This window comes from Zootoca vivipara, chromosome 3 (genome assembly GCF_963506605.1).
Source record: "Zootoca vivipara chromosome 3, rZooViv1.1, whole genome shotgun sequence".
NCBI classification, from domain to species: Eukaryota; Metazoa; Chordata; class Lepidosauria; order Squamata; family Lacertidae; genus Zootoca; species Zootoca vivipara.
The window spans coordinates 118,782,058-119,066,098 of NC_083278.1; the positions used below are offsets into that span (position 1 = coordinate 118,782,058).

Below are 284,041 nucleotides of genomic sequence, written 5' to 3' on the forward strand. Positions count from 1 at the left end.
CCAACCACCCACGAAAACTCGATCTTTAAAGCTGAATCGGAGCAAATAGAGCTTTAAAGCACAGAGCTGTGTCAGGAAAGAGCTGGTTGAAAGGGAAGTGTGGCCCAGCCCTCCGAGACTGTGCTCCACAGCTTTCAAATGCCACTCTCATTCATTGTTTCTGGGTGTTGAGTATTATTATTATTATTATTATTATTATTATTATTATTATTATGGTTCCTATCTTTATTTCCCACCTCAGCAGTGAAGCCCTGTGGAATTCCCCTGCAGTCGTGGTATTCAGTAAAAGTCCCTGATTTCATAGCAGGACCAGGAAATAACTCTAAAAACCCATTTCTTTCCTAGACAGCCGCCTGCCCAGCTAATTCATTGCAGCAGAATCTCTTCTGATAGCTCAAGGAACCAGACCGTGAACTCAGATCTGTTGATGGGGGGGGGGAAGGGTCTTATTATTCTGAGATAACGACCCTGCAAGTTGCTTCCATCTCGGAAGAATTAGGAGGCTCTGAGTTTAAAACTAGGGGTGACTCAGGGCTCTTGATCTGCCTTGGTTTCGTCTTGCGCCAAGTGAGGAATGTGTGCCCAGTTCCTTGGATGTGCAAAGGCAGGTGGAATTTAGGATTTCCCCAGAAACAAGCAGTGGATCAAGAATAAGGAGCTTGAATGGAAATAATCTGGGATTCGCTGCACCCACATTATTGGGGGGGGGGGTGTCCTGCTCTCTGAACATGGAGAACCTCCAACTACTGCAAAATGACATCGGCTTGGGTCATTCATGTTGCACGTAACTCAATGTTAAGTCCTGTTGAGCTCAATAGCACTTAGAAACATAGAGTTGCAGAGTTGCAAGGGACCCCCAAGGCTCATCTAGTCGAACCCCCTGCAACGGAGGGATCACAGCTTGTAAATTGTGCCTCATTTCTCCCAGCACAGCTCAGGTGTGTGTGACTAATTGCCTCTAGTGTGGGGCTGTACTGTTAAGGGTGTGGGGTGTGATACATAAGTAGCAGTCAAGTACAACATTCCTTGTTTTCCTAGAGTGGACATGCGGGGGAATGTTTAGTCCAGCCAGTTGAAAACTTCCTGTTTCCTCCTGGCTGGGACGTACAGTGGACGCTCGGGTTGCGGACATGATCCGTGCGGGAGGCACATTCACAACCCACAGTGTTCGCAACCTGCAGTGCCACGTCTGCGCACGGGCAGGTCATGATTCAGCACTTCTGCACATGCACAAAGTGCAATTTAGCGCTTCTGCGCATGCATGAGCGCTGAAACCTGGAAGTAACCTGTTCCGGTATTTCCGGGTTCTGCGTGGTGCCCAACCCGAAAACACACAACCTGAAGCCTGTAACCCGAGGTATGGCTGTACTTCCTTTGCATGTGACTAGAGGTGGGCGTGACCTCACCTGTCCAGGTAACAAAAAGGACAAGGCACGCTGCACACACACACACACTTTGACTTCCTTCGTCGTTGGAGCAGCTCTTTAGCAAGAGATGCTCTGTTGGCTTCCAGCCAGCAAAGGACACTGGGATTATCCCCATATGGGTTAGATCAGGGGTCCCCGAACTAAGGCCCGGGGGGTCGGATCCAGCCCAATCGCCTTCTCAATCTGGCCCGCAAACGGTCTGGGAATCAGCCTGTTTTACATGAGTAGAATGTGTCCTTTTATTTAAAATGCATTTCTGGGTTATTTGTGGGGCATAGGAATTCATTCATATTTTTTTTCAAAATATAGGTCTGAGGGACAGTGGACTGGCCCCCTGCGGAAAAAGTTTGCTGACCACTGGGTTAGATCCACATGTATATACTTTGTAACTAAGCCTGCCTTCAGGGATCCAACTGTGAACTGAATGTGTGAGTAAACTACTTTTATATATACTATACACAAGATTGTGGCGTGTTTATTCTTTTAAGAGGGATAGGAGTCAACTTACCAGAAACCTAATAGTGAGAGGCTTACACAAGCCTGCAACCAGCTACCCGCTCTGCGTTTAAAAGGGGAATGTGAAACTCTGCTAAGAAAAGGAACTTGCTAGTGCAAGTTAGGAAGGATATTCATAAACAATATATCCTCTCCTGCCTCCCTGAACATTCCCACAAAGGGAACCATAGTGATCAACACACATTTGAGGTTCACATATTATATTGCAGAGTTACTGGTAGAACCATAGAATTGGTTGCAAGGGACCCCCAAGGGTCATCCGGCCCAACCCCTGAGATGCAGGAATTGCAGCAAACTGATGGTATTCAGAATAATTTTATAATATGACTTTTCTCATGGCTGTGCTGTTTAGCCTGTTTGTTAAGCTGTTTTGTTAACCGTGCTTTATCGAAGGAGGTTGTTTTACCGAGGATTTGTTAATTATTTTATATGATTTATCTTGTAATTGTGGTGTTCTACTATGGCGCTGTGGGTTAAACCACTGAGCCTAGGGCTTGCTGATCAGAAGGTCGGCGGTTTGAATCCCCACGAAGGGGTGAGCTCCCGTTGTTTGGTCCCAGCTCCTGCCAACCTAGCAGTTCGAAATCACGTCAAAATGCAAGTAGATAAATAGGAACCGCTACAGCGGGAAGGTAAATGACGTTTCCGTGCGCTGCTCTGGTTCGCCAGAAGCGGCTTTGTCGTGCTGGCCACATGACCTGGAAGCTATACGCCGGCTCCCTCGGCCAATAATGCGAGATGAGCGCGCAACCCCAGAGTCGGTCACGACTGGACCTAATGGTCAGGGGTCCTTTTACCTTTACCTTTACTATGGCATTATTTATTGTACGTAAGCCGCTTTGTGACTCGGGTGGGTTAAAAGTGGCGTACAAACATAGTAATGAAATGAAATGAATGGAACCACATCAGGAGAGCCTGGCTGGGTCAGAACAAAAAGCTTGACTTGCATCCTGCAGAAAAACAGATATTCCCAGGCATCGGTGCCATCGGTGATTTTCCAAGGGGGTGGGGGCAAAGGAAAACACAGAAAGAGAGGGAGCAAGTTAACACCCTCCAAAAAAAAAAATGAGAAAAGTGCCTGTACATTTTGCCTCCTATCTCAGGTCCTACAAAGGCTAGAAACTTATTCTTGATTATTTGGGGATTATAATCTGGGGATTATGGTTCATATGGCTGGCGGACTGCCCTCTTTGTCCCCCTGGGGGCACACATATTTAGAACCTCATAATCATTGAATTGTGGAGCTTTAAGGGACCTCCATGGGAGTTGTTCACAGAACACGTAGATTCACAGTCTCCAGGTGCGTGTTGCCTGGTCCATGCAGTTCTCTGTTGTGAGATGCTGCCTAAAGAAGGCAAGGGATTAGTGAGGAATGCTGGGAAGAACACAGCTAGGCCAAAATGCTACAAGACTACAGCTCCCATAATCCCCAGTGGCTGGCCGGGAATAAATGGAACTCTGGACCAGTATCCTCAGGAGAGCAGCGTGTTGGCCACCCCTGAGTTCGAAGGCCAGGGACACAGGAGGGGCGGCGCAAGACCTCCCTGCCATGTTTCAGTTTCAGTAAATGTCATCTTTGAGGTCCTGAGCCAGCGCTTCACTGTGTTCCTAACACTGGATCTGAATTGTGAAGGAAGTGCATCTGAGCATGTGCAGAGCGCCCACCCGTCAAGTAAGCGGAACTTGCACCCGGAACCCTGGGGAGCCACTGCTAGGCAGCATGAGGGTTCCTGTGCTGGGCTGAACCCGATCTGGTCTCAGTACGAGCTTCCTGACTTCCTGGGATCCTACAACCCAACCTTTTGCTCCTCTTGGATCCGGGTTTCCAGGAAGAATTGATCCTCCGCTTGAGAAACTCATTTCAGCCAACCGGCAGATATTGCTTCCTCGCCTCCCTTATTACTCCCAGGTAATGAAATGCGTGAGGGAAGATCTCATTCGCTCACTGCCTCCCCTCCCCTCACCCCCCGTTAAGCCACTATTGCTTAACGACTCGGGATGGGCACGATTGACAGCAGCACGAGCAATATGCTCGCTTGATGCTTCCTGGCCTAATTCTGCCTCCTAAGAGGCCTTTACAGCTTTGCCAAAATGGACGGATCAGAAGGGGTTTTTAATCGAGCGGGGCTGTGAATTGCACACGCACATGCGCATGCAGAAAGATGCTTTCCTTTCTGCACCGTCCTTCCGAAAAGAGCCGAGGGATCGTTCCTCCTCCATCGACCCATCCATCTCCCCCTCCATGCTTTGGCGCTCTGGAACCAGCCACAGGGCACAGGGAGGCACCCCAGAGGGTCCGTCTGCAACCCAGGCATCCTCGACTTCCTCCTTTGCCTACGTGACGCTTCTCGGGTTGCCTCTGCCGCCACGGCTGGGGTCACATGGGCAGAAATATAAAAAGCTTTCGCCTAAGACCGTCTTAGCCTAATTTGCTTGCTGATGCGTGAGTCTGTTTTAGTTGGGAAGCAGAGCTGGGCTGTGATCCTCTCTCTCTCTCTCTCTCTCTCTCTCTCTCTCTCTCTCTCTCTCTCTCTCTCTCTCTCTCTCTCTGCTTTCCTCCCGATTCCCTCCGCTGCACCACACACAGAGTGCTCTGCTCTCCTCCACACCGATGTTCAGCAAATGTGCAGAAGGAGAAGCAACGGATGCAGGGCCGTCTTAAGCCCATCCAGCGCCCTGGCGCTAGGTCCCTCCAGCGCCCCCTTCCAGAGCCTCTCCAAGGGCCCGGGAGTGCCGAGTGGACTGCGGCAGCGCGCCGAGGACGCCGCGCCACGCCTCCTTCTCGTTTCCCCAGCGCTGGGTTCCGCTCAGTCGAGCTTCGCCACCAGCGCGCGCACCGCGGGACCAGTAAGAGCTGCTTGGGCGCTGTGCGCACGCTGGTGACAAAGCTCGACTGAGCGGAACCCAGCGCTGGGGAAACGAGAAGGAGGCGCAGTGCGGAGTCCTCGGAGAAGGAGCGCATTCCTGGTCAGATCTCCGTAACCCTGCGCTCACTTAGCGCCCTCCAGCACCCGGCACTGTGGTTCTCCGCGCCACTAGCCTCTATGGCTAGGACGGGCCTGAACGGATGCTTGGGAGAAAGTTAATGCTCTTAGCTCTAGAGCAGGAGGTCACAGCCATGGACGAAGGGCGAGGTCAGTGGAACTTGCCCCTGGAAGGAAGAGAATGGGGACAGGGGTTCCCAACCACCATCATCACTCAGAAAGAACAGCGGCCTCTAGGGCCAGCCCCAAACATTGTGCTGCTCAAAGGGGGTGGCAAGGTGGCGTCCTCTCTCCTCGACCTAGGACGTTTTGCCGCTGGAGATGGAAGGGAAGCACTGGGACTCCTCCTCCTCCTTTGCTACCCCCCGCCCACTGCCACAGCTTCCACCATCTGAAACAACTACAATTGTGCCTTGGTTCTCAAATGGAATCCGTTCCAGAAGTCCGTCCAACTTCTGAAAACGTTCAACAACCAAGGCGCGGCTTCTGATTGGCTGCAGGAGCTTCCTGCACTCAATCGGAAGCCGCGGAAGCCACATCGGACGTCTGGCTTCCAAAAAACGTTCACAAACCGGAACACTCACTTCCAGGTTTGCGGCGTTCGAGAGCCGAAATGGAAGAGTACCAAGGCGTTTGACAAGCAAGGTACAACTGTAATATAAGATGGGGGGCACATCCTGCGCAACTGTCCTGTTTTAAGTGGGACGTCCTGAATCTACAGAAGTCACCCCGGCTTCTGATCCCAACCTCTAAAAGAGATGTCCTATTTTAGCTCCAGGACTGCGGCCTCCCCAGAGCATCGGGCCAAAAGACACACTTTTGGGGGTCCCACACAGTGGGAGCGCAAGTCTGTTGGCTCACGTCAGAGGCTGGATCAACTCTACAGTTCTATGATTCTAAGAACCAGAGGCCACTCCAGGAAGCCCCGTCTCTGTGCTGCTTTTAAAATTCTGCTCCAGTAAGACAGGTAATAGTATCACAGTCGTAATTCGAATCCAATGCCGATGAACTTTAATCGTTTTTTTAGAGAGAGAGAGAAATCACAAACTGGTGTGGAAACATGGAGAACTGAACAGGAAAAGATGAGAAACCAAAATGGGCAGATTGTGTGTTTCAGCTCTTGGAGAGAGTTGGAAGAGGGAGGGGGGCACTGGTCTGGCTGACACCCCACAACATTCTAGCGTGCCCCCAGCAGCTATGTGGGTTAGTTCCAAGGCCATTGGCCAACATCAATGGCAGAGATGTGGCTGGTTTTCCAGTAGGAGCAAGTGGCTGGTCAATGGGGGTCAATGGACTTCTCACTGGCTCATTTTTGCCTGGCAAATGCCCCTCTTTTGTATGGCTACTGCATTTTCGCAGGAAAACTGCAGTTCCCAGAAGAGTGGGTAGCTCTTGGCTGCAGCGGCGATGGATCGGAGCTTGTTCTGCCCCCACAAGTCAAGGCGTTGCTGGCATGATACTCCGCTGTGCCTAAAGAAAAGAGCAACACAACCCCCCCCCTACAAAACAGAGACAGGTTTGAGAGGAAGCTCTAGGGGCTGAGGGCAAAAAGAGGGAAGGGTGGGTCAAGTCTGGGGAGATGTGGGGCACAGCTCTGAGACCCGTGGAGCAGGACTTGGGTGTTTCACGGGCTTCATGGACTCTTGCATAAAAGGTTTTGTATAAAGCTGCAAGGAAGGGCATTGCGGAAAACACACAAGCCCAGAGGAGGGGAGACGGCCCTGAATGAGCAGGACGCAGCACACCCATGTCCGCCTTTGGCCACCCAAGAGCCAACGCCTCCATCGAGGTACCCGCACACCATTCGTAACCGAAGACATTTGCACACTTAGGGTGAGAGTTCCCTGCCCCGTATCTGATGCACAAACCCCTCTGCACAGGGGGGGAAGGAAATAACTCACCCCTGAAATGAAGGGGATCAAATGAATGGAGCGGGGTGACACAGAACTTGATTTCCCCCCATTTATTGGCCAGAGTGGGAAGAGATGCTATGTCCTTCCATCAGTCTCACAGAGGTATAAATCAAAGTGTGGACACTCCACCAGCAGAGCCGCCTCTCCCCCCCCTGCTTCATCCCATACACCACTCCCGTAAGGGTGGGGGGGGGAACCCCGATTTTCAAGTTTCACATTTTTGTGGGGCTGCTGCAACTGGGAGCATTGCATTCAGAAGTGCGGCCGGCGGGACTCCCATCCTGGAGAGAACGGGCTCCAAGCTGCTGACCCCTCTGGAGCAGCTTGACCTCCATATCTCTTCCCCCCTCCTTTCTGCAGCTGAGCCCCTTCCGAGCTCTCCATGACTCGGTTTCCCCATGACACCGACCCAGAGAGCCAACCCCGCTTTTGCTCTGTCCTCCTGGGCTCACACCCACGACACCTGGCCCAGCTGCCGACACTCCCCCTCCCTTGTAGATTGTCACCTGTATGAATTCTAGGTTCCGGTGGGCACCGTTCCTCCCCGCCTGGGGTCTCTGCGTGCCTACCTCCTACCCCACCCCCACCGGTCTCCTCCTCCTCCTCCCCTTCCTCTGCCATTTAGGACAGTCCTGGAAAGGGTCTCGCCAGCCTTCACACTGAGCTGCGCCGCTTCATGAGTCCCTGGAAGGGGGACAGGCTGTGCAGGCCCGTGGAGACGGAGCTGATGGCTGAGCGCTGGGCGTTGCAGAAGCACCGGTTGGGCGGCGTCTCCGGGTAGCGCCCCGGGGACGAGTGGCTCTGCTCCATGCAGGTGTCCGAGGTGGAGAGGTCCCTGGGGATAATCATGGGGATGGAGTACTGCAGCTTCTCCCGGCTCTTGTACCAGAGGCAGGAGCACATGGACTGGAAGTGCAGGACCTCGGCGTAGACGTTCCGGAGGCCAGCCCCCCGGCCCCCGGCCCCGCCGCCCACCACCCCCACGCCCCCCAGCGCGGCGGCCGTCGAGGACGCCGTGGTGTCTGTGGTGTGGACACTGCTGGCTTGCCCGTTGCGGCTGAGCAGCGCCCGGTGCTCAGCGTCCCGCTTCTCGTCCTCGGCGTTCATGGTCATGAAGCGCAGCACCACCAGGTTGAGGAAGGCGCCGATCACGGTCAGGCCGGTGAGGATGTAGATGAAGCTGAAGGCCACGTACTGGGGCTGAGTCTGCAGGGCCTGCTCCTTCTGCAGAGCCACATAGTCTCCGAAGCCGATGGTGGTGAGCGTGATGAAGCAGTAGTAGTAGGCTTGGAAGAAGGTCCAGTTTTCGTAGTAGGAGAAGGCGGCCGCCCCAATGCAGAGGGTGCTGATGCAGGAGAAGAAGCCGATGGTGACCATGTTGGCCATCGAGACCTCCGGCCGCCTCATCCCAAGGCACTTCTTGATGCGGTGCAGGAGGTACCTCACCAGGGTGTTGATCCTCTCGCCGAGGCTCTGGAACATCACCAGGGTGAGCGGGATCCCCAGTAGGGCGTAGAACATGCAGAAGACCTTCCCGCCATCGGTGCTGGGGGCCGCGTGGCCGTACCCTGCGGAACAAAGACACAAAGCAGAGGCAACCCTGGTCAGTAGCACCTCGCGGGTTACAGGGACCGGTCGCTGGCGGGGAGGAAGGTGGAGGGAAGGGCCTCCAGCCTCCTGGTCTGGGCTTCTGCAGGCAGGCAGGCAGGCAAGGCGTGCTAGGAGTTGCTTCCTCGTCCTCCTCCTTCCTCATCCAAAATGGCAGCCAGAGAGAAGGGAGGGGAGTCAGGATGGGCGCTGCTCCGGCCTGCAAACTCGGTGGTGGTGTGTGCCCATCTCAGCCATGGTCCTCCTCTTCCGGTCCATGTGCTCCTGCTTCTGGTACAAGAGCCCGGAGAAGCCACAAGGCTCCATCGCCACGATGATGTTGCGGCCGCCGCCACCACCCCATCCCTTCAGCCTGGGCACACAGCAGAGCCACACCACCAAGTCTGCAGGCGGGAACAGCGGCCACCTCAAGCAAAGCGAGGAGGCAAAGCGGGGGAAGGGGGGACCAGGGATGTGGGGGGGGGTTGACCTTGTCATAGGACCCACCATATGGGGCATGGAGGGCTGTGGGGGGAGGGAGGAGGAGAACAGGATGGGCAAACGGAAACTTGGAAGGGTGGAGGGGGGAATCGGAGGGGAACAAACTCACGGAGTGTGGTGTGGCTATGCAAAGTGCCCGAGGTGTGCTTCCCCCACATACCTGGACCCAACATTATCATATTTATTTATTGTTAAGTACTCTCAGGGAGCTGACAAGGAGAACAGGTCGTTCACAGATCAGAGAAGGACAGCGAAACACCAGCTATCTTACAATTAATTAGTGGGGGGGTTCCCCCATTAAGGAAGCAGAACAGAAAACACACGGAGACTTCTAAGGGTTGGTCCTGCCTAGATGAAGCAGTTGCCCGGACTGGCTTGTAACACCCCACCCCCTCCACTCCTTATCCCTCTCTCTCTGTCTACGCAAGTCCCAAGGGACCCTCTGTGTCTCTGCCTGGCTCTCTGCTCTGCAACATGCATCTGGCGCCTTCTTCTGGGATTGCCGGCTGTCAGAAGAGAAGTGGTGGATCTGCCATATCTGGTTCCTGTCTCTGCCCTGCCCTGCCCTGGGCCACCCTGCCTGTTTCCTCCTCTTCCTCCTTCTCCAAGATCCCAGCACTTCTCAGCTCTTCCCCTCCTCTGGGGCTTGGGCCTAAACCACTATTCCCACTGCTAGGATCTAGAATCCAAATTCTCTCCCTCTGTGCGTTCCCTGCTTCCACCATTCCTCTTCCTGCAGCCAGTGCCTGACCCCAGGGCAGAATACAGCATTACAAAACGAACATTAAAAACAAACAAGCAAACCAACAACAACAACAATGACAACAACGACAACAACAACGACAACAACAACAGTATCTGGTATCTGAAGAAGTGTGCATGCACACGAAAGCTCATACCAAAATAAAAACTTAGTTGGTCTTTAAGGTGCTACTGAAGGAATTTTTTTATTTTACTTCGATCCAGACCAACACGGCTACCTACCTGTAACAACAACAACAACAACAATGTATTATCTATATCCGGCCCATCTGGCTCGGTTTCCCCAGCCACTCTGGGCGACTCCCAACAGAATATCAAAAACACGATAAAACACCAAACATTAAAAAACTTCCCTAAACAGGGCTGCCTTCAGATGCCTTCTAAATGTCAGGTAGTTGTTTATTTCCTTGACATTTGTTGGGAGGGCGTTCCACAGGGCGGGCGCCACTACTGAGAAGGCCCTCTGCCTGGTTCCCTGTAACCTCACTTCTCACAGGGAGGGAACCACCAGAAGGCCCTCAGCGCTGGACCACAGTATCCTAGCTGGACGATGGGGGTGGAAACGCTCCTCAGGTATACTGGGCCGAGGCCGTTTAGGGCTTTCAAGGTCAACACCAACACTTTGAATTGTGCCGGGAAACGTACTGGGAGCCAATGTAGGTCTTTCAGGACCAGTGTTATGTGGTCTCGGCGGCCGCTCCCAGTCACCAGTCTAGCTGCTGCATTCTGGATTTGTTGTAGTTTCTGGGTCACCTTCAAAGGTAGCCCCACATAGAGCGCATTGCAGTAGTCCAAGCAAGAGATATCTAGAGCATGCACCACTCTGGCGAGACAGTCTGCGGGCAGGTAGGGTCTCAGCCTGTGTACCAGATGGAGCTGGTAGACAGCTGCCCTGGACACAGAATTGACCTGCGCCTCCATGGACAGCTGTGAATCCAAAATGACTTCCAGGCTGTGCACCTGGTCCTTCAGGGGCACAGTTACCCCATTCAGGACCAGGGAGTCCTCCACACACACCTGCCTGCCTCCTGTCCCCCCAAAACAGTACTTCTGTCTTGTCAGGATTCAACCTCAATCTGTTAGCTGCCATCCATCCTCCAACCGCCTTTCGGCGGTTGAAACAACTTTCGACCCTAAGAACACAGTGGGTCCTAAGAACATACTATTCCAGTGTCAAGAGTAAAGAGGTGTTTCTTCTACAACCTTTGGAAGCCATACAACGAAGGCGCCAGGCACACCTCTGTGCGGGGATCCATAGCTTAGGGGCCACCACTGAGAAGACCATATCCTGTTGGACCAGAACCACCCCTGAGCCTCTGGGGATGAACTACCAAGAGAGCCCGAAGGAAACAGACCTCTTGATATTTCACCTTCTGGTTCTCCGTCACAAAGCCTGGTTGATTTGCACAGCTTCCCCCCCCCCCATTTCAATTTGGAAGCCTGCTTGATGCTTGCACCCAAAACGAGACAGAAATTTCAACCAGTCAAATCTAGGGATGGGGGAGAACATGTTTAAAACCAGCTCTGTCCAATCCACACTTTCCAAGACGATATGCAGACTGAAACTCAGGCGTCCTTCAAAATTCGCACTTAGCCGAATTTTGCAATACAGTGCTCCAACCAAGCAATGCTTACATAAATGAAAATATTACAGGAGCATGTGCATAAGAATGAAGGTATTAAAGCAAATAATGTACAAAAATAATAGAGGAAAATGTGCAAAAATATGATAAGGCTGCATATAAATATGTGTTTATAAGGACAGATTTGCACTGAAATGCTGACAAATTTTCATTGGTAATCACAAATTGCCACCAGATGCAGAGGACTGTGTTTAAGACTGGGGGGAAATGAGAAAGTGAGAGATCATAAATTGACAGGTCCTTCCATCCCTAGTTAAATCAGATACAGGAAATGACAAGATCCATAAATCTCAGCCATGGTTGTTACTGGGCAGGAGAAGCCAGGCCTTCGAGACAAACTAGACAGCTAAGTTGCTCCCCATTGCTGGCCCTTTGCAGTCCCAGATTTATGTATAAGCTAAACAAGCTTAGGGCCCCACTCTCAGGGGAGGGGGATTAAAGGGAAAAAACCTGGATGTACACTTCCAAAATTTAAGATAAAAAGCAAATAAAATAAAACCTATTGTGAGGGACAGGGGATATCGCGAAGTCCCTCCCCTCCTGAGTTCAAGCCCGTCCCCGAGCAAAGGGGAAAGCAGGGAGAGTTCCGATTCCAGTGGGGAAGCAGGAAGTCGTGTCCGAGGCTCAGGCAAGGTAGAGGAGCCAGGGTCCCAGGTGGGACAGGAAGGGGCAAGCAAGGGGGGAAGACCCATCCCTCCAACTCCAGAATTACGCAGGAAGAGGAGGGGCAAGAGGATGGGTCTGCCAAAGCTTTTGTGTTGGAGAAAGACGCGCCAAAAGCCATTAGGAGGTTCTGAAACCGACTGACAACATCGCTCCGTGTAAATAGCAATGACTTGAGCACTGTAAATACGCAGCACCAATAAAAGAATAAAATGCAGAGCTGCGTAGCGTCGTTACTCTGAAGTAGTCCACTCCGGCCACTGTGACAGCAACCTCCTAATCATTTTTGGGCTACTTCGAAGTTGCCGGGATGAGCGTGTCCGAGGCGGAGAAGTGGCGGCAGATCGCTGAGCAAGCCCAGCTAGAACTGCAACAGCTGTCGCTGCAGGCGCAGGGAGAATTGAAGGCAGCTAAAGAGGAGACTAAGAAGGTCCAGGACGACCGGCTACAACTTGCGGAACAGGTGAGAGAGCTCCAGGAAAAAGAGCAGCATTTAAGGGCGGTGGCGGTAGACCTCCAAAACAAGCTGGATGCAGAGAAAAACAAGGCGGGAGGGGCTCCCCAAGTCCAAGTGCTGCCAGGAAGGAGAGCAGGGACCCTTGTAAGCAAGTTCAATGGAGACCCGAAGGAGTTTCAGGGCTTTGAGACTGAGATCGTGTATGCTCTTGAGCTGCACCAGAATGAGTTCCCCGATGATGAGCACAGAGTAGCGTTTATTGTGGAACATCTCACCGGAGCAGCCAGGGAGTGGCTAAGACCATTAATCGCAACCAAGAATCCTTGCATGAAAAATGTCCAACAATTTCTAGAAGGTTTGAGGACGATGTATTCGTCCGATAGTCATTTGGACCAGACTAAGGAGGAACTGCATAATTTACGCCAAGGAAATATGACAGTTCGCGCATATTGGGCGAAATTCACCATGCTGGTGCACAGACTGGGGTGGGTTTTGGATTCGCCTCCCATGCAAGCTGCGTTTTACTTGGGTTTGAGCGAGGAGGTGAAGGATGAACTCTCGAGAGGTCCAAAGCCCAGTACTATGGATCAGCTGAGCAAAGCAGCTCTGGCGGTGGGGGTGAGGCAGGAATCCCGGTGGAACGACAAGCAAGCGACGCGCGCAAAGCGGGCTTGGTTCCCACGGTCGCAGGAGAAGCCACTCCCCCAACAACCCTTTCAGGCCACGCCTGGAGCCAGCCAGGACCAGGAGCCCATGCAGATTGATAGCGCGCGCGCGCGGGCTTTTCAAACCCCAGCGGCGCCAAGACGCAAGGAGGGAAGGGGCGGGAATTGCTTTCTCTGCAACTCACCCCAGCATCTCGTCAGAGACTGCCCACATCGCAGGGAGTGGCAAGGAAAGGCGGGAACGGTGGTGCCCTCCCCCACTGACGCAGCACCACAGCAGGGAAACGGGAAAGCCTGGCTGCAGGAGACAAGGGGCAGCAGCCAGGCACAGTCAGCAGACAACAGCCCCAGCCCGCCCACCCGCACAGAGAGGTGCAGAGCCAGCCCACCCCTCCCAGAGCAGGAGTGGTTCTAGAAGTGACGCTAACGCTCCCAAATGGCTATCCCCTGACGGTCCTCGCCTTAATTGACAGTGGGGCGTCCGCCAACTTCTTCTCGAGAAGCTTTGCAGAAGAGCACCAAATCCAGCTTTTGCAGTTGGATTTTCCTCTGCACGTAGCAACCATTGACGGCAGGGAGCTGCTGGGAGGGGCCATCACACATCAAACCCCCCCCATGAGAATGACGGTGGGAAGGCACTCAGAGACACTGGCGTTCAACGTCACCACCATCTCAGACCCCCCCATCGTCTTGGGCATGAGCTGGCTGGCGCGCCACGACCCCTCCATCAGTTGGCACCAGAGGTGCATCACGTTTGGGTCAGACTTTTGTCTGGAACATTGCATGCAGCACCAACCAGGGGAGGGGCCTCCGATAGCCACGGTGGCCACCATGCATATCAAAGGGGGTGAGGCAATACCCAAGCAGTACTGGGACCTGCAGGAGGTCTTCAGCGAAGCGGAGTCCGACCACCTACCCCCGCACAGGCCTTTTGACTGCCAGATCAACCTGGTGCCAGGGGCGACGATACCCCCAGCCAAGCTGTACGCCATGTCAGACCAGGAGCTGGAGGATCTGCGCGCTTTCATCGACAAGAACCTCAAGCGGGGGTTCATAAGGGAAAGCAAGGCAGCAGGGGGCAGCCCGGTCTTCTGGGTGGACAAGAAAGACACGCAACAGCGCCGTCTTGTGGTGGACTTTAGACGGCTGAATTCGGTGACAGAGCCCGTGGCTTTCCCCATGCCCAGAGTGGATGATCTCCTGACAGCGGCACGCAGGGGCAAGATTTTCACCAAGCTGGACCTAAGGGGGGCGTACAACTTGATCAGGATCCGGGAAGGAGATGAATGGAAAACCACGATGTTCACGCCTCTGGGCTCTTTTGAATATCTGGTGATGCCCTTCGGTTTGCAAGGGGGCTCAGCATGCTTCCAGGCCTTCATGCACCACGTCCTGGGGTCCCTCCTCTTCAGGAAATGCTTGGTCTTCCTAGATGACATCCTTATCTACTCGAATGACCCAGTGCAGCATGTGAAAGATGTCAGAGAGGTGTTGCAACGCCTGAAGGAGAACCACCTGTATGTGAAGCTGGAGAAGTGCAAGTTTCACACCAAAGAGGTGGACTTCCTGGGCTACAAGCTGTCAGACAAGGGGCTGGCGATGGACAAGGACAAGGTGCAGGCCATCCTGGACTGGCACAGCCCCAGGACGCGCAAAGATGCCCAACGCCTACTAGGCTTCGCTAACTTCTACAGGAAGTTCATCAAGAACTTCTCTCGCGTTACGGCTCCCATCACGGACTGCCTGAGAGGCAAGCAGAAGTTCAAGTGGACACCAGAGGCGCAAGCAGCGTTCGAAAGCCTCAAGAGAGTGTTCGCCTCAGACCAAAACCTGTTCCATGTGGTGCAGGACGCGCCCCTACGCATTGAGACAGATGCTTCTGAAAAAGCTGTGGGCGCAATTTTGTTGCAACTGGACGCCAACAGGGAGTGGAGACCCTGTGCCTTCTTCTCCAGGAAGCTGACACAGCCTGAACGCAACTACACAGTGTTTGATAGGGAACTTCTTGCGATCTACGCTGCGTTCCAGCACTGGCGACACTTCCTGGTGGGCGCGAAGCACCCCATCCAGGTGTGCACAGACCACAAGAACCTGGAGTTCTGGAGAACTGCCAGGGTGCTCAACCAGCGGCAGATACGGTGGGCAGAGTTCTTCTCGAACTTCAACTTCTCCATCCACTACATCCCGGGGGAGCAGAATGTCAGGGCGGATGCCCTCTCCCGCAAGCCAGAGTACATGGAGGAGGAGGCGCCACCAGCCCCAAGGCACATTTTCCCCCCGTCGGCATGGTCCTGCGGAGCAGCTGTGGTGAGCGAGGCAGAACTCACAGCACTGACGGCAGCGGATGAATTTGCCAACCGCATCTTCAGAGAACTGAGAGGGGGGAGGGAGCAGGCAAAAGACTTTGCAGAACGCAGAGGGCTGCTTTTCTACAAGGGTGCGCTGTACCTACCCACCACCCAGCTTCGACGTACGGTCCTCAAGCAGATGCACGACAACCCTACAGCGGGGCATTTTGGAAGGGACAAAACCGCTCACCTAGTCATGAGACACTTCTGGTGGCCAGGGGTGCGGGAAGATGTTCGAGACTATGTAAGGGGCTGTACCACCTGCCAGCGGGCGAAGGTGGTCAGAGCAGCGCCACCAGGGTTGCTGGAGCCCTTAGCCACACCACACAGGCCGTGGGAAGTGGTGTCCATGGACTTCATCACAGATCTGCCTTCGTCCAGGGGTAAGACTGCAGTGTTGGTGGTGGTGGACCTTATGTCCAAAATGTGTCACTTTATACCGTGTGCCAGGGCAGTCTCGGCAGAAGAGACAGCCAAACTGTTTGTTGATCACATTTTCAGACTGCATGGATTACCTTTAAGGGTTATTTCGGATCGTGGCCGCCAATTTGTTTCCAGGTTCTGGCGGCGGCTCATGAACCTCCTGCAGGTGGAGGTCAGCTTGTCGACGGCTAGACACCCGCAGACCAACGGACAAGCGGAGAGGGTCAACGCCATTCTGCAGCAGTACCTGAGATGCTACGTCAGCCAGCGGCAAACGGACTGGGTGGATCGCTTGCCACTAGCAGAATTTGCCTACAACAATGCAGTGCACGTCTCCACAGGGGTGTCGCCCTTTAAGGCCAATTACGGGCGCGACCTCAGATCTTTCCCAGAGAGGGAGAGGGAGGAGGAGGAGGAGGAGGGCCCACAGGCTGAGGATTGGGCAGAGGAACTGGAGACGGTGCACCAGCAGCTCAGAGAACACTTGGAGAGGGCCAAGGAAGCGTACAAAAAGGGGGCAGATCGCCACAGGCGACAAGGGGAGGTCATCAGGGTGGGGGACAAGGTGTGGTTGTCCTCGGAGGGCCTTCCCACCAGAGGGAGGTGCAAAAAGCTGGCACCCAAAAGGCTGGGCCCCTTCACGGTCACGCAACAGGTAAACCCGGTGGCATACAGGCTGGCACTGCCAGAGGACATGAGGGTGCATCCAGTGTTTCATAGATCGCTGCTGTCGCCGTACAGGGAAAGCAGCAGGCTCCGAGACAGCGAACAAACCCCCGAGGGAGGGGGGGAGAGGGAAGGCAGGGAGCAACTCAATGAGGCCACGGCCATCCTGGATTCAAGGTGGGGGGTGGGGGGACTGGAGTACCTCATGGCATGGGAGGATGCTCCACCGTCCCAGAATGAATGGGTCCCAGCCACTCAGATACAGGAGGAATTCTTGGTGGAAGAATTTCACGCCCTCTTTCCCCACAGACCCAAGCCCTGGCACATGGAAAGGGAGGGGGAGGAGGAGGAGGCACGGGAGAGCAGCTCACCATGGCGCTGGGAAGCGGAGTTTGAGGAACCAGAGGATGAGGTATGGGTGTCACCGAGATCCACCCAGTCAGAGGAAGGAGCAGATTGGCAGAACGTTTTTACCCCCACCAGCTCTGACGCCACGGACTTTTTGGGATTCCCGTCCGCCCAGGCGGAAGGGGGGGGCTCGCAGGACTGGGGGGAGGTATTCACACCAACGGGCTCGGAGAGCACTGAGTTCTTAGGCTTCCAGTCGTCACCGACACATGGGGGGGGCCTGGGGAGGGGTGAAGGAGAGCTTGGGAGGGGGGTGGATGTGAGGGACAGGGGATATCGCGAAGTCCCTCCCCTCCTGAGTTCAAGCCCGTCCCCGAGCAAAGGGGAAAGCAGGGAGAGTTCCGATTCCAGTGGGGAAGCAGGAAGTCGTGTCCGAGGCTCAGGCAAGGTAGAGGAGCCAGGGTCCCAGGTGGGACAGGAAGGGGCAAGCAAGGGGGGAAGACCCATCCCTCCAACTCCAGAATTACGCAGGAAGAGGAGGGGCAAGAGGATGGGTCTGCCAAAGCTTTTGTGTTGGAGAAAGACGCGCCAAAAGCCATTAGGAGGTTCTGAAACCGACTGACAACATCGCTCCGTGTAAATAGCAATGACTTGAGCACTGTAAATACGCAGCACCAATAAAAGAATAAAATGCAGAGCTGCGTAGCGTCGTTACTCTGAAGTAGTCCACTCCGGCCACTGTGACACCTATCATACAGTTTTGTGTTGTGTCGGCTCCTGTGATGTAAGTCATGGGCCCCGCCTGCTCGCCTGCTCCCTCAAATATCCCTGGTTTGCTCCTTTCTATATATAGGGTGCCTACATTCTGCATGTATTGCTTGCATGGCAACATGTGCAAATGGCTTTAGATACCCATGAGGTCCATAAATGACCATATAGCAGCGTTTCTCAACCGCTGTTCCGCGGCACACTAGTGTGCCGCAAGACGCTGGCTGGTGTGCCGCGACGTGTGGCGACGAGAAGGGCGATTTGCATTGTCACGTGCCTGGCGGCCGCCAATAAGCAACTCTAACCCACCGGAAAGGAAGCTGGCCGGGTCACGACGCGGGGCGAGCGCAGCTCTCAGCAGCCACCACCACGGGAGGGTGGTTTTAGACAAACTTAAAGAAGCTGGCTGGATGAGCTCAACCTGAAACTTGCTGAGCAAAGGATTGTGCTGGCAGAGAAATCAGCGGCTTGTGAAGCCTTATTACAGGAGATTGCAACCAACACAGCAATTGGCAAGTGTTTCTTACAGCCATAATTATATAGTCAATATAGGGCGGCACAGAGTTAAATTTTTTAACTTTTTTAATGGTGGTGTGCCTCGTGATTTTTTTCATGGAACAAGTGTGCCTTGGCCCAAAAAAGGTTGAGAAACACTGCCATATAGCATATATTCATCACAAAAAACAGTGGTCCTTTGTTGCTGACAAAGAAAAGCTGGACATATAAAGGGCCCCATTCCCTTCAGTAGCTTAGGGCCTCATCAAACCTGAATCCGGCCCTGGCCCTTTGTAATGGGGAAGGGGGGACTAGTGGGAAGAGCTCGCTGGCAGTTAACCCATGACAAGCTAGGCTTGAACTTAATTCGAGTTGTGGACTCGGATAATGAGCTGAGGGAGAGGATGAGAAAACTTTGAGATCAACACGGCACATTTTGAACTGTGACAATCTCTTTGGCGCAGTCCAGTTGCACATTTGAAGGAAGGCACACAGCCACAACTCTTCACAGCTGGCGAATCTCTGTCCAGGAATCAAAGAGCATCAACTCAGAAGACCTTCTGGCATATTATTATTATTATTATTATTATTATTATTATTATTATTATTATTATTTATACCCTGCCCTTCTGGCTGGGTTTCCCCCGCACTCTTGGCGGCTTCCAACAAATACCAAAATACATTAAAATATCACAGATACTTCCCTAAAGAGGGCTGCCTTTAGGTGTTTTCTAAATGTCAGGTAGTTGTTTATCTCCTTGACCTCCAATGGAAGGGCGTTCCACAGGGCAGGTGCCACTACCGAGAAGGCCCTCTATATAGAAGGAGGCATTCTTACTGCCAAACCAGCCAGAGGATGCTAACACCATTTATAGTGGTACCTCGGGTTGCGGACCAGATCCATTCCGGGGTGCCAATCACACCCCAAAAAGTCTGCAACCTGAGCGGTGCTTTTGCACGAAAGCACGACAGAGCACTTCTGCACATGCGCAAAGTGCGCAGGACGCTTCTGCATATGCGCACGGGGTGAAACCCAGAAGTAAGCACTTCCGGGTCCGCCACGTTCGCAACACGAAAAAACGCAACCCGCAGCGGACGCAACACGAGGTATGACTGTATGGGCTTGTTTTATTTCATAGAATTTATACACCTCTTGACTGCAGGAGGAAAAAACAAACAGACCTCAAAGCAGTTTACAAAAAAGAGAAAGCAGTAAAATGATCACTAAGAAAAAATTGCAGGGATGCAGAAATAAAAATCTCCCTCGTGCATCTGCAGCAGCACATGGACGACTTCCTCTGCTCCAGATGCAACAAAACATGTCTCTCCTGAATCGGTCTCTGCAGCCACATCTGGTGCGGCAACCTTCCAGCGGTTTGACTCTGCCCACAAAGGCACACTCTTCCCTTGTCTCCCGAGACAGGCGGATGTCAAGAAAAACGAGCAACAGTTACCATACTTTTCCGTGTATTAGACGAGGGTTTTTTATTTACAAATAAGCTAAAAAAATTGGAGTCGTCCTATACACAGATAGTGCATAGGGGTGACGTTTGATTGGCTGTTACTGCGACCTGGAGATTGTCAACGGCTATTGGGCATGTTATTGGTGGCTGCGGCAAGAGGTAGTGTTGATTGGCTGTTGCTGCGTTAATTGGGCAGGCGATTGGTGGCCAGTGTGGTGTAGTGGTTAAGAGCAGTAGACTCGTAATCTGGGGAACCGGGTTCGCTTCCCCGCTCCTCCACATGCAGCTGCTGGGTGACCTGGGGCTAGTCACACTTCCCTGAAGTCTCTCAGCCTCACTCACCTCACAGAGTGTTTGTTGTGGGGGAGGAAGGGAAAGGAGAATGTTGGCCAGTTTGAGACTCCTTCGGGGAGTGATAAAGCGGGATATCAAATCCAAACTCCTCTTCTTCTTCTTCTTGTGGCTGCCATGGGACAGATGACAAGCAGCTATCGCGACGCATGTGAGCAGCAGCGCAGGGCATGTGGGTGAGCAATTTTTGGCAATCATCCCTAAAAAGAGCTCAGCACCTCGGAGCCACACACCCACACACACACCCAAGAAAAATCTCAACAACTCTGGGCAATCTCCCAGAGTTGTAGGTGCTGCCACACTGAACAACTGAGTTCTTGCAAATGTGAAATGACACCAACCGAAGAGGCTCCCGATTGAAGAGGTTGTGTTGGTGCACATAGGGTAAAATGATCTCGCAGGTAAACAGGTCCCAAGTTTACACAGAAACATAGAATTGTACAGTTGGAAGGGACACCAAGGATCATCTAGTCCAACCCCCTGCAATGCAGGAATATGCATCTGGCCCATATAGAGATCAGACCTGCACCACACTCTAGCCAACTCAGCTATCCAGACACATCATTGTAAATTTAATTTAAATTAAAAATATGGTGTGTCTTTTCAATTACCGTCTCAGCAATCTTAAGAAGCATTTTAACTATAATACTAAGAAGTATTATAACAGATGGAGAACTGAGGCAGTAAAAAAACTTCTGGCCCAGGACCATATCAAGAAGGCACAGGAGACATTATGTATGTCAGCCCAGTTCTTCAACACCCCCCCCCCCAAGACAAGCACAAACATTCACCGGAGGGACCTTTTTCTTGGGATCTTCTGGAATCATCTTGCTCCCATTTCTTGGACCAATAAGTATACCTGAGCAGCCCTTTTCTGTTATTTGCACACAAAAACCCGTTGACTTATTTACAGTACAGAGGAACATGAGGAAATTATCCACACACTCTCGACAAGCAAAGGAAACTCACAAGCAACATTATCTGGTGAAGCTGGCTGGTCACAGATTTAAGACAGCAGATAAAGGAGATATTAAAAATATTATTTATATTATATTTGTTGTTGTTGTTGTTGTTGTTTAGTCATTTAGTCGTGTCCGATTCTTCGTGACCCCATGGACCAGAGCACGCCAGGCACTCCTGTCTTCCACTGCCTCCCGCAGTTTGGTCAAACTCATGTTCGTAGCTTCGAGAACACTGTCCAACCATCTCGTCCTCTGTCGTCCCCTTCTCCTAGTGCCCTCCATCTTTCCCAACATCAGGGTCTTTTCCAGGGAGTCTTCTCTTCTCATGAGGTGGCCAAAGTATTGGAGCCTCAGCTTCACCATCTGTCCTTCCAGTGAGCACTCAGGGCTGATTTCCTTCAGAATGGATAGGTTTGATCTTCTTGCAGTCCGTGGGACTCTCAAGAGTCTCCTCCAGCACCATAATTCAAAAGCATCAATTCTTTGGCGATCAGCCTTCTTTATGGTCCAATTCTCACTTCCATACATCACTACTGGGGAAACCATAGCTTTAACTATACGGACCTTTGTAGGCAAGGTGATGTCTCTGCTTTTTAAGATGTTGTCTAGGTTTGTCATTGCTTTTCTCCCAAGAAGCAGGCGTCTTTTAATTTCATATTATTTTTAATATCTCCTTTATCTGCTATATTAAATCCGTTATATTATTTACATCCCCTTAAAAGAAATCCCTCAATTTACATTACTGCCTGCACACATAGCAGGCAGTGGGCATTAAACAAGAGAGGTTTATATAGGCTATGATGGAATTCAAATAAGGAGATTAGACAAATTTATGGAAGACAGTAAGGCCGTCCATGAGTATGACAAGAGAGAAACAGCATGGAAATTTGCACCCCGTCCAGCTTGCCCTTTTCAGAAGTCAGCTTCCTTCCATTCAATTGGACCTTCTGGAGGCCAGGTCAGGGTGTAGACTTGTAGGACCTAATAATTGTAGAATCGTAGAGTTGGAAGGGACACCCAAGGGTCCTCTGTCTAGTCCAACCCCCTGCAATGCAGGAATCTCAGCTAAAGCGTCCCTGACAGGTGGCCATCCAACCTCTGCTTCAAAACCTCCAAGGAAGGAGAGTCAACCCCAGGGGTCCCCAAACTGACCCAACTTCGGACCGGTTCCTCCGGCGCCAATCGCGCAGTGGGCCGGAGGACGGGAGAACGTGCTCCCATACGCGCGCACACTCGCTTTTTCTGGCGCAGCGCGGTGCCGGAAATGGCTTCTGCGCATGCGCAGATGTCATTTCGGGTGCACTTCCGGGTTGGCGCGGCACCAGAAATAGCTTGTGCACGTGCGTATGGGAGCGTGTTCCCCCGCCCTCCGGCCCGGGCGTGCACACAAGCTATTTCTGGCACTGCACCGACTCGGAGATGGGCAACCACACCACGGCGCACCAGTGCCGCACAATTGGCTCGCTTGGGCCGCATCCGGCCCCCGGACCGTAGTTTGGGAACCCCTGGTCCACCCCCTTTGAGAGAGTCTGTTCCATAATCAAACAGCTCTTATTGTGAGAAAGTTCTTCCTACTGTTTAGTAGGAATCTTTTTGCTTGTCCCTTGAAGACATGGATTCAAGTCCTGCCCTCCGGAGCAGGAGGAAGCAAGCTTGCTCCATCTTGAATGTATCATTTCTTTATTATTATTATTATTATTATTATTATCATCATTATCTTTATTATTATTTATATTTCCACAACTTCATTAAAGACAGGTAAGAGAAGAGTCCCACAATTGGGCACACACTTCATTCTATTAAAAAAGAAAATACCATTAGAATTTCATGATGTTTGAGGAAGCTCCCCAAGTAACTCTGTCGCTGGCTTCTGCAGGCAGGGAAGTCGCCGCAAGACGTTTCTAAATTTAATTTGCATGGAAGCGGTCGTTAATAACAGCCTCACGGAGTCTCAGCAAAGATTCAGCTCCATGTCTCTCTACCTGCCGCCACGTACTTTTCCAGCCAGCTCTCATTTCTTTTGGAGAAACCAACTTGAATCACAAAATTGTGTCTTCTCATTGTGGAGCTTTCTATTCTGACATTTCAATTTCAAAGTTGGGTGGATTTATACTATGGACGCTCCTTCTCAAAGATTTGCATAATGGGTTTTTACACTTTGTACACTGCTCAGAAGGCATTAAGCAGCATGTAAATTAAATAGTTACAACTCATGTACGAAAATGGGCCGAGGAGGGAGACCAAGATTGATCAAGGACACCAAGCCTTATGAGGACGCTTGAGGGAGCTCGAGTATACCGGTAATTGGTTTAATTTGCACTGAAATGGAAGTGCCTATGTATGGTTAAACCACTGAGCCTAGGGCTTGCTGATCAGAAGGTCGGCGGTTCGAATCCCTGTGACGGGGTGAGCTCCCGTTGCTCGGTCCCAGCTCCTGCCAACCTAGCAGTTCGAAAGCAGGTCAAAATGCAAGTAGATAAATAGGAACCGCTACAGCGGGAAGGTAAACGGCGTTTCAATGTGCTGCTCTGGTTTGCCAGAAGCGGCTTTGTCATGCTGGCCACATGACCTGGAAGCTGTATGCCGGCTCCCTCGGCCAATAATGCGAGATGAGCGCGCAACCCCAGAGTCGGTCACGACTGGACCTAATGGTCAGGGGTCCCTTTACCTTTATATGAAAAGCAAGAAGAGCTCTCTCTGATTTTTTGGGAGGTTGATAATTAATTGTCATGGATGCTTTAGCCGAGATTCCTGCATTACAGGGGGTAGGACTAGATGACCCGTGGGGTCCCTTCCAACTCTACAATTCTATGATTCTAAGACATTGCATGGATAATTTGTATGTATCTTAAAACCATGGAGAGACCTGGTCTGAATAGAGACATTGGATTCTTATCTCATTATACACGATTAAGCTATTTTTAGCCATCTCACCCATTGCTTTTTTCCTGTAAGACCAGGAGGTTGATCTAGATGACCCTTGGGGATCCCTCCCAACTTTACAATTCCGTGATCCCACCATCATGGGGAACAAGAGACTGTGGCCAGGGGTCTTCCGCACTGTGCTGGTTCGCTCTGCTGCTACCTGTTCCCTGCCCATTCCAAAGCCCCTCCGTACCTTTCCCCGAGAATTGTAACGGCCAATTCTTCACGTAGAGGACTATCTCTTGCAAAAGTGGGACACTTCCCACCTCTATTCCCTCGGCACGTGTGCAAAAAACAAGCCAGCGGGTGCCATTTTGATAAATAATGTATAAACGGCGCAGAATTCAAGTCTTCTCGGCAGAGACTCTTGACATATTCATGCACGGAGTCCTGAATTATGCATGGTGTGGAGAAAGTAGAGGGAGAAAAGTGTTTCTCTGTCTCTCATCATGTTAGAACTTTTGGGCATCCAGGGAAGCTGAGCGCTGAAAGATTTGAGGCAGGCAAGAGGAAGTTCTTCCGCGCAGCGCATGGAGTTCAACTGCGGAACTCCCTGCCACAGGAGGCAGCGATGGCCGCCCACCTGGATGGCTTTAAAAGAGGGCTGGACAAATCCCCTAGGGCTTTTTTCAGCTGGAACTCACTGGAACTAAGTTTTGGCACCTCTCAGATGGGTACCATTGCCATTCCAAGAGAATGAGGGAGAAGTTCATTGTGAGCTCCAGCACTCCTTTTTCTAGGAAAAATAGCACTGATGATGATGAATCTATGCCCCATCTTTTCACCTGACAGGGCATCAATGTAGCTTGCAGATAAAGTAAGAACAGCCTGCATCCTCTGAATGGTTACTCTGGCATCTCTGTCAGAAAAGGAGTGACCTGAATGTTACCTCGGTGAGTGCATGCTGGGAAGGAGTTTCATGGGCCATTGGTAGCGACCTGGGTGGCAGGCAGCCATTCTGGCATCACTTGACAGATTTTGTTGTTGTTTAGTCGTTTAGTCGTGTCCGACTCTTCATGACCTCATGGACCATAGCACGCCAGGCACTCCTGTCTTCCACTGCCTCCCGCAGTTTGGTCAAACTCATGTTAGTAGCTTCGAGAACACTGTCCAACCATCTCGTCCTCTGTCGTCCCCTTCTCCTTGTGCCCTCCATCTTTCCCAACATCAGGGTCTTTTCCAGGGAGTCTTCTCTTCTCATGAGGTGGCCAAAGTATTGGAGCCTCAGCTTCAGGGTCTGTCCTTCCAGTGAGCACTCAGGGCTGATTTCCTTCAGAATGGATAGGTTTGATCTTCTTGCAGTCCATGGGACTCTCAAGAGTCTCCTCCAGCACCAGAATTCAAAAGCATCAATTCTTTATGGTCCAGCTCTCACTTCCATACATCACTACTGGGATAACCATAGCTTTAACTATACGGACCTTTGTCGGCAAGGTGATGTCTCTGCTTTTTAAGATGCTGTCTAGGTTTGTCATTGCTTTTCTCCCAAGAAGCAGACGTCTTTTAATTTCATGACTGCAGTCACCATCTGCAGTGATCAAGGAGCCCAAGAAAGTAAAATCTCTCACTGCCTCCATTTCTTCCCCTTCTTCCTGGCAAATAGAAGGGGAAGAAATGGAGGCCAGATTTATGCCAAGTGAAATTGATTTTTCCCTTCTCCTCTAATTTGGACAAGCAGACCTATTTACAAAGACAAAAACGGGCTCTAAAACAGAGGACATCCTAAGAAAAGGGGCCAATAGAGGCCCCCATGGTCAACATTGCCCTCATCAACTGTAACCAAAAAAAGCAAAGAGAATTACCCATGGTCCTCCTCTTGGCAGCCATCTACGCTGGCCCCCCAAAATGCAACTGGTTCCCACTAGAAGGCTCCAAAGATGCTTGCTGAGCCCCCAAAGGTGGTGGCCTGTCTACTGACCCTCTTGCAGCTTCCCAAGTGGATGACCGGAAATTTCCTTGTTGACTGATCTCGGCAGCGATGAAAATGAAAACTGGGCAGGAAAATCAGCTTTCAACTTGCCCTGGAGTTGCAAGGCATAATTGCAGATGGTTCTAAAGCCTTAAGAGGGTAATATGACCAGAGAGAGAGAAAAATGTGGTGGTGATGGTGGAATGGCAGGAACATCAGTGGGTCAGCAGGGTAGCATGACAAAGATAAAAAGGCGTTCCTCGTGGTTTTCAGGGTAACAAAGATTGGGGCTACTTCTGGGCTTTGGTGAATTTCAAGTGAATTTCAAGCAAATTCCAGGTTGCAGAAGCAAATTGGATTTGAAGGTCTCGTGCAACAAACTCGTCTCTCCAAAAGAGTATAAAAAGGTAAAGGGACCCCTGAGCCGGCGTATAGCTTCCAGGTCATGTGGCCAGCATGACTAAGCCACTTCTGGTGAACCAGAGCAGCACATGGAAACGCCATTTACCTTCCCGCTGTAGCGGTCCCTGTTTATCTACTTGCATTTTTGACGTGCTTTCGAACTGCTAGGTTGGCAGGAGCTGGGACCGAGCAACGGGAGCTCACCTCGTCACAGGGATTCAAACCGCCAACCTTCTGATCAGCAAGCCCTAGGCTCTGTGGTTTAACCACAGCGCCACCTGGGTCCCTCCAAAAGAGTATACTTTCCACCATAAAGGGAGCAGAAATGATTATCTGTGTACTACTGGTCCAGAGATGGGGAAAAAAACCAAAGTCCTGACTAGAGATGAAAGGTTGAAAAAGATGATGGCGAAATGGCGAAATTGACTAGAAAATCAGGAACCAGGAAGAGAAGAACTTTAAGAGGGAATGGGGGAAAATTATAATGTATTTAAGAGAACACTGTAAACAGCTAAAAACTTTGGCAGGATTTGAGTAATGCTTGTAGTGTACTAAAAATCATGGTAAAGAATGGATTATTTAAGAAAAATAAGAGAAGCAGTTGGGAAAAGATTGATAGTGGTAACCATGGAAGGGCAGAAGGGAGTTCAGACAATCCTTAATGTCGATGTTGATGTTTAATGTTCAGATGTAAATTTGCTATGTAAAACTTAATAAAAAAGATTTGACACCCCCCCCCCCCAAAAAAAGACTTTCTAGCATAAAGAGATAGGAAGGGAAGTTTCCTGGAAAGTGTGGAATAATTTTGTGCCATAATGTTGTCTAACCCAGCTATTTTTCTAGAAAAAGAGGTGCCCGAACTCACCATGAACACCCCCCTCATTCTCTTGGAATGGCAATGGTGCCCATTTGAGAGGCGCCGGAACGGAGTTCTGCCAAGTTCCAGCTGGGGGAAAAGCCCTGGTCTAACCCCCCTGCAAACAAACCAGGATGAATGCATTGCAGAGGGTTGGTTTAGATGACCCTTGGGTTCCTTCCAGCTCTACAAAGCTATGAAAGTTCAATAGACCAGTCATCAGGAAGCTACCGAAGAGGACCTCAAGAGGGAGCCTGTGCCAGCCTCAGGCTAGATTCATTTCCTTCGATGAGCCCCAGCGAAAAACATTTCTGCTGCTTAACTTTCCCTTTCCCTGAATCACAGCGACTCAATCCCCTAATTATTTGCTCCTGATAATACAATCATTGACATTGACACCAAGCGGGATGATCCAGAATCAATTTGCCATAGGTTCTCCATTGTGGGCACGTCAAGAGTTGTGCACACCAACTCCTGGTTGTCCTGCTTAACAGACCGGGATTATTTTGCCTGGCCTTGAAACTCCTGCAGATGTTTTGCCGCAGCAAAAGGCAGCCCATTTAATCATCGGCAACACCGTCTGTCTCCCCCCCCCCCTCCACAAATCAAGAGATTTCAATAATTGCTCTCATTTGCAGGATACATGCCTGAATTGCCTCTCTCGCTTAGATTACCGCCATGCGCTCTTCATTGCTTTCTGGAGATTGCTTCCTGGAGTGAGCTTTGCTTGCTACATTACGCGGGTGCTGCTTCAACTGCAGTGGCTTTTCTGTTTGCTTCCTGATGCGCCTTCAATGTGCTGGCAAGCAAAATACAAATTCTCCCCCACCTGAGTTAACATGCCCTCCAATGGGGGAGAGAAGTGAGCATGCATGGTGCTTTTGCACACCCCCATTTTTGTCACACGTGGGCATGCCCAGGGGCCCCGGGTCTCACCACTGAGAGGGCTGACAAAATGCCAGGAAGTACTCACCATTGGGCCTGCAGCGCGCCCGAGCCACGCGCCTCTCCTGGGAGTGGCTTGGGCGCCTGCAGGCTCCACGCGGCCCTAAATGGTCCACCCACCGCCTCACCCTCAGCTGTAGGGGGGCTGAGTGGGAGGAGGCTTGCAGACTCCTCGGAGGCCCCACGGAGCGTCCTGTCCCAGCTTGCCCCGCTCCGCAGGTGGCTGGCCCCGCCCCTGGGCGCAGGGCACACACATCGCCCCAGGCACCTGATCAGCTTACTGGGCATGCCCTGTCCTTGCGGGAATGGCTGACCTCTGCCCTTTGGAAAAGGACTCTAGCTCAGGATTAGAGCTTCTGCCCTGTATGCAAGGGTCCCAGGTTCAATTCTTGATGGCATCTCCAGGGCAGGTTGAGAGAGACATCTGTCTGACCAGCTGCACAAACAAAAAGATGGGGGGCACCTGGCTTAACAGTGGGACATGTGAAAAGGATCTAGACGTCTTGGTGGACCACAAGCTTAACATGTATCAATCAACTTCGTTGGACTGGTCATGTTGTATGGATGCCTGATTCGTCTTCCAAAGCAACTACTGTATTCCGAACTTAAAAATGGAAAGCGTAATGCTGGTGGTCAACAAAAGAGGTTCAAAGACTCTCTCTCAAGGCAAATATTAAAAAAATGTGGTATATACACTGGGAAACACTGGCCTGCGAGTGCTCCAGCTGGAGAACAGCCTTTCCCAAAGGTGTCCTGGGCTTTGAAGACACTCGAACTCAGGACGCAAAGGAGAAACGTGCTAAGAGGAAGGCATGCTTGGCAAATCCACACCATGATCAACTCCCGCCCGGAAACCTATGACATTGGTGACCTCTAACCTATACAATTCCCACATACCATTGGTATATTTTAGAAAGGGGGTTTGGGAGCTAAACAGTCCCAACTGTTGCAATCTACAAGGGCGAACTGAATGCACCAGAGATCCTGAATGTGGGTCCCCCCCCCAAAAAAAAATTCTGTGTGCCCTCCATGTGAGGAGGCTCTTCTCCCAGTAAGGCTATGTCTCTAAGTTTCAAAATAGCCATGGGGGTGGAGATGCCCCACAAGCTCTTTGCTGAGCTGGCCGATTCCATTAGACACAGATGCAGATAATCCCCCGGGAAATATAAGGAATAAGCCCTTTTAACATAATTTAACATGTGGTTTGGGCCAGGCCAGATGGAGATTAATTGAAATCCTGCTTCAGGCACGGACCCTGCACTCTGGGAGAGGGCTTTTCGGCCATTCCCAGCCATGCACCCCCATATGACATGGGGGGGTCCCTAGTTCTCCTGTTCCCCTTCCTAAAAGCTCCACTTGGTGGCTTGTGAGCAGAGCTCCATGGAGGGCACTCTAAAGGTAAGAACATAAGGTGAGCCCCACAGCAGGATCAGGCCAATGCCCATCTAGACCAGCCCCTCATTCTCCCAGGGGCCAACCTGATGCCTGAATCCAAAAAGCGGGATCCCAGCAACACTCTGCCCGCCTGCGATTCCCAGGAACTGGTAGCCAGACTCTTAGAATCATAACCTTGGAAGGGACTCAGAGGATCATCTAGTCCAGGAATGCAGGAATAGGCAGCTGCCCCATATGGAGATTGAACCTGCAACCTTGGTATTAACAGCACCATGTTCTAACCAATGGAACTACCCAGGCTGGCCACCATTACTGCCTCCGATCATATGGAAAAACTTTCTGACAGTAAGAGCAGGAATTTCCGCTAAAGAACCCATGACATCCAAACTCTGCTTTAAAATACCTCCAGGGAAGGAGAGTCCGTTCCACTGCTGAACAGCTCTGACTGTCAGAAAGTTAGCCAAAATCTCCTTTCTCGCCCCTTGAAGTGACGGGTTCGAGTCCTACCCTCCAGAGCAGGAGAAAGCAAGCTTGCCCCATCTTCCATGGGACAGCCCTGCAGAGATTTGAAGATGCTCTCACCTAATAGGTGGACATCCAACCTCTGCTTAGAAAACCTCCAGCAAAGGAGAGTCCACAACTTTCCAAGGAAGTCTGTTCCACCATCAAACAGCTCTTACCATCTTCCTAATGTTTGGTTGGAATCTCTTGCTTGCGTGCTCCATCTTCCATGTGACAGCCCTTGAGATATTTGAAGATGGCTATCGTATCTCCTCTCAGTCCTGTTTCTTCCATATCCTTGTCTTGCCAATATGGTGAAGCCCAGAATTGGAACTAAAACACCAGGCAGAATAGAATGGGACTATGACTTCCCTTGATCGGGACACTACTAGACCTCTGTTGATGCAGCCTAGAATTGATGCTTTTGAATTCTGGTGCTGGAGGAGACTCTTGAGAGTCCCGTGGACTGCAAGAAGATCAAACCTATCCATTCTGAAGGAAATCAGCCCTGAGTGCTCACTTGAAGGACAGATCCTGAAGCTGAGGCTCCAATACTTTGGCCACCTCATGAGAAGAGAAGACTCCCTGGAAAAGACCCTGATGTTGGGTAAGATTGAGGGCACAAAGAGAAGGGGACGACAGAGAATGAGATGTTTAGCCTGGAGAAGAGAAGGTTAAGGGGTGATATGATAGCCATGTTCAAATATATAAAAGGATGTCATATAGAGGAGGGAGAAAGATTGTTTTCTGCTGCTCCAGAGAAGCGGACACGGAGCAATGGATTCAAACTACAAGAAAGAAGATTCCACCTAAACATTAGGAAGAAGGTCCTGACAGTAAGAGCTGTTCAGCAGTGGAATTTGCTACCAAGGAGTGTGGTGGAGTCTCCTTCTTTGGAGGTCTTTAAGCAGAGGCTTGACAGGCATATGTCAAGAATGCTTTGATGGTGTTTCTCACTTGGCAGGGGGTTGGACTGGATGGCCCTTGTGGTCTCTTCCAACTCTATGATTCTATGATTCTATGGTTGGACAGTGTTCCCGAAGCTACCAACATGAGTTGGCGGGAGGCAGTGGAAGACAGGAGTGCCTGGCGTGCTCTGGTCCATGGGGTCATGAAGAGTCGGACAGGACTAAATGACTAAACAACAACAACAACAACAACAACAACAGAATTACATTAGTTTTTGTTTGCTGCTGCATCACCCTGTTGACTCGTGTTAAGCCTGACTCGTGTTAGTTAAATGATTGGAGGTTAAGACTTCTTGGGATGCTCATGACCCTCTCTGGACAATGGAAGGCAAGCAGGCAGAGGCGTCCGACATAGGAAAACACCTTATACTCAATCAGAGCCTTCGTCCATCTTGCTCAGCATTGTCCGCTCTGATGTGCAGCATCTCTCTGGGATTTCAGGCAGGGATCTCTCCCAGCCTTACCTGCAAAGGTCGGGATTCGAACCTAGAACCTGAGTGCAAGGCAGCTGCTCTACCTACTGAGCTACGACCTGTCCCCAATCAATGTCCAGCCCTTATCCCCTGCCATAACCCACCAGCATGGTATTTATGTTAGTTCGCAGCCAAAAGCTTCCAGTAACAAATTGCAAGCATTAGGTTTCATTCTGCAAATTTTCTTCTTTCTCAGGGCCATTGCCAGGCAAAATCTATTCTTAATCTTCAAATTAAGGCTATTGATGCACAGCACCCGGCTCGTAAAACCCGCTCTCTGTTGCATCTTGGTCTTTGTCTATTGATTAGTCTAAGAGTTGTGCCAATTATTTAGACAGCTTGACTCTTTCCAAATATTGGCTGCCCTTTTGTAGGGTCAGATTTAATTGCTTTCCTGGAGGGGGTTTGGAGCATTCCCCGGAGTAGATGGCACTTTCCTCTGCGATGGCAGAAACGACCAAAAATTTAACATGTGCTTTCTTTAAATGAGATTTTCTTTGGCGAAACATGTTCCGTTTACTCCCGCCATATCAAAATAGCCAACGACGGGTTGAGTGGTACTTGGCTTAGTTATTGAAAATAATAGATCATAGAATCATAGAGTCGGAAGGGGCCCTGTCGGAAGGGACCCTGAGGGTCATCTAGTCCAACCCCCTCCAAGGCAGGAATCTCAGCTAAAGCATCCATGACAGGTGGCCATCCAACCTCTGCTTTAAAACCTCCAAGAAAGGAGAGTCTATCACCTCCCAAGGAAGTCCCTTCCACTGTCGAACAGCTCATACCGTGCCAGAAAGTTATTTCTGATGTTAGTCAGGATCTCCCTTCTTGAAACTAGAAGCCATGGGTTCGAGTCCTACCCTCCAGAGCAGGCAAAAACAAGCTGGCTCCATCTTCCATGGTTCAGCCCTTGAGATATTTGAAGATGGCTCTCCTAACTCCTCTCAGTCTCCTCTTTTCCGAGCTAAACATACCCAGTTTCTTCAACCGTTCCCGGTTGGCAGCTCCCCACCCTGCATGCCATTTCCACAGTGTCCTCTTGCGGAACAGAAGACGCTGATGGTCTCCTCTCCGCCTTGTTCCCAATGAACATCTCTCTCTTCCCCCCCCCACCCCTTTTTCCTGTGCCACCCACTTGTGCTTCTCCTCAGGTGCCAAAATGTTCTGTGCTGGCTAGCCCGCTGCTTCAAGTGGCAAAATTTGCCCTGTTCCATACAACACCCGTTCTGCATTTACAAGAACTCAATCTTCGTGTGGCAGCACCTACCCTTTGGAACTCCCTGCCTCTTGAGGTCAAGCCTTCATTGAATTCTTTTCGGAAAATGGTCAAGGGCCTGGAAACGATGCCTTATGAGGAACGGCTTAGGGAGCTGGGCATGTTTAGCCTGGAGAAGAGAAGGTTAAGGGGTGATATGATAGCCATGTTCAAATATATAAAAGGATGTCATATAGAGGAGGGAGAAAGGTTGTTTTCTGCTGCTCCAGAGAAGCGGACACGGAGCAATGGATTCAAACTACAAGAAAGAAGATTCCACCTAAACATTAGGAAGAACTTCCTGACAGTAAGAGCTGTTCGGCAGTGGAATTTGCTACCAAGGAGTGTGGCGGAGTCTCCTTCTTTGGAGGTCTTTAAGCAGAGGCTTGACAGGCATATGTCAAGAATGCTTTGATGGTGTTTCCTGCTCGGCAGGGGGTTGGACTGGATGGCCCTTGTGGTCTTTTCCAACTCTATGATTCTATGATTCTATGTTCCATACAACACCTGTTCTGCATTTGCAAGAACTCAATCTTCGTGTGGCTGCACCTACCCTTTGGAACTCCCTGCCTCTTGAGGTCAAGTAGGCGCCTTCATTGCATTATTTTCGGCTGCTGCTAAAAACATCCTTGTTTAGACCAGCTTACCCAGATGTTTACCCAGAGTTTCAGCCTGCCTTTAGCCTGCCGGAAAGCTTAAATCATTGTCATTATTATTATTTTCTTATTGGCAGTTTTGTCTCTTTTTGTAAACTGCTTCAAGGCTGTTGTTGCTTTTTCACAACCAAGCGCTGCATACACTTTTACAAAGTAAAAAAAGGGGGGGAGGAATAAAGAGTGTTCCTGGACATGCGCAAAGCACAAACGGCCTGGCTTCCTTCTGCAGGGACCCTGCTGCCCTAGGGGTCAGTTCAGCCCCCAAAGGCCGCATTCCAAGCTCTCTTCCTGTCCTCGCTTGACCTCACAGAGGACGGCAAATGTTTTTAGGCGATTAAGGGGTGGGAAATGCTTCCTGCCTGACTGTATCTCCTTGCAGATGCAAGGATGAGGCCTGCAGGGTGGGGGTGGAGGGGGTTTCTGCCAGGGGCGTTCTGGGCACGGAGCACAGAGCTTCTTCTCCCCCCCCCCAAGCCCCCAAGCCCAACTTATCAGGACAGCCTGAGGAAGGGCAGAGGAGGCTGCCCCCCCTCCCCTGCAGGCTGCATGTCCTCACAATGCCCCCGCCTTCAGGGAGGGAGAGACCCATCACATTCGCTTAAGCGCAGGAGAGCAGAGACAGCTCATCTCACCAGGCAGGGAAGCAGAGGAGGCTAAAAAAAGCACGAAAGGGAGTCCGGGTCGTGCGCGGCAGCGCTGCTCATCTCCCCGGTCTGACTCAGCACCCTTTAGCCCGCCGCAAGAAAAGAAAAAATTCCAAGCCAAAGCCAGCGAGCGTCATACCCAAATGTTCCCCCCGGGCGAAACCCCAAAGCCGTCTCAGGCCAAGGGTTTCGAGCAAAGGGCTTTCGCCCCAGAGCTTTAAAACTCGCTGTCTGGAGACCAATGCAGCCCTGAAAACAGAGAAGCGTTAATAGAAAAGTGGGCCTCTGGGCATGTGCTGAGTGCCTTAGCCACAGCGAGCGAATCAGGGAGCATGCAAGCAGCTCAAGAGATAATGCTTTCAATAGTCCTCGTGTCTGACAGTTTGCGCACCTAACTGACAGAGCGCAGACTCTAAAATGTTAGCAAAATGGTGCTGATAAATGTTAGGCAGCCCCATCTTCTTTGTACTGTAACATCCACAGATTGGGCTACAGAAAACTGCTATATTCAACTATGCTTTACTCAGAGTTGACCCACTCAAAGTAACAGACCCAACTCAGTCTGTATTTTGGAAAGTTGTTGGTTTGCTATGCAGTTCGACACCTCTTAAGACACTGTAGCTGAATCTTGAAGGATCGTATAGAATTGTAGATTTGGAAGGAACCCCAAAGGTCATCTAGCCCAACCCCTTCCAATGCAAGAATCGCAGATAAAAAAAATCCCCAACAAGCAGCCATCCAACCTTTCTTTTAAAACCTCCAACATAGGAAAGTCCACCACCTTCTGAGGTAGTTCATGGAACTCGCTCCCACAGGGCCATTGGCCTGATCCTGTGCAGGCTCTTCTTCCATCCTTATGTATTCTAAAATGTAAGGATTGCAGATTGTCTTCAGGTCACCTGATAAATCTCTCTTTCAAGTTATGTTTTACCAGGCTTTGCAGTGACCTGAGTTGGAATACAAACACGGTGCACTCATAAAGCAGTTTTCTGATCTGAAGCACCAGGGGGCCCTGGGAAATGTGATTATCCCAAGACTCCGGGCGCCCTGGGAAAATCCAGTTTCTCTGGATCCCGGGTGCCCTGGGAAGAGGAAGAACAGAGAATTGCTGCTCTCTACGCTGTCAAACTAAGATCATGGCCACTGGTCCCATCACCTCCTGGCAAATAGAAGAGGAAGAAATGGAGGCAGTGAGAGATTTTACTTTCTTGGGCTCCTTGATCACTGCAGATGGTGACAGCAGTCACGAAATTAAAAGACGCCTGCTTCTTGGGAGAAAAGCAATGACAAACCTAGACAGCATCTTAAAAAGCAGAGACATCACCTTGCCGACAAAGGTCCATATAGGTAGTTAGAGCTATGGTTTTCCCAGTAGTGATGTATGGAAGTGAGAGCTGGACCATAAAGAAGGCTGATCGCCGAAGAATTGATGCTTTTGAATTATGGTGCTGGAGGAGACTCTTGAGAGTCCCATGGACTGCAAGAAGATCAAACCTATCAGTTCTTAAGGAAATCAGCCCTGAGTGCTCCCTGGAAGGACAGATCGTGAAGCTGAGGCTCCAATACTTTGGCCACCTCATGAGAAGAGAAGACTCCCTGGATGCTGGGAAAGATGGAGGGCACAAGGAGAAGGGTACGACAGAGGACGAGATGGTTGGACAGTGTTCTCGAAGCTACGAACATGAATCTGACCAAACTGCGGGAAGCAGTGCAAGACAGGAGTGCCTGGCATGCTCTGGTCCATGGCAGGGTCCCCAAACTAAGGCCCGGGGGCCGGATGCGGCCCAATCACCACCTAAATCCGGCCCGCGGATGGTCTAGGAATCAGCATGTTTTTATGTGAGTAGAATGTGTCCTTTTATTTAAAATGCATCTCTGGGTTATTTGTGGGGCATAGGAATTTGTTCATATATATTTTTCAAAATATAGTCCACCACCACCACCACCCCCGCAAGGCCCCCTGCTGAAAAAGTTTGCTGACCCCTGGTCCATGGGGTCACGAAGAGTCGGACGACTAAAGAACTAAACAACAACAACGCTGTCATCATTGTTACAAAAAGAAATGGCCATCAACGCCTCTGCAGAAACAACACAAGATGAATTGTAGGTTGTTGTGGGGCTATGGAGGAATACAGACCCTCATTAGCTCCTGATAATGCCATCAGGAGCACAATATTTGCCTGAATTGACTGAGAATTAACGGTGCTATTTTCCAAATGAGTGCGTTAACCAGCTCAGATTGTGGACTCTAATTCAATGCTGCTGGGGGGGGGGGGTACCTCTCATTAGGGCAAAGTGCTTCTCAATTGTTACATGTCATTTCCTCTTTATAGCACACCTGTTGGGCTTGAAGGATGCATTTACTTATGAGAAAACCCATTTGGTAGGTGCTGGGCTGAGGCACCAGGGAGTGCAATGCCCTGCATTATGGAAACAGGCCTTTCCATTGTAGGAAATATATATATATATATATTCACTTCATCAAATAGCCCACAATTTTATTTTTTAACATTTTTGCATCCGTCTGTCCTGGGAGACAACAGAGGAGTGCACCTTTAGGGGTGAAGTCCAGCTGTTGGATGGTTGCAATGCTAGTTGTAGCTGTAAAGAACGATACGGGAGAGACATGTTTTGTTGCAGCCGGGGCAGAGGAAGGCTTCCGACTGTACTGCTGAATTTACTGCGCCGTGACATTTCTTGCAGGATTGCAATGACACTTGTAAAGTGGCCAGAACTATGGAGATAATGGATTTATAGAAAACATGGAAACTGTTGATGTGTGTGGTTGTATTGTTATAATTTTATATTTGTAAAATCAAATAAAGATTATTTCAAAAAAACTAACAACTGCTGCCAATCTCTTGCCTTTTGCCAATGAGCACAGCTGGAAGGGGCCATCTCTTAGCCTTGACATCAGTGCCGGAATTACGTATACGCTAAACAAGCACTAGCTTAGGGCCCCACTCTCTTGGGGGGTGCCAAAAATTTAAAGGAAAAAACCCCTGGATGTACATTTCCAAAAGATAAGAGAAAATCACAAATAAAATAAAACCTACATACAGCAACAGTGTTTTGTGTTGTGTAGGCTCCTATGATGGGCCATGGGCCTGCCTGCTCCCTAAAATATCACTGGTTTGCTCCTTTCTATATATAGGGTGCCTACATTCTATAGGGTGCCTACATGCTCCTTTCTATATATAGGGTGCCTGCATGGCAACATGGACTAATGGCTTGAGATACCTATGAGGTCCATAAATTACCATATAGCATATATTCAACCCAAAAAAACAGCAACCATTTGTTGTTAACAAAGGACAGCTGGACATAGAAAGGGTCCCATTCCCTTCAGGAGCTGAGGGCCTCATCCAACCTCAATCTGGCCCTGATTGACATGTTGGGGTATTTTCTTCTAATGGGAAGAACACAACGGTTCTCTGGAGGTGCCCCTTATCTCCAAACTCTCCTGGGAAGAGGAACGAGCAGCTCAGAACATGTTGTGGGAACCTTGATATGACAGCTGATCTCAGAGGCTTCTCGGGGATTATCGTTCTCTCCTTCTCTAATCCCTCTCAGTTTAATAGACTTTTGAGATGGCTTGGAGGAGAGGAGACAGAAGTACGGTTGCTGCTGAGATTCCTCCCCCTTCTCTGCCAACGCCCACCAGCTCCCATCCCAAGGCCGCCAAAAGATCTTCGCCCCTGGGGGATGCCAGCCCCCCAACCCACCCCAACTATCTCCAACTGTCATTGCCAATTAATAGTACTGATCCGGGGCAAACAGGTGATAGGAGTAGGCGGAGACGAGCAAAGCCATCCATTTCGCTCGATCTCACTTCCTCTGTTTTACGTTCAGCTCTGCCTATTTCATATTCTGCATAGGAGGCAGTGTAGTGCAGTAGTTAGAGTGCTGGACTATGACCTGGAAGAGACAAGGGTTCAATAATAATAATAATAATAATAATAATTATTTATTATTTATACCTCGCCCATCTGGCTGGGTTTCCCCAGCCACTCTGGGTGGCTCCCAACCAAATATTAAAACAAAATACAGCATTAAGCATTAAAAAATTCCCAATACAGGAATTATTATTATTATTTTTATTTTTATTAGGGACCCAGGTGGTGCTGTGGTTAAACCACTGAGCCTAGGGCTTGCTGATCAGAAGGTCGGCGGTTCGAATCCCTGTGACGGGGTGAGCTCCCTTTGCTTGGTCCCAGCTCCTGCCAACCTAGCAGTTCAAAAGCACATCAAAGTGCAAGTAGATAAATAGGTACCGCTCTGGCGGGAAGGTAAACGGCATTTCTGTGCGCTGCTCTGGTTTGCCAGAAGCGGCTTTGTCATGCTGGCCACATGACCTGGAAGCTATACGCCGGCTCCCTCGGCCAATAATGTGAGATGAGCGCGCAACCCCAGAGTCGGTCACGACTGGACCTAATGGTCAGGGGTCCCTTTACCTTTACCTATTATTATTATTATTATTATTATTATTATTATTATTATTATTCGAATCCCCACTGGGCCATGAAGCTCACGGGATGTTTCTTTGGGGGCCAGTCGCTACCTCTCAGCCTAACCTCTCTCACAAGGATGTTCTGGGGACTAAATGGGAAGGAAGATAATCTTACGCACCACCTCGATCGAGCTCCGTAGAGAAAAAGGTGGGGCTATAAATGCAATAAATAAATAAACATTTCAACAGCAAATTGGGTTTTTTAAAAAATGAAAATTCGCCAGCCATTTAGTGCAAACTTCTCTTAGTTAAACAGATTGTTTCCCTGCCTAATGTTTCCACAAAGCAGTTTCCCCTCCTACGATCCACTTTTAGCTGTTATTTTCACCGATACTTGCATTTATTTGCCCACTTTGCCTTAGTTCCGTGCCTTTCCGTCCACACCATTTGGATGGAGAACTACATTGCAAAATTCAGAGATGTGAAAATTTCAAAAAATGCCTGAATTTCAGTTTGCAGGTTGTTTCAGAAAGTGCAAATTAGGCAGATTCGCCCTTAAATGCAATCTGAATTAAATCTCTCCCCTGGAGGCACAAAACACTGGTGTTCAGCTTGGAATGAGTTTTAACCATTAAGCACTAATATATAAAGGCAAACCACCCAACTCCTCTCACATCTTGAGCCTCAGCCCAAATGCTCCTAATTCATCAATGGTTCTTACGTTTAAAAAGACGTCCGTAAACCCTTCTCAACAAACATTCAGTTATTTATTCTGAAATGGCCAAGCTTCTGTTAAAAGCACTAAGGAGTTGTGAGTTGCTAGCTTACATTGCGTGGGTTCTGTCTTGGGCCCAATCTTATTCAACATCTTTATCAATGACTTGGTTGATGGGCTTGAGGGCATCCTGAGCATGTTTGCAGATGACACCAAATTGGCTAAGACCCCAGAGGACAGGATCACACTTCAAAATGACCTTAACAGATTAGACAACTGGGCCAAAGCAAACAAGATGAATTTTAACAGGGAGAAATGTAAAGTACTACACTTGGGCAAAAAAAATGGAAGGCACAAATACAGGATGGGAGACACCTGGCTTGAGAGCAGTACATGTGAAAAGGATCTAGGAGTCTTGGTAGACCACAAACTTAACATGAGTCAGCAGTGTGATAAAGCAGCTAAAAAAGCCAATGCAATTCTGGGCTGCATCAATAGGAGTATAGCATCTAGATCAAGGGAAGTAATAGTACCACTGTATTCTGCTCTGGTCAGACCTCAACTGGATTACTGTGTCCAGTTCTGGGCACCACAGTTCAAGAAGGATACTGACAAGCTGGAACGTGTCCAGAAGAGGGCAACCAAAATGGTCAAAGACCTGGGAATGATGCTCCTTCCTTAATTTGGAGTCCCCCAAAATAGGGGGCGTCTTATACACGAAAAATACGTTAATTATTGTTCTATAACAGATAGATAAGGGTAAAAGCTGCAGTAAATTTAATCTTAAAGATAGAACCCATGAACAGAGGGAAGGAGATCTAAGGCTTCGAAAGAACTCTGTATTTGAATGTTTGAAATGGTTTTGTTTTATATGTATATTTTTTTCAAAAACTGTGTGTGTGTGTGTGTGTGTGTGTGTGTGTGTGTGTGTGTATATATATATATATATATATATATATATATATATATATATATATATATATATCAGGGATCAGCAAACTTTTTCAGCAGGGGGCCGTTCCACTGTCCCTCAGACCTGGACTATATCTTTGGGGGTGGGGATGAATTAATTCCTATGCCCCACAAATAACCCAGAAATTCATTTTAAATAAAAAGACACATTCTACTCATGTAAAAACATGCTGATTCCTGGACCGTCTGTGGGCCAGATTTAGAAGGTGATTGGGCCGTATCCGGCCCCCGGGCCTGATATATATATGGAAACATTTAGTGCAAGAGAAGTCACGCAGGCATGGTCTAGACGCAAGTGGTCTAAAAAGCAGAATTCAAGCGGTTTGAGATTGGCCCGAGGTCAAGAAAAGCCGCATAAAGCCTGTCTGTCTGATTTAAATCTGCGTGGAAAAGGTCACAGAGAACAGCGACATCATTATCAGGCCTTATCCCAATTAATGGTGCAACCACATTTGGGATAATGTGCGCAGTTCTGGCCGCCTCACCTGGAAAAGTATATTGTAGAGTTGGTGAAAGGCCCCCCTCCCCCCCCAAAAAAGATTAAGGGGATGGAGAGACACACAAAGGTTGCAGCCTTTGGGACTAGAGATGAAGTGAGGCACGATAAGAGTTTATAAAAATTATGCCTGGCATGGGGAGAGTGGATAGAGGGAAGTTCCCCTCCCTCTCTCAAAACACTAGAACTCATGAAAATCCAACAATGAATGTTGGAAGATTCGGGGCAGAGAAAAGAAAGGGCTTCTCCACACGACTCATTGTTAACCTGTGGAACTCACTCCCACAGGAGGCGAGGGTGGCCTCCAGCTTGGTTGGTTTAAAAGACGATTGGGCCCATGAGAGAACCTTGGTTCTCAAACTTAATCAGTTCCAGAAATCTGTTCCAAAACCAGAGCGTTCCAAAACCAAAGCACGCTTTCCCATAGAAAGTAAAGCAAAACGGATTAATCCATTCCAGACTTTTAAAAACAACCCTGAAAACTGCAATTTAATATGAATTTGACTATCTAGTGAGGCCATTGATGCATAAAATGAAAGCAATAACCATAGAATCATAGAATCATAGAGTTGGAAGAGACCACAAGGGCCATCCAGTCCAACCCCCTGCCAAGCAGGAAACACCATCAAAGCATTCTTGGCATATGCCTGTCAAGCCTCTGCTTAAAGACCTCCAAAGAAGGAGACTCCACCACACTCCTTGGTAGCAAATTCCACTGCCGAACAGCTCTTACTGTCAGGAAGTTCTTCCTAATGTTTAGGTGGAATCTTCTTTCTTGAAGTTTGAATCCATTGCTCCGTGTCCGCTTCTTGGTACTGTATAGTACAGTACCAATGTACTGTACTATAAAATGTACTGTACTGTACTATAAAATAAAGACACTATAAAATGTACTGTACTATAAAATAAATGAAAAAAAATTATTATTTTTTTACCTACACTGATGATAGTCATTGTTTGGATGGGGGGCTTTTATCCATTTCCGCAGTCACACAATCTATCAATCAGTAGCTGAACTGGGATCCACACAGTCACAAAAACAGATTAACCGAAAAAGCCTCAAAACAAAAAACGCAAAATGAGTAGCAAAACAGAAGCACCAAATATAAGCTCCAAATATCACCTCAAAACACTGCAATCGGAAACTGAAGACTTGAATTACAATGGGGGGACGCAAATTAGCAGCGCAACAGGAAAAACAGGAGGACTCAAAATGGAGCACGTTTGGCTTCCAAAAAAAAGTTCACAAACCGGAACACCTACTTCTGGTTTTGCAGCCTTCGGGTTCCAAGTTGTTCGTGAACTAAGCGGTTTGAAAACCGAGTTACCACTGTATTTAGAATGGGACAAAGTTTCTTAGCGTGCCGAGAAAAACACCCGCCGTGCACTCTATTTGGAGTGGAACTGTCCTCTGTGATGCCCTCCCCACCCCCCAAACTCTGTTAAAGCCACATGCTCCTTAGCCGAAGCAAAGGGCTCAGACTCATAGAACTGTTGAGTTGGAAGAGGCACCAAGGGTCATCTAGTCCAACCCCCTGCAATGCAGAGCTGGGTGCAGAAGGCACAGAATACGCTGCGATTCCTGCATCGCAAAGGGTTGGACTAGATGACCCTTGGCTGTCCCTTCCAACTCTACAATTCTACCATTTATGTTTTTCGTTTGCCCTGCTGCTTTCCCCTCTTGTTTACCGCTGAATTGGAATGAACACTAATCTATAGTTACTCTGGACAAGCAGAACTATGGACCAGGGAAGTTTTTGACGTTTGATGTTTTATTTTGTTTGTAATGTTCTGTTGGGAAAGGAGTACGACAAGGTTGTATATTGTCTCCCTGCTTATTTAACTTATATGCAGAATTCATCATGCGAAAGGCTGGACTAGATGAATCCCAAGCCGGAATTAAGATTGCCGGAAGAAATATCAACAACCTCAGATATGCAGATGACACAACCTTGATGGCAGAAAGTGAGGAGGAATTAAAGAACCTTTTAATGAGGGTGAAAGAGGAGAGCGCAAAATATGGTCTGAAGCTCAACATCAAAAAAACCAAGATCATGGCCACTGGTCCCATCACCTCCTGGCAAATAGAAGGGGAAGAAATGGAGGCAGTGAGAGATTTTACTTTCTTGGGCTCCTTGATCACTGCAGATGGTGACAGCAGTCACGAAATTAAAAGAGGCCTGCTTCTTGGGAGAAAAGCAATGACAAACCTAGACAGCATCTTAAAAAGCAGAGACATCACCTTGCCTACAAAGGTCCGTATAGTTAAAGCTATGGTTTTCCCAGTAGTGATGTATGGAAGTGAGAGCTGGACCATAAAGAAGGCTGATCGCCAAAGAATTGATGCTTTTGAATTATGGTGCTGGAGGAGACTCTTGAGAGTCCCATGGACTGCAAGAAGATCAAACCTATCCATTCTGAAGGAAATCAGCCCTGAGTGCTCCCTGGAAGGACAGATCGTGAAGCTGAGGCTCCAATACTTTGGCCACCTCATGAGAAGAGAAGAATCCTTGGAAAAGACCCTGATGTTGGGAAAGATTGAGGGCACAAGGAGAAGGGGACGACAGAGGACGAGATGGTTGGACAGTGTTCTCGAAGCTACGAACATGAGTTTGACCAAACTGCGGGAGGCAGTGCAAGACAGGAGTGCCTGGCGTGCTCTGGTCCATGGGGTCACGAAGAGTCGGACACGACTAAACGACTAAACAACAACAATGTTCTGTTGGAAGCTGCTCAGAGTGGCTCAGGAGGGCCAGACCGATGGACAGGGGTATAAGTAATAAATTATTATTATTATTATTATTATTATTATTATTATTATTATTACCAACTTGGGACCAGTTTACCTACCCCCAATAGGCCCCGCATAGAGTGCGATCTGGAAGCAGCCAACACACACACACACACCAAGGTTGTGAGAATCCTCTCCATCTCCTGGGATGGATGTTCTGGAAGAAGAAAGCTTTTAGAATCATAGAATCATAGAATCGTAGAGTTGGAAGAGACCGGAAAGGCCATCCAGTCCAACCCCCAGCCGAGCAGGAAACACCATCAAAGCATTCTTGACATATGCCTGTCAAGCCTCTGCTTAAAGACCTCCAAAGAAGGAGACTCCACCACACTCCTTGGTAGCAAATTCCACTGCCGAACAGCTCTTACTGTCAGGAAGTTCTTCCTAATGTTTAGGTGGAATCTTCTTTCTTGAAGTTTTTTGTTCCCTGCCAGAGCAACAACAAGATTTCGGTGGCCAAGTGACCTTCTGCCGGACATTCGCGGAGCATTTGGGAGTGAGCAGATGACAGCCCAATTGGCTCGGATGCCATCGGAGAGGAAGGATGCCCTGCCAAGGGGCGGCAGCTCCTGCCAACTATGCCTGCCCCCACCCATCCACCCACCCCAGCTGTTGCCGCCACAGACAAAAGTATCCCCAGGGGATTGAGATTTATGAAATAAGCCCTCGAGCACACAATGAGGTCGAATCTCAGCTGCCCTGCTTTTTAAAAGAACAAGTGCCTAACCCTCATCGTTTGGGAGGGAAGCAGGAGAGCTTTCGCCCGCAAGGCCAAGAAATCTGGTGGTGGGATTCCAGGGATCAGGATTCGGCCATGGGAGGCCTTCGGTTTTTGTCTCCTTGGTGCTACGTGCCCATTTCCCACAAGCATCTAGTGGGAGAAGCCAATGCAAGGAACTTTCTGCCAGCCTGCCTGCATCTAGAGAAGGGGCAGTGTTGTGCAGTGGTTAGAGTGCTCGTGTCGGAGGGGGGGGAGGCAGGTTCACACTGAAACAGAGGAATGTACGATGCAGCGGTGAACCTGATGCAATTCCAGGCCGCATCAACAGAAGGATAGCGTCTAGATCAGGGGTAGGCAACCTAAGGCCCGTGGGCCGGATGTGGCCCAATCCCCTTCTCAATCCAGCCCATGGACGGTCCAGGAATCAGCGTGTTTTTACATGAGTAGAATGTGTCCTTTTATTGAAAACGCATCTCTGGGTTATTTGTGAGGCATAGGAATTCGTTCACTTCTCCCCAAAAAATATAGTCTGGCCCACCACATGGTCTGAGGGACGGTGGACCGGCCCACAGCTGAAAAAGGTTGCTGACCCCTGGTCTAGATCAAGGGAAGGAATGGCACGGCTTTATTCTGCCCGCCAGGAGTCCCGTGTCCAGATCTGGGCACCTCAGCTTAATGTGATATGGACAAGCTGGAAGGTGTGCAGAGGAGGGCAACCAAGAGGATCGAGGGTCTGGAAACTAAGCCTGATGAGGAACGGTTGAAGGAGCTGGGTATGTTTAGCCTGGAAAAGAGGAGACTGAGAGGAGATATGAGCAGTGCTTTTTTTTTTCTTTAAGGAAATGTTCAGAGGTACTCTCATTTTGACTCACCGGGAAAGGAAAGGAAGCCACCATTGGAGGTGGTAACAATGAAACTGACCAATTCCAACTCCTACTTCACACATTAAACGCTCATTTCCATCTGAGACTCAGGAAACACCGTGACAGGAAATGAAGCCGCCATCGGGGGTAGCAACGGAACTGACGATTCACTGTACTAGAGCAGTGTTTCCCAACCAGTGTGCCTCCAGATGTTTTGGGACTACAACTCCCATCATTCCTGACCACTGGTCTTGCTAGCTAGGGATGATGGGAGTTGTAGTCCCAAAACATCTGGAGGCACACTGGTTGGGAAACACTGTACTAGAGAAGAAACTAAAAAAATAGTTTCTCCTCCTGTTAGATTCACAAAATGTTTAGGGGTCCCCCCAGAAAAAAGCGCTGTATATGAGAGTCACCTTAAAATACCTTAAGGGCTGTCCCATGAAAGAGGGAACAAGCTTGTTTTCTCCTGCCCTGGAGGGTAGGACTCGAACCCATGGCTTCAAGCTACAAGGAAGGAGATTCCAACTAAACGTCAGGAAGAACTTTCTGACAGTGAGAGCTGTTTGACAGTGGAACGGACTCCCTTGGGAGGTGGTGGACTCTCCTTCCTTGGAGGGTTTTAAGCAGAGGTTGGACGGCCATCTGCCATGGATGTTTTAGCTGAGATTCCTGCATTGCAGGGGGTTGGACTAGAGGACCCTTGGGGGTCCCTTCCAACTCCATAATTCTATGGTTCTGTGATACCAGGACAGAGCATTATTCAGTCCATCTAGCTCAATATTGCCTGCACTGAGTGGCAGCAGCTCTCCCGGTTTCCAGTCAGGGCACCATCCCCAGCCCTATTTGGAGTACCCGGTGATTGGATCTGGGACATTCTGCATGCCAAGCAGGTGCTCTGCCATGCTGCTGAGCCCTTTCCCATCCCGATCGAACCACAATGCACATGCAACGCCCTTGGAAAAGTCTAAGCTACCTTCTAGTGTTGCTCTGCGGGTACAGAGGGATCAGTTCGTGCCACCCATGCGCTCCTTATTGGAAAGGTGGCATAAAAATGCACTCTAAATAAAGAAACAGGGAAAGCAGGTGTTTCTGGGAAGCCAGCAAGCAGGGCATGGTGCCAACATCCACTTTGTTTGCATGCAGAAAGATGCAGACTTATATTTACAGGCTCTATGCAGAGTCCATGGAGCAAGCATTGTTAGCTATCCATGATAACAATCATTCCTTTCCCCTGTTTTACCATCATGCAAGCTTACGGCCGTTGCTACATTTAGAAACATCTGGAAGGGGTGTGTTTGGACAAGCAGCCCCAGGTGGTGCAAGGGAAGGGGGCTTCATGGATGCTCCCCCAAACTCCAGATGTTGTAGGACCAGAATTCCCATCATACCTGGTCCTTGGTCATCCTGCAAATCAGCCCCTCAGGACACCTGGGAGCTCTTCCTTCTCACATGTTTGGCGGATTCTTAAGAACCTAAAAAGAGCCTGCTGGATCAGGCCACAGCCCATCTAGTGCAGCACCCTCTTCTCACAGTGGGAAACCCGAAAGCAGGATTTGAGCATGCTATAGTGTCGCCTTTCACTGGCCTTTTCTCTAAGCCCACGGTTCTCAAAGGGTGTAGTGATGGAATCTTTTGAGGAGTTGGAGATGGCGTTTATAAGTGGCCCATGTTCCACATACATTAAGTTATCCGTGTGAAACATGGATATATAAATGCCATCTCCAACTCCTCGAAAGATTCCATCAATGGTGTCTCCGAAAAAAATTGAACATCACCTGGGAAGACAGGTGAACTAATGCCAGTGTATTGGAAGAAGCAAAGATCACCAGTGTCGAAGCAATGGTTCTTCAACATCAACTTCGTTGGACTGGTCTTGTTGTGCGGATGCCTGTTGATCGTCTTCCAAAGAAACTACTCTATTCTGAACTTAAAGATGGAAAGCGTAATGCTGGTGGTCAACAAAAGAGGTTTAAAGACTCTCTCAAGGCAAATCTTTAAAAATGTAGTATAAACACCGACAACTGGGAACCACTGGCCTGCGAGGGCTCTAGTTGGAGAACAGCCTTTCCCAAAGGTGTCCTGGGCTTTGAAGAAACTCGATCTCAGGACGCAAGGGAGAAACGTGCTAAGAAGAAGGCACGCTTGGCAAATCCACACCGTGATCAACTCCCACCCCCGGAGACCTATGTTCCCACTGTGGAAGGACGTGTGGGTCCAGAATTGGCCTCCACAGTCACTTAAAGGGTCACTGTTAAGACCGTGTTCATGGAAGACAATCTTACTCGGCTACGAGGGGTCACCAAAGAAGAAGAGTGAGCCACACTGATGGCAAGTGTGGCAAGAAGATTCAAGAACCATCAAATAAACATTTAAATATTTCACTGTAGTATTATCTATCATCTATCTATCTATATATCTATTTATCTATCTATTAATCTATCATCTGTCATCTATCTATCATCTATCCACGCACAACCAGAACAGTATCCATGCCTCTCTTCAAGAGCAATGGGTATTCTTCTACAGTCTTCCATGATATAGAATCATAGAATCATAGAGTTGGAAGAGACCCCAAGGACCATCCAGTCCAACCCCCTGCCAAGCAGGAAACACCATCAAAGCATTCTTAACATATGCCTGTCAAGCCTCCGCTTAAAGACCTCCAAAGAAGGAGACTCCACCACACTCCTTGGTAGCAAATCCCACTGCCGAACAGCTCTTACTGTCAGGAAGTTCTTCCTAATGTTTAGGTGGAATCTTCTTTCTTGAAGTTTGAATCCATTGCTCCGTGTCCGCTTCTCTGGAGCAGCAGAAAACAACCTTTCTCCCTCCTCCATATGACATCCTTTCATATATTTGAACATGGCTATCATATCACCCCTTAACCTTCTCTTCTCCAGGCTGTATTGTTGTGAGCAGGGATTTTCAACTTTGACTAATATGCATTGCAGGGGGTTGGACTAGATGACCCCAGGGTCCCTTCTGACTCCACAATTCTATGAAAGATCAGAAAAGAAAAAGACTTCTTTGTATTGGTGAGGAGATGAGAGTTTGTCTGATTAGATCTCATATAAATGAGATTACCCAGCAAAAGCAAGCTAACGCCTCTCATTGACTTTGTATAGCTACTTAAGGTACAAATCTATGAGGCTCGTTTATAATTATATTTTGAAAGGATTCATGTTGTCATGTAGCTGCATTGCTTAATACTTTCTGCGCGTCCCATTATTATAAAGAAGTTGTGTTCTGTGTTATAAATCAAGCACTGCTAAGAGTTGCTTCTTTTTGTTTTCCAACGTGTAAAAAAACCACACAAAAAACAGTGCGGTGTGAGCAAGTTTTTATTCTGAAAATGCGGCCCGGAGGAAAAAAGTTTGAGAACCAGGCTAAAAACCCGCCCTTACTAGTCCCCTTGGTGATATGCATTTCTATTTAAATTGCAGCGACAATTTCTCAGTTTGCATCTAGTTGAATAAGTGAGCATATGCACATATTTATGCAATTATGTGCCCACCTTGTTTTGGGGGATTTGCCCCATCTCTGCTGAGCACAGGCCTGCAGCAAGTTTTTTCCTAGAGACAAGGGGGGGAAGTCTGCACATGTGATTGATCTCAAGGGGGCTGGGCAGAGGAACTTCATGGAGCCTGGGTACCACATCTGTCCCCAGCTCATGAAGACAAAATATTGCCTCTTCCAAATCATCCTCTCCTTCAGGTTACCGTGACTCCTTTTCTGTGCAGGATAGATATGAAGTCGAAAGAAAGAAGAAAGGTCCCTCGCCCGGGCATCTATTCCCAGGAGAGTAAATCAATAAGAGCTTGATCTTTCCCTGGCAGACGAATGACGGCGACTCGGCTCAGAGAAAGCGTCTTCCTTTCATCTCAGAATCTCACTATGCTTTGGACGGCAACATCCAGCCAAGCAAAGGATGTTGTTTGAATTAGAGAGACAGAAAGCTGGCAGGCGAGGTTTTTCCCCCCGGGAGAATAAACTCCTACGAGATGTTAATGGGAATCTCAGCACAAGAGTTTGGGGGTCTGGTTCAGAGAGGCTCGGCATAGAGCAGGCTTCCTCAACCTCAGCCCTCCAGATGTTTTTGGCCTACAACTCCCATGAGCCCTAGCTAAGCAGGACCAGTGGTCAGGGATGATGGGAATGGTAGTCTCAAAACATCTGGAGGGTCGAGGTTGAGGAAGCTTGGCATAGAGAGATAGTCACTGTCTTCCTTCTGGCTCCCAGACTTTAACATGTGCACACACACAAACATAGAATCATAGAATCATAGAGTTGGAAGAGACCACAAGGGCCATCCAGCCAAGCAGGAAACACCACCAAAGCATTCCTGACAGATGGCTGTCAAGCCTCTGCTTAAAGACCTCCAAAGAAGGAGACTCCACCACACTCCTTGGTAGCAAATTCCACTGCCGAACAGCTCTTACTGTCAGGAAGTTCTTCCTAATGTTGAGGTGGAATCTTCTTTCTTGTCGTTTGAATCCATTGCTCTGTGTCCGCTTCTCTGAAGCAGCAGAAAGCAACCTTTCTCCCTCCTCTATATGACATCCTTTTATATATTTGAGCATGGCTATCATATCACCCCTTAACCTTCTCTTCTCCAGGCTAAACATACCCAGCTCCCTAAGCCATTCCTCATAAGGCATCGTTTCCAGGCCTTTGACCATTTTGGTTGCCCTCCTCTGGACACGTTCCAGCTTGTCAGTATCCTTCTTGAACTGTGATGCCCAGAACTGGACACAGTACTCCAGGTGAGGTCTGACCAGAGCAGAATACAGTGGTACTATTACTTCCCTTGATCTATACTCCTATTGATGCAGCCCAGAATTGCATTGGCTTTTTTAGCTGCTGCATCACACTGCTGACTCATGTCAAGTTTGTGGTCTACCAAGACTCCTAAACACACACACTGCTTTCTAGGGAAAGAGCTCAGTGATCCACATAGGGGTGAAATGATAGCCATCTCCAACTATCCAAGGGGATGCCACATGCAAGATGAAGCCAGCTTGTTATCTGTTCTTCCAGAGAGGAGGCCCTGAACCACTCGATTCAAATGACAAGAAGAGAGCTTCCAACTAAACATCAGGAAAAACTTTCTGAGTGCAAGAGCTGTTTGTCAATACAGTAGAACGGACTTTCTTAGAAGGTGATGGGCTCTCCTTCCTTGGAGGTTTCAAAAGATAGATTGGGGTTTCTTTAGCTGTGATTCCTGCATTGCAGCGGGTTAGACAAGATGAGTCTTGAGGGTCCCCGTCCCCCGCCCTACAATTCTATGGTGCTATGATTCATTGGAGGTTGTGAACTGGAGGTTAGACGGCCACCCACCAGGGATTCTTCAGCTGTGATTCCTGCATTGCAGGGGGCTGGACTAGAGGACCCTTGGAGGTCCCTTTCAGCTTTACAGTTCTGTGATCCCCAAAAGGGGAGTGTGGAGCTGGAAAGGGGGAAGAGAGATGATCGGGAAGGGGGGGTAGCACTGCCACTCCAAGGATAGGCTAAAACCTTGGGGCTTTTCAGTTCAGAAAACAAAAGTTAGGAGGAGTGTTAGAGGTTTATAAACTTATGCATGGGGAGGAGAAAGTGACGGGGGACGGTGACACAAAAGGGCAAGGCTGTTGCCAAGCTTCCCTCCCTTCCTGGCAACTGATCCAGAGCGAGGGCAAAGCCATTGCGCCTTTGACATGTTTGGCCGGCGCATTGCCTCATTTACTAGAACTCCTCTCTTCCCATTCTCTGAAATGCCAGGAGTCATAATCACGGGCTGTGATCTCAGACATCCAAGATTCCCCCCCCCCCCGCGCGCGCGCAAAAAAAGAATTGTTCCCCTGCTTTGGCATGATGCAATAGCTTCGTAAAAATCTCTCTTTTTTTGCCCCTCGTTTTCTTCCTGTGCCTTATCGAACCAAGAGGGATGAATTCTGCAGCCTGGTGGATTGCAGCAATCTGCCTGGTGCTTGCTAGGCCAGCTGACCTTACATTGCTGACATTCCTATTATTTTCCCCCAAACTCACCCAGCCAGCCGCCTTTATTTTTTCCCCGGTTCTCGTCCCCAGCTGTCACCCTTCGTTAGCGTTTTCTCCAAAGAGCTGTTTACCCTCAAAGTGGCACCGAAACCTCACAACTCAGGGAAAGAAAATAGAGCATATGCTATTAATAAGGAAACGGGTTCACGTGCTAAAGTCTCGGCCGGCAATGGAAGAGGAGTCAGCGGAGGCGGAAGAGGAGACCCCCCCCCAGCCCCTCTTCCTTGCTTGGCCAGATATGGTTCGGCCTTGGCTGGGTCTTCAGCATTGCACGGTGGGTGGGCTTCTGGCTACAAATATCAATCCAGCTGCTAAAACAGCTGGATTTGTCTTGTGTGGACATGGCAGCGGCTCTGAGGTGGCCTGCCAGGAATCACAGAACTGTAGAGCTGGAAGGGACGCCAGTGGTCATCTAGTCCAACCCTCTGTAGTCCAACAATAGAACGCGATAAAATTGTACATGGCATGGAGACAGCTGGTGGAGAAACCAGAGTGGATAGCTTGAGGATGATGTCCACCCAGTGTGCAGTGGCTGTGGGGAAAGGGAAATTCTATGGGGTGTAACATAAGCAGTAAAAGGTAAAGGGACCCCTGACCATTAGGTCCAGTCGTGACCGACTCTGGGGTTGCGCGCTCATCTCGCATTATTGGCCGAGGGAGCCGGCGTATAGCTTCCAGGTCATGTGGCCAGCATGACAAAGCCGCTTCCTGCAAACCAGAGCAGCACATGGAAATGCCGTTTACCTTCCCGCTGTAGCGGTTCCTATTTATCTACTTGCATTTTGACGTGCTTTCGAACTGCTAGGTTGGCAGGAGCTGGGACCAAGCAACGGGAGCTCACCCCGTCACAGGGATTCGAACCGCCGACCTTCTGATCAGCAAGCCCTAGGCTCAGTGGTTTAACCACAGTGCCACCTGGGTCCCACATAAGCAGTAGAGTACAACATTTCATGTTTGCCCAGAGTGGACACACGGGGGAATGTTGCTCCAGCCAGGAGGACTTCCTGTCACACACACCTGGTCTGGAGCATCCTCCCTCCATAAAAGGGCTGGTCACACAGCCATCTTCCCTTCTCTTGAACCCTCCTCCTCTGCTTTATTCCATCTCGATGCTTTTGCTGTCTGCTGGCTCTCAGCCAGCAGCACATGGGCTCATTCCCATATGGGATGAACCCACACTCTCTTCTGTTACTACAAGCTAAAGCCTGCCTTCATAATCATACTACTACTACTACTACTAATAATAATAATAATACCTTTATTGTCAATGTACCACCTGTGTTGTACATGTGTACATGTGTTGTACTGTGAACTGAATGTAAGTAAACTTCTTGTCACTTTTAAGAGAAGACTGTTGTGTCTTTATTCTTTTTAAGAGGGAACAAAAGGGATTTACCAGGAACAAATCCAATCTGGACAAGCCAGACTGGATTGCTGAACTCAAGAGATTCAAACAAATCTACCAACCAGCTTCCTGCAATATATAGGGCGGGGGGGGACAACTCCCAAGGGACTGTGATCTACTTGCAGAGTTAAAGACTGGCAGTGATCTACCCCCTTTTGGGGGGTTCAGGTCAAAGTTGTTGAGTGTTTTTTAAGGAAGAGGGAAGGCCCATTTTTTAGGGGTTCAGGTCGAAGTTGTTGAGCTTTTTAGGATGAGGAAGGCCCGGTTTTTAGGGGTACAGGGCAAAAATGTTGAGCTTTTTTGAGGGGAGCAAAACTTGTTTAACTTCTTTGGGGGGAGCCAGTGATCTACCACAGAGGTCCAGTGATCTACCAGTAGATCATGATCTACCTGTTGGACATGCCTGATATAGGGGAATGTGCTCTGCTACCAGCTCACTAGCATGAGTGAGGAAGGATAATATTCAATCAAGATATCCTCTCCTACTATCCACAACATTCCCACAAATTCCACGCTAGGGATCATCAGGAAAGGAAAGGAAACTAAAACTGTCAGTATCACAATGCCATTATACAAATCTATACAAATCTATGGTAGGACCGCATTTCGAATACTGTGTGCTGTTCTGGTCGCCTCAGCTCAAAAAGGATATTGTCAGGTTGGGAAAGATTCAGAAAAGAGGAATCAGACTTATCCAGAGGTTGGATAGGAGGAAAGGCGAGTGAGCCATATAAAATTATGTGTGGCATGGAGAGGGAGGGTAGAATGAAAAGTTTATCTACTCCTCTCCTAAGACTAGATCTCATAACAACTGATAAAGAATGTCGGACGATTCAGGACAGATAAAAGAAAGCCCTCCTTCGTGCAGTTAAACTATGGAACTCCCTGCCACAAGAGGCAGGGGATGGCCACCCACTTAGATGACTTTGAAATAGGATTAGGCAAATTCATGGAGGAGAGGCTATTGTTCACTACTAGCCGCTATGGATCAGCTCTGTCTTATTTATTTTATAGTCCAGAACATAGAATCATAGAATCATAGAGTTGGAAGAGACCACAAGGGCCATCCAGTCCAACCCCCTGCCAAGCAGGAAACACCATCAAAGCATTCTTGACACATGCCTGTCAAGCCTCTGCTTAAACACCTCCAAAGAAGGAGACTCCACCACACTCCTTGGCAGCAAGTTCCACTGTCGAACAGCTCTTACTGTCAGGAAGTTCTTCCTAATGTTTAGGTGGAATCTTCTTTCTTGTAGTTTGAATCCGTTGCTCCGTGTCCGCATTGATTGTTGCTTTCATTTTATGGATCAATGGTCTTGTTAGATAGTAAAATTCATGTTAAAATGTTGTTTTAAGGGTTAGTTTTTAAAAGTCTGGAATGGAATAATCCGCTTTGCATTACTTTCTATGGGAAAGGGCGCCTTGCTTCTGAAACGCTTTGGTTTTGAAACAGACTTCCAGAACGGATTAAGTTTAAAAACCAAGGTACCGCTGTATATAGAAAGGAGCAAACCAGTGATATTTTAGGGAGCAGGCGAGCAGGCAGGGCCCATGGATTACATCACAGGAGCCTACACAACACTGTTGCTGTAGGTAGCTTTTATTTTATTTGTTTTTTATCTTTTATTTTGGAAATGTACATCCAGGTTTTTATTTCCTTTAATTTTTTTTTGGGGGGGGGAGAGAGTGGGACCCTAAGCTATAGCTTGTTTAGCTTATACGTAAATCCGGCAACGATGTCATGCTAATAACGCCAAGGTTGCAGGTTCAATCCCCGTATGGGACAGCTGCATATTCCTGCATTGCAGGGGGTTGGACTAGATGATCCTCAGGGTCCCTTCCAACTCTACACTTCTACGATTCTACGGCATTTGCACTGATTCAGCGGTAAAGATCGGGTTTCCACAGGGGGGGAGTGGTGAGAGGCAAGCAGGAGGCTAGATGGAAATCTGAGTGTTTGGATGAGGGTCATTTATGAATTATTTGGCTCCCAGTATGTTTCTGAGCACAATTCAAAGTGTTGGTGCTGACCTTGAAAGCCCTAAATGGCCTCGGTCCAGTATACCTGAAGGAGCGTCTCCACCTCCATCATTCTGCCCGGACACTGAGGTCCAGCGCCAAGGGCCTTCTGGCGGTTCCCTCGTTGTGAGAAGCCAAGTTGCAGGGAACGAGGCAGAGGGCCTTCTCGGTGGTGGCGCCCGCCCTGTGGAACGCCCTCCCAACAGATGTCAAAGAGGAAAACAACTACCAGACTTTTAGAAGACATCTGAAGGCAGCCCTGTTTAGGGAGGCTTTTAATGTTTAATAGATTGTTGTGTTTTATTTTTCTGTTGGAAGCCGCCCAGAGTGGCTGGGGAAACCCAGCCAGATGGGCGGGGGTATAAATAATAAATTATTATTATTATTATTATTATTATTATTATTATTATTATTATTATTATCTGGGGCACCTCAGGAGCTGGGACCAGTTGCCAGAAAGATGGGTCTGTGGCCCCAAATTATGACGTGGAAATAGGAAGGGCTGGGGACTTTTGCACACAGGGGAGGGATCAGCAGGCAGGATCGTAATCTAGGCAGTGGAACACCTGATTCCTGGCTAATCCCTCATTTCCCTGAGAGGTGGGGGCAGGATGCCAAGGCCTCTGACAGGAGAGATTTGGGACATTCAGCCCTAGAGACCCAGCTGTTCTCTGCCTGGGCATTTGGAAAGTCAGATGCAAAGGGTCGACATTGTGTGTGTGTGTGTGTGTGTGTGTGTGTGTGTGTGCGTGCTTCGCTCTTGGCCATATAATATCTGCAACCTGTGCCAGACTCGGTTTGGAAGGGCAAGGTCTCCAAAGAGAGAATGCTTGGGAGAAATGAAGTCTGCACGCACTCAGAGGCACTCTTTCCCGCAGGAAGGCTTCACGCGTTCCAGCGCTGAGCCCAAGCTAAGGGTGGCCAACTAGATGCCACCAAAAAGAGAAGGCAAAAGAGGACCGAGAGTTTCACCAAGTTTGCAAAAGCTGGTTTTAGTGCGTAAGGAGAGGGGGCTGGATCAGGCCAATGGTCCATCTTGGTGCAGCATCCTGTTCTCACTGTGGCCAACAACAAACCCACAAGGAGTATTTCAGCACACTCCCCCCCCCCCCAGACCCTCCAAGTGTCCCTATTTTCCAGGGACAGACCCAGATTTACAGAAGCCATCCCGGTTTCTGATTTGATCCTGGAAAGTCCCGCTTTTCCTTCGGACATCCCTATTTTTATCGGAGAAATGTTGGAGGGTATGGAGTTATCTGACGCCTGAGCTAAGGAGCTTTACAACCTATAGAAGACATCTGAAGGCAGCCCTGGATAGGGAAGTTTTTTATAAAAAAATGCTTAATGTTTTATTCTGTTTTTATATATGTTGGAAGCTGCTCAGGGTGGCTGGAGGAACCCAGCCAAATGGGTGGGATATAAATAATAGAATTATTATTATTATTATTATTATTATTATTATTATTATTAGGCACATGACGGGACTGGTGGGTCACAGAGCTTTCCGTAAAATTTGCTAGAGAGAACTCTACGAGATCACTTCCTTTGTCTGCCTTGGCAGGAAGCTATATCCAAGTCATACCTTGGATCTCAAACGCCTTGGCTCCTGAACAAATCAGCTCCCGAACAATCAAAACCCGGAAGTGAGTGTTCAGGTTTCTGAACAATTTTCAGAAGCCGAACGTCTAGAATGGCTTCCGCAGCTTCCGATTGGCTGCAGGAGCTTCCTGCAGCCAATCAGAAGCTGCGCTTTGGATTCCGAGCATTTTGGAAGTCGGACAGACTCTCGGAACGGATTCCAAGGTACAACTGTACTTCATTCTGCCTGGGCAGCCCCCCCTTTCTCTGACATGCTTCCAGGCAGACCACACATGCAAGTCTGAACCATTTTGAACCTCAATTTATTATTGTTATTGTTACTGTTTTCATTGGAGAAATGTTGGAGAGTTTGCTCCCCTATTGGGGTTTCCAGCAATTGGTTCCTCTGGGAGAGCAGAGCCATCCTGGCCAGGAGACATCAAAATAGCTTCATTCTCCTACATGAATTTCCCTAAGCCTCTTTTAAAGCCATCCCAGTTGGTGGCCATCGCTGCCTCCTGTGGGAGGGGGTTCCACAGGTTAACTCTGTGCTGTGCGAATAAGAAGTCTCCTCTGTCCTGACCCTGCCCACATTCAGCTTCTCTGCATGTCTGCGAAATTCGGGTTACAAGAAAGGGGAGAACGGCACACACTGCATCCCAGAAAGGCCCAGCCAGCATCCAGACCTGTCAGGTCAAATTTGTCATCCTTGCCTGCCTGCCTCCCCACCCCCCACCCCCCACCCCTGCTGCTCAGCTGGGAGGGACCTTAGCCCTCCATCGGAGCGGATGGTGTCATGGAAAATGCTGCAGCCGGCCAAAGGGAGTGTTTGTGCCGACAGAATCAGGCAATTTCTCTGCTTTTTCTGCTTTCTCCTTGGCTGCTGGCCAGGCGCAGCGAGTCCTTCCAGCAGAGGATCAAGGCAGAACGAGAGCTCCTTCTTCTTCCCCCCCCCCCTTCCCCACACCCAGGCCTGGAGGGAGAAATGCCCCCCTTCCCTGCAAACCACCCACCCACCCAGTGACCACAACCTCCCTCCCCAGAAGCAGCTTGCTTTCGCCAGCCAGAGGGAAAGAGGGTTTCAGATGAAAGAGCAGGAAAAGAAGAAGAAGATGCTGGTGTAAACTGCAGGAGGAGAAAGAGGGCTCTGGTGCTCGGATCCTGCTTGCGGGTTTCTGGGTGGCCACTGCGAGAACAGGATGCTCAACTAGATAGAGCCCATTTGGCCTGATCCAGCAGGGAGGGGGGGGTCTCCTGATGTTCTTATGGAACCTCCAGCTCCAGGAGCAGTCTACCTACGTCATTAAGTGGCAAATGCTTCGGATGAAGGGCAGTACAGTATATCGTTTTAATTTTAACAATAAATTAATAACAATAACAACAACAACAACAAAGGCCAAGCAAAGTGGGATGCCACACCCGATCTCGCCAGGCCCCCCCCCGCCCTCCTCCACCAACAGGAGGGCAGGATGCTTGGAGACAAAGCCCTCCTCTTGGGAAGACTTCCTTCATAAAGCCGGGGTGTAGCTCTTGTGGACGTTCTCAGCTCAGAGGAAAGGCGAGCGAGAAGTGACATGATCGAACTTTGCAAAAGGATGCCTGGCATAGACCATTACACTCATAGAGTGTAGTGGCGTTTGCGGACAGGCCTGAAAGAAATCTGGGAGGGGGTGGGCCAAGTGTAAGCTGAGTCACGGGGCGTGCCTTTATTTGATTGACAGGCACATCTAACTTCATGATTGCGTCGCTTTCGGTTTCCCCAGTCTTTTGAAAAGCTTCCGAATCCCCGCCCTGACTTTAGGCTTTAGTCGACGCTGCTTGCCCGACTAGCGGGGGTTGCCTGTATTCAGGGGTCCAGTAGGAATTTTTCCACTTGGCTGATTGGCTGTTGCCATTTGGTTTTCACCTACTGTCAAGCAATCTGTCATAACTTGTTAGGTTGGCCATTAGGCTTTGGTTAAATGGTATGGGAGGGCATAGCTGCCAAGTCCGGATCGTAAAGATCCGGGATCGGCAGCGCGCGCACGACCGGAAGTTGCGTGACGCAACTTCCGGTGGCGCTTCGCCCTTCTATGGGCACCAGAAAATGGCGGCGCCAGCGCCGGAAGTCGCTTCCGCGCATGACCGGAAACACGTAAAAGCGACTTCCGGCGCCAGCGCCGCCATTTTCTGATGCCCATAGAAGGGCGAAGCGCCACCGCAAGTCGCGTCACGCAACTTCCGGTCATGCGCGGAAGCGACGTCCGGCGCCGGCGCCGCCATTTTCTGGTGCCCATAGAAGGGCAAAGCGGCACCAGAAAAATGGCCGCCAGGAAGAATCGAATTTAAGGGACAATGCCGGGATTCTCTGCCAAACGGGAGACCGCCGGGAAACGGTGAGAAAAGAGGGGTTTTCCCGGCGGATACGGGATACTTGGCAGCTATGATGGGAGGGGCATGGCTAAATGCCTACCCCCCATTATTTGCTCCTCATAGAAGTATTCCGTTAAAGGAATCCTGGGGCTCAGGTACTCTAGTCCATCATCCGGCCTTAAGCAAGGATGGTGTGTCCATTACAGAGCCGAGCCTTGGGGAACACTCCTTGGGGGAAGGAGAGTATAGTAAAACCGTACCTCCAATCCCTTGGGGTGTTTACTTGACTTACCAACCACTTGGTAAGTCGGAGCTGGTCCTGACCCAAATGGTCAGATGGAATTGGTCCTGCCCAACGGGCAGATGGTATGGTCCTGACCCAAGGGGTCAGATGGAAATGATCCTGTCCCTTAGGGTGGACAGATGGATTAACCAAAGCCTAAGCCAACACTCAGAATTAAATTGTATTTTAAATAAAGTTGTGGCCAAAAATAATGCCCAAAAACCAAACCATAATTATTGTGTCCGTTGTGAGTTATTGGGATTTCTTGGGGCCTTGACACACAAGAAGAAAAAGGCTACAGAAATGTTTTGTTTCTCCCTCTCCCTTAACGCTGAGACTTCAGCCAATGAAGCTGGAGATTACAGAAACCCAGCCAGATCGGTGGGGTATAAATAATAAAATTGTCGTCGTCATAGCCATCACCACACTAACTGTGGAACTCCTTCCCGCAGGTGACAGTGAAGGCCGCCAACTTGGGTGGCTTTTAGAGGACGGGAGAAATTCATGGAGGAGGAGAGAGCTATCGGTGGCTACTACTAGTCAGCGGCGCTTCTGAAGCTGCAGGAGGGGGGAATTGTTCTTAGGTTCTTGCAAGAGGGGTTTCTCAGGTGCCGGCCAGCTTTCAGAACTGCAAAAGCTAAATATCTGAGAATATGCAGAGTAGCCTCTTTTTCTGGGGGGGAAATAGCACTGGACTCAAGGCATCCTCTGGCCTGATTCTCCCCCACAATATTCAAAGCCAGCTCCTTTTGCAACTTATTCAAAATCAGATTCTGAGCACATTGAAACTTATGTCTTGTTATTTTAACTAAAACATTTCCTTGTTTATGGTGTTCTCCATAGCTATTTGACCCCATTTGATTCCCCACCTCCTTTGGTTCCATTAGGATATACCTGCAATGCAGGGGGTTGGACTAGATGACCCTTAGGGTTCCTTCCAACTCTTCAATTCCATGATCCTATGATTCTATATCGCAGTTGCTGTTATCGCGCTATACCTTTTTTTAAGTTTTAAAAAAGAGGGTTGTTGTTGTTGTTTTTTTTAAAAAAACTCAGCAGAGGCTTGTTTTAGAGAAAAGTTCCACCCTGTGTCAGCAACACCGCTATAGATGCTACGAGGGATTAAAAAAAGAAAGTAGTCACAGCAAATGCTCTTAAAATAAACTGCTCCTTTGCAACCTGGGTGAGCGGCAGCAACAGAGGGCCAGGCTTCCATTCTGCACCCTTCCCACTAGGCATCTCTCGATGCTGACAGAGCATCCTGAACTTGGAAAACCTTGCATTTTCTTGATATAGACCAATGGTAGAGCACAGTTTGGCAAACAGCCTTGGTGAAAAGATTACCACGCAAATTAAAAGTGTCTCAGGGACAAATCCCACCCCCCAAAAAAAGATAATTTATATGCAATCTGGCGTGAGTTAATTGTATATACTAATAGTGGCAGGGACATGGCAGGGACTTACATGTCACAGACTGGCTGGGTGGGTGAAGAAGAGGGGTGCTTTATCCTTTTGGTGTTCTTTAATATTTTGAAATTCTATTTTAAAAAGCAACTTGGGGTGGAGGGAGTCCCGCTGGCATCTTAACCAGAACCTGCCTGACCAGCACATCCTCAAGCAAACCAAATATGTGCATCAGAGTCTATCCTTCAAAATTTGCACTTTACCAGATTTTGCAAGGCGAAAAAGAGCCTCTGAAAACGTACATACTGTTGGATAGTGTGCAGAGGGGAAAACTCTGTGAGGTTTCCTACACTTGAGCGGTATGTACGGTAAGTTTTGTGGAATAAATAAGTCGCTCAGGCTCTAACCACTGCACCACATTGCTGCCTCTGCCTCTGAGCCTTCCCTCCTCCCTGGCACCGCTTGAGTCTCCCCCACACACACAATACTTTCCCACTTGCCCTTACCAAATTTCATTGTGTCGCTCCAGAGGCCCCTTTTGCCAAGGTCAGGGGAAGTACTCTAATCCTCTCCTCTCGAGGGTGTCATCCTGCTTTGACGTCCTGCGAAAATCCTGCTCCATGCCCAGAATTGCAGGCGTGTGTGTGTGTGTGTGTGTGTGTGTGTGTGTGTGTGTGATTTAGCAAAGCCAAGGCCAGATCTAAATATTAATAACCTACTTGGATGTTGGACCAGCTTTGCTAAATGTCTGAAAGCCCAGATAATGCGTCACCCCAGGCACAATTGCCATCCAATTGCCATCACAAACCTGCTTGGGGTCTTTGCTCTCTGCCACCCTCTGTCAGCCAAGGGTCTCTTGCTGCATCAGAATCTCTGCCCTTGCCCCCTGGTGCCTGTTTGGATCATGCACACCCCAACACATACATACATGAAGCCACTTCATTAAGAACTTGGGCAAAAAAAAATATGAAAGGCACAAATACAGGATGGGAGACACCTGGCTTGAGAGCAGTACATGTGAAAAGGATCTAGGAGTCTTGGTAGACCACAAACTTGACATGAGTCAACAGTGTGATGCAGCAGCTAAAAAAGCCAATGCAATTCTGGGCTGCATCAATAGGAGTATAGCATCTAGATCAAGGGAAGTAATAGTACCACTGTATTCTGCTCTGGTCAGACCTCACCTGGATTACTGTGTCCAGTTCTGGACACCACAGTTCAAGAGGGATATTGACAAGCTGGAACGTGTCCAGAGGAGGGCAACCAAAATGGTAAAAGGCCTGGAAACAATGCCTTATGAGGAACGGCTTAGGGAGCTGGGTATGTTTAGCCTGGAGAAGAGAAGGTTAAGGTGTGATATGATAGCCATGTTCAAATACATAAAAGGGTGTCATATGGAAGAGGGAGAAAGGTTGTTTTCTGCTGCTCCAGAGAAGCGGACACAGAGCAATGGATTCAAACTACAAGAAAGAAGATTCCACCTAAACCTTAGGAAGAACTTCCTGACAGTAAGAGCTGTTCGGCAGTGGAATTTGCTGCCAAGGAGTGTGGTGGAGTCTCCTTCTTTGGAAGTCTTTAAGCAGAGGCTTGACAGGCATATGTCAATAATGCTTTGATGGTGTTTCCTGCTCAGCAGGGGGTTGGACTGGATGGCCCTTGTGGTCTCTTCCAAATCTATGATTCTATGATTCTATGAACATTAGACGAGCCTGCAGGACCAGGTCAGCAGACCGTCTAGTCCAGCATCCGATTCTCACAGTGGTTAAGCCGATGGTAAAAGACGCGGGTGGCGCAGTGGTCTAAACCACTGAGCCTCTTGGGCTTGCTGATCAGAATGTCGGAGGTTCGAAGCTGCACAATGGGCTGAGCTCCCGTTGCTCTGTCCCAGCTCCTGCCAACCTAGAAGTTCGAAAGCACGTCAAAGTGCAAGTAGATAAATAGGTACCGCTCTGGCAGGAAGGTAAACAGCGTTTCCGTGTGCTGCTCTGGTTTCCGTCACAGTGTCCCGTCGCTCCAGAAGCAGTTTAGTCCTGCTGGCCACATGACCCAGAAAGGCTGTCTGCAGACAAATGCCAGCTCCCTCGGCCTGAAAGCGAGATGAACGCCACAACCTCATAGTCGCCTTTGACTGGACTTAACTTGGCAGGGGGTTGGACTGGATGGCCCTTGTGGTCTCTTCCAACTCTATGATTCTATGAACTGTCCAGGGGTCCTTTACCTTTTACCTTTAATCCGATGTCCATTATGCAAAACCCACAAGCAGGATCTGAGCACAAGCTGAGATTTCCAGCAACTGGGATTCAGAAACATCACTGCCTGGGGGGGGGGGGCAGAGCACAGCCCTCCCTCAAACACTTTAGCTTTTCTCCAAAGGAAAACTCTAAGAACTTGGAGGTGCTGCAGGGACATGGCCCTCGAAAGTTGTGCATCTGCCACCTGACCTGCCTGAAAAGGTTATTAGATGTTCTTTGTTGCCCTCCAACGTACGATGACCCTCTGAAAAGCAGTAGAAGAGGAAGCTCATAGAATCATAGAGTTGGAAGAGACCACAAGGGCCATCCAGTCCAACCCCCTGCCAAGCAGGAAACACCATCAAAGCATTCTTGACATATGCCTGTCAAGCCTCTGCTTAAAGACCTCCAAAGAAGGAGACTCCACCACACTCCTTGGCAGCAAATTCCACTGCCGAACAGCTCTTACTGTTCAGCTCTGAACAGCTCGCTTGTTTATCGTTCGAACCTGCCCGTTTCGTACAGGGAAACCCTTCTTCCAAGAGGAGGCAGAGAAAGCAGGGCATGAATTGGCACGTCAGCCGTAAAACTGACCTGGGAGAAGCAAGGCTTGCCTGCGTTAATTAAATCAAAGGCCAGGTGGAGCTTCCTGTTGGTTTTGTCACCTGGGGTTTCATGAGCTTCGCTCTCTGACCTTGAGATGATGCTGGTCGTAAATCCAAGAATGAAACAGCCTTGGCTTATCTCTGCACCTCTCTCTCTCCCTCTCCCTCTCTCTCTCTCGGGTTCAGTTTCCAGGGACCAGGATGACGCCATCTCACAGAGCAGGACAAAAGAGCAGTAAACACACCGTCCGCAGCACCTGTTGAGTTGACATCTCAAGGCCAGGCCAGGCCAGGGTTCCACGTGGGGCCTTTCCACGTGTGGGGTGGGGGGAAAGGAAAAACCCGCTACCCTGCGCCCCAGGATAGGGGAGGGTTTCATTTCTGTTCACACTTAAAGGCCAGCTTCCCAAGTTCACATTGTTCTAAAAAGACACATGAAACGCAGCGCAGAGCCAGCCTTCGGAATTCTGCAATGTTGTTCTCCAGCCAAGCAAAGCGCATCAAAATGCTTTAATAACTAATGCACATAAATGCACATAAAAAAATTCCTTCAGTAGCACCTTAAAGACCAACTAAGTTTATATTTTGGTATGAGCTTTCGTGTGCATGCACACTTCTTCAGATACACTAGAAACAGAAGTGTCAGACCCTATATATATACAGAGGGTGGTGGGGGTGGGTGGGAATGGGTGGTAAAGTGTGGCAAAAAAAATTATTTTTTTATTTTGATTCGACTCAGACCAACACGGCTACCTACCTGTAACTATAAATGCACATATTAGTGAAACTAGCATGCAAAAAAGTGCATCGCGCTGGGGAAATCTGTGTTGCAGAAATTTCATTTTGGACAAACTTTCACTTGAAAATGTGTGCAGTCGGAGAAATTCGCACCCAAAGGCTGGCGAACTTTCATGAGGACTTTTTAAAAGATCCCCATGTTGGGAACAGAAGTTAAGATTCAAAAAATGAAAAACTGAGGGGTTCACCCATCCCTACAGACAAAAAAGACAGCCCTCTTACTAACATAGACTACCTGTGCTCAGAGATCTGCATTGGCTGCTGATTTTCTACCAAGCAGGTTTGATTTTAGCAATGCTTCTCATTGGGCATATTGCAAGAGCTGGATCTGAGAGAACAAAGACCTCGGGTGTAGCAAATCGAGTGGGAACCTTGTAAGGAGCTCTAATTTAAGTCGGGCGGCATGGGCTTGCTTGTATCATTAGCAAAACCGTTTGGCTCCACCGTAGCTAATTAAAACAAGAACCTGGAGTGCCTAGGTATACTCCACTGTAAGCTGATTAAAATGAGAACATGAACCAGGCGGTGCTTTTAATTGGCTTGCAAACAAAGTGCCTTGCCTCGCGCAGTGTTTTCCTGTGATCTGAAAAGCAGCTCATCGCTTAGAGATAATTGACTCTAATTGCCCCGGACCTTGTTCAAGAAACAAGACTGAAAAGAAACGCAAGGAACAAGAGACGAGGAGCAAAAACGGAAGGGAAGGGAGTCAGGATTAGAGTGCAATGTCTCCATTGCATCCTTGGGAGCCCTGCCTGGGGTAGATTGGCACAAAACATGCCACCTTCACCATCCTGCTCCCAACTTTCAGTGGGTGGTGCCTGATTCCAGGCCCACAAAGACCCTAAGCGTTTGTGAGCAGAAGGAAATAAGCGGCTTGCCTTTGTATCCTTCAAAAGTTGTGCCAGAAGAGTCGCCAAGTTCCTGCTCATTCACAAAGTTGTGGGATGGTTGCAGTTTAATTTCAAGAACACGTGCATTGCAGAGGGTTGGACTGCATGACCCTTTGGGTCCTCCAGGTCTTCGATTCTATGATTCCAAACTCCTTTCAGGAATAGTTACAGGTAGGTTTCCGTGTTGGTCTGCCATAGTCGAAACAAAATAAAAAAATTCCTTCCAGTAGCACCTTCGAGACCAACTAAGTTTGTTATTGATATGAACTTTCATGTGCATGCATGGTATCTGAAGAAGTGTGCATGCACACGAAAGCTCATACCAATAACAAACTTAGTTGGTCTCTAAGGCGCTACTGGAAGGAATTTTTTTAAATTTCCTTTCAGGAAGGGGCTGCAACCAAGCAGCGTATAAATGTTATGAAACAGACATACAATAATTTGACTGCAGAGAAATCCTTAATCCTCACAATAAATCCTACAGACCGTGGAGTGAAATTTGCACTTGCGAATCGTGGGTGAGGTGACCACAGCATGCTGCAGATCAGCATGAAGTGTTCTTGCACTCAGTCAAAGCTCTTCACAGAGGGGTATTAATCAAAAGCCAGCCACTCCCATCTCAAAGGCCTCCGATTAATAGCGGAGTCCCGTCTGGCTGCCAAGTGCAACGAGCTAGCAGGAAGAAATGAATCTCTTACTTTCTCTAGCAGTTAAGTGAGACTGAAATTTCATGCCTCAGGTGCAACAGCTGACCTCTCTCTAGAAACAGGCATGCCCAAGATTGCCAGCCGGCCATCCTTTTTCTGCTGTGCTGTGCCGCTCTGCACCCCATTGCAGCCGAACCAAGCCAATTCGGCTGCTCTGATCTTTGCTCAGGAACCTGCAGAAAGCTGTTTTTCAAGACTGTGGCAGCCCCCCCCCCTACTATCACCCATCCCTTGGCGTTTTACGTAGCACGTAGTGGATAAAAACAGGTTCAGGTAGGTAGCTGTGTTGGTCTGATGCAGTCGAAACGAATAAATAAATTATCCTTTAGCACCTTAGAGACCAAGTAAGTTTATTCTGGTATAAGCTTTCGTGTGCATGCACAAAATCTGAAGAAGGAGGTCCCTGAAGAAGTGTGCATGCACACGAAACAGGCACCCCCAAACTGCGGCCCTCCAGATGTTTTGGCCTACAACTCCCATGATCCCTAGCTAGCAGGACCGGTGGTCAGGGAAGATGGGAACTGTAGTCTCAAAACATTTGGAGGGCCGAAGTTTGGGGGTGTCTGGCTTATACTGTACCTAGAACAAACTTAGTTGGTCTCTAAGGTGCTACTGGATATTTTAAAATTATTATTTGGATAAAAACAGTCACCCAGGCACCAGCAGTGAGCTGAAGATCCTGGAAGTTCGTGCCGTAACTAAATGGTTAGGTTGCCTGGTACTGCAGAATCTTCACCATATTTGATATGGGACGCTAATTCCGGGGAAGAAAGAGGAGCTCAAAACAGGCCAAGTGCTAAAGTAGTCGTCACATGGAGGATACAGCAAGCTTGTTTTCTGCTGCTCCAGAGAAGAGGACGTTTGAGCAAGTTTGCAGATGGCACCAAATTGGGAGGGGTGGCTAATACCCCAGAGGACAGGATCACACTTCAAAATGACCTTAACAGATTAGACAACTGGGCCAAAGCAAACAAGATGAATTTTAACAAGGAGAAATGTAAAGTACTACACTTGGGCAAAAAAAAATGAAAGGCACAAATACAGGACGGGTGACACCTGGCTTGAGAGCAGTACATGTGAAAAGGATCTCTAGGAGTCTTGGTAGACCACAGACTTGACATGAGTCAACAGTGTGATGCAGCAGCTAAAAAGCCAATGCAATTCTGGGCTGCATCAATAGGAGTATAGCATCTAGATCAAGGGAAGTAATAGTACCACTGTATTCTGCTCTGGTCAGACCTCACCTGGAGTACTGTGTCCAGTTCTGGGCACCACAGTTCAAGAAGGATACAGACAAGCTGGAACATGTCCAGAGGAGGGCAACCAAAATGGTCAAAGGCCTGGAAACGATGCCTTATGAGGAACGGCTTAGGGAGCTGGGTATGTTTAGCCTGGAGAAGAGAAGGTTAAGGGGTGATATGATAGCCATGTTCAAATATATAAAAGGATGTCATATAGAGGAGGGAGAAAGCGGACACGGAGCAATGGATTCAACCTACAAGAAAGAAGATTCCACCTAAACATTAGGAAGAACTTCCTGACAGTAAGAGCTGTTCGGCAGTGGAATTTGCTACCAAGGAGTGTGGTGGAGTCTCCTTCTTTGGAGGTCTTTAAGCAGAGGCTTGACAGGCATATGTCAAGAATGCTTTGATGGTGTTTCCTGCTTGGCAGGGGGTTGGACTGGATGGCCCTTGTGGTCTCTTCCAACTTTAGGATTCTATGATTCTATGATTCTAGGACACACAAACCAACTGATTCAAATGAGATTCTGACAAAACATCAGGAAGAACTTTCTGACTTTAGGGGCTTTACATCAGTGGGACGGGCTTCCTCAGAAGGTGGTGGACTCTCCTTCCTTGGAGGTTTTTGGATGTCCACCTGTCAGGGGTTCTTTAGTTGTGATTCCTGCATTGCATGGGGTTGGGCTAGATGACCCCTGGGGGTCCCTTCCAACTCTTCAATTCTGCCCAGCCCTCACCATCCATCCACCTCCAAAATACCTCCCTTGCCACAAGGAGTTAGTAAGCCCATTGGTTTCTAGGCACATTTTCCTTTCAGTGTGTTTAATCATTAATCATCATATCCCTCCAGGGAGGTCAATTGGCAAATATTTTCTCTCTCGTGTGCAGATAATTAATCAAATAAAAATATGACAGGGTGCTTCAAAGGACCTTAGCAACTGCTCCAGCCTTCAATTTTCTGGGCAAACAAAATGGGTGGGGGGGAGGATCCACAGAATTTAGCAAAAGGTCACACATTTAAGGATATATGTATGCCGCTTCTGACGACTTCTTTAAAAAACAGAAATGCATATTGTCATTAAAAAAGATCAGACTTGGCCAAGGGACACCAAAGCCAAGGAACAGGCTAGCACTAATGAATGGCTTTGATTTGATTAAAGCGCTTTTACTGGATTAAATAACCATAGAACTATAGTCTTCAAAGGAACCCTTTTAGAATTAGATCAACTATCGGCCATAAGGCAGGATGTCCTATTCCTAATAAACCCAAGTAGTTTTCCATAACAACTATTATTTCTGGACACTGTTTTAGAGACGGTGTTGGATAGTGGTTGACAGCATGAGCTACGAGCCGGAAAAACTGCCTGGTTCAAATCTTGCTCAGGTGTGAAAACATGTCACGTAGCACAGGGAAGGGGCGTTATCCAGACTCAAACCATTTGTCCCTTTCAATGTAGGGACATAAAAAGAGGCTGCTGGATCAGGCCCATGTCCCGTCTAGCCCAGCATCCTGTTCTCACAGTGGCCAACCAGATGGGGAAACCCGAAAGCAGGATCTGAGCACATGAACCCTCTCTCCTCCTGGCAATGGGGACTCAGAGATTTTTCCGCCTCTGGCAGTGGAGGCAGAAAGGAGGCATCCTGGCTAGCAGCCATCCATAGCCCTCTCCTCTTCCATGAATTTGTCCAATCCTCATTCAAAGTCATCTAGTTTGGTGGCCGCCACTGTCTCCTGTGGGAGGGAGTTCCATAGTTTAACCCCGTGTTCTTTTTTTCCTGTCGTAAAATCACTTTCCATGAGTTCTCGTCTTGTGAAAGATGGAGAATAACTCTTCTCTATCCACCTTCTCCAGCGTCATAACTTTTATATGCCTGTTGTCTTTGTCCATGGAGTTTTCTTGGCAGGGATACTGGAGTGGCTTGCCAGTTCCTTCTCCAGGTGGATCACGTTTAGTCAAAACTCTCCACTATGACCTGTCCATCTTGGGTGGCCCTGCATGGCATAGCTCATAGCTTCTCTGAGTTATTCAAGCCCCTTCGCCACGACAAGGCATTGATCCATTGCAAGAAGATCAAACCTATCCATTCTGAAGGAAATCAGCCCTGAGTGCTCACTGGAAGGACAGATCCTGAAGCTGAGGCTCCAGAACTTTGGCCACCTCATGAGAAGAGAAGACTCCCTGGGAAAGACCTTGATGTTGGGAAAGATGGAGGGCACTAGGAGAAGGGGACGACAGAGGACAAGATGGTTGGACAGTGTTCTCGAAGCTACCAACATGAGTTTGACCAAACTGTGGGAGGCAGTAGAAGACAGGAGTGCCTGGCGTGCTCTGGTCCATGGGGTCACGAAGAGTCGGACACGACTAAACGACTAAACAACAACAACATCCACTTTCTCCATGCCATGCACAATTATTTAAACTTCTGTCTTGTCACCTTTTCCCTAAACTGAAACTGCAACCTTCCTTCACATGAGAATCGCTTCAGCACCTCGAACATTTCGGTGGCCCTTTTCTGAACTTTCCCCCAGCTCTACAATATTCAGAACTGCACACAGCACTCCAATTGCGGTCACGCCAAAGATTTGTACAATGACGTTATAGCACTGAGAGTTTTATTTCCAGTTCCTTTCCTAAGGACCCCCAGCTTGGAATTAGCCTTTTCCAAAGCTGCTGCACCTGAACTGGGTCCACCTTAATTGTTGCCAAGGGGGGTGGCCGGGTGTCCTGCTTAATAGGGGACGGTCCTCTGTTTTGAAGGGCTGCCAGAGCGCACTGTCCTCTCTTTGAAAGCGTCCTGTCTTTGAGGCCTGGCCTGTCCTTGTCTGTTTTAAACACAAGGAAGAGGAAACAGGAGGAGAGGACTCTGGGTTACCTATCAGCAGAATTAGGAGCACCTGTTCAGCGGATTGAACAGGCATAGAATCATAGAATTGTAGAGCTGGAAGGGACCTCAAGGCTCATCTAGTCTCATTCTGGAATGTGTCCAGAGGAGGGCAACCAAAATGGCTTGGAAATGACGCCTTATGAGGAACGGCTTAGGGAGCTGGAGAAGAGAAGGTTAAGGGGTGATATGATAGCCATGTTCAAATATATTAAAGGATGTCGTATAGAGGAGGGAGAAAGGTTGTTTTCTGCTGCTCCAGAGAAGCGGACACGGAGCAATGGATTCAAACTACAAGAAAGAAGATTCCACCTCAACATTAGGAAGAACTTCCTGACAGTAAGAGCTGTTCGACAGTGGAATTTGCTGCCAAGGAGTGTGGTGGAGTCTCCTTCTTTTGGAGGTCTTTAAGCAGAGGCTTGACAGGCATATGTCAGGAATGCTTTGATGCTGTTTCCTGCTCGGCAGGGGGTTGGACTGGATGGCCCTTGGGGTCTCTTCCAACTCTATGATTCTGTGATTCTAGTCCAACCCTCTGCAATGCAGGAATCTCAGCTCATGTCTTGAGACAATCCAGGAATCTCAACCTCACCTGGTGCCTTCCTTGCGATGGAGAAAAGGGGACTTCTTTTTCATAGAATTATAGAGTTGGGTGGATCACCAGGGTCATTTAGGAATTGCACCTAAAGAGAACCCTGACAGGTGGCCACCCAATCTCTGGTTCTTAAACCCCAAGGAAGGAGAGTCCGCCATGTTCTATGGTAGCCCATTCCACTGCCAAACGACTCTTACCATTAGAAGAATCTTCCTAAGGTTAAGTTGCAGGAATGTTCCGGGAGGCAGGAGAGGATATATTGTTTATTAATATCCTTCCTAAATTGCGCTAGCAAGTTCCTTTACTTAGCAGAGTTTTACATTCCCCTTTTAAACGCACAGCGGCTGGCTAATTGCAGGCTTGTTTAAGCCTCTCACTATCATGCAATTCAGTATTGAATTGTATGTTCCTGGTAAGTCCCCTTTTTATCCCTCTTAAAAGAATAAAGACACAACAATCTTATTTAAAGTCAGTAGAAGAAGTTTACTCACATCATCAGTTCACAGTTGGATCCCTGAAGGCAGACTTCGTTACAAAGTATATACAGGATGAGTCGTTTAAAAGAGGCCCCATGGAACATGTGTACTCTGTATCCACGGGGCCTCTTTTAAAGGACTCACCCTGTACATGTGGAGCTATTCCATATGGAGATAGTCCCAGTGTCTCCTCTGCTGGCTGGAAGCATCTCTAGCTAAAAAGAGGTGCTCCAACAACAGAGGAAGTCAAAAAGAGAGAGAGGGTGCTGCGTGCCTTGTCCTTTTTGCTACCTGGACAGGTAAGGTCACGCCCACCTCTAGTCACATGCAAAGGAAGTATGTCCCAGCCCAGGAGGAAACAGGAAGTTCTGACTGGCTGGACCAAACATCCCCTTGCATGTCCACTCTAGGAAAACAAGGAATGTTGTACTTGACTGCTTCTTATGTATCACATCCCACACCAGCGTCATCTAGGAATTGCACCTAAAGAGAACTCTGACAGGTGGCCACCCAATCTCTGTTTAGGGAAGCTTTTTAATGTTTAATAGATTATTGTGTTTTAATATTCTGTTGAAAGCTGCCCCGAGTTGCTGTGGAAACCCAGCCATTGATTATAAATTTATTATTATTATTATTATTATTATTATTATTATTATTATTATTATTTAAAAACCCCAAGGAAGGAGAGTCCGCCACGTTCTACGGTAGTCCATTCCACTGTCAAACGGCTCTTGCCATTAGAAGGAACTTCCTAAGTTTAAGTCAGAATCTCCTTTCTTCTCATTGGAATGGGTTCAGGTACTCCTTCCGTTCGAGGCAAGAGAAAACATGCTCATTCCATCCTGCACGGGACAGCACTTCAGATATTTGAAGATGGGCATCATGTCACCTCCCAGTATTGAGGGGCTACCCATCCCCAACTCCTTCAACCGTTCCTCATAAGGCTTGGTTTCCAGACCCTCACCATCCTGGCTGCACAAAGCACTTGTTCAGGATCCCTTTCTGCAATCTGCATGAGGGGAACGTTTGGGGAGACAGCTGGCAACCCTTTGTGAGCCAGGGTGTGTGTGTGCAGGCCACGCTCCTTTGCCACCCGGCCTGCTCTCCCTCGCACAATTTGCCAGCTCCTCTCTCCCCTCCGGGACCCGCACCAGACGCCGACACTCACTCCAGCATGAAAATCATTTGATAAATATTTAATTGAACCCATCAATCCGGCAGGCACGGCAGCCGCCCCAGGTGCTAAAAATATTCGCTTTGCCTATAGAACTCTGCCGGGTAGGGCGAGGTGCCACGGTGGCTCCAGGGGGGAAGATTGGGGAGGAGAGGCCGACCTCTCCTGCGCAAGATGATGCCAGGTGCCCTCTGGCTTTGCTAACCTGTTTTGGGGATAGAATCCTAGAATTGGGAGGGACCCCCCAGGGCCATCTAGTCCAACCCACTGCAATGCAGGAATCTCAGGTAAAGCATCCATGGCAGTTTGGTGTGCTTAAAAAAAAAATCTGTGTTTGATCACTTCCAAGGAAGGAGAGTCCAAAAACTGGAAGAGTTCTTCTAATGAGTCACAAGAACATCAGAGGAACCCTCCTGGATGAGGCCAATGGCCTCTCCTGAACATCTCAAAACCAGGACAGGTTCGTACGGGGGAATATGGTTTTTCTGAAAGCTTGGCTGCAAGCCATTTAAAGGTCATAATCAATTGTCCATCTCAGACCCTGCAAGTGTCGCTGTGATCTCACACGATTTCATGTGAGATCTCGCCCTGAAATTGGTGGTTTTTTTCAAGGCTCGTGACCTCATGCGGTGCTCCAAAATGTGTCGTGGGTCTGGGCAGGCCAGCAACAGCCTGATCTGTTCTCTGGGTGAAGCTTGCCCACCTAAGAGTCACCCACTTACGTCTCGCACCAACTGGGCCGTTGGTCCACCCAGGTCAATACAGTCTGCTTTTTAGCATCTCCCAAGAGGAATAAGTCATAGACTCATAGATCTGGAGACTTGGAAGGGATCCCAAGGGTCAACTAGTCCAACCCCCGTTGTGATGCAGGAATCGCAGCTGAAGAAGTCTCAAAGTATCAGCTCAGTTGCTTAGAGCGTGGTGTTGATAACGCCAGTGTTGCAGGTTCGATCCCCATATGGGACAGCTGCCTTGCAGGGGGTTGGACAAGGGGTGGCCAACTCCGAAGAGACTGCGATCTACTCTCAGAGTTAAAAACTGGCAGTGATCTCAGATTATATAGGTTTGAAATTGGAAATTTTAAGGAGCTAGTCGAGGCATCTGGGGGAACTGAAACCAGGGAGGGGGGGGTTAAGACATAGAGGCAAATGAGGGACAGAAAATGAGATTTGAAAATTAAAGGAAGCATTTTTGAGGAGAAATTAGAGGCTAATGGGGAAATTTAATAGATAAATAAGATTTAAATGTCTATATATAAGAAAAGCTGAAATTTTTGATGTTTTAGAGATGAATAATGAATTTAAAAGGTTTTATTTTTGTAACAATCTGGAAGCTGTATATTTGGGGATAAAATTGGACTCGGAAAGGTTGGGACGGGGAAGTCGGAATTGGTTATAATTGTGGGATATTAATTAGATTGAATTTCTTTCTTTTTTTCCCTTTTTGCTTTGTATTTTTTTTTTTTGGTTTTTCATTTTCATTTTTCATTTTTGCATTTTTCTTATTTCTCTTTTTCCTTCTGTATTCTAAAAACCTTTCAATAAATATATTAAAATAAAAACTGGCAGTGATCTACCTCCTTTTGGGAGGTTCAGGTCAAAATTGTTGAGCTTTTTTTTAGGAACGAGGAAGGCCTGTTTTTTAGGAGAGCCAACGTTTTTGAGCTTCTTGGGGGGGGGGAGCCAATGATCTACCACTGATCTACCACAGATCACCATCTACCTGTTGGACATGCCTGGACTAGATCCTATGGGGTCTCTTCCTACAATTGTATGGGGCTGGGAGTTGGGCAAAGTATTTGCTTTCCCAGCTCAGTTCTTTTACCTGCTCCTCTTGGGGTTGAGAATCATTGCCATGCCCTAGCTCTATGCCCTTCAAAGTCGTGCAGCAGACAGAAATTCAACAGGTTCAGCTCTCTCTTCTCCTTGCTGTCGAGATAAAAAGGGCTCCACCTGTTTGATTTCTGCAGCCCTGCCAGACAGAAAGGTGGAAACCCTTTCCCCCTAACACAGGCGGAAGAAAGTCGGAGAGTTATGAGGGTGGGGCAGGGCAAGGGGGGGTGGAGAGAGCAGGCAGGAATCCGGCTGCAGCTGTTCTGCTTGGCAGTTGGGGAGAAGGTCACCCGGCAGATAATTTTTCCGTTTGGGCAGGGAGAGGGGGGGGGAGAGGGAACGTGACACAGACGAACATTGTTTTTGGATCCTTTCAAACTCTCCCCGCTGCGCTTCTCCCATCAAGCCTCGAGCCGATTCTGCTCATCGTTAATTAATGTATCAATAAGCATAGCCATTAAAATAATATCGGAGCAACATGGTCTGTTTCCTTTTGTGCAATGCAGACCCAGAGTTTTCTTTCTCTGTGTGTATAAATCATATATGCATATATATATATCACACACATGCTGGTTAAGAGAACTTTTGTTCTGCAAGCATAGATCCACATTCCTGGCAGATGCTGGGAATCCTTCCAAGGCCCTTTTTAGCATGCCAGGGAACAGCTCCTTCCTTTCCACATGTGAGTTGGTTGGCTCAGCAAATCTAGCAAGAGAGGAGACCTTGGATCTTTCAAGAGCCAGTGTGGTGTGTGCTGCTCAGAGTGCCGGACTAGGACCTGGGACACCAGGGTTCGAATCCCCACTTGGCCACCGTGAAGCTCACCAGGCGCGATCTTGGGCCAGTCGCCGCCTCGCCTGCCTCGCAGGGTCGTCGTGAGCACAAAATGGCAAGGAGGAAAGCAGCGTGTGCTGCCTTGAGCTCCTTGGAGGATGGCAGGCAGGATGCAAATGGCAATAAATCAGCAAAATGAGCAGAAGTGCGGAGGGTTCGATGGGATCCCCAAAGGTCATCTAGTCCAACCCCCTGCGATGCATGAATCGCAGCTACTGTCCCTGGAAACAGCTTTCCCACACATGAGCCCCGAAGGGCCTAACCCATAAGGGAGGCATGCAAAAGACGGCCGTAAAAATCAGCAAGTCGCACGGGCGGCAGCATCAGGGTCGTCTCAGTGGTGGCTCCCTCTCTGTGGGATGCACAAATTTACACTGCTTTTTTTTTAAAAAAAAAAAAGAATTTTGTTACCTCTACTGCTTTTTAATTTGGAATCTTATGTCGTTTCATTATAGTAGTGGTAGTATTTTAAACCTGTTTTTCTAGTAACCGTCCTGAGTTACTGGAGGTCAGGGTGCAAAATACTCTCAATGAACTAGCAGTATCTCACCTCAGCTATGAACTCATCTGGTGCGACAAACAGGCCAAACCCTATGCCAAAGGATGTTGTTGTTGTTTAGTCGTTTAGTCGTGTCCGACTCTTCGTGACCCCACGGACCATAGCACGCCAGGCACTCCTGTCTTGCACTGCCTCCCGCAATTTGGTCAAACTCATGTTCGTAGCTTCGAGAACACTGTCCAACCATCTTGTCCTCTGTTGTCCCCTTCTCCTAGTGCCCTCAATCTTTCCCAACATCAGGGTCTTTTCCAAGGATTCTTCTCTTCTCATGCCAAAGGATAAATGGACATAAATCTGACATCAGGAACCATAAGACAGAGAAACCAGTAGGAGAACACTTCAATCTCCCAGGACATTCTATACAAGATCTCAAAGCAGCTGTTTTATTACAGAGAAATTTCAAGAACAGACTGGAAAGAGAAGTTGCTGAATTGGAACTCATTACCAAGCTTAAAACCATGGAGCCACCTGGGATGAATAAAGACATTGGATTCTTATCTCATTATGCATGATCAAGCTTTCTTTAGCACCTCAGCCCTTGCTTTTTCCCTGCAGGACCAATTGCAGTCATCAGCAGGCGTTAACAGCCATCTCCAGGTTTACCACTCCCATCAGCCCACCACCCATTCCCACCCACCCCCACCACCCTTTGTATATATATATAGGGTCTGACACTTCTGTTTCAAGTGTATCTGAAGAAGTGTGCATGCACACGAAAGCTCATACCAAAATATAAACTTAGCTGGTCTTTAAGGTGCTACTGAAGGAATTTTTTTATTTTGCTTCATCAGGTGGGAGTCAGGCTTCCCCAACTACTTGACCTGATAGATCAATTATCCGTCGCTGCAAGTTTATTAAGGAAAGCCAGGACTGCAGACCCACCAAGCGTCCCTGTTTTCCAGGGACGTCCCTGATTTAGAGAAGCCGTCCCGGATTCCGATTTGATCCTGGAACGTCTCGCTTTTCCTTAGGACGTCCCTATTTTCATTTGAGAAATGTTGGGATTATCCAATCTCCGAGCCGTCTGAAGGCAATTCTGTATAGGGAAGGGCTTTTAAAAAAATGTTTAATGTTTCATTATTATTTTTAATATGTTGGAAGCCACCCAGAGTGGCTGGGGCAACCCAGTAAGGTGTGTGGGGGGGGTGTATAAATAGTAAAAAAATATCATTATGGAATGGGATGTCCCTATTTCCGTCGGAGAAATGTTGGAGGGAATGGGGTTGTGCAGCGTCTGCAGCTTCAAACTAAGACCTCAGAGACCAGGGTTTGAATCTGCACCCAGCCGTGAAGCTCATGGTTTGACCCTGGGCCAGTCGGGCCAGCCTACTCTGGTCAGACCTCACCTGGAGTACTGTGTCCAGTTCTGGGCACCACAGTTCAAGAAGGATACTGACAAGCTGGAACGTGTCCAGAGGAGGGCAACCAAAGTGGTCAAAGGCCTGGAAACGATGCCTTATGAGGAACGGCTTAGGGAGCTGGGTATGTTTAGCCTGGAGAAGAGAAGGTTAAGGGGTGATATGATAGCCATGTTCAAATATATGAAAGGATGTCATATGGAGGAGGGAGAAAGATTGTTTTCTGCTGCTCCAGAGAAGCAGACACGGAGCAATGAATTCAAACTTCAAGAAAGAAGATTCCACCTAAACATTAGGAAGAACTTCCTGACAGTAAGAGCTGTTCGGCAGTGGAATTTGCTACCAAGGAGTGTGGTGGAGTCTCCTTCTTTGGAGGTCTTTAAGCAGAGGCTTGACAGCCATCTGTCAAGAATGCTTTGGTGGTGTTTCCTGCTTGGCAGGGGGTTGGACTGGATGGCCCTTGTGGTCTCTTCCAACTCTATGATTCTATGATTCTACCTCCCAGGGTTGTTGTGGTGGGGATTAAATGAAGATGGGAAGAACTACGGCAGAGCTTAGCCATCATGGCTAAGTAACCCTTCTGTTCACACAGCGGCCAGCCAGATACATCTGGGAAATCTGGAATCCACAGCAACCCCCCCCCCCAGCTATTCACAGCAACTGGAATTCAGAACTGTGCTGCCACCGCCAATATCATGAGGGTGGGCCGCTAGATTCCCCTCCCATCAAGACCCAGCCTTTCCCTCTCCTTAGGAATCAGCCGCACCCAGCCAATGCCGCTGGCGAAAAGAGGCTTCCTGCGTAGGGCCCATCTGGCTGCATCCAGAGCCTTAGACGGCCGGCCACTCAGCCTCTCTCCTGGGCGCGGTTCAAGCCAAGGTCCCCATTGACGTCAGTGGCATTAGCGGCCGCACTCCGGCGAGAAAATCTTCTTAGCCACGGGCAGGAGGCAGGGAGACGTGACACACCTGCTGTGGCAAGAGAGGGAGGAGGGCGGGCAGGTGTCGTCCCTGCGCACCCCGAACTTACTGCCACCGTGGGCCCAGGAAGGACAGAGGGAAGGGGGAAGGGGGAGAGGTGTCCAGCAAAGCTTCCGCTGAAACTAAAATTCTCAATAATCTCTTATTTAAATAAGAGATTTCCTCTCTCTAGATGCCAGCTCATCAGGAGAGAGGGGCTTCCTCGTGCAACTCAGAAAAGGACAGGATTTACAGCGGCAATTCTCTCATTGCCTCTTGTCAGGATGCCGTCAGCGTCGACGGAAAGAAGCGCCCGAAATGTGGCAGGGTGGTGGGTATTTGTCTTTTAAGAGCAGAGAGATTGATCGACTGGTTGTGTATCGGTCGGGTTTTGATATCATCTTTAAGAAGAGTTTGGATTTGAAGTTGGATTTGAAGTTAGATGTTCAGTTGCTTGCTGGGGAAGTTTGTCGAATCAAAATGAAACAGCAATAAAGCAAGTTACAGGTAGGTAGCCGTGTTGGTCTGACGCAGTCAAAACAAAATTTAAAAAATCCTTCCAGTAGCACCTTAGAGACCTACTAAGTTTGTCACTGGTATGAGCTTTCGTGTATCTGAAGAAGTGTGCATGCACACGAAAGCTCATACCTATGACAAACTTAGTAGGTCTCTAAGGTGCTACTGGAAGCAATAAAGCATTAGGTGACATGTCACCCAGGGGGTGAGACTCCTGGGGTTCCAGGGTTCAGTTGGGTTCAGTATCCCTGGAATTAAGGTCAGCAGAGGCTGTAGTGTCTTTAGGGAAATGGTTTTAACTACCCATATATACAAGCTGAGCCTAGGATGGAGGGGCTCCCAGCATGGACACCCCAAAAGATCTTGCTTCTCCATTAGTCACGACTTTGAATCTAGCACAGAGCAAGCAGGTCTCTGTGTGTCCAGCTTCCAGTTCATCTCACATCCAAGAACTCTGGCAAAGGTTCTCCTACCTTGCAGCTAGGTGAGGGGGTGGAGGAAAGGCCCACCCAGGACCCTGGAGAGCCCCAGGACTTAGCTGCAGCTCTTGCAAGCTGGCTCATTTTGGGGGGATGCTGATGAGGACACCCGAGCGACCAGCTAAGGTCGCTGTCTTACAAAGAAACCTGTCTGGCTAGTTCAGCAATATTTGTTGTTGTTTAGTCGTTTAGTCGTGTCCGACTCTTCGTGACCCCATGGACCATAGCACGCCAGGCACTCCTGTCTTGCACTGCCTCCCGCAGTTTGGTCAAACTCATGTTCGTAGCTTCGAGAACACTGTCCAACCATCTTGTCCTCTGACGTCCCCTTCTCCAGCAATATTTATTAGATGCTAAATTTCCCTGGCGTCTTTTAAAAGACGCCTGCATCTTGGGAGAAAGGCAATGACAAACCTAGACAGCATCTTAAAAAGCAGAGACATCACCTTGCCGACAAAGGTCCGTATAGTTAAAGCTATGGTTTTCCCAGTAGTGATGTATGGAAGTGAGAGTTGGACCATAAAGAAGGCTGATCGCCGAAGAACTGATGCTTTTGAATTATGGTGCTGGAGGAGACTCTTGAGAGTCCCATGGACTGCTAGAAGATCAAACCTATCAATTCTTAAGGAAATCAGCCCTGAGTGCTCCCTGGAAGGACAGATCATGAAGCTGAGGCTCCAATACTTTGGCCACCTCATGAGAAGAGAAGAATCCTTGGAAAAGACCCTGATGTTGGGAAAGATTGAGGGCACTAGGAGAAGGGGACGACAGAGGACGAGGTGGTTGGACAGTGTTCTCGAAGCTACCAACATGAGTCTGACCAAAGTGCGGGAGGCAGTGCAAGACAGGAGTGCCTGGCGTGCTCTGGTCCATGGGGTCACGAAGAGTCATAGAATCATAGAATCATAGAGTTGGAAGAGACCACAAGGGTCATCCAGTCCAACCCCCTGCCAAGCAGGAAACACCATCAAAGCATTCCTGACATATGCCTGTCAAGCCTCTGCTTAAAGACCTCCAAAGAAGGAGACTCCACCACACTCCTTGGTAGCAAATTCCACTGCCGAACAGCTCTTACTGTCAGGAAGTTCTTCCTAATGTTTAGGTGGAATCTTCTTTCTTGTAGTTTGAATCCATTGCTCCGTGTCCGCTTCTCTGGAGCAGCAGAAAACAATCTTTCTCCCTCCTCCATATGACATCCTTTCATATATTTGAACATGGCTATCATATCACCCCTTAACCTTCTCTTCTCCAGGCTAAACATACCCAGCTCCCTAAGCCGTTCCTCATTTAGTCGGACAAGACTAAATGACTAAACAACAACAACAAATTTCCCTGGGTACAGGACCCCTGAGAATTGGAATGGTTACTCAGGGCATCATCCAGACTGACAGCTCCAAACCCACAACATCACAATAAACCTCCCACAATCCTTGCAACAGAGGCACCCTCAACACAACAATCCAAAGAGCCAGAGGTTTAAAACACATCAGATGGTAAACACTTGGCAGAAGACGGAGGCATTAAAAGACGTTAAAATGGGTGCCAGGTGAATATTCCCCATGTGGAGAGAATTCCACAGGGAGCCACAACCAAGGAGACTCTTACAACATCTGGCTTTCAAAACCATTGTGCCACTCCGAGTTCCCTGCTGGAGGAAAAGTTGGGGGTCAGTGCCTTCGATTCCTTACAGCCACTTTTGTCCAAATAGATGCACCACATCATCTAGAGCAATTCCTAAAACACCTACAAAGTATAGAATCGCAGAATAATAGAGTTGAAAGGGACCCCAGGGGTCCTCTAGTCCAACCCCCTGGAATGCAGGAATCTCAACGAAAGCATCCATGACAGATTGGCCACCCAACCTCTGCTTAAAAACCTCCAATGACTTTTGATAAAATGAAAGGGTGAGGGGGGAACCACCTGGATGCCTTCACTGGAGGTTTTTAAACAGGAATTCTTTAGCTGCAGCTCCTCTGTTGCCGGGGGCTGGACTAGATGACCCTTGGCACCCCTCCCAACCCTACAATTCGGTTCTTATCCACGCTATCCATGCCATGAAATCCATGGCTGCACAAAGGAATCAGTGGCTACTTTTCAGACTATGCGAGGTCTCATCAGCCCCCCCCCCTTTGCTGGCTGCCAGCTTCCAAATCCCTTAACAGCCCTGGGGATCATGACAGCTTCTAATCCTTCCCTGTAACTCAGCAAAAGAGGGCAGGATTTGGGTGCCAGCTAAAGCCCCAGGATCCGGCCTGTGAAGGGCGGTGGCAGCTGCCTGCCTGTCGCACCAGCTGGGTTAACAGCACCTCATGGATGCCCATGTTTGAGCTGCGGCTGGGGCTAAAATTAAGCCAAGCTGTGTGCCACTTGGCAAGGCTCTCTGCAGCTGCGAACGAAGGGCGCCCCTCGCCTCTCTCCTGCCTGCCCCCCACCCCAGGACCTCGAGTCTCAAAAGAGGCACCAAGGCTCACCAACAGCTGACAATAGCACTCTCACTCTCTCCGAACTGGCAGCTTCGCTCTCTAACTGGTTGAGTAGCGGTTGCCAACCCATTTGGGGCCCCTCTCCCCTCCTGCGGCTTCCGGGAAGTGGAATTCAGAAACATGGCTTCATGGCTAGTGGAGACAGCTAGCACTCTCCTCTTCCGTGAATGTGTCTCATCCCCTTTCCACAGAATCAGAGAATCTTAGAGTTGGAAGGGGACCCAACGGTCATCTAGTCCAACCCCCTGCAATGCAGGCATCTCAATTAAAGCATCCATGACAGGTGACCTTCAACCTCCAAGGAAGGACAGGCCACAACCTTGTGAGGGAGTCTATTCAACGATCGAACGGCTCTTGCTGTCAGAAAGTTCTTCCTGAAGTTTAGTCTGAATTTCCTGTCTCGTAATTTGAAGCCATGGGTTCGAGTCCTACCCTCCAGAGCAGGAGAAACCAAGCTTGCTCCTTCTTCCATGTGACAGCCCTTGAGATATTTGGAGATGGCTATTATGAAGCTATCTAGGCTGGCAGCCGTCAAGGCTTCCTGTGGAAGGGAGTTCCACAGTTTGCCCCTGAGCTGCATGAGGAAGCTCTTTATTTTATCTGCCCGGAATCCTCCAGCATTCAGCTTAGAATCATAGAATTGTGGAGTTGGTAGGGATCCCTTTGAAGGTGTTCTGGAAACTACAACTAATCCAGAATGCGGCTGCCACACTGGTGACTGGGAGCGGCCGCCGAGACCGTATAACAGTGGTCCTGAAAGACCTTCATTGGCTCCCAGTATGTTTCCAAGCACAATTCAAAGTGTTGGTGCTGACCTTGAAAGCCCTAAATGGCCTCGGCCCAGTATACCTGAAGGAGCATCTTCACCCCCATTGTTCTGCCCAGACACTGAGGCCGAGGGCCTTCTGGTGATTCCCTCCCTGTGAGAAGTGAGGTTACAGGGAACCAGGCAGAGGGCCTTCTCAGTGGTGGCGCCAGCCCTGTGGAACACCCTCCCATCCGATGTCAAAGGAAATAAACAACTACAGGATCTGACTTTTAGAAGACATCTGAAGGCAGCCCTGTTTAGGGAAGTTTTTAATGTTTGGTGTTTTATCGTTTTTTATCATTAATATTATCATTAATTCTGTTGAGAGCTGCCCTGAGTGGCTGGGAAAACACAGCCAGATGGACGGGGTATAAATATGTTGTTGTTGTTGTCGTCGTCACAGCATTTCTGTGCACTGCTCTGGTTTCGGTGTTCCATTGCGCCAGAAGCGGCTTAGTCCTGCTGGCCACATGACCCGGAAAAAAACTGTCTGCAGGCAAACGCCGGCTCCCTCGGCCTGAAAGCGAGATGAACACCATAACCCCGGAGTCATCTACAAGTGGACTTAACTGGACTTAACTGCCAGGGGTCCCTTACCTTTACCTTTTTAATGTTATCATCATCATCATCATCATCATCCCAGAGGTTATGAAGTCCAACCCCCCGCAATGAGGTTTCATGGGATGTCCACCCGTTCTAGTGTTGGGGGAGGGGGTCTTTTCTCCATACCATGCCTGGTTCTATAAACTTCTTTGATGTTGCCTCTTACTTGCCTTAAAGAGGGACGCATCATACAGAACATAGAATCATAGAGTTTGAAGAGACCACAAGGGCCATCCAGTCCAACCCGCTGCCAAGCAGGAAACACCATCAAAGCATTCTTGACATATGGCTGTCAAGCCTCTGCTTAAAGACCTCCAAAGAAGGAGACTCCCCCACACTCCTTGGTAGCAAATTCCACTGTCAAACAGCTCTTACTGTCAGGAAGTTCTTCCTAATGAACAGCTGAAAGGGAGAGGGAGGAAATTTGCAACGCTCCTTTCCCCCCTTGTGAGTGTGATCCCCTAGGGGAAAATGGCGCTGGTATTCCCCATGAAGTTGTTACACTTTAAACCAGTGCTTTTCTTCCTGAAAAAAAGTGCCGGTACGGCATCTCCTTAAGTACCCCCAGAAAAAGAGCACTGCTATTTAAAAAAAAAAAACCCAGTCTGCACACACAGGAAAATGGGGCTCTGTCCAAGAGCAGTGCCCTGGTCTGTGACTTTGCAAATTGCAGGACCAGATGACCTCCCAGTACGTTTCCAAGCACAATTCAAAGTGTTGGTGCTGACCTTTAAAGCCCTAAACGGCCTCGGTCCAGTATACCTGAAGGAGCGTCTCCACCCCCATCGTTCTGCCCGGACACTGAGGTCCAGCACCGAGGGCCTTCTGGCGGTTCCCTCATTACGAGAAGCCAAGTTGCAGGGAACCAGGCAGAGGGCCTTCTCGGTGGTGGCGCCTGCCCTGTGGAACGCCCTCCCAACAGATGTCAAAAAGGAAAACAACTACCAGACTTTTAGAAGACATCTGAAGGCAGCCCTGTTCAGGGAGGCTTTTAATGTTTAATAGATTATTGTGCTTTATTTTTCTGTTGGAAGCTGCCCAGAGTGGCTGGGGAGACCCGGCCAGATGGGCAGGGTATAAATAATAAATTATTATTATTATTATTATTATTATTATTATTATTATTATTATTTATTACTTTGGGGTCCCTTCCAACTCTACAGTTCTATGATTAAATGGTCCTGGGTCTCCCCAGGGTGACCGAGAGGCTTCAAGAGTCCGCAAAGAACAAGGTCAGCCGGGGTGACCGCTCGCTTGGACGAAGCATAGGAAGCACACAGCTGAATTCCTCGGAGGTTTTTAGGAAGTTATTAAATTGATGCTTCCCACCGCATAGTGGAGAAGGGCACGGGTCCATCTGGACTTCTTGGCCTGGGGGCTCCTCTCTATCTGAACTTTTCTGGTGAACATCTGGAGATTGAACCTGCGAGCCCGTCCTCTCCACTCGGGCTCTGTCCCGGGGAACAGGCTAGCTGGGCAGAAATATTTCGTGTTGTCCTTGGGCCGGAGGATGGGTAGCTTGGCTAATTCGGCAGAACAGCTCAAGAACCAGACTGCTGGCTCTCCTCAGGGTCTCATCCTGGCATTGCTCACTCATATAAGCAGTTCGAGGCCTCTAGTCTGGATTGCATCTCCTCTAGAAGGGCCCAGCCATGCTATGTATCTTTTTACATGACTTTGATGGAGGGCTCAGCCAATTTGCAGGTGACACCCAGCTGGGACAGGTAGCTAATGTTGCAGAAGACAGAATACTGGGATTCAGTGTGACCTTAACAGATTGGAGCCCAAACTACCAAAGTGAATTTCAATGGGGACAAATTTAAGCTTCCACACTTAGACATGAAGGACCAGCTGCACAAATATAAGACAGGGAACACCTGGCTCACTAGCAGCACATGTGAAAAGGATCCAGGGGTCTTGGAGGAGCACAATCTTAACATGAGTCCACAGTGTGGCGCAGAAGCAAAAAAAAAAGAGAACATGCTATTCTAGGCTGCATCAATATGATAGAGTCTGGAAACCAAACAGTTGAGGGAGCTGGGGATGTTTAACCTGGATAAAAGGTGATTGAGAGGAGATAGGAGAGCCTTCTTCAAAAGGGCTGTCACATGGAGGATGGAGCAAGCTTGTTTTCTCCTGTTCTGAAGGGCAGGACCCGAACCCATAGCTTCAAGTGACAAGGAAGGCATTTCCGACTAAACATCAGGAAGAACTTTCTGACAGTAAGAGTTGTTTGACAGACTCCCTTGGGAGGTGGTGGACTCTCCTTCCTTGGAGGTTTTTAAGCAGATGCTGGATTCCTGCCTTGCAGGGGGATGGACTAGAGGACCCTTGGGGGTCCCTTCCAACCCTACAATTCTATTATTCTATGCCCAGGCTTTTCACAGTTAAGTCTGCCTCTCCTTGTGTTGCTCAGCTTTTACTGGTGGGTGGCAGAACTTATCCTTCTCCTTGTGGTTTTAGAGGAGCATTTTAGGAATTTTGTTTTGTACATTGTTTGCAATTTGATAGTTGAATTGATTTTATCTCGCTGCAATGTCACTCTGACATTTTATTATTATTATTACTTTGTATCAAACAACTAACAAATGTAAATCAACATCGCTGCTGGGCGGTTCCAAAACTGCTTAGACAAATTCGGGGAGCCAAGAGGAGAAGTCTGTTACCCACGACTTTGGGGCCCAAGGGGCAATAAGCAATTCCATGCAGCGGCAAACAAAAAAACAAAAACAAAAAACCACCCAAAGCCTTTCACTTAAAAGTGATCAGTTGACTTTTTCTCCTGCCCTGGAGGGTAGGACTCGAACCCACGGCTTCAAGCTACAAGGAAGGAGATTCCGACTAAACATCAGGAAGAACTTTCTGAGGGTGATAACTGTTTGACAGGGAACGGTCTCCTTCAGGAGGTGGTGGAGTCTCCTTCCTTGGAGGTCGGATGGTCACCTGTCATGGGTGCTTTAGCTGAGATTCCGGCATTGCAGGGGGTTGGACTAGATGACCCTCAGGGTCCCTTCCAACTCTACGATTCTATGACAAAGTTGAAAGAAGGGCTGTGCAAACCGAATCAGCCAAAGAGCAGACAGGATGATAGATTTTCTGTGGAAATCCCCTGCTCAGAACTTACATGGAAATGAAATTAAGCCTGCGGGGTCTACGACGTAGGCTTTACTCATGCCCCGTTTTTAGAATTTCTGTGACGGAGGAGGGAAACTGAAGGCCCCACAAGCCCACACTTCAAAACCACCAAAATTCTCGGCATGGCTAAGTAATGCTGAGTATATTTGTCCTGGTTCCTGGATGCTGACATTGCAAAGCTCACAAAGGGATATGCCCTTAAATTAGAAAGTGCATGTGATTGAAACCGACCGACATGGCCAGAAATAGTTCCCCAAAAAAGGAATGAACTTGCTTTCCCCCACTGCAGTAGTTTGACAGATTCTCCCTGTTTCTCTGTTGAAAGATTTTTTTTCGGGGGGTGCCTATTAACTTATTGCATCACTCTCTGCTTTGCCAGCTTCCACTGCCTTGGAATCGGGGCCTCCACCAAGCAGGCATGCTATTCATTACAATGACTGGTGGGCTGTTGTCAGGAAACATCTTTATCAATGACTTGGATGATGGGCTTGAGGGCATCCTGAGCAAGTGTGCAGATGACACCAAATTGGAAGGGGTGGCTAATACCCCAGAGGACAGGATCACACTTCAGAATGACCTTAACAGATTAGACAACTGGGCCAAAGCAAACACGATGAATTTTAACAAGGAGAAATGTAAAGTACTACACTTGGGCAAAAAAAATGAAAGGCACAAATACAGGATGGGAGACACCTGGCTTGAGAGCAGTACATGTGAAAAGGATCTAGGAGTCTTGGTAGACCACAAACTTGACATGAGTCAACAGTGCGATGCAGCAGCTCAAAAAGCCAATGCAATTCTGGGCTGCATCAATAGGAGTATAGCATCTAGATCAAGGGAAGTAATAGTACCACTGTATTCTGCTCTGGTCAGACCTCACCTGGAGTACTGTGTCCAGTTCTGGGCACCACAGTTGAAGAAGGATACTGACAAGCTGGAACGTGTCCAGAAGAGGGCAACCAAAATGGTCAAAGGCCTGGAAACAATGCCTTATGAGGAACGGCTTAGGGAGCTGGGTATGTTTAGCCTGGAGAAGAGAAGGTTAAGGGGTGACATGATAGTCATGTTCAAATATATGAAAGGATGTCATATAGAGGAGGGTGAAAGGTTGTTTTCTGCTGCTCCAGAGAAGCAGACACGGAGCAATGGATTCAAACTACAAGAAAGAAGATTCCACCTCAACATTAGGAAGAACTTCCTGACAGTAAGAGCTGTTTGGCAGTGGGATTTGCTGCCAAGGAGTGTGGTGGAGTCTCCTTCTTTGGAGGTCTTTAAGCAGAGGCTTGACAGCCATCTGTCAGGAATGCTTTGATGGTGTTTCCTGCTTGGCAGGGGGTTGGACTGGATGGCCTTTGTGGTCTCTTCCAACTCTATGATTCTATGAAAGACCCCTGGGATGTGTCCTTGCACTGAAACAGTTGGGAAAGAATCCCACCAACCTCCAAGGCCGGATTATTTTTCTCATTGTCCCAATTGGTCATGGAGGCCTTGGCTGGTCCTTTCTGATGACGAGGAGGAAGAGGACATTGCGTGCCCATCGAACCCTTGAGCTGGACTCCAACCAGACTCCCAGGTTAGTCGGCAGGGAAAGGATAGCGTTGTGTCTCAGCTCTGTCAGAAGGGGGAGGGTATCAGGAAGTTCTTCTGTCCTCTGGCTCAGATGAATGATCAGCCCGTCCACCTGCCAGCTCTCTGTGCCAGCCCATCAATTCGCCTGAGTCTTAATACCTGCTGTTCTGGGAGCGATCTGGGAGCCCCCGCGGTGATCTCATTCCTGCGTGTTTATTTAAGCGAGGCAGCTCCCATAAAAACTAACGACCGGCCGATTAAAAATACCTTCCGAAACAGCAGTGGTAAAAGCAGTCGGCGTAAAAGCCCAGGAAGAACAGCTACTGAAACAGCAAAGCCGTGGCAACATCCCAGTCGATTCTGCCTTCGTGGAGTCCTGTGTTCTGTTCTTGGCACCAGAAATGTAAGAAGGGTATTGGAAAAGCTGGAACATGTGAAGAAGAGGGTGAGCGGGGTGGTCAAGGGTCTGGGAACCAAGCCCTGCGAGGAACAGTTGAGGGAGCTGAGGATGTTTAGCTTGGAAAAGATGAGACTGAGAGATCGTCCCCACTTGTCCTAGTGGACCCTCCCACCACTGAATCGTAGCAAATGCCAATTGGGTATTTCTTAGATTGACATTTCATACAATCATAGAACCATAGAGTTGGAAGAGACCACAAGGGCCATCCAGTCCAACCCCCTGCCAAGCAGGAAACCCCATCAAAGCATTCTTGACATATGCCTGTCAAGCCTCTGCTTAAAGACCTCCAAAGAAGGAGACTCCACCACACTCCTTGGTAGCAAATTCCACTGCCGAACAGCTCTTACTGTCAGGAAGTTCTTCCTAATGTTTAGGTGGAGTCTTCTTTCTTGTAGTTTGAATCCATTGCTCCGTGTCCACTTCTCTGGAGCAGCAGAAAACAACCTTTCTCCCTCCTCTATAATATGACATATTTGCTCCAATACAGTGGTCAAGAGTGGGGAAAGCGATGGGACAAGCAAAAACAAGAAACAAAACACCCCCCTCACACCAATGAGAACCGCCTTCTGGACCAGGCCAATGGCCCCTCTATTCCAGCATCCTATTCTCACAGTGGTCAACCGGATGCCCAATATGGGAAGCCTGCAAGCAGGATTCGAACCTAAGGCCCCTCTTCCCTCCTGTGGTTTCCCGCAACTGGTGTTCCGAAGCGTTGCTGCCTCCAACTTCCTCCTTGCACCTCTCCATCCCACCCTGCAGCTCACCACCAACACTCCATGCATGCTGAATGTTAGAAGGTGCAGGACCGATATAAGAATGTTCTTTTTCATGCAGCACATAAACTGTGGAACTCCCTGCCACTAACCTGGATGGCTTTAAAAGAGGATTAGACAAACCCATGGAGGAGGAGAGGGCTCTTCATGGCTACTAGCCAGGACGTCTCTTTGCTGCAGCTCCACTTCTGCTTATGAAACTCCAGGAAGGGAGAGTGCCCTTGCGTTCGAATCCTGCTTGTGGAAATTGCCATTGGGGCATCTAGTTGGCCACTGTGAGAACAGGCTGATGGACTAGATGGACCATGGGCCTGATCCAGCCTCAGGGCTGTTCTTACGTTCTTAGGTTAAGTGAATGTTTCAAAGGAAAGGGCTCTTAGTAGGGCATCATTTCCCCTCTCAGGCAAGAGCAGAGAAATGCTTGCAGAACAGATGCTGGCATCGAAAGGCAGAAATGCAATGTTGGCAATGGATATCGTAACTGGCAAGGCAGCGGCAGACTGCGGAGAAGCCTTTGCCAGCTTGGGCCGAAAGCAGGTTGGAGGCTGGCAAAGAGGGAGAAGTTCTCAGGCTGGCACAGAAAAAATGCCAGCTGCCTGCCCCGTACAATGATACGGCTGCCTCGTTGCTCCATGCAAAATGTTTGTCCTCTCTGCTAAAAGGAGAAACCTTTCTCTAAAAATGTTGTTAGTCCAAGCACTGAAATTCTGCAAAGGAAGTGAATCTCATAAGCTTTATAAATTGCAGTGATGGAGCACATTGCATCACATAGAATCGTAGAGTTACAAAGGGTCATCTAGTCCAACCCCCTGCAATGCAGGAGTCACCATTGTTATTTCACATAGAATCATAGAATCATAGAATCGTAGAGTTGGAAGAGATCACAAGGGCCATCCAGTCCAACCCCCTGCCGAGCAGGAAACACCATCAAAGCATTCTTGACATATGCCTGTCAAGCCTCTGCTTAAAGACCTCCAAAGAAGGAGACTCCACCACACTCCTTGGCAGCAAATCCCACTGCCGAACAGCTCTTACTGTCAGGAAGTTCTTCCTAATGTTGAGGTGGAATCTTCTTTCTTGTAGTTTGAATCCATTGCTCCGTGTCCGCTTCTCTGGAGCAGCAGAAAACAACCTTTCTCCCTCCTCTATATGACATCCTTTTATATATTTGAACATGGCTATCATATCACCCCTTAACCTTGTCTTCTCCACATAATGTCTTCTAAACATGCTAGCTTTGAGGTGCCGGGCTGAGCAGCAGAGACCCACACCTAGGAACCCCACATAGAAGGAAGGGGTGGTGATTGTTTTGTTGTTGTGTTGTGTTGTGTTGTGTTGTTGGTTGGTTAGTTAGTTAGTTAGTTAGTTAGTTATTGTTACGGTTCTCGACCAGCATTGTTGGTTTTGTTTTAATTGTTTATGGAAAGAAGCAGATATACCCACTAATGGATAATTAAGGTGCTGGATTATGCAAAATTGGCAGCTAAAATAAGATAATGACAAAGGTTTTGTGGGGAAATGGAGTATTTAAAGAAATGCTATACGATGAACACGAGAGCAGGATTTGAACCATGAGCAACAGAAGGGATTAACGATTATAGCGGTTTTTGTTAAGGTTGAAGACATAGAAGACGGGGTTCAGCAGAGGGAGAGAAACAGAAACACCGTGGGAAAGGAGGTGGGAAGCCAGAAAAAAAGTATTGAAATGTATGTGTGAAGTTTGGGGAAGTTTAATTTAAAAAAAATAAATTGAAAAACAATTGTCTACTTGTGTTTTTATCTTGTTTTTTATTCTGTGAACAGCCCTGAGCTCTTGTGATGAAGGGCAGGATATAAATTTAATAAATAAGAATAAAATAAATAAGAAACTTCTATATTCAGAGTCACTGATCCATCTAGCATAACATAGCCACCACCCTGCCCCAACCTCTTGGAGGTTTCATATCAATAGTCTTCATCGCCCATACATTTCCAAAAGAAACTTGGCAGTCATGAGATCTAGGAGCATGGGACAGTGAATGAAAGCTGAAATTCTCCGGAAACTTAATTCTGTGCCTAGAATGAAATTCCGCATTTGCTTTCTTAAGCCACTGCTGATTCTCAAAGCACCACAGTGACAGAATTTAGAATTCTCTTTCTCTTTTCAATTTACTTTTTTTTTGCAGCCAGTGCAGAAACAGTAAAATATCAGGAAGCATCTGTCTTAAGAGGAATGGTTGGTGGGAGTTGGGGGTGTTTGGCCTAGGGAAGACAGAGAGGTGATATGATAGTCATCTTCAAGTATCTGAAAGGTTGCCACATGGAAGATGGAGCAAGGTTGCTTTCTGTCGCTCTAGAGGAGAACATGATTACCAACCCCAAAGGAGAGAAAGGGGATCGTGCAATGCGCTCTACGTGGGGCTACCTTTGAAGGTGACCCAGAACCTACAACTAATCCAGAATGCGGCAGCTAGACTGGTGACTGGGAGCGGCCGCCGAGACCACATAACACCGGTCCTGAAAGACCTACATTGGCTCCCAGTACATTTCCGAACACAATTCAAAGTCTTGGTGCTGACCTTTAAAGCCCAAAATGGCCTTGACCCAGTAGACCTGAAGGAGCGTCTCCACCCCCATCATTCAGCCCAGACACTGAGGTCCAGCTCCGACGGCCTTCTGGAGGTTCCCTCCCTGCGAGAAGTGAGGTTATAGGGAACCAGGCAGAGGGCCTTCTCAGTGGTGGCACCCGCCCTGTGGAACAACCTCCCTTTGATGTCAAGGAAATAACAACTATCTGACTTTTAGAAGACATCTGAAGGCAGCCCTGTTTAGGGAAGTTTTTAATGTTTGATAATGATGATACCGGTAGTAATAATTAATAATAATAATAATAATAATAATAATAATAATAATAATAATAAAATATGGCTTCCAACAAAACATTAAAAATACAATAAAACATCAGACATTAAAAACTTCTGTAAACAGGGCTGCCTTCAGGTGTCTCCTAAAAGTCAGGTAGCTGTTTATTTCCTTGACATCTGATGGGAGGGCATTCCACAGGGCAGGTGCCACTGCCGAGAAGGCCCTCTGCCTGGTTTTATTGTGTTTTTAACATTCTGTTGGGAGCCGCCCAGAGCAGCTGGGGAAACCCAGCTAGATGGGCAGGGTATAAATAAATTATCATCACCATCACCACCATCGTGCTGACTACGATACGAAAACTTCAAAACGCTCCAGAAAGTGATCGCATGACCATGAGGTCTAGAAGCATGCCAAGAATGCCAGATCTCTGAGAGCACACCCTGAACAGAAACTCCGCTCAGCCAATCCGGCTTCAGTGGGGGAAGCGCACCTATGCTCAATGTGCCGTGACGGGGACCCAAATTATTGGCAGGCTCCAAGGGCGTACCCACCATTCGGCAAGTTAGGGCAGCTGCCCTACTCTAGAAGCAGGGCTGGTGGGCAGAGGCGGAGCACAGCCCGGCGGAGCGCGAGTTCGCCATTCCCGCCGCACCGCGCCGCACCCTCCCTCCAGCTCCCCGGCGCGCCCTCAGGCAAGGCCAAGCGCGGCGGGGAACCAGGGAGCGCGGCGCGGTGGGCGGGAACGCTGAACTCGCGCTCCGCTGGGCTGGGCTCCGCCTCTGCCCACCAGCCCTGCTTCTAGGGAGGGGCACAGCCCGGCGGAGCGCGAGTTCGCTGTTCCCGCCCACTTTGTGGCCCCTCCCCTTCCGTGCCTTGGCCCCTCCCCTTGCCCCCCCCCCTAGTTTTGATCCTGGGTACGCCCATGGCAGGTTCCATTGCAATGCTGGGCGGCCGTGTTCCTCAAAGAAGCAGGCACACAGAGGCGTTGTTAGAAGCTCATCTTCAAATGGAGATTTCCTCGACGGAGAATTAGATCAGGAAATGGTTGGGGAGATAAGCACAGCCTCGTGAGTGGAGCCAAGGGTGATTCTGAGCCGCCGGCAGAGCCGGCCGCAGAGTCAAGGCCGGAGCAGGGATTCCGGAGATAGCGTACATTCTGTGCGGTTGGGAGGAGGGCGCCGTTTCATGCGCCACAGCGCCCTGGGTCCCCGTGGCCTAGGAGCATCACAGACCCAATAAACCAGAGGGTGAAGAGGCCTTTCCCCCAATTCTCCAACCACTTTGTTCAGACTGCAGTCCTAGAATCACTAGAGCATCTCCATGCCAGTTTCTGGAAAGCACAGGAGGGGAGAGCGCTCTTGCGCACAAATGCTGCCTGTGGGTTTCCCACAGGGCCGCATTTAGGTTTGATGAGGCCGTAAACTACTGAAGATAATGGGGCCCTTTATATGTCCAGCTGCATTTTGTCAGCAACAAATGGTCGCTGGTTTTTTTTGTTGTTGTTGTTGAATAGATGCTATATGGTAATTTATCGACCTAACAGGTATCTCAAGCCATTAGCCCATGTTGCCATGCAACGAGTCCATGCAGAATGTAGGTACCCTATACATAGAAAGGAGCAAACCAGTGATATTTTAGGGAGGAGCTGAGCATAGAATCATAGAGTTGGAAGAGACCACAAGGGCCATCCAGTCTATCCCCCTGACAAGCAGGAAACACCATCAAAGCATTCTTGACAGATGGCTGTCAAGCCTCTGCTTAAAGACCTCCAAAGAAGGAGACTCCACCACACTCCTTGGTAGCAAATTCCACTGCCAAACAGCTCTTACTGTCAGGAAGTTCTTCCTAATGTTTAGGTGGAATCTTCTTTCTTGTAGTCTGAATCCATTGCTCCGTGTCCACTTCTCTGGAGCAGCAGAAAACAACCTTTCACCCTCCTCTATATGGCATCCTTTCATATATTTGAACATGGCTATCATATCACCCCTTAACCTTCTCTTCTCCAGGCTAAACATACCCAGCTCCCTAAGCCGTTCCTCATAAGGCATCGTTTCCAGGCCTTTGACCATTAGCAGGCAGAGCCATGACTTCACAACACACAAGCCTTCACAACTCAAAACACTGTTGCTGTATGTATGTTTTATTTTATTTGCTTTTTATCTTATATTTTGGAAACATACATCCAGTTCTTTTTTTCCTTTACATTTTTTGGGGGGCCCAAGAGAGTGGGGCCCCAAGCTATAGCTTGTTTAGCTTATACATAAGTCCAGCACTGGTTTCCCACAATGGGTATCTCGTGGGAACGGGATGGTGGACTGAAGGGGTCATTGGCCTGATCCGGCAGGGCTCTCCTAGTGTTCTTAGGTTAGCCCTGCTCTCACAACTAGAAAACTCTGGGAAGCAAAAGCGCCCCCAACTGCTGTTCAGACTCAAACTGCCTCCGACAGTGCAGCTATCGTGGCCAGAACTCCCACAGGGAAACCAATGTCCCCACTGTGGAAGGACGTGTGGATCCAGAATTGGCCTCCACAGTCACTTATGGACTCATTGTTAAAACCGTGTTTATGGAAGACAATGTACAAGGGACCGGAGGAGGAGGAGAAGGAGGTAGCCTTTCCCCCCATGAATCTGTCTGAACCATATTTAAAGCCTTCCAAGTTGGTGGCCATCGCCGCATCTTGCGGCAGTCAGTTCCACAGTCTTCCTTTCGTCTTCTTGAATCTCCTTCCATTCACAGCTTCATTGAGTGACACACACACACACACCAGTATTTTTGAGAAAGGGAGAAAACCTTCTCTGTGCCACACTTTCTCCATGCAGAATTTAACCTCGCTGTAATCGTGGAAGTGGGGCCTGTTTGTCACTCCAATGTAAGCCTGTCCTTCACAACCGACACTGACATTCCCAGGCGGAGAATGTATTCTATGCAGTTCATGGTTACAAAACAAGAACCAAAGCAGTCCTGTCCTTTGAAATTTGCATTTCTCTGAATTTTGTGGTGCGATTCTGCAGCCGACAGAAATGCATTGACGAGGGGGAAGTGTCCATATTCAGAAATGCATTTTATTAGCAGAAATGCCTTTGTGTATATCAGTCAAAATTCCCTTTGAAAAGGTGCACGAGAAATTCAGACTAAAATGCTTTTTCGCAATGACTTTTTAAAAAAAATTCATAAAGTAATCTGAACTGAATTTAAGACGGAAAAATGAGAAACTGAGATTCACTTTGGGAAATTGGACTTCTCTGAATTTGGCCTTGCAGTTCCCCAGCTGAAATTCATTATGCTAGCAGTTGCAAAAAAACTTTAAAAAATGTGCATATTAGGAGAAATTCTCAGTATGGTGCTGAAGAATTTTCATGAGGACTTCTAAAAAAGAAGAAGAATTCGTAAACTAATATGGAGAATTGAACCTAAGAGCAGAGAAATGAGAAATTGAGATTCTCCCAGCCCTCCCAGCCCTTTCGTCCTTGTGGACCATGAATCAGCCCCTGGAGGGCATCACCCCAGGCTGTCAGTTGTAAAAACTAAGCTCTGGTCTTCACTCTTCAGCCTCCTCCTCTCCCTGCTGCGGCCGCCTTGTTGCTGGCCCTTGACCTTTCCTTCCCCTCCTCTCTCCCCTCCCCATCATAATCCCACCTAATCTCTCTCTCTTCACATTTGGTTTCAAATCCAGCCTCCCTCAGCTTCCCTGGATTAACCAACTTGACAATTTGCATGCAAAGGTCGGGAAGCAGCGGCAAGAGATGCTCAAAGCAGCCCCAAACGAAGAAAGATGCCTTTTGCACCCGGCTTCCCATCGAGCTTCACATGGGACGCTGGTGGTGCTGTGGTCTAAACCACAGAGCCTAGGGCTTGCCGATCAGAAGGTTGATGGTTCGAATCCCCGCGACGGGGTGAGCTCCTGTTGCTCAGTCCCTGCTCCTGCCAACCTAGCAGTTCAAAAGCATGGCATTGCAAGTAGATAAATAGGTACCGCTCCGGCGGAAAGGTAAACGGCGTTTCCGTGCGCTGCTCTGGTTCGCCACAAGCGGCTTAGTCATGCTGGCCACAGGACCCGGAAGCTGTACGTCCGCGACGGGACCTAATGGTCAGGGGTCCCTTTACCTCCCATTGAGCTCAGTCTTGCCCGCACTGGCTGGCAGAAGCTCTCCAAGGGTTTTCCCCCATCCTGCTTACTCTGCAGCCCTACCTGGATGTGCCCGGGACCAGACCTGCACTTTGAATGAGCTGCAACCTTTCCCATCACATCTACACGGGAATTCTAGCAACCCATTCCTACCTTTCCAATCATTGGCAAAGAGAAGGCTTGTTATGGGGCTGTCCCAGCGAGACAAGGTGGCTAATGGGAAACTCCCCATGGGGTTACCCCTTTATCATGCTGCCTGTCCTAAGAGATGGGTGGATTATTATTATTATTATTATTATTATTTATTTATTTATTTATTTATTTATTTATTTCTACCCTGCCCATTGGGCTGGGTTTCCCCAGCCACTCTGGGTGGCTCCCAACAGAATATTAAAAGCACAATAAAACATCAAACATTAGCAGGGGGTTGGACTGGATGGCCCTTGTGGTCTCTTCCAACTCTATGATTCTATGATTCTATGATTGTATGAAAAACTTCCCTAAACAGGACTGCCTTCAGATGTCTCCTAAAAGACAGGTAGTTGTTTATTTCCTTGACATCTGATGGGAGGGCGTTCCACAGGGCGGGTGCCACCACCGAGAAGGCCCTCTGCCTGGTTCCCTGTAACTTCACTTTTCGCAGTGAGGGAACTACCAGAAGGTCCTTGGAGCTGGACCTCAGTGTCCGGGCTAAATGATTTTTTTATTTTTTTAAAAAATATCATCTTTATTTCTTGTTAAAACCATTTACAATCAACACAAATCTCAGCATAACATAATATAACATATCATAATCAGACATAATCAGACATAGCCATAAGCTACACATAGAAAGAAAGAAAAAGAGGAAAGAAAAAAGAAAAAGGCACAAAAAGAATTATGAAAAGATAAAAAAGGAAAAAAGAACAACAACCAAAAACTAATAATAATTAACATATCGAAAAACAAACCTCCAAACATTTAATATCGGTTCCCTTTCTATATGCAATTTTCCAGGCTTCTCTATCATTTAAATTCTATGTCTTATCTATTATCCCTTTTGTTATTCGGCTACTTTACCAACTTATGCATTCAATCTAAACAGATCACCAATTTTGAATTTATTTCCTTGACATCTGATGGGAGGGCGTTCCACAGGGCGGGTGCCACCACCGAGAAGGCCCTCTGCCTGGTTCCCTGTAACTTTGCTTTTCGCAGTGAGGGAACTGCCAGAAGGTCCTTGGAGCTGGACCTCATTGTCCGGGCTAAATGATTTATACCCCGCCCATCTGGCTCGGTTTCCCCAGCCACTCTGGCCGGCTTCCCACAAAAGAGTAAAAATACATGAAATATTAAATAGACTGCCTCTGGACCTGGAGGCTCCATAAGAAGAACCTGCTGGATCAGGCCAGTGGCCCATCTAGTCCAGCCTCCTGTTCTCACAGCGGCCAAACAAATGCCCATTATGGGAAACCCACAAGTGGGATTGGAGCACAAGAATGCTCTCTCCTCCTGCAGTTTCCAGAAACTGGTCTAAACTTAAAATTGAAAAGCCCCAAACATGGCTCCCCTTTTTTCTTAGGGGATTTTGCTCCAACCCCCTTGATCATTTCGGTTGTCCTTCTCTGCACTGGGATATTGCAGAGACAACGATTAAGATTTAGATCCCAACAGTCTATAAAATAGATGCGAGGGAATTTACAGCCAGGGTAAATATACACACACACTTTAATTAAACTCAAGACGATATCAAGTAACTCCCGTAAACAATCTGAAAACTAAAAAGGTCTAAAAGGCAACGAGATGAAGGAATGGAGCCCAAACTCCGCAGAAGAGTTTGTGAGCTGTATCTCTCAAATATCGCATTGTTCTGCTGATATGAGAGGCATCCTCTTGAGTTATTAGAGCAATTGGTTTGGAAGTGGGAGCTGGCTTCAAACTTAGTCTGTTTGTTATATCTCCACCCCACCCTTCCGCCGAGGAGCTCAAGGTGCTGAGCACAGTTTTTCACCTCCCCTTTTCACCCCCACAACAACCCTGTGAGGTAGGCAAGGCAGAGAGACAGCGAATGGTTCAAGGTCACCTGGCAAGCTTCGCCACCCAGCTGTGGGAATTTGAACCCTGGTCTCTCCCATGTCTTACTCCAACACGCTTTCTAACCATTACATCAAACTGGCACTTAATAAAACTTCATTCCATTTTCTACTATTATTTTCTCATGGATTTCTATGAGATTTGACCATTGATATGACACACACACACACACACCAAAAAAGGAAGGAAGGAAGGAAGGAAGGAAGGAAGGAAGGAAGGAAGGAAGGAAGGAAGGAAGGAAGGAAGGAAGGAAGGAAGGAAGGAAGGAAGGAAGCAAGCCATGGAAGAAGACAGAAAGCATCCATCCAGTAGACAGACAGTAGGATTAGAAGCTGAAAGTCCTGGATTCAAATCCTGTCACAGCAAGAGACTACCGGTACTTAAGTTTGCTGCCAATGTGCTGCCTGTGACTGTTATGGTATGGGCTGTTTCATGTGTTCAGGTGTTTGAATTAATTCTTCTAATCGTATAGTATATTTATATTTATGCATTGAAAAGTGATGCGAGCTGCTTGGAGAACTTTGCATAACATGCTAACATAAATACATTATACAGAGCCTGGTTCAAGTTTCTTTTATTAATTCACCAAACCCTGGGACAACTGAGGTCCAGGATACTTCAAGGATCACCTGAATTCTTCTATCCCCACTTGGTCATTGAGGTCATCTGCAAGAGCATCACTGGTCACCCCCCAAGTTGCTGGGGCTAATTTGACAACCAGAAGCTTAGCCTTTGGTGTCATTGGCCCTGTCCTCTGGAACTCTCTGCCACTGCGTCAAGTTTTAAAAGCCTGCTGTAAAACTTTTGTATTCTGCCAGGCCTCTGCCTGCAATTAAGAACACATTTGTCCACAACTGTTGTTTGAGGTCTTTTTTTAAACTTTTATATGGATGCCATTGCACAGTTTTTATGTTTTCATTTCTGTAAACTGCTTCGGTTTATTTTTTTTTATGATGCAGCTGTATGCAACTATTCTTATAAATAAAGAAATGCAACTATCAAGACTAAATAATCACCATCAATGTTGGACAAGACAATGTCACTCAAAGGCAATTCATGCGATAATTCCAGCACAACCTTGCAGGGGGGGGGGAATTGACCTCTTGGTCATAGACATAGCTGTCAAGTTCTCCCTTTTTTTAAGGGAAATTCCCTTATGCTGAATAGGCTTCCTCGCGAGAAAAGGGAAAACTTGACAGCTATGGTCATAGAATCATAGAATTGGAGGGTTGGAGGGGACCTCAAGGGTCATCTAGTCCCGCCCCCTGCAGTTTAGGAATCACAGCTAAAGCATCTCTTACAGATGGCCACCCGACCTTGGTTTGAAAACCTCCAACAAACGGCACTGGCACTGGCACATTTGCCATCACTAAAGCCACTGGGAAGGTTGCAATTTTCCCAAAGCCATTGTGTGCCAAAACTGCAATAGGAATTGAGTCTTGGGCCAAGTTTCCCAACTGATCCAGTTCCTTGTAACCTCTGGAATTGGCCTCTGTTTCCATGGAGCTGCACTTGGCAACTAGTGCAGATTATTATTATTATTATTATTATTATTATTATTATTATTATTATTATTATCATCATCATCATTATTTATACCCCGCCTATCTGGCTGAGTTTCCCCAGCCACTCTGAACGGCTCCCAACAGAATACTAAAAACACGATAAAACATTAAACATCAAACATTAAAAACTTCCCCAGCCAACCCAAGGGATCCTGCGCCACCTCTTTTGCACCAAGTGTCCTGGTTCTTTCTTGCCAGGGCCTGCAACCTACAAAAGTCAGAGGGGCCTTTCCCCTAATGGAGTTCAGCTGCTGTTTATATTCTATAGCAAGCAACAGGGCCACTCCCCCTCCCCAAGTGCCCCGGGAAGTGTGAGGGCCGCTGTCAGAGGGTTAGGGACTCTTTCTGTTCTTGTGACTTAGAATTATAGGATTGTGGAGTTGGACGCGACCTCTGAGGGGCATCGAATCCAACGCCCTGCAATGCAGGAATCTCAGCTAAAGCATCCATGATAGAGGGCGATCTGCTTAGAAACCTCCAAGGAAGGAGAGTCCACCACCTTCTGAAAAGTCTGTTCCCTTGTCAAACAGCTCTTGCCCTCAAAAAGTTCCTCCTGACTCCTTTCTTGCAGTTTGAAGTCATTGGTTCGAGTCCTAGCCCTCTGGAGCAGCAGAAAACAAGCTTGCTCCATCTCCAGATATTTGGCTAACATGCTTGTGGAGTGCTGTCCCCAGGGAAGCTCAGCTGGTCCTTTCATTATATATCTTTAGGTGCCAGGCAAAAAACATCCCTCTTCTCCCAGGCCTTTAACAATCTATGTCCTTTGGAACTGGGGGGGGGATTGCTTTTTTTGTTATTATGCTATATATTTTTCTGTTGTTATATTTTAAACTGCCCTGCGAGCTTTGGCTGAAGGGTGGTATGAATAGATGATAGATATAGATAGATAGATAGATAGATAGATAGATAGATAGATAGATAGATAGATGGATAGATAGATGGATAGATAGATGATAGATAGATAGATAGATAGATAGATAGATAGATAGATAGATAGATAGATAGATAGATAGCTATTTCAGAGAAGATAAAAAGCTGTTCTTTTCCAACCTATTTTGGCTTTGCTGCTGCTATTGATTCAATTGCATTTATTCCTTTGTTTTATTAATACTCTTTTTAGGCATAAGTATTGCCAACCAGCAACAGCAGTCGGGGGCCTTTCTCAAAAGGGTGTTCTGAACACGAACAAAAAAGGAAAGCTATAGAAGGACTTTTTTAAAATAAAAAAAGTGAAATAATTCAGCACAGAGGGAAAGTACCAAAAAAAAAATCCAAACCAGGAAGAGAGGGTGTGCACCATATTTCAAAGAGACTCTGCAGGGAAGAGCTTTTAAGAGTTCGGGATTTGAGAAACAAATTGGAAACATTGCAACAGGCTTCAAGGCTGTCTGGCCTCTGGGGGTCTTTGGCCAGAATTCCAGAGCGGCATAAATCAGGAATTAATCTGATTGCAAGCAAGAGTTAGGAGCTTAAACTGATCTCTTCCTCTGCGCGTCAAACTGCGCCCAATTGCATTCGTTTGTCCTTAAAAATGCTCTATTTGTAGCTGGCTTAATACATCGTAAACAGAGGCACATAATTTCTCCTTTTAAAAGCGTCAAAGGAAAGCCTTCTGTCCCCATTAAGAAGAGAAATGTCGGAAGGGTCAAAGCAAAGGCCTGTCCAGTTTACTCAACATGCAACACAATTCTACGTTTATTCCTCCTAAGTAAAAGTGCACAGGACTGGAGATGAATTGCTTCATGCACAGCTAAAGATTTAGACTTTGCAATACAGCTGACCTTTCTCACTTTATTGTACGGAGGCAAGAGAAAATATTGAGGTGCAATTTCTGGAAATTAATACATTTCTGCCTACAGAAGGGTATTTTCCTCATTTCCCCCATAGAATATCTAATATTGTGCTAATGAACTTTGGGATAATCCACGGGTTTCTTGCCTACCCACCTCAGATCACATGACTTAGCCCATGGGGGGTGGGGGCACTTTGAGTATGATGAGGAAACAACAAATAGACCCGAGCGTAAACTTCGAGGATGGTAGAGCTTTGGGACCCCCCCAAAAAGGCCTGGGATTTAATTTCTCCACCTTCTGACATGGGTTCCCTTCTGCCCACCTCAAATCTCCATCTACCCATTCGGAATACAGTATTATTGAAAGCTTGGCAGGTCAGGAAGCCACGATTACGTCGGAGTGAGTCCCACTGGGCTCTGGCGTTTACTCCTTCCTTGGTGTGCTTACAACTGCAGACTGAATTGCAAGATGCTCTTAAAGATCTGAGGCGCTGTTGGCTCTCTCTCAGAGGACCTTCCGAAGCTTAGTGGAAAGCAGAGCGGCAAATAAGATCCCCAACTATAGGACTTCTCTGGCCGAGGAAACCCCCCTTCCATTTGCAACGCTGCCCACTCGCAGGAATCCTGCGCATTGCAGACACGGCGAGACCTCCCCCCCCCCGGCTTCCTCTGTGTTTTTATTCACATGTTTGGAAACTGGCAATATGACAGGCTGGGTGTTCCCCATAAGCGACCCACGAGCCCTGAATCCACGAACTCGCCTCCTTCTTCTGGGAACAGCGGAGGAGCAAAGTACTGTACAGTAGATCCATTTTTTTTTTACTCCAGAGAAGCAGGAAGAAAAAACAAGCTTCCTGAACCTCAGTCGCTTCCTGCATAGTAGGGTAGGTGGGGGGGGCAACCTTCCTCTTGCTAAGCCCACGCACCCACCCCAAAAACACCCCTCTTGAGGGCAGGTAGATAAACTCAGCTCACGCCTTTAAGGACAGATTAATAAATCGCTTTCATGACACAGAGCGTCGGCTCTCTTCCCTACAGGGATTAGGAAGCGGTCACGCACAGATGGCAAGGGGGAGGGGTCCGAAAAGTGCTCTCTAACTCTCGCAGGTCGCGATCCGGCGCGCCTACTCGAGAGTAGACCCCGCGGAATGCTGCGGCTGGGCTTGCTTCCGAGCGACCACGCATGGGATTGCACAGTGAATGTATCTGATAAGAACCTCGGCCGCTGCCTTATGACAGTCAGAGACCATTGGTTCATCATCCAACACAATATTGTCGACACTGGCTGGCAGCAGCTCCCCAGGGTGTCAGCCAGGGATCTCTCCCGCTTCTGCCTAGAGATGCCACAGGGGACTGAACCTACAAGTAAAGCAGCTGCTCTCTGCCTCTGAGCTAGCGACTGCCTTCCTCATTTCGTGCAAAAGACATTTTTATGGCACGACCTATGTATTTTTACTCAGAAGTAAGTCCCACTCTTCCCAGTAAATTTATATATACATATCCCGCAGCCCAATAACGCACCCTTCTGCGTGTTTACTCAGAAGTAACGTCCACTGTGCCCAACAGCATTTACTCTTTGGTAAGCATGTCGGGTCAATAATGCGAGAATTTCGTCCAAGCCTCTGAGTTCCCTGGGGAATTGGAGCCTTCCCCCTGATCCGCTCGCTTAACACCCTAAACAGCCCCCCATCCCATAATCGACAGCAGCCCCGCCGCCGCCCCCCCCCCGCAACTCGGCAAAAGATTATTCGGCCACAGCTTCTACCCAGACACACCAACGATCCTCCATGAGAAATTCCGAAGATCAGAGTCGCGCCTCCAAACCCAACCAGTAATCTGGTTTGGTTATCTTAAATGGGGGGGGGGGGAAGAGACAAGAGAGGAGGGGTCTGCTTTCCAGGGAAGACCCCTTTGTCTTCATTGTTCCTCCGCGCTTTAGTATGCATTTCACGCTCCCTGCTTCCAGACCTCTCCGCGCCCCTCGCCACTTTTTCTATACGAGCCTACTGTGGGGGGGGGGGGGGGAGTGTCACTTTTTAAAAAACCAGCCGCCCCCCCCCCCCACTTTTCCAGAAACAGCTTTGCTTTAGGTCTGGGAGGGTGTTGCTGGTTTTTTTTAATGGAGATTTTTCTTCCGGACGCTGCTGAGAACGTGCCATCTCCTGCGCACACCCCACCCCAAGACTACTTGGGTGGGGGGTGGGGGGGGGACAGAAGAAGGCGAAGGAGAGAAAAAACGGGTGGACGGGGAGCGGGACGTGAGCCGTGTACTGAGCTTGGATGGTGATCGAGAGAGATAGCGATTATATAGCTGGAAGGGGGGGGGCTTCTTTGTGGGTCTATTGGAGAGTAAAGTGAACTGTAATAAGGGAAGGGAACCCCCCCCCCCTCCGAGCTCAGCGGAAGGTTTCCGAAGCCCGTTCTTCCAAACAAGTTGCCCAACTCCTCTCCAAACCACCCCAAAGTGGGAACGCGGTTCTGAAACGCAGCAGGCGCGGGGAGAGGCAGGTGCGGCCCCAGACGGGGAAACTGAGGACAAACTATACAGGTGGAATGAGGCGGCGGCGGAGGGGGGGGGGAGAGAGACAGGCACACATGCACACTTTCTGGGGACAGTCCTTCTCCTCCTCCCCCCCCCCCTCCGGGCAAATAGCCGGGGCTTGGTGGGGAGCCCCAGGCGGCGGCGATGGGCGCGCGGCGAGTCCGCCTTCCTTACCGATGGTGGTGATGACGGTGATGGCGAAGTAGAAGGAGCCGGCGAACTTCCACTGGACGCCGGCCTTGTGGGGCTTGAGCTTGAGGACCACCCCCTCGAGCTCGCAGTAGTTGGCCTCGGACAGGTTGTACTTGCTCTTGAGCTCCAGCTGCTTCTCCTCCAGCGCCGTCCGGTCGGCCGTCTCCGCCTCGGACTCCAGCGCGTCGAAGACGGCGGCGCCCACCAGCAGGTAGGTGAAGGTGCAGATGATCAGCGCCAGCGTCCGCACGTTCTGCCGCTTCATGGTCCCGCCGGGCTGGGGAGGCTGCTGCCGGACGCCGGGGAGCCGGGAGCGGAGGGCGCTGCTGCTGCTGCTGGAGACGATGGAGAGGATGGAGAGGAGGAGGAGACGCAAGAAGCGGCCGTTGCCTGGCTCATGGCTGCTGCTCCGGCGCCTGCCTGCTGCCTCCTGCCGCCGCCGCCGCCGCTGCTGAGGCTCCCGCGGCAGCTGGGCTGGCCAAGGCGACGGCTGCTCCGGGAAGGCAGGCGGGCGGGCGGGCGGGCGGGGAGCACCCGCCGCCCAGGCTGCTCCCCGGGGGGAGGGAGGGAGGGAGGGAGAGCGCTCCGGAGGGCGGAGGGAGGCGCGGAGCTGTCCCTTCAGCACCACCTCCAGGAGAGCCCGGGCCACGCCGCCTGGGCAGCCTTAGAGGGGAGGGGGAGGGGTGCGGTGGGGAGGGGAGAGGGGTAGGGAGAGAGGACCCCCGGGGAGAAGACCCCCCGGGCCCCGCACGCTCCCAGCCAGGTGACTTTGGATCCCAGGGGTGCTGCTGTTTCCTTGCCCCACCCCCGCACTTGGTCTTGCTAGCCCAAGCCTCTGCGGGGCAGGGACCTCCGGGAAAGGGTCCATAAGAGATAGCCGTCTGACCTGTGTTTACAAACCTCCGGCGAATTATAGAATTATGGGGTAGGAGGGTTGGAAAGGACCCCAAGAGTCTACTAGTTCAACCGCCTGTGGTGCAGCGGAAGGATCCTCCAGAGGCGGCCATACAAACTCTGTTTTAAAAGCCTCTGTCTTGCAGAATCATGCAATCGTACAGGTGGAAGGGAGCCCAAGGGTCATCTAGTCCAGCCCCCTGCAATGCAGAGCTAACGGTGAAAGGATCCACCATAGATGGCCACCCAACTTCAGTTTTAAAATCTCAATGAATCATAACATTGCAGGGGTGGAAGGGGGCCCCCAATGCAGGGATCTCAGATAAAGAATTCCTGGCAGATGGCCAGCCAACGAAGGAGAGTCCTCCACCTTCTGAGGTCATAGACTCATGGAATTGTAGGGGCTGGTAGGGACCCCCAAGGCACATCTAGCCCAGTCCCTTGCAATTCCGGAACCACAGCTAAAGTATTAAAGTTAAGCTACAGAACTTCCTCCCACAGGAGGCAGTGATGGCCACCAATCTAGACAGCTTTGAAAGAGGATTGGACAAATTCATGGAGAAGAAGACGACTGTGACTACTAGCCACCATGGCTGTGTTCTGCCTCCACAATCAGAAGGAACAACGCTTCCGAATACTAGTGGCTAGAAACCACCGGAGGGGAGAGGGCTCTTGTGCTCGGATCCTGCTTGCGGGTTTCCCACAAGTATTTGGCTGGGCAATGCGAGAACAGGATGCTGGACTAGATGAGCCATCGGCCTGATCCAGCAGAGCTCTTCTGCTTATGCTCTTATTTATTAATCCCCTTTCACAAGGCGATCTGGTTTATCTTGTAAAAGACATAGCTGAAACACAATTGCAAAACGATAACAACAACAACAGAGGGTGAATTTTAAAATGATTCCAAGTGGACACTTAGGGCGAAGACCTGTTCATCCAGTTTGGAAAGCTTGATGGAACAAAATATGTTTTCAGTTCCACCACCCCCCAGCCAGTATCTTGTTCTCACAGGAGCCAACCAGATGCCCCAATGGGAAACCGGCAAGCAGGATCCGAGCACAAGAGAGCCCTCTCCCCTCCTGTGGTTACCAGCAACTGGTATTCAGAAGCATTGCTTTCTCCAACTGTGGAGGCAGAGTGTAGCCATCGATAGCCCTCTCCTCCTCCATGAATTTGCCCAGTCCTCTTTTAAAGCCATCCCGGTTGTTGGCACCCCTGGCTCTTGCAGCAGTGAGTTCCATAGATTAGCTCTGCGCTGCGTGGAAAAAGTCTTCCTTTCCCCTGTTCTGAATCTTCCACCGTCCCACTTCAATGAATGCCCACGAAGACATCTAGTGCCACCACAAGAGTGGGAGAGAATCTTTCCCATTACAGGTATTAGATTAAAGGGCCCAGAGCCCCAGACGGAAACGATTACCGCTGTGAATAGGTCACTCCGCTCTTATCTTGTACCCGTTTGGGAAGTGCTTAGAAATGTCACGAGCAAAGTGCTCCTCTTACATCTCGTGACCTTTTAGGACCACAGCTTACAAAAGAAGATTTCTTCTGTGCTTGTATGCGAGTGTCTATCTGCTAACTGGGAGCAGGACTTCCTTTGTTTGGCGAAAAGAGGATTCCAGAAGCCACGCTAAATCTGTTAGTCTTGGAGGTGCCATTGGACTCTCTACAGTTTTCCTGCCCTCATTTGCACAACCTCTCTATAAAGACTAAAATTAGCATTCCACAAAAAGGGGGCTATGATATCCCATAGTGATGATGGAAGGATTCAGCAGACTTTTCAAACTCCTTCTCTGTTCATTCCAAATATTTATCCTCCCTCTGACAACTCTATCAGGGTTCCCTTGCTTCTTTTTGATTCTTTAGGACAGTTTCACACAGAGTAGACCTGTTGAAATTAATGGACCTAACTTAGCCATGTCTTTTGATTTCCATGGGTCCACTCTGAGTAAAACCTCATTTTATATTTACTTATAACCTGTATTTTTCCCACTGGGCCAAGATTCAAGGCGTCTCACACAAAATAAAAACAATACTGACAAAATACAAGACACTAAGGACATATAAAAGACAACCATGTAAAAAATAAAACACCCAAATGTATACAGATAATAAAAACAGTACAACACTGTTAAAAGCCACTTCCTTTAACAATAATATATAATTTTTATAAAAAAAAACACCTGTCAGTTTGCAAAGGCCTGTCGGAATAAAACAGTGGCAGAAGGACCTAGGTCAGGCTTCCTCAACCTCGGCCCTCCAGATATTATGAGACTACAATTCCCATCATCCCTGACCACTGGTCCTGCTAGCTAGGGATCATGGGAGTTGTAGGCCAAAAACATCTGGAGGGCCGAGGTTGAGGAAGCCTGACTTAGGTGAATACCATCCTTACTTTTTTATTTAAAAAAAAATGTGCACAACTCACAGCAAAGGGATTTTAAAAGTGAAAATGTGTGCAAACAAATCAATGAAGGAGGCATTGCTGCCTGAATTGGCTTCCTCTTGCCAGCTAGTGTTCTGAACTACAACTCCCATGAGTCCCAATCATTATGGCCACATGGTGGTGCTTGTGGGAAACATCTGGTGTGCACCCTGTTGGCGAAGGCCCACCTCAATGTTCCATTCCGTTTCCCCTTCCCCTCTGCATCCAGAGCTGAGTTGCCTGCAGCCTCACCCACAGTGAGACCCCCTTCCCTGGAAAGATGCTTCCAGCCTCCCCCCCCCCCCACCAACACAAGGACAAAAGCGAGGAAGACAATATTATGCCACACTGATGCCTGTCAGGCTCCGGAAGAGTCCTCTGAGGAATAAGAGAGGTTTGGTGTACTTATAAATAATTGGCCACGCTTGTCTCCTGTGGGATGCTTCCATGCACAGAGAGACAACACAATTTGATCACAGGTGCCACTGGAGGAATATGGCAGGTTTGCGAGGCTCTGTTGCCTAATATCATTTGAGTGCTCTGCTCCTAAAAGCCAGCTCAGCTTCCCTGAATTCTGCATGAGAATCTTGGTCTTCTGCTTGTTTGTTTTCCAAGGCAGGGGTCTATCCCCCAACAGAGGATGAAGAGTTTGGATTTGATGTCCCACTTTATAACTACCCGAAGGAGTCTCAAAGCGGTTCACAATCTCCTTTTCCCTTCCTCCCCCACAACAAACACTCTGTGAGGTGAGTGAGGCTGAGAGACTTCAGAGAAGTGTGACTTGCCCGAGGTCACCCAGCAGCTGCATGTGGAGGAGCGGGGAAGCGAACCCGGTTCCCCAGATTACAAGTCCACCTCTCTTAACCACCACACCACGCTGGCCATTGGCCTGAGGAGAGAAGTTAAGGCAGCCTTCCAGAGTTCAGTGAGCAAGTGATCCAAAGAGCAAGATGCAGGAAAATAAAGGGGAGATTCAGGACCATGGACAGAGCGTGGGATGCTGCTGCAGATAATCTTAAGTGTTGAGATAGTCTTGAGTGTTGCTTCAGCACCGGTCAGGAGCTCCCCACCACCACAAGGTCTGAAAGACCATCACACCCAAAGTTTTACTCAGATTCTCCTTTCTTGCCATTTGAATCCATTGGTTTGGATCCTCCATTCTGGAGCAGCAGAAAACAAGCTTGCTCCATCCTCCATGTGGCAGCCCTTTAGATCTTTGAAATTCTGATCCATTTCATCCTTAATATTTGATTTTAAGAGTGGATTCCCTGGCGAACCCTAACCTTTAGTGTTAAATCACAAGGCCAGCCAATTGCATTTCATTGCTTCCTCAAAGCAATGAAGGTTAAGGAGTGATATGATAGCCATGTTCAAATATATAAAAGGATGTCATATAGAGGAGGGAGAAAGGTTGTTTTCTGCTGCTCCAGAGAAGCGGACACGGAGCAATGGATTCAAACTACAAGAAAGAAGATTCCACCTAAACATTAGAAAGAACTTCCTGACAGTAAGAGCTGTTCAACAGTGGAATTTGCTACCAAGGAGTGTGGTGGAGTCTCCTTCTTTGGAGGTCTTTAAGCAGAGGCTTGACAGGCATATGTCAAGAATGCTTTGATGGTGTTTCCTGCTGGGCAGGGGGTTGGACTGGATGGCCCTTGTGGTCTCTTTCAACTCTACGATTCTATGATTCTATGAAACAGTTGATGGCGGTTTCTGCTCCCCTCCCTTTTGCAAACACCATAAAGTCAGGCACAGCTGTGCTGCCCAACAGAGTCAAAGGAGCTGGGGTTTTATTCGCTAATTACCAATCTCCTAGCAGCTAAGTCTGGGCTGTCTGGAGGCAGAGCAGACACCCACAGAGTTGCCAAAACCAAGACAGTTCTCTTGGTTCCCAGAGCCCATCAGCGTGGTAAGTTCCATGGCCAGGTGCTCAGAGAACAATCTCACATCCCAGTCCTACTTTTGCTTGATCTGTATTTTGGTTGCATTGTGCCCAGATTAATCCCCCTGGGGTTTTCTCATTGTCCCATGGCTGGAGACGCTGGGCATTGAACTTGGGACCTTCTGCATCCTTGTCACTGAGCTCCGTTCCCCTCCCCACTTTGGCTTTGCAGGGGCGAGGAGTCGTGTTTGCAGAGGCACCAAAATACTTCCTGAGAAACCTCTTCTGTGTGCCTGTTTTCAGTCATTACTCTCCAGACTGCTGCTGCTGCTGCACCATCTAGTTGTCAGCGTGATCCCAGCCAATCAGGGATCGGCGCTTGTGTGGGCAATCGTATGCTGACGTCATGGGCAGAATGTGAGCCAAACTTCCTGGACTGATCCCGCTGGGAAGCCGAGTCAGCCAGCAAAGCTCTCCATTGGCCTCCGTAAAACAACAGCATCTCCCAGCATGTTCTAGCTTCTCAGGAAAGAAGTACAGGGAAGAGCACCTTGCTTGCCCAGGAGAATTTCCTGGTAGATGGGACTCTTGGGAGTCTAGGAGATTCTGCGCGTTCTCCGAGCCACGCAAGGCGTCTGTTGCTGCCTCCCATGCGAGCAGCAGCCCTCCGAAACCGGACCTTGATTTGTAACATAGTTAAAAGCAGCAAAATGGAGATTTGATTAAGGGAACATCTGGCGCCTGTTTGTTTAAATGCTCAAAAGTCATTTATCACACTGTAGCTCACTGTGGCTCTTCTCCAGAGGAGCAGGGGAGTTGAGACATAGGGACAGCGGACATGTGAGCAGGAGCATTGCTCTGCCATTGCCTGCCCTTTATGAATTGTTATCTCCATCCAAAACAGATGAAGGCCTCCCGTTTCCAGGCGGTGCTCCTTAACTGCTATGCCATCGCACAGCTGCTCCCAGTCATGTCAATGGGGCTTGTGCAAGAGATTGCATAGTTAACCTACCTGTATATTCAGAACTTTGGGCCGCCATTTTTTCCAAGGTTTATTTTGATATTGAGAGTAACTTAAAATAAAATAAAACCCCCTAGGGGCATCTTCCATCCTAGCACTGCAGCAGCTACCATTCTGCCTTGGCCAGATCTCCACGGGCAGTCCTGGGCACCACAGTTTGAGAAGGATATGGACAAGCTAGAATGGGTGTAAAGGAGGGTGACCGAGAGAATCAAGGGTCTGGAAACCAAGCCAGATGAGGAATGGTTGAAGGAGCTGGGTAAGTTTAGCCTGGAGAAGAGGAGAGACGGAAAGGTGATGTGGTGGCCATTTCCAAATACAGGTGACTCCCCACCTATAAACGCTCTCCCCAGATCAAAAACACTGTATCTAAAAATATCCACAACTGGAATGGAAGCTCTGGGGCCGGCAGGAGGTGTTTTAAATACCCCACAGCGCTGATAGGGATGAGTGGGGTAGGTCAGGCTGGGGGGCAGTGACTGGCCCAAGGTCACACACAATGAACTTCATGACCAAGGAGGGATTTGAACCCTGGTCTCTCCCAGTTCCTAGTCCAACACTATAACTACTACACCACACTGGTGTAATGGGAGCAATTAAAGACAAACTAGTGGTACCTTGGTTCTCAAACGCCTTGGTACTCAAACAACTTGGAACCCAAACACTGCAAACCCGGAAGCAAGTGTTCTGGTTGGCAAACTTGTTTTGGGAGCCGAACATACTCCGTTTTGAGTGTTATGCTTCTGATTTGAGTGCCACACTTCTGTTTTGAGCATTACGCTGAGGTCTGTCTCTTTTTGCTATTTATTTTGTGTTTTTGTTTTTGCGGCTCTTTTTGTTTTGTTTTTGTGACTGTGTGGAACCCAGTTCAACTACGGTACTGATTGGTTGATTGTGTGACTGCAGTACATTGTTTATTGCTTTCATTCTATGGATCAATGCTCCCATTAGATAGTCAAATTCCTGTTAAATTGCTGTTTTAGGGGTTGTTTTTAAAAGTCTGGAACGGATAAATCCATTTTGCATTACTTTGCATTGGTTTTGGGACACTTTGGTTTTGGAACGGACTTCCAGAACGGATTAAGTTTGAGAACCAAGGGACCACTGTAGTTTAAAACAACCATTAAAATACAGCAGAACACATTTAGAACCAGCAATTAAGATACGGTTTGCATTAACTGAACCTAGTTTCCAAAGGCCTCTCTGCTTGCGAAATGTCTAGGAGGGAAATCATGTTTCGAGGCATGACTGTTCCAAATGCTGTATTTCCTCCAGCGTCCAGAACTATACCTGGATGCAGAGGTAGCGTCTGTGGCAAGGATGTCTTAGGCTGATTCACCTGCTATGACCCTTCCTGGAGAGTTATGACCAAGTGATTCATGCCTTAGTCACATCGAGATCGGACCACTGCCACGTGCTCCATGAAGTCACATAAGCATGCCCTGGGAAATTGCAACTGGTTCAGAAGACAACTGGAAGTCGGGGGGGGGAGAGCTCAGCCAATGCAGGCTGCTTGAGTTGCTCGAGTGGCACTGTGGTGGGAAAAGGGACTGCTCCATCTGGCTGGCCGCTGTAAGAACATAATGGACTGTCCCCCAAGTGGACAGGATTCAAGCACAAGAGCAAAGACGGGTGCCTGATGATTGTCTTCCAAAGCAACTACTCTATTCCAAACTTTGAAATGGAAAGCATAATGCTGGTGGTCAACAAAAGCGCTTTAAAGACTGTCTCAAGGCAAATCTTTTAAAATGTAGTATAAACACTGACAACTGGGAAACACTGGCCTGCGAGTGCTCCAGTTGGAGAACAGCCTTTCCCAAAGGTGTCATGGGCTTTGAAGACACTCGAACTCAGGACACAAGGGAGAAATGTGCTAAGAGGAAGGCACGCTTGGCAAATCCACACCGTGGCCAACTCCCGCCTGGAAACCAATGTCCCCACTGTGGAAGGACGTGTGGATCCAGAATTGGCCTCCACAGTCACTTACGGACTCATTGTTAAAACCGTGTTTAATTTAAGGAAGACAATCTTCCTCAGCTACAAGTGATCGCCAAAGAAGAAGACAGACATCTTTCCAGGTCATGTGGCCAGCAGGACTAAACTGCTTCTGGCGCAATGGGACACTGTGATGGAAACCAGAGCGCACGGAAACGCCTTTTACCTTCCTGCCATAGCGGTACCTATTTATCTACTCGTACTTTTTGGCGTGCTTTCAAACTGCTAGGTTGGCGGAAGCCAGGGCAGAGCAATGGGAGCTCACCCCGTCGTGGGGATTCGAACCCCCGACCTTCTGATCGGCAAGCCCAAGAGGCTCAGTGGTTTTTAGACCACAGTGCCACCTGCGTCCACATAGCCATTGTGGCTAGCAGTGCTTGGCAGCCTTTTCCTCCTCCATGAATTCACCTAATCATCTTTGAAAGCTGCCCAAAAAGTTCCCCCTGCAGCCTTGAAATTTTTTTATTACTATTATTATTGTAATTTGCTAAATTGGAAAAATGGAATAAAAATTTATTTTTAAATAAAGAAACCTGACCAGATGAGGAGGCGACTCACAGGTGCAGAGAACAGCTGCATTCTGCAGCTGCTAAAACGCAGCCCTTTCTCGGGCCGAACCTTTTCAACTATTTCGCAGCAAAGAGCAGCGTGTGCTCGTCCATGGCCAAATGTCACGCAGCTGCAAGCAGAGTCTGCTTCCATGCACCTCGGTCCAAAAGAGCAGAGTCTGCTGTGATCTGGGTGGCTTCGTCTTGTGGCTCTACAGGCTCTCAAGTTCTGCGTCCTGGCAAACAGCCTCCCGTCAGACGTCAAGGAAACAAACAACTCTTTTACTTTTAGAAGACATCTGAATGCAGCCCTGCACAGGGAAGTTTTGTTTGTTTTTATTGTGTTTTTAATATTTTTATTGTGGTTTTAATATTTTGTCGGGAGCTGCCCAGAGTGGCTGGGGAAACCCATTCAAATGGCCAGCATATAAATAAAACCATTATTATTAGTATTATTACAGTATTAGCCACATTCCATTATCCCAGTGGTGTGATGCTGAGCAGTTCTAATTAGAGCAGAGCTAAGATTTCTCTTTAAAACATTTTATTTTGGTATCCGCAGCTCAATATTGGCATCCAACCGAAAGCTGGAGGAGGGTGCAAATTGCATGACAATGCTTCCTACTCACCTTTTCTTCTCTATCGCATGTCCCGTAGTCCTGCCGGTGGCAGCAACTCCTGGCTCCTGCTGGGCCCCTTTTTGTTTTTTACTCATCACGCTTCAGAGGAAAGGAAAGAAGCGCTGACCGCACTGCTTTCACGGCACTCTTTTCAGCACCTGCTAAAAAAGTGTGCCAATTCAAAGTGCTGGTTTTGACCTATAAAGCCTTAAGCGGCTCAGGACTGCAATACCTCAAGGACTGCCTTGATCCATATGAACCAAGCCAGACCCCAAGATCATCTTCTGAGGCCTCCTTTGTGTGCCTCCTCCTCGAGAGGTCCGGAGGGTGGCAACACGAGAGCAGGGCCTTCTCTGCGGTGGCTCCCCGTTTGCGCAATGCTCTCTCCAGGGAAGTTCGCCTGGCACCTTCATTGCACACCCTTAGGCGCCAGGCAAAAATGTTCCTTTTTAACCAGGCCTTTGGTTGATCTGATTGACATGTGGCTCTTTTTTTAGGGGGGGGGTGTTATTGGGTTGTTGTTTTTATTCTGATTTATATACATTGTGATCTTTTCTATGAAGCGCCTTGAGACCTCCAGATATAGGACAGTATATAAATTCAATAAAAAAAAAAAACTTTCCTGTTTCAACCAGGCTGCCCAGTTGCTTAGAAAGCGGAGGTGATTTTAATCTGTTTTAGTATTTTAACTTTGGCTAAAATATGGTTAGTATGGTTGTGGTTTTCCCCCCTGATTTCACTGTTTTATCTTTTGTAAACTGCTTTGAGTTTTTTCTTTGTTTGTTTGTTTGTTTTAACTACAAGCAGTGTATAGTTTTTATGAAATAAGTAATAAGAGCCTACTGGATCAGGGCAATGGCCCATCTAGTCCAATATCCTCTGCTCACAGTAACCAACCGGACAAACAAATGGAAAACCCACCCACAAGCAGGATTCGAACACAGGAGCAATTCTCCCCTGTTGTGGTTTCCAGCAATCAGCATTCAGAAGCATCACAGCCTCCAACTGTGGAGGGGGAACATAGCCATTTGGGATAAGAGTCATTCATCGCTCTCTCTCCTCTTCCATGAATTTCTCCATCCCCTTGATCGTTGGGGTGGCAGCGAGGCCTCATAGCCGCTGCTCCCCTCTGAGGGGCAGGGCTCGAATTTGGCTCCCATGCTCTTCCCAGCCCTGCCACCTGTCAGGCATCTAAATATAGGCACCCGGCTGGCAAATTATTGTGTTTTATTGGCAGGCTAGGGCCTGCCCTGCTCAGATTTCCTCTGGAAAACAGGGACGCAAACAGGCTGAGAATTGTCCGTCCCGTGCCAGTGTCCTGGCCACAAGAGAAGCAGCTGGCTGCGGGAGGGAGGCGAGGGGAGGGGGGCGTAGAGAGAAAGCAAAAAATAGCCGCAGCCACCACTTTCAGCATCCTGGCCAGCTCCCAAAATTTCCATGGAACAAGCCCAGGCTGGTTCCAGGCATGGAAGGGAGACCACAGCACCTGTCGTGGGAAGAGAGCTTTTGTCCCCGAGGCTGTTGCCAAGTATTGTGCTAAAGGGTTTTCTTTTCCGGGGGGGGGGGGGGCAGCAGAGCTGTGAGCTCCTGGAAGCAGGTTTGTCATCATCAAGGCCAGCCTGGGGGTGTTTTTCGGGGGGGGCGGAACTGTCTGGGTGAAGAAAGGTCCAACCAGAACCTTTCTAGCACTCTCTCTCTCTCTCTCATATATATATATATATATATATATATATATATATATATATATATATATATGTTGTTGTTGTTGTTGTTTAGTCGTTTAGTCGTGTCCGACTCTTCGTGACCCCATGGACCATAGCACGCCAGGCACTCCTGTCTTGCACTGCCTCCCGCAGTTTGGTCAAACTCATGTTCGTAGCTTCGAGAACACTGTCCAACCATCTCGTCCTCTGTCGTCCCCTTCTCCTAGTGCCCTCCATCTTTCCCAACATCAGGGTCTTTTCCAGGGAGTCTTCTCTTCTCATGAGGTGGCAAAAGTATTGGAGCCTCAGCTTCATGATCTGTCCTCTCTCTCTCTCTCTCTCTCTCTCTCTCTCTCTCTCTCTATATATATATATATATATATATATATATATATATATACTTCTTTGGCGATCCCTCGTAGCCGAGTAAGATTGTCTTCCATGAACAAGGTCTTAACAGTGAGTCTGTAAGTGACTGTGGAGGCCAATTCTGGATCCACACGTCCTTCCACAGTGGAGACATGGGTTTCCGGGCGGGAGTTAATCACGGTGTGGATTTGCCAAGCATGCCTTCCCCTTAGCACATTTCTCCCTTGCGTCCTGAGTTCGAGTGTCTTCAAGGCCCAGGACACCTTTGGGAAAGGCTGTTCTCCAACTGGAGTGTTCACAGGCCAGTGTTTCCAGTTGTCAATGTTTATACTACATTTTTTTTTAGATTTGCCTTGAGACAGTCTCTCTCTCTCTATATATATATATATCCACACACACACACACACACACACACACACACACACACACACCTAGATAGACAAGATCCATTTATAGCAGACCCTCCAAGTGTCCCCATTTTCCAGAGAAGTCCCTGATCTAGAGAAGCCGTCCCGGTTTCTGATTTGATCCTGGAACGTCCCACTTTTCCTTTGTTGTTGTTGTTGTTTAGTCGTTTAGTCGTGTCCAACTCTTCGTGACCCCATGGACCATAGCACGCCAGGCACTCCTGTCTTGCACTGCCTCCCGCAGTTTGGTCAAACTCATGTTCGTAGCTTCGAGAACACTGTCCAACCATCTCGTCCTCTGTCGTCCCCTTCTCCTAGTGCCCTCCATCTTTCCCAACATCAGGGTCTTTTCCAGGGAGTCTTCTCTTCTCATGAGGTGGCAAAAGTATTGGAGCCTCAGCTTCATGATCTGTCCTCTCTCTCTCTCTCTCTCTCTCTCTCTCTCTCTCTCTATATATATATATATATATATATATATATATATATACTTCTTTGGCGATCCCTCGTAGCCGAGTAAGATTGTCTTCCATGAACAAGGTCTTAACAGTGAGTCTGTAAGTGACTGTGGAGGCCAATTCTGGATCCACACGTCCTTCCACAGTGGAGACATGGGTTTCCGGGCGGGAGTTAATCACGGTGTGGATTTGCCAAGCATGCCTTCCCCTTAGCACATTTCTCCCTTGCGTCCTGAGTTCGAGTGTCTTCAAGGCCCAGGACACCTTTGGGAAAGGCTGTTCTCCAACTGGAGTGTTCACAGGCCAGTGTTTCCAGTTGTCAATGTTTATACTACATTTTTTTTTAGATTTGCCTTGAGACAGTCTCTCTCTCTCTATATATATATATATCCACACACACACACACACACACACACACACACACACACACACACACCTAGATAGACAAGATCCATTTATAGCAGACCCTCCAAGTGTCCCCATTTTCCAGAGAAGTCCCTGATCTAGAGAAGCCGTCCCGGTTTCTGATTTGATCCTGGAACGTCCCACTTTTCCTTTGTTGTTGTTGTTGTTTAGTCGTTTAGTCGTGTCCAACTCTTCGTGACCCCATGAAACTTATTCATGTATGGAACTACAGCGGCAAAAATGCTACTTGCCCCAAAATGGAAAGAAGCAGAAGTCCCAGCAAAGGGAGAATGGATACAAAAACTTATGGAATATGCAGAATTGGCAAAACTTACCAGAAGAATGAGAAATCAAGATAACAAACTTTTTCTAAAAGAATGGAAATGGTTCATTGAATATTTACAGATAAATTGTAAACAGATAAGAACATTGGCAGGATTGTTATAATAACCTGCAGTTTCATAAGAGTATATATTTAAAGTAGATGAATAAATGAGCAAATTAAGTAAATTTGGATATGCAGAAGATATTAAAAAAATAAATTTAAGGAACCGCAGAAAGAGGGGGAAGGGAGTCAAGTTCTGAAATGTTAAAATGGCTGTAAAATTAGTGAAATGTATAAACCTGGAAAGCATAAATAAAATTTAAAAATAAAAATGCTTGGTAATAATTTGATTGGACTGAGCAGCAGTAAACAATATAGCTATTGCCTGGATGGCTGGGGCTCTCTGATCTCAGACAGCAGGTGTCTAGTCCTGTTGATCAACTGTCTGGCAAAAAAGAGAGAATGGGGGGGGTGAATCGACCCCTCTGTCCTTCACCTGGACCTCTCCCAAACAGCCAGCCACTGTGAATCTGGTTTTTTATTTTTAAAGAAAAAGGATTCCAGGAAGGAACATGTCCCCAGCTCTTAGATCAGACAAAGCAACCACTCACACAGCACACAGCACCTACCTGGTTGCCCTGTGGTCCTCTGGCCAGTGGCAGAAATAACAGCCATTTATTGTGGCTGCGCGACCTTCCCTTTCAATGCGCTCTAAAGCAGGCCTCCAAGCCTTGCAGATCTCTCGTGCACATACATGCTGCAAACAACAGAATTGGGATTCAAAATTATCGTAACAGATCGGAGAATGGGAGCAAGCCTAACGGAATGAATTTCCATAGGGACAAATGTCAGGTTCTGCGCTTAGAGACAAAAACAAACCCCTGTGTCGCAATACAGAGTTGTTGTTGTTGTTCAGTCGTTTAGTCGTGTCCAACTCTTCGTGACCCCATGGACCAGAGCACGCCAGGCACTCCTGTCTTCCACCGCCTCCCGCAGTTTGGTCAAACTCATGTTCGTAGCTTCGAGAACACTGTCCAACCATCTCGTCCTCTGTCGTCCCCTTCTTCTAGTGCCCTCCATCTTTCCCAACATCAGGGTCTTTTCCAAGGAGTCTTCTCTTCTCATGAGGTGGCCAAAGTATTGGAGCCTCAGCTTCATGGATCAATGCCTTGTCGTGACGAAGGGGCTTGAATAACTCAGAGAAGCTATGAGCTATGCCATGCAGGGCCACCCAAGATGGACAGGTCATAGTGGAGAGTTTTGACTAAATGTGATCCACCTGGAGAAGGAACTGGCAAGCCACTCCAGTATCCCTGCCAAGAAAACTCAATGGACAAAGACAACAGGCAATACAGAGTAATCTGCTCAAATACAGTCGCGGGAGTCTTGGTAGACCACAAACTTGACATGAGTCAGCAGTGTGATGCAGCAGCTCAAAAAGCCAATGCCATTCTGGGCTGCATCAATAGGAGTATAGCATCTAGATCAAGGGAAGTAATAGTACCACTGTATCCCACTCTGGTCAGACCTCACCTGGAGTACTGTGTCCAGTTCTGGGCACCACAGTTCAAGAAGGATACTGACAAGCTGGAACGTGTCCAGAAGAGGGCAACCAAAATGGTCAAAGGCCTGGAAACAATGCCTTATGAGGAACGGCTTGGGGAGCTGGGTATGTTTAGCCTGGAGAAGAGAAGGTTAAGGGGTGATATGATAGCCATGTTCAAATATATTAAAGGATGCCATATAGAGGAGGGAGAAAGGTTGTTTTCTGCTGCTCCAGAGAAGCGGACACGGAGCAATGGATTCAAACTACAAGAAAGAAGATTCCACCTAAACATTAGGAAGAACTTCCTGACAGTAAGAGCTGTTCGGCAGTGGAATTTGCTGCCAAGGAGTGTGGTGGAGTCTCCTTCTTTGGAGGTCTTTAAGCAGAGGCTTGACAGACATATGTCAAGAATGCTTTGGTGGTGTTTCCTGCTTGGCAGGGGGTTGGACTGGATGGCCTTTGTGGTCTCTTCCAACTCTATGATTCTATGTGGTAAGCTGCCTTGAGTATTGTTTCAATTCTGGAAAGGCAGCATACAAATAAAATGATGGTGATGATGATTCCAATCCTGTTTCACATCATGCAGTTTCTGGAACATGAGCAAACTTTGCGCAGATCTTTGGCTTCGGTTGTTTTCCTAATGGTGGGGCAGGATAAGCTCCCCTCCTGAGCTCGTGAGAAGCATTTGATGTTTGTTCCCGCAACTGGGACCGAGCGGCTGTGCTTGTACGTGTGTCGCGCTTTGCTGTGTTACAGGGAGCTGCTGCTGCTGAATTCTGTGCTCTGCACAGGCGAAACTCATTCAGCTGGCTGGCTGGCTCCTTCTGCGCTCTCCTTGTTTCCCACAGGTCCAACCATATGCGCAGGCAAGCTTTAGTCAATCTGCACATTGCATGATGATCTGCCTTGCAATAATTACCTGCCTAAAGCAGCCCGGCGTTATGAGATGTTTGCTTGTGCAGGAAGATTCTTCTCTTTCATCCCATCCGCAGGTTTTTTTCCTGTATCTAGGACAGTTTGCATAGGCAGGTCTACCTGTTTGGAAGCATGCAGATGCAGCCAGGGTTGCAGTACAGAACACTTCCTCTGGTACCATCCCCACAAAATCAGCTGTTTCTAGGGACTTAGAACCTGTTATCATGTGCTAAGCTCGATACTCATTATGAAAAGGGAGGTGATGGATCAGACTGCACATTTTGCAGTTACAAAGCAGGAAATGGTTATTGCATGAGCCTGTGTTTTGTTTTGTTTTTCAGTGGTTTATTCTGCAACAAGCCATTGATGCAATGATAGTGGAAAATAGGTAAAGGTAAAGGGACCCCTGACCATTAGGTCCAGTCGTGACCGACTCTGGGGTTGCGGCGTTCATCTCGCATTATTGGCCAAGGGAGCCGGCGTACAGCTTCCAGGTCATGTGGCCAGCATGACAAAGCCGCTTCTGGCAAACCAGAGCAGCACATGGAAACACCGTTTACCTTCCCGCTGTAGCGGTTCCTATTTATCTACTTGCATTTTGACGTGCTTTCGAACTGCTGGGTTGGCAGGAGCTGGGACCAAGCAACGGGAGCTCACCCCGTCACAGGGATTCGAACCACTGACCTTCTGATCAGCAAGCCCTAGGCTCAGTGGTTTAGCCCACAGCGCCACCTGGGTCCCACCTGGGAGAATAGAATCATAGAATAGTAGAGTTGGGACCCCCTGCTATTATTATTATTATTATTATTATTATTATTATTATTATTATATACCCCACCCACCTGGCTGGGTTTCCCCACTTCCCCAGCCACTTTGGGCAGCTTCCAACAAAAAAATTAAAATACATTAAAACATCAGTCATTAAAAAATTCCCTTAACAGGGCTGCCTTCAGATGCCTTCTAGATGTCAGGTGGTTGTTTATTTCTTTGACATCTGATGGGAGGGCGTTCCACAGGGCGGGTGCCACTACCGAGAAGGCCCTCTGCCTGGTTCCCTGTAACTTCACTTGTCCAGGGGTGGAGACGCTCCTTCAGGTATACTGGGCCGAGGCCATTTAGGACTTTAAAAGTCAGCGCCAACTTTGAATTGTGCTCAGAAACGTACCTGGAGCCAATGTAGGTCTTTCAAGATGCAGAAATATGCAGCTGTCCCAAACAGGGATCGAACCTGCAACCTTGGCATTATCAGCACCATGCTTTATCCAGGATGATGATGCTATCTATTTTTGGATACCTCGCTTTTTCCCCTGACAGGGACACAAGGCATCTTACAGATCAGATCAGAACAGCTAAAAACACTGAAGGTAACAACCCTTTAAAAACTACTAAACATTAATAGAATGTAAACTATCTATCTATCTAAGATCTATTAAGAACATTCCAGTAATTACAAGTAATCCAGTAATGTTTTTCATTAAAAAGCAGCTCTTAGAATAAGGAGCTCTTCACCTGCTTGCAGAAGGAAAACAAGAAGGCAGCCCAGGAGGGAATTCCAAAGTCTGGGAGCAGCAAATGTTTCACCGGACGGTTCGCATGCTATTTCGCTTTAAGAACATACAAACGTAAGGACAGCCTTTCGCTGGTCCAGGGCAATGGCCCCTATAATCCAGCATCCTGTCCTCACAGGGGCCAATCAAACCTGTGGGCAGGATTCAAACACTCCCTCCACCTCCTGTGATTTCCAGAAACTGGTTTTCAGCAGCAAAGCACAGCTATCCTGGCTAGTAGCCATCAATACAGTCTTCTGCTCCATCAATTTGTCTAATCCTCTCTTTAAAGCCATCCAAGTTGGTGGCCATCACTGCCTCCTGTGGCAGGGAGTTCCATAGGTAACCTTTGTGCCGTGTGAAGAAGTCCTTTTTTTTAAAATCCATCCTGAATCTTGCAATGTTCAGCTTTGTTCTAGTGTTCTGAGAGACAGAGAGAAACTGTTCTCTGTCCATTTTCTTCACACTAGGCATAATTTCATGAACTTCTGTTATGTTGTCTCCTACATAAAGGTAAAGGTAAAGGGACCCCTGACCATTAGGTCCAGTCGTGACTGATTCTGGGGTTGCGGCGCTCATCTCGCATTATTGGCCAAGGGAGCCGGCGTACAGCTTCCGGGTCATGTGGCCAGCATGACAAAGCCGCTTCTGGCAAACCAGAGCAGCACATGGAAATGTTGTTTACCTTCCCACTGTAGCGGTTCCTATTTATCTACTTGTACTTTGATGTGCTTTCAAACTGCTAGGTTGGCAGGAGCTGGGACCAAGCAACGGGAGCTCACCCCGTCACAGGGATTCGAACTGCCGACCTTCTGATCAGCAAGCCCTAAGCTCAGTGGTTTAACCACATCGCCACCTGGGTCCCTATGTCTCCTACATATTCACCTTTTATCTAAACCAAAAAATCCCCAAATACGGTGACCTTGTGGGATGGAATCCACTGGGAGCAGTCAAGTACAACATTCCTTGTTTTGCTAGAGTGGACATGCAAGGGAATGTTTGGTCCAGCCAGTCAAAACTTCCTGCTCCGATGTATTCTAGCTCTTAAAAGACGATTTCACCCAGCATAGTTTGATTTAAATAGGGTTATTCATAATAACTGGGGGCAACTCTCCAGCTTCTGCAGTCTTGCAAGGACAGGCTGAGGCGAGAGAGGGGCTTTTGCACCGCACGCTGACCTTAAATGCTATAAATGCACACACGCTGTGCCCTCGGGGGCAAGCTATTTATATGATCTGCCACGATCACAGTTGATTTTCATTAACATACCAGAGAATGTGTCTTGAAGGCATCAGCTCCCTCATCTCGACCCAACTGGCTGAATGTTGTCATTTCAGTCTCCGGAAAGAAGCTGGGCTTTCATAATAGTTACAAAAACAGGCTGCTCGTCTTGCTCAAGTGGCGGGGAGTTCCAAGGGTGTATGCATTTCTTCTAATCTACAGGGTCTGTTTCCAGACAGCACGTGAAACGTCGTTCCTTCACAATTTCCTGTTCATTGACGAATAAGCAAGCAAAGAAATTCGGAAGCAGGCAACCACCCATCCTGCCTCCTTCAGGTTCCTAAACAGCAGCAGCTGCCCTCCAGTTTAGGAAAACACCGGAGAAAACTCAGCACCCCGTCTCCCTCTGCAAGAAGCCGACTTTCTCTCTTGCTCCTTGCCTTGGGAACTGAGAGAACCCTGTATATTACCTGCTGTTCTGGGATCAACATCCAGGGTCCTTCTCTGTGTGCCACCTCCATGGAACAAGCTTGTTTTCTGCTCCTCCAGGGGGGAGGACATGAACCAACGGATTCTAATGACAAGAAAGGAGATTCTGACTCAACATTAGAAAGAAGGTTCTGACAGCAAGAGCTGTTCAGTGCTGGAGCGGACTGCCTTGGAAGGCGATGGGCTCTCCTATGTTGGAGGTGGTTGTAACCATCAGGGGTCCTGTGGCTGTGATCCCTGCATGGCCATTGGAAGGGATTGATGTGATTCCTGCATTCTTTTAGCTGAGATTCATGGAATCATAGAATGATAGAGTTGGAAGGTGACCATGGGGGTTATCTAGTCCAACCCCCCTGCAATGCAGGAACTTTTTTGCCCAACGTGAGGCTCAAACCCACAACCCTAAGATTAAGAGTCTTCAACATACACTTTGTTGGACTGGTCATGTTGTGCGGATGCCTGATGATCATCTTCCAAAGCAACTACTCAACAACAAAAGAGGTTGAAAGACTGTCTCATGGCAAATCTTTAAAAATGTAGTATAAACACTGACAACTGGGAAACACTGGCCTGCGAGTGCTCCAGTTGGAGAACAGTCTTTCCCAAAGGTGCCATGGGCTTTGAAGACACTCGAACTCAGGACACAAGGGAGAAACGTGCTAAGAGGGAGGCACGCTTGGCAAATCCACACCGTGATCAACTCCCACCTGGAAACCAATGTCCCCACTGTGGAAGGACGTGTGGATCCAGAATTGGCCTCCACAGTCACTTACAGACTCATGGTTAAAACCGTGTTCATGGAAGACAATCTTACTTGGCTACAAGGGATCGCCAAAGAAGAAGAAGCAGGGCATCAGGCTCACAAAATCACAGAATCCTAGAATTGTAGGGTTGGTGAAGTGAGCTTGGAAAGGAATGGTCAAGCTGATTCTTTGGACTGCAATTACTGCCGGCAGCCCAAAACATCCAGGGAGAACCAGCTTGGGCAAAGTTCATTTATTATCTCCCATAACAATCACGTATGCCTCGACATATAGGTATTGTGGGTTGTCGTGAACTACACATTGGGAAGAATTTCCGATGTTCTTCTCAGTTTGCCTAATGGCAGAGCCGTCCCTTACCAACTTTGCTGCCATCTTCTGCACCAGCTGCAGCCTCTGGACAGCCTTCAAGGGCAGCCCCACCTACAGCTCATTGCAGTAGTCCAAGCTGTCACTAGGGTATGAACAACTGACTTCTACTATAGCTGCTCCCAGTTTCCCTGGGGAGATGGTGGGTTCTTTCTTAGACGTTTTAGAGTTCGAATGGCCATCTGTCAGGTATTCTTTTGTTGACATTCCTGCCTTGCAGGGGGGGTTCGACTAGATGACCCTTGGGGATCCCTTCCAACTCGGCAATTCTATGATTCTATGAAATGCCAAACTAACTTGGCTAGCCTTGGTTACCATGCCCCATGCCTGGTGGGCTGCAAGGTGCCTTGGGTCCAAACAGCACTGCTATACAGTACTTAGTCAAAGTCTTTGTTTTTTAGTTACAGGTAGGTAGATGTGTTGGTCTGACGTAGTCGAAACAAAATAAAAAAATTCCTTCCAGTAGCACCTTGGAGACCACCTAAGTTTGTCATTGGTATGAGCTTTCGTGTGCATGTATCTGAAGAACTGTGCATGCACACGAAAGCTCATACCAATGACAAACTTAGTTGGTCTCTAAGGTGCTACTGGAAAGAATTTTTTTATTTCCTTTTTTTTTTTTTTGTTGCACAGGCCTGTGGCCTGAGACAAACTGGACCTTTGCCTCCGGAAGGAACATCTGAAGAGCAGGTTGCAAAGTGTGTTCCTCCAGTTTTGCTTTCCAAATTTAATAGATGAAATCAGATTCCACTAAGCAGAGCAGAGCAGAGGCCAGAGTGCGTCTGACTGCCACACAGAGAGTACTCCAGCATCTCGGGAGCAGCGGGGGTGCAGGCAACCGGGGGGGGGGGGTTGAGCTGTGATTGCATTAGGCCATCTGGGAAGCAGAAAAGTCCAGCTCTTAGCCTTTTTTCCAGACCTTCAGACGATGTACTCTGGCTGCGCATCTGGAGGGGGGTGAGCAGGGCCCACAGGCAGGTCACCGCTGTACACACAAAAGGTTGCAACAAGAGCTCTTCTGGGTCAGGCCAAAGGGGGCCCATCGAGCCCAGCATCCTGTTCTCAAAGTGGCCAGCCAGGTGGCTCAATGGGAAAGCAGCAAGTAGGATCCAAGCACAAGAGAGGCACTCCCCCCTCCTGGGGTTTGCCTAGTGGGTAGAACATGAAAGTCTTCAGCTCAAGGTCCTGGTTTCGAGTTCAAGTGCTAGAAGACAGGGGGGGAAACGGTCCCATTTCTCCATGGCCTGCAGCATCTTATAAGCAGGCATGAGCCCAGGGGTCTTGATCTTCTCTGTACGTGAGCCTGAGACCCACGTTCATCTTCTTCCACCCTCCAGCTGAGGCTGCATCGTGTCACACGCCACCCCAGGGCGCTTGCAATGAAGGTCGGCAGAGACTTGGATGACTTGAGGTTATACGGGTTTTATTTACGCACATATACGCTTACGGTCGAGGGGCTCGTGGCATTCACACCCCAGCAAATCTTGCTTCTCAGGCTCAGCTGTGGATCCAGCACAGAGGAAGCAGGGCTCCTGGGTCTCCAGCTCGCAGCTCAGCTCACAAGTGTCTTGTGTTTTTATATTGTGGTTTTACCATGTGAGCCACCCTGAAACCTGCAGGTATGTACGCATGTTTAATAAATAATAAAAATAATAAATTGTAACCTGCCTCATTCCTTTGATTTTTTTTAATAAAAATATCTTTATTGATTAAAAAACATACAAAAAAATACAAACAATAACAAGAAAAAAGGGGATACAAAAAAGATAATGGAAATAACATAAATGGCATAAATTCGAATTAATAACATAAATTCAAAATTTAAGCCACCCAACACAAGATAACGCATAACCTGAATTAATTCTATTGGGCAAATTAAACAAATTAAACTATATACATACCAATATATCAAAATAAGTCCCCAAACATAAATGTAAAATATACCATAACAATTTACTCATCGTAACTTAAAAGCAACTTCCAATTGCTAATGTATCGTTTCCCTTATTATATCATTGTAACTTGCTTTGATTCTTATAATTTAATTTACCAAACTAAATAATTAAATTACTACTTCATCTCCTAATATCTATTTACATATTCCCATATATTCCCTTAATCCAAAAAAATCATTAACTTTGTTTCTATACCTTCTCTTCTAAAATACTCTTCCACATATTTCCATTCGACTTTTAACTTTTGTTTTGGTGTACAGTATTCCTAATTGCTGCCGTCATTCTTGCCTCATTCCTTTGATATGCTGAGGCCGGCCAGGGTCATTGCCAGGATTTAGGTTGGATGAGGCCCTAAGCTCCTGAAGGTAATGGGGCCCTTTCTATGTCCAGCTGTCCTTTGTCAACAACAAATGGTTGCTGTTTTTTTTGTGTGTGTTGAATATATGCTATATGGTCATTTATGGACCTCATAGGTATCTCAAGCCATTTGCGCATGTTGCCATGCATCCAGTCCATGCAGAATGTAGGCACCCTATATATAGAAAGGAGCAAACCAGGGATATTTTAGGGAGCAGGCAGGCCCATGGCCCATCATAGGAGCCTACACAACACAAAACACTGTTGCTGTATGTAGGTTTTATTTTATTTGTGATTTTCTCTTATCTTTTGGAAATGTACATCCAGGTTTTTTTTCCTTTAAATTTTTGGCGCCCCCCCCAAGAGAGTAGGGCCCTAAGCTATAGCTTGTTTAGCTTATACGTAAATCCAGCACCGTTCATTGCCTTACAAAGAAAACTGTCTGACTAGTTTGCCAATGAATCCTCTGTTAGACGCCAACCCTCACTGGGTACAGGGCCCCAAGAATTGGAAGCGGGACCTCAGGGCATCATCCAGACTGACCCCTCCCACAAAACCCACAACATCAGGTGGGAGGCAGTGACAGCATGCACAATCTCACTCCCTAATAATAATAATAATAATAATAATAATAATAATAATTTATTATTTATACCCCGCCCATCTAGCGGGTCTCCCCAGCCACTCTGGGCGGCTTCCAACAGAAGAATAAAACACAATAATCTACTAAACATTAAAAGCCTCCCTGAACAGGGCTGCCTTCAGATGTCTCCTAAAAGTCTGGTAGTTGTTTTCCTCTTTGACATCTGTTGGGAGGGCGTTCCACAGGGCAGGCGCCACCACCGAGAAGGCCCTCTGCCTAGTTCCCTGCAACTTGGCTTCTCGCAATGAGGGAACCGCCAGAAGGCCCTCGGCGCTGGACCTCAGTGTCCGGGCAGAACGATGGAGGTGGAGACGCTCCTTCAGGTATACTGGACCGAGGCCTAAGCTCGGTCTTGCACCATCCTTTTCCCCAGCCTTACTGGCGCCACCGTTCAAGGTAGTTGTGACAGGTCGAAGCTTCGCTCAAGATCTACCATCTTCAGGCTGCACAGAGGCAACCCCACACTTCCGCTGCAAGCTCCCGGCAGCCTAGAATCGTCCTTCAAAGCTCCTTTGCCGATTTGCCTTTGCCGGCTAGCTTGTCAGAAGCCGGCATTCCAGTCCCCGGCTGACATTGTCCTCCTGGTGACATCACCCTTCTCGAAGCTGGAAAGGGTAACGTCCGAGCACTATTTTAAGGAGAATGACGCCAGTGCCCCTAAAAGAGCATGCACACATTCCTGTCAAAATACAGGGTGGGGATGGTTCCAGTTTTATTCATTTTTTTAAAAAACCAGCATGAAAGGAGATCTTCTGTATCAAATCCAAATTCGTTCTGGTTCACTGTTTCTTTCCAGTGATGAATATCCAGATATCTGTGGAAGCTCACGATTGCAGGAGGCCCTTAGGAACAGAAGAAGAACTCGGTAGCTATATGGCCATTGGAAGGGCTGCCATAAGTCCGGATTTTCCCAGGGATTACCAGGATTTCGAAGGCAGAATTGATGTCCAGGGGAATTTCCAAAAAGGCGGCGCTTGCTCCTGGATCTTAGGCAAGTCAATGGAAAAATCGCCAAAAAGAAAGAAAGTGTTTATGTAAAAAAAAAAAAAAACTCAACAACTTTCAGGGTGTCTTCCTGGTTTTTACTTTTTGAAATATGGCCACCGTACCACTGGTCCATCTAGGCCAGCATCCTGTTCTCACAGTGGCCAACCAGAAGCCCATTATGGGAAGGCCGCAAACAGGAATCAAGGACAAGAAAAACACTCTTCCCTCCTGTGGTTTCCAGCAACTGGGATTCAAAATCATGGCTGCCTCTGATCGTGGAGTCAGAGCATGGCCATCCTGGCTAGGAGCCCTCGAGGGCCCTCTCCTCCTCCATGAATCATAGAATCATAGAGTTGGAAGAGACCACAAGGGCCATCCAGTCCAACCCCCTGCCAAGCAGGAAACACCATCAAAACATACTTGACTTATGGCTGTCAAGCCTCTGCTTAAAGACCTCCAAAGAAGGAGACTCCACCACACTTCTTGGCAGGAAATTCCACTGTCAAACAGCTCTTACTGTCAGGAAGTTCTTCCTAATGTTTAGGTGGAATCTTCTTTCTTGAAGTTTGAATCCATTGCTCCGTGTCCGCTTCTCTGGAGCAGCAGAAAACAACCTTTTGTCAAGAATGCTTTGATGGTGTTTCCTGCTCGGCAGGGGGTTGGACTGGATGGCCCTTGTGGTCTCTTCCAACTCTACGATTCTATGATTCCTCAAGAGAAACATTGGAGGGGGTGGAGAGAGAAAGAAATGCAGCAGGGTTGTCCGCCTGCAGGAGCATCATCTCAGGCCGGCTTGCCATTGCATTCCAGACCTCCGCTGCCATCCAGATTCTGCAAGCAGAGGAGCCCCTTTCAGGGATGGGAGCCTCTATTCTTTCCCCTCCAGCAGTGGAGCCCTGGAAGCCTTTCTTAAATGAAGCTAAGCGGAGCAGCACCAGTCACCAACCAATCTCTCTCTCCAAATGGGGTCCTCTCCTTGCACAGACAGCTGGCAGCAGCACCCCATCAATTACCCCGGGCATCAGGAGGTGGGAGGCAATTTGTCCAGGGAAAAGAAAAAAAGCCCTTCTTCCCCTCCTCCCCTGCTAAGGAGCGAGACTAATGAGGTGACGAGGCACCCATCCATCTCGCTATCTGCAACCGAAAGGCTTTGCCAGCTCTCTGGCACCCTGCAAGACAGGACTGTTTATTATTCCCGGGATTTTTTTAAAAAAAATAACCAGCAGCAGCAGCAGCAAAAACTGAAAATTCTATCCTGATCCAAGGCTTGCAAATGTCTGTGTGTGTGCGTGCCCGCATGGGAGGTTATTAGCAGTGCAGTGGTAAGAGGCAACATGGGTTCAGATCCGCACTCGGCCATGAAGTTCACTGGGTGACCTTGCGCCACTCACACTCAGCCTAACCTTCCTCGCAGGGTTGTTGTTGCGAGGATAAAATGGGGAGGAGGAGAAGTACGTATGTCACCTGGAGCTCCTTGGGAGAAAGGCAGGATAGAAATGCAGTAAATAATAATTCTAAAATTATGCGTGGCATGAGGACTAGAAACATGGCTTTCACTTTTACCTAGAAGTACATTTTTTTTGCAGTAGATGCACACCTAGGAGTTCACGTTGTCATTTATCTCGCTGGTGGTGCATGCTGGCTTTTCCGATCGCAGGAATTCTGGCTCCTAGCTTGGCACGAGCAACACCTGCGATTCCTGCATTGCAGGAGGTTGGACTGGATGACCCTGTGGGGTCCCTTCCAACTCGACATGCCCGTGATTTAACGATCTCTTGGCAGAACAGTACAGTGGTACCTTGGTTCTCGAACGCCTTGGTACTCAAACAACTTGGAACCCAAACACTGCAAACCCGGAAGTAAGTGTTCTAATTTGCGAACTTTTTTTGGAAGCCAAACCTGCTCCGTTTTGAGTGTCACGCTTCCGTTTTGAATGTTACGCTGAAGTCTGTCTGTTTTTGCTATTTATTTTGCATTTTTGTTTTTGCGGCTCTTTTTCGTTTTGTTTTTGTGACTGTGTGGAACCCAGTTCAGCGACTGACGGATTGATTGTGCGACTGCTGTGCGTCGTTTATTGCTTTCATTTTATGGATCCACGGTCTCGTTGGATAGTAAAATTCATGTTAATTCATTGCTTTTTTGTAGGGATTGTTTTTAAAAGTCTGGAACAGATTCATCCATTTTGCATTACTTTCTAGGGGAAAGTGCGCCTTGGTTTTGGAACGCTCTGGTTTTGGAACGGAATGGATTAAGTTTGAGAACCAAGGGACCAGTGTAATACAATTGGAAGTCTAAGCCATACCCAGGAGGGGAAGCAGACCCCTGCGTGCAGTGTCTTTTAAAACCCAATAACACCAGCTCTCCGGCTGCCATCTGTTGTAGCTGCAATACCAAATAAACTTGTTCTTTTTCCGGATGAAAAAATCACAGCTGCCTGGACACAACGGCTGTGTCAACCTGTAGGACCTACCAGGTAATGGAGCCTGTGAAGAACCTTGCTTTTCTGCCTCTGCAGCTTTGAAAGTCTTGCCCAGTCGGTGCCATACAAATTCAAAGGTTGCTGCAAAACTTTTCTGAATTCATTTTTGACAGAGCTTATAAACATTACTGAGGAAACTATTCATCGTCGTCCGATATTAATGTTGCTGAGTGTTTTCGATGACACCAACATAGATATACTGTCAAAAGAATCTGTCTTGCATACGGTTGCAATCGTTTGCAGCAAGTCATAGCAGCAAAAGGCTGTTCTGTTATGGACTAAAGATGCTTGACATGAAGGGGTTGAATAATCGTGAGACTGGATAAGCCAGTATAAATTGCATTTTCAGCTGAATTCGGGGATGGGGGGGCACTTGAAGCATCCGTTGCATTGAGCCATTTCAATTGCTTTGATTTGATTTGCTCATTGCAAACAGCCGAAAGTCTGTAAATGTTGATAATAAAACCCAATTTGCAATGGGGGTTTTTGAATAATTTCAATTGCAACCGTATGATCTTGGCTGCACAAACAGTAATTGCAACTCAATGGAAGAAAGCCCAAACACTTACACACCGGTAGTGCTCACTCTGGAATAGAGCTATTATGGAGAAAATTATGAATCCTCTGAGGTTTCGACAGGGACTAGAACCTCCAGACACGTTTAATTCGATTTGGCGTTCCTTTATTACATGTACAGCAGAACCATCATTTTCAAGGCAACCAGGGCACAAGCCTGACAAATCTGGAACAGTACAATCTGATAAAGTCAAAAGCCTTTGCTATTTTAACCCCTGTGCAAGTCCACTCATTCTACATGCCTATCTTATAGTTCTGTTTCCCCCCTCTGAATTTTTGTCTGGTTTTGTACTAGTTCTCTCTGTTTCATATGCATTATAACATGAAATACAACAGTGAAAGTCCGGATAGAAAAGTTGTTGAGTTTGTTTGTTTGTTTTGGCCAAAGTAGTTGAGCCTTTTCGTTTTTTTGAAATCACCGTTTTTGAGCTTCTTCTTTTTTTTATGGAAAATTGGCAAAAAACATCCGGACTTTCCTGAACTATTTTTTAAAAAACCGATTTCCACCAGGACACTGCTTGAGACAGCAGGATTTTGTCTATCTCCGGGAATGTATGGCAACCCTAGATGATTTTTTTAAAAAAAAACCACCTTTACACACTGCAAAAAATGTGAAACTCGTTACTGCTTGTGTGTGTTTTAATATCAGAAAAGCCTCGCTTCTGGATTGAGCCAAAGGCCCACCTTGGCCAGGATCCTGTTTTCACAGTGGCCAACCAGAATTGTATTCCTATTAGCATTACTTTTCATATGCAAAGCCCTTAACAACTTGGGACCAGCTGCTCTGGTTTCTGGCACGGTGTCCAAATGGGGAGGGGTATACAAGGGTTGAGGGGATGCGGGTGGCGCTGTGGGTTAAACCACAGAGCCTAGGGCTTGCCGATCAGAAGGTTGGCGGTTCGAATCCCTGTGACGGGGTGAGCTCCCGTTGCTTGGTCCCAGCTCCTGCCAACCTAGCAGTTCGAAAGCACGTCAAAGTGCAAGTAGATATATATGTACTGCTACAGCGGGAAGGTAAACGGCATTTCCGTGTGCTGCTCTGGTTCGCCAGAAGCAGCTTTGTCATGCTGGCCACATGACCCGGAAGCTGTACGCCGGCTCCCTTGGCCAATAATGCGAGATGAGCGCCGCAACCCCAGAGTCGGTCACGACTGGACCTAATGGTCAGGGGTCCCTTTACCTTTTTATACAAGGGGTACACAAGTCAAACATTAGGTCCCTTTATCAGAAACCTTTCCCAACCCCTCTTAAGTCCCCACCACCGAAAGAACAATAAAACTCTTGCCATCTCCATGCCCTCAGGACTTGTCTGGAGATGGGCTTTCAGAACACCTGACTTGCTCAACTGCCTCTGCGGATGTCCATTGTTGCCCCCCCCTGGTCACTCCTTGGGTGGGGTGCCCTGTATGTGCTCTCACGCTTGGGGAATTATGGCGGGATGCCCTGTTCCTGCTGCCTGCGTGACCTCCTGCTTCTTGGTTCATGGAGAGAGGTGGAGCCCAAATTCACCTTTCTTTAAGGGTTAAAACGACATTGGAATGAAGAGAGTTGGTTAAAGTATGGTTTTTCGACGAATTTATAAAGCTAGGTATCTTCCCTGGACTGTCAAGTTGAATGGATTGTTGTTGTTTAGTCGTTTAGTCGTGTCCGACTCTTCGTGACCCCATGGACCAGAGCACACCAGGCACTCCTGTCTTGCACTGCCTCCCGCAGTTTGGTCAAACTCATGTTCGTAGCTTCGAGAACACTGTCCAACCATCTCGTCCTCTGTCGTCCCCTTCTCCTAGTGCCCTCCATCTTTCCCAACATCAGGGTCTTTTCCAAGGATTCTTCTCTTCTCATGAGGTGGCCAAAGCATTGGAGCCTCAGCTTCACAAGGATCCCTTCATGGATCAATGCCTTGTCGTGGCGAAGGGGCTTGAATAACTCAGAGAAGCTATGAGCTATGCCATGCAGGGCCACCCAAGATGGACAGGTCATAGTGGAGAGTTTTGACTAAACATGATCCACCTGGAGAAGGAAATGGCAAGCCACTCCAGTATCCCTGCCAAGGAAACTCCATGGACAAAACAACAGTTGAATGGATACATTCAGGCATAATATTTGTAGCATTGTAATAACTTTAAAGTTGTGCCCCCACCCCAATGTCATTTCCGTAACAGCTCCTAGCCACGATGGCTCTGCTCTGCAAATTTATTTTAATTTGTATTGAATTTGTATTGAATTTGTATTTTTTTTTGTTTACTTTTGTTTATTTTTATGTTTGATGGGTTTTTTGGTAATGTTTTTTAAAGAAAGAAAGTTTTCTTTTAAAATTTAAAATAACAACAACAACAACAACAACAACAGTTTGAGGCAGAAATGCTTCTGAATCCCAGTTGCTGGAAACCGCAGGAGGGCAGCTGGCTGGCTTTGTGTGCGAATCCTGCCCACAGGTTGGCCACTGTGAGAACAGGATGCTGAACTAGATGGGCCATTTGGCCTGATCCAGCAGCCTCTTCTTCCTTTCTTGCATCTTAGCAGCCTTTGCCATCCTTTTCCACTGCAGGGAAGGAGAACGACTGTGTGTTTGGGTGTTCCTCAGGAAATTGAAGTTGATGGACGCATCTCCCGGAACCGAGGAAGTTGGTGATCTGAAGGCTGATCCCGTCCCTGCGTCAACTGCAATTTTTCAGCTCCGCGTCAAAATGTTGCCTTTTAAAGCCTCTCTCTGCTTCCCCTGCTGCGCTCCCCACATACACACACACACACACACACACAACGAAGAGAATAGGATGCCTCCCTTTTAAACAAAAAGAAGAGAGAGCTGTCCAAAATAGGTGTCATGGAAAATCTCCAGGTATCTGCTCATCTCAGCTGCGTGTATTAGCTATTCCGAACCTGGCAAATTCAATTACTCGGGGAAGGGCTGTTTCCTGAGCTGGGAGTGGGGTTGGGGGGGGGGTTGGAGAGATAAAAAGGAATTGGATGTTCCATTAACGAACAAGCGGCGGCCACATGCGCTGATTAATTGCGACAGGATGACGGAACAGCCTCCCTGGATCATAAACAGCCCGGGACATCAAGGCCGTGGCAGAGCTTTTAACTCTAATTCTCTAGCGCAGACAGGTGTGCAACAGGAGCCCTGTTTGCCATCACCCGGGAATCCGTAGGGAACTGTTTCCCCTTCGGAAAAACAAGCAGGCCCTGGCTGGAACAGATGCTGATAATCAGGGATCGGGGGGGGGGGAGAGCGGGGAGATCAGAGACATTTCCCCCCCCACACACACACACACAGCTTTTCATCGCATTTCCTCTCTTGATCAGCTGTGGTGTAATCTCATTGCATGCCCAAGGGTGTGGTAGGGAGCCCAGTGGAGGGGAGTTCCCAAGGCCTGGGGGAGCAGAAATATAAAAAGGGAGGTGTGTCCATTGTTCCTGGGGGGGGGGGATATGGAAAGCCGGCCGAGACTCCCGGTTGTGTGATGGTTGGACTAGAGATTCACGTTTTGATCCATGCTGATCAGAAGGTTGGCGCTTCGAATCCCGCAATGGGGTGAGCTCCCGTTGCTCTGTCCCATCTTCCGCCAACCTAGCAGTTCGAAAACACGCCAGAGCAAGTAGATAAATAGGTACCGCTCTGGCAGGAAGGTAAATGCCGTTTCCATGTGCTCTGGTTTCCGTCACGGTGTCCCGTTGCGCCAGAAGCGCTTCAGTCCTGCTGGCTACATGACCAGGGCCGGTGCGTCCATTTAGGCCAACTAGGCAGTTGCCTAGGGCGCGAAAATGGAGGGGGCGCTGGCCAGCCTGCCCCGCGCAACTGCCGCCCTCCCACGGTGCGTGCTTGCGCTCCTCCCGCCTATGGAGGGGACGCTGTGAGCTCCTCAGCGGCTGCAGCGAGCAAGCAGCAACAGCGCCTGTAGCTAGAACCTTCAGCTATGGGCGCTGCCGCCGCCGCCACCGCTCCCTCGCTGCACTTTTGGCTTGCGCTCCTCCCGCCTATGGGGGGGACGCAGGGGCATCAGTGGTGTTTTGTGTGCGTCATGACGTATGCGCCTGGGTAGCGCCGGATGGTGCTTTTGCCTAGGGCGCAAAAAGCCCTAGCACCGGCTCTGTACATGACCCGGAAAGCTGTCTGTGGACAAACGTAGGCTCCCTCGCCCTGGCCGGCCACTGTGAGAACAGGAAGCAGGATGAGGTGAGCCCTTGGCCTGATCCAGCCGGGCTTGTCTTATGTTCTAGTACAGGGGTAAGCAAACTTTTTCAGCAGGGGGCTGGCCCACTGTCCCTCAGGCCTTGTGGGGCGCCGGACTATATTTTGGGGGGAGGGGGGAGAACGAATTCCTATGCCCCACAAATAACCCAGAGATGCATTTTAAATAAAAGGACACATTCTACTCATGTAAAAACACGCTGATTCCCGGACCATCCGCGGGCTGGATTTAGAAGGCGATTGGGCTGGATCCAGCCCCCGGGCCTTAGGTTGCCGACCTCTGTTCTAGTATGAAGCAAAGCATTATGCAAGGCTGCTCCGCCGCATGCAAACAAAGATGTACCTTGCAAAACCTGGACTTACTGTGAATTTTAAGCAGAGCTCTCTGTCTGTCTGTCTGTCTGTCTCCCTCTCTGCACTTGAATGTTGCTAAACCTTGGCTGCTCACCAGATTGAAGGTTCTGCAAGCAGACTCTCTAATTTCATAAGACGTTTTCTTTTCTAGCATGGCAATACAAAACCTCTGAACAGATTTGCTTTCAAGATACAGATATTTAAAAGAGCAGCCTCGGCTTGCCTGAATTTGAGCCTGGTCTGGGACCACAGACAGAGGGCAGGCTAAAGATGTAGTAAATAAATAAGTGGAGGCCATCATCAAGGATGGCGGTTTCGCACACACACAAAGAGAGCATATGCGTCACATCCTGCACACGTTTACCGAGATGTCAACCCCACTATGAACAGTGGGCTTACTCCCAAGAAATTTCCATCCCCTGGAATTTCACAAATGGACAGGAGCTGGGTACACCCTAAGAACATTAAAAAGTCCTGCTGGCTCTAGTCTAGAATCCTGTTCTCACAGCAGCCAACCCAAGATCCAGTACCGAGGGCCTTCTGGCGGTTCCCTCGTTGCGAGAAGCCAAGTTGCAGGGAACTAGGCAGAGGGCCTTCTCGGTGGTGGCGCCTGCCCTGTGGAACGCCCTCCCATCAGATGTCAAAGAGAAAAACAGCTACCAGATTTTTAGAAGACATCTGAAGGCAGCCCTGTTTAGGGAGGCTTTTAATGTTTAATAGATTATTTTATTTCATTTAGAAAGAAGATTATTTCATTTCATATAGAAAGAAGATTCCACCTAAACATTAGGAAGAACTTCCTGACAGTAAGAGCTGTTCGGCAGTGGAATTTGCTGCCAAGGAGTGTGGTGGTCTCCTTCTTTGGAGGTCTTTAAGCAGAGGCTTGACAGGCATATGTCAAGAATGCTTTGATGGTGTTTCCTGCTTGGCAGGGGGTTGGACTGGATGGCCCTTGTGGTCTCTTCCAACTCTACGATTCTATGATTCATTTTTCTGTTGAAAGCCGCCCAGAGTGGCAGGGGAAACCCAGCCAGATGGGCGGGGTATAAATACCGTAATAAATTATTATTATTATTATTATTATTATTATTATTATTATTAACACTTGTGGGAAACCTGGAAGCAGGATTCAGGCTGGAAGCTGGAGACACAGAGACCTGTTTTTTCTGTGCTGGATCCAAAGCTGTGAATAACAGAGAAGCAAGACCTCCTGGGGTGTCAAGGCTGTGAGCCCCTCCATCTTATGCTCAGGTTGCGTACATGTGCAGATAAAACCATATATCCCAAAGACACCACAATCTCTGCTGACCTTCATTCCACGGAAACCAAACCTGGATAACCTGGAATCTCTCATTGCTCAGAGACAGGGCCGGTGCATCCATTTAGGCGGACTAGGCGGTCGCCTAGGGCGCCAAAATGGAGGGGGCGCTGGCGGCAGGAGATATCCGCCGCTTTGGCTGAGCAGGCGGAGGCAGAAGGGGCACAGCCCGGCGGAGCGCGAGTTCGGCGTTCCCGCCTGCCGTGCCCTCCAGCTCCCCGTTGCGCGCGCCCTCCCGCAAGGTCAAGCACGATGGGGAGCCAGAGTCAGAGATTGGGGTAATAGATGCTTTCTTTAGCAAGGAGGAGGAGGAGGCAGTGGCACTCTGCACATGTGCAATGATACTCTTTTCTAAATTAGGTTCTGCACAAGCCCTATTGCAATGAAAATTGGAAGGTTAAAAATTGCAGCCCCACTAAGTTGAAATGTCCCCAGCCACCACTAACAGCAATGTACTGGCAGATATGAACGTAAAAAGAGGCTGCTGCTGGATCAGGCCAACGGCCTGTAAAAGCCAGCATCCTGTTCTCACAGTGGTCAACCAAATACCTGGTGAGAAACGAGCAAGGAGGATTCGAACACAAGAGCAACACTCTCCCCTCTTGTGGTTTCCAGCAACCGCTATCCATTGTGGCAAGCAGCCGTTGATAACTCTCCCCTCCATGAATTTGTCCCATCCTCTTTTGAAACCATCTGAGTTGGCGGCCATCACTGCCTCCTGTGGCAGGGAGTTCCGCAGTTTAGCCATGTGCTGCGCCAATAAGTGCTTTTACTTTATCTGTCCTAAATCTGGGCGGGAATGGCTGCTGAAAACATCCAGAGGGCACCGGGACGGGAAACGCCAGCACCTCGTCTGTCAGGCTGACCAGCAGGCAGCGCAGGACACACCATTCTCCTTATCCCTCGCTGGGCATGTTTGAGTTGAGCCAAACTTTTGCAGAGCTCAAGGGCAGACAAGCACAGCGCACCCTCCTTCTCCCCTCTTGGTGTGACTCTCTCCCTCTCATCTCCACCCCCCCCCAGCCCCCGGAGGTATCCTGCTGGCTGGGCCTGGAGCTGATCTTATCATCTTGTTATTTTCCACTGGTTATAAATCTCCGGCCTGCTTGTGTTTGTCTTTGCATCTCGGATGAGGGATTATGAAAAATGAATACATTCTCCGTGTCACCAAAGAAGGAGAAAGTGATGGAGCTTGAAGGAGCTGTTAGAGAAGGAGGGGGGTGGGAGGCGGGGGGTGAGGATTGGAAGGGGCACAATGCGAACTCCGGGCAGGTCCAGTCCAGCTGCAACTCACCCCGTTGTACTTAATTATTATAGGAACACAGTAAGGAGGGGGATTTCGTAGGAGCACCAGCTCCCATCGGCTGCAAAGGCTCAGGAATCCTGCTTAAGTTTTTATACGCATTTGTCTAGTCTCCACGGGAGGTAATATAACAATGGAATTGTAGTAGTAGTAGTAGTAGTAATAATAATAATAATAATAATTATTATTATACTGCAGATGGTAATTATTATACTGCAGATGGTGGCAGCGGTCACGAAATTAAAAGACGCCTGCTTCTTGGGAGAAAAGCAATGACAAACCTAGACAGCATCTTAAAAAGCAGAGGCATCACCTTGCCGACAAAGGTCCGTATAGTTAAAGCTATGGTTTTCCCAGTAGTGATGTATGGAAGTCAGAGCTGGACCATAAAGAAGGCTGAAGAATTGATGCTTTTGAATTATGGTGCTGCAGGAGACTCTTGAGAGTCCCATGGACTGCAAGAAGATCAAACCTATCCATTCTTAAGGAAATCAGCCCTGAGTGCTCACTGGAAGGACAGATCGTGAAGCTGAGGCTCCAATACTTTGGCCACCTCATGAGAAGAGGAGACTCCCTGGAAAAGACCCTGATGTTGGGAAAGATTGAGGGCACTAGGAGAAGGGGACGTCAGAGGACAAGATGGTTGGACAGTGTTCTCGAAGCTACGAACATGAGTTTGACCAAACTGCGGGAGGCAGTGCAAGACAGGAGTGCCTGGCGTGCTATGGTCCATGGGGTCACGAAGAGTCGGACACGACTAAACGACTAAACAACAACAATAATAATAATAATTTTTATACCCCACCCATCTGGCTGGGCTTCCACAGCCACTCTGGGCGGCTCCCAACAAAACATTAAAAACATGATAAAAGATCAAACAGGGCTGCCTTAGATGCCTTCTAAAAGTCAGATACAGTCGCACCACACCGAACCCGGAAGTACTGGAACGGGTTACTTCTGGATTTCGGCGCTTGTGCATGCGCAGAAGCACCAAATCGCAACCCGCGCATTGCTCCTCACTTTCTGCCATCAAGGACATATCCAGCAGCAAATGTCAGGGCAAATGCTGAGGCCTCCATACATTATCAGCTCCTTCGGAAGACAGGCGAACTAATGCCAGTGTACTGGAAGAAGCAAAGATCACCAGTGTCGAAGCGATGATTCTTCAACATCCACTTCGTTGGACTGGTCATGTTGTGCGGATGCCTGAGGATCGTCTTCCAAAGCAACTACTCTGTTCCGAACTTAAGAATGGAAAGCGTAATGCTGGTGGTCAACAAAAGAGATTTAAAGACTGTCTGGAGGCAAATCTTTAAAAATGTAGTATAACCACCGACAACTGGGAACCAGTGGCCTGCCTTTACCAAAGGTGCCATGGGCTTTGAAGACACTCGAACTCAGGACGCAAGGGGGAAACGTGCTAAGAGGAAGGCACGCTTGGCAAACTCTCACCATGATCAACTCCCGCCTGGAAACCAATGTCCCCATTGTGGAAGGACGTGTGGATCCAGAATTGGCCTCCACAGTCACTTACAGACTCATTGTTTATGGAAGACAATCTTACTCAGCTACGAGGGATCGCCAAAGAAGAAAGACATTCCTCACCTTCCAAAGTCGAGGTTCTTTATCTGCAGTGCATAGCAAGAGTGGTCTCAGTTCATTCAAACAGCTTTCCCTGCTAAAAACAAAACTGTAGCCACAATTTCTTTTTAAAACACATGTAACTGAAAACATAACGGGGCTCTGGAGTCCCCGCCCTGCGAGGATAGGGAGGTGATGCCATTTTAGAGGGGATTATGATAGAAGCTTGTAAAATCAGGAATTGTACTGAGAGTGGCTATTATTTTCCCCTCTTATAATTTGAGGGTCACTCCACAAAATGAACGAGCAGCAATACTTTTGCATGATGGATAGTATCAAATAAATACTTTCTTCATAAGACATATTGGTCGCCTAATATAAAAATAGTCTCAAACACTTTCAAAACAGGTGTTGGGGTTCACCCAGGGCTGCAGCCCGGTGCTATGGCCACATCCTGGCACCTTTAAACGCTGTGGCTGCTGACTTAAGTAAGAGCATAACCAACATGAGAAGAGCCTGCCGGATCAGGCCAGTGGCCCATCTAGTCCCACGTTCTAATCTCACAGTGACCAACTGGATGCCCATTATGGGAAACCCACAAGTACGATTCAAGCACAAGAGCAAGACTCTCCCCTCCTGTGGTTTCTAGAAATTCAGAATCCGTGCTGCCTCCAACTGTTGAGGCAGAGCAGAGTCCTCTTGGCTAATGGCCATTGATAGAGCTCCCCCTCCTCCGTGATTTTGCCTAATCCTCCTTTAAAGCCATCCAGGTTGGCGGGGATCACTGCCTCCTGTGGCAGGGAGTTCCACCGTTTAACTCTGCACTGTGCAAATCACTCCTTCCTTTTATCCATCCTGAATCTTCCAACTCTCAGCTTCATCCAATATCCATGAGTTCTGGAGTGTTAGGAGAGAGGGAGGAAAACTTTTCTCCATCCCCTTTTCTCCAATTTTATAAACTTTTGTCATATTCCTTCTTACACGCCTCTTTGCTAAACTAAAATAATCCCAAAGGCTGGCAACCTGTCCTCACAGGTGAGTCGCTCCATCCCCTTCATCATTTGGTGTGTGTGATTTTCAATCTTATTGATTTGTTGTTGTTGTTTAAGTGCAACTGTAACATCAAAAAAATAAAAGCCATAAAGCTTCACAGCCCAGAAGGACAAATGTACTAAGATACTCTCCAAAGCGATAATGGAGTATTAACTTTACAAAGATTCCCTTTTCAAAAAGGTTGTTTTCTGCAGCTCCAGAGAAGCGGACACGGAGCAATGGATTCAAACTACAAGAAAGAAGATTTCACCTAAACATTAGGAAGAACTTCCTGACAGTAAGAGCTGTTTGGCAGTGGGATTTGCTACCAAGGAGTGTGGTGGAGTCTCCTTCTTTGGAGGTCTTTAAGCAGAGGCTTGACAGGCATATGTCAAGAATGCTTTGATGGTGTTTCCTGCTCGGCAGGGGGTTGGACTGGATGGCCCTTGTGGTCTCTTCCAACTCTACGATTCTATGAAATAATACAGATTTATTTATTTATTTTATTTCATTTTTAAATTGCTTGCCCTTTTCTCAAACTTTTCCAAACTTGCCATATCCTTTAAGCGATAAGGCAATGGCAACTGCACACTGTATATTCATGCTTCTCGTCCTTAATGCAGATGTTTCGCCCACAAGCGAGGTGCCTCTTGTCTTCGGTGCAGCGGAAGGGGTTAACTGGGAACCCACCCCCACCCCCACCCAGGTCCAGCGCCCAGGCCTCACTCGCTCCCTGAGCCGCTGATAGAAGGCAGGTTTGAAAATAGCCTTGGCAAGGGCCTTTTAGTGTTTTTCCATCTTTTCCCCCTCTTCTCCCGGCCTCCCACAGGTCGCGGCCCAGAGAGAGAGGCTGACGCTGTATGGAAAAACCATTTATCTCCAGGCTGAGCCCTGGAGCGGGTTGTGGAGAGGGGGGGGGGTGAAGTGTAAGACAGCAGCAGCAGCTGCCCCGCTGGCTTGAGCCTTGGCTGGAAACCTCCGCCCCAGGTGCAAAAGCAGCCGGTCGTCCTCTCCATCGCCATCACTCTAGGGTGGGAGGGTGGTCCTTTGGACTCTCTAGAAAGAGGGGTGGGCAGAGGAGGGCTCTGGTGCGAGGCCCTCAATGTGTGGGGCACCGCCCACTGCTACAACAAGGAAACGATGCCTTATGTTATGAGGAACGGCTTAGGGAGCTGGGCAATAGGAGTATAACATCTAGATCTAGGGAAGTAATAGTACCACTGTATTCTGCTCTGGTCAGACCTCACCTGGAGTACTGTGTCCAGTTCTGGGCACCACAGTTCAAGAAGGATACTGACAAGCTGGAACGTGTCCAGAAGAGGGCTACCAAAATGGTCAAAGGCCTGGAAAGGATGCCTTATGAGGAACGGCTTAGGGAGCTGGGTATGTTTAGCCTGGAGAAGAGAAGGTTAAGGGGTGATATGATAGCCATGTTCAAATATATAAAAGGATGCCTTCCATAGTTCTAGTTACAGGTAGGTAGCCGTGTTGGTCTGAGTCGAAGCAAAATAAAAAAATTCCTTCAGTAGCACCTTAAAGACCAACTAAGTTTATATTTTGGTATGAGCTTTCGTGTGCATGCACACTTCTTCACAGATGTATCTGAAGAACAGATGTATCTGAAGCACAGGTGTATCTGAAGAAGTGTGCATGCACACGAAAGCTCATACCAAAATATAAACTTAGTTGGTCTTTAAGGTGCTACTGAAGGAATTTTTATATAAAAGGATGTCATACAGAGGAGGGAGAAAGGTTGTTTTTTGCTGCTCCAGATAAGCGGACACGGAGCAATGGATTCAAGCTACAAGAAAGAAGATTCCACCTAAACATAAGGAAGAACTTCCTGACAGTAAGAGCTGTTCGGCAGTGGAATTTGCTACCAAGGAGTGTGGTGGAGTCTCCTTCTTTGGAGGTCTTTAAGCAGAAGCTTGACAGGCATATGTCAAGAATGCTTTGGTGGTGTTTCCTGCTTGGCAGGGGGTTGGACTGGATGGCCCTTGTGGTCTCCTCAAGCTCTATGATTCTATTCTACCATTCTAAGGTCCTGTTAAGGAAACATTCCAGGGCGAGAGGCTACTCCACAGCCCAGCTGCAAGTCCCCCGTGAGTCCATGCGGTCAGTTAAAGAAGGAAGTTCCAGCCAAGTAATTTGGAGCAGAACAGCGGTCAGTTGACCACAATCTTTATTGTTGCACAACAGGAGGAGTCAGAACCCCGAGCATGGGGCGACATCCTCTTTTAAAACTTCCCTCTTTCCCCCAGAATATACACTTCGAGCAGCATCACTGAGCTATCATCGCTACATCACTGGCATGTCACAAACGGGGCAGGGTATACAAGGGTTCGAATCCCCACGATGGGGTGAGCTCCCGTTGCTTGGTCCCAGCTCCTGCCCACCTAGCAGTTCGAAAGCACGTCAAAGTGCAAGTAGATAAATTGGTATCGCTGCGACGGGAAGGTAAACGGTGTTTCCGTGTGCTGCTCTGGTTCGCCACAAGCGGCTTAGTCCTGCTGGCCACATGACCGGGAAGCTGTTCGCCGGCTCCCTTGGCCAGTAAAGCAAGATGAGCGCCGCAACCCCAGAGTCGTCCGCGACTGGACCTAACGGTCAGTGGTCCCTTTACGTTTATGTCTTCCCTCGATCTGGACACTGGACATCTCTTCTTTCCTTTCGGCCGCTTTGCTTTTTTGTACTGCTTTCGAGGGAACCAAAGTGAGAAGTGGCACAGAGGGTGGCAAAGGATGGGCTTCTTCCAGGGAATTTTGCACTCGCCTGTGTTCTCAGTCTGCAAGACAGCTCAGAATGGCGCTGCAACCTCCCCCCCTGCTGGTCCAGCGCAGCAGCACAGCCTTGGTTGGCTGCACATTGAGAGAGCATCTAATTGCTTCACCTGAACCAGCTCAGGGCTGGCGCAAGTTGTGTGCACCTGGACACGACAACATCGACAGGAATCCACAACTCACGTGTCAGTGCTGAAGTGAGTGCAGCAAGAATCGCATGACTCTAGGAGTGCCTTGCCCTTGTGCAACTTCCAAAAAGATTTGTATTTGTTTATTACGGTTGATTTATTGTATTTCTATTCCACCTTTCCTCCAGGGAGTTTGAGGTGGCCAACACAACTTTCCTCCTCCCCAGTTTATCTCTCAATAATAATAATAATAATAATAATAATATTTATACCCCGCCCATCTGGCCGGGTTCCCCCAGCCACTCTGGGCGGCTTCCAACAAAACATTAAAATACAGAAATCAAACATTAAAAGCTTCCCTAAACAGGGCTGCCTTGAGATGCCTTCTAAAGGTCTGGTAATTGTTGTTCTCTTTGACCTCTGGTGGGAGAGCATTCCACATGGTGGGTGCCACTACCGAGAAGGCCCTCTGCCTGGTTCCCTGTAACTTGGCTTCTCGTAGCAAGGGAACCGCCAGAAGGCCCTCGGCGCTGGAGCTCAGTGTCCGGGCAGAACGATGGGGGTGGAGACGCTCCTTCAGGTATACCGGACCGAGGCCGTTTAGGGCTTTCAAGGTCAACACCAACACTTTGAATTGTGCTCGGAAACGTACTGGGAGCCAATGTAGGTCTTTCAGGACCGGTGTTATGTGGTCTCGGCGGCTGCTCCCAGTCACCAGTGAGGTAGTCGAAACAAAACAAAACAAAAAATTCTTCCAGTAGCACCTCAGAGACCAACTGTTTGCCATTGGTATGAGCTTTCGTGTGCATGCAGAGGCCGTCCCACCCATTGAGCTTCATGGCTGAGTGGGGATCCGAACCCAGATCTCCCATAGCCCCACACACTAACCACTAGGCCACACTGCCTCCCACGGAGTTTCTCTTTCATTGCACCCACCTGATTTGTTTCCTTTAATAAGGAAGACCGCACCTTGGCGAAGGCCAGTAGAAGCTTAGTGGAAAATGGATTTGCTTTATTAAATATGTTTCATTCATAGGGTAGGATTGCCTTCCCACCATCACAAGAACAGATCAGGCCAGTGGCTCATCTAGTCCAACATCCTGTTCTCACAGTGGCCAACCAGATGCTCATTATGGGAAACCAGCAAGCAGGATCCAAGCCCAAGAGCGACAGTTGTGTCCAGCAATGAGTATTCAGAAGCGTTGCTGCCTCTAATGGTGGAGCCAGAATACAGCCATCCTGGCTAGTTGCCATCAACAGTCTGTCATGAAAATTCTATTAAAAAATTCCTTCAGTAGCACCTTAAAGACCAACTAAGTTTTTATTTTGGTATGAGCTTTCGTGTGCATGCTACTGAAGGTGCTACTGAAGGAATTTTTTAATTTTCTTTCGACTCAGACCAACACGGCTACCTACCTGTAATGAAAATACTACTCAATGTTGATCTAGAGCAGATTCCAACATATAGTTAGCAGAGCAAAAACTTAAACACGTTGCAGGATCCCCCCAAAATAGACCAGAGGCAATGAGTATTTCATCCAGCAGAACTTTACTCCAGCTGAAAGCAAATGAGCGTAATGGTCACAAATCCAATACATTCAGGATTGGCACAGTCCATAAGAAATCCAGTTGCAGCAGACTTAACTTAAACTTGCAATAATTTATAACAAGTCTGAACCTTAACACTAAGCATACTGTGTACAGAACACCACACCAGAAGGAGAAGAGAGAGAGAGAACGTGAAACCCAGGCGCCTTCTGGCCTCCCTATTATAGTCTGCATGACCCTGGCAAAAGAGATAGCAGGACCGGTTTAAGGCAGCTGTACTCATCTTCTTGGAAGGAATAACCCAAACATCAGGAACCTTCTGCTTGTTTCTTTCACACAGAGAAGCTTCCAGAACCCTCTTGAATTAATTAGAATAGGAAAGATCTCTACACATTAGTCTGCACTAAGAAATGCAAACTGACTCCTGTGGCAGGGAGTTCCACAGTTTCAACTCTGCACTGCATGAAGATATCCTTTTGTTTGTTCTTTCTGATAGTCTGATCTCCCCCCCCCAAGTCATGCCACTTTATCTGTCAAGTGATATTATATCCTGTCTTGAGTTCATTCCCACTTCCCCACCCCACCCCACCCCACACAACCCTGACGCCTTACTGCTTGATTACTTCTCTAGCAGTGGTTCCCCGATTGCTTCACTTGGGGCTTATCATGAGATTGCCTCACATAGGGCTTAAAAACTTCCAGCAAAGGAGAGTCCACTACCTCCCGAGGAAGTCCGTTCCCTCGGAAAGTTCTTAATGTTTAATCGAATCTCCTTTCTTGTAACTGGAATCAATCGCTTCAGGTGCTCACCACCAGAGCAGGAGAAAACAAGCTTGCTCCATCTTCCATGTGACAGCCCTTGAGATGTTTGAAGACGGCTCTCCTCTCTCCTCTCAGTCTCCTCTTTTCCAGGCTAAACATACCCAAATCCTTCAACCGTTCCTCATCAGGCTTACTTTCCAGACCCTTGATCCTCTGGGTTGCCCTCCTCTGCACACCTTCCAGCTTGCCAATATCCTTCTTAAATTGTGGTGACACAGTATTCCAGGTGTGGTCTGACCAGGACAGAATAGAGTGGGACTAGGACCCAGGTGGCGCTGTGAGTCTAGGGCTTGCTGATCAGAAGGTCGGTGGTTCGAATCCCTGCAACGGGGTGAGCTCCCATTGTTTGGTCCCAGCTCCTGCCCACCTAGCAGTTCGAAAGCACACAAAGTGCAAGTAGATAAATAGGGACTGCTTCGGCGGGAAGGTAAACGGCGTTTCCGTGCGCTGCTCTGGTTTGCCAGAAACAGCTTTATCATGCTGGCCATATGACCCGGAAGCTGTCTGCGGACAAACGCCAGCTCCCTCGGCCTATAGAGCGAGATGAGCGCTGCAACCTCAGAGTCGGACATGACTGGACCTGATGGTCAGGGGCGCCTTTACCTTTATTACTTCCCTTGATCTAGACACTATACTTCTGTTGATGCAGCCTAGAATAGTGCTAGCTTTTTTTTGCTGCTGCATCACACTGTTGACTGATGTTCGGCTTGTGGTCCACCAAGACCCCTAGATCCTTTTCACATGGTGCCCCCCTTCCTATATTTGTGCATCTGGTTCTTCCTGCCTAAGTGCAGAACCTGACATTTGCCCCTATGGAAATTCATTTTGTTAGTTTGGGGACAAGCTATGGATGAAGAGCGGTATACAAATTTAATAATAATATCCTTCTACTAGCACCTTAGAGACCAACTAAGTTTGTCATAGGTATGAGCTTTCGTGTGCATGCACACTTCTTCAGAAGAACACGAAAAGCTCATCTGAAGAAGTGTGCATGCACACGAAAGCTCATACCTAGGACAAACTTAGTTGGTCTCTAAGGTGCTACTGGAAGGAATTTTTTTATTTTGTTTCGACTGCATCAGACCAACACGGCTACCTACCTGTAACTAATAATAATAATAATAATAATAATAATAATAATATCTTTAATCCCAATTCTGTCTTCTGTGGCATTAACTACCTCTGGGGGCATCACATGGGGCGAAAAACCCGGCTATCTACACCCCCACCCATAGCTACAGAACTGCCCACTGGTCAAACAAGCGCTAACCCGACCCCCAACCCCTGTCCGCCTGTTTCATTGCTTGGCGCTCAAAGCATCACTCAGACCAAACAACACACTCTCCCATTGTCTTCAGAGTCAGACGGATAATAATAATAGTAGTAGTAGTAGTAATAACAATAATAATTTATTATTTATACCCCACCCATCTGGCTGGGTTTTGCCAGCCACATTCGGCGGCTCCCAAGAGAATAATAATAATAATAATAATAATAATAATAATAATAATAATAATAATAATAAAGCGATAAAACATCAAACATTAAAAACTTCCCTAAACAGGGCTGCCTTCAGATGTCTTCTAAAAGTCAGGTGGCAACCAAAGCTTACAATTCTAAAGAAAAGCACACATTGCTAAATTTAAAATACATCAGGAGATAAACAAAGTCCATTATTAACTAAAAGCACTCATCCTGCGATAACGTTAACGGGACACACAGCCCGCCTGCCCCGCGGGACCCGACTAAAAATATTCATTTAAAGCGAGGTGTTTTTTTTTGCCGCGTTAATAGAATAGCAGGATGAGACACACCGTTTGCATCCTGCAAATATAGCAATTGCAAAAAAAAACCACACACACCAAAGTTTGCAAATGTGTGCGGGTGGGGGGGAGTTTGGAGGAGCGAGCCCCCTCCCTTTTTGCACGGTGATTGACACGAAGGGGGCGGTCCCCAGATTTGGGAGCTCCCACCCCCGCCCTCCCTCCCCCAGCCCCCCGTCAGCTGACTGGCTGCGGTCATGTGACTTGCCTAGGAGGAAACGCGCCCGGGTTGTGGCTGAGCGGAGCAGCTGCTTTTGTGCAAAGCGGATCCGGGGGGGGCGTTTTATTTCATTTTAGTTCTGGGCGTTTGAGGAACCAGGCTCGGCTGCGGAGCGAGGATGGCCTGGACCAAATACCAGCTCTTCCTGGCCGGGCTGATGCTGGTCACCGGCTCCATCAACACCCTCTCGGCCAAGTAAGTCCGGGTCCCCCTCCCTCCCTCCCTCCCCACTGCCTTCTCCTCCTCGCGGGTTGATCCAGGTGACCTTTGGGGGTCCCTTCCAAGCCGGGAATACTGGGGCGAGGGCTCCAAACGGCAGGTGGGCGGGATTCGGGGGAAGGGGCCAGTGCACCTGCTTACCATGTAGAAGGAAGGCCCCAGGTTCAAAAATCCAGGTAGAGCTGGGAGAGATTTCCTGCCTGGAATCCTGGCGAGCCGCTGCTGCCAGTCAGAGTAGGCAATACTGAGCTTGATGAGAGCGCGGAGCAATAGTCCGGCTTCCTGAGGAGCCGCTTGGTTTCAGCCGAAGGAGAAAACGTTGTTTTGATAAAATGGAGACTTTTGCAGAGACGGCGTTGCAGAGTAGTTCCCCTAACCTTGGGGTGTCAAGTGCTGTTGGACTCCGACTCCCATCATGCCTGACCCCTGGCTAGGATGGCTGGGGTGGGGGGGAGTTGAAGACCAGCAATAGGAACCCAATGAGAGCCTGCTGAATCAGGCCATTGGCCCCCCTAGTCCAGAATCCTGTTCTCACAGAGGCCCATTATAGGAAATTGCTAGCAGGATTCGAACCCAAGAGCCCCTCCTGCGGTTTCCAGCGACTGGTGTTCAGAAGCGTTGCTGCCTCCGACTGTGGAGGGCAGAGCAGGGCAATCCTGGCTAGGAGCCACCGATTGCTGCCCTCTCTCCTCCTCCATGAATTTGCCCGATCCCCTTTGAAAGCCACCCAAGCTGGTGCTTTGTTTGGAAAGGACTCCATTGTCTGCTTCTCATGGTTGACTTAACTGCTAAGAACATAAGGAGAGCCTGATGCATCGTTGCGATGGCGCACCTAGTCACAGAACCACAAAATTGTAGAGTTGGAAGGGACCCCCAAGGATCATGCAGTCCAGCCCCCTGCAGTGCAGAAAAGCTTCCCCCAATGTGGGGCTTGAACCCACGACCCTGAGATTAAGAGTCTTGTGCCCTGCCAACCGAGCTATCCCAGCATCCAGATCTCACAATGGCCAGCCTTTTTACCAGTTGCAGAAACCCTCCAGGAACGGAGAGTTGCTCTCGGGCTCGAATCCTGCTCGCCGGTTTCCCACAGGCCACTTGGCTTGATCCAGCAGCCTCTTCTGGTTCTCAAAGTGGCCAATCAGATGTCCCAAAGGGAAGCCCGCAAGTAGGATTCGAACACAAGAGCAACTCTCCTCTCCTGGGTTTCCCAGCAACTGGGATTCAGAAGCATCGCTGCCTCTGAGCACGGAGGCAGGGCAGAGCCATCCTAGCCAATAGCCCTCTCCTCCGTGAATTTGCCCAGTCCACTTTTGAAGCCATCCAAGTTGGTGGTCCTCGCTGCCTCCTGTGGCAGGGAGTTCCACAGTTTAACTGCGCACTGCTGTATGAAGTCTAAAGGCAGTCATCTCAGCAACAGCGGCACGTCCTTGTCTTTTAGCTAAGCCAGCAGAATGTGGACCTGCCCTGACAGTGCATCTTTTGCTCGCTTACTCAGCTCCAGATTTTGCAAGAAGCAGCCCCCAGAAACACAAAAAGCTTACTCATTGCTTTGGTCTGGAGGGAGGGGCAAAAAACCCAGAAGGCCACAGGTTTCAAAACCCCTGCGGCCGTACGAACGCCGTCTCCGTGTTCACAAGCACTAGGGGTGAAGAGGCAAAGTCCAGAGACCAGGGGGGGGGCAGGAGGAATGAAGCCCCACCCTCCCAGTGCCGGATTTATGTATAAGCTAAACAAGCTATAGCCTAGGACCCCACTCTCTTGCGGGGACCCCAAAAAATTTAAAGAAAAAAAAAACCTTGGATCTACATTTCCAAAATATAAGATAAAAAACAAATAAAATAAAACCTACATAGAGCAAGAGTGTTTTGTGTTGTGTAGGCTCCTATGATGTAAGTCATGGGCCCCGCCTGCTAGCCTGTTCCCTAAAATATCACTGGTTTGCTCATTTCTATAAATAAGGTGCCTACATTCTGCAAGGACTGGTTATTTTGTTAGGTGCAAATGGCTTTAGATACTACAATTCCCATAATCCCTGACCACTGGTCCTATTAGCTAGGGATTGTGGGAGTTGTAGTCCCAAAACATCTGGAGGGCCGAGTTTCCCTATGCCTGTATTAAAGGGTAAAGGTAAAGGGGCCCCTGACCATCAGGTCCAGTCGTGTCCGACTCTGGGGTTGCGACGCTCATCTCGCTCTATAGGCCGAGGGAGCCGGCGTTTGTCCACAGACAGCTTCCGGGTCATGTGGCCAGCATGACAAAGCTGCTTCTGGCGAACCAGAGCAGCGCACGGAAACGCCATTTACCTTCCCGCCGAAGCGGTACCTATTTATCTACTTGCACTTTGATGTGCTTTCAAACTGCTAGGTGGGTAGGAGCTGGGACCGAGCAACAGGAGCTCACCCCGTTGCAGGGATTCGAACCGCCGACCTTCTGATCAGCAAGCCCTAGACTCTGTGGTTTAACCCACAGCGCCACCTGGGTCCATAAATTACCATATAGCATATATTCCACACACAAAACAGCGACAATTTGTTGTTGACAAAGGACAGCTGGACATTCCCCATTCCGTTCAGTAGCTCAGGGCCTCATCAAACCTGTACCCCTCCCCGAAACCAGCCTTCAGCAAGCTAGGTACCCCCCAGTTGTTTTGGACGGCAATGGCTTTAGAGAGGTAGAACACAGAATCATCTAGCCCACCCCCTTGCAATGCAGGAATCTCGAATTCAGCATCCGTGAGCCGTGTTCTTATGGCTGAGGAACTGCTGTGAGCTTTCCCTGAGAGATGTCTCGAGCGGCCTTGCTACGCGGAGCATCTCCTTGCTCTTCATTTCTGGCAGAGATGAATGGCAGGCCGGACATCCGATCTGCGGCAGACTCTGCACTCTTTGTTATATCCAGGTCTCTGGTTCCAGGAACCTGGCAGGCGCCTGGCGTGACGTCAGCGGACAGACACCGCAGCCCTGCCTTTGCTCCTCGGCTGGGGGGGGGGGCAAGTCCAGGCATGGGACGAGGAGCCGGCACAGAAACCATTCCTTTCCAGCACACAGGAAGCTGCTTCGTACTGAGTCGGACCATTGGTCCAGCTAGCTCAATTCTGCCTGCACTGACTGGCAGTGGTTCTCCAGGTTTCTCGGGCAGATGCTTCTCCCAGCCCTATTTGGAAATGGCAGGATTTGAACCGGAGACCTTTGGGATGCAAAGCAGCTGCTCTAACACCAAACCATCTTAGGCAAAGGCAAAGCAATGGCCTATGCGGCCTTCGGCTAGGGATTCTTTAGTTGTGATCTCTGCTTTGCAGGGGGTTGGACTAGATGACCCCTGGTACCCTGCTGCTGTTACGAACCAGCCTTCCCTAACCTGGTGCCCTCCAGTTGTTTTGGACTTGTCTGCTCAGTTTCCTTTCGGAAACTCTCCAGTGTATTCTGTTTTGGACAGACCTGGTATACCGCATGATACTCTAAGAACAAACTGACCTAAAACAAATAATAATTCAAAAGGCAGCATTTAAAAATATGCATTCTAAAATATTATAGCAAGGATTACGAGGTTTTCATGGTACTGAAATACGTGTGAGACCCCGGATTCCACCTTTGGGGGAGGGCCTCGGCCCAGTATACCTGAAGGAGCGTCTCCACCCCCATTGTTCAGCCCGGACACTGAGGTCCAGCTCCGAGGGCCTTCTGGCGGTTCCCTGCCTGCAAGAAGCGAACCTGCCAGGGAACCAGGCAGAGGACCTTCTCGGTGGTGGCACCCACCCTGTGGAACACCCTCTCACCAGATGTCAAGGAAATAAACAACTGTCTGACTTTTAGAAGACATCTGAAGGTTTGGGGAAGTCTTTAATGTTTGATGTTTTATCTTGTTTTAATATTCTGTTGGGAGCCGCCCAGAGAAACCCAGCCAGGTGGGCGGGGTATAAATAGTACATGATGATGATGATGATGATGATGATGATGATGATGATGATGATGGAAGCCCAGGGAGGTGCATGTGGGGGGTTCTAACCAATGCCCCTCTTTTTCAGGTGGGCGGACAGGCTGAGCGCACGAGGATGCAACGCCACGAGCGAAGAGCACACCTTCCAACATCCCTTCCTCCAGGTACTGCCGGATGGATGCTGCCTGCTTCCATGTGACGTAGAGGCTTCCATCCTCCTTTGATTCTGTATCTGCCCATTTTGGCCCTTGGGTACTGCTCCCTTCAGATCTCATATAACCCCCATTTTGAATCAGCTGCGCTAGTGCTCGACAGACCCTCTCGGGTGCCGAGATCAGCGGAGGGGACCCTCTTGGTCATGGGTAGGCAAACTAAGGCCCGGGGGCCGGATGCAGCCCAGTCGCCTTCTAAATCCGCCCACGGACGTTCCGGGAATCAGTGTGTTTTAACATGAGAAGAATGTGTGCTTTTATTTAAAAATGCATCTCTGGGTTGTTGTTGTTGTTGTTTAGTCGTGTCCGACTCTTCGTGACCCCATGGACCATAGCACGCCAGGCACTCCTGTCTTGCACTGCCTCCCGCAGTTTGGTCAAACTCATGTTCGTAGCTTCGAGAACACTGTCCAACCATCTCATCCTCCGTCGTCCCCTTCTCCTTCTACCCTCAGTCTTTCCCAGCATCAAGGTCTTTTCCAGGGAGTCTTCTCTTCTCATGAGGTGGCCAAAGTATTGGAGCCTCAGCTTCAGGATCTGTCCTTCCAGGGAGCACTCAGGGCTGATTTCCTTAAGAATGGATAGGTTTGATCTTCTAGCAGTCCATGGGACTCTCAAGAGTCTCCTCCAGCACCATAATTCAAAAGCATCAATTCTTCGGCGATCAGCCTTCTTTATGGTCCAGCTCTCACTTCCATACATCACTACTGGGAAAACCATAGCCTTACCTATACGGACCTTTGTAGGCAAGGTGATGTCTCTGCTTTTTAAGATGCTGTCTAGGTTTGTCATTGCTTTTCTCCCAAGAAGCAGGCGTCTTTTAATTTCGTGACTGCTGTCACCATCTGCAGTGATCAAGGAGCCCAAGAAAGTAAAATCTCTCACTGCCTCCATTTCTTCCCCTTCTATTTGCCTAGAGAAGGAACTGGCAAGCCACTCCAGTATCCCTGCCAAGAAAACTCCATGGACAAAGACAACAGGCATCTCTGGGTTATTTGTGGGCAAAGGAATTCATTCATTTTTTTTCTCTCCAAAATATAGTCCATCCCCCCCACAAGGTCTGAGGAGGGACAGTGGGCCAGCCCCGTACCAAAAAAGTTTGCTGACCGCTGTCCCAGAAGCACAGAGCTGCAGAGTTGGAAGCAACCCCCTGCAAGGCAGGAATCATGTTGCTGATCTGCTACTGGTCATGATCCAGGAAGCTCACAGACCCCCCCTCTCTTTCCTCCTAGGCCGTGGGCATGTTCCTGGGGGAATTCTCCTGCCTGGCTGTCTTCTACCTCCTGCTCTGCGCTGACCGGAGGAGGCCAGAGCCCACCATGGACCCCCCTCAGTCCTACAACCCGCTCCTTTTCCTGGCTCCAGCCCTGTGCGACATGACAGGGACTAGCCTCATGTATGTGGGTAAGTGTTGCCTGGCGGTTGCTTTCTCCTCTGCGAAAACGGGGGGGGGGGGGGGAGAGAGAGAGAGAGTCCTGCTGGGAATCTCTCTTTCTCACAAACTCATATTTTTCGAGGAAAGAAGGAGCAGAAATGCTTGCAATACGTCTCTTAATATTTGGAGTATTTACTGCGATTTCATAGGCCTGGACTGGGTAAGGAAGTGTAAAAACCAGTCTGTGCTGACACTGTTCTTTCCTTGCTAAGCAAACACAAGATCTGCAGATCTTTAAAGTTAAAAGAGGGCCCAGTAAAGATGCGGGGTCTTTTGGAGGTGGGTGGAGGGACACACAGAGATGTTGCTGCAGCAATTTAAAAACTAGGGGTCAGCACAGTTTTCCCAGTAGTTTTAGAGTGGGTTTTTTACTCAGGATAGGTCTTCTGTCTCTTCCCCACTGCATGCTCCCAGGGCCCCCTTTCTATTCCCCTCCCCCCTCATCCTTTTATATATTTATATCTATTTTTTTTATAAAAGGATGAGAGGGGAGGGGAAATTTCAGATTCATTTACGGTGGTACCTTGGTTCTCAAACTTAATCCGTTCCAGAAGTCTGTTCCTAAACCAAGGTGCGCTTTCCCATAGAAAGCAATGCAAAACGGATTAATCCGTTCCAGACTTAAAAACAACCCCAGACCAACACAGCTACCTACCTGTCCCCAAAACAGCAATTTATCATGAATTTTACTATCTAACGAGACCATGGATCCATAAAATGAAAGCAAGAAACAGTGTACTGCGGTCACACAATAATAATAATAATAATAATAATAATAATAATAATAATAATAATAATTTATTTATTTATTTATTTATTTATTTATTTATTTATTTATACCCCACCCATCTGGCTGGGTTTCCCCAGCCACTCTGGGCGGCTTCCAACAGAAGTATTAAAATACAATAATTTATTAAACATTAAAAATGCATCTTGGTCAGCACCAACATTTTGAATTGTGCCTGGAAACGTACTGGGAGCCAATGTAGGTCTTTCAAGACCGGTGTTATGTGGTCTTGGCGGCTGCTCCCAGTCACCAGTCTAGCTGCCGCAGTCTGGATTAATTGTAGTTTCCGGGTCACCTTCAAAGGTAGCCCCACGTAGAGCGCATTGCAGTAGTCCAAGCGAGAGATAACCAGAGCATGCACCACTCTGGCGAGACAGTCCGCGGGCAGATAGGGTCTCAGCCTGCGTACCAGATGGAGCTGATAGACAGCTGCCCTGGACACAGAATTGACCTGCACCTCCATGGACAGCTGTGAGTCTAAAATGACTCCCAGGCTGCGCACCTGGTCCTTCAGGGGCACAGTTACCCCATTCAGGACCAGGGAGTCTTCCACACCTGCCCGCCTCCTGTCCTCCAAAAACAGTACTTCTGTCTTGTCAGGATTCAACCTCAATCTGTTAGCTGCCTCCAAAACAATCCAGAGCAAACTCTTCCTGTGTGTGTGTGTGTGATACTAAATATCCCTCCTTGAATTATTCCCTCCACCGCCCCGCTTCTTCCCCCCCCCCTTCCAGCTCTGAACATGACCAGCGCGTCCAGCTTCCAGATGCTGCGAGGGGCCGTGATCATCTTCACCGGCCTGCTCTCAGTGGCCTTCCTCGGGCAGAAGCTGGTGCTCAGCCAGTGGCTGGGCATCCTGGTCACCATCGTAGGGCTGGTGGTGGTCGGCTTGGCAGACCTGATGAACAGCGGGGACCACGAGCACAAGCTCAGCGAGGTCATCACAGGTACGGCAGGGTGGGGAGAGCCCAAAGGGAGGTTGCCGACACCAGGAGGACGACTCTGCTGGCCTCCCAGAGCGCTCCTTGCTTCTCTCTCCTGCTCCTAATTCTGTTGTTCTCAAATTGGTGGGTACCACCCTTACCTTGCAAGTCCCGGACTGCAGAATCCGGGACCGGCAGCCGTGTGACACCGGAAGTTGCGTCGATGTAACTTCCGGTGTCGCTTTGCCCTTCTATGGGCACCAAATATGGCCGCCGCCGACACCGGAAGTCGCGTCTATGCACTTCCGGACATGCGTAGATGCAACTTTTGAAGCCGGCGGCGGCCATTTTTGGTGCCCATAGAAGGGCAAATCAGAAAGAAAAAAATGGCCACTGGCAGGAGAAAATAACCGAGAAAAACGGGAGATGAAGTGATACGGGGGACCACCAGGAAAAGGTAAGTAAAAACGGGGGGTTTCCCGGGGAAAACGGGGTACTTGGCAGCTATGGTACCACCTGGTGGTGGGGGTTGCTAAGAAGCAGGGCGTGCTAAGAAGCAGGGGAGTAAAGGCCCATCAGACTTTGAAAAGCTGCTTTCACTGGACCAAGTTCACTTTCCTGAATTAATTAAACATTATTATTATTATTATTATTATTATTATTATTATTATTATTATTTGTATACCACCCTTCATCCGTAGATCTCGGGGTGGTTTCCAACTTAAAATTACAATATAAGAAAACACAAAATACATCATAAAAATACTAACAAAAACAAGTCAATAATTTAAAAGATCATTGGGTGCCAGTCAGCCAAAGGCCTGGTTGAAGAGGAATGCTTTTGCCTGGCGCCTAAAGGGGCGTAACGAAAGGGCCAGCCGGACCTCCTTGAAATCCAATAGTTTCAATTGGATTTTGAATACATCGTAGAATCATAGAGTCGGGAAGGGTCCTGAGGGTCATCTAGTCCAGCCCCCTGCAATGCAGCAATCTCAGCTGAAGCATCCCTGACAGATGGCCGTCCAACCTCTGCTTAAAAACCTCCAAGGAAGGAGAGAGAAATGTGCAGTTCCTTGCTACCATTTCGCATTTTCTCACACCGTTCTCTTCCTTAGTGGGTCGTGCAAACTGCTGCCCTGAATGGTGCTCTTTTGTAGGGTAGGGGGCACAAGGGGTGGGTTCAGAGACCAAGAGGATCAAGGGTCTGGAAACCAAGCCTTGTTAAGAATGGTTGAAGGAGCTGGGGATGTTCAGCCTGGGAAAGAGGAGGCTGTGAGGAGATCGGAGAGCCATCGTCAGATATCTCTGTTTTCCCCCAACTGGTGGTCCCCGTAGCCCACCCAGGGGGTCCATGGCACTAGTCACATAACAATAACTACCCTAGATTTATCAACATTTTCAAAAGCAGGAGATCCATGGCTTGGCTTTTGAAAAGTGGGGGGGTCTTCCGTGCTTAGCTAATTGGGAACCACTGAAATAGCTAAAGGGCTGCTACGTGGAAGAAGGAGCGAGCTTGGTTTTCGCCTCCTCCGCAGGGTAGGACCCGAACCAATGGCTTCAAATTATAGGAAAGGAGATTCTGGCTAAACGACGTTTAGAACTTTCCGGCTGCAAAAGCCGTTCGAGAGACTTCCTCAAAAACGGGTGGGCTTTTCTTCTTCACAGGAAGTTTTTTTGGATGACCACATGTTGGGGGGGGGCTGCAATTCCTGCATTGCGGGGGGTTGGACTAGATGACCCTTGGGTTCCCTCCCAACTCCACAAAATTCTGAGATTCTATTTTTTTAAAAAAAATATTTTTATTGAACATTTTATAACATAAAAACATCAAGCACATAATAAAAAACAAAAAATACCAAAAAATACAAAAATACAAAAATACATCGATACACACAAAACAAAACATAAACATATCATCTTTAATCAACTTTTTTTTAAATTATTGTCTATTTAGCTTCCCCAGTTCCCCACTATCTGATTTTCTTTTTAGATACATCTTTAGCAGTTTCTATTTCATCACTTTTACTTTCATTCATAATAATCCCTTTAATTCTTCTTGATCTCATCTTAATATTTATGTATCAATTTTTCTACGTTATAAATTCCTCTTTTCTCCCTATTGCCTTAACTTCTGTATTTCCCTAGATGTTCAAACTTTCTACTTTCAAAAATAATTCCCTAGATATATTTTAAATTTTCTCCAATCCTCCTCTACTCTTTCACTTGCTTGATCTCGGAGTCTTCCTGTCAGTTCTGCCAATTCCAACCAGTAGGAGAACATAAATTCTGAGATTCTATATGTAGTGCAGTCTCCAGACTACAGCCAAATTGAAAGCTCTTCCGTGTGCCCCACCCCTTCCAATATTCAGCAGAGGGGGAGGGGGGTGCCAGACCCTGTCAGGACTGCCCAGACTCCCCTTTTCTCTCCCGCAGGGGACCTTCTGATCATCATGGCTCAAGTGATTGTCGCCATCCAAATGGTGCTGGAACAGAAATTTGTCTACAAGCACAACGTTCACCCCTTGCAGGCTGTGGGCACGGAAGGTGAGCAAGCAAGCAGGCACCGGGGAAGCAGATTGGGGGCTGGTCTTTTATTTCTCTCCCTTCTTGGACTTCCGTGGCCAAAACACCTTCAAAAGAAACCTGTCGGGAACCGAATCCAAGGAGGCAAAGAACTCGTAGAGTGTTTCCAATACGCCCCTACCCCCAGCACCAGAAGACCCTCCCTCCCCTTGGCAGTGCCCTGAGCCAGTGTGCCCCAATTGAGGCTGGGTGGGGAGGGGGGAAATTGGAGCCCACCCCCACAGCTGGTACTGCTGCCGATTCCTTGTTTTGGGGGGCCAAGGGACAGCCACCACCTCAACTGGCCAAGCCTTAAGGAGCCTGGTGGAGACCTCTCTGTGGGTCACTCCTGTCCTGTTCTCCAAATTCATTTCCCCCACGGCAGTCCTTTTCCTCATTTGAAAGGCTGTATAGAATATGAATCGGCCCAAGGCCGGGTTGAAGAGGAATGGTTTTGCCTGGCGCCTAAAGGTGTATAACAGGGGTGGCCAACTCCCAAGAGACTGCGATCTACTTTCAAAATTAAAAACTGGCAGTGATCTACCCCCGTTTTTAAGGGGTTCAGCTCAAAGTTGTTGAGCTATTTTTGGGGAGGAGGAAAACCCCGTACAGTGGACCCTTGGTTTATGAACACAATTGGTTCCGGAAGTCTGTTCATAAACTGAAGCGTTCATAAACTGAAGCGAACCTTCCCATTGACAGTAATGGAAGTGGATTAATCTGTTCCAGGCGGTCCGCGGAGTACTTAAACTGAAGCGTTCATAAACTGAAGCGAACTTTCCCATTGAAAGTAATGGAAAGTAGATTAATCCATTCCAGACGGGTCCACGGAGTACTCAACCATGAAGTGTACTTAACCCAAAGCATGGGTGTAATTGGTTCCGGAAGTCTGTTCATAAACTGAAGTTTTCATAAACTGAAGCGAACTTTCCCATTGAAAGTAATGGAAAGTGAATTAATCCGTTCCAGATGGGTCCACGGCGTTTGTAAACCGAAAATTCGTAAACCGAGGTGTTCATAAACCGAGGTTCCACTGTATTTTTAGGGGGAGTCTAAGCTTTTTTGGCCAGGCAAGTTGCATTTGGGGAGAGGGGTTAAAGGCAGGGGGGAAAGGGTGAAATAGCTAAGGATTTTAACAGCAGCCCTGAGAAAGTCTTTCCTTCCAGAGATCAAACAACAAGGGAGGGCAGGGCGAGGGAGCAGGGCAGGAGTCAGTTTTAGCGACGCTAAGGGAAGGGAGCCAGCGATCCACCGCAATCTACCAAAACCTCGAGGGGATCTACCAGTAAATCCCAATCGACCTGTTGGACATCCCTGGTGTATAATGAAGGCACCAGGCGAACCTCCCCTGGGGAAAGCGTTCCACAAATGGGGAGCCACTGCAGAAAAGGCCCCGCTCTCGTGCTGCCACCCTCTGGAATTCTTGCGGAGGAGGCCCATGAAGCAGGGCTTCAGAAGGTGATCACAGGGTCCAGGTCAGTTCATATGGGGAGAGGCAGTCCTTGAGGTATTGTGATCCTGAGCCGTTTAAGGCTTTATAGGTCAAGACCAGCACTTTGAATTGGGCCCAGAAACTAATTGGCAGCCAGTGCAGTCGGACCAGGATTGGCGTTGTAGGGCTCAAACCGTCTTGCCCCAGGGAGCAACCTGCAAATTCTGCACCCGCTGACCAGATGCCCATTATGGGAAACCTGCAAGCAGGATCCGAGCACAGGAGCAACTCTCCCCTCCTGCAGTTTCCAGTTTCAGAAGCATTTCTGCCGCCCAGCTGTGGAGGCAGAGCAGAGCCACTTAAATTAATTAAACTACAGTGGTGCCTCGCTAGACGAATTTAATTCGTTCCATGGGTCTTTTCATATAGCGGAAAATTCGCCTAGCGAATCCCATAGGAATGCATTGAATTTTTTTTTTTTGCCCACAGGAACGCATTAATTGAATTTCAGTGCATTCCTATGGGAAACCGTGATTTGCTAGACGAATTTTTCGTAAAACGAATTTGTCTAGCGAGGCAACCTCCGCTAGAAAAAACCTTTCGTTAAGCGGAAATTTCATTAAGCAGGGCATTCGTTAAGCGAGGCACCACTGTATGTTAAATTCAATTAAAATGGTTAGGATTCCAGAATAGTGAAATGGTTAATTCTGGCCCCCTAAATAAGACCCATCTCCACTTCCATGAATTTCCCCCCGCCCTCTTTTGAAAGCCACCCGAGTCGGGGGCCCTCACTGCCTCCTGTGGGAGCCGGCTGGCCAGGGTTGCTGAGCCTCTAGGGCTTGCCGACTGGAAGGTCGGCGGTTCAAATCTGCCTGACGGTGGTGAGCTCCTATTGCTCTGCCCCAGCTCCTGCCAACCTAGCAGTTTGAAAGCATACCAGTGCAAGTAGATAAATAGGTACTGTTGCGGCGGAAAGGAAAACAGTGTTTCTGTGCACTCTGGTTTAGTCCTGCTTGGCCACATGACCCGGAAAGCTTTCTGCAGACAAACACCAGCTCCCTTGGCCTGAAGTGAGACGAGCACCGCACCCCATAGTCGTCGTCCCAAGCAAATAGAGGCTGCCCTAGAGAAGGGCTGTCCAACAGGTAGATCGCGATCTACTGGTTGATTGCACAGTAGCCCTGGTTGATCCTGGTCGATCTTTGGACCCCCAGCTAAAAACAAAACAAAAACGCTCAACAACAATGGGTAGATCACTGCCAGTGGGTTTTTTTTAGTGGGAGTAGATCGCAGTCCCTCGGAAGCTGGACATTCCTGCTCTAGAGGATCCCAGCCTGGAGCGGGTGTCTTGCCAGAAGCAAGGTGATTCTTTTAAAAGGAGATTCAGAAGTAATACAAAACACAAGTGAGTGAGAAGATTACAAGATTTTATTTTAAACAGCAAGGAATATATACATACCAAGCGAGCACCTCGATCTGCCGCTTGGAAGCCCTCAAGAAGCGGCGAAGTGACTCCCCCAGGTAGCCTCAGTTTGCACGGCCCTGCGGCCGATCAGTCCGTGCACGAGCTTCTCCAAAAAACTCTGCCCACAACCATCCGATTTATAGATAGCTAGCCTGTGTGGCTTGCCCAACTGGCTACGTGCAAATCATTCATTACAGTGGTACCTTGGTTCTCAAACATAATCTGTTCCGGAATTCTGTTCCAAAACCAAAGCCTTCCAAAACCAAGGCACGCTTTCCCATAGAAAGTAATGCAAAATGGATTAATCTGTTCCAGACTTTTAAAAACAACCCCCAAAACAGCAATTTAACATGAATTTTACTATCTAACGAGACCATTGATCCATAAAATGAAAGAAATAAACAATGGACTGCAGTCACACAACCAATCAATCAGTAGCTAAACTGGGATCCACCCAGTCACAAAAACAAAACAGACGCAAAATAAATAGCAAAAACAGACAGACCTCAGCGTAACACTCAAAACGGAGCACGTTCAGCTTCCGAAAAAAGTTCAGAAACCAGAACACTTACTTCTGGGTTTGCAGTGTTTGGGTTCCAAGGCATTTGAGAACCAAGGTACCACTGTTCCAGCTACATGCAGATTATTCATGAGCCACCCCCCCCCAATGCCTCACTTTCTCAAAACAAATGTCCAACATCAAAGGTCTCCAGAACTATCACTTCCTCCTAATTAACTGATTAGGACATTACAGGCTGTTCTCATGCCATCAAAGAACTTAACAAGAGACAGGGAGGGGGAAGGGACAGAGGCAAGAAGGGTTCCGTGTTAGATCACCAACTCCTCGAAATACCATTTATCTTCCGGGTAGATTGCTCATACAGTGCGAGGGTCGATGTTTCAGTCTACGTAGATCCATCGTTCGGTTAGTTGACGGAAAGCCTTGGCCCTTGGGTGGCCCCCGTCCCCCTTTCTGAGCCCCTCTTTCTCCTCCCCGCCCAGGGCTTTTTGGCTTCCTCATCCTCTCCCTCCTGCTGGTCCCCATGTACTACATCCCAGCGGGCAGTTTCGGGAGCGGTCCGCGCCGCGTCCTGGAGGACGCCCTGGACGCCTTCTGCCAGATCGGCCGGGCTCCGCTCATCGCCCTAGCGCTGCTGGGCAACATCAGCAGCATCGCCTTCTTCAACTTTGCCGGCATCAGCGTCACCAAGGAGATCAGCGCCACCACCAGGATGGTGCTGGACAGCCTGCGCACCGTGGTCATCTGGGCCGTCAGCCTGGCTGTGGGCTGGGAGGTCTTCCATGGCCTGCAGATCCTCGGCTTCCTCATCCTCCTGCTGGGGGCCGCCATCTACAACGGCCTCCACCAGCCCCTCCTGGCACGGCTGCCCTGGCGGAGGGCGGCCGCGGCGGATGCCGATGCGGATAGAGAGGGCCTCTTGGCGGCGGACGGAGCCTCCATCAACGGGGACAGTTGATCGCCAAGCAGAGCCCTTGGCCGGACCTCTGCTGGGTGGGCTGGCCAGCTTCTCGGGCTGGAGCACGAGACTGGTTTGGGGGGTCTGCGTTGCGCACTTTCGCCACAAAATGTCAGGACGTTGCTCTGCCACCCGGCTCCTTTGCTCGTTGCAGGAAGAGCAGCCGCCAAGGAGATGCCCTCTGCTTTTGGGGGACCACATCTCTCATCGTCCCTGGCCTTGACGGGAGCTGGAGCCCCCAACATGAGCTCAACACCTCCTGCTTTAAGCAATTGGTTGAGGGTTTTCTGTTGCTGCTTGCTAGGAGAAACACACTGCCTTCAGAAATCGGCACGCGAGACATCTCTGGGCAGCTTGACTCCCAGACTGAATTTGGCTTGCTTTGTGGGGACCCCCAACGCCACCTTCCGGGACTTGGTCCTTTCCCCCCGCTTCCTTCACCCAAAGGTGAGAAGGAAGGCCATTGCAACGAGGTTTCCCAGTGAACAACCCTTTCCTGGAAGGAGTTCCCTCTTTTCGCCCCTTCTGCTAAACAAAATATTTCTACGGTATTTGCTCTGATCCCCACCCCAAAGGAGGGAGTGCTACAGGTGCCCAGTGCCTGCCTCCTTTAGGAGTCCAGAACTCTCCTCCACAATCCATTATTTCCCAGGCTTTCCTCTGATGCAGCAACAAAGTCTAACGTCCCCCCAGGCTGGCATCCTCCAGGTGTTTCAAACAGCAGCACCATTTGGGCTGTGGCAGGCGGAAGTTGCCGTCCCAAACATCTCGAAAGGGCTGATGAAGTCTGCTCTAACTTGGCAGTTTGATGTTTTTCCCCACTGGGTCTGTTCCCCCTGGCAAAAACCTCTCCCTAAGGGGAGAGCAAATGGGCATCTTTCTCTTCGGCCTCCCCTGTTTATATCACACTTGGGCTTCTGAAGGAGGTGACGCCGCAGATCGGGCCCCTTGAGGCTAGAGGTGGAGTTAGTGGCATGTGAATCACTTAACAACCCTCACACCAATGGCACTGGGTGGCACTGAGAGTCCCTCGCCCTGTGGCACAGCGGGTATCCAGGCCTTGCCTATCAGATCAGCTTCGGTGAAGGCCCCCGGGCTGCCGAAATTACTGGGGAAACCCATTGATAGGGGCTCCTTCCCCGACGGATCACAAAGTTGCGATTGGGGGCTGTGGGAAAGGGAACACCCCAGGCCTGCCCACACATACGATGCTGCTGCTGCCTTGTCCACTTTTGGGGGGGGGTGCAAGTCTGTCTCTGCTTCTTCCTAAGGCTGGAACTGAGTGATGGGGGTCGAAGGAATCATCGATGCTCCCATAGCATACTCGGAGGAGGCAGCACCAGATTATTCCCCCTCGTTCCGAGCATTTTGGAGAGGGCCCAGAGAGCTGACTCCTCAACCCTCTCCTGAACTGGCCCTTCTGTTCGGAGCCTGCGAAATGTTTTCTCCCCCCAGCTATTGCGAGTCCTCTTAATTTCCCCCTGCTAGCCAGGTGAATGAAGGCGAGAGCTGAAGTCTTGCCCAGTTGTAGGGGCCTTAAGAGGGCTCTCTGGTGCCATTTTGGGGTCCGGTCGTATGGAGGGCACCCCCCTCTCTTGCACCCAAGCCATGAACACAGCTGGTCTAAGCTGTGCAGCCAGGACGAGCATCCGCCGCCGCCTCCACAAACTTCTCAGGTGCTGAGCAGACCCACATTGGTGCCTAGGGGTGGGATGAGAGGATGAGAGGGAGGGTGGGCTTGTCTTTGCCTTGGGAATATGAACAAGAATGCATTTATTCACCAATAAAAACTTTCTCAGTAGTGATGTATGGAAGTGAGAGCTGGACCATAAAGAAGGCTGATCGCCGAAGAATTGATGCTTTTGAATTATGGTGCTGGAGGAGACTCTTGAGAGTCCCATGGACTGCAAGAAGATCAAACCTATCCATTCTTAAGGAAATCAGCCCTGAGTGCTCCCTGGAAGGACAGATCGTGAAGCTGAGGCTCCAATACTTTGGCCACCTCATGAGAAGAGAAGAATCCTTGGAAAAGACCCTGATGTTGGGAAAGATGGAGGGCACTAGGAGAAGGGGACGTCAGAGGACAAGATGGTTGGACAGTGTTCTCGAAGCTACGAACATGAGTTTGACCAAACTGCGGGAGGCAGTGCAAGACAGGAGTGCCTGGCGTGCTATGGTCCATGGGGTCACGAAGAGTCGGACACGACTAAACGACTAAACAACAACAACAAAAACTTTCTCATCGTAAGGCCGTTTTTAAAAAAAGACTGGCTGAGCCTTTTAAAAAAAAAAAAAAAAGTGGGCTTTTGATGGCATGTATGAGCCCAGAGCAATCTCTGGGGGTTGGGACGGGGGGAGGGTGGCAAGAAAGGGGCAGCTGGGAGGGGGGTGGCCCGGAGAGAGCTTGAGAAATTCGTGGGGGGGGGGACTATTGACAGCCGTCCTCTGCTGTCTTCAGTCAGAGGCAGCAACGCTTCTGATTCCTGTATCCCGATTCCTACTTCTTCCCGCAGCACAAAGTTAAACTCTGGAACTCTCTGCCACTGGCTGGCCACTGAGAACAGGAAGCTGGACTGTCTGGCCTGATCAGGCAGGCTCTTCTTATGAGCATTAAGCTATCAGGTCCGTTTGGAATAAAAACGCCTTTGCCCCGAGGGAAGGGAGGGAGGCGCTCCGCACGTGCTCAGAGGCCCCAGCATTTGTCCAAGGCGCAAAGACGGCAAAGGAAGGGGAAGGGTGGATCTATGGGGCGTGTGACCTCTCTAGGGGGCGGCGAAAGAGACCAGCTGCGCCGGATCTTCCTCCGCGGGACTTTCGCTTTCCTTTTCCGCGGTGCTGTCGGGAACCGTGCGCGCTAAAGGCCGTGGGGTGGGGTGGAGAACGGGGGGGCTTCCACCCAGGGGGTCCCAGCACCCCAAATCCCGGAGGAAGAGCCGCGCCCCGGGGGTCCCAGCCTGGGAGAAGCTGGCTTCGAATTCCCCCTGCAGCGCGTTCCGCAGGTCAACTCCCGGGACCCTGGCCGGCGAGAAGAGAGATCCAGCCAGGAGGGCGCGGCTCTTTCCGGGGATCGGGGTGCAGGGATCCCTTCAGGGTGGGTGGTCTACTGAGCGCAGGATCCGCCCCACCGAGTCATGTCCGGGGGTGAATCCTGGAGCAAGGCAGAGGAGCGCCGCCGACAAGCATCCCCCAGCCAGGTGAGATGGGGGGAGGTCGAGGGGTGGACGGGGCACTCTGTACATGCTCGGCGGCGGCGGCTTCAGGGGAGACGCCTCCCCTCGCGTGCAGAGAGCCTCATCCAATGCAGAGATTTGGGGGCGGAGCGGGGGGGAGACCCCCTCCCCGGAGGGGGATGTCCCTGAACCCGAGCAAAATCCCCGCCCCCTTCTTGGGAAGTGAAAGCGGCTAGGAAGAAAGTGAAAGTGAAGGGGAGCCGATCGCTTAGCGCGCGGGGGGGGGGGGGTTGGTGTGTCTCAGCCAAGGGAGGGGGTACACCTCCCCCACCCTCAACCCACCATGCAAGGCTGTTGTGAGCATAAAATGGGGAGAACCATTTCGGCCCCAGCAGCATCACAGGCCTTAAAACCTGGGCCAAAATCTAGGGGGTGCCAGGAATCGTAGTTTTGCAAGCTCCCCACCTTGAAAACCTGTGCCCCTCTTTTCAGCCAGCACCCCCCCCTCCGGAAAAGAGTACAGGACTGGAGCCTGCCTGGCGTCAATTGGCAGGGAGTTCCAAAGTGCAGGTGCTGCCCTGGAAAAGTAATCCTGCCTCAGAGTGGAGAAACCCGGGTTCAGATCCCAGCTTGGCCACAAACCTCCCATCTGAGCTGGAGCCTGTCCCTGCGCCACTGCCTGGCCTACCTCACAGGGCTGTTATTAGGAATAGGGGCTGGGCTTTGTTTAGCAGCATCACTATATAAATGAAAGTTGTACGACTCTGGCCATTAGTTGCTGGGAATATCGGATGCTGCTTGCAGGCTTCTTCCCATTCCAATTCAGCAACTTCTCTTTCCAGTCTGTTCCTTAAATTTCTCTGTAATAAAACAGCTGCTTTGAGATCTTGTATAGAATGTCCTGGGAGATTGAAGTGTTCTCCTACTGGTTTCTCTGTCTTATGGTTCCTGATACACGATCTCAAAGCAGCTGTTTTATTACAGAGAAATTTCAGGAACAGACTGGAAAGTTGCTGAATTGGAACTCATTACCAAGCTTAAAACCATGGAGCCACCTGGGATGAATAGAGACATCGGATTCTTATCTCATTATGCATGATCAAGCTTTCTTTAGCGCCTCAGCCCTTGCTCTTTCCCTGCAGGACCTATTGCAGTCATCAGCAGTCGTTAACAGCCATCTACAGGTTTACCACTCCCATCAGCCCATCACCCATTCCCACCCACCCCCACCACCCTCTGTATATATATATATAAGGGTCTGACACTTCTGTTTCCAGTGTATCTGAAGAAGTGCGCATGCACACGGAAGCTCATACCAAAATAAAAATTTAGTTGGTCTTTAAGGTGCTACTGAAGGAATTTTTTTATTTTGCTTCAACTCAGACCAACACGGCTACCTACCTGTAACTATTACATTTCAAGTGAGTCTTGGAGTCCAGCTAAAGTTTTAATTTGCTTACAATGGTCACGTAGATAATTTATAATTTCCCCCCACTCTTTATCAAAGTTCCTGGCTGTTTTCCCCTTAGTGAGGCTGGTCCTCTCTCTTGCTTGCTTTTGAGAGGCTTCTTCTTGTACCTACAGCCTTCGAAATTGAACAGCCGCTGCTATGCACCAATGGGAGGAAGCTCAAGCCAGACGAAAACCAACCCTCCACAGTCAAAAATGCAGGCAAGTCCTAAAATAAACGCCAGGAAACTCTGGGGCTGGTTTTAAAGTCCAGGCCCCCTCTTCTGTGTGGGCCCTTCAATGGGGGGTCTTTGGGCTGCTTTGCTGTCATGGATGCTTTAGTTGAGATTCCTGCCTTGCAGCGGGTTGGACTAGATGACCCAGGGGATCCCATCCAACTTTACGATTCAATTATTCTTCATGTCACTTGCCTCCTTGGAATCGCAGGATTGCAAAGTTGGAAGGGACACCTAAGGCGCATCTAGCCCAGCCCCACTGCAATGCAGGAATGTAAGAAGGTTTGCTGCTATTACTGGTCATTATTTCTATTATTGCTTTGCTGTTCCATGTGGGGAAAACGAAGTGCGGGGCAGGAAGGCTGATTGCTCGATGCAATAGTATAGTACAACCTGGCGCCTCATGCTATAACTCCCATCAGCCCCGGACAGCATGGCCTGTGCTCATGGGCAACGAAGCTCAGCAATACCTGTTTGTGCTGTTTTGGGGGGGCACGCTCCGTGTTCACAGCGCCGGGAGCGAGATGAGGCAGAGAGCAGAGGTGGTTCAATGTCAAAGCGAGCAGCGGGTCAGGCAAACAAAGACTCTCTCTCTGGAGTCAGAGCTGCAAGCAAATAACTGAGAGTCGTCTTCTTAAGCTACTGATGGGAAGGCCATTGATAGTTTTCAATACTGTACTTGTATATCATTGCAATTTGTTGTGGGACCTCGTGCTAAAGGGCAGTGAGAAACCAATAAATTAGCAGTGATGGTTATATTAATCGTCAAAGGTGGAGGGGTTGTTGCTGGCATCTGTCTCTGTCTCAAGAGACAATGGAGTGTGCCTCCGGGGGTGACGTCAAAGCGCTGTGTTTGCGGCGCTGAAGTGACCTCCCTGGGATACAAGCCTGCATAAAGCCCCTGGGCTCCCCAGTTGGCAAGACTTCTTGGGGTTCAACGGAAAGCGCAGCAAGACCTTTGACACCTGCTTGGCTGCAGGAGTGCCGGAAGGAGGCGTACAAGGCCCCATCCAACCATCTTAGGAGGCTCCCACAGCCCCAGGGAGCATGGCTGGGGGTCGAGGGGGATGAGATCAGGAGCCCAGCAGATGAGGACTCTGAAAAAGCAGCATGAACCTGTTTGTGCTCATCTCTGTTCACAGGACCAGGTTCAAGACACGGCAGAGAGCGGAAGTTGCTCCACGGCAAACAGGGCCTCGAGTCAGACAGAGGCGGGCTCTCTGGAGTCACAGCTGCAGGCAAGTAACTGAGAGGCATCCTAGAATTGTAGCGTTATAGTGACCCGAGGGACATCTAGTCCAACCCCCTGCAGTACAGGAATAATCACCCGGCGAGATTCAAAACAGGAAAAGTTAACTGCATCTTTTTCTTCTTTTTCAAAACCCAGTCAAAACTATTTCATTAATTAATTGGTCATAAACAATAAATGGGTCTCAGGTGGCGCTGTGGGTTAAACCGCTGAGCCTAGGGCTTGCTGATCAGAAGGTCGGCGGTTCAAATCCCTATGACGGGGTGAGCTCCCGTTGCTCGATCCCAGCTCCTGCCAACCTAGCAGTTCGAAAGCACGTCAAAATGCAAGTAGATAAATAGGAACTGCTACAGCGGGAAGGGAAACGGCGTTTCTGTGTGCTGCTCTGGTTCGCCAGAAGCGGCTATGTCATGCTGGTCACATGACCTGGAAGCTGTACGCCGGCTCCCTCGGCCTATAGAGCGAGATGAGCGCCGCAACCCCAGAGTCGGTCATGACTGGACCTAATGGTCAGGGGTCCCTTTACCTTTACCTTTAAACAATAAATAAAACACTGGGAAGTACACAACCAAATTAACAATAATAAAGATACAAAAATAATAAAACACACACACACCCAACAGAAACCCCCCCAAACAGCAGCCTAAGTGTTTAGCAGCCTCAGCTTTTGCAGTTGGAGTCAGTCCAGGTCCTGCCCTCCAAGATTCTTCTTACAAGGCCTGTTACATAGCTCAAGGAGTTTCCCGTGGTGCTCTGGGTTCACCCCACCTCCCTGCTTAGATTGTCTTGACAGCCTGGGACCTTCCTTCTTTTGCAGAATTTGAGGGGTTCCTTGCACCCCTTGGCCTCCCAGTTCCTCCAAGCTCAGGAGGTGGTTGTCGGAATCGCTGCCCAGCTGTTGGCCAACGACCAGCCCCTGAGAAGCAGCCTGCCGGCCGCAAAGCCCAGCCTTCTGGAAGCCAACCAGGGGCTCCGTCAGCAGCTGAGCGACCAAGAGGAGCTAGTTTTCCACCTGCGGGAAGCAAATCGGAAGCTCCAGAGCAGCCTGGAAGACCAAACGGCCCGCAGGCTGGAAGAGAGGGAACTGCGGGAGCAGAAAGAGAAAGTGTCCCGTCTGCTGAAGGAGAAACAACAAGTCCAGGAGAAGCTGAAGGACCAGGAAAAACTGGTGTCCGAGCTGCTGGAAAGGAACGGGAAGCTTCAGCAGGAGCTGGAGGAGAAGGACATTCGAGTGTCGCACCTGGTGCATGAGAATGACTGGCTCCGTCGAGAGAATGCGAGACTCCAGAGGGGCCCCGGATCCCAGAGATGGACTTCTTCCTTCTGGCCACGTTCAACTCCCACACTCACAGGTAAGCATAGCCAAAATGCAGCCATTTTGAGTGTGAGTGCCTGGAGGTGGTTGGATGACCCCAACAGATTGAGGTTGAATCCTGACAAGACAGAGGTACTGTTTTGGGGGGAGGGGTGGGCAGGTGTGGAGGACTCCCTGGTCCTGAATGGGGTAACTGATCTCCCGAAGGACCAGGTGCGCAGCCTGGGAGTCATTTTGGACTCCCAGCTGTCCATGGAGGCGCAGGTCAATTCTGCGTCCAGGGCAGCTGTTTATCAGCTCCATCTGGTACGCAGGATGAGACCCTATCTGCCCGCAGACTTTCTCGCCAGAGTGGTGCATGCTCTAGTTATCTCTTGCTTGGATTACTGCAATGAGCTCTACGTGGGGCTACCTTTGAAGGTGACCCGGAAACTACAACTAATCCAGACTGCGGCAGCTAGACTGGTGACTGGGAGCGGCTGCCGAGACCACATAACACCGGTATCGAAAGACCTATGTTGGCTCCCAGTACGTTTCCAAGCACAATTCAAAGTGTTGGTGCAGACCTTTAAAGCCCTAAATGGCCTCGGCCCAGTAGACCTGAAGGAGCATCTCCACCCCGGACACCGGGGTCCAGCTCCAAGGGCCTTCTGGGTGTTCCCTCACGGCGAGAAGTGAAGCTACAGGGAACCAGGCAGAGGGCCTTCTCGGTAGTGGCACCCGCCCTCGCATCAGATGTCAAGGAAATAAACAACTATTTGACTTTTAGAAGACATCTGAAGGCCTGGTTAGGGAAGTTTTTAATGTCTGATGTTTTATCGTGGTTTTTAATATTCTGTTGGGAGCCACTCAGAGTGGCAGGGGAAACCCAGCCAGATGGGTGGGGTATAATTAATAAATTGTTGTTATTAGTATGGGGCCGGGAAGATGGTTTGACTACAACTCCTATCAACCTCAGCTAGCAAAACTGGTGGGAGCTGTAGTCCAAAACATTTTCAGAGCAGTCAGATGGTGACTTGTGTCCTTGGTTTTTGTAACTGTTTTTAATTATTTGATGTGCCAGTGGCCCTTGAGGCAGCGGGGTCCCTTTACCTTTATTAAAGGCAAAGGGACCCCTGACCATTAGAATCATAGAGTTGGAAGAGACCACAAGGGCCATTCAGTCCAACCCCCTGCCAAGCAGGAAACACCATCAAAGCATTCCCGACATATGCCTGTCAAGCTTCTGCTTAAAGACCTCCAAAGAAGGAGACTCCACCCCACTCCTTGGCAGCAAATTCCACTGTGGAACAGCTCTTACTGTCAGGAAGTTCTTCCTAATTTTTAGGTGGAATCTTCTTTCTTGTAGTTTGAATCCATTGCTCCGTGTCCGCTTCTCTGGAGCAGCAGAAAACAACCTTTCTCCCTCCTCCATATGACATCCTTTCATATATTTGAACATGGCTATCATATCACCCCTTAACCTTCTCTTCTCCAGGCTAAACATACCCAGCTCCCTAAGCCATTCCTCATAAGGCATCGTTTCCAGGCCTTTGACCATTTTGGTTGCCCTCCTCTGGACACGTTCCAGCTTGTCAGTCCTTTGGCTGCGTGACCTCCCTGGGGGCACAAGTCTGGAGGTCCTGGGCTACCCAGGGCTACCCAGGGAATAAGACCCCTCTCGGCCTCACTAATGTGGTCCAAAGGAAGCTTGGCTTCAGGAGTTGCCGGAAGGAGCTGTATAAGGCGCCATCTAACCGCCTTAGGGACTCCACTCTGGATTTGTGTAGGGAAAAGACCTTTGCCTTTTCTTCCCCTAAAGATATCCCGCAAGGCAGCGGAGGTTTAGGACCACAGTTTTCATTCTAGATGGGCTCCCTTCCCAGGTGGATGAGCCCCACCTGGCCCTCTCTTCCCTCTACACCCCATGCTGAAACTGCCTCATTGACAGTTGGTCCCAATTTTGGTCTCGTCCGCTCCATCCACCGGAGCCTGTCTTTTGCATGCAGGTGAGGTTCCTAACTCACGGAGGTTTTGAGACCCATTGGCTCACCTTGTCAATCAATAATAATAATAATAATAATTTATTATTTATACCCTGCCCATCTGGCTGGGTTTCCCCAGCCACTCTGGGCGGCTTACAACAGAAAAATGAAATAAAACAATTATTATTATTTTTTAAAAAAATATTTTTATTAATTTTCCAATTAAAACCAATTATATCACATTCAATATTTCAAATTATACACATATATATATCAATCAAACCGAATGTTATGCCAAATCATCTAAAGAATTTTTTATTTGGGTTCCCATGCTTCAAGAAATTGGGAATTCCTCGCAACTGTCCACTGCCGTCTTTTTTCTAAAGTTCAAATCGTCCTCCAAGTTCATAATAATGAAAAATGAAAAATGAAATAAAACAATTAAACATTAAAAGCCTCCCTAAACAGGGCTGCCTTCAGATGTCTTCTAAAAGTCTTGTAGCTGTTTTTCTCTTTGACATCTGATGGGAGGGCGTTCCACAGGGCAGGCGCCACCACCGAGAAGGCCCTCTGCCTAGTTCCCTGCAACTTGGCTCCTCGCAACGAGGGAACCGCCAGAAGGCCCTCGGTACTGGATCTCAGTGTCCGGGCAGGACAATGGAGGTGGAGACGCTCCTTCAGGTATACTGGACCGAGGCCATAAACAATAACAACGTGGGATTCCAGCCATGAACTGAAAGGGGTCTCTCTCCCCATTCCCTTCTTCCCCAGCCTTCCCCGTCCAGGTCTGGACCACTGGGCAGACGGGAGGCTGCGAGAAGGACATTGTCAACGACGTCTCCAAGCTCCTGGAGGGCCTCGGCATCTCCCTCCGCCAGGAGGGTTACGAAGAGAAGTCGGACCACTTCCTCCTCCTCTTCTGCGCTGTCTTCTCCCGCGTGGGCAGCGACATACTCTGTGCCCTCGAGGCGCTGAACAGTGAGTAGCTCTTCTAGGGCAAGCAGGTCCGCGCTCTGCCCCCACGCAGACAAACAGCTTGCATCCATGTCCCCCCCTTGTAGGGGCATCTGGTTGGCCACTGGGGGAACGGGATCCTAGACTAGGTGAGCATCCTCTGGCCTGATCCAGCAGACAGACTCATGTCATGGGCTTTAAAGAGGCATTAAGAAACCAGGAAGATTGAGTATTTCCTAAAGACTGGAGTAAATTTGTAATTTATTTAAAAGACCACTGTAAACAGCTAAAATCTTGGGCAGGGATGGAATGACACTTGGAACGTGGAATTATTTATGGTAATCATAGAATTATGGTTACATAATAGATGGATATGGGTAAAAGATGAAGTAAACTTAAATCTAAATATGGAATCCGTGGAGGGAGGGAAGGAGGTCTAAGGGTTCGAAAGAACTCTGCATTTTAATGTTTGAAATGGTTTTGTTTTATATGTAAAAAAAAAATCTAAAAAAGGTATTAAGATAAATTTTGTTCTTGCTTTGCATTTTGATATTTTTAAACCTTGCTTTTTATGTTGTGAACCGCCCTGAGCTCTATGGGTGAAAGGCGGTATACAAATCAAGGAAGATCTGGGGGCTGGATATGGCGTTAGAAACACATTGCAAAATATCAGTGATAAAAACATAAATGGAAGCCTACTGACAGTTGGGACGCGGGTGGCGCTGTGGTTAAACCACTGAGCCTAGGGCTTGCTGATCAGAAGGTCGGAGGTTCGAATCCCCGCGACTGGGTGAGCTCCCCTTGCTTGGTCCCAGCTCCTGCCAACCTAGCAGTTCAAAAGCACGTCAAAGTGCAAGTAGATAAATAGATACCGCTCTGGCGGGAAGGTAAACGGCATTTCCGTGCGCTGCTGTGGTTCACCAGAAGCGGCTTAGTCATGCTGGCCACATAACCTGGAAGCTGTACGCCGGCTCCCTCAGCCACTAAAGCGAGATGAGCGCCGCAACCCCAGTAAAGGGTCCCTTTACTTTTACTGACAGTTAACTTCTCTGACAAGCTCTGCGTCTTGCTCGCTGAATCCTGCCCTGAAACTCAACACAGCCCTAGCTTCTTGTTGCCTGCTGCAAATAAATCGCTCTCTTCCAGCTGGGGTTCAGGGGGCTCCACCGAACCCTCTCCAGGGTCCTGCTCGCCCCCATTGTTCGTCCTGCAGCGCCCTCTACCCAGGCAGAATTCAGCAGCCAGGTCACTCACCAGAGCAAGACGGTCTGAGCCTATTACACCGATCCTGGTCTGACCGCACTGGCTACCAATGCGTTTCTAGGCCCAATTCAAAATACTGGTTTTGACCTATAAAGCCTTAAATGGCTCAGGACCGCAATACATCAATCTTCCCATATGAACCAAGCCAGACCCCGAGATCAAATTCTGAGGCCTCCTTTGTGTGCCTCCTTCTCGAGAGGTCCAGAGGGTGGCAACACGAGAGCAGGGCCTTCTCTGCAGTGGCTCCCCGTCTGTGGAATGCTCTCCCCAGGGACGTTTGCCTGGCACCTTCATTGCACACCCTTAGGCACCAGGCAAAAACGTTCCATTTTAACCAGGCCTTTGGTTGATTTGATTTACATCCTGTGCCCTTTTAAAATGTGTTTTTGGGGGGTGGGGGGTATTGGGTTGTCATTTTATATCTTGATTTTATTCTGTGAACCGCCCTGAGACCCCCGGGTATAGGGCGGTAAATAAATTTGATGATGATGATGTTTCTGCTCCGTTCCCTGCCCCCCCCCCAGGAGTGCGAAAGGCCGTCCTGGTCGTCCTGCACCACAAGTCGAAGGGCAGCACCCAAGAGATCTTGGACACCCAGCGGCAGGTCTAGCACGAAGCCCTGGTGCGCACGGTGCATGCCTGCTACAGCATCCAGGACGGATTCTACCCCTGCGAGATGAACGAGGCCGCCGTGGCGTCTGTGGCGAAGGCCATCCAGGAGCAGAGGGGGAGCTGAGCTACAGACCCAGCGCTCCGACTTCTGTAGGGTGGTTGACCGCGGGGCGGGGGGGCATGCAAAATGGGAGTTTTGGGGGAGTGAGGGTGCTCGCTGCAACGCACGTTTTTCGGACTGGCCTGGCTTGGCTTGCTACCTCGAGGCTCCCTCCACTCACGCTGGGATGTCATGATACGGGTGCAGAGCTCTCAGAAGAAGGGGCCTTGTCAGAGTCAGAGCCTCGGGTCCCTCTAACTCTACACTGGCCGGCAGGGTTCTCTCCCCGCCCTACCTGGAGATGCCAGTGGAGATTTTACCTTGGACCTTCTGCAGGCTAAGCAGGTGTCCTAGCACTGGGCTATAGCTCTTCCCTCTCGGCACAGGGTTGGCTCCCTTCAGCTGGGGAGAACGTCACCTTCAAGTTTCCAATAGCCATCGGCCCACTTCCAGCCATGATACTAGCTGGAGGGAGCTAAAAGCCAGCCTTTTTGCAGGAACTCTGCATTACAAAGTCACATTGAGTCTCAAAGCTGGAACAGCTCTCGAGTCTGGTTGGTCCAGGAGAGAAGTGCAAACAGTTTTACATTTTGAAATCAGGGGTTTTTAGAATTGCAATTGGGGTTCAAGTGTAAATGGCGATGGTTGGGAAATTCCCTCCCGGACATCCAAAATCTGCAGCCAGGTTGAAGCCCAGTTGCAAATGTCCGACCATGTGCGTATGTGCTTTTCACACAGGAGCACATGCAACTGTGTGAAGGTTTTCACAATTGTTAAGCATGCCGCTGCATTGACGGTGGAGACCTGAGCACCCTCTATGCTTCTGCTTGTGTGTGTGTGCGCGTGCGCGCATGGCTGAATTTGGATTGGTGACGGGGGTCTTTCGGCTTTCTAAGCCTCCGAGAGGAAGGCGTAAAATTAGAGCTACACTTCAGAGATGGTGTGGAGACAGAGAAGACAAATGCAGGTCTGATCCTGCACATGTATTAGCAACTGTTGTGTCCCAAGTGTGAAATGTGGAATAAAGCTAATAAATTGGGCTACGGAGCCACTGACTGCTTTTTTGTTCCCATCAAAATCCAGCCTGCGAACGACCTTTTTTATCACAGACCTGTGAGATCGGCCTATGGGTGCTGCAAATTGGTATCGTCAGCGATGCGTCCTAAAATAATTTTCAGAACTGCAAGTGACTTTTCAGCCTGAGGAAGAGCAGATTGAGACTGGGGTTACGGACACGCCATAAAGCCTATTTTCCCTCCGTGGAATTGGGGGGGGGGGTGCGCGCGCTTTATAGTTATGCCATGTTTGCAGGCAGAGATCGTGAAATCTTATTTAGTGAACCTTGTTTGTCTCTATACAGTGGTACCTTGCTTCTCAAACGCCTTGGTACTCAAACAACTTGGAACCCAAACACTGCAAACCCGGAAGTAAGTGTTCCAGTTTGAGAACTTCTTTCGGAAGCCGAACGTGCTCCGATTTGAGTGCCACGCTTCCGTTTTGAGCGTTACGCTGAGGTCTGTCTTTGTAATTTATTTTGCATTTTTGTTTTTGCGGCTCTCCTAACTCCTCTTGTCTCTGAATTTTATTGGCTAACTCAGAAGATAAGCCATTTAATGTTGTAAGCCCAAAAATGGCTTATCTTCTGAGTTAGCCAATAAAACTCAGAGACAAGAGGAGTTAGGAGTCCATTATGTTTATTGCAAAGCAATAAGGTTACAGTCGAATCTTTTCCCAAAGGTCGGGCAGGGGTATTTATAGCATTTCAGACAAAGGATTTCAATTTAACCAATCACATAAATCATTACATCATTTCATATTTAATATGCATGCGAATGCGCGTGATCTGTTACATATTGTTAGTTTACATGCATGGGAACCTGTGTTACGTGTGGATGTAACAATTTATGTTCTAGTGTATGAATTGCTTCTTTGTGATTGACGTATTAACTGACCTTCTATCCCAGTAGGAACAGCTTCTTGCTGAATCATCAGTTTCTTTAAAGCAACAGGTTACCATAATTCACTAATATAAGCATATTCCAGGATTTATAGGGAATTACATTATTACCTTAATTGGAGCCCTTTGGGCCCCTGCTACAGTTGGGTAGTAAAATTCATGTTAAATTCCTGTTTGGGGGGTTGTTTTTAAAAGTCTGGAATGGATTAATCCAGGCTTCCTCAACCTCGGCCCTCCAGATGTTTTCAGCCTACAACTCCCATGATCCCTAGATAGCAGGACCAGTGGTCAGGGATGATGGGAATTTTAGTCCCAAAAAAGCTGGAGGGCCGAGGTTGAGGAAGCCTGGTTTAATCCATTTTGCATTACTTTCTATGGGAAAGCGCGCCTTGGTTTTGGAATGCTTTGAATCATAGAATCATAGAGTTGGAAGAGACCACAAGGGCCATCCAGTCCAACCCCCTGCCAAGCAGGAAACACCATCAAAGCATTCTTGACATATGCCTGTCAAGCCTCTGCTTAAAGACCTCCAAAGAAGGAGACTCCACCACACTCCTTGGCAGCAAATTCCACTGCCAAACAGCTCTTACTGTCAGGAAGTTCTTCCTAATGTTTAGGTGGAATCTTCTTTCTTGAAGTTTGAATCCATTGCTCCGTGTCCGCGTCTCTGGAGCAGCAGAAAACAACCTTTCTCCCTCCTCCATATGACATCCTTTCATATATTTGAACATGGCTATCATATCACCCCTTAACCTTCTCTTCTCCAGGCTAAACATATCCAGCTCCCTAAGCCGTTCCTCATAAGGCATCGTTTCCAGGCTTTGGTTTTAGAACAGACTTCCGGAACAGATTAAGTTTGAGAACCAAGGTACCACTGTATCTTAAAAGTGTGTTAAGTGCAGGCATGTTTTGGAAGGTGAGGATAGAAATGCTCATTAGGTATACAAGCGCCGAGGGCCCAACTCGCATGCCTGCAGTTACTGCTCAATGACTGAATCAGACAGAGATCCACAGGGGACCTCAAGGGTCATCTAGCCCAACCCTCCGCAATGCTCTTAGTCTCAGAAAGTTGTTCCTAAGGTTTCTCCTAGAAAACCAAACGTAGAGTAGACACACAGAGAGAGAGAGAGCACCAATACGTCCCAGAGCGTTGAGCCTAATATAATCTTTTATTTCGGGTTCGGATCGGCAAAGACCCAGCAGCAAAAACAGGGCAGGCGGTACAGTGTAAACTACTAAGACAGACGGACGGTGCTTGGCGGGCGAAGGTCCTCCGAGGCGCGCTAAGAGAGCATTGGCAGCAGGAACGGCAGAAGGCTATGGCTTCTCTCTCTCTCCCTTGTCGTGGCCTGAGATCCGGGGGGGGGCTGCGGGGGGGGGAGGCAAAGCTACTCCCTGTTGGAAGGCGGGGGGGAGAGAAGGGGAAAAGAGAAAGTTATTTGTTGCGGAACAGTTTCAGGAAGAACTAAATAGCCAGATCCAGTGGGAAGCTAGGAATTCAGATAGACTGCTTCTGGCCCTGGAAGTTCCATAAGAAAAGCCCACGTAGCCCAGCTTGTTTTTGAGAGGGGGGCACACCGTTGGGAGCCCCCAATTCGAGGCACGGCCTCTTGGGAGACCCTGCGCCCATCCGCCTCGGGTAAAGCTCAAGGGGCTCAGTTTCCCCAAAAGTTAAGTAGCCCAGTGCCTGGGCTGGACCCCTTCAGACTGGCTGCGGGGGGGGGGGGGTCACATGATGGAACGTGCCAGTGAGCAAACTCCTGCCTGGAGGACCGATCCCACGCGAGAGACCCCTCCCGCAGTCCTGAATGGTAGAGCCCAAAGAGCCACAACTAGCTATGGAACTGCTTGGCGCCCTTAAACTACAGCTCCTATTACTGTTTAAAATGGTATCTAGTTAGTCTATTTATCCTATCGTTATTTTAACTTTTCAGAAGTCTTACATTTCTGTTAATATTTTTTTATCATTTAAAAAAACCACTCTGAGGTCTTTTTTTCTCTTTAAATCGAGCGGTGTATAAATTTTATAAACTAAATAGCGCTTTAAATGTATGGTGTGATTGTGGCCTAAAGAGTGCTTTAGCAATCCATCGTTCATAGGGAACTCTGGGAAGTGTACCTGTAGGGGGATAAAAGTAATGAATCACGAGTTGGGAGGGACCCCCCAGGGTCATCTAGTCCAACCTCACGCAAGACAGGAATCTCAGCCACCGTCCCAGGTGGCCCTCCAACCCCTGCTTTAAAAATGGGACCAGATCTACTCCACAGTGCTCTCTCTCCTCCTATTTCTGGACTACAATTCCCATCATTCCCTGCTAGCTCAGGATGATGGGAGTTGTAGTCCAAACAAAAAACCAGCTGGAGACCCAAGTTTGCGAAACCCTGGTCTACATGGATTGGCAGCCATGGCCGCCTGGTTTCAGGCATAGAGTCTCCCCCAGCCCTACTTGGAAGTGCCACCGCAGTTCGAACCCAGAACCTTTTTCCTTCAAGGCTGATGGCTCTAACCAGGCATCCCCAAACTGCGGCCCTCCAGATGTTTTGAGACTACAATTCCCATCATCCCTGACCACCGGTCCTAATAGCTAAGGATCATGGGAGCTGTAGGCCAAAAACATCTGGAGGGCCAAGGTTGAGGAAGCCTGCTCTAGCCACTGAGCCACAGCACCCTCCGGACACTTACACTTCGTTGGCCTTGAACTGGCGGATGGCCTGCTTGGTCACCAGGTCCATGAATCGGGGGTCTTTCACTTCCAGGTCCCCTGGCACCAGGAGGGTCAGCGGCTCGGAGTCAAAGAGCTGGACGGTCACCTGTGTGTCTGATGGCTGGGCTGGGTCCTTGGGGTCCGAAGATTTGGTAGCCACCTTGAAGAAGAGGGGGGAAAGCAGATCAATGGCTCTTAGCACATGCAACCGATTCAGAAGGCGGCTCTGCTACACACTGGTTTCTCCCAGCTGTGGCTGGGACCAAATGAGGCAGTTTTCACATAATTGTAGAGTTGGAAGGGACACCCAAGGGTCATCCAGTCCAACCCCCTGCAACGCAGGAATCTCAGCTGAAGCATCCATGACAGATGGCCATCCAACCTCTCTTTAAAAACCTCCACCGCCTCCCGAGGGAAACCATTCCACTGTCGAAACAGCTCTTGCCCTCAGAAAGTTCTTCCTGATGTTTATTAGCAATCTCCTTTCTTGTCACTTGGAGCCATGGGTTCGAGTCCTGCCCTCCAGAGCAGGAGAAAACAAGCTTGCTCCCTGGAGAAGAGTTCAGGCTGCAGAAAGAGGAGACTCTCGGGGAATGGACAGCCATCTTCAAATATCTCAGTGGCTCTCACGGGAAAGATAGAGCAAGCTTGTTTTCTCCTGCTCTGGAGGGTAGGACTCGAACCCATTGCTTCAAGTGACAAGAAAGGAGATTGCAAATAAACATGAGGAAAACCTTTCTGACAGTAAGAGCTGTTCGACCGTGGAACAGTCTCCTTCGGGAGGTGGTGGACTCTCCTTCCTTGGAGGTTTTTAAGCAGAGCTTGGATGGCCATCTGTCAGGGATACTTTAACTGAAATTCCTGCATTGCAGGGGGTTGGACTAGATGACCCTTGGGGGACCTTACAACTCCACAATTCCAATTCCCTTTTCCATGGGACAGCCCTTCAGATTTTAGGAGATGGCCATCATCTGACTACGTTTTACTCAAGAGTAGCCCCACTGAAATCAATGGGCCTAACCTAGTCATGTGGATTCATTTCAGTGTGTTTCCTCCAAGTAAACCGCAGCTGAAGGGATGTTTACGCATTGCATTCAACGAGCGCAAAATCCATCTGCACAACAGCCAATTTATACAGCTCAACAAGTGCCTGCTCTCTTCACACAAGCACTCGCACCCGTGTTCAGTGGGTGAACGTGGGAACAGGCCTTACGTGGAACATGCAAGGGGTGCTGTCCCAACTTTTCTTTTGTTCCTGGGTCAACAAACCCCCAGCTTGCTATGGTGCAAGACGAGAGTTCCCAAACCAGTTTTAACCAGGTGCTTCACTAGTCAGCTACAGCTCCTATAATTTATATTCATTTTTTACTTATTAAATTTGTATACAGCGGGACCTCGGTTTTCAAACATAATCCATTCCGGAAGTCCGTTCAACTTCCAAAACGTTCGAAAACCGAGGATCAAAAGGCAAGTTCAATGAGGAAAATTGAGAAATGCCCATTCGAAAATTGAATTTTGGCGTTCGGCTTCCGAAATGTTCGGCAGCCGAGATGTTTGAAAACCGAGATTTCACTGTACCACCCTTGCTCCAAAGATCTCAGGGCCTTTCACAGAATAAAAATACAAGATAAAAACCAAAAATTTGGATAATCAAAACAAAACAGTAATGCCCCCCCAAAACACATTTAAAAGGCTAGAAGATGTTAATCAGCCAAAGGCCTGGTTGAAGAGGAATGTTAATACCTGGCTGCTAAACCATGGTTAGTTTTAGCCATGGTTTATTCAGTAAAGCACAGGTCACCTCGCCAATGAAGAAAGGAAGCTCAGTTTTTCAGCCTTGAGGCTTTGGGGTGTGGTGGCTGAACAAACTATGGCTGGTTGATGGACCATGCCGAAATGGCAAAAATGACCGGCAGAATCGGAAATCAGGAAGACCAAAATTTCAATAAGGAATGGAGGGGGGAATTTTAATCTATCTTAAAAACCATTGTAAACAGCTAAAATCGCCAGTGGGATTCGAATAACGCTTGTATTTTAATGGTGAATTTTGGAAATGATGGAGATGCAAAAGATTTGGGTTATTATAAAAGATACAGGAGGAAATGACTAACAATAGGACCCACAAAGGGAGGAGGGAAGCCCAGGAGATTCTGTGGAATCTTGTTGCGATATTGTATGTTGATACGTTGTTTTAAATTTTTAATTTGAAAAACCCAAATAAATAAATAATAATAATAATAATAAACCATGGCTAAGCAAGTTTATTGTGTTGTATTGGCTGGACTAGATGAATCCCAAGCAGGAATTAAGATTGCCGGAAGAAATATCAACAACCTCAGATATGCAGATGACACAACCTTGATGGCAGAAAGTGAGGAGGAATTAAAGAACCTTTTAATGAGGGTGAAAGAGGAGAGCGCAAAATAGGGTCTGAAGCTCAACATCAAAAAAACCAAGATCATGGCCACTGGTCCCATCACCTCCTGGCAAATAGAAGGGGAAGAAATGGAGGCAGTGAGAGATTTTACTTTCTTGGGCTCCTTGATCACTGCAGATGGTGACAGCAGTCACGAAATTAAAAGACGCCTGCTTCTTGGGAGAAAAGCAATGACAAACCTAGACAGCATCTTAAAAAGCAGAGACATCACCTTGCCTACAAAGGTCCGTATAGTTAAAGCTATGGTTTTCCCAGTAGTGATGTATGGAAGTGAGAGCTGGACCATAAAGAAGGCTGATCGCCGAAGAATTGATGCTTTTGAATTATGGTGCTGGAGGAGACTCTTGAGAGTCCCATGGACTGCAAGAAGATCAAACCTCTCCATTCTGAAGGAGATCAGCCCTGAGTGCTCCCTGGAAGGACAGATCGTGAAGCTGAGGCTCCAAGACTTTGGCCACCTCATGAGAAGAGAAGACTCCCTGGAAAAGACTCTGATGTTGGGAAAAATGGAGGGCACTAGGAGAAGGGGACGACAGAGGACGAGATGGTTGGACAGTGTTCTCGAAGCTACGAACATGAGTTTGACCAAACTGCGGGAGGCAGTGCAAGACAGGAGTGCCTGGCGTGCTATGGTCCATGGGGTCACGAAGAGTCGGACATGACTAAACGACTAAACAACAACAACAAAAGCAAGGTTATTGTGTTGGGACATAATGCCAAACCACTGTTAAACCGTGGTCCATAAGGCAACAAACCATGGTTTGCTGGTAGAAAACAAACCATGGTCAGCGTGCTTGGCTGCATCTGCACATGCAAACAAACCATAGTTAGGCTGAGCAAAGCATGGCAGAGCACTATGGGCAGACTAGGCAAACGGGAGGAAGGGCAAGTCGGTTGCAGCGCAGGTGCCCACACACAGCGCAGGGGCGAGGAGACACCCACCATAGTGACCTGCAGAGGTTTGTTGCTGTTCCGAGTGACGTTGGCCAGGCGAGACACCCAGCCAAACTGCTGGTTGAGCTGGTCCAGGAGACTCGTGGTGTTGAGCATCTCCTCCTGGAAAGACTTGAGGATTTCGTCGTATCTCCGGGTAAAGCGCTCCGCGAGTCGAAGGGCATCCTCAAAACGCTCTCTCAGCCGGGTCTGCTCTGGGTCTGTCTGGGAGCAGTCTGCAGGAGGTTTGGAGGCAGGGAAGCAAACGTCGAGGGAATCAGAGAATCGTAAAATTGTAGAGCACAGAATCTTTTGATCAAAGATCATGCTGGAAACCAATCGATCCAGAGCAAAACACCCTCATCTTTTCCCCCCATATAATTTTTACTGATATTTTAAAATCATAAGAAAAGGAAAATTTTACAGAAAGAAAATAGGAGAGAGAGGAAATATGTCAGGAAAAGAAGTATTATGCAGCCTCTTTATGCATGGAACTTGAGTACAGCAGAATATGTTTTAGAATATTCCAAATATTTGGGAAAGGAAAACAGCCCAGTAATTACCAATACATTGGCTGGATCAAACAAAAAATGTTCACCTTAATTCCCTTGCTTTCTTATCATGTGCACATCATATGAACAGAGAGGCAATCAGAATAAAATATGATAAAATAAAAGAGAATGGGTTTATTGTGTCTTGTTAACTGTATTTTCATGAAACCCATACTTTAGCGCAAGCGGGAACAACCAATCGTCCACATGCCTCCTTATTTGTGAAGGATATGAAATCAAGCCGTACCGCAATAAATGTGTCTTTTTTTTTACTAGACACCCCCGCCCCCAGTGAAACAATAAGGAATTGTCAATGAAATATTATTTTCAAAAGCAATTGATCCAGAGCAAAATACTCGGTCAGTAGAGCAGGAGATACTTTATCTTGAGATCGTGGATTTGAGCTCCGCTTTGGGCAAAAGATTCCTGCATTTTAGGGGATTGGACTAAATGACCTTCATTGTCCCTTCCAGCTTCATGGTTTTATGATGCCATAGACCCTCCCCACCTTTGGCACCCAGAACTGGGCGATCCAGAAGGCCCAAGAGGCCCATCTCCTGCAAAGTTACACCAAACCCTTTGCAGCTCCTGACCCCAGAATTCTGGCTCTGTAAGAAAACTGGATGTGTGGGGGCAGGGGGGGGCTTCATCCCCAAAAGGGAACCCTGCCCCCACCCCAAAGGGAAGTTGTTTTCATGAATCAAGAGGCAGCCTTGACCGACTCACCGACGTCCAAGATGGCCTGGCATTTCTCGCACCTCTCCCTCAGCCTCAGGCAGCCGGAAGAATTGCGGCGGATCTCGCGGCACACCAGGCGGTCGTCCCCAGGACTGGGGGCCCCTGGCAGAGAAGGAGAGAGACGGTGACTCTCATGGCGGGGGCACAAACTGGCCTCATCCATTAAAGCCAAGGGGAACTCAAGGCCAAATGGAACTGTATCACAATGTCTTCTCCCCATTCTAATGGGAAGGAGGGGCTGCTGGGTGCTCAGAGCAGCTGCCTTGCATGCAGAAGGGCCCAAGTTCAATCCCCACCGGCAGCATCTCCAGGTAAAGAGCTGGACGTATCTCCTGCCTGAAACCCGGAAGAGCTGCTGCCAGTCAGTGCAGGCAATACCAAGCTGACTCATTGCATAGCAGCATCATGATACAGTGGTACCTCATGTTGCAAACAGGATCCGTTCCGGCAGCCCGTTCGCAACATGAAAAGGCCGCAACATGAAGCGCCGCATCTGCACACACGCATGACGCAATGCGGCGCTTCTGTGCATGCGCAAAGCGTGATTTAGTGCTTCTGCGCATGCGCGCCGCTTACAGACGCGGTGAACCTGGACGTAACCTGTCCCGGGACTTCCGGGTTTGGCACGTCTATAACCTGAAAAGACACAACATGAAGTGGACGTATCATGGGGTATGACTGTACTGGCAGTTTCATTTAACCAATTCCACAAGGAATCCAATGGCAGCTTTGATTATTATTATTTTTAAAAAACCTCCTAGGCCATTTGCAAAGCTAAGCAGCGTCCGGCATAGTTTCAGATTGGATGGGGAACCGTGCGTCGAGACGCCTGCATTGCAGGGGGTTGGACTAGATGACCCTGGATGTCCCTTCCAACTCTACAATTCTATGGTTCTTATTTCTAGGCTGCTAAGCTTACTCAGGACACTTTGGCAAGGCACTAGGTCAAAAGTTCAAGCACCCCACGTCAACTGGGCCACCTCTGCCTACATGCTTGCAACACGCCCGGAGCAGGCAGGAAATTTTGTTTTTTGTTTTTATGTATAATTTTGATTAAATTTTCTGTTTTACAATTTAGAATACTCATTTAAACATCCTTAAAATGTCAGTGACTTCCCTTCTTCTCTTTCCATGGTTCATTTTACATATCATAAATCCCTGCATATTTTACAAAAACTAAACCATTCAGTATTCCCTTATTGCATCCATCAAAACTTACCTATACTGTTGAATTTATCTTAACGCTGCCAACAATTTAAGGTTTACACAATCCCCCGGTATTCAATAAACGTTTTCCAATCTTCTTTAAACATATGTTCTTCTTGTTCTCTTATTCTATATGTTAAGTCTGCAAGCTGTGCATATTCCATTAGTTTAAGTTGCCATTCTTCTTTAGTTGGGACCTCACTCATTTTCCATTTGGGGGCTAACAAAACACGGGCCACAGTAGTGACATACATAAATAACCTTTATTGGCACCTGGGAATTTCAGTCTGAATTATCCCCACCAAAAAGGACTTTGGTTTTTTTTTTTTAAGTGCTTTTAAACATTTTTTTCAATTCATTATGGATCGTTTCCCAATACAGTGGTGCCTCGCAAGACGAATTTAATTCGTTCTGTGAGTCAATTTGTTTTGCGAAAAATTCGTCTTGCGAATCACGGTTTCCCATAGGAATGCATTGAAATTTCTTTTTTTGCCCATAGGAACGCATTAATTAAATTTCAATGCATTTCTATGGGAAACCGCGATTCGCAAGACGAATATTTCACAAAACGAATTCATCTTGCAAGTCACCATCAGATCGCAAGACGCATTTGTCTTGCGAAAAATTCGTCTTGCAGGGCATTCGTCTTGCGAGGTACCACTGTATTCTTTTACCCTTTTACAAGTCCACCACATGTGAAAGAACGTTCCCTCCACCTCTTTGCATCTCCAGCACCTATCTGATTCAGTCTTATACATCTGAGCAAGCCTTGTTGTTGTTGTTTAGTCGTTTAGTCGTGTCCGACTCTTCGTGACCCCATGGACCATAGCACGCCTACTCGGAGTTAAAGCCTACTCGGAGTTAAATACCATCTAGATTCAGGCAAGTATCTGAAGAACTGTGCTTGAAAGCTTATACCCAGAACAAACTTAGTTGGTCTCTAAGGTGCTACTGGACAATTTTAAAAATACCACCTGTTAATCATTTTCAAGTACGGCGTATAAGACAACTGGTCGTATAAGACGACCCCCAACTTTTCCAGTTAAAATATAGAGTTTGGTATATGCTCGCCGTATAAGAAATACGACCCGGCGTATAAGACGACCCCCAACTTCTGAGAAAAAATTCCTGGGTTAAAAAGTAGTCTTATACGCAGGAATATACAGTAGTTCTCCCTCAGGGAATAACATGCTGTAAACTTCAAATCGCTTTTCCAAAGTTTTCCCCAGAGGTTAAAATCTATATTCTATTTGAAAATTGGATAAAATTGTGGAAAAGAAATTTGAAATTCACAGATTGTATTTTGTTGAGAACTATATGAAGATGATGTACAGATGGTAAATAACACCAGTTAAATTGGCAAAAATGTATAAAAATGAAAAGAAAGAATGTTGGAGATGTGAAGCAGAGGGTACGTTTTATCATATTGTGGTGGGATTGCAAAAAGGTAAAATTGTACTGGGAAAGGATATATAATGAACTGAAGAAAATGTTGAAAATAGCATTTGTTAAACAACCAGAAGCTTTCCTGTTGGGCATTTTAGGCCAAGACCTACCGAAGGAGAAGAGGATGCTATTTATGTACGCTACTACAGCGGCGAGAATGTTGATAGCACAAAATTGGAAGACTGGAGAAGTGCCAACTAAAGAACAATGGCAAGAAAAACTGATAAGTTATGCAGAAATGGCAAAACTGAAGGACAGATTACAGGGGAAAGACAACAGAGACTTTGAAAGAGAATGGGAACCATTCATTGTATACTTGCAGAAACAAAGAAAGACTATTGACTTGATGGCAGGATTTAAATAAGCACTCACACCTTTAATAATAGAAATATGTAGAAAACAAGGAAATAATATAATGTATTTGTTTAGAGATAGCAGTGTGTAACTGCCTGGACACTGAGGTCCAGTACAGAGGGCCTTCTGGCGGTTCCCTCGTTGCGAGAAGCCAAGTTGCAGGGAACCAGGCAGAGGGCCTTCTCGGTGGTGGCGCCTGTCCTGTGGAACGCCCTCCCATCAGATGTCAAAGAAAAAAAGAGCTACCAAATTTTTAGAAGACATCTGAAGGCAGCCCTGTTTAGGGAGGCTTTCAATGTTTAATAGATTATTTTATTTCATTTTTCTGTTGTAAGCCGCCCAGAGTGGCTGAGGAAACCCAGCCAGATGGGCGGGGTATAAATAATAAATTATTATATTATTATAATAATAGAGGGGAAATAAATCAGAAGTGGAAGTTGGGGGAAGCCCAGGAGGGGTGGGAAGAGGGAATGTAATATATGGATATGTGATATTTGTAATAACTGAAAAAGAAAATGGAATAAAAATTTAATTTTATAAAAAATCTATATTATGTCCTATATCTATTGGCCAGCAGGCAGGCAATTCTGGACGGGTGTTGGAGGCCAGACCTGCTCACCTGCCCGCGATCTCCACTCACCTGTTGGGAGCCTGCCCAGGGAAAGCCCCGGCCGTCCCTCCGGCCACTGGCCGTAGGGCCCCCTCAGCCCCCCGTTCATGAGTTGCTGTGTCATCTGGTGGAGCGACTGGAACAGCTGGTGGAAGTCTTGGTGGGGTCGGTACTGGCCTGGGAAGGCGGGGAAGGGGGCCAGGTCCCGGGCCAGGCGGGACCCCGGGAGGCGGATGCTGCGGATGGGGCCCCAGAACATGTCCCGGAAGCCGCTGAAGGGCGAGTGGAAGAAGGGGGCAAGCTGCCCGTAGGCCTGGGTGCTCTCTTGGAAGAGGTCGTCCACGCCACCCTCAATCAGGCTGTAGCGCTCCTCCAGGTCGTCCAACCGCTGCCCTTGGTCCTGGTCCACGTCCTTCAGGGAGTCGAGGCGCTCCCCGTCGACCCAGATCGTGAAGGGCGAGGAGTGGTTGAGGAAGTCCTCCAGCTGCAGCAGCAAGAGCAGAAAAAAGCCCTGAGCATCCTTTCAGCTTCTACACCTATAAAGCCTTAAATGGCTCAGGACCGCAATACTTCAAGGACCACCTCTTCCCATATGAACCGACCCAGACCCTGAGATCACCTTCTGAGGCCCTCCTTTGTGTGCCTCCTCCTCGAGAGGTCCGGAGGGTGGCAACACGAGAACGGGGCCTTCTCTGCAGTGGCTCCCTGTCTGTGGGATGCTCTCCCCAGGGAAGTTGTGATGTTGTGATGTTTTTCTGTGAACCGCCTTGTGACCTCTGGGTATAAGGCGGTATATAAACTCAATAAAGAAGAAGAAGAAGATCCAAAGAGATGGGCTGGATCAGGCCAGTGGCCCACTAGACCAGCATCATGAATTTAAAACAGCTTACCGCCATGAAAAGAAGGTGGGTCCTAAAATCCTACCCCTTGAGAGGCACAGGTCAAGGTGGCAAAGAGGGGGGAGTCCCACAAAGAGGGCCGTCTCTCCCTGAGCCCCCCGCCCAGAAGGCGGAGGAACTACCAAGAGGGGCCCCCCTGCACCCACGAGGGTCCGTCCATCCTGTCTTCCTGACAGTAAGAGCTGTTCGGCAGTGGAATTTGCTGCCAACTCTATGATTCTATGAACAAGGGCAGCGAATGGCCCACAGCCCCTGGCCATCAGCTCTAAGGAGGAGCATCTTGCATCAGTTTCCGGACAACTACGAGAACGGGGCCTTCTCTGCATTGGCTCCCCGTCTGCGGAATGCTCTCCCCAGGGAAGTTCGCCTGGCGCCTTCACTACACACCTTTAGGCACCAGGCAAAAACGTTCCTTTTTAACCAAGCCTTTGGTTGATCTGATTGGCCTCCTATACCCTTTTAAAATGAGGCTCTTTTCGGGGGGCTGTTATTGGGTTGTATTTTTTTTATTATTATACGTTGTGATTTTATATCTGAATTTTATTCTGTGAACTGCCCTGAGACCCCCGGGTATAGGGCGGTATATAAATTCAATTAACAACAACAACTACAACTAAGCGAGATGGGGAAGGGGGTCCCTACAATTAGGGAACTCTGATCCCCATCAGCTAAACCTTGGATGATAATCCAGCAGGAACGCCAAGCAGTAGGGCAGCAGGGAGAGGAAGATTTTGGGTGGGATTCTGGACCAGTTAAAACTTTGTTACAGCGAGTCCTGGCAGATAGCTGCCCACAGCTGGTTTAGCAATGCCTAAGAACATGGGTTGGCAAACTAAGGCCCGGGGGCCAGATCCGGCCCAATCACCTTCTCAATCCGGCCCACGGACGGTCCAGGAATCAGCGTGTTTTTACATGAGTAGAATGTGTCCTTTTATTTAAAACGCATCTCTGGGTTATTTGTGGGTCCCGCCTGGTGTTTTTACATGAGTAGAATGTGTCCTTTTATTGAAAAGGCATCTCTGGGTTATTTGTGGGGCATAGGAATTTGTCCTTTTACTTTACTTTACTTTTTTTCCCCAAAATATAGTCCAGCCCCCCACAAGGTCTGAGGGACAGTGGACTGGCCCCCTGCTGAAAAGGTTTGCTGACCCTTTGAAGAGCCTGCTGGAACCTCTCGCTTCGCCTCTTTACCAGTTGCAGAAACCCTCCAGGAACGGAGAGTTGCTCTTATGCTCGAATCCTGCTCGCCAGTTTCCCACAGGCCACTTGGCTTGATCCAGCAGCCTCTTCTGGTTCTCAAACTGGCCAATCAGATGTCCCAAAGGGAAACCCGCAAGCAGGATTCGAACACAAGAGCAACTCTCCCTCCTGGGTTTTCCAGCACCTGGGATTCAGAAGCATCGCTGCCTCTGAGCACGGAGGCAGGGCAGAGCCATCCTGGCTAGGAGCCACTCCTCCATGAATTTTCCTAATCCAGGTTGGTTCTTCTCTCTACCTCCTGTGGCAATGAGTTCCATAGTTCTCTTCTCTACCCTGAACCTTCCAACATTCAGCTTCACTCAGTGTGTTAGGAGAGTGGGGGGGGGACTTTTCTCTAACCCCTTTCTCAACACTGCGCATAATTTCATGAACTTCCGCCATAACACCTCTTACTCGCCTTTTCTTTAAATTAAAATGTTAGCGTAGGTTTATGCACACAGAGGAAAAGGGACGAGAAAGGGCTGGTTTTGGTGTGCTGTTTAATTTGGCCGAGACTTGTCCTGCACCTGCAGCTAGTTAAGCATGTGAGAACGAGTCAGCAAGCATGTGAGAATGAGTCACCACAATATACAGTATAAATGCTGATGTGCTTGAGGCAAGCTTCAAAGCATCGTCTATACCAGCGTTTCTCAACCACTGTTCCACACCAGACGCTGGCTGGTGTGCCGCGATGTGCGGCGACGAGAAGGGCGATTTGCATTGTCACGTGCCTGGCGGCCGCCAATACACAACACTGACCTGCCGGAAAGCAATATTTGGCAAGTGTTTCTTACAGTCATAATTATAATATAGGGCGGCACAGAGTTAAATTTTTTAACTTTTTTAATGGTGGTGTGCCTTGTGATTTTTTTCACGGAACAAGTGTGCCGTGGCCCAAAAAAGGTTGAGAAACACTGGTCTATACCAGGCACCCCCAAACTGCGGCCCTCCAGATGTTTTGGCCTACAACTCCCATGATCCGTTGCTAACAGGAACAGTGGTCGGGGATGATGGGAATTGTAGTCCAAAACATCTGGAGGGCAAAAGTTTTGGGGTGCCTGGTCTATACGCTGCAAGGAGACTGCATCTACAACTGCGTGAAACTGCATAATAATAATAATAATAATAATAATAATAATAATAATAAAATTTTATTTATACCCCGCCCTCCCCAGTCAAAACCGGGCTCAGGGCGGCTCACACCAATAAAATTACACTAAAACATAAAAAGCAATTAATTAAAATACAGATTAAAATACAATATTAAAATTTTTAAGTGCAGCCTCATTTTAAGTAGTCCATAGATCCAAGCCATGAGGGAGGAAAACACAGGGGTCAGACTAAGTCCAACCCAAAGGCCAGGCGGAACAGCTCTGTCTTTCAGGCCCTGCAGAAAAATGACAAATCCCGCAGGGCCCTGGTCTCCTGTGAAAGAGCGTTCCACCAAGTTGGGGCCAATACTGAAAAGGCCCTGGCTCTAGTAGAGGCCAATCTAGCCACCTTATGGCTTGGGATCTCCAAAGTATTATTGTTTGTGGACCTTAAGGTCCTCCGCGGGGCATACCAGGAGAGGCGGTCCCGTAGGTACGAGGGTCCCAAGCCGCATAGGCCTTTAAAGGTCAAAACCAGCACCTTAAACCTGATCCTGTACTCCACCGGGAGCCAGTGCAGCTGGTAAAGCACTGGATGAATGTGATCCCGCGGCCGGGACCCTGTAAGGAGCCTCGCCGCGGCATTCTGCACCCGCTGGAGTTTCTGGGTCAGCTTCAAGGGCAGCCCCGCGTAGAGCGAGTTACAATAATCAAGCCTGGAGGTGACCGTCGCATGGATCACTGTGGCCAGATCAGAGCGAGAGAAGTAAGGGACCAACTGCTTAATACGGCGGAGATGGAAAAATGTCACCTTAGCTGTGGCTGCAACCTGCGCCTCCACAGAAAGGGAGGTGTCAAAGGTTACACCCAAACTGCCAGCAAAGCATGTGACTCTTCCTAGAACGGTTTGGTGTTGCTATGTTCTTTTGGCACACTCTGCTGGCATTGGGATGGGGCACTCTGCGCATGCCCCGACATAAAAAATTCCCAATGTTGCAACCTTTCCAGATAAGGGACCTTGCTCCATCCCATAGCTGCCAAGTTATCCCTTTTTTAAAGGGATTTTCCCTTATGCTGAATAGGCTTCCTTGCGAGAAAAGGGAAAACTTGGCAGCTATGCTCCATCCTCGTGAGATCATTCTGGGTGCCCTTTTCTGAACCTTTTCCAACTCTTCGATATCCTTCTGGGGGCGAGGCGACCAGAACTCTCTGCAGACACAACTCCAGCCCTAGGCTGCTTCTCCCCTTCAAAACCCAAAAGAGCTTGCAGAATCTAGGTACCTTAAGGACTACCTTCTTCCATATGCTCACTCCTGGGGACCCTGTTCATCACCTGAGGTCCTGATCCCTGGCCCCTGGTGCAAGAAGTGAGGAGGAGGAGGAACAGAGCCTCCTCTGGCTGCCTTGCCATGCCCCGCCTGGCCCCATCCAGATATTTCTTTCCACATCAGATGTCGCCCTGGTTCTCCAGGCAGGTTCTCGGGGGAACCCAACTGACATGCTCACCTGCCTGCCGACCAGGCCGGCCCCGCTGTGGCACACCCGGGTGTAGAACCTCATGCAGGTCTGTTTCAAGCAGGGCTTGCATTCTTCCCAGAGCGCCAGCATGGTCTCGTTGCAGACCTCCTTCTCAGTCAGCTGTTTCTCCGTCTCCTGGGCTAGGAGGAGAGCCTCCTGGAAGAGTCAAACGGGGCTGTTAAGTTCTTTGTAAGAGGGCAGAGTGCAAAATATGGTCTGAAGCTCAACATAAAAAAAAACCAAGATCATGGCCACTGGTCCCATCACCTCCTGGCAAATAGAAGGGGAAGAAATGGAGGCAGTGAGAGATTTTACTTTCTTGGGCTCCTTGATCACTGCAGATGGTGACAGCAGTCACGAAATTAAAAGACGCCTGCTTCTTGGGAGAAAAGCAATGACAAACCTAGACAGCATCTTAAAAAGCAGAGACATCACCTTGCCTACAAAGGTCCGTATAGTTAAAGCTATGGTTTTCCCAGTAGTGATGTATGGAAGTGAGAGCTGGACCATAAAGAAGGCTGATCGCCGAAGAATTGATGCTTTTGAATTATGGTGCTGGAGGAGACTCTTGAGAGTCCCATGGACTGCAAGAAGATCAAACCTATCCATTCTGAAGGAGATCAGCCCTGAGTGCTCCCTGGAAGGACAGATCGTGAAGCTGAGGCTCCAATACTTTGGCCACCTCATGAGAAGAGAAGAATCATTGGAAAAGACCCTGATGTTGGGAAAGATTGAGGGCACTAGGAGAAGGGGACGACAGAGGACAAGATGGTTGGACAGTGTTCTCGAAGCTACGAACATGAGTTTGACCAAACTGCGGGAGGCAGTGCAAGACAGGAGTGCCTGGCGTGCTATGGTCCATGGGATCACGAAGAGTCGGACACGACTAAACGACTAAACAACAACAAGAGGGCAGAGGAAGAGAAGCTCAAGGGGGATGTTTGGAACAGCAAGAAAAATACCGTCCAATTTCCCTCGAGAGGAGGGCAACAAGTGTGTTGGGGGGGGGTTACTTCTGTCTCGGGAGACAATGGAGGAAGGCACCTTTGGGGGCGAGGTTGCAGCAATTTGACCTCACCCCAAAGGCGCGGCTGGTCAGCTTTAAGCTGTATCTTTTGCAAGAGCTGGACATTTGGGGGGAAGTTCTCTCGGCCTGCAGCCTGCAGAGCCTCGTGGAGACAGACCTCCTTCTGCTTCTTGGTGTCCTCCAAGGCGTTCAAGATATCCCGGTGGTCCCTGCTTGTCTGGTCCATGAGGACCTTCATCCGCCGGACCCCGTTGATGGCATTCTCCAGCTCCGAGTCGATCAACTTGCTTCCGGTTTCGGACATCTCTGTGGGAGGGAAGGGTGCACACTTCAGAAAATGGCCGGCAGAGGGAGAGAGAAATCGCTTCCCGTTTTGTGGGGTCGTCTCACATAAGAACGCCTCTCTATCTATTTATTTATCTGTTGCATTTCTATGCCACCTGTTTCTCCACGGAGCTCAGGGTTGCATAAACGGTTCTCACCCCTTCATCATTCAATCCTGACCAAGGTCACGCCCAGTGAGTGGGGGATTCGAACCCTGGTCTCCCCCAGCTCCTGACCACCACGCCATACTGGCTCTCAGGAGAAGAGCCTTGTTGGATCAGGCCAACCGCCCATTTGGCCCAGCATCCTGTTCCCACAGTGGCCAACCCGATGCCCTTTTGGTAAACCTGGAAGCAGGATTCGAACACAAGAGCCCTCTCCCCTCCTGCTATTCAGAAGCATTGCTGTCTCTGGCCATTGAGGCAAAGCATAGGTATTGTGGCTAGTAGCTGTCAATGGCCCTCTCCCCCTTAAGCCTGTCTCATCCTCTTTTAAAGCCCTGTTTAAACTTTTTGAACGTTTTAAATCATTGTTAATGTTTCTTGTTTTTATTTTTTTTCTTGCTTTGTTATTTTTTCTTATTTGTCTCGTTGATCATTTTATTGTTTTATCCTCTTTTTAATTATTATTTTTTTACAATCAAGCAGCTTGTTTATTTCACGCAATTTATAAACGTGCCATGCCTCCCAGACCTTGGGGAAAATGGGGAATAGCCGCTGACTGGTGAGTTAAAAGTTAAAGGTAAAGGGACCCCTGACCATTAGGTCCAGTCGTGACCGACTCTGGGGTTGCGACGCTCATCTCGCATTATTGGCCGAGGGAGCAGGCGTATAGCTTCCAGGTCATAGAATCATAGAGTTGGAAGAGACCACAAGGGCCATCCAGTCCAACCCCCTGCCAAGCAGGAAACACCATCAAAGCATTCTTGACATATGCCTGTCAAGTCTCTGCTTAAAGACCTCCAAAGAAGGAGACTCCACCACACTCCTTGGCAGCAAATTCCACTGCCGAACAGCTCTTACTGTCAGGAAGTTCTTCCTAACGTTGAGGTGGAATCTTCTTTCTTGTAGTTTGAATCCATTGCTCCGTGTCCGCTTCTCTGGAGCAGCAGAAAACAATCTTTCTCCCTCCTCCATATGACATGGTCATGTGGCCAGCATGACAAAGCCGCTTCTGGCGAACCAGAACAGTGCCGTTTACCTTCCCGCTGGAGCGGTACCTATTTATCTACTTGCCCTTTGACGTGCTTTCGAACTGCTAGGTTGGCAGTTGACTGGTGAGTTATTGCTGCCTTTTCCTGCCCTTCTTTTTGCATCCTGTCTGGGGCTTTTCAAGTGGCAACAACCATTCCCAAATGATCTACGTACATACACACAGAAACAGCAGCCTCCGCCCTGCACCCTTGACCGCAGCCCTGGCAGTTTGGCAACCCTAGCATAACACTCCAGCCTCGCAAGGCAGGAATGATTCCCCCCCCATGAGACCATGAGTCACAGTTCTGGGAAATGACATCATGGTGCAGGTGTCTGGCAAGAGCATTTCTTTTTATCCTTTTTTTATTCTGTGGCTGGAAATACAGACTCTTGGCATCTACTTATTGAGAAATAATATATATATGATAAGAATAATATTGGAGAAAACTGGATATTGAAACCTGCTTAACCTAAATCATATATCCCAGTTTTACAGCGGCCCTTTAAAGTACGCTTCACGCAGAGTATACGCAGTCAGAAGTTGACCTGGCTAAGAAAACACCACCAAGAGCGTAGGGAATTATCTCCCTTATATGAAACCCCTTACTAGCTGCACACTTGTAAAAGTATGCAGATGAAAATACAAACGGTTGGGTTTCTTTAACTGAAATACAAACTGACTCTAAAGAGACTTTAAACTAAAGATAAATGCTTTCTCCCACATTCCAAACCTCCCACAAACTCCCACAAAACTCCCATTAAACTACCCAAGAATTAACAGCAAACTAGCATTATAACTAAGCAACTCTCATACTAAGATTCAACTAAGGAATCTCTTAAACTGAGAACAGCTGAGAGAGTGATCTACTACGAGATGAATCAAACTGAAAGATCTAACTAAGAGATACAGGAGGCTTTCTGGCAGAGCCTTATATACAAGAAGCAGAGCCCACGCCTGGGAGCAACTAACAGAAACACAGACACCCGTTTATCTTAAACAGACTGTATTTACATTAGACCGGCTCTAAAGTAACTTGACTACTAAAGAAAAATCCAACACTACTATGGGTGCCACAGGACAGGTCCGATCAATCCGCAGTTCCAACACATCCTCTCTCCTTGCCCAGAAATGAAAAGCGCAAAGGAAGTTTTTTTTTTTTTTTTAGCAAACCTGATGGATTTGTGACTCAAATGCAAAAGAGTTTTCTAGTCCCCGGGCTCCTTTGCCTGCTCTGGAATGAGAAGCACTTCCAGGACATTTAAGAAGAATGCAGAGATATGGAAGCGCCAGCTTCTCCGCTGTTCCTTACTTACGTTGCAGCTCTTCGGGAGGAACAAGGCAGCGCCCGCCATCCCAGAAAAAGAGCAGCCCCAGCAGAGGGAGCCATCCAGCACGGGCCATCTTCTCCGCAGAAACAATCTCAGGTTCCTGAAAAGATAAGGAAAAGTCGTCAGGACGACGGGAGCGCCACACCAGACAGCGTCAAAGGGTTCAGGTGCTGAACTGTTCATGTAGTTCCTGACAGTAAGAGCTGTTCGGCAGTGGAATTTGCTGCCGAGGAGTGTGGTGGAGTCTCCTTCTTTGGAGGTCTTTAAGCAGAGGCTTGACAGGCATATGTCAAGAATGCTTTGATGGTGTTTCCTGCTTGGCAGGGGGTTGGACTGGATGGCCCTTGTGGTCTCTTCCAACTCTACGATTCTATTTTTGAGCATGCACCACAAGTGGGAGATAACCAGAGCATGCAAGACAGTCAGCAGGCAGGGTGTGGGTCTCATCCTGTGTACCAGATGGAGCTGATAAACAGCTGCCCTGGACACAGAATTGACCTGCGCCTCCATGGACAGCTGTGGGTCCAAAATGACTCCCAGGCTGTGCACCTGGTCCTTCAGTGGCACAGTTACCCCATTCAGAACCAGGGAATCCTCCACACTTGCCCGCCTCCTGTCCCCCACAAACAGTACTTCTGTCTTGTCAGGATTCAACCTCAAACTGTTAGCCGCCATCCATCCTCCAACTGCCTCCAGGCACTCACACAGGACCTTCACTGCCTTCACTGGTTCTGAATTGAAAGAGAGGTAGAGCTGGGTATCATCCGCATACTGATGAACACCCAGCCCAAACCCCCTGATGATCTCTCCCAGCGGCTGCATATAGATGTTAAAAAGCATGGGGGAGAGGACAGAGCCCTGAGGTACCCTCAGGGCTTCAAACTTCAAGAAAGAAGATTCCACCTAAACATTAGGAAGAACTTCCTGACAGTAAGAGCTGTTCGGCAGTGGAATTTGCTACCAAGGAGTGTGGTGGAGTCTCCTTCTTTGGAGGTCTTTAAGCAGAGGCTTGACAGGCATATGTCAAGAATGCTTTGATGGTGTTTCCTGCTTGGCAGGGGGTTGGACTGGATGGCCCTTGTGGTCTCTTCCAACTCTAGGATTCTATTCTATGTATGCTACAACTGCGGCTAGGGTATGGCCAGCACAAAGATGGGAAAAGTATTGAAATACCAACCAAAGAAGAATGGCAAGGAAAACAAGTGGAGGGAGAAAGATTGTTTTCTGCTGCTCCAGAGAAGCGGACACGGAGCAATGGATTCAAACTACAAGAAAAAATATTCCACCTCAACATTAGGAAGAACTTCCTGACAGTAAGAGCTGTTCGACAGTGGGATTTGCTGCCAAGGAGTGTGGTGGAGTCTCCTTCTTTGGAGGTCTTTAAGCAGAGGCTTGACAGGCATATGTCAAGATTGCTTTGATGGTGTTTCCTGCTTGGCAGGGGGTTGGACTGGATGGCCCTTGTGGTCTCTTCCAACTCTATGATTCTATGATTCTATGATTCTACGCTGAAATGGGAAAACTAACGGAAAGTCTTCGAGATAAAGGCCATAGGGATTTCAAGAAGGACCGGGAACCATTTATGTTCTATTTACAGAATCAATGTAAAGAAATGGAGTCACTTGCAGGGTTTGACTGAACACTTGCAATCAACAACACAAATGCAGAAATAGAAACAGGATGTTAAAATGATAAGAGAAGAATTATTATTTTTAAAAAATTAAAGAATAAGAAATAACCAGTAAGCAGGGAGAGATAATATGCCAAGAAACCAGAAAAGGAAGTTGAGCGAAGTCACTGGGGGCGGGGGGGGGGCAGTGTTGAGGATTTATAATGTTTTTTGTTTTTGAAATAATGATTGTGATGATAAAATTGAAAAATTCTATAAAAATTATTTTTTTTAAAAAAGGGGGGGGGATTCAGATACTCCAAGGGTGGACGGGAGGGACACCTCCAAGTGCCGAGAAGTTGAAGCATCCCTCTCCTGCCAAAAAAGCACAGGGAAGGTATGGGAGGCGGCAAAACTCCTTGCTACAAGAAACCAACCCTGTGCCCTCTCGGTCGTTCCATTAATAATAATAAATAATAATAATAATAATAATAATAATAAATTTTTATTTATACCCCGCCCTCCCCAGTCAAAAACCGGGCTCAGGGCGGCTCACACCAACAGAATTACAATAAAACATAAAAACAATTAAAATACAGATTAAAATACAGTATTAAAATTTAAAGTGCAGCCTCATTTCAAGTAGTCCATAAATCCAAGCCATGAGGGAGGAAAAACACAGGGGTCAAGCTGAGTCTAACCCAAAGGCCAGGCGGAACAGCTCTGTCTTGCAGGCCCTGCGGAAAGATGACAAATCCCGCAGGGCCCTGGTCTCCTGGGAAAGAGCATTCCACCAAGTTGGGGCCAGTACTGAAAAGGCCCTGGCTCTAGTAGAGGCCAATCTAGCCACCTTATGGCTCGGGATCTCCAGAATATTGTTGTTTGTGGACCTTAAGGTCTTCCGCGGGGCATACCATTACTGAAATTGTGACTGCTGGGTGGCTGTTGTTGTTGTTTTAAAAAGTTTATTAATAAAAGTTTATTAGCATTCCGATTCCATGTTTGATCCTGCATTTGGCTTTTGCCATGGCTGCATTTCACTGTACAGTATAGGCCACTTTATACTTGAAAGGTGAGTTTGAGGTCATAAACTGACCAGCTGATTTTGGGGATGAGAACATAAGGAGAGCCCGGCCAGATCAGGCCCATGGCACATCTAGTCCAGCATCCTGTTCTCACAGCGGCCGGCCAGATGCCCCAAAGGGTAAACCTGCAAGCGGGATTCGAACTCAAGCAACTCTCCCCTCCTGCAGTTTCCAGCAACTGGGATTCAGGAACATTGCTGCCTCTGACTTTTGGAGGCGCAGCAGAGCCATTGACAACCCTCTGCTCCTCTATGAATTTGTCCAATCTTCTTTCAAAGCCATCCAAGTTGCTGGTCGTCACTGCTTCCTGTGGCAGGGAGTTCCACAGTCTTGTCTTTCCTCTGTCCTGAACATTCCAACATCCAGCTTCATTGCATGTCCACAAGTACCGGAGGAAAACTTTCCTCTGTCCCCCTTTTCCCCATTCCAGGCATCATTCTATCTTTAATTATTACATTTGCATACCACCCTTCATCTGCAGATCTCATAGAATCATAGAATCATAGAGTTGGAAGAGACCACAAGGGCCTTCCAGTCCAACCCCCTGCCAAGCAGGAAACACCATCAAAGCATTCTTGACATATGCCTGTCAAGCCTCTGCTTAAAGACCTCCAAAGAAGGAGACTCCACCACACTCCTTGGGAGCAAATTCCACTGCCGAACAGCTCTTACTGTCAGGAAGTTCTTCCTAACGTTTAGGTGGAATCTTCTTTCTTGTAGTTTGAATCCATTGCTCCGTGTCCGCTTCTCTGGAGCAGCAGAAAACAACCTTTCTCCCTCCTCTATATGACATCCTCAGAGCGGTTCAAAACACTAAGAAAACCCACAAAATAAGTAGTAAAATTAAGAACAACAACAAACCAATTTTAGAGATTCCCTTAATTGCAGAGGCTCCTGCCATGCTCTCTGAACAGCTGGCTCTCTGGCATTGCACAGTCTCTGCCTTATCTAGTCCAGCCATTGAAAAATAAACAGGAAACTTGGCCGCAGAGGAGATAACAGCTGAAAAGCCGAAAAGCGCTCCACCTGCGGCCCTTGGAAGTGGCTGGAGTTTGCGTCACTCTCCCTGTCCCCCTGCCGCCCTAGAGACCAGCTCCAAGACCCAAAAAAAGAAGCCGGCCAAGAGCCACAAAATAGCAGAGGTGAACATGCTCTGAGTGCAGAGTATTTCTGAAGGGAGAAACACAGAGCTCAGATACAGAGAAGGGTCTTGGCCAGGCTCCCTTGTCTCCAGGGCCAGGAAATTCTGCAGATCTGGAATGGGGGCGGGGGGGGGGCAGAAATGGGGCTGCATTGTGCCAAGGTCCTGCTTTCTGGAAACTCCCTCCCCCCTTGTGCCCGTTGGGAGGAAGAGTTGCGTAACAGATGGCGCTGCCCGTCCAAGGAAAGCGAGGAGGCAGACAGTTCTCACGGAGAAATAGGGGGGGGGATTGGCAAGCAGACCGCGTGTGCCCTCTGAATCAGCAGGCATGATGGGGGGGGATGAAAGAAACAGAGTGAGCCTCCCTCTCTCTGATTCTGTGCCTTCAGCAAGACTGGCAGATGGATCATCCCAGCAGGAGAGGGAAGGGGGAGAGGAGAGCTGGGAAAGCGTTCGGAAAAAGCCAACCCAAACCGTCAAGGGTTTGAGCAAAAATTCCCGGATGAAGAAAGGCAGAAGGGGGGCCTGGCAAAGAGAGAATGGACAGAGGAAAAACCTCGGCAGGGGGCCAGGGCAGACTTTGGTCATCTTTGGTAATACGTTGTCCTGAGTGAGGCCAACATTTGGAGCATCCAAATGGACACCAAATTGGGAGGGGTGGCTAATACCCCAGAGGACAGGATCACACTTCAAAATGACCTTAACAGATTAGACAACTGGGCCAAAGCAAACAAGATGAAGTTTTGGTTACAGGTAGGTAGCCGTGTTGGTCTGGGTCGAAGTAAAATAAAAAAATTCCTTCAGTAGCACCTTAAAGACCAGTATCTGAAGAAGTGTGCATGCACACGAAAGCTCATACCAAAATAAAAACTTAGTTGGTCTTTAAGGTGCTACTGAAGGAATTTTTTTATTTTAAGATGAAGTTTAACTAGGAGAAATGTAAAGTACTACACTTGGGCAAAAAAAATGAAAGGCACAAATACAGGATGGGTGACACCTGGCTTGAGAGCAGTACATGTGAAAAGGATCTAGGAAGTCTTGGTAGACCACATACTTGACATGAGTCAACAGTGTGATGCAGCAGCTAAAAAAGCCAATGCAATTCTGGGCTGCATCAATAGGAGTATAGCATCTAGATCAAGGGAAGTAATAGTACCACTGTATTCTGCTCTGGTCAGGCTTGACAGACATATGTCAAGAATGCTTTGATGGTGTTTCCTGCTTGGCAGGGGGTTGGACTGGATGGCCCTTGTGGTCTCTTCCAACTCTATGATTCTATGATTCTATCTTCACAATTGTGGGTCTTCTCCTTTTGGCTAGTACAGGGAAACCAAAAACACCATCCGAAATCCAACGCTGCTCTTGCTCCTAACACTAGAACGCGCAGTCATCGAAGGAAGCTGAAATGTTGGAAGATTTGGGACAGATAACAGGACGTTCTTCGTGCAGAACAGAGTTAAACTCTGGAACTCCCTCCCACAAGGGTCAGTGATGGCCACCAACTTGGATTCAACAAAGTCACGGGGGAAGAGAGAGCTATCTATCGATGGCTCCTAGCCAGGGTGGCTCCGCTTTGCCTCCACAGTCAAAGGCAGCAATACTTCCGAATCCCAGTTGCTGGAAACCGCAGGAAGGCAGAGTTACTCTTGTGTTCGAATCCTGCTCGTGGGCTTCCTTTAGGAGCATCTGCTTGGCCACCGTGAGAACAGGATGCTGGGCGAGATAGGCCCACTTTGGCCTGATCCGGCAAGCTCTTCTCATATTCTTGTGAGAGTTGGGGCTTTTTCAGACAATGGGTTGAAAAAGCAAAACTTATTTGTTTGCAAAGGCATGATAGCAGCAACAGCCAAGTGCTGAAGACAACAGATAATCAGGGTGGATACAAATCAACACACACACACACACACACACACACACACACACACACAGGGATTTTTTTTTAATTGGATTTCTTAAATTTAAATTGGATTTTTAAAATAAAATGTTTTTGGTGGAAAAATCTTTCTAAAGACAGTTTTCTATTTAAGTTACATTAGAGTGCAAAGGCTATATTCATTAGCAAATGAGGATTTGTTTTAAGTTTTTCATGTGTGCTAAAACTCAGTCTAAGGTTTTTTGTTTAACCACATCCGTTAATAAACATGGATACATATGCTATAATGTTATTGCTTTAGTTAAATAAATTGTTATTATTGTTCTCCATCCAATAAATTACGGCAGAAAAGTTGTCCAAATATAAACAGCTACCTTATTAAAGCTCACAATAATTTCATAATTACCGGTCTATGTATAACCAAATCGGTAATTTTTGATATAACTGTAAAAAACTACCCTGAAAATTTATTATTCCAAAAATGAAACCTTCATCTGGTTGTAAATATTAAGATTATACCAGCAAGAATGAGTCTTTCTGTAAAAAAAAAAATTAAATCAAGTCTTGCTGACTAGTTATTCAAACTGTGATTTTAATCGATTTGATTTAAATCGAATCCACCCTGCAGATAATAGAATCATAGAGTTGGCAGGGACCCTGAGCACCATCCAGCGGCAGGGGTCAGCAAACTTTTTCAGCAGGGGGCCAGTCCACTGTCCCTCAGACCTTTTGGGGGGCCGGACTATATTTTGGAGGAAAAAATGAACGAATTCCTATGCCCCACAAATAACCCAGAGATGCATTTTAAATAAAAGGACACATTCTACTCATGTAAAAACATGCTGATTCCTGGACCGTCTGTGGGCCGGATTGAGAAGGCGATTGGGCTGGATCCGGGCCTTAGTTTGCCTACCCATGATCTAGCCCAAGCTTCCTCAACCTCGGCCCTCCAGATGTTTTTGGCCTACAACTCCCATGATCCCTAGCTATCAGGACCAGTGGTCAGGGATGATGGGAATTGTAGTCTCAAAACACCTGGAGGGCCGAGGTTGAGGAAGCCTGGCCTAGCCCAACCCTATGCAATGCAGGATTGTGCAGCTGTCCCATGCGGGGATCGAACCTGCAACCTTGGTGTTATCAGTACCAAAAAAGTTATCCGATGATGCTACTCACCAGCTGCCACACAGTCCCAATAAAGCAGCGGACTCCATGGGGAACTGCTAGCAGCAGGAGACTGGCTGCCCATCACGGGCACATCCCAGGGAACCACGTTCTCCTTGAGTGCCAGTGGGCTGCTCCACACAGGAGTGGTGCCCGAAGGCAGGAGGAGGGTGTGCTTTGGATCCTTGCAACAAGTAGCCAGTGTATCGCAAGCCGCCCTTGGCCTCCCCAGAGCTCGATGGCGTGGGAAGGGAGCGAGAGAGGCATCGTGTTGCCCAGGCCCACAGCTCAATGGCAGAGCAGCTGCTCAGGGATGCAAGAGGTCCCTGTCTCAAGCCCTGGCACCAACACCTGGGAAACGTGTAGCCGGCAAAGAGCATCTCTCTCCCACCCTCCTCTCCTTCCACTTGCTCAGCAGCAGGGCAGCTGCTTGGCATGCAGAAGGTCCCGGGTTCAACCCCGCAGCATCTCCAGTTAAAGGGATCGGGTAGCAGCAGGGGATAGGAAAGGTGTGCCCGGCTCTGCCCAGGAGACCTGCCAACAATTCTGGGCTAAATCTGTCTTGGGACAATGCACTACCTCTTTTGAGCCACAAACATGGTTTTCTCTCTAGACAGGAAACAACAAGTGAGACTCTGCAAAAACTTGGCAGATCCACACCGTATACCATGTTTAAGGACATAAGGACAGACTGCTGGTGTTGGTGCTGACCTTTAAAGCCCTAAATGGCCTCGGTCCAGTATACCTGAAGGAGCGTCTCCACCTCCATCATTCTGCCCGGACACTGAGGTCCAGCACCAAGGGCCTTCTGGCAGTTCCCTCGTTGCGAGAAGCCAAGTTGCAGGGAACTAGGCAGAGGGCCTTCTCGGTGGTGGCGCCTGCCCTGTGGAACGCCCTCCCAACAGATGTCAAAGAGGAAAACAACTACCAGATTTTTAGAAGACATCTGAAGGCAGCCCTGTTCAGGGAGGCTTTTAATGTTTAATAGATTATTGTATTTTTTTTTCTGTTGGAAGCCGCCCAGAGTGGCTGGGGAAACCCAGCCAGATGGGTGGGGTATAAATTAATAAATTATTATTATTATTATTATTATTATTATTATTATTATTATTATTATTATTATGCTGGATCAGGGCAAAAGGGGCTCACCTAGTCCAGCACCCTGTTCTCACTGTGGCCAAACAGATGCCCCAAAAGGAAACGTGCAAGCAGGATTCGAACACAAGAGCAACTCTCCCCTCCTGCAGTTTCCAGCAACTGGGATTCAGAAGCCTCCCTGCCTCTGACTGTGGAGGCAGAGTCGAGCCGTGGTGGCTAGCAGCCCTCGACAGCCCTCTCCTCCTCTATGAATGTGTCTTGCCCTCTTTTAAAGCATCATTCGGAACTGGTTCGTGCCTTTTAGGCCAAATGGCAGTGGAAGGAAACTGGTCCAGCAACTGAGATCTCAGCACCTGCTTTGTCTCTGTCTCTATTCTCTGGGACCAACGAGGCATCAAACGAGCAAGAGAGGAGCTGAAGGGCAGAGAAAGGGGGCTGTGAATGCCAGCAAAGCTGGACGGCTGCCCTCCTGCCCAGGCTGCAAAACAAAAGAGGCCGGGAAACAGCTCTGGGACAAAGTAAATTCCTCCCAGAGATAAGGCGCCAGACAGGGAAGAGGAGGAGGAGGGAATTGTTCCTGCATTTGCAAACAAAAAATAGAAACAGAGAAAGCGAGAGAACCCTCTTGATTCAAGCCCTGAGCCCTTGCATTGATTGTGCAGACAGAGGAGACCAGAATGCTCTTTCATGCCCTTCAAACACAAACACAAACACAGCTGCCCACACCACCTCTCTCCAATTCCAGGGCCTGGATGAAAAACACAGAACGGTGTCGGCTGCGTTTCACAGCGGCCGGCATTTCACGCGCGGAAGCCAGCCACACAAATCTGCCGGAATCACGTTCCACAAACTGTCTGCTAGTGGGCCCTGGCAAATATGAAGGCCTGTCTCTTTCTTTCCTTCCCACCACCACCTGACCCTGCAACGGTTGCTGCAGAAGCAGCTGCTGCAACAAAAGGAGGAAGGTGTGGCAAAAGTAAGGCAGGTATATGTGCCTGGGAAAGGGGGGGGCGAAGCATCACACTAAAGGCGGTACTTAATGACCAAGGGGACGACAGAGGACAAGATGGTTGGACAGTATTCTTGAAGCTACGAACATGAGTTTGATCAAACTGCGGGAGGCAGTGCAAGACAGGAGTGCCTGGCGTGCTATGGTCCATGGGGTCACGAAGAGTCGGACATGACTAAACGACTAAACAACAATGACCAAGGAATGGAGTAACCCTGTACAAGAGAAACTGCTCTCCCCACCATAGCTGCCAAGTTATCCCTTTTTTTAAGGGATTTTCCCTTATGCTGAATAGGCTTCCTCGCGAGAAAAGGGAAAACTTGGCAGCCATGCTCCCCACCTTACATGGAATCATAGAATTGCAGAGCTGTACAAGACCCCAGGAGCAGTGTTCGAAATTAGCCAGGCGCCAGGCGCATTTTGCACCTGGCTCTCAGCCACTTGCAACCAAGTGAAGATGCCTGGATGCCAGGATTGGCGCCTGACATCTCCACCATCTGGGGGTCACTGAATCTGGGCTGTTTTCACACACTAATGCAACGTCCTGTAGAATTCTATCAGTTTTATTTTATCTGCACAATCAGAATGAATTTCAGGAACCAAAATGCTTTTTCTGTGTAGCCCGAGCAGCAGCAGCGCAAAAAACAGTGTAGCTAATTTTCGCCGCTCACCTTCACTTGCCCCAACCCACTGCCCCGCTCACAGTTGTGAAGAATATCCCTACGTTATGAATGGTCCGTGTCACCATTAAGAAAAAGAGGTAGGATTGTCCCTGGGGAAAGTGACTTTTCTTCTCTAAGTTCTCAAAGCTCTTAACCGAGCTCAAGGTTGTCATCTGAACTAGCCAGATACTTAACCGAGAATCAATCAGTCAGTCCATCATTTGGAAAATACTGTAAGAGCCGTCTTGCCCCCAAATGGCAGCAAGACATTCCACTTTGGTGACTATAACCTTGGTTTAAGGAGCCAATTGACACCTAGCTTATAAACGGCGTTTCCGTGCACCGCTCTGGTTTGCCAGAAGCGGCTTAGTCATGCTGTACACCGGCTCCCTCGGCCAATAACACGAGATGAGTGCCGCAACCCCAGAGTCGGTCACGACTGGACCAAATGGTCAGGGGTCCCTTTCCCTTTATACACCCTAGTTTCTAACACTGCCCAGGGGTCATCTAGTCCAACCCCCTGCAAGGCTGGAATCTCAGCTAAAGCATCCCTGACAGAGAGCCATCCAACCTTCGCTTAAAAACCTCCACCACCTTCCGAGCTCTGTGATGTGGTCCACTCCTTCCATCCCAATAGCAGGCGCAATCTTTGTACAGTATTATTTGATAGCAATAGGCCAGCCACTGCGGCATTCTGAATACAGCAAGGGTTCCCTGTTTGCAGAGACATGAAAAGCTCCTTCGCAGGGGAGAGAGGAGCAAATTTGGCCGGCCTTTATGAATACTCTTCCAGGAATCTGAGAGTACCTGGAGAACTGTGTCCAGTTCTGGGCACCGCAGTTCAAGAAGGATACTGACAAGCTGGAACGTGTCCAGAAGAGGGCAACCAAAATGGTCAAAGGCCTGGAAACGATGCCTTATGAGGAACGGCTTAGGGAGCTGGGTATGTTTAGCCTGGAGAAGAGAAGGTTAAGGGGTGATATGATAGTCATGTTCAAATATATAAAAGGATGTCATATAGAGGAGGGAGAAAGGTTGTTTTCTGCTGCTCCAGAGAAGCGGACACTGAGCAATGGATTCAAACTACAAGAAAGAAGATTCCATGTAAACATTAGGAAGAAGTTCCTGACAGTAAGAGCTGTTTGGCAGTGGAATTTGCTGCCAAGGAGTGTGGTGGAGTCTCCTTCTTTGGAGGTCTTTAAGCAGAGGCTTGACAGGCATATGTCAAGAATGCTTTGATGGTGTTTCCTGCCTGGCAGGGGGTTAGACTGGATGGCCCTTGTGGTCTCTTCCAACTCTATGATTCTATGATTTGGGTAAAAAAAAAAAACCAAGCAAGTTTCTAGCTCTCATTAATACAGAAGAATACGTTGCCTGCAAACTTGGGAGAGCAGACGAGGCTTTCAAGGCAAGACCCAGGGTCAAAACAAAGGCGGCTGAACGGGGCACCAATAAAAAAATTCCCTCAGCAGCACCTTAAAGACCAACTAAGTTTTTATTTTGGTATGAGCTTTCGTGTGCATGCACACTTCTTCAGATACAGATGTGTATCTGAAGAAGTGTGCATGCACACGAAAGCTCATACCAAAATAAAAACTTAGTTGGTCTTTAAGGTGCTACTGAAGGAATTTTTTTTATTTTGCTTCGACTCAGACCAACACGGCTACCTACCTGTAACTAGAACTATGATCACTATTGTCACCCCTCTAGAGCCCTTGCGTTTGACACTCTTCCCTGCTGCTCTGCTCTTTGAGCACTCAGCGCAGCTATCCGGTGCAATCGCATTTCAGAGCAGGAACAAAGGCCGCCATGAAAGATCAAACGCGTCCTGCGCCGGGTCTTGCACTTAAGGGACAAGGTGCCCCAAATACCTAAAAATCTGCAACAATTTTCCAGGCATAAGAGGGAGAGAGGGGGGGGGGAGAGAGAAGGGAGGAAAGGATCAAATGCTGCCAACAAAGAACTGCAGGAGCAGAAAAATGAAACGACATGGCTGGTGGGTTGCAATTCAGCTGCACAGGCCCCTTTTAGAGCTCGTCAGAAGCTAAGGAGAGCCCTTTCTGGGGGATGATATATAATGAAATTAGGGGGGGGGGAGTTAAAATAACTTTTGTTAGGAAAAACCAGAAGCTTTTCCATTAGGAATTAGAATCATAGAATCAGAGAGTTGGAAGAGACCACAAGGGCCATCCAGTCCAACCCCCTGCCGATAATTATAGGAACAGACATTCCAAAGGAGACCAGAAAAGGCTTTTTATGTACGCAACAACAGCCGCACGGATCCTGCTAGCCCATGGATGGAAAGAAGAAAGACTGTGAAAGAGATGGCAAAGCTGACTGGAAAGCTAAGGGACCAAGAGGACAAAAACTTTTATAAAGAATGGGGGAAATTTATAATCGATTTAAGAGACAGTTGCAAGCAGATGAAAACAGCAGGGTTTTAATCTCACTTGTAATGTACGTGGATATATGGATAAACATTTGGATTGCTATAATTTTATGTTTGTAAAATCAAATAAAAATTATTTCGTAAAAAAAAAGAACTGAAGGAGAACCTGCTGGATCAGGTCACCCTCTTTTAAAGCCATCCCTGCCTCCTGTGGGAGGGAGTTCCATAGTTTCTGCACTGTGTGAATCTGTCCTGAGTCTTCACTGGGTGCCCACAAATTCTAGAGTTACGAATGAGAGGGGGGGGCAGGACAACACCATCCTCTCTCCACTTCCTCCATACCAGGCATAATTTTTTATTCCCTTCCTCATAGCTGAGAGCTGTTCGAAGGTGATACAGACTCCCTTGGAAGGCGGCGAACTCTCCATTGCAGAATCATAGAATCGGAAGGGACCCCAAGGGACATCCAGACCAACCCCCTGCAAGGCAGGAATCTCAACTGTACCATCCATGAGGTTGGAGGCTTTTAAGCAGAGGTTGGGTGGCCATCTGTCAAGGACGCTTTAGTTGTGATTCCTCCTGCATTGCAGGGGGTTGAGCTGGATGACCCTTGGGGTTCCCTCCCTCCTCCAGGGTTCTGTTTCGACTCGCCTTTTCTCTGAACTAAAAAGCCCCAAAGGCTGCAACCTTTCTTCATAGAGTCGCTCCACCCCTTCAATCATTCTGTGTGCCCTTTTCCGAACTTCTCCCAGCTCTACAATATCCTTTCTGAGCTGGATGTAGGCTGCATCTCGGGCGAGGGGAGAGGGCGCTGGAAGGGACTGGGGTGCCCTCTCTACTTCCTCTTGCAATTTGGGGTGGTGCAGGGCCCGCACCCTCAGGCTCCACCCCACCCTCGGTTTCCTCCATGTCGGCATCTAGACTGGCCAGGACCTGTCCACTTCCTCCCTCTGCCAAAGCCCCAGATAGGCACTCAGGGACAATGTTTTGAAGGGTCATGAGGACTAGAAACCTTGCCAGGAGAAAGCCCGTTGCTGGTGCGTCAACAACTCTCTCCGCCTGAGCGCCATTCCGGGGTCAGCAAAGCATTGTTTCCCAAAGGTGGCCACGGAGCCAGAAACTGAATCAGGGACACGGTGCCCAGCCTCCCAAAGGAACACTGTGTACCTGGTCCGCTTAATCTGACCAACTACAAAGCGCTGCCCATCCTCAAGGCCGCGGGCGGATTCTGCATGGCAACAAGGGCAGGGCTCAGGGCACAGCCCCCCTGAGCCTCCCACATCTCCAGGGAGGGCAGGGAAAGGCTCCCTTGTCTGAATTCCCAGAGATGCTGCCAGTCAGTGCAGGCAATATAGGGACAGGTGCGACAGCGGTTCGACTTGGAATAAGGAAGCTCCCAACTCCGTTCAGTATGGGGAAGTGAAACCTCCTTAATTGAAGGGGGGAGCACAAGGCCTGGGTTCTCACCACTATACGGCACTTCCCTCCAGCGCATCACCTGGAGACTGCGTTCAGAAGCCAGGTTCCCAACCTGGCCACAGCTTGCTCTGTTCACAGACTTTCCTAGAGCCTCACCACTAGGCGACACAGCCTGCCCTCTTTCCCAGCAATGTGCCACCACGCTACGGCAATCCGCAGGCTCCGTCTCGGGGGCGGACCCAGCCCATCCTCTCCTCCCCCACACCCCACGCCGAACACGCGCGCGCAGACCAACCCGCGCGCGCGCACACACACACCCCTCCAACAACGCAAGACGTCCCAGCCCGAGTTCTCCCGCAAAGACCCGCTCCTTTCCCACCATCCCCCAAAAGGCCGTTTTCTAACCGCGTCCAAGCAAAAGCGTTCACACGAGACGCGTGTGCCCGCGCAGATCAGACTGGGGTTTCCCCCCCCTCCTCTTACACAGCAGATTGAGGGGTGTGCGCGGTGGTCCTTTCTTGAATCCACCATCCCTCCCCGCCCCACACTTGACCTACTCAGAAGCAAGGGAGGCCTGCAGGGCTCTCCTCTCCGGTTCCGTGCACGTGTAAATGCGCTGCTACGGAAAGGAAAAGGGGATTCTGCCTTTGCAAATGAAGCATCATTGCTTCCCCTCGCGCGCGCGCGCGCTTCCCAATCCTTTGCAAACCCTGCCCGGCCTGCGCGGATATCTGCACCCGCTGTTTGGAGGTGGGGGCGCAAAATCCAGGCGATTTTGCACGCTCTGCGGGGCGCTTCCTTCCTCCACTTGTCTGCAAAACCGCTGCAGCTGCATCACCTCTCAAGTCGGTCTCGGCTTGTCCTCCTCGCCCGGTTGATCCGTGGCGCAGTGGCCGCTCCGCGCTTTTATAGGCGGGCCCCTCCCCCCCCCTCCTGCTCTGAGCTCATCGCAGACACCGACCTCCCCCCCCCCCGCCCGCCCGCTTTGCCTGCCCGGGATGGAGCCTGGGAAAGAAGCAGCAGCCGGAGCGCCGCTCCCCGACCTGGCGCCAGGGGGCGTTCCAGCTCCGCACAAGCGGAGTCCGCCGACGGGGCGCCCCCAAACCGGTTCTGGTTCCTCGAGACTCCCGCTGTTTGTACAGTGGTACCTCGGGTTACAAACGCTTCAGGTTACAAACTCTGCTAACCCAGAAATAGTACCTCGGTTTAAGAACTTTGCTTTAGGACAGGCACCCCCAAACTTTGGTGCCCTCCAGATGTTTTGGACTACAATTCCCATCTTCCGTGAACACTGGTCCTGTTGGTTAGGGATCATGGGAGTTGTAGGCCAAAACATCTGGAGGGCCGCAGTTTGGGGATGCCTGCTTTAGGAGGAGAGCAGAAATCGTGCTGCAGTGGCGCGGCGGCAGCAGGAGGCCCCATTAGCTAAAGTTTAAGAACAGTTTCACCTTAAGAACGGACCTCCGGAACAAATTAAGTTCTTAACCTGAGGTACCACTGTACAAGCATCTGGGGTCCATTCGTAAAAGGGGAGCGAGAGCGACCCACACAGACCTTCTCACTGTCCCCCATCGCCGCAAAGCCCCTGTCTCCAAAGTGTTCTTCATACACATATATTATAGAATCATGGAATTGCACCTTTGGAAGGGACCCCGAGGGTAATCTATTCTAGCCCAACCCCCTGCAATGCAGGAATCTCAGCTGAAGCACACATGACAGATGGCCATCCAGCCTCTGCTTAAAAACCACCAAGGAAGGAGAGGCCACAACCTCCTGAGGGAGACCGGATCACTATCCAGCAGTTCGGACTGTCAGAAAGTTTTTTCCCAATGTTTAGTCGAAATCTCCTTTCTTGTCACTTGAAGCCATGGGTTCGAGTCCTACACTCCAGAGCAGGAGAAAACTTGCTTGCTCCATCTTCCATGGGGCAACCCTTGAGATATTTGAAGATGGCTCTCATATCCCCTCTCAGTCTCCTCTGTTCCAGGCTAAACGTACCCAGCTCCTTCAACTGTTCCTCATCAGGCTTGGCTTCTAGACCCTTGATCAACTTAGTTGCACTCTTTGGGTTTGGTCTGCCAACCAGCTGCAAATCCACCTAACATTTGCCTCATCCAGCCCACATTTTGCCTACTTCTCCACAAGAATATCGTGGAGGACTTTGTCAAAATCAATTTCAAGAGAAGCTTTGCAACAGCCATGCTTATTTTCATTTATTAGATGACCCTTGGGATCCGTTCAAACTCTACAATCCTGTGATTACGTTTATATACCATGTTTTTCTTCCAAGGAGCTCAGGGAGGTCTCGTACATGGTTCTCCCCATTTTCACCCTCACAACAACCCTGTGAGGTGGGTTGTTAGGCTAAGAGACGGGCCTGGCTGGCACAAAATCACCCAGTGAGCTTCATGGCTGAGTGGGGATTCGAACCCAAGTAAACCGCTCCCAAGTTGTTAAGGGCTTTAGCAACACTAATCATGATACTAATAAGACCATCTCCACAAGAACCTGTGATAAACCAAAGAATCGATTGTGGGCGAGAGTCTGGGTCGGTTCAAAGGCGCAGTTGTTATGGCTGCAACAGTCAGGCAGCTGTGAGGGTGCTGATATCTGCAGATCCAGTGGGGGAAGTGAAACTGGGGCAGGGGGCTAAAAACAAAAGAAATCCTTGCTCAGCTGTGGCAACTGATCTCTTGCCAAATCACAAGATCTGTCTGGCCTTGGGGTTTGTCAGATCTGAGAGAGGGCAGCTCTGCAGAAGGGGACACACATACACACCTTAGAATCATAGAATCCTAAAGTTGGAAGAGACCACAAGGGCCATCCAGTCCAACCCCCTGCCAAGCAGGAAACACCATCAAAGCATTCTTGTCATATGGCTGTCAAGCCTCTGCTTAAAGACCTCCAAAGAAGGACACTCCACCACACTTCTTGGCAGCAAATTCCACTGCCGAACAGCTCTTACTGTCAGGAAGTTCTTCCTAATGTTTAGGTGGAATCTTCTTTCTTGTAGCTTGAATCCATTGCTCCGTGTCCACTTCTCTGGAGCAGCAGAAAACAATCTTTCTCCCTCCTCTATATGACATGCTTTCATATATTTGAACATGGCTATCATATCACCCCTTAACCTTCTCTTCTCCAGGCTAAACATACCCAGCTCCCTAAGCCGTTCCTCATAAGGCATCGTTTCCAGGCCTTTGACCATTTTGGTTTCCCTCTGGATAGAAACCTCCCTGGATAGCATCATAAGATTCTTGGGGGGGGTTAGACCCCAATGTGGGAACATTGAGGGTGGCAGGAAAGGATATGTATTCGTTATTAATATCCTTCCTAACTTGTGCTAACAAGTTCCTTTACTTGGCAGAGTTACATTCCCCTTTTTACAAGCACAGCAGATATCTGGGTGCAGGCTCGTGTGAGCCTCTCACTGTTATACAATTCAGTTTGTCTCAGATTGATTTGTATAGTTCCTGGTAAATTCCCTTTCATCCCTCTTAAAAGAATAAAGACACAACGATCTTATTCAAAGTCAATAAAAGAAGTTTACTCACATCAGTTCACAGTTGGATTCCTGAAGGCAGACTTTGTTACAAGTATAATAAAAAAAATTCCTTCAGTAGCACCTTAAAGACCAACTAAGTTTTTATTTTGGTATGAGCTTTCGTGTGCATGCACACTTTGTCAGATACACTGAAACAGAATCAACCAGACCCTTATTTATATTCAGAGGGTGGGGGGGTGGGAATGGGTGATGGGCTGATAGGAGTGGTGAACCTGTTAATGGCTGTTAACGACTGCTGATGACTGCGGATCTACATCATATTTGGGGTGGGGTGGGGTGTTTAATCCCAGTTCCTAGCTACGAAGCTGGTCGAACAAAGAAGAAAGTGAAAAAGCGAGAGAGAGAGAGCTGTGTGACTTGTCCTTTTTGTTACCTGGACAGGTAAGGTCACTCCCACCTCTACTCACATGCAAGGAAGGATGCTCCAGCCAGGAGGAACAGGAAGTTTTGACTGGCTGGACCAACATTCCCTTGCATGTCCACTCTAGGAAAACAAGGACTGTTGTATTTGACTACTCCCAGAGGATTATACCCCACACCCAAAGGGTCATCTCACCTGACCCCTTTCATTCTTAGGTGCACAGTGGGGCATTGCCAAAGACTGCCCTCTGGAGCCAGGGGAAGCTATTATTGTGGGCATCTGTCTCTCTTGGCAGACAGTGGAGGAGTGCACCTTCATGGGTAAAACCAAACCATTGGAGAGTTTCTGCACCTGCTGGGGCTTTAGAGGCCGATACAGGAGAGACATTTTTCATTGCAGCTGGGGCAGATGAAGGTGTCCGGTTGCGCTGTTGCAGATGTACTGTGGTGTTTCTTCTCTAGCCACCCCTTCTCTCGTGTGTGTGTGTGTGTGTGTGTGTGTGTGTGTGTGTGTGTGTGTGTATCTGGGAAGCAAATCCAAAAGAGGGTAGCTGTAGGTGGGTAATTTGCACTACGGTGCACAAATAACTACAAAATCCAGGCCGGTGCATGAAATTCAGCGAGTGAGACTCACTCCTATGGTGGCACGATGAGCCCTTCCTTCTCGGATGCAGGAAATGCTGGTGTGATCAGAGAGCAGGACCTTGGCCTAGCTGGGGCCATTCACAGAATTGTATATTTGTAGGGCTGGAAGGGACCCCAACGGTCATCTAGTCCAACCCCCTGAAATGCACGAGATGTGATCAGCAGCTGACAAGGTGGCTGAGATTCTGAGCTGCTGCGTGCCTGCTCAATGCAGAGTAATCACCTGAAGGGGGGGCACAGAGGCTGGCTTTGGGGGGGGAGAAAAGAATGAGCAAGCATTGTGGGGGGGCTTGAAAGTGAGTCTCCATTTCCTGATGGGCCTCCCTTCTGTCAGCAGAGGGCAGCAGGCCCAAGCGATCAAGCCCTCTGTGGGAAGACTCCGAGGGTCTCTTGTTAGCCTGTTGCAAGAAAGATCACCAGGAGAGCCCTGGAGTGCATCCTGTTCTCCCAGCGGCCAACCAGATGCCCATTATGGGATATCTGCAAGCAGGATTCGAGCACAACAATACTCCTGCCCTCCTGCAGTTTCCAGCAACAGGTATTCAGAAGCATTGCTGCCTCCAACTGTTCCCCCTGCAAAAAATAAAATAAAAATTGGGACAGAGCAGAGCCATCCTGGCTCTAGTAGCCCTCACCTCCTCCGTGAATTTCTCTGATGCACATCCCTGCCTCCTGTGGGAGGGAGTTCCACAGTTTAAACATTTGCCGTGTAAGGACTTTTTTCTGCGCCTCCTGAATCTTTAAGCATTCCACTTCATTGGATGGCCTTAGGATCTTAAGCTGCAATCTTAAGCCCACTTACTGGGGGGGGGGCGGGAGGAGGTAAGCCCCCCTCAGTTCAGTGGGACTGACCTCTGAGCAGGCCTGTCTAGGATTGCACTATTGGTGAGGAAACCACCCAAATTTTCACCACCAAGTGTGCGAGCTTCTACATTCTCTAGAACTCTTCATCAGGTTATGTAGATAAACAAACCAGGGTGTGGGGGGCTTTTGGGGGGAATAGAGAGAAACAGTTGACTGATGTTAAATGTATGGCATGTGTGCATGTGGTCACAGTCCCAAAATGGAATATGGGGGGAATAAATCTTGGAATTGTAGAGTTGGGAGGGGTCCCCAAGGGTCATCTAGTCCAACCCCATGCAATGCTGGAATTTCCAAAGGAGGGAGCAGCCATTGTATGTTCTTTCTTCCCAGAAGTCCTAGGTGCTACCTGAAACATGCAAGGCCCCACCCAGAGCCTCATTTGAATGCCTCCTCCCATCTTCCATCTTTTTTCTCCCCTCTCCCCCTTCGCTTCATTTTTGAAGAATAACTTGAATGCCTGGACACTGTTTTGGGATGTTTTCCTTGGCCTAATAAAGGCCAGTTATTGATTTTGAGATTTTTTTCTTATGGGCCAGCAATGCTATATTTGCTTTTTTTGGGCTGTGTGTTCCTTAGAAACCCAAGTTTGTGAAAACAACTCGAAAGGAACAAATCCAGGAAGGACTTCTACAAACTCACCCCCACCGAAGGTCCCTAAGGCTTGAAGTGATGATGGCTGCAGTTTTTTAAAATATGAACATGTTCTCAATGTGTTCCAGAATGTTAAAGCTGGCACCTCTACAAGATTTTGATTCCTTCTTTAAATAAAAGAAATGGGCAGTTGGCCAGCCACTCTAGAAATCCCCATTTCAAGAGACTCGGAAAGAGATAAATGTAAAACTGTGATAAATGCACATTTCTATTTACATATAGGGTCTGTAACGCATCTGATAATAATGGCATTTGTATGTTTACATGTGTATGCTGTTGTGTGCCTACTCAAGTATGTCATGACAGTGAGTTTTTAAAAAGGCTGAATGGTGTCTGTCCCTTCCCACAAAATGTGACTTTGTTGGAAGGGCCCCCAAACTTTAAATCAACTCAACTGAGACAGTGTGTACCAAGACAGTATCATTTTTCTAACACCTTGACTTGTCAAAGAAATCACTGTTCTACGGTATAAAATGCTCCTTATTTCAAACGAGTCTGCAGTCTCCATTGTGCAGGGCAAGTCACTTTTGCTGTCACTTTACAGATGGGAAATTGTGGCTAGCAGCTCCACACTCAACATATTTAAAGCAAATTCAATGCACACGGCCCCTCAAGAATCCTGGGAACTGCAGTTGGTTAAGAAAGCTGGTACCTCTGTGTAGGGTAAACTACAGTTCCCAAGATTCTTTGGGGAAGTCATGTGCTTTTAAACTGTTGAGTGTGCTTTGGATGATAAACAACTGTTTAGCAAGCAGTGGCTTCCCTTGGTGTTCATCTGCCCACCTGATATTGGGCAGATCCAGACCTCCACGCCACTTATCCAGGCCGCCTTATGCGGCTTAGGACCCTCGTACCTACGGGACCGCCTCTGCCGGTATGACCCGCAGAGGCCATTAAGGTCCACAAATAATAACATACTGGAGATCCCAAGTCACAAGGTGGTTAGGCTGGCCTCGACCAGGACCAGGGCCTTCTCAGTACTGGCCCCAACCTCGTAGAACGCTCTGTCTCAGGAGACTAGGGCCCTGCGGGATTTGTCATCTTTTCGTAGGGCCTGCAAGACAGAGCTGTTCCGTTTGGCCTTTGGACTGACGCAGTCTGACCCCGGGGTTACCCTCCTCTAAGGTTTTATCTTATAATGGTTTTATCTTATTTGTAGAATTTTAATTTTAACATTGTATTAATCTGCATTTTAACTGAATGGTTTTTTTCTATACTTGTGTTGATATTTTCGTTGTTAGCCGCCCTGAGCCCGGTCTTGACTGGGAAGGGCGGGGTATAAATAAAATAATTATTATAATTACTATTATTATTATTATTATTATTATTATGATCAACGGCACCTGGCAGTGGCTCCCTAGGGTTACGGGCAAGGAATCGTTCCCCAGGCCTACCTGGTGATGCCAGGAATTGAACCCAGAACCTTCTGCATGGAGCTCTATCCCTGAGCTATGACCCTTCCTCAGCTGGTCATACAAAACATCCCGCAAAGCAGAGAGAGGAACATTTTGGCCACAAACTTGCACCTCTTCAAAGTCTGGAAGGGTGGTAAAATCCCCCTAGATGCTTGGCAGGACAACCAGCTACCAGGGCCATGGGATGGCATGTTTGCAGCGGTGATACTTTTCCATTTGCTCATGGCTTGCATGTTTTAATCCGCTTCATAGTGGGTCCATTGCAGAGGACACGGCTGCATAAACAGGTATGCAGCCAGACACACAAACACACAAGCGCTCTCCCTCTCTCTCTCTCTCTCTCTCTCTCTCTCTCTCTCTCTCTCTCTCTCTCTCTCTCTCTCTCTCTCTGCTTCCAAAAACCACACCCCCATGACATTCACACTGGAACATCCCAGTGTCCTGTTGCCCCCCCTCCCCAACACTTAAACACTGCTATATGCCAAGGGACCCAGGTGGCGCTGTGGGTTAAACCACAGAATCTAGGGTTTGCTGATTAGAAGGTCGGCAGTTCAAATCCCTGCAACGGGGTGAGCTCCCGTTGCTCGGCCCCAGCTCCTGCCCACCTAGCAGTTCGAAAGCACATCAAAGTGCAAGTAGATGAATAGGGACCGCTCCGGCGGGAAGGTAAACGGCATTTCCGTGCGCTGCTCTGGTTCGCCAGAAGCAGCTTTGTCATGCTGGCCACATGACCCAGAAGCTGTCTGCGGACAAACGCCGGCTCCCTCGGCCTATAGAGCGAGATGAGCGTCGCAACCCCAGAGTCGGACACGACTGGACCTGATGGTCAGGGGCCCCTTTACCTTTATATGCCAATATGCACCCAACGAAATGCACCCAACGAAACTGAGCATGGGAAGGCTTCAGGCAGGCGAAAGAAATGATGTCTTCACACAGCACATTGTTAGTCTGTGGAACTCGCACCCACAGGAGGCAGCGATGATCAACCGGGATGGCTTTAAAAGTGGATTAGACAAATGCTTGGAGGAGCAGAAGGCTGTTGGTGGTTACTAGCCCCAGAGCCGTGCTCGCCTCCATGGTCACGATGCTTCTGAATCCCAGTTGCTGGAAGCCGCAGGGGGGGGGGAGTACTGTATTGCTCTTGAGTTCAAATCCTGCCTGCAGGTTTTTCACATGCATCCGGTTGGCTCCTGTGAGGACAGGATCCAGGATGCTGAACTAGGTAGGCCACTTGGCTGATCCAGCAGGCTATTCTTAGGCCCCTCCAGAAAAGGCATGCTTGGGGGTGGGGAGACCCCGGGTCCCCCCATCTCCCCCCACACACACACTGCCTGCCTCCTGCTTGCCGCTTTCTCTCCCCGGGCCCTCCTCTCCCCCCCTTCCCCGGTGAAGAGGACATTTGTTAGCAATTAGGGCTGGAGGGAGGGGACCTAGCGCATATTTCGGCAAAGCTCCAACGCCGCCTCGCCTCCCTTTCCTTTCCTTCCCTCCCTCCCCCACCCCCACCCCCTGCTGGATTTGGGGGCAGCGGCCATGGGAGGGAAGGCTCCAGCCAGCCGGAGAGGCGGCTGGCATATAGAGGAGCCACTCGCCCTGTTTTGAAAGCGCGAGGAAGTTTGTCTGGGCAATGGCCCAGGGGCAGCAGCACGCAGGAGAGGAGAGAGAGCCGTGCGCCCACGAGGCAGCGCAGAGATGCGGCTCTTTGCGCCCTGAGTGAAGGCCACTCTCTGGGGCGAGGGGAGCCAGACAGGGGGTGGATGTTTAGCCAGGAGGAGGAAGGGGAACCCAGCCACCTTCATGGGGCACTGAAGGCGTGAGTCTCGCCCACCTCCCTCGGCGCACCGATGGCCAGGTGAAAAAAAATGGCCCACTTTTAGCCGCGCTGGATGGAAGCGAGGACCCCCTTCTCCAGGCTGCGGGGAAAGGATGTCCACTCCACGCTCCGGAGCCGCGATGCTCTGTTCCCCCCCGAGCCGCGTCCGGTGTCTCTGGGATGGGCTGCTGGGATGTGGCGAGGCCCTCTGAGCTCCATCCTCGAGGACCAGAGACGTCTGGCAAGCTTCGCCTCTTCACCTGCAAGGCCGGCCGGAGTCAAACCTCCCTCCCTCGCTTGCTTGTTTCGGTAGAAGCGGCTCGGACTGGGCCGTGGTGGCCGCAGTCGTCCTCGGGGAGAGGATCATGAAAGGTGAGTCGGAGGCAGCGCAAGCTGCTGAGCGCCACAGAGCTCTTCGTCGCTTCCGCTACAAGAGAAAACGGTGGCGACCCTTCTGGAAATGGAAAGGAAAAAGGTCTCCCTTTAGTGAGCTGAGGTTTGTTTAGAATTGATGCAGCTCTTCAGAGCCACAGTTATGATCTGTCATCTGCCCTGAGGTTCGCACTGGAGAAGGTCCTGGGGGATTGCGCCCCACCTTAACGAATACGGGCAAAGGCGTAGTAGATTTATTTGAGTTTTCTGCCTTGCACACACACCCAATTGACTTGGGCTGGCCCACATTGAACACATATGGTAGCACTGAGCCTGAAGTCTTGTGGTTGACTCTGCAGACATGATGTTAGCCGCAATCAACAGGTTATAGTGTCCAGATCAAGGGAAGGAATTGCTGTTGTTTAGTCGTTTAGTCATGTCCGACTTTTCATGACCCCATGGACCAGAGCATGCCAGGCACTCCTGTCTTGCACCGCCTCCCGCAGTTTGGTCAGACTCATGTTCGTGGCTTTGAGAACACTGTCCAACCATCTCATCCTCTGTCGTCCCCTTCTCCTAGTGCCCTCAATCTTTCCCAACACCAGGGAGTCTTCTCTTCTCATGAGGTGGCCAAAGTATTGGAGCCTCAGCTTCAGGATCTATCCTTCCAGTGAGCACTTAGGGCTGATTTCCTTCTGAAGAAGTGTGCATGCACACGAAAACTCATACCAATGACAAACTTAGTTGGTCTCTAAGATGCTACTGGAAGGAATTTTTTAAAATTTTGTTCCTTCAGAATGGATAGGTTTGATCTTCTTGCAGTCCATGGGACTCTCTTCCAGCACCATAATTCAAAAGCATCAATTCTTCGGCGATCAGCCTTCTTGATGGTCCAGTTCTCACTCTATTCTGCCTAGCTCAGACTACACCTGGAGACCTGTGTCCAGTTCTGGCAGGTGAGGGCGACCGAGTTCATCAAGGGCCTGGAAACCAAGCCTTACGAGGAATGGTTGGGGGAGATGGGGATGCTTTAGCTGAGATTCCTGAATTGCAGGGGGGTTGGACTAGATGACCCCTGGGTTCCCTTCCAACTCCACATTTCTATAATTCATAGCTATCCTATCATTTCTTACGAAAGGCTGTGTTTTGATATATTTCATAGACAGCCTAAATCTCACAGGTGCTTAATTCAAAATGAGCAAATGCTGGAGACCCTGAGATGTTTGTGAGAGAGGGGCAATGCAGAGAGGGAGACTGGGCTAGGAAGGCAGTCAGGAATTGTTACCAGGGGTCTGAGGAAACTCAAGAGCCGGGGGTGGGGAGGGGGAAGTGGATGGGAGAGGCGGGGCCGGTGCGGAGGGAGTCCGGGGTTACGCAGAGGGCTCACAGCTCTGGCTACAACAGCGGCTCATTGCTTGCCTTCCAGTCCTCAGGACACCCCCCCTCCCACTCCCACCCCCACTTTTTGGTCTGACTTCAGAGATCAAAAGTACAGCTCAGATTTCAGAGTGCAAATTACCAGAAAAACAGATGGAGGGGCGGGGTGCGTGTGTGCAAGACGCATCATTTAGCGCTGATATTCATAATTGCTGCGGGCTTGAAACTTGACCCCGCAACTGTCGCTTGGTTCCTGGTGCAGGAAATTGCAGAAGCGCCGTTTGAATCTGCTCTTGGCCCAGGCAGCTTCTCAGTCCTGAACTGAACACGCCCTGAAATTTCGTTTTCCCTCGCTCTCATCCTGCAAGCGCCACCCTCTGGGATCGCTGCGTGCCGGTTCTGCCGCCATGGAGTCACAGAATTGTAGAGTTGGAAGGGACCCCCAAGGGTCATCCAGTCCAACCCCCTGCAGTACAGGGATCGCAGCTGAAGAATGCCTTAATTAGAGGTTTTTAAGCAGAGGTTGGGACGCGGGTGGCGCTGTGGTCTAAACCACTGAGCCTAGGGCTTGGGCATTTCCGTGCGCTGCTCTGGTTTCGCCAGAAGCGGCTTAGTCGTGCAGGCCACATGACCAGAAAAACTGCGGACAAACGCTGGCTCCCTCGGCCAGTAAAGCAAGATGAGCGCCGCAACCCCAGAGTCGTCTGCGACTGGACTTAATGTCAGGGGTCCCTTTACCTTTACCTTTTTTTTTAAAGCAGAGGTTGTATGGCCATCTTTCATGGATGCTTCATCTGAGATTCCTGCATTGCAGGGGGTTGGGCTAGATGCCCTTTGGGGGTCCCTTCCAAATCTACAATCACAACCTGACTTGTGGGAAAATAGCAGTGCTAACCCCACATACCTGTGTGTGTGTGTGTGTGTGTGTGAGAGAGAGAGAGAGAGAGAGAGAGAGAGAGAGAGAGAGAGAGAGAGAGTCTTACATATACAAAGACGCTCTGACCTACATCCTAGTGTTGAGACACGAATGCAGCGCAGAACTAGGGCATCATCAGATGGCATGGAGGGGGCAGTTAAGTGGGATTTCCTAGTCATTAGGGACCCAGGTGGCATTGTGGGTTAAACCACAGAGTCTAAAGCTTGCTGATCAGAAGGTCGGCGGTTCGAATCCCTGCAACGGGGTGAGCTCCCGTTGCTCGGTCCCAGCTCCTGCCCACCTAGCAGTTCGAAAGCACATCAAAGTGCAAGTAGATAAATAGGGACCGCTCCGGCGGGAAGGTAAACGGGGTTTCCATGAGCTGCTCTGGTTTGCCAGAAGCAGCTTTGTCATGCTGGCCACATGACCCGGAAGCTGTCTGCGGACAAACGCCAGCTCCCTCGGCCTATAGAGCGAGATGAGCGCTGCAACCCCAGAGTCAGACACGACTGGACCTGATGGTCAGGGGCCCCTTTACCTTTACCTAGGAAGACAATGGACTCAATGGACAACCCCAGAAGAGCGCTGCTGGATGAGGCCAATGCCCAGCCTGCTCTTCTCACAGTGACCGACCTGATGCCTCGAGGGGAAGGAGGATCAGAGCCCACGAGCCCCTCTCCCCTTTCCTGCAACTGGGATTCAGAAGCATTACCACGGATGGCCTTATATCCTCCTCCACAAATCTGTCTAATCCTGTTTTAAAGCCATCTAGTTTGGCGCCCATCACTGCCTCCTGTGGGAGGGAGTTCCATGGTTTAACAATGTGCAGCGTGAAGAAGATGAAGCTTCTCTTAATCTTTCCCGAATCTTCCAGCGTTCAGCTTCATTGGATGCCTGGGATGATGTCTCCTTTTTGCAAATGAATGGGAGCTGGGCAACCAGACCAGACCCTGAGTCCTTCTGTCAAGTCTCTGGATTCCAGCCCCCTGCCCTAAACCAGCTGATATGCAGAACAATCCCTGTTTCTTTTGCTTAAAAGCTGCTCCTGTCCAGACAAAAACCGGAGCTCTCTCCCTCTTGCACGCACCGCAGGCTTCGTTTTTGGCTAACGGAAACCCGTCATTACCAGATCCCAAACCAGAGTTTACAATAAATAAATAAATTAAAGGCCTGCATCTCGCAAACTCACCAGTCCCGAGAGTTCAAGCTAGCAATCATCTCCTTTCCAAATGGAGGGCCTGGTCCCTTCCTTGCTCTCCTTCAAAGGCCTCCTGGAGCTCACCCTGATTTTTGTGGATCCCTTCCATGCTGTAATCACTCAGAAGAGTGACGATCGGCAATCATGCTGGGGAAGTGGAAGGGCTGAGTATTGCGCTGGACCTTGATGAGCATTTGTGCGGATCCCAGACTGGGTTTGGAGCTTATTAATTTGATGATGATGATAATTTTGGGCAAATAAAGGAGTATGTGACAGAGGTTTGGAAAACTCTACACAGGCATGGGGAGAGTAGGCAGAGAACCCTTTTCCTCTTCTCAGCGCCTCCTAAAAGTAGACCCCAGTGAGGATTATCCAGCCAAGCAGGCAGATTCACTCCAGACAAAAGGATGATCCTTGGGGGTCTCTCTCTCCAACACTGCAGCTCTATGATTCACACAAATTCCTGTGGCGTCTACTAATTTTTATGGCTTTAAAGTGAGATTAGACAAATTAGAATCATAGAATCGTAGAGTTGGAAGAGACCACAAGGGCCATCCAGTCCAACCCCCTGCCCAGCAGGAAACACCATCAAAGCATTCTTGACAGATGGCTGTCAAGCCTCTGCTTAAAGACCTCCAAAGAAGGAGACTCCACCACACTCCTTGGCAGCAAATTCCACTGCCAAACAGCTCTTACTGTCAGGAAGTTCTTCCTAATGTTTAGGTGGAATCTTCTTTCTTGAAGTTTGAATCCATTGCTCCGTGTTCGCTTCTCTGGAGCAGCAGAAAACAACCTTTCTCCCTCCTCCATATGACATCCTTTCATATATTTGAACATGGCTATCATATCAGCCCCTTAACCTTCTCTTCTCCAGGCTAAACATACCCAGCTCCCTAAGCCGTTCCTCATAAGGCATCGTTTCCAGGCCTTTGACCATTTTGGTTGCCCTCTTCTGGACACGTTCCAGCTTGTCAGTATCCTTCTTGAACTGTGGTGCCCAGAACTGGACACAGTACTCCAGGTGAGGTCTGACCAGAGCAGAATACAGTGGTACTATTACTTCCCTTGATCTAGATGCTATACTCCTATTGATGCAGCCCAGAATTGCATTGGCTTTTTTAGCTGCTGCATCACACTGCTGACTCATGTCAAGTTTGAATAAGGCTATCTGTTTCTATCAGCTTCCAGGCAGAGAAGCAGCTTGGCCCTTTCCTGAAAAAAAACTCATTTGGTCGAAGGAATAGAATTGTAGCGTTGGAAGGGATCCCCAGGGGTCATCTAGTCCAACTGCAGTGAAAGAATCCCCAACAGATGGCTATCCAGCCTCTGCTTAAAAACCTCCATCACCTTACGAGGGAGTCCATTCCCTTGTCAAAAAGCTCTTGCTGCCAGAGAGTTCTTCTTCCTATTGTTCAGTCGGTGTGTACAAGCAAGCTTTTGAGCTGCACAGGTCTCTTCGTCAGGCACAATGGGAAACATAACTAGACCACAGGTGCCCCTTTCGCAGGCCCTTTCCGCAGGGTGCAGCATACGCCTCTAACTTTGGACCCCAAATCTCCAGGGTGCCCCTCAGCACTAAGATTTTCACCTGGCAGCCCTTGGTCCTTCAGATGGCAAATATTTGCTTGCCTTTGCCGCAGGACGATCTAAAGGGTTAGGGATAAACCCAGGTGCCAGGTCTGCTCTGGAAAACAGCCTGCACCTGGCCGAACCGCTTCTCCCTTCCCCTTGTTGATGTAAGGGAAGGTGGGGGTTTCATAAGCTGTTGACCCAAGGAAGGCTGTCCGATGTTGAAAGGCACACATGGCTCTTTGCAAACCCGTTTGCTGGATTGATTTCGCTCCACATGAAAGGCCGGGCTGAACTCAAGCCCACCGGTAACCATGAGAATGCCACGGGGGCGCAAGGCCTGGGGAAACACAATGCCCGCCCTCTGGGCAGCCACCTGGGAGAGGCTAAGACAGGGGCTCCTGTCTCTCTCGTGTGTGAAGGGCTGCTGCGAGGAGAGCCAGCACCATCACCTGGCAATCTGGGGCATCTGCCAGGGCCCAGTATCGATGCCTGCCCCCGACCTCATAAGATCCCGCTGGATCAGGCCAAAAGCCCACCTTGTCCAGCATCTCTTCTCACCATGGCCAACCAGATGCCCCAATGGGGAACCCTTCAAAAGGTTTTATTTATGTAATGATGAATTCAAATAGGAATCAATTCCAGTATGATAGGCAAATAAAAATAAATTCCAGTGGAAAAAATCCCAGGACAAGGCCCTGTTTCGACAATTCTTCATCAGCAATTACAATTTCAGGTTAAGAATGGACCTCCGGAACGAATCAGCAATGTTTTAATGGTCAGAGTGTACCAAGTATGTAGGCAAACATACTTGGTACACTCTGACCATTAAAACATTGCTGATGAAGAATTCCTATTTGAATTCATCATTACATAAATAAAACCTTTTGAAGATTTATTTGAAATTCATCTTCCTCCTGGCCCGAGTTCTTGCAATTTACTGTTTATTTCCGGACTTCACCAAGAACTCCAATTTCCACACCAATGGGGAACCCAGCAAGCAGGATCCGAGCACATCAGCAATGCTCTCCCCTTCTGTGGTTTCCAGCAAGTGGGATTCAGAAGCATGGATGCCTCTGACCATGGAGGCAATGGATAGGGGCCATCAAGAACCCTCTTCTCCTCCGTGAATTTGTCCCATCCTCTTTTAAAGCCATTCCAGTAGGTGGCCATCACTGTCTCCTGCGGGAAGGAGTTCCATAGTTTAACTCTGTGCTGTGGGAAGAAATCATAGAATCATAGAATCGTAGAGTTGGAAGAGACCACAAGGGCCATCCAGTCCAACCCCCTGCCGAGCAGGAAACACCATCAAAGCAATCTTGACATATGCCTGTCAAGCCTCTGCTTAAAGACCTCCAAAGAAGGAGACTCCACCACACTCCTTGGTAGCAAATTCCACTGTCGAACAGCTCTTACTGTCAGGAAGTTCTTCCTAATGTTTAGGTGGAATCTTCTTTCTTGTAGTTTGAATCCATTGCTCCGTGTCCGCTTCTCTGGAGCAGCAGAAAACAACCTTTCTCCCTCCTCTATATGACATCCTTTTATATCCTTCCTTTTATTTCTCCCAAAAAGCCCAACATTCCATTTCATTAGATTCCAACTCTACAGTTCTATAAGTCCCTTTGTTGTCCTTTTATTTTTATTTTCTGGCTCAGAAACGTCCGCCAGTCTTGCGTTGCTGACAGAGCAAGTCAAACCCTCTCTTTTTATTTTTTAACCCTAGCAGGCACTTAGAGGAATGGGTCTGCAGTTGTGATAATAATGGGTAATGAATTGTTTCCCCTCGCCCTCAAACTGAGACATTGGTTTCCGTCAGCCTCCGGCAACCAGGCGCCATTCACAACCTTTGAACTACAACTCCCTGGGGCCATCTCTTTTGTACCCAGGTTTATGTATGTATTTATTTCGCAAAATTTATATACCACTTAAAAACAACTCTGTAACTCATTCAAAATATAGAATCACCAATCAACTTAAGACAGGTTTTTAGAAGTCCACATTCTACATGTCTGGAGAGGCTTGCCTAAACAAAAAGGTTTTTAGCAGGTGCTTGAAAAGAGTACCGGGAGAGCGTTTGCCTGGTGTCAAGTGGCAGGGAGTTCCAGATTGATTCACTCCCCACTGGTATCTGTATTTTGTACCATCTGTACCACTGTATTCTGCTCTGGTCAGACCTCACCTGGAGTACTGTGTCCAGTTCTGGACACCACAGTTCAAGAAGGATACTGACAAGCTGGAACGTGTCCAGAAGAGGGCAACCAAAATGGTCAAAGGCCTGGAAACGATGCCTTATGAGGAACGGCTTAGGGAGCTGGGTATGTTTAGCCTGGAGAAGAGAAGGTTAAGGGGTGATATGATAGCCATGTTCAAATATATGAAATGATGTCATATGGAGGAGGGAGAAAGATTGTTTTCTGCTGCTCCAGAGAAGCAGACACGGAGCAATGATTTCAAACTACAACAAAGAAGATTCCACCTAAACATTAGGAAGAACTTCCTGCCAGTAAGAGCTGTTTGACAGTGGAATTTGCTACCAAGGAGTGTGGTGGAGTCTCCTTCTTTGGAGGTCTTTAAGCAGAGGCTTGACAGGCATATGTCAAGAATGCTTTGATGGTGTTTCCTGCTTGGCAGGGGGTTGGACTGGATGGCCCTTGTGGTCTCTTCCAACTCTACGATTCTATGATCTGCAGGCAGGGCTTGCCTAAAACCCTGGAGAGCCGCTGCCGGCCAGTGTATACAAGACTGACTCAACATAATGCCGTTTCCACTATTCCTGTATATTCTGGGACCGATCAGATTTGTAGTTCGAAACATCTGGGAGGCTCCAGGTTGGGGGAGACTGGCTTATGTTGCTTTCAAACATAGGGCAGGAGTTGCCTCCTTTCTTATTTGGCTTCGAGGTGTTTCATTGTTTTTTTATGGCCCTATCGCCAGCCACCCTCGGCTTTATGGAGGCAGGATCAAGAGGGAACGGAAAAATCAATAGCAGACTTTGCTGAAATAACTGTGCCCTGAGTGCCTTTGGAAATGAAGCCCTGGCCCTCATCCATAGGAACAGAGGGATCTGCTTTATACAAGGCTGGGCCATTGGTCCATTCAGAATCATAGAACTGTAACGCTGGAAGGGACCCCCCACGGTCATCTAGTCCAACCCCTTGCAAGGCAGGAATCTCTGCTAAAGCTCTGCTTAAATCCAACCTCTGCTTAAAAACCTCCAAGGAAGGAGAGCCCACCATCTTCTGAGGACATCCGTCGTTCCACTGTCAAACAGCTCCTACTGTCAGAAAGTTTTTCCATATGTTGAGTGGAATCTCCTTTCTTGTCACTTGAAGCCATGGGTTCGAGTCCTACCCTCCAGGGCAGGAGAAAATCTTTTATTATTATTTATTACTATATATTGAATTTATATACCGCCCTAAACCCAGAAGTCCCTCTTCCATGTGACAGCCCTTGAGATACTTGAAGATGGCTCTCATATCTCTTCTCAGTGTCCTCTTTTTCCTTCTAAACATATCCCCCCACCCCCCACAACCTTTCCTCACACACATGGGAGCCAACTCCTAGGGGGTCGAAGTCCCTTCGCCCTCCCCTATAAAATATTTGAGGTATCCGCGGGGGCCCCAGGCTGTTGGGCATTGCCATTCAAATGGTGTGTGTGTACCGTGTCATGTGCTTGATTATGTGGGGTGCGGTTTACCTGGGCCCCCCAAAACTTTATTCAAGTTGCCACCCCTGCTCACACACAATACTGTTCCCCAACCTAGCAGCTAGGTGGCATTAGCCCGGAGGAGCCCCTCGCTTAGTTGTAGCTCTCGCATCTTGGCTCCTTCTTCCGAGATGCTGGTGAGGACACACAAGGGGCCAGCGAAGGTCCTTGTTGTGTAAGGAAACTTGTCTGACCAATACAGGAATTGGAAGGGTGGACACCATCTAGACTGACCCCGTACTCCTACCCACAACCGTGTGTATGTTTGTAAACCACAATCCTAGCTGGGATTGGGTGAAGAACCCGCCATGAGGGCTCTTGAAATCTTTCATCTGTCTTCGTCATCCCTCGATGGCCGATGTCTCTGCCAACTTTTATTCTCCTTGTCAGAGTGCCCGGCTTGCGGCTGGTAAAGAAATCCCTGGTGCACCCTCATCTCTTTAATGAACGGCAGCATCCAAGAAACACAGAGCGGGGTGGGGGGGAGCGAGCTCTTTCCCCCCCCGAAGCATCCTGCTTGTCTGTGGCCGTCTAGCGCTTTCGAAAAAGGCTGGACGCCTCAAGGGAAGTGGGTCAAAAGGAGGTTCCTGGCCAGAAATTCAAAGTAGCTTGACTGCCACCTGTCTGTCTCAGGAGACAATGAAGGAGTGCACATTCTGGGGTGTAGTCATAGAATCTTAGAGTTGGAAGGGACCCCCAAGGGTCATCTAGTCCAACCCCCTGCGATGCAGGGTTTCAAATCTTGCTTTGCTTTGAATCATGGAGTCATAGAATCATAGAGTTGGAAGAGGGCCATCCAGTCCAACCCCCTGCCAAGCAGGAAACACCATCAAAGCATTATTGACATATACCTGTCAATCCTCTGCTTAAAGACCTCCAAAGAAGGAGACTCCACCACACTCCTTGGTAGCAAATTCCACTGCCGAACAGCTCTTACTGTCAGGAAGTTCTTCCTAATGTTTAGGTGGAATTTTCTTTCTTGCAGTTTGAATCCATTGCTCCGTGTCCGCTTCTCTGGAGCAGCAGAAAACAACCTTTCTCCCTCCTCTATATGACATCCTTTTATATATTTGAGCATGGCTATCATATCACCCCTTAACCTTCTCTTCTCCAGGCTAAACATACCCAGCTCCCTAAGCCATTCCTCATAAGGCATCGTTTCCAGGCCTTTGACCATTTTGGTTGCCCTCCTCTGGACATGTTCCAGCTTGTCAGTATCCTTCTTGAACTGAGGTGCCCAGAACTGGACACAGTACTCCAGGTGAGGTCTGACCAGTCAAACCGTTGGAAGGTTTGCGGGACCTGCTGTGGCTGTAGAGAGCGACACAGGAGAGGCATGTTCAAGCATCCCAGGGGCTGCCGTGAGTGGCAAGTGGCCCGGGGGGTGCCGCCCACGGCGAGCGTCCCAGGGGGACGAGGCAGCGATGTCACACACCCCCTCAGGGATAATACCCAGGGCGGACCACACTCGCCACACACCCTTTCCTCTGCCTGCGGGCATGTTTTGTTGCAGCCGGAGCAGAGGAAGGTGTCCAGTTGTGCTGCCGCAGATTCTTCTCTCTACGTTCCTGCCAGTGGTCATTTCTTTGCTCACTGCTGTGGATGCACAACCTGACTGCCGGTTTCCAGGAAAAGCGGTCGTCTGTGAGGGATTCTCCTTGGGGGGGGGGGCAAGTCTGACGTTGCCAGCCTTCATGTCGATGTTTGCAGACATAATTGTACTGCAGAGTTAGTCTGCCAAGGGGCCTGGTGCCAGAGGCCAGCTCCCCATAGAGCGTAGAGGTGTAGGGGGATCGCTCCCCTAATAAAAAAGTTAATCAGATGCCCAACTGATATCTCTCGACTGAAATATTTAATTGCTTTGTACAAGGCTGCTCATAAACCCTCGTAGACAGGGCAAACAAGTTAGTGGGGTAAGCCTCAGGGGTAAGCTCCAGGCACATTAATGCCACATGGGCAAACTCTCACTTCATAGGGGATCCGGCAATTCTTCAGCTAGGGCCAAGGGCTGTAAAGGCTTTTCTCCATTTGACATTTTCAGTGCTGGTTGCAAAGTGAGGGCAAGGGGTCTGAAGGGGTAGTTTGGCATGCCAAAGGGACAGGTGGCTTGTTTAAAAAATGTTTATTTTTATTTTTTATTAACGTATTTATTAAGGTTTTTTTTTTATATAAAAAAGAGAAATATAAAAAGAAGAAACAAAAATGACATACAACAAAAAGAAAAAAGAATACAAAAACACACAAAAAGAAGAAAATTTTACAAAAACCAAAAATTCATATTTGATATCCTTATTACTAATCTAATCTGTTGACTTCCTCTCCCTCCTCCCGCTACGCTTCTTTACATATCTAGCTTAGTAAATTCTTAATCTTACATACTTCTAGATTTGCTTAAATATTATCATAATACCATATCTAGTGATTCTAAACAATTAAACTCTTTTGTTTAAAAAATGTTTAACATCGTGCCCCTTTTGTTCCATGGAAGCAGCTGATCCCAGCACTTTGTTCTTATTTTTTAACAAAGCAATGTTTTCATTTTGTATTTCAGAGGAAGAGCTCATTGGAGAAGACGGCGAGATGCCATCTTTCAGATACAGGCCAAATGGTAAGAGCCGCTGGGCAGGGAGTGTGTTAGAGCCCAAAAAGAAGTGTGTGTGAGAGAGAGAGTGTGTGCGCGCTCGCATGCTTGCAAGCGGTGATGTTAAGAGAGGGAACATACATAAAAGTATTGGGCATTTGAAACATGCCACATGGTGTGTGCAGAGTAGACCACACAGATGGAAACACTGAAGAGACGCAAGAAATATCTTTGCATGGTTTAATAACAAAACTCCTCTAACATACATCTTACACAGTGTCTATAACAGGCATCCCCAAACTGCGGCCCTCCAGATGTTTTCGCCTACAACTCCCATGATCCCTAGCTAACAGGACCAGTGGTCAGGGATGGTGGGAATTGTAGTCCAAAACATCTGGAGGGCCGAAGTTTGGGGATGCCTGGTCTATAATCATCACCCACCCACCCACTAGGGGAGAGTAAGGTACATACCCCACATTATACATATCATTCACAATTGCTGACACAGCTAATTTCAGTGACTTACATGCACCTGCTACACTGCTAAAAGGTAAAGGTAAAGGGACCCCTGACCATTAGGTCCAGTTGTGACTGACTCTGGGGTTGCGCGCTCATCTTGCACTATTGGCCGAGGGAGCCGGCGTACAGCTTCCGGGTCATGTGGCCAGCATGACAAAGCCGCTTCTGGCGAACCAGAGCAGCACACGGAAACGCCGTTTACCTTCCCGCCGGAGCGGTCCCTATTTATCTACTTGCACTTTGACGTGCTTTCGAACTGCTAGGTTGGCAGGAGCTGGGACCGAGCAACGGGAGCTCACTCCGCCACAGGGATTCGAACCGCCGACCTTCTGATCAGCAAGCCCTAGGCTCTGTGCTTTAACCCACAGCGCCACCTGCACTGTAAAAACTAGGTTAGGGTATGCACTCCTACTTTTAAAGTGGTCCACATCCTGTGGAACAATAATGAACCCTAACATTTAAACAAGATATTTGACAAAAAGTGGCGGCGGCGGCAACGTAATATGAACTAGGACTCCTCCCACAGCTTTGGGGTCCCTCCAGACGTCCTTTTTACTGAACATTAATGATTATTTGTGCTCGTGATGCTATCGGAGTAGTCAGGTGAATGTGATCAAAAAATGATCAAGGGGATGGAGTGATTCCCTTGCGAAGGGAGTCTGCAGTGTTTGGGACTTTTTCGTTTAGAGCAACGGCAGGCAAGAGAAGACATTATAGAAGTTTATAAAATCATGCAATGCCCAGAATTCTTTGAGGGAAAGAATGTGCTTTAAAGTTAGGGTGTGTCCACATCACAGCATGCACTGAAAAAGGGAACCTGAGCATGGACGGGTACAGAGCAGAAAGTCGGCTGAGATAATGAACTGCCGTGAATACTTTAGCTGAGATTCCTGCATTGCTGGGGTTGGACTAGATGCCCCTTGGGGGTACCTTCCAGCTCTACAATTCTATGGTTCTATGATGCCAGCAAGCTTTCTGGGTCATTTGGGGATGGGAGTGGAGTGTTCAGGCCAGGGGAGAAACCTCCAGACAAATGTAAACTCCAGCACTTCTGATTAAGACATTTAAATTTGACACTGACACGCAAACACCTCTGCTAGACGCACAATAGTCTCCCATCTCTGCTTTATGCCCCTTCCCCAATCCAGGCCGGATGAGGACCAACTGCAGTCAGTGCGAGAAGACCCTGACCCTGCAGACGTCTGTGAAAGTCCTGTATGTCTTTGTCGTCTTGCTCATTGTGGCTGTGGTGGTACTGGCAGCTCTGGGTGAGTAGGACACCCCCCCCTCCTATCTCTCAGGTCCACGAAACAGAAACCGAAATCATCAAGGGGGTGGAGTGACTCCACTGCGCAGGAAGTTTGCAGAACCTTGGGCCTTTTTAGATTAGAGAGAAGACCAGGAAGAGGCAACATGGTAGAAGTTTATAAAATTATCCATCGCATGGAGAAAGCAGACGGAGAATCGTTTTCCTCTCTCAAAAAGCTAGAACCAGCGAAGATCCAATGAAGCGGAATGTAGTAAGATTTGGGACAAAGGAAGGGCTTCTTTGCAAAGTGCATAGTTAACCTGTGGAACTCTCTCCCACAGGAAGCAGTGATGGCCACCAACTTGGATGGCTTTATTTTTATATATATATAAAGATTTTTATTCAGTTTTCAATAAACAAACAACACACAAACAAAAACAACACAAAACACAATTTTAATCTTTCTTATATCTCCTCGTCTCAGTTTCAATCGCTCTGCCGAGCTATGACTTCCCTCCCTCCCGCCATTTGGTTTTATTGATCACTCTTATCTCGCAGTTCATTTTTGTCCACATTTTAACTCAGTTCGTAAGAGTTCTGTGTTCAAGTCCTGCTTTGGGCACCTGGGCAGCCATTGTAAGAACTGGATGCTGGACTAGATGGGCCGCTAGTCTGATGAAGAAGGCTCTACTTCTTACATCGCCTATGAAAAGCCTTCTCACACACGCGAGACAATGTCTGTCCCCAGCCGATCTGCTAGAACAGGGAGGGTGCCTGCCCTCTTTCCATCCCAGGCCTCTCTACCTGGGGGTCTTTCGCTGCATCCAACCTCTTGGACCAGCATCCAGCTCTCCAGGAAAGGAGGAGGCCCTTCTCTCATCTCTGGGTCTCAGCCGAGACCACCCACTGCCTCTTGGATAGGCTGGCAGACCAGGTGGCCAGTGGGCTGAGAGCCCTTCCTTGGTCTGAGACAGTAACTTCCCTACTGCCTCCAGGTGGCCTTCCCTGCCATGTTGTTTTGGGCAGAGAGAAGCCGCCCTCTCTCTCGAGATCACATGCCCCGAAGCTGAACTGAACTTGTGGGCCTGGCGCTCAGCTGAGAGGAGCCTGAGGTTTGAGTCCTGTCCCAGCCCACAGCAGAGCCACAAATTCTGCAGCCCCGGCGGCTGCCTGGGTGGCGAAAGAGCTCTGCATTCATATATTCATTGGCCTGATCCAGCACCAGACTCTCCCTACGGTCTTGCAAGAGAATCGCATAGCACACCTCAGGTAGCAGATGCCCGATGCCCGATACAAATCGTGCAGACTGATGCAAGAGTCCCCCATTTGCAACCTTCACTCAGAAATCAGAATTTCAGGTTTGCTTGCTGCAAAATTTCAGGGTGTTGTTTTTTTTAAGCCTAAGACCACCTTGTTCCCTCCCACGGCCACCGCTTCGACGGGGCGCTCCGCTGAGCCCAGCTGGCCAGCGGGCGCCCAGGAGAAGGCCGCAATTCGGCCTCTTTTGGCGGTGGCGGCGCTTGGGGGGGCCGGCTGGCCCCTCCCACGGCCGCCGCTTCCTCGGGGCACTCCGCTGAGCCCAGCTGGCCAGCGGGCGCCCAGGAGAAGGCCGCGATTTGGCCTCTTTCTGCGGTGGAGGCAAAGGAAGCAGCGGTTGGCAGAGGGGTGGGGGTGGGGAGAGCACGTGTGCGAGTGTGCGTTCCAAGTCTCTGTGTCCAATCCCTGTGTCCGTGGGGCACATGCGCAGTAGCGCAAACCTAGGGACACAGGGAATACTGAACACAGAGACACTTGCACTTTATTATATAGGATAAAGCACCAATACTTTTCTAAGCACCATACAGAGATTAAGAGATTGAAACCAGCATGTTCACAGTTGGAGAATCACAGCACAAAATGAACATGACATGGGGAGGGAAGAGGAAAGCAAAGCCAGTCCTTGAAATTAGTAACTGGCAAGGGGGCAGGAGGGGGGAGTTTGTTTGGAAGGAAACCAGATCTGGGTCAGGAGTATTTTTAAAAATAAAGAATCCATTTCTGAAGAATGCCGGAAACTTTGGGAACTGGTACGTTGATAGGCTGCATTATAAGCATTTTCAACATTGCAAGGTTGGTAAATGAATCTGCACATTTGCCCAGAACCTGGTTTGACGTAAAAAGAAGATTGAAATCACACACACACACACACACACACACACACACACACACACACACACACACTGCATCAACCAAGCAGCGTCACCATTTTCCACCTCATTTTCCCCAGAAGAGGAAACCTCAAGGGTACAATACAAAGCAAAAAGCGAGGATCAGATAACCAGCTGGCTGGGAGGAACCGGTGGGATACGGTGGGCTGCAAGCGAGAAACATGAGTCAGGAAAAGCAGGCGATTGCCAGGAGAGAAGGGGATGTTTCTTGGGGATGCATTAGCCAAAAGAACGTGAAACAGTTCCGCTCTGCTTAGCCCTTGGCTGCAGCCGGGATCTCCACCCTGGAAGGAGGAGGCGGAACAATTTCAGAGGGTAAAACGCAGCAAAGGGGGGGGTGCAGGAGAGCGGGGCGTCCTGCTTGCAGAAAGGAAAAGAGATTGCCGTTAGCTACATCATTCGAGCCACATGCTTCCCATCCTCTGAATCCAGTGCTAGATTTTGTTGTTGTTTAGTCGTTTAGTCGTGTCCGACTCTTGGTGACCCCATGGACCAGAGCACGCCAGGCACTCCTGTCTTGCACTGCCTCCCGCAGTTTGGTCAAATTCATGTTCGTAGCTTCGAGAACACTGTCCAACCATCTCGTCCTCTGCCGTCCCCTTCTCCTAGTGCCCTCCATCTTTCCCAACATCAGGGTCTTTTCCAGGGAGTCTTATCTTCTCATGAGGTGGCCAAAGTATTGGAGCCTCAGCTTCACGATCTGTCCTTCCAGTGAGCACCCAGGGTTGATTTCCTTCAGAATGGATAGGTTTGATCTTCTTGCAGTCCATGGGACTCTCAAGAGTCTCCTCCAGCACCATAATTCAAAAGCATCAATTCTTCGGCGATCAGCCTTCTTTATGGTCCAGCTCTCACTTCCATACATCACTACTGGGAAAACCATAGCTTTAACTATACAGACCTTTGTCAGCAAGATCATGTCTCTGCTTTTTAAGATGCTGTCTAAAATATTTCCAAAATATAAGATAAAAAACAAATACAATAAAACCTACATTTAGCAACAGTGTTTTGTTTTGTGTTGTGTAGGCTCCTATTTGTTATGTGCAATGGCTTGAGATACCTATGAGGTCCATAAATTACCATATAGCATCTATTCAACACAAAAACAGCGACAATTTGTTGTTGACAAAAGACAGCTGGAAATATAAAGGGCCCCATTGCCTTCAGTAGCTTAAGCCCTGACCGAATCCATAGATGAATTATGCAAAGCCTTGTTGATTCATTCCCAGTTCATATCAATTGGACTATCATCAATACTGGGGCAGATCCGCACCATATATTTAAAGTACTTGCAACACCCCAGGGCACCTCCTTCTATTCCCGCTCAACCACTGAGATCACTTGCAAGAGTGTTGTTGGTCATTCCCCAAGTCGGTGAGGCTTGTTCAACAATAACCAGAAACCGAGCCTTCTGTGTCATCAGCCCAGACCCGTGGAACTCTCTGCCACTGGAGATCCAGCAAGTGTCCACTTTTTAGAAACCGTTGGAAAATTTTCTATTCCACTGGGCCTGTGCAGGCAATTAAGACTGCGTCCTTCCCCAATGTCTGTTTCAAACTATTTTTATACAGCTTTTATCGTCCGGCTTTATGTTTTTATTGCTGTAAACCGCTTTGATATATACCGGTATATATATATATATATATATATATATATATATATATATATATATATATATATATGATGACACAGTGATGCACAAGTATTTTTTGTATAATTAATTAAAGGAAACACATTTAGAGCACACGACTTCTCCCCGAAGAATCCTGGGAACGGTAGTTTGTTCGAGGTGCTGGGAATTGTAGCTCTGTGAAGGGGGAGGGGTCTTTGGGGGGAAGGCATGTGTTCCAAATGTGTGTCGGATAGTGTGTGGGTCTGCCCTTTCCATTTTTTGCATGTCTTGCTTGCCGTATAAGTGTGAAAATGAAGCAATTGAAAGGGACTATTAAAGGAAGCTCTTCCTCCGAGGCTGGGAGGACGTCTCCTGCAGAGGCTCCAGCAACCCACCCCAGAATTCACACCTATCAAGGTGAGCTTGTGTGTTCAAAGCCAGGTAGCCCCAGGGATAATGTGCACACTTTTTGTGTCGTCCTTGCAGTCTTCAAGAAGGTGGATTCTATAGCTGACGATGTTAACTCGGCCCAGACATACTATGAGAAGAAAATCGGGTCGGTCCAGGAGAATCTCCAAGAGCTGGGTAAGTTAGAGGTTTTTATAGAAAGATTAGGGATCTGCCAGGGATTCCTTACCTGTGATTCCTGCACTGCAGAGGGTTGGGCTCGATGAGCCTTGGGGTTCCCCTCTGATTCTGTGATCCAACTAACTCAGTATTGATTACAGCAGCTCCCCAGACTGAGGTTGCTCCCAGCCCTGCCTGAACACGACAGGGATTCAAACCAGGACCTTCTGCATGCCAAGCAGGTGTCCTGCCTTTGAACTACGGACCCAGGTAAACCACAGCCAACCTCGGTCTCCTCCACCAAATCTAGAAAAGGCTGCAGCCTCAATGTTACCTCTCAGGGCAGAGCAGGGAGACTTCCCCCACAGCTCCTTTAACAGGTGATGTTGGAAGGGACACCTCCTCCTCTGAGTTATCGATCTGTAGGTACAGGCATGATTAAAATTGCCAGGCTGCACAGGGGGTTGGACTAGATGGCCTTCGGGGGTCCCTTTCAACTTGACAGTTCTACAGTTCTGCGCACAGCTAGCTTTCCACGCTGCTTTCTGCTGCTGGGATGAGCAGTTTCCACCCTGGTGACTATAAATGTAAGCTTCCGCCACGTGCTTAGGAACAGCTCTGCGCTGCGCTCGGAGGTCTCTGTTTAGCAGGTCTTGCAAGATCTTGCTTGCAGAGGAAATGGATGAGTAAGACTTTGAAACGAGAAGAACCAACATCTGCTTAATTGCTGAGCAACACGTCTTGTGAGGGAGCGAGAAAGTTTGCTGTCAGTCAGCAAACTGAGGGTTGGATTTTGCAAGCATCTGCAAGCAATTGGGACGTCTCTCTGACTCACTGTCAGGAACTGGAGGAAGCCAGTCTAGCAGTCCCCTCCTAAGCTAAGATATCAAGGGGGCTTACTCCCTAGTTCAGCGGCTCCCAAACTTTTTGCAGGGGTGTCACTGTCCTCAGGCTTCCAGCTCATCCCCAGTGTTACCCTTCCTACACTGAGGTCCAGCTCCGAGGGCCTTCTGGCGGTTCCCTCGTTGCGAGAAGCCAAGTTGCAGGGAACCAGGCAGAGGGCCTTCTCGGTGGTGGCGCCTGCCCTGTGGAACGCCCTCCCAACAGATGTCAAAGAGGAAAACAACTACCAGACTTTTAGAAGACATCTGAAGGCAGCCCTGTTCAGGGAGGCTTTTAATGTTTAATAGATTATTGTGTTTTATTTTTCTGTTGGAAGCCGCCCAGAGTGGCTGGGGAGACCCGGCCAGATGGGCGGGGTATAAATAATAAATTATTATTATTATTATTATTATTATTACCCTATAAAAAGGATTATTCAGAGCAGTGGTTTGAACAACCCTCTTGAGGAGAGAATAACACAACAGTAGCAACTAATTCGATTTTCAAAATCCAATCAAAACTCTTTCGTTTAATGAATTCCACGAAATGGATGAACCTGATCTAGTGATACCAGCTTTTCAAAGTCTGATAGTCATTTATACCTCCAGCCCAGGAAATTTTGGAGCCTTCCTGCCCTCCAATTGCAGAGGCAGAGCTAACAGCCACTGAAGGCCCCCTCCTTCTCCATGAAATTGTCCAATCCTCTTTCAAAGCCATTTAGGTTTGTGGCCATCACTGTCTCCTGTGGGAGGGAGTTCCACAGTTTAACCCTGCACTGCATGAAGAAGGATTTTCTTTTATGTGTCCTGAATCCAGCTTCACTGGATGTCTGTGAATGCTAGTCTTATGATAGAGAGAGAGAAAAATACTTTTCTCCATCTGCTTTCTCTATGCCAGGCATACATTTATAAACGTCTATCATATACTAGAAAGCCTCAAATGTGGCCTCCTTTCTTGACTTGATCTATCTCATGGGTGGCCAACTTTCAAGAGACTGTGATCTACTCACAGAGTTAAAAACTGGCAGTGATCTACCCCTTTTGGGGGGGGGTTCAGGTCGAGGTTGTTGAGCTTTTTTAGGAAGGAAAGGCATCCATGTTTTGGGGGGTTCGGGTCAAAGTTGAGCTCTTTTTTTTTAGGAAGGAAAGCCCTGTTAGGGGGGCTTCTGTTAGGGCAAAGTTGTAGAGGGAGCCAAAGTTGCTGAGCTTCTTTGGGTGGAGCCAGTGATCTACCAGTGATCTACCACAGACATCCAGTGATCTACCAGTAGATCACGCTCTACCTGTTGGACATGCCTGATCTATCTCGTTGCCCTTTTCTGTGCCTTTTCCAGCTGTTCGATACCCTTTTTGAGCTGAGGCGACCAGAACAGTGAACAGTAATCAGGCAAATCCGCAGAGTTTTATTTCGGTGGTGCGTTCTGCAGTTTAGCCACGGGGAAGGACAAGGCCTGGTCAACTGCTGGGTATGTGCTAGAAGCTGTTTAACCAGACACTTCAACCTGCTTTCTTTTTTTCTCCACCCCACCCTCCAATCCAGATCAGAAATCCGCGGGCAACTGCTCCTTCTGCCATGATGCAGGCCAGCTGGGACAGGAGATCAGCAGGCTGCAAGAGGAGCTGGAGGAGATTCAGAAGAAGCTTTTGGCACAGGAGGTGTTGCTCGACCGGGCTGGCCAGACCCACCAGCAGCTCTCGTCCGCCAGCAACAAGATCAACGACGAGGTGGACGGTTGCTTCTCCGCCATCCAGCGAGTCAACCAGAGCCTGGCGCTCTTCCTGGCACAGGTGAGGGGCTGGCAGGGGGCCACTTCCGAGCTGGGCAGCTCGCTGAAGGAGCTGTCGCAAGAGCGCTTCGACATGGAGGCCGCCGTGCAGCAAATGAACTTCACCGTCGGCCAGACCTCGGACTGGGTGCACATCATCCAGAGGAAGATGAATGAGGAGACCCTGACGCTGCAGAAGATCGTGTCCGACTGGCAGAACTACACCCGACTGCTGGGGGGCTTGAGGGCCACCTCCTCCAAAACGGGGGAGCTGGTCAAGAGCATCCAGACCAGCCTGGGCATCACCTCGCAGAGGATTGGCCAGAACTCGGAGGGCATGCACGACCTGGTCTTGCAGGTGATGAGCCTGCAGCTGCAGCTGGACAACGTCTCCTCCTTCCTGGACGACCACGAGGAGAACATGCACGACCTCCAGTACCACGCCCGCTACACGCAGAACCGGACGGCTGAGCGGTTCGAGACCCTCGAGGGCCGCATGGCCTCCCACGAGATCGAGATCAGCACCATCTTCACCAACATCAACGCCACCGACAGCCACGTCCACAGCATGCTCAAATACCTGGACGACGTCCGGCTCTCGTGCACGCTGGGCTTCCATGCGCATGCCGAGGAGCTCTACTACCTGAACAGGTCGGTCAGCCTCATGCTCAGCGCCACCGACCTCCTGCGGGAGCGCTTCAGCCTTCTCAGCGCCCGCCTGGACTTTGACATCCGGAACCTCTCCATGGTCATGGAAGAGATGAAGGCGGTGGACACTCGCCACGGGCAGATCCTCCGGAACGTCACTGTCTTGCGAGGTGAGAAGCGGCGTCGGGGAGGCAAGCGGGAGGGACAGGGTTGTTTTGATTATTGCTTGTTAAATTCATTAGCCACCCTTTTCGTGATGGCGACTCAAAGTGACTTATGAAAAATAAAACGATAGATGCATACATTTAAACCGGGGGACAGGATATACATTAAAGGATCTCTCACCCACTCCAAAAGGCCATAGACAGTTAAAAAGCCTAGTTGACATTGTTATTACTATGATTATAATTACAGTGGAACCTTGGTTCTCGAACACCTTGATACTCAAAACATTTCAGCTCTCGAATGCCAAAAACCTGGAAGTTAAGTGTTCCGGCTTTCAAATGTTTTTCGGAAGCCGAATGTCCATGCAGTTGTCAGCTATTGTTTCCGGGGTGCCTGCACCATTCAGAAGCTGCACCTTGGTTTTCGAATGTTTTGGAAGGCGAACGGATTGTGTCCAAGAACCAAGGTACCACTGTATTTATATCCCAGTTTCTTCCCCGTCCAGGACTCAAAGTGGCTTACACAGATAAAGGAATGTTTTTGCACAGTGCTTGAAAATATGCAATGAAGGTGCCAGCCAAGCCTCTCTGGGGAAAGCGTTCCACAAACAGGGAGCCACCACAGAAAAGACCCCGCCTTCTCCTATTGCTGCAGGTGCCTTCTGTGCTAACTATTAGGCACCTGCTGGAAACTTTTCGTTTCCACCGGGCCGATGCAGGCAATTCAATGTACGTCCTTCCACTATGGTTAAATGCGGTCTGTTTTTAACTTTTTGTGTTTTTCTGGTATGCTTTAGGTTTTTATTGCTGGAAGCCACTTTGACCTATACAAATATTTTAAGAAATAAATGAAATAATGAAAGACATCTTCCCTGCCCCCGCGGCCAGCTCTTGTGCCAGGGACTCTGTGCCCTCCCTGCCCCAGGGTGTCTTGTGACCCCCAGGTGATCCAGTTTGGACTCAGGGAGGCCTAGATCCTGACCTGCACATTGTGGACTTCTGGGGGCCACTCTAGCCCCCAGCCACCCATGCAACAGAGTGGTAAGGGCTGCTTTCGATGTGTGGATTTGGGTTTTTGCAGCCCCTCCCGAATCTCCAGAGCAGGTTTATTTGGGCTGCCAAACCCAAATAAATAGATGAGTCACGGGCTTGGGCGACAACCTCTAATATTTCGTAAGCTTGTTTTTGCCAATTTGAAGAGCTGTCTTTCCCACCAGCTGCTGGCCTCTCAAAACAAACTTTATTCAGGGGCTAACCAAAGTGGATGTCCATATAAGAAAAGAACATAAGAAAATCTGCTGGAATGCGAAGCATTGCTGCCTCTAACTGTGAGAGCTATCAAGAGCCCTCTTCTCCTCCTCCATGAATTTGTCTAAGCCTCTTTTGAAGCCATCCAGGTTGGTGGCCATCACTGCCTCCTGTGGCAGGGAGTTCCACAGTTTCAACTCTGCACTGCATGAAGAAGTCCTTTCTTCGGCCTGTCCTGAATCTTCCAGCTTTCAGCTTCAGTGGACGCCCGGGAGTTCTAGGAAAGAGAGAGAAACAAAATCCGCCCTCCCTCCACTTCCTCCATGCCATGCTTAAGTTTGTAAACTTCTGTCGTGTCACATCTTCCTCGCTGTTTCTCTAAGCCAAAAAGTCCCAAACCGTTCTTCATAAGGGAGTCACTCCAGCCCCTCAGTCATTTTTGTTGCCTTGGATAGCCTGCTTTTATTCCAGATTCACTAACCAGAATAGCTATTTAAAAAAAAACCTGCTTAGAAGCAAACAGACAACCAGTAACAATGAGATCACACCAGGCATAATTTTCTAACTTTCTCTCATGTCGCCTCCTGCTTGCTTTCCCTCTAAACTAAAAAGCCTCCAAACTCTGCAACTTTTCCTCATGGGAAAGATCTGCTTCCCCATCTCAGGAATATAAATTGCGGGGTCCCCAGCAGTAGAAGAAATGCCTGTTCAGACAACGTGTCACATTGAGTTGCCCTTTCGGCCCCAATCTACGGTGGTCGCAGGAGCATAAGAACATATGTGCTCATTTCAGCTGATAAAGTCATTCCTTCACTTGGTGACCTGCAGGGAAAAAAAGAGTTTCCAAACTAGCTTCTTTTAGGCCAAAGATGATCGATGGAGGATTAATGTGCAGGCGGAAAGTCCTGCTGGGAATGTTATCATAGAATTGTGGAGTTGGAAGGGACCTCCGAATGTCATCTAGTTGAAACCACAGTGGTGCAGGAATCACAGCTAAAGAATCCTTGATGGATCCAGTCTCTGCTTAAAAACCTCCAATGAAGGAGAGTTCATCACCTTCCGAGGGAGTCGGTCCCACTATCCAATGGCTCTTAACAAGCTGGAACGTGTCCAGAAGAGGGCAACGAAAATGGTCAAAGGCCTGGAAACAATGCCTTATGAGGAACGGCTTAGGGAGCTGGGTATGTTTAGCCTGGAGAAGAGAAGGTTAAGGGGTGATATGATAGCCATGTTCAAATATATCAAAGGATGTCATATAGAGGAGGGAGAAAAATTGTTTTCTGCTGCTCCAGAGAAGCGGACACGGAGCAATGGATTCAAACTACAAGAAAGAAGATTCCACCTAAACATTAGGAAGAACTTCCTGGCAGTAAGAGCTGTTCGGCAGTGGAATTTGCTGCCAAGGAGTGTGGTGGAGTCTACTCCTTTGGAGGTCTTTAAGCAGAAGCTTGACAGGCATATGTCAAGAATGCTTTGATGGTGTTTCCTGCTCGGCAGGGGGTTGGACTGGATGGCCCTTGTGGTCTCTTCCAACTCTACGATTCTATGATTCTATGATTCTATGATTCTATGATCAGAAGGTTATTCTGAAGGTTTAGTCGGAATCTCCTTCCTTGCCATTTGAATCCACTGGTTCAGACCCTCCCCACTGGAGCAGCAGAAAAGCTTGCTCCATCTTCCATGGGACAGCCCTTAAGGTGTGTGGAGATGTCTGTCATGTCACCTCCCAGCCCCTTCTTTTCTCCAGGCTAAACATCCCCAACTCCCTCAACCATTTGTGGCCTGATCTGCTGCCAGGCTGCCACCGAATCCCTTGAAGGAGCAGGTGGCGCTGTGGTCTAAACCACTGAGCCTCTTGCGCTTGCTGATCGGAAGGTCGGCGGTTCAAATCCCCGCGACGGGGTGAGCCCCCGTTGCTCTTTCCCAGCTCCTGCCAACCTAGCAGTTCGAAAGCACAGCAGTGCAAGTAGATAAATAGGTACTGCTGCGGCAGGAAGGTAAGCGGTGTTTTTGTGCGCTCTGGCTTCAGCTACAGTGTCCCGTTGCGCCAGAAGTGGTTTAGTCCTGCTGGCCACATGACCTGGAAAGCTGTCGGTGGACAAACGCCGGCTCCCTTGGCCTGAAAGCAAGATGAGCGCCACAACCCCATAGTCACCTTTGACTGGACTTAACCATCCAGGGGTCCTTTACCTTTACCTTATCTAATCCCTTGAAAATGCCGCCAGGCCACGAGCGACCTAGGCATCAAGTAGGCCAGAGGCAAGGCATCTGTTTGCATGTGAGCGCGGCGTTCGGGGCGCAGCAGCGTTAAGGACGTGGTCCCCGCAGGTGGTTCCCATTTGAAACACGCTGCAGCATGCATCATAAAAAACACACAGGCCTTTGATTGGAAGCAGCTGAGTGCCAGCGCTCTGGCTGTGACTCCAGCCTTTTAGGAAGATGCTTCACACATTGCAGCAGGGAGTGAAATAATAATAATAATAATAATAATAATAATAATAATAATAATAATAATAATTTATTATTTATACCCCGCCCATCTGGCCGGGTCTCCCCAGCCACTCTGGGCGGCTTCCAACAAAAGAATAAAACACAATAATCTATTAAACATTAAAAGCCTCCCTGAACAGGGCTGCCTTCAGATGTCTTCTAAAAGTCTGGCAGTTGTTTTCCTCTTTGACATCTGTTGGGAGGGCGTTCCACGGGGCAGGCGCCACCACCGAGAAGGCCCTCTGCCTGGTTCCCTGCAACTTGGCATCTCGCAACGAGGGAACCGCCAGAAGGCCCTCGGCGCTGGACCTCAGTGTCCGGGCAGAATGATGGGGGTGGAGACGCTCCTTCAGGTATACTGGACCAGGGCCATTTAGGGCTTTAAATGTCAGCACCAACACTTTGAATTGTGCTCGGAAACGTACTGGGAGCCAATGTAGATCTGAAAGTCTATGGCGTGTGGGGGAACCCTGCTGCAATGCGAGGATCTGCTCAGCCCCCCCCCCCCAGGGTGCGCTGCTGCTACGGCTGCCGTCTCAGCGCATTGGACTTTTGCGTGCTGCCGAAATTCCAGACCTGGGCCTGTGCATAGTTAAACTGTGGAACAACTGACCTCCACAGAAGGCCATGATGGCCACCAACCGAGATGGCTTGGAAAGAGGATTGGACAAATTCGTGAAGAAGGAGAGGGCTCTCGATGCCACTAGCCAGAACGGCTCAACTCTGCCTCCATAGTCAGAAAGAGCAATGCTTCTGAAATCACAGGAGGGAAGAGTGTTGCCCTTGTGCTCGGATCCTGCTTGCAGGTTTCCCCACAGGGATCCGATTGGCTACTGTGAGAACAGGATGCTGAGCTAGACCAACCATTGGCTTCCTAGAATTGATGCAATGGACCAAGTCTGATACTGGTCTGAGTCTCCCTAGTTGCCTGGAAGCTGGCAATAATTACTTAGTGATGAGAGCACTCTGCATATGCTCAGAGTCCTCCTCTATTTCTCCCACACACCTTTCAGGACAGAGTTGGAAACGATGCCTTATGAGAAACGATGCCTTATGAGGAACGACTTAGGGAGCTGGGTATGTTTAGCCTGGAGAAGAGAAGGTTAAGGGGTGATATGATAGCCATGTTCAAATATATGAAAGGATGTCATATGGAGGAGGGAGAAAGGTTGTTTTCTGCTGCTCCAGAGAAGCGGACACGGAGCAATGGATTCAAACTACAAGAAAGAAGATTCCACCTCAACGTTAGGAAGAACTTCCTGACAGTAAGAGCTGTTTGGCAGTGGAAGAATGCTTTGATGGTGTTTCCTGCTCGGCAGGGGGTTGAACTGGATGGCCCTTGTGGTCTCTTCCAACTCTATGATTCTATGATTTTATGAGTTCCTGATTTTGGAGCTGAGCCTTCGATCAAACAAAGCCCTAGATTTGGGGTGCCAAGCCGGGACCTTCGCCCCCCCCCCACCTCCCTTAAGTTTCGAGCCTCTTAGGAGCTGGCCCGGTTGCCACAGCTTCAGCAAAGGTTCCCCCTCTTCCCTGGCCCAGCTGCTCTGAGTGCTGTTTATCCTTCCTGCTGCTGAGCTCTGTTATTTTTTTATTATTATTGCTATGGAAAAAGAGTGCAATGCACAGCGAGCTGGCGCAAGGCAGAACCACCCCTGGGTACTGGCTCAGACTGGCCAGTTATGTGCGTGGCCTGGCAGAATGGTCTGAGTCAATACAGGATTGCATCCCAAGCCGGCAGGGCTGTGAGCTTGCAAACGCCAGCTGGGGTGGGGTGGGGGCGAAGAACCTCCTGGAGGTTTTCTTTGGCTTTCTCTGGGTGGGAGTTGAGCGCTCCAGGCCGCTCTGGATCTCTGTGCTTGCAGATCCGAGCACATTGAGTTCCCAGACCCTCCCAGCCAGGTAGTCAGATCCAAGCGCTGCCAGGCTTCACCCTCAGGTTGGCAAGGAGAACATCGCGCAGTTGCCCGTGACGTGACATGTTGTTGCAGAAAGACACCAGCCCAGAGGTGCCTCCGCGCAGTCTCTGGGAGGCATGTTTGTTTGCAAATGTCCCAGCTCAGCTTCCAAATCCTAGAGGCCGAGCAATAGAGCCAAGAATCTCAGCGAGACTGCTTTGCTGCTGTCAACCCCTCCAGAGGGGCCGCATTCTGCATAGGTTGCTTCCAAACGACCTGTTCCATGAGCATTTGGCCCGTTTTGTTTGCAAAGAGATTACTTGACCGCAGCTCTATTTATTCAGCAGTCGTTCCGATTGGTTTGTGGGAAGATCAGACGACATTGTGCCAAGCAAGACTTACCCCCTAGTGCTTTTTTCTGGGGGTACTCAAGTAAAGGTAAAGGGACCCCTGGCCATTAGGTCCAGTCGTGACTGACTCTGGGGTTGCGCGCCCATCTCACATTATTGGCCGAGGCAGCCGGCGTACAGCTTCCGGGTCATGTGGCCAGCATGACAAAGCCACTTCTGGCGAACCAGAGCAGCACATGGAAACGCCGTTTACCTTCCCGCTGTAGCGGTTCCTATTTATCTACTTGCATTTTGACGTGCTTTCGAACTGCTAGGTTGGCAAGAGCTGGGACCAAGCAATGGGAGCTCACCCCATCACAGGGATTTGAACCGCTGACCTTCTGATCAGCAAGCCCTAGGCTCAGTGGTTTAACCCACAGAGCCACCTGGGTTAAGACTTGCCCCCTAGTGCTTTTTTCTGGGGGTACTCAAGTACCATCACATTTTTTTTAATGTTAAAAGTGTGGCACTTACTGTAACAGTTTCATGGTGAGCAACAGCATCCTTTTCCAAAAAAAGAGAGAGGCACTGGTTATCCCCACAGTTACCAGGGCATTCTCTTTGCCTATTAAGATTTTTATTGAAGATTCCCGCCCCCCGCCCCAAAAAAACCAAATGATACTCGAAGATACGAATGTAAATAAAAAACAAGAACAGCTACCGAAAGTACAAACAGAACATGTCGTCCTCTCTTAAAGCTAGTTCTCTACTTCCCACAAGTTAGATTAGTGGAGATTCCTGCATCATAGGGGGTTGGACTAGATGACCCTTGGGTTCCCTTCCAACTCTAAGATTCTATGTTTCTATGAAAAGGTAGTAGCCCCTCCCAGCTCTCACCTGGCTTCTTTCCTTTCTTCTCCCAGTCTCCCACTTCCCTCACCTGCCTCCCACCCCCAGGGTACCAGGGCTTGGCCCATCACCATTCTCATTGCAAAGAATTCCGGTCTGTGGGGAACGTGGGTTTGCTGGGCAAGAGCTTTGGATCCAGCACAGAGCAGGCAGGTCTCTGTGTCTCCAGCTCCCAGCCTGCTTCCGGCTCAGCTCACACACACACCAAACTCTGGCTCATGTTCCCCCACCTTGCAGCTGGGTGAAGGGGTTGGAGAAATGGCCCACCCATCAACAACAACAACAACAATTCATTTATACACCACCCATTTGGCTGGGTTTCCACAGCCACTCTGGGCAGCTCCCAACAGGACATTAAAAACACGATAAAAGATCAAACATTAAAAACTTTCCTGAACAGGGCTTCAGGTGTCTTCTAAAAGTCAGATACCGTATATTCCGGCGTATAAGACGACTGGGCGTATAAGACGACCCCCAACTTTTCCAGTTAAAATATAGAGTTTGGGATATACTCGCCATATAAGAAATACGACCCGACGTATAAGACGACTCCCGACTTTTGAGAAGATTTTCATGGGTTAAAAAGTAGTCTTATACGCAGGAATATACAGTAGTTGTTTATTTCCTTGACATCTGGTGGGAGGGTGTTCCACAGGGCGGGTGCCACTACCAAGAAGGCCCTCTGCCTGGTTCCATGTAACCTCACTTCTCGCAGGCAGGGAACCGCCAGAAGGCCCTCGGAGCTGGACCTCAGAATGATGGGGGTGGAGACGCTCCTTCAGGTATACTGGACCGAGGCTGTTTAGGGCTTTAAAGGTCAGCACCAACACTTTGAATTGTGCTCAGGAACATACTGGGAACCAATGTAGGTCTTTCAGGACTGGTGTTATGTGGTCTCGGTGGCTGCTCCCAGTCACCAGTCTAGCTGCCGCATTCTGGATTAGTTGTAGTTTCCAGGTCACCTTCAAAGGTAGCCCCACGTAGAGTGTGTTGCAGTAGTCCAAGCGAGATATAACCAGAGCATGCACCACTCTGGCGAGACAATCTGCAGGCAGGTAGGGTCTCATCCTGCATACCAGATGGAGCTGGTAGACAGCTGCCCTGGACACAGAATTGACCTGCGCCTCCATAGACAGCTGTGAGTCCAAAATGACTCCCAGGCTGCGCACCTGGTCTTTCAGAGGCACAGTTACCCCATTCAGGACCAAGGAGTCCTCCATACTCACCCGCCCCTTGTCTCCCAAAACAGTACTTCTGTCTTGTCAGGATTCAACCTCCATCTGTTAGCCGCCATCCATCCTCCAACTGCCTCCAGACACTGGAGGGCCCCAGGACTTACCTGTAGCTCTTACAACTCAGATCCTTATTTTGGGATGCCGATGAGGATATTCAAGTGGTCATTTTTCTTACAAAGAAACCTGTACAGTTCAGCAATATCTTCTATAGGATCCCAAGCCTCACTGGGCAAAGGGGACTCAGGGCATCATCCAGACTGACCCCCATCATAGTCTCATGGTGATACCCTGCCCTACATGTTGTTGCATAGTTTGCTGTTGCTAACCCCTGCCCATATTCCCCTCTCTTCCTCTCCAGGTGTCCCTGGGCCCCCCGGCCCTCGAGGATTCAGAGGCGACATTGGCGTCAAAGGGCCGACCGGGAGCAGAGGAGCGAAAGGCGACTCCGGGAGCCTGGGTCCACCGGGGCCCCCAGGAGCCCAGGGCCCCCCGGGCAACCCAGGCCCTCCAGGCGAGAGGGGCCTTGTGGGCGCCAAAGGCCTCCCTGGCTTCAAAGGGGCCAAGGGAAGCTTCGGACAAGGGGGCGCCAAAGGGCAAGCGGGCCCCAAGGGCGATGTGGGGCCCCCAGGGCCTGGGGGGCCACCGGGACCAGCTGGACCTCCTGGGCTGCAGGGGAAGCCGGGCATCCCAGGGAAAATGGGGCCGCCGGGCCCCATTGGGCCGACTGGGCCAAAAGGGGACCCTGGGATTCAGGGTCGGCCGGGGCTACCAGGGCCCCCGGGACCCCCGGGGATGTGAGCGGTTCCTTTCTCCCCCATACAAAAGGCGGTGGTGGTAGATGTGTTGGAGGGGGGGCGGGCAGGCAGACTCTTTTCTACTGCAGCCACCTGCCCCCACACCCCTGAAAGGCGCAGCCCCACCACCCCAGATCCTGCCCTCATTTATTCTGCACAGTTCAGGGCAGCAGCTTGGGGGGGGGGGGACTGGAGAACCACCCAAGGCAAAGTGTTGCAGCTGCTAACCTCCAGCCCCCCCCCCGCCTTGTCTCAAGCACCTTCTTTGCCCTCCGCTCTGCCCCCCCCCCCCGCAGCCACCCCAGGACCACAGAGATCGAACCGCTAAACAGATCACCAGATCCCTGGCAATTTGCCCTTCCAAAGGCTCCTTTGGTCAACCTACGCGTGAGCCGGGGAAAGAGGCCAGGGTGTTTTCCATTGCAGTGGAAGAGCAAAATTTGTACATGTGTAGATTTGGGTGTGTGCATATGTGCGTGTGAAAGGTTGCCACCTTTTCCCCTTGCCCTGCTCCTGTGCCTTTTAGCAGCAGCCCAACACATTAAAAACCCATAGTTAAGCTATGGAACTCCCTCCCACTGGAGATGGCCACCGACTTGGATGGCTGCACAGTTGCCTTATGAAGATGCCTTATGAAGAATGGCTTAGGGAGCTGGGTATGTTTAGCCTGGAGAAGAGAAAGTTAAGGGGTGATATGATAGCCATGTTCAAATATATCAAAGGAAGTCATATAGAGGAGGGAGAAAGGTTGTTTTCTGCTGCTCCAGAGAAGCGGACACGGAGCAATGGATTCAAACTACAAGAAAGAAGATTCCACCTAAACATTAGGAAGACCTTCCTGACAGTAAGAGCTGTTCGGCAGTGGAATTTGCTACCAAGGAGTGTGGTGGAGTCTCCTTCTTTGGAGGTCTTTAAGCAGAGGCTTGACATATGTCAAGAATGCTTTGATGGTGTTTCCTGCTTGGCAGGGGGTTGGACTGGATGGCCCCTGTGGTCTCTTCCAACTCTATGATTCTATGATCCCCAGCCTCTCACGGAGCAAGGCAGGGCAACACCTCCATTGCCTGGAATCGCAGAATCGTAGGACAGAACCGCAGAGTTGGAAGGGACCCCCAAGGGTCATCTAGACCAACCCCCTGCAATGCAGGAATTGCAGATGGATCATCCCCAACAGGTGGCCATCCAGTCCCTGCTGAAAAGCCTCCAAAGCTGTCCTGAGTGAGGAGGCTGCCTTATCCCTAGTCAGGGGGAGATCTGTGACTCTCCAGAGACTCGGCCAGAGGAGGGTTTTTCCTCCAGAACCTGCTGGAGCCCCGCCAGAGACTGAACCCGGGATCTTTCACGTGGAGAGGCTACAGAATACTATCTGACCTTCTGGGCGGGATCCACAGAATATATACAAGCGTGTTCTAGCCTCTCTCACCTTCGCACAGTGAAACACACACCCCCGCCCCTGTTTCAGGAATTGGTGCCCCACCACCGGGAGGTCAGCCTGGAGGAGGAGCGGGCAGTGGGCCAACATGCCAGCTCTAGCTGAGGAAGACCTCGGTGGGCTGGAGGCAGCTGCAGACACCCCAAAAAGATTGCACACGTGCACCCCACAATCCCCAAATTTTCCCCCAATGTACCCTCTGCAGCGATGCAAAGGACTGTGGGGTGCAAGATCGTTCACCCTCCAAAATATTGTTGCCCCACAAGGCTGCCCGTTCTTGCGACAGCTGTGTGTGTGTTGTGTGGGGATCGGTTGCAGTGCTGCCTGTTGCGTGCGTGATGCGTTGTTTCTGTGGGCGCATGCATGCCCATGCGCCCGTTCTATGGTGCAGCTGGTTTGCGTCATCAGTCCCCTGCCGATGTGTAACCCTGGTATCCATGTATCATGTAACAGCAGCCACATGTATAATTCCAAGACCAATAAAGATATGGATGTACAAGTCTCATCGCTTGACTCCCTTGGGTGCAGGGTGGCGGGGGGGGGGGGGAAGGCACCCTAAAACCAAGGAGAGACGGAGGGCAAAGGGGTCCCAGCTAGTAGCCTGCATTCAATCGGAGAGCTGTTGAAAGGCTTCATAAAGAGTTTGATATACAGGGGGGAAACACCCTTTTTTGTACTCACAGGACGAGTAACATATCCATATTTTCATTCCATTTATCCCAGCTTTCCCCTCAAGGCGGCTCACACAATTTAAAACAACACAGATAATACGCAAAACAAGTTGGGAAGATAATAATTAAACAGTAATTAAGCTCTGGTAGATATATTAAAATGCAGGTAATTCTTTGTTTGTTACTATGCTATGCATTTTTTGTGTTTTTATACTCTAAACCGGCCCGTGATCCTTGGATGAAGGACGGTATAGAAATTTAATAAATGATAATAGTAATAATAATAATAATAATAATAATAATAATAATAATAATAGCAGCACAGCATTGCTACAAGCCCTTTCCTTATAAACAGTCAAAAAGGAAAACAGCTACCAGATTTTTAGAAGACATCTGAAGGCAGCCCTGTTTAGGGAGGCTTTTAATGTTTAAGAAATTAGTGTATTTTAATGTTTCTGTTGTAAGCCGCCCAGAGTGGCTGGGGAAACCCAGCCAGATGGGTGGGGTATAAATAAATTATTATTATTATTATTATTATTATTATTATTATTATTATTATTATTAACAAGCCAGTTCCCTAAGGCCTGATGGAAGAAGAAAGTCTTTACCTACCAGTGGAAAGACAACAAGGAGGGAAGCAGTCTAGCTTCTCTAGGCAGGGAGTTCCAAAGTTGCCTCTCCAACATTTCCACCAAGCAGGCCTGGGAGGCTGGAGAAGATCTCAGAGCCTGGGTAAGTTCATGCAAGGGAATATGGCATTTCAGACAGTTGGAGCTAAGCTGTATATAATTCGTGCAGCCCCCTTGGACAAGGAAAAAAACAAAGCTGCCCCCACTCTCATCGAGTTACCGGTAGGTCTCACCATTTTCAAACTCTCAAATATGGCACAGTTTCTCCCTCACAGCCCATTTGAGAGCATGCTCTCTCTTTTTTCCCCCATGTGAAATTGACTAGACCAGAAGCCCCATAATCTGGTCCAGTTAATTTCTCCTGTACAGTGGCAGGGAATTCCCGCAAGGCACACACTAATGGAATTGCCTTTGAAAAGGACACAGAAACTTCAGAACGCAGCGGCTGATAGAGAAGCCTGCTTTTCCAACAGTTAGATGTAGATCATCAGATCTTGTTGCACCTTCCTTGGCTCCCAGTGAACTATATGTAAACACATGCACTGGCTAAGGTCCTCAGCTGAGGCCTCATCCTGCTTCCAACTAGGTTAGAAGAGCAGAGCAGAGCAGAGCAGGTTAGGAGAGCTTGAAACAAAGCGCTTCCTTCCTTTCTTCCTTCCAGCATTTCAGTCTTGCCAAGGCAGCCAAGGATGACAAAATAATAATAATAATTTGGGGAGGGGGAACCAAAGCATTGCAAAATACCTAAACGGTGCAACAGCCAGCAAAGCGGAAAACCAAAACAAGATAAATAAAACATTAAAGAGCAAGACTAGAGAACAGCAGAGCAGAAATGAGAAAAACAAAAGCCAGAGATCTTTAATCATAAGAACTGATTAAAGTTCAAGAGCTGCCAAAAATAACATTTCAACCAGGTGCCCAAAATCAAAGAAAGCGTTCCAGGGCCTGGGAGCCAACACTGAAAAGGCCTGGCCTTCATACCCTGCCCATTTTAGGGAGTGGTCCTCCTGCCAGGGGTGCCAACTTGAATAAAATATGGGGGGAAGCCCCGCCCCACAAAATCACATGATGCAGTGCACACACGCCATTTGAATGGCAATGCCCATCAATTGGGGAGGGGGAAGCCCCCTCAAATATTTTACTGGGGGAACCAAAGGGACCTCAGCCCCTAGGAGTTGGCACGTTTGGGCCCCGCCAAGCATCTTCCTCCTCCGTCTCTGCGTTGCCCGTGCAGCAGCAGGGAGAAGGAGGAAGGGGACCAAACTAGGATTAGAAGGCTCTGCGTGTCGTTGTCTCTAGCGCCACCTACTGTCGGGCTCCCTGCCATCTGCCCTATGGGTACCAGTCACCAAGGACCCTACAGTCTTGAGCAGGTGCCAAGCCAGATGATTGTGGTGCGATAACTGGAGAGGGGAAGGCCTGTTTCCGCCTCCACTGTGTTGACAAAGATGTGGGCACGCTCCGCCTGTGCCCACACCAGCACGCCTCATGCTCATAAACCCCCCTTTGCAAATCCACATGGCTTCCGTGTACAGATGTGGACTATTCCGCACAGCAGTTGCGAGGGCGAACGGGCTTCCAGGCGCCTCCTCGCTCGACTCCCAGCTGCGAGCATCTGGAGAACAGCTCCCCGAAGCCACAGGTCTGTTCCCGGATGTGAAGCAGACGTAGAATAAAGCAGAGTAGCTGCTGGACAGCAAATGCTTATCTCATCCTCAGAGGAAGGCTGAGCCTTGTGGACAGACATTCGGAGGGTCTGTTCTGGGCAGCGTGAGCCATAGAGTCATAGAATCATAGTGACCACAAAGGGACGCAGGTGGCGATGTGGTCTAAACCACTGAGCCTCTGGGGCTTGCCGATCGGAAGGTCGGCGGTTCGAACGGGATGAGCTCCTGTTGCGCTGTCCAAGCTCCTGCCAACCTAGCCAGTGCAAGTAGATAAATAGGTACCGCTGCAGCGGGAAGGTAAACGGCGTTTCCGTGCACTCTGGCTTCCATCATGGTGTTCCATTGTGCCAGAAGCAGTTTAGTCATGCTGCCCACCTGACCCGGAAAAGTTGTCTGTGGACAAACGCCGGCTCCCTTGGCCTGAAAGCGAGATGAGCCCCACAACCCCATAGTCGCCTTTGACTGGGGTCCTAGTTACAAGTAGGTAGCCGTGTTGGTCTGCTGCCAAAACAGAATAAAAACAAAATAGAAAAATTCCTTCCAGTAGCACCTTAGAGACCAACTAAGTTTGTCATTGGTATGAGCTTTCATGTGCATGCACACTTCTTCAGATACATGCACACGAAAGCTCATACCAATGACAAACTTAGTTGGTCTCTAAGGTGCTACTGGAAGGAATTTTTCTATTTTGTTTTTATTTTGTCCAGGGGGTCCTTTACCTTTACCTTTAGTGACTCCAAATGTCATCTAGTCCAACCCCCTGCAATGCAGGAATCTTTTTGCCCAACATAGGGCTCGAACCCATGACCCTGAAATTAACAGTAGCATGCTCTACCGACTGAATATATTGGCGAACACAGCACCCAAAAATGCATCACGTTGTTTGCAAAAATGTGTACCTGACTCACAACTGTGTTTATCAGGAGACGTGCTCACTAAAATGCTAGTGAATTTGCATGAGATTTTCCTTCCTAACAATTAAAACAAAACCCGCTCCAGAAATGTGCAGACCCAAATGTAAGACTGGAAGAATGGGGAACGGAGACAGCAGTCATTGACAGATCCTTCCGTCCCTTCTGGAAAGGGCAAAGGCTAAGCCTCCAAGGACCAAGGAAGAAGATTGAAAAGCATAACCAGAAATTAATAAACAGCAAAAGAGGGACCCAGAGGGATTGTGGTCTGCGCAGGAGGGCCTTTCAGCTGCCTTCTTTCCCCATCTGGCTTCATTCAGGAAGTGGGTCATTCTAATCTTTCAACCCGTATCCAATCTGTTGTGTTTTGCTGTGTGTTGTTTTTTTCTTTTTAGGCAGAAAATCAAACAATTTAGCCTCTGGAAAATGGGGATAGGGGGTGGGAGCGATCACAATGTGTTTATTTATCTGGAAATGCTTTTGTGTTTCAATGCAACAAGCTCAGTCCACAATAAAATCACACCATCCCGACTTCTGACCAGTTCCCAGTTTGGGCGAGTGCCTGGGAATGGCCCAGGGGGACATGGGTCTGATAGCCCTGAATTATAAAGGGAGAATAACAAGACTTATCGCAACAATAGGAATTTATTTCACAACAGGCCGGATCTCTCTTGAAGATGTAGAGCAAGAAACATGGAGGCTGCAGTCTTCCACACACTTACCAGGGAGTAACGCCTGCCCGCCCCCCCAAATATGTGGAGCTGCCTTCTGAGTAAGCATGCAGGGCGTCAACTGGGCGGTGTGCCCAAATGTTACAAAGGAAGATGATAAAAAACCAACCTAACCATAGCCTGGCAACTGAAGTTGGGAGTTGATGTATTGTTGTTGTTGTTTAGTCGTTTAGTCGTGTCCGACTCTTCGTGACCCCATGGACCATAGCATGCCAGGCACTCCTGTCTTGCACTGCCTCCCGCAGTTTGGTCAAACTCATGTTTGTAGCTTCGAGAACACTGTCCAACCATCTCGTCCTCTGTCGTCCCCTTCTCCAAGTGCCCTCAATCTTTCCCAACATCAGGGTCTTTTCCAGGGAGTCTTCTCTTCTCATGAGGTGGCCAAAGTATTGGAGCCTCAGCTTCACGATCTGTCCTTCCAGTGAGCACTCAGGGCTGATTTCCTTCAGAATGGAGAGGTTTGATCTTCTTGCAGTCCATGGGACTCTCAAGAGTCTCCTCCAGCACCATAATTCAAAAGCATCAATTCTTCGGCGATCAGCCTTCTTTATGGTCCAGCTCTCACTTCCATACATCACTACAGTACTGGGAAAACCAGTAGTTGATGTATTACTTTGTTTTATTTATTGGAGATACTTTGTATTTTTATACAGTGGTGCCTTGGTTCTTGAACTTAATCTGTTCTGGGAGTCCGTTCGACTCCCGAAACCGTTCGAAAACCAAAGTGCGGATTCCGATTGGCTGCAGGAGCTTCCTGCACTCAAGCAGAAGCCGCGTCGGATGTTCGGCTTCCGAAGAACATTTGCAAACTGGAACATACACTTCCGGGTTTGCGGCATTCAGGAGCCAATTTGTTGGGGAGTCAAGCCATTTCAGTACCAAGGTACCACTGTATATTGTATTTTTAAACTGCAGTCTTCTTCTTCATCAACCTGGCAGAATTTCTTTTTTAAAATGAAAGGCAGCCTCAAGAGGTTGCAGTTTTGAGAGGAAGGGCATTAAAGGGGAATTTAAGCTACCCACAACCACCAGGGCTTTTCTCACTCACCTGGAGTACTGTGTCCAGTTCTGGGCACCACAGTTCAAGAAGGATACTGACAAGCTGGAACGTGTCCAGAGGAGGGCAACCAAAATGGTCAAAGGCCTGGAAACGATGCCTTATGAGGAACGGCTTAGGGAGCTGGGTATGTTTAGCCTGGAGAAGAGAAGGTTAAGGGGTGATATGATAGCCATGTTCAAATATATGAAAGGATGTCATATAGAGGAGGGAGAAAGATTGTTTTCTGCTGCTCCAGAGAAGCGGACACGGAGCAATGGATTCAAACTACGAGAAAGAAGATTCCACCTAAACATTAGGAAGAACTTCCTGACAGTAAGAGCTGCTCGGCAGTGGAATTTGCTGCCAAGGAGTGTGGTGGAGTCTCCTTCTTTGGAGGTCTTTAAGCAGAGGCTTGACGGCCATATGTCAGGAATGCTTTGATGGTGTTTCCTGCTTGGCAGGGGGTTGGACTGGATGGCCCTTGTGGTCTCTTCCAACTCTAGGATTCTATGATACTCAAATTCCCTCCTGCTTGCATTGCCAACTGCAGTCTCCCATTCCTACTCGCTGGATCATCGCCTTGTCGTGGTGAGTGGGCTTGCATGTTCCTATGACCCTTGTGAGCGAAGCCGTCGGGAATCTAGTACTCCCAGCAGGGTCACCCAAGGCAGTAAGGTCAAAGGGGAGGAGCTAGACAAAGAATGATCCAAGAAGTCCTCTTTTATAAAAAAAAATAAATAAATTCATTTTTATTAATTTTCCAATAAAAACAGCCAATTAACATATCCATAATCATAATCCAATTAAAAACAATAAACTAAAATAAAAAAACCAAATTACAGTCCAAATTATTAATTATTAATTTTTCCGGGCTCCCCATAGTCTGGACCTCTTGAAGTAAATCTCCAATATCTTCGGTCCTGCCTTCTTCTAGTTGTTCTCATATTTTCCACATTCTGATCTTAACGCTTTAAAGTTCTCCGTCCCTGGCTATGTGACTCTCAATCATGTCAGAAATCATATATTCTTTCATCCATCGAATACAGCTTTATTTGTAAATATGTGTTTTTCCAACTGTCTATTTGCCAGCGCAGCTTTTCCTGACTTCATTCCAATCTTCCAAGTCTATCGTTTAGAGTTTAATGACGCAGCAACTCCCATGGTGTTAAGTTATTCCAATCCAGGCTGTTGTCTAAGCCTGTTGTTTGATGTTAAGCATACTGTTTGCAATACTGCAATGTAAATGAACTGTATTCCTCAGATATAAGTCATTTGGCGATCAATCAGCTTTCAGAGACCACACAATCCCCCTTCTGGGCCCTAGAAGGGGGGCTGCTAGACATCCATTTAGCCTTCTCTCTCGCTCATAATGAAGAAATTCTGCAAACAATGGATCCCACTGCTAAAGTCTCCTGTCTCACATCTACTTTGCCCTTTGCTCTGCCACCAGGGCGACTCCAGAGTTGATCTTGACTTCCATATCCTTGCATTTTTTTGAAAGCAACACCTGGGCCCTGATTCTGAAGAGAAAGAGAAGGGGGTCCAGCCCTTGTCTTAAGATGCTCCTGCAGAGTGGGGGAGTGGTGTAAGAAGATCCACAACGGAAAACAGGCACCAAATATCAAGCCCAACTTTTTCCTTTTTGTGGTCAAGTCACACATGTGTTGATCATTTGCTGGCCTTTCTGAAATGCGCCAGATATTTGCTGACCAACCAAGCCACAGCTGGCCAGCTGGTATGCTATTTAAATCACAGAAAGAAATAAAAAAAATGCACACGTTTTTGCCCAAGAATTAAACAGGCTTTTCTTTTTTAAAAAAACAAACCCACCAACACTTCTGTTTCAGATACCTCCTCCTCCAGCTCCTCTTCTGCCAAAATCTTATTTGTTCCGTAGGCCTAAGCATGTGGCAAAATTAAGCGAGGGAAAGGCAGATGCGGAACAGCTGGAGGAAGACCCGCCAGTTCTTCCAACAAGGATGTAAGCACCAAAGAAAAACCTGCTGGATCAGGCCAATGATGGCCCAACTGGTCCAGCACCATGCACTCACAGTGGCCAAGCAGATGCCCCAAACGGGAACCCACAAGCAGGACCCGAGCACAAGAGAGGCATTCTCCCCTCTTGTGGTTTCCAGCAACTGGTGCTGTGTTCAGAAGCATTGCTGCTGCCAACCGTGGAGGCAGAACGCAGCCATCCTGGTTAGCAACCATCGATAGCCCTCTCCTCCTCCAGGAATTTGTCTCGCCCTCAGGATCACTCCCTTCATTGGCTTGGGTCCTCCCCTTCCTGATGGGAGCATCAGGAAAGAAGCCAGCTCCATCTTTCCTTTGAGATATCTGACTGCTATCTCCTCTCAGTCTCCTCTTCTCCAACAACCATTCCTCATAAGGCTTGGTTATTGTTAGGGAATTAGGAAGAACTTCCTGACAGTAAGATCTGTTCGGCAGTGGAATTTGCTGCCAAGGAGTGTGGTGGAGTCTCCTTCTTTGGAGGTCTTTAAGCAGAGGCTTGACAGCCATCTGTCAGGAATGCTTTGATGGTGTTTCCTGCTTGGCAGGGGGTTGGACTGGATGGCCCTTGTGGTCTCTTCCAACTCTATGATTCTATGATTCTATGATTCTATGAATTTTATAAGGGGGGGACACCCAAACGAGGCTTCATTTGGGAATCAAGATTGGCACAAATGCCCTCAAGGGGACCCCGTCTGATCCTACAACACCACTCTAGTATCGCACCAACACAAACCCCTCAAGATCAAGCCCTGTGTAATAAAGGCTCCCTTTCCTACCCTTTCTCTGTTGCCTGAGACTCTATGAAACCATATTTCTTTATGAATGAATACCGTGTATCTGTATTTCTAAATGAAACCTCCTTTTGTGACTCTGTCCAAGGGCTCTCAGGGATGCAGGGTTACAGGTAGGTAGCCGTGTTGGTCTGGGTCGAAGTAAAATAAAAAAATTCCTTCAGTAGCACCTTAAAGACCAACTAAGTTTTTATTTTGGTATGAGCTTTCGTGTGCATGCACACTTCTTCAGATACAGTGAAATAGAAGTCCCCAGGCACTTATGTAGAGAAGGGGTGGGGAGGGGTGGGGATGGGGAGGGGAGATCACTCAGAAGGGTGGTGGAAGTGGGTGATTGACTGACTGATAGCTGTTGATGACCGAAAACGACTGCAAATGGTTTTGCATGAAAAAGCAAGGGTTGAGATGGCTGAAGATCGCTTATCATGTATAATGAGATAAGAATCCGATATCTCTGTTCAAACCAGGTCCCTCCATGGTTTTGAGCTTGGTGATAAGTTGTAATTCAGCAACTTCTCTTTCCAGTCTATTTCTGAAATTCTTTTGTAGTAAGACAGCTACTTTGAGATCTTGTATAGAATGTCCTGGGAGATTGAAGTGTTCTCCTACTGGTTTTTCTGTCTTCTGGTTCCTGATGTCAGATTTATGTCCATTTATCCTTTGGCGTAGGGTTTGGCCTGTTTGTCCAATATAGAGAGCTGAAGGGCACTGTTGGCATTTGATGGCATACACAATGTTAGAAGATGAGCAATGATGGCCCAACTGGTCCAGCACCATGCACTCACAGTGGCCAGCCATAATCCCTTAAGCAAGAGGTCAGGTAGCCAGGGTGGTGCTCCTCTGCATATCCATAATCCATTCAGGTACCATCTCCTGACATTCCCGACCCTCCGAAGCCAGAGGCAATACACACACCTGGACCCATTGTTTCCCCCCCCCCCGGCCAGGTACTCAAGGATCCCCTCCCAGATACTTACTGGTACTTGCTTATCAATGTCCTGGGACATTGTGCATTGTTACCTTATGCTAATCCTGTTTACCTCCTGTTTACCTGTATGCTAATGCCCCTTGCACCTTCCCCTTTTCTGACGTTTTACCCTGTCACAAGTGATGTATGTATGATGCTTTCGATGTGCATTATGGGATGGTGGTGGGAACTTTTAAAAGTTCTTGCAGCCCTGTTCACGGTGTTCAGTCTGGCATTGAACCTGCTGCGCAGTAATAAACCTTGCTGTTTGCTCCGGATCGTGGCTGGACTCCTTCCTTTTATACTCCGCAAGGACCACAGGCCCTTGCCTGATGAGCTGGGTGGCTGAGCATTCTCACACCCAGAATTTTGCCCTAACAGCAAGCAAAAAGACAATGGGAAGGCTTTCCCCATTTGCCTCCCTTCCTGCAGAGGAATATTTGAGGTCACTGGGAGAGTTGGAATGGCTCCAGGATTGCTCTGTTCCAGGCACATGGTTCATATACCGTATTTAGATATGTGTGCATTTATGAATATTTATTCTATATTTGAGACCTTAAAATGCTTATAACAATGGCAAAGTTTTGCCCAGAGACGCACAAAGGCAGGGAGGAGCAGCAGGGGTTCCAAGGAGGCCAGCTTTTCAGAGGCTGCTGGATTAGGCCGCTGGCCCATCTAGTCCTGCATACAGCCAGATTCTCCCCCTGGAAAAGCCACAGAGAGGACTTGAGCAACACCCCTGCGGTGTGTTAGGGCAAAATTCTGGGTGCGAGAATGCTCAGCCACCCAGCTCATCAGGCAAGGGCCTGTGGTCGTTGCGGAGTATAAAAGGAAGGAGTCCAGCCATGATCCGGAGCAAACAGCAAGGTTTATTACTGCGCAGCAGGTTCAATGCCAGACTGAACACTGTGAACAGGGCTGCAAGAACTTTTAAAACTTCTCACCACCATCCCATAATGCACATCGAAAGCATCATACATACATCACTTGTGACAGGGTAAAACGTCAGAAAAGGGGAAGGTGCAAGGGGCATTAGCATACAGGTAAACAGGAGGTAAGCAGGATTAGCATAAGGATGTCCCAGGACATTGTTAAGCAAGTACCAGTAAGTATCTGGGAAGGGATCCTTGAGTACCTGGTGGGGGGAAACAATGGGTCCAGTTGTGTGTATTGCCTCTGGCTTCGGAGGGTTGGGAATGGCAGGAGATGGTACCTGAATGGATTATGGATATGCAGAGGAGCACCACCCTGGCTACCTGACCTCTTGCTTAAGGGATTATGGCTGTTCCCTGCATCCCTGAGAGCCCTTGGCCAGAGTCGCAAAAAGGAGGTTTCATTTAGAAATAAAGATACACTGTATTCATTCATAAAGAAATATGGTTACATAGAGTCTCAGGCAACAGAGAAAGGGTAGGAAAGGGAGCCTTTATTACTCAGGGCTTGATCTTGAGGGGTTCGTGTTGGTGCGATACTAGAGTGGTGTTGTAGGATCAAATGGGGTCCCCTTGAGGGCATTAGTGCCAATCTTGATTCCCAAATGAAGCCTCGTTTGGGTGCCCCCCCCCTATAAAATTCCCTAACAGTCCCCCATTCGGAGATAGATTCGTGACCCAGTTCTGAAAGAACAACGAATCTTTTCTCCGCTCCTTCCTGCCCTTCCCTGGGGTCCTGGGTGCCAAAGCTCTGTGATCTGGTATTCTCCTTCCTCAAGTGTCACATCTGAACATATTCTGGGAAGAGGGTACGGTGCTGAGAATAAGTTCTTTAGGGAAAGAGATTTGAGGGGTTTGTGTCAGGGAAGAAGCGGAACAGGGAACAACAAGGGTTAATACAATGCATGGCACAACAAAACACAGGTACACATAAACTAAAACAATTCCTTTAAATAACCATCCTAGGTTGGGGGGGGGGCAGCCCCATATGTCAAAGTCCGAAAGTCCTTCATGTTGAATAGCTTCCAGTTGTCCAGCCAACTTATGGATATTGTTCAAGTGTCCCGGAATATGTAGAGTCTGGTCTGTGACATACGTGCAGCACTCAGAGTTGATCAGGGCACAAGTCCCGCCCTCACTGGACAATAAAGAGTCCGTAGCAATTCGGTTCTGTTCTGTTCTGCCTTCTGCATGAATTTTAAAAGTACGCCTGTAAGTTTAAGATGTCTACATGGTTGGAGCTAGCTCCATACACAGGGAATAGTGCCCTGCCCCATGTTTCCCTATTGGCAGCCACGTCAGAGAGTTTGGGGAGGGATTTTGATTTTCCCTTATTCCTTTGCCTTCCCGCCGGTAAGTCGCGAGTGATAAAGCAAATCAGGTTCAAGAAAAGTTGGATCTGCTCCGAGCTGGCATGGGGCTGTACTGGTAGGGTGTGGGGGTTAGGAGTTTAAGAGGGTTATGTCCTTTGCAATCTCCCCGCAGCGCTGTGGTCCGGTGTGGTCCCATACTGGAGAGGTGGGTGAAGGGCCTATGGGGTGGTACCAACCCTCAAGGTACTCTTCCCCCTTTCCAGCCCTCTGTGTGTCCAGGATTCCACAGGCAGCAAAATCGCCTCAAACAAATCCCTTGTAGTTGGGGCTTTGAAAGTTTTGGGGTCAAGAGGAGGCACTGGAACCCAAACATTAGGTTTTCCGTTTGGTGTTGCTTGTCAGTATAAACATGCACAGCCCCTCCCTGCTCTATTTCTGTCCAATTTGGGTGGCGAAGGGCCTCACCTTGTCCATAGAGGAGGTACGATCCATTAGCACAGTCCATATGGTAGTATTGTTGTTCCATGGAAAGGTTGGCATATAGAGAGTTCCCAGTACTGAGTCCCAGTGATTTTAGGCACCAGCGAGTGACGTAGTAAGGTTTGGGAACCCGGGTGACAGAAGTTGAAATCCCCCATTCGGTCAGGGTTGTGGTCGCCCCCTAGGTCTACAGTGTGGTAGTCGAGGAAGTGGCAGTCAGCTTGCAGTCTGGAGCATTGGTCCGACAGGACCAAGGCAGGTTGAGAGCAGAAGAACAGGGTAAGGAGGTAAAGGATGGGACCCATGTTCAGTTCAACGTGGAGCGACAAACAACTGACAGCTGTCAAAGCATGAGTTGTCAAACGAAGCGATGAGTGAGCGGCTGACGCGACGGTAGGAAGCAGGAGCGAAGCGAAGGCTGAAGCGACTGCAGGAAGGCTGAAGCGACGGCATGAAGGCTGAAGGGAAGTGAAGGCTGAAGTGATGGCAGGAAGGCTGAAGCGACGGCAGGAAGCAGGAGCGAAGCGAAGGCTGAAGCTACGGCATGAAGGCTGAAGGGAAGCGAAGGCTGAAGCGATGGCAGGAAGCAGGAGCGAAGCGAAGGCTGAAGCGACGGCAGGAAGGCTGAAGATAGACGGCAGGAACTATTCACGTCTTAGGCGCAATTTGATGGTGTTGGGGTCTGGAACTATCTCCGAGGTCCAGATGTCCAAAGCGGTTTAGAGGAGATCCTGGTCTGGTCCGGTCTGTTGGGCCCGATCTTGGTCCCGATTCAGGTCCGGTACTGTTTTCTTACACCTAGTGTGATGCAGCCAAGAGTTCTTCTCCCCTATTTTAGAGCAGTGGGTGAGGTGAGGAGAACTTGAGATGGTCCCTCCCAAGGTGGTCAAAGTGGCTGCTTCTGGTACACTTTAACTGAAATCCAGTCTCCAGACTTCATGGATCCTGAAGCCTCTTTTTTTGGTCAAATGAGTTAAAACAATTAAAAAAGATGTGTAGAGAAGGTTGGCACACTGCAGAGTGCCAGGTGGGACAAGAATATGTGGTGATAAGTTGGTCTAACTTAATAAATTGGTCTTAACAATAGCCTGATCTACTGGAAAGTATAAAAATGCATGAGAACCCTCCAATGGGGTAAAAGCAAAAGTATGGTAAACATAAAAACAATTACACAAAAACTGTGGTCCCCCCTCCCCCCATGGAAATAACACACTATCAGACATAGTTCAGCAATTCTACATAATAACACATAATATACACAACATACAATTATTAATTCCACCCCAGTTGGATGTATTTGAGGAAATCTGTGGTTTTGAGGCAGTTCTTGCCTTTTTCACACATCTTTAGCCATTTGGCACATTTGCTTGAGGTTAGAAAGGGACAGAAAATGTCCTTACAATTCATCTCCCCCCCCCCTTTTTGTCAGTCCATATCCTTTTGGAATGTGATTGTTGTGGCCAGAGTCTTATTGGGAAGCTGTAAACAATAAAATCTTAATGCATTTAAGTATTTTATTCATCGCCTTTCTATATAGTTACTACTGTTATTACCTGCTAAGTTTGTTTGGTTCTTTTGCTAAAAGAGAACTTTATGAAGATAACTTAAAGGTGCTACCTGACAGAATGCAGTTACAAAACAATACTGTATTTGGAAGTACTTAGGTTAATTTCATAGACATAATGGAAAAATAAATAAATAAATGAAAGCAGATTATTTGCAACCTAAAAAGAAGCATCAAAGCCCAAAACAGAGGGAAGTCAACTTTATATAGCAGGGGGGAAGAATGCCTGTAAGGGAAGAAAGACTAAAAGAATAAAAGGGATTACTGTTTGTATCTCCTCTCTTTTTTTTTTTTTTTTTTTGCTGTGGAAGAAAACAAGAGGCAAAATACACCAGGATTAATACCAGTATATGGTAGAGGTAAATGTGAGATTAGTACATCTCAAGGAAGCATTTACTGACGAAGCATTTGCCCAGTGACCAGAAGATAGCAATTTTCTATTAATTTACAAGTGTGGAGGGGGCGTCCCCCCTTTTGTGTAAATAACATACTGTCAGACGTACAGTAGTTCAATGTTTTTGTCGAATATCACACAACGTAAATTATATATCAGTTGTATGTCTTGAGGTCATCAAGTGAGCTTGAGACAATTCTGGCTGCTTTTAAATCCTAGGGCACAGAGTCTTGAGGTCGAAGAGAGAAAATATCCTTGTAATTCATCATAGTTAAGCATTTTATTCATTTAAATATTATTATTATCATTTATATTTAATTACTGCTGTTATTGTCTACTCAGTCTGTTTAGTTTACTTCACCTAGTTTGGCTGTGGAGGAAACAAAGGACAAAAATGTTGTTAATTAGGACACAATTGATAAGTTATTAACATTTTCCTTATGTGGTTCTGAATTCTCTTTGAGGTTCGCGTATCCTGTTTGAAAGGGACTATTATTACTATTATTATTTACAGGAAAGAATGACTTAGATGCTACATTCGTATGTACAGGAAGAAAAGGTAGAAATGCAAAAAAAATTGCATAAATAAAACAAAATGATATTTAGATTACCACTCAAACAACATTTTTTTTCAGATGGACTGGACACAAAGATATCAGATTAAAAGGAAAAAGTTACTATCAATTAATACGAAGACATTATAAAGACCACACATGTTAATATTGGACTGTAACCTTAAAGATTTGAAGGTGAATGGGAAAATAATGGAAAACTGATTTAATAAATGGAAGCTAGGAAAAGGACCTTTTCCTACACAGAAAAGGACCTTTTCCTACACAGAAGGGGTGTAGCCCAAGACCGCCCTCCCTAGATTCATCATAGGTACATCATGAAAGGGGAGGTCTGGTAGCAGTAATCTGAGCAGTCTGGACCCTGCCCCCTGCCCCCAAAACCCAATCAACAAGAGATATTTACATTTCCCCGTTTCCCAGCCAAGTTAATCACACCCTTTTGTCTGGCACTCGGGTATCAGGATGCCAGGGATTACCTGAGACAATGAGAAGGTTCCCCCCACCCCCTTCTTCCTTGCAGAGGAACACCTGCTCAGAGAGTCAAAATGGTGTCAGTCAGGCCTGTCTTCCTGTGCTGCTTCAGACATGTGCCTGTACATTCATGTACATGTTTTATGAACAATTATTATATATGTGACCTTAAAATTCTTATAACAGAGCCTTAGTTTGCATAGTCTGTCTGTCAACTGGGTGGATCTGACCATCAGGGTAGTATGAAGAGAAGACAGCTATTTTCTATGAATTTCCAAGTGTGAAGGGCGCTTTACATTAAGAAATTTGAATAATATTTCATGTGCAGAGTATAACCTTGACACCTCTTAAGTTACAACCTTCTTTTTCTCCTCTCTTTCTCTTCAAGCTGACATAGTCTCTGTGCATGTACAGAGTTCATGATTTAGAAATCCATTGTACCAATTGAAAGTGTTGCAGCTGTTGGCTAAGTCACCATTTGAATAGAGGAAGGGAAGGGTGAATAGGTTAGATTTTACCCAGAAACCCAGCAATTTACACTTCCACCAAACCAGCAACAAAAAGTGGTCAAATTAAATTCTTTGGTAAGTTTAAATCCATTTCTTTAGCCTTTGTGTCCTGAGATATTTCTGACCTCTTATTTCCTGTTCCTTGCTGCTTAGGAAGCAGGCTTATAAATCTTAAACTTTAAATATATAAAACTTCAATATCCAGACAACGCAATATTTTCACCAGAAAGCTGCAAGAAAAGTTTGGTCAAATTAAACTCCTTAATGAAGTCATGGCACTAATTAGCCATGTTTACTGTACTATATAAACATCTCATACCCCAGGCAAAAGAAATCTAGATTTGCCCCCTTTATCTACAGGGTTTTTGGGGTGCAGACTTTTATTCAAAATATTTCACAAATGTGGATTATTATTATTAGTGTGCTTTCCCTCTAGTCATTAGCGGAACAATGACCCGCCCCCTTATGTACGGGTAAATGACCAGTCAGAATTCATAAATTGCAAATGTTTGTTTGTTTTAAATAACTTCAGCCATGGGCAGACTAAAATTCCCTGCCCCCTCATATATGGGAAAATGGCTACAGGGTCACAATTCATAAGATATATTCTGCCATTTATTTACAAGGGGAAATGGTCAAGACTTTTATATGTGCTTAAACTTTAAACCTTAATAGACAAAATGGTAAAACTCATATAATCACTCCTTAAAAAAGACACTCTTGTTCTAACTCTGAAAACCAATAATCTTTCCTTGCCAGAAAGCAGAGCTGGGCTGAATTTCAACCCATCACCACATCAGACACATTGCCTTTCACATAGCTCTAAAATGGGAGTTAGAAGGGACCCTGTGGTCATTTAGTCTAACCCTCTAAGATACAGGATCCACAAGATTTGAATTAAAATACCAACTTTATACAGAACCCTTTAGCAGATGAGTTTTTCCTTAAGAGGTTATATCAGGAGCCCAACACAATTGAAGTTAAAACTAGACTCAGATAGACAATTCCTGGCTAAGGAAGCTCTACTTTTGACAAACAAATCACCTTTATAGGAATAGCTGTTCAATTTTCCTTTAGTCAATATTCCTCTAGTCACTTGAAGAAAGACTCCCCTTTTGAGCCTCTCTCAATAACAAACATTTGCACACCTCATGAAGTGAACATTTTCAAGTTTCAAAATATTTTCAAAGTATTGAGCAAGCATTTTCAAGGTTACTTACAAACACATTCTCTTTCTCTCCTACCTACCTAGCACCTTCGCATCACATACAACATACAATTTCAGACACATTCTCTCTCTCTCTCCTTCTACCTACCTAGCACCTTCACATCACATACAAAATGCAATTTCAAACACATTCTCTCTCTCTCTCCTTCCACCTACCTAGCACTTTCATATCACATACAACATACAATTTCCTCATTTAACTCCCCCCCCCCATTTGCAAGAGTCTGGTAGGGTTGGAAGGGATCTTGAGTAATCTAGTCCATCCCTTCTGAAATATGGGGATCTCAACACTATCATCGCCCTTTCAAAGCAGGATACACATACATTTGAGTACAGATGGCTAACTGGGAAGGAAACACGGGCTATGCCCTATCACGGAAGCACACATGTGTACTAAGGGAAAAGGAAGGAAGGGGAAGATTAAAAGTACCAACTTTACATGGAGGCCTTTAGCAAACCTGAGGGTTGGATAAACAGTTTTAAGAGGGAATTTACTTTCTCACTACCACCATTCTGTCCAACTGGACCAAGGTTAAACTGACTCAGATAGACATTTGCTGGCTATGGAGCCTCTACTTTTAATAACATTTCCCTAGAAGGAACACCATATTTCATAGTCACATGGTCCTAATACTTCCAAGGATTCCTCATAACAACAACACTCTTCTCTCAGAAGGAGACCTACCTAAGGCTTTATGAAATATAGACACTGCATTTTAGCTTGCAAAGAGCTGTTGTGCTCAATGAAGCTGGTTGCAGCAGAAACATTACATACAGAGCACATGGCTCCCTTGTTACACAGACCTTAAACATTGTGAGTTCACAAACAAACATTTTCAAAGTTACAATCTCCCTTTTCCCTTCCTGCTCCCCCTTTCTGTACAGAAAGGGGTAGGTATACACACACACCCTCTTTTACTCTCTGGAGAAAGATTGGCCTTCTACAGCCTCTTACAACCAACAAACATTCACACACCACTTCCACCCTTTTTCAATATTTGCCATGTTTTTGGGTTGATCAATCCCTTAACATAAAATTATTTAAGCAAGCTTGCATTATTATTATTTTTAAACTTTTTTTTTTTAACTTAAGGAAGGCAGTCTGTAGAGGTCATGGCCAATTTTTAAACACAAACTCCTTACATTCCCAAACCTTGATTACATTTCTTATTTATTTCAAGGGAAACAACGATCTCTAGCAGACACAAGGAACAGATGCACACACACTTAACAGACAAAACAAATAACAGACAACATGTAACGTGAAAACATATATATACCATTCCTATTGTTTCTCAGTCCTAAATAAAGTTACCTAGCTATTTCACAGAGTTTCTCCTGAGCCCTAGCTATCTGGTTTCCTCCCCAGACCTTTGGTGCTCACTTTTCCCGTTTCTCTTTGGGGTGCTTCCAACCACTCTGCCATGTCCTGCCTAATCCCTGTTAGGCTACCCCTCCTGGCAACCTCCTACCTATCGTCACAATCTTGAGAAATAGGGGACCCTACTGGACGCCCATGCTTTGCGGTGCCAGATCAGGTACCCCCTTGGATAGAATTTTTCGCTCCGGAATACCCCCCTTGCTTTTGGAAGCGGGCTCACGCACGATACACGTGTTACGTGGCTCGACCAGTGCGGCTGGGGTAAAGACAGGACAGAAAAGGCTTCAGCCTGCTGGCTGAAGTGGTTGAAAAAGAGCCTTTGGTCCCTTGCTTTTGGACAGGGCCTTCCTGCCAGGGCGGCTGACCAAAGGACCCCCACTCTTTTCTGGAAAAGGGGGGGTGGAGAAGCAACAGAGATAGAGCTCAGAACTCCCCTTTCGAGTTGAGCACGGCACACGGTCCGGAGAGACAGGACAGAAAGCACGATAGATAAGAGGGCAGAGAATTCAGTTGCCAGGAGATACCACCCCGCTACCACCAGTGCACTGGGTTTTAACCTTATACTCACACACTCCTCCGTGTTGATCCTGGGGATGAAGAAGCTGGCCGGCCGGTTCTTGCCTTTGCTCCCTGGCTGGGTCCTTCGAGACTTGCAGATTACCGCCTGGAGGATGGCCGAGGGTCCAAAGGGGTCTTCCCAGGCAAAAGGGCCTGGTGCCGGCTGAAGATCTTGGGGCCCTCAGTCAGCCACACAGGAGAACCGCAAGTCCCTGCTCGGGCGCCAAATGTTAGGGCAAAATTCTGGGTGCGAGAATGCTCAGCCACCCAGCTCATCAGGCAAGGGCCTGTGGTCGTTGCGGAGTATAAAAGGAAGGAGTCCAGCCATGATCCGGAGCAAACAGCAAGGTTTATTACTGCGCAGCAGGTTCAATGCCAGACTGAACACTGTGAACAGGGCTGCAAGAACTTTTAAAACTTCTCACCACCATCCCATAATGCACATCGAAAGCATCATACATACATCACTTGTGACAGGGTAAAACGTCAGAAAAGGGGAAGGTGCAAGGGGCATTAGCATACAGGTAAACAGGAGGTAAGCAGGATTAGCATAAGGATGTCCCAGGACATTGTTAAGCAAGTACCAGTAAGTATCTGGGAAGGGATCCTTGAGTACCTGGTGGGGGGGAAACAATGGGTCCAGTTGTGTGTATTGCCTCTGGCTTCGGAGGGTTGGGAATGGCAGGAGATGGTACCTGAATGGATTATGGATATGCAGAGGAGCACCACCCTGGCTACCTGACCTCTTGCTTAAGGGATTATGGCTGTTCCCTGCATCCCTGAGAGCCCTTGGCCAGAGTCGCAAAAAGGAGGTTTCATTTAGAAATAAAGATACACTGTATTCATTCATAAAGAAATATGGTTACATAGAGTCTCAGGCAACAGAGAAAGGGTAGGAAAGGGAGCCTTTATTACTCAGGGCTTGATCTTGAGGGGTTCGTGTTGGTGCGATACTAGAGTGGTGTTGTAGGATCAAATGGGGTCCCCTTGAGGGCATTAGTGCCAATCTTGATTCCCAAATGAAGCCTCGTTTGGGTGCCCCCCCCCTATAAAATTCCCTAACAGGTGTTTTCCAGCAACTGGGATTCCGAAGTATTGTTGCTTCCGACCGGTGGAAGCAGAGCAGAGCCATCCTCATTTGGAGCAGCAGCCTCAGACACCCTTGCCTTCCATCCCTGGCTGCTGGGGGTCCCTGGAATTTAATCCCTGCTTAGCAGGACTATCTCAATTCATGTCCCCACCTCCCCGGCCACATCCACCCCAGGCAGCCTGCCTGGCTCCAGAAAAGCCATGAAGGGCTGAGGAATTAAAACAAAGCTGCTCTCCGCCTCCCCTTCTCCAAACATCCCCCCACCCTCCACCCCCCAGACACACAGGCACACCCTGCATTTTGGGAGCAGCCAACAGCGTGGGAAATAGCCAGGGTGCTGACTGCCTTCAAATCAAATGAAGGGTTGAATAAAACCACAACCCCCCCCGCCCCCGCCCCCTTTCCAGCAACTGGGGGGAGAGACCGTTGCTGGATTTCCATTCTCCAAAGTAAATTGCCCAGCCTCACGCAATATGGCTTTTCTTACACAAACACACATATATATTATTGCACACCACACCAGTCTCCGAAAGTTTGGTTTCCTTGCACTGGAGGAAGGTCAGCGGGGACTGGGGGGTCTTTAAGATATTTGGTTTTATTTGCATAAATACACAAACTCAGCATAGGGTGGAGGGGCTTGAGAAAAATCAGGTTTCAGGGTGACCTTAACGGATTGGAGAACTGGGTCCAAACTGAGAAAATGGATTTCCGTTGGGATAAATGTCAGATTCTGCACTTAGGCAGGAATGACCAGATTTACTAATATAAGACGGGGGACACATGGCTTACTAACAGTCCATGTGAAAAGGATCGAGGGGTCTTGGTGGACCACAAGCTTAACGTGAGTCACCCGTGTGATTCAGCAGCAAAAAAAGCTAATGCTATTCTAGGCTGCATCAACCGAAGTCTAGTGTCCAGGTCAAATAAAGGAATAGTCCCACTCTATTCTGCCTTGGTCAGACCAAACCTGGAATATACTGTGTCCAGCTCTGGGCACCACAATTTAAGGAGGATGTGACAAGCCGGAAGGTGGGCAGAGGGGGGCAACCAAGATGGTCCAGGGTCTGGAAACCAAGCCTTGTGAGGAGCGGTTGAAGGAGCTGGATATGTTTAGCCTCAGCAAGAGGAGACTGAGAGGAGATATGAGAGTCATATTCCAATATCTCAAGGGCTGTCACATGGAAGAGGGAGCAAGCTTGTTGTCTCCTGCCCTGGAGGCAGGGGCGGAGGAAGCGGGGTGCAGTGGGGGCGGTCTGGCCCAGGTGTCACCACTGAGGGGGGTGACAAAATGCCGGGCGGCACTCACCGCAGGCACTGGCGGAGCTTCAGCTCCGGCACCGGGGGCGGGGTGCACGTTCTGGGGGCAGGGTGCCCAGCGTGGGGGGGCAGCCGCCATGGTGCCCTCGGGATCGCGCTGCCCAGGGTGGAGTGCCCCCATCGCCCCTCCTTTCCGACGCCCCTGACTGCAGGGCCTGCAGCGCACCCGAGCACCCAGCGCACTCCTGGGAGTGATGTGGTGGCTTGGGCACCCACAGGCTCTGCGCTGCCCCAAATGGTCCACCCACTGCCTCCCCCTCAGCTGTAGGGCAGCTGAGGGGGAGGAGGCAGGCAGACTCCTCGGAGGCCTTGCAGACCATCCTGCCCCAGCTCGCCCTGCCCTGCTGTAGCTTTATCAGCTACTAAGGGTCCTTTAAGTTGCGCCCAGGCAGGGACAGAGACAGCCAATAATGACACCGGGGGTTGAATCCGGAGAAAGAGTTTAATTCTTAAATTTAAGAGACTCTCGGTGATCAGCTCATGACAAGAGTAAAGAAACACAAATTTGCAAAGCTTCTTATACACTTCTTGGGCTCCTTTCCCCCCTCCTCTGTAAGAGTGCGCACGCAAGGGGGTCATGGGTTACAAATCCATATAAGGAAAATCCGTATCCTGTCCTTCTCATAAACACAAAGGGGGTCACAAGTACATATAAGGAAGATCTGTGTCCGGTCCTGTGCATAAACACATGCTGACTCATGCTACCCCGGTAGCATCCTCACTCAGCCTTGAGTAAGACTATGCGTCAAGCATAGCAGCTTCCAGCGTCAAGCTCACCCGCTGATAAGCCTTTCTCTGTGTTCCAGACAAGGCCAGCTTATTCGGCCTTGATAGCAAGCTGTCTCACTTACATTACACTTTGGCACACAGAGAGAGGCCAAGAGGAAAGCATTTTAAGAAGCATTTTAGGAGGAAAGCATCCCAGGGATATGGTGGGGCTAAGCCATACAGTCAGAATTATACAATGCAGGTAATGCAAACTATAGGATCAGATTTAGCTCAATAATACAATTAGCAAATCTCTCTCCACACTGCGAGCGGCTGGCCCCACCCCTGGGCGCAGGGCACGCATGCCGTCCCAAGTGCCCGATCGGCTTGCTCCGCCGCTGCCTGGAGGGTAGGACGCAAACCAATGGATTCCAGTGACAAAGAAGGAGATTCCGACTAAACATCAGGAAGAACTTTTTGACGGTAAGAGCTGTTTGGTAGTGGAACAGATGCCCACAAGAGGTTGTGGATTCTCCTTCCCTGGAGGTTTCTAAGCAGAGGTTGAATGGCTACCTGTCATGGATGCTTCAACAGGGATTCCTGCATTGCAGGGGGTTGGACTAGAGGACCCTTGGGTTTCCCTTCCAGCTCTACAATTCTATTATTCTAACTCTTGGAGGCCACTGCAAGGTCTGTGCTTCACCAGCAGTTGTTGGATATCAAATCAATGCTGGGCTTGTACAAATCCTCTCCTAAACCTGTGAAACCATACTGGTCCCATACTGGTGAACTAGAAAGCAGGCTCAGAAAGGAGGTTTCTGTGTCCCGTGACCAGGGAGAAATCATCTCCAGGATCCAAATGCTCAGGCACATTCTGGGGCAGAAGGAATCTCCCCTCCGAGCTGCATGGCCTGGTTTGCATTACGGAAAAGTTTGGCCGGGGGCCTTGTTGACAGGCGTCCAGGCGAGGTTGACACGCTACCCTGTGATTGTGGGAGAAAGGGAGCCGTTCACAAGAAGAGACTTGGAGGGGTTGGCATCTGCGGGGAGGAAGAGACAAGCCGCAGAACCACCAACGTGGAGGGAGCTGGTCGCCGAGCAGCAGGGCTGAGTGGTCATCACCCGGCGGAGCTCTTGAATTCTCCGCAGTTTGGGCATCACAACTGAAAGACGGCAAGCGCTCAGCCCAACAAGGAGGCCTCCAGCGTCTGTTCCATTCAGATGAATGGGATTCGTGCAAGAGCACTAGGGGAGATGCCATGTCCCTGCAGTGAATGATCAATAAATAATAATAATAATAATAATAATAATAATAATAATAATAATAATAAAAAATTTTATTTATACCCCACCCTTCCCAGCCAATTGGATAAATGTTGGAAGGCATGGAACAAGGTCTGCTCCCCCTGCAAGAATTTTGTGGCCATTACGCGACTTTTGCTCTCCAAAGTTCGAAAGCTCAGGCTCCAGACAAGCATTCCGGAACTGAGAACAAATGGGGGGGGGGAACGGAAGCCCTAGAAAGTCAATAGAAGTTCTGTTAGTTTGCTGTACAGTATTTGCAACATAAATTCTATGAATTTTTTTGGGGGGGGAAATGTTGGTGTGGGTGTGTAAGGGGGGACTCCAGGTTAATGGTTAGGAGACTTAGAACAAGATGAATTTTAACAAGGAGAAATGTAAGGTACTACACTTCCTTGGGCAAAAAAAATGAAAGGCACAAATACAGGATGGGTGACACCTGGCTTGAGAGCAGTACATGTGAAAAGGATCTAGGAGTCTTGGTAGACCACAGACTTGACATGAGTCAGCAGTGTGATGCAGCAGCTAAAAAAGCCAATGCAATTCTGGGCTGCATCAATAGGAGTATAGCATCTAGATCTAGGGAAGTAATAGTACCACTGTATTCTGCTCTGGTCAGACCTCACCTGGAGTACTGTGTCCAGTTCTGGGCACCACAGTTCAAGAAGGATACTGACAAGCTGGAACGTGTCCAGAAGAGGGCAACGAAAATAGTCAAAGGCCTGGAAACGATGCCTTATGAGGAACGGCTTAGGGAGCTGGGTATGTTTAGCCTGGAGAAGAGAAAGTTAAGGGGTGATATGACAGTCATGTTCAAATATATAAAAGGATGTCATATAGAGGAGGGAGAAAGGTTGTTTTCTGCTGCTCCAGAGAAGCGGACACGGAGCAATGGATTCAAACTACAAGAAAGAAGATTCCACCTAAACATTAGGAAGAACTTCCTGTCAGTAAGAGCTGTTAGACAGTGGAATTTGCTGCCAAGGAGTGTGGTGGAGTCTCCTTCTTTGGAGGTCTTTACAAGAATGCTTTGATGGTGTTTCCTGCTTGGCAGGGGGTTGGACTGGATGGCCCTTGTGGTCTCTTCCAACTCTACGATTCTATGAGAAGCAAGCCAGATAATTTTCAATGCAGATAAAAACTGCTCTGAGGAGGTGGGAAACGGGGCGCACGATGTCACTGGTTCCAGCCAATCGGTGATGTGCACAGCCAGATTCAGCTCACAATGCACAGAACCCATAAAAGGCTGCAGCAGCCTTTGCCAACCTGGTGCCCTCCAGCAGTTTTGGACTCCCATCGGCCCCAGATGAGTCCCATCTCACTTCCTGCCCCACCTCTTGGTCCACAAAAGTCCCCCCACTCCATCACAGAAGGGATGTAGCCCATCCTTGGCCCAGACGTCCCATGTGTTTACTGGACGGCGATGCCTCATTTTTACACTTTTCTGGCTCCCCGCGACACAGTCAGGAGCCCTGCTTATCTGTGCTTGACTCTGTTGGCTTCCAAGGCTGGGCCAGGAGAGGTGGATGCTTAAGAGCTTGTTTTGGTTGGGTTTCTCCGTTTTCCGTTAAGTGACGTTCTGGCACGCAACTGTGAAGAAACGGCAAGAGCAGCCGCCCGCCTCTCTGGGAAAAGAGCCCAGCACCTCGGGGGCAACCAAGTGACTCACAGCCATGAGGGGTCCTATTGCAAAACAGGGCAGGGAGAAAAGGACAAATTGCCATCTTGCTTGGTTTACAGGAATGTTGCCGGCCTGTCATGGGACACCAGAAGACAGCTGAAGTCAGCAGCGGCAAGTTAGCCGTCATAGGCTCTGAGATCCAGGCGTAGGAGGAGGGAGCTGTGTGCCAGATTTGGTGGGGCGAGGGAGCCTGGGTGGTTGGGAGGCATCAGGCAAGAAGGTACAAGACGGTGGCATGGAAAAGAGAACTGCCATAAAGAGTGGAGTAAATTTGTAGACTATGCCAAAGATAAATATAAAGGAATGAAAACGCTAGCGGTTATGAGTTAAATCCTATATCTTTGATTTTAAGCTGAATTGGATAATATGCCAGAAGATTGAACTAATTTACCTGCTGGGAGGAGGAGGGAAGTCAGAGCTGGGAAAAGCTACGTATTGTATAGTTGTTAAACATTTCATAGAATCATAGAATCATAGAGTTGGAAGAGACCACAAGGGCCATCCAGTCCAAGCCCCTGCCAAGCAGGAAACACCATCAAAGCATTCTTGACATATGGCTGTCAAGCCTCTGCTTAAAGACCTCCAATGAAGGAGACTCCACCACACTCCTTGGTAGCAAATTCCACTGCCAAACAGCTCTTACTGTCAGGAAGTTCTTCCTAATGTTTAGGTGGAATCTTCTTTCTTGAAGTTTGAATCCATTGCTCCGTGTCCGCTTCTCTGGAGCAGCAGAAAACAATCTTTCTCCCTCTTCCATATGACATCCTTTTATATATTTGAACATGGCTATCATATCACCCCTTAACCTTCTCTTCTCCAAGCTAAACATACCCAGCTCCCTAAGTCGTTCCTCATAAGGCATCATTTCTCATAAGACATTGTTTCCAACTCTGTCCTGAAAGGTATGTGGGAGAAATATAAGAGGACTCTGAGCATATGCAGAGTGCTCTCATCACTAAGTAATTATTGCCAGCAACTAGGGAGACTCAGACCAGTATCAGACTTGGTCCATTGCATCAATTCTAGGAAGCCAGGCTAAACATACCCAGCTCCCTAAGCCGTTCCTCATAAGGCATCGTTTCCAGGCCTTTGACCATTTTGGTTGCCCTCTTCTGGACACATTCCAGCTTGTCAGTATCCTTCTTGAACTGTGGTGCCCAGAACTGGACACAGTACTCCAGGTGAGGTCTGACCAGAGCAGAATACAGTGATACTATTACTTCCCTAGATCTAGATGCTATACTCCTATTGATGCAGCCCAGAATTACATTGGCTTTTTTAGCTGCTGCATCACACTGCTGACTCATGTCAAGTTTGTGGTCTACCAAGACTCCTAGATCCTTTCCACATGTACTGCTCTCAAGCCAGGTGTCTCCCATCCTGTATTTGTGCCTTTCATTTTTTTTGCCCAAGTGTAGTACCTTACATTTATCCTTGTTAAAATTCATCTTGTTTGCTTTGGCCCAGTTGTCTAATCTGTTAAGGTCATTTTGGAGTGTGATCCTGTCCTCTGGGGTATTAGCCACCCCTCCCAATAAATTGTACAATTTATTGTACAAATTGTTAAAATTTGAAAAAGAAATCAATAAAAATTTATTGGTTAAAAAAAAGGAAAAGAGAACTGCCAATATCTTCATGGCCCTCCTTTTGGTGCAGCAATAAAACCGACAGCACATTTGCAAAGCTAAGCAGGGTCAGGTATAGTTTCAAATTGGATGGGATAATGCATGTTGAGATTCCTGCATTACAGGGGGTTGGACTAGATCAGGCATCCCCAAACTGTGGCCCTCCAGATGTTTTGGCCTACAACTCCCATGATCCCTAGCTAACAGGACCGGTGGTCAGGGATGATGGGAATTGTAGTCCAAAATATCTGGAGGCCAAAGTTTGGGGATGCCTCGACTAGATGATCCTCGGGGTCCCTTCCCACTCTACAATTCTATGATCTTGCCATCACACAAATCTATAGTGCTGTTGCATTTGGAATGCTGGGTTCAGTTCCGGTCGCCTCACCTCAAAAAGGATGTTGCAGACTTGGGAAAGGTCCATAAAACAGCCACCAAAATTGCATGAGGATGGAGCAACTCCCCTATGAAGAAAGGTTGCAGTGTTTGATGTGTTTTTACTTTTTTTTTGTTGAGAGCCACCCAGAGTGGCTGGGGCAATCCAGTCAGATGGGTGGCATATATTATTATTATTATTATTATTATTATTATTATTATTATTATTATTAATATATTATTATTATTATTATTATTATTATTATTATTAAACCTATCCATTCTGAAGGAAATCAGCCCTGAGTGCTCCCTGGAAGGACAGATCGTGAAGCTGAGGCTCCAATACTTTGGCCACCTCATGAGAAGAGAAGAATCCTTGGAAAAGACCCTGATGTTGGGAAAGATTGAGGGCACTAGGAGAAGGGGACGACAGAGGACAAGATGGTTGGACAGTGTTCTCGAAGCTACGAACATGAGTTTGACCAAACTGCGGGAGGCAGTGCAAGACAGGAGTGCCTGGCGTGCTATGGTTCATGGGGTCACGAAGAGTCGGACACGACTAAACGACTAAACAACAACAACAATTATTATTATTAGGCTTAGAGAAAAAAGTGCCTGCCAGGATACTTGACAATGGTCATTGATTGCATTACCTGGGCAGCCTGGGCATTCTTTTGTGATAGTTAATACTCTAGTCCTTAAGACAAAACAAAATAAAAAAAATCCTTCCAGTAGCACCTTAGAGACCAACTAAGCTTGTCATTGGTATGAGCTTTCTGTGAAGTGTGCATGCAGACAAAAGCTCATACCAATGACAAACTTAGTTGGTCTCTAAGGTGCTACTGGAAGGATTTTTTTTATTTTGTTTCGACTACGGCAGACCAACACAGCTACCTGCCTGCCCTTAAGACGGGATGTGCAAGCAAAATGACAATGGGAATGCTTCCCCCATTTGCCTCCCTTCCTGCAGAGGAATATTGGAGGTCATTGGGAGAGTCAAAATGGTTTCAGGATTGCTCTCCTGTACTATTCCAGACACAAGGTTTATATACTTATGTATGTGTTTACCTTTCCCAATTTTGAACCAATCAGTTGTTCATGGAGTTTTCTTGGCAGGGATACTGGAGTGGCTTGCCGGTTCCTGCTTCAGGTGGATCACGTTCAGGCAAAACTCTCCACTATGACCTGTCCGTCTTGGGTGGCCCTGCACGGCATAGCTCATAGCTTCTCTGAGTTGTTCAAGCCCCTTCGCCACGACAAGGCAGTGATCCATGAAGGACAAGGTACAACAAGGCTGTATATTGTCTCCCTGCTTATTTAACTTATATGCAGAATTCATCATGTGAAAGGCTGGACTGGGTGAATCCCAAACCGGAATTAAGATTGCCAGAAGAAATATCAACAACCTCAGATTTGCAGATGACACAACCTTGATGGCGGAAAGTGAGGAGGAACTAAAGAACCTTTTAATGAGGGTGAAAGAGGAGAGCGCAAAATATGGGGATTTGAACTGCCGACCTTCCTATCAGCAAGCGCAAGAGGTTCAGTGATTTAGACCACAGCGCCACCTGCTCCTTCAAGGAATTCGGTGGCAGCAGATCAGCCCACAAAGGGTTGAGGGAGTTGGGGATGTTTAGCCTGGAGAAACCAAGCCGGAATTAAGATTGCTGGAAAAAATATCAACAACCTCAGATATGCAGATGACACAACCTTGATGGCAGAAAGCGAGGAGGAATTAAAGAACCTTTTAATGAGGGTGAAAGAGGAGAGCGCAAAATATGGTCTGAAGCTCAACATCAAAAAAACCAAGATCATGGCCACTGGTCCCATCACCTCCTGGCAAATAGAAGGGGAAGAAATGGAGGCAGTGAGAGATTTTACTTTCTTGGGCTCCTTGATCACTGCAGATGGTGACAGCAGTCACGAAATTAAAAGACGCCTGCTTCTTGGGAGAAAAGCAATGACAAACCTAGACAGCATCTTAAAAAGCAGAGACATCACCTTGCCGACAAAGGTCCGTATAGTTATAGCTATGGTTTTCCCAGTAGTGATGTATGGAAGTGAGAGCTGGACCATAAAGAAAGCTGATCGCCGAAGAATCGATGCTTTTGAATTATGGTGCTGGAGGAGACTCTTGAGAGTCCCATGGACTGCAAGAAGATCAAACCTATCCATTCTGAAGGAAATCAGCCCTGAGTGCTCACTGGAAGGACAGATCCTGAAGCTGAGGCGCCAATACTTTGGCCACCTCATGAGAAGAGAAGAATCCTTGGAAAAGACCCTGATGTTGGGCAAGATGGAGGGCACTAGGAGAAGGGGACGACAGAGGACAAGATGGTTGGACAGTGTTCTCGAAGCTACGAACATGAGTTTGACCAAACTGCGGGAGGCAGTGGAAGATAGGAGTGCCTGGCGTGCTCTGGTCCATGGGGTCACGAAGAGTCGGACACGACTAAACGACTAAACAACAACAAATGTGTTTACCTTGTACATTTATGAGCATTTAGTTTATATATATATATATAAACTATATAGTTATAGTATATATATATATATATATATATATATATATATATATATATATATATATATAAACTATATATATAGTTTATATACACACACACACACACACACACACACACACACACATATATAACATTACATTGTCAAGAGCTGCTTTGAACCTGCTTCTGCCATGGAAAAGTGGCATACAAATAAACTCTGATTGCCTCTGGCTAGCCTTCCCTCGCAGGTGCTTTCGAGTCCATGTGGCCGTGCCTGATTTAAGGTCATGCCAGGGCACAGGAGGGGCGAGCTGGCAAATACCCGAGCCGCTTCCTCTCTCCAAAACAACTGCTCTCCCCACGCAGAGCTGCAGGCGAAGCCAGGGGCCTCTTTCCCATGAACTCCTGGACCCCCTCCAGGCTGCTATGGCAGGGAGAGCAAATCTCCTTTGGGAAGAAGAGAGGGAGGAGGGAGGGTAGAGGCACTCCAACAACAAATGATGGGGTGGAAGTGGGGGGGGGAGAGGAGAAAGAGGGTCTCCAACAGCCCTCCCAGAAGAGGACATTAGATCTCTGTGGGGAGGCCACTATTTGTGGATGGCAGCTCCCGACATTTATTTTTTGAAATACTTTTCTGCGGGGATGGAAATTCTGCTAAGGTAGCACTTTATGGTTGTTAATATAGGGAGGGGAGAGGGGGGAGGAGGAGAGGCTGGCAAGGTTGCGGAGGGACTGCAGAGTAGAATTTCAATCACGTTAGCAGAAAACCTTGAAAAGTCAACTTGTTTTCTGCTTCTCCGGAGAGTAGGACCTGCTCCAGTGGAGTCCAGTTACGAGAAAGGAGGTTCTGACTAATTATTAGGAAGACGGTAAAAGCTGTTTTACAGTGCAGTAGATCACCTCTGAACTAGGGACCCAGGTGGCGCTGTGGGTTAACCCACTGAGCCTAGGGCTTGCTGATCAGAAGGTCATCGGTTCGAATCCCTGTGACGGGGTGAGCTCCCGTTGCTTGGTCCCAGTTCCGGCCAACCTAGCAGTTCGAAAGCATGTCAAAATGCAAGTAGATAAATAGGAACCGCTACAGCGGGAAGGTAAACGGCGTTTCCATGTGCTGCTCTGGTTTGCCAGAAGCGGCTTTGTCATGCTGGCCACATGACCTGGAAGCTATACGCCGGCTCCCTCGGCCAATAATGCGAGATGAGCGCGCAACCCCAGAGTCGGTCTCGACTGGACCTAATGGTCAGGGGTCCCTTTACCTTTACCTTTAGATCACCTCTGAAGGTGGGGGCCCTCTGGCAGGGATTTTTTCGCTGTCATTCCTGCATTGCAGGGGGTTGGACTAGATGGCCCCTGGGGGCACCTTCCAACTCTAGGATTCTGTGATTCTATGAAAAATCAGACAGGCAGCATCATCTGGAGAAGAGATGATTAAGGGGTGATATGATAGCTATGTTCAAATATATAAAAGGATGCCATATAGAGGAGGGAGAAAGGTTGTTTTCTGCTGCTCCAGAGAAGCGGACACGGAGCAATGGATTCAAACTACAAGAAAGAAGATTCCACCTAAACATTAGGAAGAACTTCCTGACAGTAAGAGCTGTTCGGCAGTGGAATTTGCTGCCAAGGAGTGTGGTGGAGTCTCCTTCTTTGGAGGTCTTTAAGTGGAGAATTGACAGCCATCTGTCAGAAATGCTTTGATGGTGTTTCCTGCTTGGCAGGGGGTTGGACTGGATGGCCCTTGTGGTCTCTTCCAACTCTATGATTCTATGATCTGACAGCAGGCCAAAGACGGTGACTGCTGAAGGCTCTGGGCTGGAGAGCTGAGCTCCTCAGTGTCACCTCCCAGCTCCAGGCCGGCTGATGGAGTGGGCTATCTCCTCATTTTCCTCCTCTGAGTTGCTGTTGAACACACTTTCCCCATGGAGAGCCCTCCAGGTGTTTTGGCACATCAGCCTCGGCCAGTCATTGGCAGCTGCTCTGGAGAGCAACTTGATTCCAGATGCAGGAACCCACTTCTCATCAGATGCCAAGAGCCAGGGAGACAGGGGGCCACTCAACCAGGGTGGAAGAGGGGGCAAGATCTTGGCTGTCCGATGGAATACAATCGTTGCAGAAGATCGCCTTAAAATGCTCTACCATAACATAGATGGAATCAATGTCAGTCGATGACCTTGGGTCTGGGGGGGGGGTCTGCAATAACCTTATCCCTGCCTTATCCCTGAACCCTCCAGATCCACTTAACCTTTTCTCTCGGCCAGCCTCTTCCACCTTTGCTGAAAGGCTCCTTGTGTTTTTGGGAGCCTGGCAAAAGCGCCTCTTGTGGAAAAGTTACTTTGTCATCAGAACCAGGCCTGCCAGCGGCCCCAACAGCTGGGGAAATGTTGACCTTGGCCGGCAAGGCTGGAGCGAATGTAAACCCGAAAAGACCGCTGCCCTCGGACACCCCTCCCTCCCGCTGAGCCAGCAGTGCAAAGTCTGAGCTGGCTGAAGGAGGGCTGGCCATCAACCGCTGCTCTCTGACCCTGGGAGGGGAACCTTTTGTCCCTCCAGGGGTTTTCGTGAAGAGTTGACAGCACACCTGCTTACTGCAGCTAGAACGGCCATCGCACAGTTTGTGAGAGATTTAGACACAGTCAAACCTTGTTATAAGAAAAACCTGCTCCAAAACTCAACAACTTCAACCCTGCAGTGGCTGAGGAGGGAGGGAGCACAAGGCGAGCTGAGCTTGGGAGACACTCTGTAGGTTTTGTGGGTTTGTCACTGTATTCTGCTCTGGTCAGACCTCACCTGGAGTACTGTGTCCAGTTCTGGGCAGCACAGTTCAAGAAGGATACTGACAAGCTGGAACGTGTCCAGAAGAGGGCAACCAAAATGGTCAAAGGCCTGGAAACGATGCCTTATGAGGAACGGCTTAGGGAGCTGGGTATGTTTAGCCTGGAGAAGAGAAGGTTGAGGGGTGATATGATAGCCATGTTCAAATATATGAAAGGATGTCATATGGAGGAGGGAGAAAGGTTGTTTTCTGCTGCTCCAGAGAAGCGGACACGGAGCAATGGATTCAAACTACAAGAAAGAAGATTCTACCTAAACATTAGAAAGAACTTCCTGACAGTAAGAGCTGTTTGACAGTGGAATTTGCTGCCAAGGAGTGTGGTGGAGTCTCCTTCTTTGGAGGTCTTTAAGCAGAGGCTTGACAGGCATATGTCAAGAATGCTTTGATGGTGTTTCCTGCTCGGCAGGGGGTTGGACTGGATGGCCCTTGTGGTCTCTTCCAACTCTACGATTCTATGATTCTAACCCTAAAAAAGCTCAACAACTTTGGTTGGCCCTCATGGCCCTTCACTTCGTCAAATTGAAAAACGTTTGGACACCACTGCCTTACGGGGTACCCAAGAGCCCGCCTAGAGTCCTCTTTTTAGGTTCTCTATCGGCAGGAGAAAATAACAGAGGCCAACCAGAGAATATTGAGAAGCAAAGCGGGTAGTAAGCCTGATATTTATTAAAGTACTAGCTGGCCCTGCCACGTGTTGCTGTGGCTAAGCCCTGTGACTGATCCTGTGTTGATCCATGACATAGCCCACCCCCTCCTCCCCCCACCCCCGGCTTTCCCCTGTGATTCCCCCCAACCTGTCCCGTCCCATGACGTATCACGCCCCCTCTTCCCACCACCCCCAGGTCATGTCAAGCTGGAACGTGTCCAGAAGAGGGCAACGGAAATGGTCAAAGGCCTGGAAATGATGCCTTATGAGGAACGGCTTAGGGAGCTGGGTATGTTTAGCCTGGAGAAGAGAAGGTTAAGGGGTGATATGATAGCCATGTTCAAATATATGAAAGGATGTCATATAGAGGAGGGAGAAAGGTTGTTTTCTGCTGCTCCAGAGAAGCGGACACGGAGCAATGGATTCAAACTACAAGAAAGAAGATTCCACCTAAACATTAGGAAGAACTTCATGACAGTAAGAGCTGTTCGGCAGTCGAATTTGCTACCAAGGAGTGTGGTGGAGTCTCCTTCTTTGGAGGTCTTTAAGCAGAGGCTTGACAGGCATATGTCAAGAATGCTTTGATGGTGTTTCCTGCTCGGCAGAGGGTTGGACTGGATGGCCCTTGTGGTCTCTTCCAACTCTACGATTCTATGATCCCTTTTTAAGACTGGAATTATGACAACTTTCCCCTGCAATATAAAGTTTTGCTGTATCAGGAAAACGTGATCTATGTTGTGTTTATTTGTAGGACATATGTCGGGGTTTCTATTAAGCCAACCTGTAACTGGATTTTTGCACTGCTCCTGCTGCTATTAGAAGCCAAGTAATGGTTTGACTTACCAATATATGTGCAAACCCAGACTTATGGTTTGTCTTGTTCCAAACAATCGGCAAACAGTAGCCAAGTTTTGTTTCCTTCTTTTGGTTTGCTTGGGAGACACAAACCAAAAGTCCAGGTTGACATGTAAAACGTTTTTAGTAGTGCTGCACCAGCAGGACCAAGGAAGGAACTAAGCGGTCACAATTTTCTAAATGTGGCCTGTCAGGCTTGCTAAATAATTGTTTGGCTAAGTGTGAAATTGTGAAGAAAGGAAGAAGTTAGTTAACGTTTTGAGGTGAGGTATTTATTTTTGTCTTTTGGAGAGGCCCAGGGCTGTTGTGGAGGCAGCCTGGTCCGTGAGGGTGGCGTTATCGGCGACGGCGGGATCTGTGGGGTAGGCAGGACCGTCTTAAGCGCCCCTGGCACCGTGGTGCGCCGGATCTCTCCAGCGCCCTCCCGCCCTGGGGGTAGGGGTGGGGTGGGTCGGTGTGATCTCAGTGTGGTGGTGGGTCCCGGGAGGCGGC

At 48.6% G+C, this 284,041-nt stretch overlaps 5 protein-coding genes across 6 annotated transcripts; 3 read left to right on the forward strand and 2 right to left on the reverse strand.

Annotated features, from left to right (window-relative positions):
* Window positions 1–4,892: 4,892 nt before the first annotated feature.
* On the reverse strand, window positions 4,893–103,486 carry KCNK3 (potassium two pore domain channel subfamily K member 3). The gene is made up of 2 exons (XM_035110733.2): window positions 103,042–103,486; window positions 4,893–8,408 (listed from the first exon to the last, which is right to left on the reverse strand). Exons 1-2 carry the CDS (start codon window positions 103,322–103,324, stop codon window positions 7,495–7,497), a joined length of 1,197 nt encoding a protein of 398 aa, XP_034966624.1. The 5' UTR covers window positions 103,325–103,486; the 3' UTR covers window positions 4,893–7,494.
* A 43,554-nt stretch (window positions 103,487–147,040) lies between these two features.
* Window positions 147,041–163,292, forward strand: SLC35F6 (solute carrier family 35 member F6). Its single transcript, XM_060273205.1, has 6 exons — window positions 147,041–147,246; window positions 151,295–151,370; window positions 152,651–152,822; window positions 154,375–154,587; window positions 156,997–157,107; window positions 161,025–163,292. The coding sequence occupies exons 1-6, from the start codon at window positions 147,170–147,172 to the stop codon at window positions 161,498–161,500; spliced, it is 1,125 nt and encodes a 374-aa protein (XP_060129188.1). The 5' UTR covers window positions 147,041–147,169; the 3' UTR covers window positions 161,501–163,292.
* Window positions 163,293–163,977: 685 nt separating this feature from the next.
* LOC118079113 (myosin-J heavy chain) lies at window positions 163,978–175,083 on the forward strand. 2 transcript variants are annotated; one of them, XM_060273208.1, is made up of 5 exons: window positions 163,978–164,694; window positions 167,498–167,593; window positions 168,422–168,956; window positions 171,655–171,861; window positions 173,625–175,083. In XM_060273208.1, the coding sequence occupies exons 1-5, from the start codon at window positions 164,632–164,634 to the stop codon at window positions 173,708–173,710; spliced, it is 987 nt and encodes a 328-aa protein (XP_060129191.1). In that variant the 5' UTR covers window positions 163,978–164,631; the 3' UTR covers window positions 173,711–175,083. The 2 variants fall into 2 exon arrangements, with proteins under 2 accessions (XP_060129191.1, XP_060129190.1); XM_060273207.1 differs by lacking the exon at window positions 163,978–164,694 and having other exon boundaries at window positions 167,126–167,593.
* Window positions 175,084–176,914: 1,831 nt separating this feature from the next.
* On the reverse strand, window positions 176,915–209,749 carry CLU (clusterin). Its single transcript, XM_060273206.1, has 9 exons — window positions 209,654–209,749; window positions 195,355–195,469; window positions 192,681–192,829; window positions 191,485–191,652; window positions 186,780–187,233; window positions 183,122–183,235; window positions 181,854–182,080; window positions 178,453–178,634; window positions 176,915–177,164 (listed from the first exon to the last, which is right to left on the reverse strand). Exons 2-9 carry the CDS (start codon window positions 195,440–195,442, stop codon window positions 177,158–177,160), a joined length of 1,389 nt encoding a protein of 462 aa, XP_060129189.1. The 5' UTR covers window positions 195,443–195,469; window positions 209,654–209,749; the 3' UTR covers window positions 176,915–177,157.
* Window positions 209,750–217,816: 8,067 nt separating this feature from the next.
* SCARA3 (scavenger receptor class A member 3) lies at window positions 217,817–250,291 on the forward strand. Its single transcript, XM_035110736.2, has 6 exons — window positions 217,817–218,497; window positions 229,815–229,871; window positions 231,512–231,631; window positions 235,918–236,016; window positions 238,420–239,463; window positions 247,925–250,291. The coding sequence occupies exons 1-6, from the start codon at window positions 218,491–218,493 to the stop codon at window positions 248,362–248,364; spliced, it is 1,767 nt and encodes a 588-aa protein (XP_034966627.1). The 5' UTR covers window positions 217,817–218,490; the 3' UTR covers window positions 248,365–250,291.
* The last annotated feature ends 33,750 nt before the right edge of the window (window positions 250,292–284,041 follow it).

Excerpts from the sequence above, each read along its gene's own strand:
- KCNK3 (XM_035110733.2), bottom strand. The coding sequence starts at position 103,324 with ATGAAGCGGCAGAACGTGCGGACGCTGGCGCTGATCATCTGCACCTTC. Across the intron at positions 8,409-103,041 it reads CACCGTCATCACCACCATCG|GGTACGGCCACGCGGCCCCC; the intron begins GTAAGGAAGGCG and ends TTTGTTCCGCAG.
- SLC35F6 (XM_060273205.1), top strand. The coding sequence starts at position 147,170 with ATGGCCTGGACCAAATACCAGCTCTTCCTGGCCGGGCTGATGCTGGTC. Across the intron at positions 151,371-152,650 it reads TCCAACATCCCTTCCTCCAG|GCCGTGGGCATGTTCCTGGG; the intron begins GTACTGCCGGAT and ends CTTTCCTCCTAG. Across the intron at positions 154,588-156,996 it reads GCTCAGCGAGGTCATCACAG|GGGACCTTCTGATCATCATG; the intron begins GTACGGCAGGGT and ends TCTCTCCCGCAG.
- LOC118079113 (XM_060273207.1), top strand. The coding sequence starts at position 167,423 with ATGAGATCAGGAGCCCAGCAGATGAGGACTCTGAAAAAGCAGCATGAA. Across the intron at positions 167,594-168,421 it reads CTCTGGAGTCACAGCTGCAG|AATTTGAGGGGTTCCTTGCA; the intron begins GCAAGTAACTGA and ends CTTCTTTTGCAG. Across the intron at positions 171,862-173,624 it reads TGCCCTCGAGGCGCTGAACA|GAGTGCGAAAGGCCGTCCTG; the intron begins GTGAGTAGCTCT and ends CCCCCCCCCCAG.
- CLU (XM_060273206.1), bottom strand. The coding sequence starts at position 195,442 with ATGGCCCGTGCTGGATGGCTCCCTCTGCTGGGGCTGCTCTTTTTCTGG. Across the intron at positions 192,830-195,354 it reads TCCTCCCGAAGAGCTGCAAC|AGATGTCCGAAACCGGAAGC; the intron begins GTAAGTAAGGAA and ends TCCCTCCCACAG. Across the intron at positions 178,635-181,853 it reads AACCTCTGCAGGTCACTATG|GTGGCTACCAAATCTTCGGA; the intron begins GTGGGTGTCTCC and ends CTCTTCTTCAAG.
- SCARA3 (XM_035110736.2), top strand. Across the intron at positions 229,872-231,511 it reads TTTCAGATACAGGCCAAATG|GCCGGATGAGGACCAACTGC; the intron begins GTAAGAGCCGCT and ends TCCCCAATCCAG. Across the intron at positions 231,632-235,917 it reads GGTGGTACTGGCAGCTCTGG|TCTTCAAGAAGGTGGATTCT; the intron begins GTGAGTAGGACA and ends TCGTCCTTGCAG.